The sequence below is a fragment of the Talpa occidentalis genome, unplaced genomic scaffold, assembly GCF_014898055.3.
Source record: "Talpa occidentalis isolate TD23 unplaced genomic scaffold, MPIMG_talOcc4v2.1 talOcc4.16, whole genome shotgun sequence".
Classification (NCBI taxonomy): Eukaryota; Metazoa; Chordata; class Mammalia; order Eulipotyphla; family Talpidae; genus Talpa; species Talpa occidentalis.
Genome location: NW_023601653.1, coordinates 10,796,068 through 11,049,193, shown reverse-complemented (window position 1 = coordinate 11,049,193; position 253,126 = coordinate 10,796,068). Strand labels below are relative to the sequence as shown.

The window sequence follows — 253,126 nt, the reverse complement described above, 5'->3', positions numbered from 1 at the left end:
GGGTTGTAGTCAGAGCACACCATCAATTCTACCTGAATGTGTATATTTATCCAACGAATATTTAAAGATCTAGTCTAGGTGTGGGGAGTACAGTGACAACAAAATAGACGGTCTTTCCTTATAGTCGTGAGGGCCCAGGCCTTCCTACTCATGAACAGCAGGTGCAAAGGCCCTGAGATGTAAACAGGTTTGCATAGTTAAAAAAAAAAACAGCAGGGAGCCAGAAGGGGTTGGAAGAGAGGAAAGGGAAGGACAGCATGAGATCAAGTTGGACCCCAGAGAGACTTTCAAGTCACTGTGAAGATTTTGCCTTTACTATGAGGGAGCTGAGGAGCCCCTGGAAAACTGAGTGAAGGATCACTGTGGCTCCAGCTTTTCATCAAAATGGCGCCGAAAAAGGAAGCCGCTGCCCCTCCCAAAGCCAAAACCTTGAAAGCCAAGAAAGCAGTCCTGAGAGGCATCCATAGCCACAAGAAAAATGTCTGCGACTTTCGGAGGCACAACACACTGAACTCCAAAGGCGCCCCAAATATCCTCAGGAGAGCACTTCCGGGAGAAACAAAGCCATCATCAGGTTCCCCTGCCCACACAGTCAGCCATGAAGACGGTAGAAGACAACACACATGTGCTCTCTGTGGGCGTGGGGCCGGTGCGCACCAGCCCTGTGACACTGGCCTGGCCAAGGCCAGCACCCCGATGGGAAGGCGTGTGTTCCACCGGCTCCTGCCTGAGATGCGTTAATGTTGCCAACAAAATCGGGATCAAATAAGCTGATTCCAGCTGGCTAGTTCTAAATATAATTTTTTCACCATTTAAAAAAAAAAAAGACTCAAGAAGAATAGAAAGGAAACCAGTGAAAAAATTATTGCAATAAACCTTAACAGAGATGATGGTGGTTTGGCCTGGGGTGGTGGTAGTGGAGGTTATGAGAAAAGGTCAGTCTTAGAAATACCTTGGAGACAGAGCTAACAGGATATGCTGGGGCTTTGGCGCTTAGTAATGGAGAAAGGAGAGTCAAGGGTGACTCCAAAGTTTTGGCCTCAGCAACTGGAAAGACAGTCATTACTGAGGGCTTTCTATGTGCGAGCTGCTGTAGTCACTTTACACAGAGTAGCTAATTTAGTCTCCACAACAGCACTAAGAGCTACTGCTATTATTACCATTTTTCACATGAACTTAACCATGAATACACAGCTGACAGCAGAACTGGCCTTCAAACTGGCGGTCTGGTTGAGTATTCTTTGACTATTACTTCATTTTTAAGTGAGACTAAATTTTAAAAGGTCACAAAGAAATACCTTAAATTCTGAAGGAAAAAAAACTATTTTGAATGTAGAATTGCCTACATACTAATCAACTAGTAGGAGAGCAGAATACATTTTCAGACAGGCAAACATAGAGATCAAAAAATTAATTTTCAGACATGCAAACCTCAGCTAATTAAAAACCCATATTCAGAAATGCAAATACTTAATGCTTTTCTGAAGAAGTAACTTAAGGGTCTACCACTGCGAAAGGAAAAATTAATCAAAGAAAGTGATAGAAGCTCCAAGAAGAGTAAAACATATCAAAGAATGTAATAAAAAGTAATATCAGGATAACTTCTATGCAAATGAGTCTGGAAAGAAATGTTTATTCACGTATGGAAAACGTAGTCGACAGCTGGAGGCTATATTAGTGATAGGGTAAATTTTACTGGATCAATAATAAATATTTTAAAAACATGGGCGGAATACAAGAGCATTCATTTCAAAAGCAAAATAAACAAACAGCACCAGAGTTTAAGGGACGCAAACGGATTTGACTTTGATTTTTAGAATATCTCCTTTGAATGCAAGAGTTTGAGAGCCACAGAGTTGATTCCCTGTTCTGCGAATCCAGAACTGTACTAGTCCTTCATCCAACAGCATTCAACACAAGCGCCTAAATTCAAGCTTTCTGTTTAGATACATTTTATAAAATAACAACACAGCAAACAGGACTTGGAAAGAAGAGAGAGCTGGAGGAATAGGCAAGGGTACGAATGTCTTTCTCTCTTTACATTAGCAAGTAAAGAAACAATTTCTACCAATGATGACTTGAGACAAGTATAAGTAGATTGTTTTAGGTTGTAAAAGTGATAAAATCAGAACCAGTCATTAAAAAAACTACAACAAAATCAGGAGGAGGGTCAGAAAAGGAGATAGTGTAAGCACATCAAATTTTTAATGTTTTCCTGTTGTTTTTTTAGAAGCTATTACTTAAAACCAAGAAGTCAAGAAGCAGCGGTAAAAGCGTATCATTTAGAGACTCAGGCAGCAGCCAAGAAAGACATAGAAACTGAAGTAGCCAAAGGGCCTTAGCCTTACCTGCGAGAAGCAGGGCCGGAAATAGGGAGTGAGGCTTTATCTCTTCATTATTTGAATTTTAATTTCCAGCTGCATCTTGAAACAATCCAAAAAGGGTGATGCTGCCGCTCAAAATCCTGGGGAAATCTGCATCCGCTGCCCCACAGCAATCGCAAGCACTCACCATCTTTGCTCCCATTTCAACACTTTTTCCGGCTAGAAACCCAACTCCAGGTGGCGGCTTTTTCCCAGGCTGAAGTCACTTTCCAGCCTTCCGCTTGTCCTGAGACAGATAGGAGGTCTGCCAGCCCGGGGACTTGGCCTGGAGCGGGTCGCAGGCAGAATCTGATGTCCTTTCTCGAAAGACTCGGGCCCACGGGGCAGGAAGCCAGCAGAGCGACTTCAGCACCAAATGCATCTACATGGCAGTTGCCCACTGCGGTGTGGGCATTCTGCTCTGCTCTGCTCTGGCCACTCACAGGTTCTTTCTGGAACTTGGCACTCCAGGGAGAAGGTGCCCTTAGTGTAGACACAGTGCTGTTAGGGTAGGTCGTCACAGGGCCAGAGGAACATTCCTCCCCAAGCAGTATGTTGAGAGAAACTGAATGGAAGCACCTGAGAGGACAATGTTGAAGCACGAGCAGCCCGGGACACCTGAAAACAATTGGGTGAGATTTAAAGAGAGGCCGCCGGAGGCTCTGTGGTGTGTGCAAGGAGAGCAAACAGGAGACAGCTGGGTAATTGCTGTAACCACAGGGTGAACATGGAACCTTTGGAGTCACAGGTTGGTAGGCGCTGGGCGACTTGAATTTATATGCCCAGCTCTCACACTCAGTACAGTACCAGTCATGCTTTCCTGTCCTGGCCTTCTGGTCACAGTGTGGCCCACAAAGAAACAGCAAGAGTATCATCTGGGGACTTTTTTAGGCATGTAATAGCTCAAGGCTCACTCCAGCCCCCTGAACCAGAAACTTCACTGTAACAACGCTCCTCCCCCAGTGATTTAGATGCAGACCAAAGTCCGAGAGGTCAGCTCTTAAGAAGACGTGGTTCTTGGCGAGGCAGGCCTCTCCTGTCTCGCCCGCTGCTCCCCTCAGCAGTGTGTTTCAGTCTGCCTGTTCTGTTCCCCACTCTTGTCTCTGGTGATCCTCTCACCCTCCCACATATCTGGCCTGTACCCCGGTTCTTGTATGCATGAAGAAATAAATCTTTTAAAAAAAAAAGGCTTAAAAAAAAAAAAAAAAGAGCAGTTCTTTATCTGGCTGCACTTGAGAATCACCTGGAAAGCTCTGATGCTATTTGGATGGTTGGGCCCCAGCTCAAAGTAATAAAATCAGAATCTCTGGGTAGAAAATAGGCGGCGTAGTTTATGAATGCTTCCAGGTGATTCTAATGATCTGCGAGTGTTGAGCCATTGCTCAAAGGGTCAGTCTGATTAGATTTCAGGGAAGCTGTGACCATGACTGTCCCCTCTACAGACTCAAATGCTCATCCCTCCTCTCTCCACAGACTTACCTACATCTGGCTCCCTTTTTCTCATGAAATGATTCTTTATCTGGTGGTTGATGGGCATCAACCACAGAGGAAGAGGGGAGTTCAGTTGATACAAAATGGAGACTGAGGAGGCCAGTTCTGACACCAGTGAAGCTTATTTCAAAGTGAAATGAGTGGTCGGGAGAACTCTGAGGGACCTTGAAAGATGGGCAGGAAAGGAAGCTATTGGAGACTGGAGAGATGCAGGAAGGAAGTATACGAAGAGAGTTGAGTGTGGTAAACTGAAGTATGCCTGCAAATACACTTAAAACATTGAAAAGGTGGTCACTTCGGCATTCTTCTCAAGAAAACTACCTGCCAAGGTATTTCCCATACAAATCTGTTGTGGAGCCAATAATGAAATCCAATAAAGTCTTGCTAATTACATTCTCTAATGAAATGTGAGACTGACTGCCTAATTCACAGTCCAGAGATTTGTATAGTCAATAACTGTGTTAAATAGCCTCAATTACTTACACATGGTGTCTAATCTTGGTGTTAATTGTACCCATTAACCCACACAGAATAGTTTTAAATTCCTGCAGGCTGGTTAATGTGCCGATTCCTCTGAGGCCACTAACCACATTTTCTTTGTTTTGAATGTCTCCAGCCTTCTGGAGAAATGACCAACACGTCTAAACTTCTTCCTCATGTGAAATGCTTCATAACATCTTAGAATTAAAACTTAAAATCAACTGAACAAATATTTCCCCATCAAAAAGGTAACCAAAAGATACACTAAAGGGAAGTGAAAAGTTTTCCATTCTTCAGATCCCCTTGAAGAAGGAAATTTGTCATTTGAGCCAGTAGTTTCAAAACCCGGGTCTTCTCTAATCTTCTCTAAACTTAAGTCATCACCATGGAACAGAATAAATAGGCCCAAATGTGCCTGTATCTTTAACATTTTACGTTTTGGGGCATCTCTCATTAGTGACTCAAGGGCGCCATCTTACTTCTGATAGTGTATTTCAATGCCTGTGGTAGATACAGTGGGATCCAAAGGATCATACTCTAATAATCTGAAGCAGGACCTAACACAAAAACTGAAATCGTATTTAGTATATATTTTTTGCACACTGGAGCTTAAGTAGATACCATGGTGTATAACAGTTGATAGAACAAGTTAGGACACCTTTTCCCCAATATATGCCTAATAGAGATTTTGGAAGCCTGGAGAATTCTTGTCCTGTGTCTTCATGGCCATTTCATACAGGTGTAACTTGCTCACCTTGAGAGGATGCAAAAAAATCCTTAAATCAATCAACCTCATGTTAGCACAAGTGACAGTGACACCACACACATCAGACAGCCTGTGTCATAACCACTACGACTAAGTGAACATTTCAACAGCAGATTTCATTTGAAATCCCCATTCAAAACACGTTTTGCTGGAATGTCAAGATTGTTTTTCTGTTGTTGGACATACAGCTTTCAGTACAAAAATATTATTACATGTTCACTGCAAAAATTTTGAGAAATATAAAGAAGCATGAAGAGAAAAATCAACTCATATCTCACCATAACAATATTTATTTTGGTGTGTTTCCTTCCAGTCTTCAAAGAATGCATATATCATGATATATTTCTTATCCTTCCCCACACTTCTACCCTCTAGTTTTCCATTTCAACATCACCGTGAGTCCTGGTAGACCCCTTCTCCGTTCTGTGCCCAGAACATGTCAAAGCTACCCTTAGAAATAGGAAAAGTTGGGATCTCAGGATAGGACAGGAGGCTAGCTCTAATGACAACCCTTTTCCTAAAGCAGATACACATTGCTCTCCAAAGATGGCAAATTGTTTAGTGAATATTTCTGTGGTTCTTACACAGAAGTCATGCAAATTGGGGAGAGAGTTGGGTTGGATCCCACTGTATCAGCCACCGCATACCTTGGCTGCTGTTTTTTGTGTGCTGCTCACTCCTTCCATACAAGGACCAAAGGGTGTCCAGGCTCCACAGCTGACTCCGTGAGTAGGGCTGGTAAAGCAGTTGATTTCTGTGGGGGAGAAGAGGTGGACTCCGGGAACTCTAACATGGCTTTTAGGGCTGTGCGAGGTGGACCTCACTTACACGCAAACTCTTCCCACCTTTTCCCTCTCCCCATGGTGCCCCCAGTCACCTCCTTTCCCCTGCAGCACACTGCGCTCAACCCTGTAGAAACAAGTTCTCTGAGAAAGGACCCTGTCTCGTCAATTTCTATGTGGGCAGCCCCTGTCCTTGCAGTTTCTGTTGACTCCATCAGGGGCAGCAGTGAGCAGGTCTCATGACCGCTCAAGTGGGTTTGTGGGTTTCAGATGGATACCCCGGGGTAAGAATACAGGTGAGTTCTGATGTTGTTTTCCTAAAATAAGATCTGAAATTATAGACCTGACCTTTGTGAGGATTCATTCCTTTCCTAAGGTATTTACTGCTCCTTGCCTGAGCTGTACAACAGTTTCCTTGCATTAATTTACCAGAAAAATAGATTAAAACCCGGGGCTTCTTGTTTACCTAGTCCCGAAGAGGGAAGTGGTAGAAGGCAATCCACAATAAGATCAAACTACATATGTCCTGATTTTTTCCATTTGTATTGTGCAACTTTCCATCATGTCATTAAATGTTTTTGGAAAATATAATTGTACACAGCAATACATATTTTGCCACAATTTTTTAAACATTGCTCTGTTGTTGAACAGTTAATGATTTTTACTCCTATCAACTACTAGGAATTTTCTCCTATGTAAATCTTTGACCCTCTCACAGATTATTTACTCTGCTGCTTCACCCTGTGACTTCTCCTCCGTGATAAGACAGAAGTGGTTTCACAAATGGCATTTAATAAAAACTCGTGAACTTCACTTCTGGTCTAGTTCAGTTGGCATTGGGTCTTTAATATTATGCTATAGAAAAAAAAAATCACAAGATTATGCCAAGCCCAATTAGCATTTATTCTGCGCTCTTCACTCTATAAACAGGCATCTCACGTTTTGTTATATTCAACTTCTGAAATGCTATTAGCAGAAACCATTAAGACACTAGAGAATCAAAACAAGTAATGATTTTTTAAAAACACTTTGCAATGAACAGATCCTGCATATTTATTCAGAGCTACAGAAACAAAGCCTCCTGGTCACGTGATATCCTTCCAAGAGGAACTGTTTGACAAATCTGAAGCCATTCTGACCCTAAGTCATCCCCATGTTTCCATGCTGTACACCATCATATTGGTGCATGTGGTCACATATGAGTCACGGCATCGAGCCAGGGGTGAATGGGTGTGCATGCGTGTGCACATGCCTTGCCTATATGGTGGTGATGCCCCAGTAGGTGAAACAGAACCAACTGCTGGTTCACCTAGAGAAGCAGAAACCAAGACAGAGGAGACCTATATCCTAAAACTACCAGACTTCTGCCTCAGGGAGGAAACCTTTTGGAAACTACCTCTAAAGCCTTTAGTTTTACCATCCTGTGAAACAGACTAAGCTCACATGGGACTTCATTTACTGTCTGAGCAGCCTGAGGTCTGGAGTTGCTCCAGAACTAGAGGTCAACCCAAGCAACATTTAGTTGGAATCCATTTACTTCTCATCCCCACAGGAGTTCTGGAGCTGTTTCCAGCTTCTGTGGATTCAGCCAATAGAAATTATAATCTTGAAAAGAGTTTTGCCATGTTCAAACTTAGGGCATTCTGCTTTCTAAACAATTAGAGACAACTGGAGAGCAGCCACTTTAAAAAACTATTCACTGCTTTAGGATATGTTTTCCATGTGTGGGGTGTGTGTGTGTGTGTGTGTGTGTGTGTGTGTGTGTGGGGGTGACTTTTAGGCTCTACTGACTCTTCATAACTTTGTAATTTTTACTTTCCTGAAGGTGCCTGGTTACAATAATGGGTAAAGTATAAGGCAAAGGTTGTTTTCTGGTCTCTTTCTAGCACTTGACAAATATCCCTTCAGGTTCCCTCCCCCTTGAAGTCCAGACTGACTGTGGCCCCAGAATTGCCAATCATTTCCTCTGTCCACTTCTTTTTGGTAGAGCACTCGAAGGCAATCCAATTACCAATCCCTGCCTTCATGCCACCATGGTCGATGGGCTGCCAGACCTGAGATGAGTCATTAGATTTTCTGTCCTGAGGAGCTGGAATTGGTGACTCTGAGATGTTGGCCAGCTGTATGGGTCTGTCTTCTGTTCCTCAAATAGCTTCAAGCATATCAGCCTTTTGAGTGAGGTCTTTCTTTAATATCCAAAGAAAAAAATGTCATGGGTGCTTTGGTGGAGATAAATGCGATATGTTCAGCCACATTTCAATGCTTTTTCCTCCTGCTGGGCACACAAGAAGATCACACTTCCCAGGCCCCCTTGCAGTTAAGGTGGGTCCTGGCTTAGAAGCCATTGAGCCTCCTGGTCTTCTCTTTGTGCTGTGCAGTGATGTTGGAGTCCACACGTTCAGAGATGTGTCCATCAGATGGAGAGACTACATGGCCACTTGGACTAAAATGTTGACTGTACAAAGTCTTTGGGACTTCAGGGTTGACATGTTCTTGTATCATGGTCTTTCCAGACCTTTCAAACATGTTAAAATGTCAAAGGACAATCATGAGGGCTTCTAGTCTCCTAGTCCTCTCCTGTGCCTGCTGGATTCCTGATGCCTTTTGGGCCATTGTCCTGGTTTTGTATTTCCTTTTCTCCTCCCTGAAGATACTCTTCTACCAAAAAGCTAGCATATGTTCTGGTCTGTTTACTGGAGACATGGAGATGATGGAGCAAGATAACGTCATGGTGCAAAACAGGAGACAGCTGGATGTAAGACTTTATACCTGATCACCTATGATCATCCCGTGGGGGTACAGGTTACTGATTCTGATACTGCACACATGGACATTGGTAAAAATGGACTGGAAGTCTAGGTATGGTCAAAGCCCAATTTATTTTACTCATAAATACAATATATGTACCCACATCACCCCAGTCTCTTTTGGGTGAGTTTCACACAGGTTTGCTATTTATTGGGTTTATACAGAGGTTAAGTACAACAAGGCTGGCCAATTATTTCTTAAATTTTATTCCTACTGGAGTTTACAACAGTTCAAGGACGCTCATTACAAATGGGCAGATTATACCCGACATAGAAGGCAAGGAAGCCCAATTATGAAAGACTTTTTAAAATGTACTTCATTTGGCTATATCGTTGATGGTCTATGATGCAGGATTTTTGCTCTCTCCCTGGAATACATTACCGTGTCTGTTTATCAGCATCTACAAAATTTTATTGTTTAAAGAAAAATATGGTTGGTGGGCTGGAATGAAAAATATATCTTTAAAAAGACTGTGTGTAAATAAAGTGCCTGCTAAATTAGTGAAAGGAAGAAGTCTGGAAATCAGGGGTTTTTACACTGTATAAAAATAAATACTGTGAGTTTACATATATGATTGATAATAAATGATTTTGTGGTAAACAGAATTCATCTTATTAATTCAAACTATTGCAAAGGCTTAAAAAACTTTTTTAAAGGAATCTACATCCTTTTTGTAAATTCAAACAATCAGTGATTGATTTTTTTCATGTCTTTTTTTCCTGTATTGTATGCCTCCTAGATATTTTGTTGCTCTAACCAACCAAGATTAGGTAGCAAAAGAGAGAGGAGACAGAACTCAAGTGGCTTATTCTAATTATATATTTGCATCTGTGGGAAAAGGCCAGATCTGGGAAGGGCAGTATTAACTACATGGTCTAAGAAATAAGGCATTTTTCTTTATTCTGAAGTTCTCATTTACCTGTGTTTCCTTGGTCTTAGGAACAAGAATAACTGTTCCTAAGGTGACCATACTATCAAGATTTATTAAATGGCAGTTGCCCTGTCTGAAATCTGAAAGATGCTGCAATAAGCTTCGCCACTATAGAAAACCCCATTTTCCTAGCTGACTTCCTCTTGGTGAACCCCTGGGTACTCTTGGTACATATGGAGGATCACAGAAAGAGTACTTGACTGGAGACCTGGACTTTGGGTACTTTGCAGTGTGCAGCCTTACAAATGTAACTTCTCTGAGTTTCTGTTCCTTTGCTATAAAATAGAGACAGGAATAGCTACCTGGCATACTTCATGGGTCCTGTGTGAGTCCCAAATTATAGAGTGCATCTGAATGTGCCTTGGAATGAATAATACAGGACAATTGTCGGCAAATGTTTTACAGGTGTGTTTTCCTGTACCTTTTTTATGTTAAAAAATCAAAATAGAAATCACCAGGAAACACAAATGCTTATGAATCATAGAGCCCAAAAGTAAATAAGTAACACACAAAATGCTTTACAATAAAATCAAAGAATTATTTATGGAATTTTTAAAATAAAAAATCTTTGCAGCTAAATATTCATCAACTTAATCATTCTTTCTTTTATAAGAATGTTCACTATTCAACATTATAACTCTCCAAAGGAGAAATTCTATAATTAGCTCAGCTCTTTGCCTTACAACCTTCATCATAAGGCAGGAGAATGGAATAAAGTTTTAAAATAAGCAAAAATATAGAACTCTAGGTCATAGACTCCTTATTTTAAAGAGCTTAATAAGGAACGCTTCCCCAATGTATTTATAAACAATCTACTATTCGTATAGTTAACACTAACTCACAGTTTAAACCATGATAATCAGAGTTACAGGGTGCATTTCTTTCTCCCCTGATTAAATTATTAAATATCTGATGGTTTAAGGGATTCACTGCATTTTTAAATGAATGGTATGATATAAAAATGCTCACCTGTTAAACAACTAAGGTGTCAGTCAAGTGTTTAAAATGGACATCTGAGTTTCAAAAAAAAATCTGAGGAACAGAGTACTGTATGTGATAGGATCCCAAGCAGAGACCAGTCTGTGATTGACCTGCAGTCATAGAGAGTAACTGAAGCAACCCACCAACTCCCCCTTTTAATACAGTGAGCCTAAAAGTTTCAACAGACTCCTTTTAGAAGATCAAATGAATCACCTCTCATTCCAAACCTTATAATATCTTGGCTAAATTAAATGATGCAGTTATCTAAATAAGAACTATTAATTATAATGTGGTAGCAAATCCTAAATTCTGGGTAGGCAAAATTTCTGGACCAATGACAAAAGTATTATCAATGAAATGTGTTCAAGAATAATTATATAATGCGGATGTTTCTATAGCGCTAAAAGCTTTGCTATCATCAATCCAAGAATCAGTTCTCTGTCACACACACACACACACACACACACACACCTTCACATCATCTTGTCTCTACATATGCAGCTCATGTTATATTCTGTTTTTGATCCTAAGTTTTTTGAAAAAGATCAACATTTAGTCAAAAAAGCAATGATCAAAAAAGACCCTTTGCTATCCTGAAAGATCTCTCAAGATTATTTTGTGTTGAAAGGGTAGCCTGCCAAGAGCTTGCAGCATTGAAGTTCAATCAGCATTGGCACAGGAAATTCATAGAAACAAGTAAAGATTGAGTTACCTTAGGCTCTGCTGAACATACTTGGATGTGAAGCAAGTAACTGGGACATTTACCCTCAGTTAGCAGAGAGGTGGGCACAGGTAAACATTACAAGCTTGGGTGGGCTTCTTTCTTTCCTGGTTTACTTTACAGTGCAACACGTGTGAGACAAGACGTGCAGACCAGAACTCGCCCCCTCTACCCTGCATTATAAGTTAAACAATAATAAAATACATTTCTGCTATGTCTGTGGTTTTTAAATTATATCTTATAAATTATTCATCCTATATTCTTTCTTATTTAATTTCAGAATTTGAGCTCATATCTGTGTCCAATGTCAAATTATTATTTATTCTATGAAAAGCAGCACAAATACTGTTCATTATGGTTATAACTCAAATTCCTTAAAAAAATGTTAAGGCCGTTTAATTGAATCAGGGCCAACTGAAGATTACCCTGCTGGCTGAAGATTTTTGAAAAAGAGCTATAAGGGGGTGTCTTGTGTTTTCCTCCTTGGTAACTTGAGAGCAGTTTGTGGGATTTATTAGTCTCCAACATCTCCATCTCGATCTCCAATAAGCCAAAGGAAATGAAAACTTAAGGCTAACAAGGCTGTCCCAAGCAGATCGCCCAAGGCCGTGAGATAGGGGATGGAGAAACTATCCGGGTCCTTTCCTTTCCTCCAGAAGTGATGGACCATCCAGTCGGCGATCCACAGCAAGGTGAACACCTGCAAGAGAACACCAGACGTGACTGCTGCGGCCTGGACAGTACTGGCCAGTGGTGGCCAACTTGGCCCTGCACCTGGATCACTGCTTTCTGGAAGGAAGAAACTACAACCAAGTCAAGAACCAGGCTTGAGAAGAAGGATCATTTCATGGTCAGGATAATTTTCCTTACACAGGGGAAACAAACAAACAAACATGTATCTCTGCAATGAATAAAATTTCCCTTCAACTTGTCACATCTAATTTTTCATGTTTTCTAGCCTCCATAACTGCAATAATCCTTATATTTAATATCACTGTACAGCTGCCAAACTGCCGTTATGTCTCAACTTCCTTTCATATGCTAAGCCTGTTAAGGAGGAAGAAGACACAAGAAGTTAAAACAAGCAATTAAGGAACAGTCACCTGTGGTAGGTACAGCTGATAAAATAAAGATGGGAAACAGCATACACTTAAAACTCTAAGGCCCTGGAAGGCCGGTCAAAGAACCTCTCAGTGCAATGTAAGAATAACCACCAAAAGGTAAGTACATTGAGGTCTCAAGTACATTGAGAAAAAGGTGTGCTGAGTCCTGCTTAGGAAACAAATGTTACTTACGTAGAAAGAAACAGCTATGAAATTACATGGTCTGTTTGTTTCTGTATAAACGTATTTCTTACTGAGGGTTGCAGAAGAGGAAATGCGAATGGCCAACAGGCATATGAAAAAATGTTCAACATCACTTGCAATCAGGGAAATGCAAATCAAAACTACCATGAGATACCATCTTACACCAGTGAGAATGGCACATATTAAAAAAACTAGCAACAACAAATGTTGGCGAGGGTGTGGAGAAAAAGGAACTCTCCTGCACTGCTGGTGGGAGTGCAAACTGGTCCAACCACTATGGAGAGCTGTGTGGAGATTTCTGGACCTACTAAACATAGAGCTTCCATATGATCCAGCAATTCCACTCCTAGGTATTTACCCAAAGGACACAGAAACATCCATTCCAAAGAGCACCTGCACCCCTATGTTTATAGCAGCACTGTTTACAATAGCTAAGCTTTGGAAACAGCCCAAATGCCCAAAAATAGATGACTGGATCAAGAAGATGTGGTACATATACACCATGGAATATTACTCAACATTCAAAAAAGATAAACACATGCCATTTGCAGCAACATGGATGGCGCTGGAAGGGATCATGCTCAGCGAAATAAGCCAGAAAGAAAAAGAAAAATACCGGATGGTCTCACTCATAGCAGGAATCTAGAAAACTTAAATAAGGGACCAGGAAAATGAATAACTATAAGAAAGTGAAAATCAAAATCAACAAACAACTATGAACCAGAGACACTTTTTGGGGGTTGGGGGCGGGAGGGGAGGGATTGGGGTCAGAATGGGGGGGTTGCAATTGTATGGGGAATATAAAAATAAAATTTATTATTTAAAAAAAAAAAAAAAACACTTGACAGCTGCGGATCTAACATGCCCATCTTACGTGCTAGGCTCTAATATGTAAATCCCTGCAAAGAAAAAATCACATATTCTTTCGATTTAATCCCTTGGTTTCTAACAAAAATACACGTGATAAGCTTGAAACAAGAGTTTGTTGTTAAGTGGCTCGACCACTAAATAACTCTGTCAACTAGTGAAAAAACCTCTGAATCTTAGCCTCCTTGCGTCCCAAAGGAGGTTACCATTACCCTCCTACCTCAGAGGTTCATTGCAGAAATTAAGTGAGGGTTAAGCAAATGTTCGGCATATAGTAAGTGCTCAATCATACATCTATTAAGTGCTGTATGTACTCTATGTACATACATATAGTAAGGACTCGTGCCATCATCATTGTACATCAATTATTATGTTGTCTCAGAATTTATGACCTTTATTTGGAAGGTTATTGGCATGGAGATGTGCTTTTCAATTCCTTGAGCTTTAGTTTGGCTTCTTTAAAGTGGATTTATGTCTTCATGGTCTATTCTAGCTGTAAAGTACAAAGGTAAGCTACGAGATGGATTAATGGAGGTAGTTCACTCTATTAGCTCTTTTTATATTTTCCTGGGAATTTCCTATAATAAAAACTTAAAAATTAGACACAAAAAGAAATCTGTCATCGTCTGCACAGCAGTTGTTCTTCCCTTCGCATGTCTACTCCCTCTCCTTCCCCCAATTTTTTCCAGTAATTGGATTTATTTCAAAACCCTTCCCATGCAATTTATTTTTAAAGGTTTTGTGATGACTTAAAGTTCAAGCAGGTTTAAATGTACTAATTTTTTTTTTTTGCAAGTTAACAAAGTATCAGTGTTTCCTTGGGATGCTGTGTAGAATGATTAAAACCACAATAACTATCAGATACTTCTTAATGCAACATGTTTTATTTTAAAACTAAATGGTTAAGGAAAGGGTGCTTTCCACTGGGAAAACACATCGAAAATCAAACCAAGGGGAGCCTGTTTTTACATTGTCTGTTTGTTTTTTATGAAATATGCATAACTTCTTTAGGTAAATATACCTTCTGAAAAGGCAACTTTGTAGCCCCAGTTAATTATGCATGTTAGAGATGTATTACTTGGAATTTAAATAAATATATGAAGTACAAGAATATGTATTTGCTTTGGATGATATTGATTCTCTCCACCAGCTTCTTCTGTGAGCTAGAGTCAACATTCCCAAGCGCTAGCATCCCCTCTGCGACCCAATGGCTAGGAACAGCTGGGTGTATTATATGAAGGAAGAAAGATATTTCTTTAGAAGAGGAATGCTTAGAAATAGGATATAAATAAACACCAAAAGTAGCAAATTAGTACAGTGCCCCTAAGTTACAAAGGCTGAATTCATTTTCCCCATAAAAATATGTGGTCCTAATCCAGTTTCCAGACTAGAAACCCTACTCATTTAAAATCTAATATTTAAATGTCTGCTAAGAGGAATTTAGAATGATCAATCAACAAAGATTTAATGTACTCCTGATATCCAGATAAAACATCTTTTCTTTGCTGTGAACTATCATTGTGACCTCAAAGTGGGGGAAGGTGGGAAATGAATAAACCTTATTTTGAGAATAAAACTCACTTCAAGGAGTCCATGGCACAAAAATGGTTGACTTTCTGCCCAAAAGAGCTCCAAGAATGTGTGCTAGGGGACACATGCGGCAATATGCAAAACCTTGATTTTTAATGACAAAAATAGACCCCAACTGCAAACAACGTAAAAGTCCATTGAAAGAAGAATGGATGGATGAATTATGAAATATTCACACATGAAATATATGGTGATAAAACAGATGAACAACAGACATGTGAATGAATCTCAAATACTGAGCAAACAAAGCCACTTGAACACAAACTCAGTATGATTTCCTTTTTATACATTTCAAAAACATGCAAAACTTAAAAATACATTACTTAGCAATCCAAACATATGTAGCAAAATCTTAAGGAAAAGAAAAGACTTGTTGGTCATACAATTCACAGTCAATTCTTAAATAGGGGGGAGAGGGGCGGACACACGTGTTAAGTTACTAGCAGTGGTATATAATATTCTAAAGCTGACTGATGAGTGTCCTGGTGTTCTGTATTATTCTTTATACCTTGTGCAAGTCATTGCTACTTGTTCAATATTTAATATACAATGAAAATTTTAAAAAATTGGGGGGTGGTTGGGTGTTCATTAATCATTAAGAAAAAGTCAACCCAAATGGTATGATTATTAGTTCCTAGGAAGGAAAAAAAAGAAGGAAATAAAACATACATGAACTGTGATAGGAAGTTAACAGATAGTGATTTTTACCATAGGCTAAGTAAAATTACTTTAGAGAGATTAAAATCCATAGGATGTAAGGGAAAGATGCAATCTGTGGAGACCAAGCCTGAACCACAGAGACCTACAGAGACCAGGCATGTCAGAGGAACTGAGTAAACCTGCAGAAGCAGCCAGCTTTTGCAAGCTATTACCCCCCAACTCTCAGGACAAGAGGACTATTCAAAGAAGATAGCTTCCACCTAGGACTATCAACATAATAGTTATAATTACAAATGAAAGACTAGTTTTAGATGTTTTTTTGGCCAACCAGAATCACTGCTAACACTTCATGTTATGCCTGAATTAACATTATAGGTGAAATGAAACAATCTATAGCTAAACTAAAAGCAAAGCCAGCTCTGGTAACTCACTGGAACTTGTTTCCTTGGTTAGACCTGAAAATTTCAGGTAATGGTAGTCAAATATACTGCAGTCCCTTCTTAGAATACTTCAGATTATTTTTGTTGTCCAATGGTCATTTGTATGTTTCTTGTTCAATATCTTAAATGCTCTGATACAGTCATTGCCCTGGCAGATGTTTCAACAAATGATTCAAACACAACAAAACCAAATTAAAATGATGCTGGTTGATACTTAGGCTGCAAATCAAATCTCCACTAATGAGCCCATCTTCAAAGAGAACTAGCAGCATTGCGGAGAGTCTGGACAATCCTTTGGGACACCCTGCTGCTAGGACTGAGTGAAGAACAAAAGCGGGCACACTAAGAGTTGTCAGAGTCCCCATAGTCCCAGGGTAACAGTAATTGTTCTTTAGTCATAGGAATGAGAAGCTACCAGAACTGGTTTTAAACTCATTTAGTCAACAACTTGCTTTATTGAACATGCTTTAGAACCAGTGACAACCCTTGCTCCTGAAGCAGTCAATGAGGAATGAATCCAGTCCACTAAATACACTTCTGGGGACAGCCAAACAGCTGTCATCATATCCAAGTAACCATTCTACAGATGACACCAACCCCTTCACGCTTTTGAACAACCATCTGCCTACCCCTGAACCCCACATTTCCCTAAACCCTGTGAGATCAGTAGTTTGCTTGGTTGTTGAGATTCTGTGTGAGCCCAGCCTAGCTCCCCTACAATAATAAGCAACACATTCAAATTTGTCCTTTTATTTTAGATAGTGAATGATGGTCTCATCATCCTTTGACATCCTTTAATCATCCCTATTAATAAATGCAAAAATCTTTAGGGATTTTTTGCTTTAATACATATCTCTTGATGGCACAAAAATAACAATTTAGATTAGCTTTGTCAGGCAGAATGAACACGGACGTTTAGCTTTAAAATAATAGAGTAGTATAGTGCTAAATATTTATTTTTAAGAGCTAAACATTTCAAATGATAGAATCATTCAGATCGGTATTTTGGGGGGTAGTATTTTCGGATCACAATCAAGTGAGATTTTATTCTGGAAAATTTCTTGAATAAGGTTTTGGTGCTGTTCAATAAAGTGTTTTCACACAGCTATTTATCAGATTTTTTTGGTAGATGACGTAAAAATTCCTTAAGTCATGTCCAGAGCATAGGAAGTAACATCTTAACCAGAACACTACAGAAAAAGAGGGCTCAGCTGCTCTTTGCTCCCTTTGTCTTTATCAGGTTTGGCAAGCCTAGGGGGAGGGGGGCACATCCTCGCTCAATGCCTCGCTGCACAGGGTCCAGCGTGCTGAGCCTCCAACGAGGCATCTTCTGGGTGTCCCTGGCTTGGCGCCCAAGCACACTTACCTAGAGAACTAATCTTAAGTATGGATGCGAGAACGTGTCTCCATTCTAAGACCCAACGACCTAAGCTAGCAGCATAATCACACTCTTGTGTCACAAAAATATAATACCAGGCTAAAACCCACCTGTTTTCACTTCCTACCTTAAGGTAACCCTATTAGTCAACTCCTAGAGTTAACGTAGGTGTATGTTCACAACTAGACAAGGAGATTCTTGGACTGTAGGTCTTCTCCTCACATTTCCTTCACATTCTTCTGTGGGAAGGGAAGTCACAGAATCATACAACATGAACACATGACTGTGAGTGACAACTAGGGTCACTATACTTTCTGTTTTGCCCAGGGTAGTACTGGTTTATGCCTTTTACTCTAAGTATGACAGCTCCCTCTCGCTTTCAAAAGTATCTTGGTTTGGACTAAAATCACATGGTTTCCTTAGGGACAGTATCTTCACCCTTATGTTACAAATGGGGAAACTAAGCCACATAGCAGTGCTGTGACTTAGCCAAAGTTAGATGGTTACAAAAGGTCCAGAATTAGAGCCCAGAAGGAATTACCTTAGTTCTGGAGTTTCCTATCATACTGTACAGGTCACCAGTAGCAAGATAAAGCTGGTAACTGTGATGACTGGGACTTAGGGTATCAGCAAAACACCTGAGTTATAAAGTCTGTGGGACTAAGGCTCTCCTCAACCTAGAGGGTCTTTATGGGGCCAGGAGCTGAGAATTGAGAGATTTAGCAGCCTCTGCTTGTATCCTCTAAGCCTGGCCTTTTTCTTGTATCCACTTGTGGCTTAAGAAAGGTTATGGGAGAAATAAGGAACTTAGTTCCAGATGTAGTAAGTTAGAGATGTTTTTTTCAATATTTTACTGAAAATGTAAAACTAAGTGGAAAGTCCAGACTGGAGATATGAATCTGGAAGGAAGCAATGAAAGGCTGGTAGCTATTACATTACTCATCAGAAGAGCAAGATAAGAGTTCTGCAGCAGAGGACAGGGACTAAAAGGTGAGTGGTGAGAGGAAAAAGTCCTTGGGGCTTTGAATAACCTGCCCTAATAATGAAAGCAGGGGAAAAAATGATGCTGATGACAATAATGATGACAAACTGCACTACTACCATTACTGGAAACTTATTATGTTCCAGGAACTCAACCGGTCACTTTACATACATTAGCTCAGTCCGTATTACTGTCCGCTGAGGTTGGTATAAAAAGAAGACTTCAGAAAGGTTATGGAGCTTGACTGAGGACACAAATTAAGTCTCAGTGCAGAACTTCAGACTCAGGTCCAACTTTACAGAGCTCTGTGATCTTTCCACAGTATCCTGCGGATTAGGGCCTTCTTTTCCCTCTTCTTTCCTTTGACTTTTATGTGATGGAACTCTGACTTAGAAATACTTTTCTTCTGTGGAAACATTTACTTTCAGGTCTTCATAGTTCAAATGATGACACAACATGTGAACGTGTCTTCAGAACTGAGATGTTGCTTCTGATGGTAAGTATGTCAACTATATTCTCAGTGTTCCTGTTGCAAACATATGCTTCAAAATGACCATGAACTTATTTATAAAAGAGGAATACTTCTGGGACCATTCATTCATCAATGCCCTGCTTATAAATTGTACTATAAAAGGCAATGATTTGCTTGTTGGAGGTGGGCGTGAGAGATGATGAGAACAATTTTTTCTTGAGAATGTGGACCTATTGGGAAATATAAGATGGTGCTCTTTATACTCAAGTATCCAATCTAGAACAAGCACTGCCTACTGAAAGGTAGTAACAGAAATTAAGTTGGATTCTGAAGTTACAGAGGACTGTGTTGTGAGAGGTGGGAAGTCTGGGCTCGTCTCCTGCTGTTTCCTGCATTTGAGTTTAATCTTCCAAAACTAAGAGAAGAACTTCAAGGCTGGGGACACGCCTCCCACTTCCTTTGTACAGAGATGAGCACAGCACTTGATACACACTGTGTCCTTGATAGAATTCTGAGATTTACAATTATCAATTTGACATATTGAGAAATTGCTGTCATTCCACCATTTGAAGGAAACATTTCTACCCAGGAAAAAAACGGCTACAACCACCAAATTTTCCCAGTGAATTTATTATGGAATGTGATGCTGCTGGAATTTCAGTTGAGTTCTTAATAACCTACAATCTAATTTTACGTATAAAATGACCAGGGCCTAAAACAGATAATTCGTGATTCCCTTTAAGTACGGTTTTGATTCATTATTTACTGGACACATTAACAAACATTTTGCTGGAATTCAATAGACATACGGGACTAGAAAAGTCTGATTTTTTTCTTATCCCATTGAGATATTTTATAGTAGAAAAAATACTTATCTATGCCATATACACCTGTCTTACAGGACATGTCATCCAAATTTTCTGCTTTTGTCTTTTCACAAAGGAAGTATATTTAGGATTTCTGACACAAAGGGGAATGAACTAGTAGAGACTTTAAATTAAATAAGGAAATGAACCATGATGAACTGCTGTGCCTCCTTTGCTCAGATGACTGCCAGTCTGCATATCTGATTGATAGTTATCTTTGTACCTTCTCAGGTTTATGATGCTGTCAAGGTACTATGTCCTTGAAAAACACTGTAGGGAACAAGGCAGATGAAAGAATGAGGGAAAGAACACCCTGAGAGGCATCAAATTTCCCTTCTCTACCTTGGAGAAGGTCAACAAGGTTCCTCACAGTCTCGACTTCCATATAAAAAAGCTTTTGATTTCACAAATTAACAGGCTTTGAGCAGTCAACGGAGCAAGTGAGTAAGATGTGAGGGCAGAGGAAATCACTGCAATAGAGAAGGAACGCTGATGGAAGAAAGTACACGAGTTCTAGAAAATCAATTATGTAGGTTCAATGGACTAATTTGATATGGATGAAAATCTGTGTTCTAAAGCCAACGATCATATCCTTAACCACAGCTAGAAGTTTTATAAATCTGACTGAAGGCACAAGATGTATATTGGGTGACACAGAACTATTAGTTTGATGCCAACCCATGCTTACTGCTGAAACAAATCAACCCAAAATGCAACAGGGCTGGTAGTATGAATGTCTTCTGCACATTCCTCTGACCTTGACCTAGTCTGACCACTGGACTGGGCAAGAACATAGTCCATCAAACCTACAGGCTGTGGTTCAGTGGCTTTCATAACACATAACAAAACACATTTGTTAGGTTCCTTCTAATTGTAAGACACGTAAAAAAATACCTAAACAATCTGCAACATATCCATAGCAATAGCTTCCCCCAAAATGGAGTCACTGTGCACATAGAGCAAAATAAAACACACACTCTGCCACTTCAAGTTCCAGCATCAAACTCAAGTTGACAATTTTTACTTTTTTATTTGAAGAAATAGCTACAGGACCAAAATTAGAGAGCTAATATTCTTTGAAAAAGACTCCAATGTTAACATCTGAAATAAAACTTTAATTTTGAACACTCCTTATTATGTAAAAATTCAAACATATACAATAGGAGAGAACACAGCCCAAATTAACGCACACCATCCTCAGGCACCACCATTCAGCTTCATCACTTACCAACACATGAGCCTTATGGCTCGATCCATTCCCCTTTTACTTCCCCTACATACCAAGCCTTTTCATCACTAAACATATCAGTAAAACCTTACAATTTTGACTGTTGATAGTATTCGTGGAGGTTTATGCTTTATTTTTCATTGCCTTTTACTTGGAATAACTGACAATGAAAGAGAGGACACTGATGTTTATTGAAAGCAAAGAGAAGACAATTTAGATTTTCCGTTTTGGAGAATTTCTGGTACCTAAATACAGTTCTACTTTTCTCCTTCCACCACAGATGACAGAGGAGCTGCCACTATAGAGTCATTTGGTTTAACAAGTGCCAACTGAACAATAGGGGTAGATGCTAGAGGCTAAAGAATGAGTAAAACAAAGACCTTTTTTTCTAGAGTGGGTGAGACAGACTCTAGATTGCATTCTAGAGTGAATGGAAGCTGGAATATGTGAGGTTAATGGTATTCAGAGGATACCACAGTAACGGGAACAGGGGCACTCAGACCAAATTAGGTATTATTCAAGGAAGGCTTGCAGAAAGAGATGATCTGTGTAAATGCAAAAGTGCTGTTTTACAATGATATAATAATAGGTTCAATATCAAGTTTCCTTCAAACAGATATTCTTCATTTAGTATGACAGGGAATTGAGAGGGAAATTTCCTCAAGTAATGTTAGTCTGGGAAGAGACTGGAACAATAAAAATTAAAAAACAACCAACTATATCATGTCTTGTGGGGAAATACTAAAAAGATTTGTTTTCTATTCTCAATGAGGTAGGAATCCAAATGAAGAGAAATTATACATGCATTAGAAAACTTTATTACATGAATTCAATCAAAACATACAGTTTAGGAGTAGGACAAGTGGCATGGAATGAAACATTTGAGTGGGATTGAATATAAATTAAAGCAGATCAAAAAAAGGAGGCCAATCGTGCAAAGAATATTAAAAGGTGAGTTTCAAGAGGTCAGGAAGTCTTTAAGAAGTATTTCTTCATTGTGTCCATTTTTGTATTGACTGACACAGCAGGGAAAGATCAAGATCTTTTATCTAAACGCTGGTTTCCAAAGAGGTATGTGTGCCTGTGTGTGTGTGTGTGTGTCTGTACTTATGTCTGTGTTATGTATGTTAGAGTCAGAGCTCAAAGATTTGAGAATGTACGATCTGATTCCAAGGTATTCCACTGGAATAACACACAATGTCAGACACAACCACAAAGCTTTACTCTGACAGATATCTGATTCTTGAAGCAAAAATAAACACCAAACCCATAAAAATGAAAACTATAAAAGAAACATCGGAAAATTCAATCAACACTGTAAGTTAAAAAAAAAACTTTCAAACGGTCACTCAGAGATCAATGACCATTTATAATTCTATTCTGTATCATTCTATATAGAAATATTTAAACAAAAATAACATTACCAGCTAGCACTTCTATAGCATCTATTACACAGCCAGCTTTATATAATTTTCTTTTTTTTTTATATATAATTTTCTTAGTACTAAAGAACGTGAATTTTGAAATTGAAAGGGTCAAATACTATTAAATTTTGAGGATTATTTTTTAGCCACTGTATTGCATAGCATCACAATAAATCTATCAAAACACACAAAATATACTCAAAGCAAAGCACACCCAGGTGAAATTTAGGAGTAATAGGAAGAATGAGAAGATCTTGCAAGCACCTAGTGAGACAGAAGGAGTTACACACTATGAAATCAGCTTTGAGTAAGGCCCATGACTGTCTTTCCCAGGAAAAGCTAAAAGGTAATGAAGCAATGCCTTCAAAATCCTCAAACAAACAGATTTCTACATCTAGTCAACCTACTCACATAAAAGCATTCATTATACAGTATGCAAAGGGTCAAAAAAGTATGCTTTTTTTTTTTTTCAGGAATATATCAGAAGATCTGTTAACACAAAACATGAGAACAATAAAAAGAAGAAGACATGAAATTCAAGAAACAAGAAATCCAAAGATTCTATTTTCTATACTATGTTAAAAGTGGTCCTGAGCCTAATGCTCCTAAGAGGAAATTAATACGAAGGCATTCTACTGGTTTTTGAGAAATTAAAATATTTCATGTGCCTTTAGATTTATGTAGCTATATATACCTTTGCAAAGTTCTAAGCATAAAGGAGATTTTTAACTCTTACCTGTAATACAGCAGCAAATAAGTACACTACTATGAAGATTACGGTTAAAGACGTGTGCCCACTTTTCATCAGATGAATAGTGTAGAGGAAAATTAAATGTCCAGGAATCACTAGAAGCAGTAGAACTTGAGCAGACTTATTATTTACTCCTGTAATATAAAATGTAAAAGTTGTTTAAAAATCATATTTTTAGTTAATAATATATCACAGTTATTAAAATTGGAGAATTTTTTAGCTACCATATTATATAGCATCACATAAAATCTAATTGCTAAAAATAAATTTCAGCTATAATTCACTTGGTAATTCCAAATTCTTCCTACTTGTTATATGTAAATTAATGAAAGGTAGTTGAAAAAACAGCTATGAAGTTTTGGCCAGACTCTAATATCTACCATAAAAACAGAGGGAATATATTTTTAAAAAATGAAGTCATTAATGTACTGAAATTTTTAATTTTACTTTTCCTTTAAAGTTATTTCACTGATATTATAAGGCTAGGAATCTCTGATCCTCACGCAAAAGTTAATAACTACATCTATTTTCATCAGAAAAAAATGACAAGAATTACAATGTTGAAAATTGTCACCTTAGCAAATACCAGATGATTTCACTCATGGGGAATACAGAGATTACAAAGGAACTGAGGAAACTAAACCAAAACAAACTCTAGCGATATGACTGCAGAACTGAGGCGAGTAGAGAGGGAACAAAAAGAAGAAGGCCCCAATGGGCTAGGGAAAAGGCCTAGGGGTGCTTTGATGGTGGGAGAGGCGTGGTGACATGCATCTGAGGAGGTGTGAACCTGTTTCCCTAGATCAGACACAATGTCATAAAGCAATGTTAGCTCAATTAAAAATACTGAATAAAAATTAAATTGTGGTCCTTGCTTTTTGGTAATCACATGCCAAGGTGACATCAACAACATACTTTTCATATATCTGTGCTTATTATTCCCTCTCTCCTGTTTGGGATCAAAGGCCTACATGTAGAAAGGCCAAAATATGACTTTTGTGAAGAAGGACAGGGTATCTGTCTCCATAAGTCACCAAGCAATGTTTTCTTGTGTGCACAGGTTTCCTCTTATCCCAGAGACAGAGATAAAAGAGAAATACTATAGAAAGCCCTCAGCAGCTACAGAACTGATACAAATTCTTTTTGTTGTTCACTGAGACTGAGTGAAAAAAAAATCCTATTTCATCTCAGAAATGGAAAAGTTGAATACCACAAACAAAATACGTATTCGACAAATGTTGCCTGTCTGTACTCTGAGAGGACGAGCTCCTGAAATACAATATGCAGAAGTCCTTTTTGGCACGTACCTGGGCCAAAAAAGGTTCTAAAGGGATAGTAACAGCCTTTGGGTCCATCAGGTAGTTCTCCGGGGATGCTGTGTAAATGGAGGTAAGTAGAAATCCTGCTAGCTTGAATGGCCACCAGGTTACCACCGATACCTGAAACATAGGAGAAATGAAGCCGTTTTCTTCATATTTTAAATTTGCATAAATATGACCACATGCAGCTGCCTTATGTCACATCCTGGGCCAATAAAAAAATGAATTCTTCTATAATGTTGATTTATTTAAAGTTGAGGTAGATATCCCAAAGGCATAAAATCACTGTGATGAAGGCTTCATTCATTACTCTTCCAAAGCTGACTCACTGTCTGGGCTGAAAACAGACTGGAGCAAGAAGTATTTTTTAAAAATTACTGGTAAGATATAAAACTAGATGACAAAATGGTTCATGGTTATCACTTTAATGAAAAAGAAAAAAATTCTAATAGACAAAGCCTGACACTTTTCTTCTAGGGTTATTAAAGAAATTGGTATAAGACAACAAACCACAAAGACTTCAGGAAAGTCATCTTTTAATCTAGATGATCCTCTCATATACTCTGAAGAAAAGAAGCTGAAGAGGTGAAATGATTTCCAAAGGTGGGAAGTTCCTCCAATGTGAGAGGGCAACAAATGACTTTTCCTTTTATGGAGTTTGGGAGAAAGGGGTAGTAGCCTTAAAAGCATATCATAAGGAAACAACTGAAAAATTCAAATTCGTAAATGTGTAACTTCCTAGAATACCTGGAGCCCTGGGTGTCCACACTCACTTGTCAGCTATTTCCACAAGTCTCTGTCGGGTGCTTGTGAAACAGACTGAGGTCCAGCAGGGGACTTGAAAAGTCACCCCGGCAGCACACAGGCAGGAAATCCCATCTGCCCCTGAACCCCTCATATGTTGCAAAAGCTGCTTAGGGCAGTGGAGGAAATACTTGAGCTACCTAGTCCCAGGCAAAGACCAGTTGCCACTGGAGGAAGAATAGAAGCAAAGGATGTCTGCTGCTGAAACAAAAGAAAATCTACCAGTTGCTGACAAATTAAGTTACATTTGACTGTCAATGGGGGAGGGGAAAAATATTGATCCCCTATCTCTGAGAATGCAAAGGGGTTGCCTACAATTGAGGGTAGAGTAAGAGAATCCCACATCCCACCCCATGCCTTGACCAAGTAACAAGCAAATAGCAGCAGCCCCCACAGAAGAAGAGCAGGAGCACAGTCAAGCCTTCCATGCTGCAGGGACCAACGTTCCAGACCTCACACTAAGCATAAGGTAGCAGGCCCCTCAATACAGAAACTGGAAGGCAGTGCTGTACCAGATGTCACTATAATAACCACCACCATCCCCACACAAACCCAGCTCATCCACTAACTAGATTCAACCCTCCATACTCCTGAGTAACAGAAGAAAATGTTATTTCCAGGCATAAATAATATTTATCTCAATTTCCAATGTTCTGGTATATATAATGTCCAGCATTCAATAAAAATATAGACAGTCAAAAGGAAGAAGTCGGGGGACCCAGAGATGATACAAGTGTCAAAACTATGTGACAAAGACTTCAAAATAGCTATGATCACCATTAATATGTTAAAGGGCCTAGTGCAAAAGATATACAACATGCATTAAAAGATGTGGATATATGGGGCCTCCCTTGGTGGTGCAGCGGTTGAGCTCTGGGTTGCGAAGCTGCCGGCAGCCTCTGCAGTGTTGGTTCGATCTCTGGCCTCCGGCAAGGGTCCAACATGATGAGCAGATCTCTCCTGCCGCACCTGCTGCTCCCCTCAGCAGTGTTACTTCGTCAGTCTGCCTGTTCTGTTCCCCGCTCTGGCTCTGGTGAATTCTCTCACCCTTCTGTGCTTCTGACTGTACCCAGTGTTTGTATAAATAATTAATTTTAAAAAAATGTGGATATAAATAGGTTAAAAGTATGGAGAAAGACCTACCACGTAAACACAAATGAAAAGAAAGCTAGGGTGGCAATATCAGCATCAGGGAAAAAGACTTTATAACAAAGATTATTACTAGGCATAAATATATTGAATAAAGGTTGAGGAAGGCAACAAAAAGTCGTAACAATCCTAAATGTAGATGCACCTAAGCATTATCTCCAGATACATAAAGCAAAATACTATAAATCTGGAAGAAATATGAAATTGTAAGAGCTGGAAATCTTAGAATGAGTTCATGCAGGGCTCCATTTGATTCACACTTGCAGAGGGAGATTTTTCTTTTCTTTTTTTTTTTTTTTTTTTTGTGGGACCCTCGTCAGTGGCCGGGGAACAAACAGGCGCTGCAGAGGCTGCGGGCAGCCTCGCAACCCAGCACTCAACTGCTGCGCCACCAGGGGAGGACCTGCAGAGGGAGATTTTTAAACAAGACCTAGGGAATAATTTCAACAGGAAGCCTGAACTAGGTAGCGAGTCAAAAGCTTTGAAGTCATCAGAATGAATCAGAAGGCAACAGACCTCGACCAGGATGATCACCAATTGTTGCATCCAGATATCTGGATGCAAAATAACTGATTTCTTGTTCTGTTGCTCCCTCATACATACAGTGGCTAGAGGATAAATCCTTTGCTTGACTATTTATGATGTGCTGTTTAGTGCCAGCAATAAGGTACATACTATGGAGAAACCCAGCTTTAGCAAGCTTTAAGTCTGAACAGTTTATCTGGGGTTATATATAATTATTATGTTCAGAAATACAGGTTGAGTGATTCTGCTCAATGCCAGTCTACGTGACTTATATGCAACCTGACGTGTAGTGAAATTTTGGTGTTCAATGCATTCTAATAGTGATAAATCTCTATTCTATAAATAAGAATTTAACATTGTTTTTGTCATGGGGGAAAAAATTAGAGAAACAAGGACACCATGAAGCCTCCCCCCTTAAAGCTAACACACTGATTTCTTATATTAATACACTAAAAATAAAGCAATTTGAATGTTATATTTTTTAAATGAAATTACAACTCCATCTTAAACTAAATGTAGCTTCACAATTTCCTTACCATGTCTCATTTAGCAAATAAAAAATTCATTAAAAGTGCTTAAGATACTTAAAATATAGTTTATCATAAAAAAGGTTTAAAAATATGCATCCCAAGGAGTTCTAAAAAATTTCCTAGAAGAAAACAAATTTCTTGTAAAATATGTTTAAAAGGGAAACAAAGTCACATTGACCAGGAGGAATAATTAAGGCTCATGAATGCAGAGCTCTGTTCTCTGTGGAGCTGCCTCTGGCTCGGACCACGTGGGTTTGCAAACTGCCTTGCCACTCACTGAGACTTCAGTGATACTCAGCATTCGATCCTATACACTGAAAAGTGAGGATAATTTAATATCTACCTCATCAGAGATAACATTAAATAAAGTAATGAAAACATGAAAGATACAACAGTTGCTGGACATGGTGTAGGAACTGTGCTGCTTTTCAATTAACTCACATTTCTCTTTCTTAAAAAAGAGAGTAAGTCACTTGATGCCCATATTTAAAACAATCATTTAAATTGCCCTCTGTTTACTCACTGGATTTTCCACAAGAGGGTAGTGATGACTATTTTTAAAAGTGGGGATGTTCTAAATCTGAGCTCACTTTCTAAAGTAAACAAGGGTGGCAGAACACTGAATAACTGGCAGGTATTGATACACATCTGATAATAGCACATAAACAAGGCCAGTAACATTTCTAACTGGAAGTAAGTTAACATAGCCTAGAAATTACCACATCTGTAAAAAAATAAAAATAAAAACGCGTTTGTTTCCTTTGCCCTGGGCATGGGAAGGACATATTAATATTCTACAATACAAGCACTTTCACAAAGAGTTACTGGGTAAGCCAACAAGAACAGCCTGTAATCAGCCAAGGATTTCCCTTCATAGCCCCTCAAAAAAGAGAATGAGATGCTTATACTAAATGGAAAAGGAAAGACTGTATTCAGAAACATTCTTCAATGCCAGATATTTGCCACAGGAATGCATAAATGGTAGGTTCATCTTCATTTACGCTGGAAATTCTCTTGGGGATAATGTTTTGTCTGGTATTTTATTAGATATGGAATCCTTAAAAGTGCAGAAAGCATAATGCATTACTCTGAGAATGTAGCTGCTACTTGCAACTTGCCTTGATTGAGTTGAAACAATAATTAGCGTTCTCTTCCACAGAACCACATGGGTAGTTTTGCAGAACTACTTTCATTTCCTTTTTACTATGTCCAGACTATCATATGTGATGATGAATACACATAAGCCCTTAGAAATAGTGGACTTATGCTTTCCTCTTCCATGTGCTCCCTGACCTGATTCACCCCATTGTCCAGGAAACACAGGCACAACTGATATATGACAATTGCACTAAGCTAAAAATAAAATGAATTGACATGTTCGAAACAGACTGGCATATTTTTTCCAGATAAGATGACTAAAATCTTTTTTTTTTTAAGATTTATTTATTTATACAAGAATGGGGTATAGGCCAGATGTGCGGAGGGTGAGAGGATTCACCAGAGGCAGATCGGGAGAGCGGGGAACAGAACAGGTAGACTGACGAAATACATTGCTGAGGGGAGCAGCGGGCCAGACAGGAGAGGTCTGCCGTGCCATGTGGGACCCTAGCTGGCCAGCCGGGATTGAACCAGCGTTGCAGAGGCTGTGGACAGTTTCATAGCACTGCGCTCAACCACCTGCACCAACCAGGGGAGACCCAAGATGACTAAAATCTTGAAGTAAACAACATAATGTGGAAGAGCTAATTAAAGTGTTAACCTCCCATGTGCTCACCATAATCTCTGGTTATATTTTGAAATTAAAGCAGTATTATTACCTTGGAAATCACTTTCTTTAATTGACTGTACAACAGATCTAGTATCTCCCATCCATACTCACTTGTTGAAGCCACCTCCACACACCTGCATTTCCACCTATTTTCCTTTCACAATGTCTTATCCAAATCCACACATAGAAATTACTCTTTTAGTTTCCAGAAATAAAATGTGGATACCTAATTATGCTTTTGTGCTTTATATAAATGGAACCCTCTATTATATAAGTTCTTGAGATTCATCCTTGTTGCTGTGTAAGATAAAATTCACTCATTTTATTGCTAACAGTATTCTATTATGAGACTATACCTTCATTTATATAGTCATTACTCCTATTAAACTAAAAACTTGAACTTGCAAATGACTTCTTAGTTACTAAACAGGAGGTCCCTTTTGAATCACTTTTCTTAGCTACACTAACTTAGCTCCTCCTCCTCAACAGTTGATCTCTAATACAGCTCTTTCTTCTTTTGTCCACAAAATATTCACTCCTTGGATCTCTAACCTCTTTTATTTTTTTATTTTTTGGTCTAACCTCTTTTAGTATCTAAAGTGCTCCTCCCCCAACATTCACTCCTATCTAAAGAGATTTTAGAACATACCAAATAGAAGGAAATGCTGAGAAATCAATTTCTCCAGTTTCACACAGAAGAAACGAAGGAAAGTAATAAATGTTGCCATCACTGCTAATTTTTTTATTAATAATTTTTTATTGAGGAAACATTGGTTTATAAGATTTTATAAGTTTCAGGTGCACAGCTTTATAATTCCCCATCTGTATACTTTACATCACGATCACCACCAAAAGTCTAGTTTCCCCCCATTGCCATACAGTCACTCCTTTTGCCTGTTTCTCCCAACTCCTAACCTGATTTTTTATACAAACAGGAGGAACCATTTTTTCTATTTTTGCCTATTTAAAGCACATCTCAAGTACCTGCTAAACTCCATGAAAATGTTTTGGTTATGATCTAAGCTGCATTATTTAACAAGATAATTTCCTCAAATTTAGTGACATATTCAGCAACAAAACGAAGCATGTGCCTTAACTCATGCATTTATTCACCCAGCAATTACCAAATCAAAACAGGCTAGACACTATTCATTTCAAAAGTGAAATTATACAAAATAAGTATATACCATAATAAAAGTATTAAATGTATAAAAGTATGCTTTGGAATCTGAGAAAAGATAACTAATGTATTGTTATCAGAGAAAAGCAACTAACTCTGCCTGAATATCTACTTTGCAGAAGAGGTAATGCTTTTATTGGGTCTGAATTAATGAGCAAAACTTGGTAAATAAGGGGAGTAAGACAGAGGGAACAGTAGGTACAAAGGTTCGGTATAGAGAAACAACTTGATCTATTTGAAAAAGCATAGAAAATTCAGCAAGACAAAAGGTTGAAGAGTTGGCAGACTGGATCTAGGTGTTATGCTAAACAATTTCATCCAGGTAACTCAACTGTGATCTTTAAGCAAGCAAGGGACAAGGTCCACTTTGTTCTTTAGGAAGGTGATTCTAGCAACAATATGGGTGAGAAAAGAGGCTGGGAAGTAATTTATACAGATGAACTCAGGTAAGATTCTGAACAAAAACAGGAATAATAGAGACAAAGGGTTGAGACTAATTCAAGTAGTATTTTAAGAGCAGATAAGAGGAGAGAGTATAAGAGAAAGGGAGTATGTGATGACTTTGGGATGCACCGTTTGGTACACTGGATACATATAATACCACTAACTGACAAAGAAACACAGAAGGAAAAGCAGGTTTGGGAGTAAGTGGAGAAAATGAGCTCAGATTTTGTGTTTTGGGTCTTTCCTTGTGGGTAAATTCAGTTTAAAGTATGGATCTAAAAGTGAACAGATGGGATTAGGAGTAAAGAGTTGAAATCACATGTTGAATACAATTTCTAGTTTTAAAATAAATAAGTCCTGGGAATGTAATATACAACTACAGTTAATGATACTTACTGCATAATGTATTGTTCTCAGTCTCATCACAAGAAAAAAAATGTGTAACTCTGTGTGATGATAGTTGTTAACTAAAGGCTTATTGTGATGATCATTTTGTAATATGTACAAATATTGATCATAACATTATAGGCCTAAAAATAATTCAGTGTTATATGTCCATTATGCCTCAATAAAAAATAAATTGAAAACATGAAACTCGCTTCCACCATTCTGAAGAAGATGGAACGAATCCTCTATCAATGTTTTTAAAAAGTGGAATTTAACATCAAATGAGCTCACTCTTATAACTAACTAAGGTTTACTTTCTAAGATGCAGAAAAAGATTTTACTACCAGGCAATGCCATAGCAGCAATGTCCAATGAGGACACTTTATGAAGCTCCAGCACTGTTTCTTATGTAAGGTGAAACAACAGAAAAACTCATGAAAGCCTTACTAATTATGGGGCTGTTGTGATTTAAGGTGAATCTCTCACTAACAGGTTGGGCAACACAGCTCTAACAGTTACGAAGGAATCTAGTTAGAGTGATAAAGGCCGATGCATCCAATAGGGTATAGCAAGCGTGAAAGCTAAGCAGCAGACCTCAAACTTGATTTGACAGATAGGAGGAAATCACTGTTAAGTTGGTCATTTTAAGCCAGATGCAATAAAAACAATGTTTAAAGAAAATGTTTAATTTGCATTGAGTGCGGAATGAGTCCGGAAAGCTAATCTATTATTACTTGACTGAAGGTTGGAGAGAGACATTAGCAGACAACAATGGTAAAAGACAGAAAAACAAGGTTGGTCACTGTTTATGAAAAAATGAAGGGGCAGGTTGAATCAAGTGGATCCATAATTTTAAGGGTGAACAGACAAGTGGGCACCAAGAAAATTAAAAAACGGTTCACAGGGAAAATTTATTCAGGGATATTCTAAAGGTACACAAAAATGAAAATGTTCACAGAATTTTAGACATAAAATTAGATTTTGAAGAACTTGCTCTTGTGTAACATTTTCTTACAGATAAATATACAAAAGTAATTTATTGTAAGTGTGTAGTAAGTCCTGTGACATGTTTTCTCCCAAGCAGAATTACTTTTAAATTTATTGGCTTATGCTATACTAAAATATATAATTTAATGGCCGCCAGCCCAAAGCCAGTAGATTAAAATGATCTATTAAATTGAATTCATACAAAAATCCCTATGAACTTGAATGTTATAACTACTATTTTATAGATAAGAAAAAACATAAGACAGCTTTTAAAGGATTCAGGAGAGAAGAGACAGATTTAAATAGACTAAACTGACTCAAGCACTCCTTAATCTTATCTACCTCAAATTCATCTATGAGATTTGACAAGAGTAGCAACAAAACAACATAGATAGTAGATAGGACCAAAGCATGCAGAACTGAAATACCGTATTTGGCACACTAACCTCAAAAATTGGAATGACTTGCTTTTCAATTAACATCTAGTGATAAGATTAAGAAACAGTCCTTTTCAAAAATGTATTCTGTATACTGAGAACAGGAATGTAATTTCCATCATGAGCAACAAAGTGGGGTTGAAGGGAAAACAGAAGAGTAGGAATATGGTCCTAAAATTTCTAGTAATACTTTGGTATATGTAAAGATTTCACATTATAACAAAACAGCACATCTGATTCTTACCGTTAATAACTGGTGTGTAAACAACAATCCCAACCAAGTTTGGATCAGATACAGTTGTGTCCAGAATAAGTCCCCCAATGCTGAAAGACAAAATCATATAACTTAGGGAAGAGGAAAGGAAATGCACTAATTTGTTCTTGATATATAAACACTTCTACTTTTAAAAACAAAATATTAAGGCATTAAAAAATGGAGAAAATGATGGGCCTCCCCTGGTGGCACAGCGGTTGAGCGTTGGTCTGCGAAGCTGCCCATAGCCTCTGCAGCGCTGGTTCAATCCCCAGCTGCCAGCGAGGGTCCCACATGGCACGTAGACCTCTCCTGCCCCGCCTGCTGCTCCCCTCAGCAGTGTATTTTGTCACTTTGCCGTTCTGTTCCCCACTCTAGCTCTGGTGAATTCTCTCACCCTCCCGCGCGTCTGACTGTACCCAGTGCTTGTATAAATAAATAAATAAACCTTTAAAAAAAAAAACTTAAAAAAAAAAATGGAGAAAATGAGGAAATATTCAAAGTGAAAAAAAAAATCAAAGGCAACTGCAAAATATTAAGAATAAAATATGGCATAAGCTGTAGCTCTGCATTTGAGGACTCACTTTATGGTCTCCAAGATATGTTATTTATGAAGAGGAAAAGCACACTTTCAGTGCACGCAAGTAACGTCTGGAAAGACAGACAAGAAAATATTAACATCCATCCCTACGGGTTGAGATTGACTGGGAAACTGATGGTCATTTTTGTACTATTCTGTAGTTAGTAATTTTTAAAAACCCTTTATTGCCGTTACAATTTAAAAAAAGTATTTTTAAAGCGTATTCTCTCTTCTTTGAAGTAACTAAGGGCATGAAGGAATGACTTTTATCATTGTATGTAAGTAGGGTGTGTTTATCACTGGCAGATTAAAATGATGCGTAGTAGTAGCCACAGAAAGAGCTGACCTTGAGAACACAGGCCTGGAACACCTAGGTGCAGCTGTGTGATGGCAAGCCATAGCTTCACAATGTCTCATCAGAGCTTGGAGAATTTTGTTTCTGAGACCATTAACCATTGGTTAACTTCAGTCTCTCAGTCTATGTACTAGATAGCACTGCCAGTCCCAACATTTCATGGGATTCTATTGTCTAAGTCCTCCAGGAAAATGCAGTCCACATTACAGAAAAAGGAACTGTGTCACAGAATGGGGCTGCTTGTCAAAATATCAGAACAAATGTTCTTACTACTAACAGTTAACATTAGGAAATTGTTAAGCCTTTATTATCTCAATTCTTTAGCAAAACAAATTAATAATGGCTTAATATGTCTACATTGCTAGGGGTTCCCATTAAAAAGTCCATTTTATTAAGTCCAAAAATAGTCATCTTTAGAAATATTTTAATATTTTAAGTGCTAATTTTAAAAATGCATATATCGTAGGACAAACTCATTATGTGTCAAGGAAAAAAAATCATTCTGTGGATACAACACAAACACTTGTTAAAATATAGTTTAAAATGTTTGTTACTTGGGTCGTAAAACTTACTATAGAAAAATTAGAAAATAGAAACACAAAAGAAGAAAATATAAATGAGCCACAGGTACAGCATTCAGAGTTCTACAGTTTGTCTGCTGGCATATCGCCACCCAGACATATTTTAACAAGCATATTTTAAAAAATAAAACTGGCTGAAATTATGAAAGTCATTTTCTGTTATTAAATTTTATTTTTACCAAACATACGTGCATTATTTTAATAGCGAAAGGTCCACAAAGCTTATAAAACAGTCCTCAACCCCACGTATAGATCCTGCTCTCCACTAGGATCCCTTTTCAACTTCTTTTTTTTTTTTCTAAAGATTTATTTATTTATTTATACAAGAACCAGGGTACAGGCCAGATTCATGAGAGGGTGAGAGGATTTACCAGAGACAGAGCAGGGAGCAGAACAGGCAGACTGACGAAATACACTGCTGAGGGGAGCAGTGGGCGCGGCAGGAGAGGTCTGCGCACCATGTGGGACCCTCGCCGGTGGCCAGGGATCGAACCAGCGCTGCAGAGGCTGCGGGCATCTTCGCAGCCCAGTGCTCAACCGCTGTGCCACCAGGGGAGGCCCTCTTTTCAACTTCTTTAGCTATTGCTTCTAGCACTTAATTCTGTATTTTTAAATAACATGGTTATAAATATGCTCTTTCCTTGATATGTGATTTTAAACGTTTACCGCCTGGCTTCCTGCTACAGCAGATGAGGACTGAGTCTCACTCTTCCTTCCCTTTTTTGTCCCTTCACAATTCCCTTCTTCCCACTATCCTGCCAATTTTTGGCAAAATATTTAGGATTGACTTAATAATAACCAAGGAATCATTATTCAAAGCTGAGTTGCAAAGCCTATTAGACCACAGCTTCTGTTAGTTCTCCCGGAATACTGATGACATTTTTTGTTTGTTTGTTTTTAACTGTCCCTGCACTTTCTTTGAGTAACACTTTGGGGGGGGGGGCAGAGGGATCGCTATCCTTCATGTTAGAAGCCTTAATCAAATGTCTGACGATCCTTCACTATTTCAAGAATAAAAACATTGGGACTTTGCTCTTGGTAAGTCAGGGGGCTGCAGGGCCTACGGAGAGCTCTCCACATACACAGCAAGGTCTGTAAGTGGGAGCAGGGAAAAACCCCGGGGAGGCATGCAGCTTGCTCACTAAAGGACCCACAAGGGTCAATATATGCATGGTTTTTTTTTTTTTTTTTCTGTTGTGCTGATGAGTCTTCCCAGAAAGAAATTTTTTAGTTTTCTGCCTGGGACATAAAGCTGCCACCAGCATTCTATGAGCAAAGAAAAGGGAATGGAAAACCCCAGTTAGCACGTAGACTTTCACTTCATTTTCTTTCCTACAGTGTCCACTCAGCATCCTCACACATGCGGGTGTCCCTGAACCAGGGCATCTCTGGAGTTAAGTCTTGTCTGCCCTTCGGGTGGGCAAACTGGAGAAGTGCTTTTGGGATCTTGATGTTCCTTACACAAACTTGCAGTCTGTCTTCATTTCAGCTTTCACAAGTACTTTATGCCTCTCATTCCTCTGCTGTCCTGGGTTTCTGTGGGTCAGCTCGACTTATTTCTGATGTGTATCCCCCTATTTCACTCTGCTGGTTCAGTTCACCACCATCTGACACCTATCTTACTAATCTTGTTGAATCTTTCACCTGCTGTCTTCTCTGAGTACCTGTCTTTGTAGTATTAGACCTTTTTTCACTCTTTTACTGTCATGTTAGTAGTTTCACGAAGGCTATAAATGTGTCCATCAACCACATTTAACAGGAAATTCATACTCTTTTCTCACTTGCTCTTTTCACCAAACGTATAATGAACAACTTTCATGTCAACAGAAATGTTACAGTGTGAGCCTCTGTGGCTGGCAACACTAGAGCGATGTGTCACCTAACAATGGGGACGTGGTCTGAGAAATGCATCACTAGGCCATGTACCATCATGCAAACCTCACAGAGTGTACTTCCACAAACCGAGATTGCACGGCTCACAACACCCCAAAACCCCATGAGGGAGCCTACTGTCACCACCACTGGATGGCCACCATTGACCAAAACGTCCTTCAGCAAAGCATGACTATGTGTTGCAACTTACCTGACCAATAGCTGATTGCTAGACTTCTACATTGCTTTTTTTTTCTGTTATTAAAACTTGTGCTGTAATGGGATCCTTGCAAACTAAATCATTTGCATATATCCTGAATTATATCAAGGCTTGTCAGAATCCTTGAAGTAGCAGTAGTCAAATAAAAATAGGCAGTTAATTTGTTTTAATGCACATATACGTACATGCAGACAGAGTACACACACTTCACCACTAACCTACTTATAACCATTGCTGTTATGACCGGCTCCCAGCCCGAGTGGAGAACTGTCCTTGTGGCTGGGTGTTTGGCAGCTATTATAATCCAGATAGGAGTCAGAGCCAGGAAAAAGACACCAACCAGTGGAGAAATATAGTAGTAGGTCTCTAAAATTTAAAAAAAAAAAGAAAAGGACATTTCAATCTTTCTTTTAATCGTAGCAAATGGACACATTAAAATTTTATCAGAAGCTATGATATTATCAAACATTCATGTATTTTCTATAAATTTCAAACTACTTTAAAACTGTCAATAAGATAAAAAAAATATTAAATAATGTAACTAAAAACAAATACACTCGTTTGACAAGTATCTACTGAAAGAGTTATATACCTAGGTAGGAACAGCAATAATAACGACTAGAGCAACAATAAAACAGTTAATATTTATTGGGCTTCTCTACCTACCAAATACTAAATGCTTTATATTCATCTTCTCAGTTTATTGTCCTCACAACTGTGTTATTTTTAGTTTATGAAGAAACTGAGGCTTGCGTGTTTAAGTATACAGCCAGGAAATAGCAAAAGTTGGGAAAAATGACATCTGGCTGACACCAAAGTTTGTGGTCTAAACTATGAAGTCAAATGGCATATTGTTTTCACCTGCAAGGCTCCAACAGTCCAAGCATTCCACAGAATATTGGCCAATAAGTTGACAATCGATAGCTCCCCCAAGCTAAGTGGTGTTCAAGCTCCAAAATAAAATTTAAAAATATCTTAATACAGTTAAACAGATTGCTTCACTACAGCACTACTTGAACCTTCTAATATGCTATGGTGGACTATAGTACATTTATTAACCACCGTCTGGTAACACAAACCAGGTACATAGCTAACATTTGTTGAAAATGTACCATCATTGTCATCATCACTGCCATTATTATTCCCATCTCACCATCTGGGACATGCTGGGGTGGCAGTGTCCCAGGATCTTGTGGTGACTGTCTCACTTGATCACAAGTATTTTTTCTCCCACCTTCTTGGCAGACTTTTCTAGGGAGAGTCTAAGGAAGTTCACTGGCCTTGGGGCTGGCTATTTGTCTTGCTTTGTAGACATGATGTATACAACTTCTGAACAAAATCTTACTCATCACTAAAGATGTTTAAGCTAGGTAGAAACTCAATTTTTCTTTTCAGTAGGAACCACTGCTATAGATGCCAAAGAAATATCCAAACGAATTTTATTCTCAGGACTTTACCTAGAATTGCCATTGCATCTTCACAGTAACTATGCTGACAAAATTCATTTACATTTTTTCATTCATTGAAAGAAATATGACCAATGTAATAGATAGTGTCATTTTCTCCATGATTTTTTCTTTTAAAAAAAGAAAAAACTTATGCATTCCTAGTTCTTGATAAACCATGGCGGAAGGATAAATAACATTTCTGTCTGGAAGCATTCTCACCTCCTAAACCAACTAAGATTGCCAACAATCTCTTAGAAGATCGAATAGAAAATGATAAGCACTGAAGTCCACAAAACACAGATGGAAAGAGTGCCGGGTCAGATCAGCTTTTTATTTCATTTCCAGGTCAAGAGAAGAGCAGCAGCTCCGTGTCACGCTTTAAATTATACCCAACATGAAATTTCTGGAAAGGCATCTGAAGTTGAAAATGAGCCCACCACCCACACCCCAGAGCCACCACCTTGGATTTCCAAAGAGGGGAACATTTTTCTCAGGAAAGAAATTAAAAATAATAAATGGACCATTCCTCCAAATGTTAACCAGAGTTATCATACACCCCAGCAAGTCTACTCCTAGGTATATGCCAAGAGACCTGAAAACAAATGTTCACACAAAAAATACACAAGAAGGTTCACAGCAACATTATTTATAATAGCCAGAAAGTGAAAACAACTCAAATGCCCATCAAATGGTGACAAATGTGAAACACATATACACTAGAATACTTTTTTTTTTTTAGTGATTTTTGTTTTCTTTTTTTTTTTATAGAGGCATGTTTTATTTATTTATTTGTTTGTTTTGTTTATGCATGCACTGGGTACAGTCAGAAGCGCAGGAGGGTGAGAGAATTCACCAGAGCCAGAGCGGGGAGCAGAGCAGGCAGAAGGACCGAAGTACACTGCTGAGGGGAGCAGTGGGCGGCAGGAGAGGTCTGCGAGCCATGTGGGACCCTCCTCCGGTGGCCGCGGAGCAGAGGGGGATCGAACCGGCGCTGCAGAGGTTGCAGGCAGCTTCACAACCCAGCGTTCCACCGCTGTGCCACCGGGGAGGCCCGACTAGAATACTTTTAATCCACATTTGGGATGTTACTCTATACTGCTATTTTCGGTACTGATTCAGGTTACAGTACAGATGAACCTTGAAAACATGCTAACAAGCCAGGAAAGGATTTTTCCCTTGAACCGCCTAGAAGAAACCAGTCCTGCCAATACCTTGATTTTAGCCCTGTAAAAATCATTTTGGATTCTCATCTCCAGGACTGTCAGAAAACTAATTTCTATATTTTACTGCAGCCCAGGTGTGTGGTAATGTATCCCCAGTAGTGATAGGATATTAAAACAGGTGTACACACAGAAATTTGTGGAATTTTATGCCAGTAAATGTCCAAGTGCATTAGCAATGATTCTATGCACAGGTAAATTACAGAATAGTAAAATTAGGACAAAATGTTTATAATTGTTAAGACTGAACTTCACCTCTGAACAGAACTGCTACCTGTTTCATTCCTGGCTTTCACCTTTTATTAGACTGCTGGTGACATTTTGTAACTACCGCTCAGTAATTTCATTAATAGCATCTATTATTCTTACCCTATATTCTTCTGAAATATGTAGTCATTATGAGTGGCATTTTTATGTAGCTCGTTCTGTGTGAACAAAGCAATGGGCATTTTAAGTTAACAATTTTTAAAATGTCCATTATAATAACCATCAGATTTTTCTACTATATAGACCTTCTAGGAATCACTCTAAACTCACATGGTACATTGCTAAAAATCTCTAAAGAGTGATTTGAAAAATAAATTTAGATTCTGCTCACATCACCACTTCAAGGCAGTGATATTTAGAATGTTCTGGAAATAACCAGGTGTCATTCCTGTTAGTCTCCACAGGACTAAAATAACCCGAGGCTGGTTGCTATTGTTCTTATAACTTCAATGAAGACATCTTTTTAAAGTTAACCTTGAAGAAAGAAATCAACATTTTGTTTCTCAGATCCTGTCTCAAAAAAAAATGAAAAGCTGATAATTTTCAAATCAATAAACATCACATACATACAAGAATTATATAGCCATATGGTTATAAAAATTGAAAAAGTTTTAAAAATTCTCTTAAAATATGTAGACAAGAAAAAGGGCAATAATCATTATGTACAGAGACTGCAGTTACTGGTCCAACCTTAGATTCTCTTCATAGCTTTTGAAGATTACATGTTTAAAGATCATGTACAGGCTGAATAAATGCCTTTATATTTTCTCTACAAGTCACTGACTTTTATTTCCTCTTCTACTTGCACTTAAAATAGATCTTTTCTAGTGATATGTTGCCATTTTTACTTTGCTACAGTAATACTAATGTCCAGATACCTTTCACTAACCAAGATACCCTTCCAGTATGTTCCTGATACTATGTCCTCATCGAAAGGGTCCTTTTTTTTTTTTTTTTGGTGACAATCTATTATGTTATTGGACACTACTGCAAAATCGTTCAGATGGATACATATCTTCTATTTTCCAAGACCTACTCCTCCCTAAATAACTTCTACTCCCATTAATTGGGTAGCTTTCAAAAAGAACAAAGCATCTGGTAAAGTCCTATTTATTCAGCATCCTCTCTCTATATATATGGCACTGTGGAACGCTACAGAAAATGTAAATAAAATAAAAGCAGCTTTGTCCTCAAGAAACTTAAACCCTCGTAGGGGAACATACTACAGCTTCCGTTAAAAGTGTTAACGACCAATGTGGTCAAGGTAAAGAGCATCATCATGGAAGGGTCGATGATATGCTCTAGGGATTCAGGGAAGAAAAGGGTCATCCAAGATGAGGGGGCCCTATGAACTTAGCATTGAGAAGTGAGGACTCTGGCCTCATGGGCAGGAGGGAGATAACATAAGAAAAAAAGGGGAAAATCACAGACGGTGTATGAAAATCAGTACATGGCAGAATCTGGAGTAAAAGGTTTAAGAAAGGTTGGAGCAGGTAGGACCTTGTGAAGTAAGTTTTGCAGACTCCAGGGACTTGAACACTAACTTTCATGGGGCAACTACAAATATGAAATCAATAGGAGGCTTTGGGCTTTTTAAAAAATATACAGAGAACTGCAGAAGTGAGGAGGGAAATCCTGCATTTGCTTCAGATATCAGAAATGAGCAATTTTACCAGGACTAAAGGAAACGTAGCACATTGAATGAATAGAGAGCAAGTCCTCAGCACGCGCACCAAAACCAGCAGACACGAGGAGAGCTATTTAAGGTCATTTCCAAATGTCAAAACGCTAGGTGAACAGGTAAGTGAGACTGTTTTCAACATCCACTTTTTTGCGAGCTTATACTGACAAGGCCTCTATTTATAACCAATTTCAAGCTGCCATGAAATCTTCTTTATAATCTCTTGAAACTGCTAAGCGTTCAGGAATTCAACTTTGTTTCCAAGAACTAGGCATCTCAGCAGGATGAATGGGATTTTAATGTGCCTTTTCTTAATCTTTTTTCAGAATCCACTTACACTAGGCTCACAGTTGCTGGTCTTCTGAGGACCCCTAGCGTTCACAACAGAAACCCAAACACGGACTTCAGAAACACCTTTACCTGCTAAATTAATGTTGGAAACAAACAACTGGTAGCCCATTTTTTAAAATGCCATTAAAAAATAAATAAAAATGCCATTTTAGGGAAACATGATACAGACTAAACATAAAATATCCTATTTTAATTAATTCATCTTGAATTACTTTCTGTCAACTTTTAGGAGACAAGGCAACCAAGCAGTATTTTATAATAAAATTATATTTTTCCAAATTGTGATCTGTGATGGTATCATTCCATTTCACATTTTAATTTCCTGAACTAGTTAAAGTACTGGTATATCATCTATAATATGCAGAATGCTGAAAATTTTATACAATACATTATGGCTAAGTCTTTTATAAGGGAAGTTTATGGCTCATGTAGTTTTTTTTATTTTTTTAAAGATTTATTTATACAAGCACTGGGTACAGTCAGAAGCGCAGGAGGGTGAGAGAATTCACCAGAGGCAGAGCGGGGAACAGAACAGGCAGAAGGACGAAATACACTACTGAGGGGAGCAGTGGGCGCGGTAGGAGAGCTCTGCCACGCCATGTGGGACCCTCGCTGCCCGGCAGGGGATCGAATGGGCACTGCAGAGGCTGCAGGCAGCTTCGCAGCCCAGCGCTCAACCACTGTGCCACCAGGGGAGGTGCTCATGTAGTTTTTTAAAATAAAATTTCAAAGGTCAGCACCCATTATTTTCTTTGAAAATTGAATTATCTTCTGGAATCAAATAATTATTCTGTATCACTACAATGGTTGTCATTCTCTTATTTTCTTACCACCTCAACTGATGAGATAGTCTGTATTACCAAGCACCTGAGAATTGTGCTACAAATGACTTAATGGTGATTTAAATATTCAAGTGTGCAAATAAATACTTTTTTTTAATGTAGGGGAGCCCAATCCCTGAACGAATACTTACTCTCCATCCCGCCACCCCCATCAGTATCCTCCTGGCCAGACCCTAGAACTTCTGCCCTCAATAACATTAGGGGGAGACCCTTCTCCCTCGACTACTCTGCACTTCCATTCTCCTTACCTCCTCCCCAAAGTGGGAAAGGAAGAACCAATTGGCCCGACTAGGGAGAGAGGCACGAAGCACGATTAACTCATAGTCTCCCTGCCCCACCTGGGAAATGGTGGTTGGTTTCTAAGGTGGCGAGGCCTGCAAGTTGCCCAGCTGTCTGCCTGCGACAGGCAAGTGAGCTTAATCGAGTAGGAGGAGACTATCAAACTGCATTCTCTAATACGAGCCATAAGCTAGCATTTCAAGCCCTGACCAGCATCAACTTCTAAATTGTGTAACTAGTTCACAGGCAGAAAGTATACCCAATTATCATCACAATAATATAAATTAGAGCAGATTACTTTAACAACATGATTCATTCTTTGTGCTTTTTTTCTGGGGGGTAGGGAGAGAAAGGAATTGGACATTATCCCGACTATACCTGAACATGTCAATTCTCAATTATTCCACAACCAAGTGAAAACCAAGGTCTAAATTTCGGCCACTGATCAGGTATTGTTTTCTACCTGACTTCAAGTGGATACATCTTATCTGCTAAATGAGACTTTTCCATGGACAAATACAAGCCTTACTAAATATGTTTATGCCGTTTATTAGATAATTTAAGGTAACTTTATATACTAAATGAAGCGTCTCTTGATATATCCATAAGCAGTGAAAAATGACTGCCTTGTTGCTAAAGTCCTTGCTTTAGTTCAAAAACATGAATCTGAGGTCCTTTCTCAAGCTGAATGCACTTTTGATTTACTTTAAGGTATTTCACAAATCTATACAGAATCCATGAAAATATATGAAGACGGGGCCTCCCCGGTGGCGCAGCGGTTGAGCGCTGGGTTGCGAAGCTGCCCGCAGCCTCTGCAGCGCCGGTTCGATCCCCGGCTGCTCCCCGGCCACTGGAGGAGGGTCCCGCATGGCGCGCAGACCCCTCCTGCCGCCCACTGCTCCCCTCAGCAGTGTACTTCGGTCCTTCTGCCTGCTCTGCTCCCCACTCTGGCTCTGGTGAATTCTCTCACCCTCCCGCGCTTCTGACTGTGCCCAGTGCTTGTATAAATAAATAAATAAAAAAATAAAAATAAAAATAAAAATTAAAAAAAAAAAAAAAAGAAAATATATGAAGACATATGAATACATGTCTGCTTTGGGCTTAGATTTAGAACTATTTTTTCTCATATTACTGTTACTTTTTCTTTTAATTTTCTTAATTTGGCATTAAAAATAAATAACAGCACAACTTCTTATAACATAAACCAATGCTGAAAAACATATCCATTTACACTGGTGACAGTTTGAGTATGTTGCTGAAAACAATTCATTAGACTCTATAAATACTCTATCCCTGTATCAAGAATCACGCATATGACTCCAACTTTACACAGCATTCAGGCTAGCCTTCATGGTGATCATTTGTTGTTGTTAATTGCCATGTTGGTTTCTGATGGGGTGGGGGGGGGGCGGGAGGTGGGGGAGCCACTAGATTTCAGGCACCATAACCTTGTGTTCTGGGATAGCAGCGCAATGCAGCATCAGCATGTTGTCAGCAGGCTCTTTGTCAGCCACACATTTAGAGGAAAGGGCAGAATTTATAGAATATAATGAGCTGTCTTCAACCTTCTAACTAGCAGTGGGTTATATATATATCCAACACCTCTATGAGTCTGTTTTCTCATCTAAAATTAAAGATGATAATCCTTATCTCACAGAGCTTTCAACTTTATAAGGAGAAAAAATAAGTGAGAAAAAAAAATAGATGAACATCACAACAGAACACCCGTGTATGGCAAAAGGGTAGTGTGCTCAGCTCTGACCCTCACAGTTCTAATATGGACGAAGCCACCAGGAATCCATGGCATCGGCATAATGATATATATTTAAAGACACTCAGAGCAACACATTATATTTTGTTTCAAGTGCACTTACCGAGACAGGAGTACAAACCCTGGCTTATCCACGCTAATATGGCAAGAGTTATAAGGTCGCCAAAACTAGCAGCAATGGGTGTAGCGACATTATCAGGATTTATACCAGTCTTCTTCGAACCGACGATAACCCCAACCATTATAATTCCTAAAATAAAAAGAGCTCATTACTTTTATGTTATGATTTAAAGAAAAATCAATGCCCCAATACTAAAATATATGGGCTAGACAAACAGCATAACAGTTTCAGTGAGCCTGCAAAGATAAGCTGACTAAACCAAATAAAACTTTTTACTCTAATGCTTTGGCAGAATGCCTTTCAACAAATTCCATAGATCATAGAAGATTTAAGAAATTCAGTGTTGCGTTGAGAAACCGGAGAGGCAACTGCAAGATGATATTAAAGCTAAAGTTTCAAATTCAATAACATGTATGGCTTAGAGGTAATAAAAGTAATGTATTTGTGTGTATCAAACCTGAAGATTTTATCTTAACATTCAAATAAGATATTGAAGTAACCTTCAAATAAAGAAAGGTGGGTGATACTAATAGGCATAGCCATTGGGAAGACGACCAAGAAAACGGTTTGTTTTATGTTGTGGTAACCAGAAATGGGTGCTTCATTTTCATGATTTAAAAGTGTTGAAGTGTCAAGAGGAGGAAAGTAATCATATGTTGAACACTGGAGGCCAGAACATAATAAGCTGACTCCGGAAAGATTACCCTTTCAACCCAAAGTTTCTGCCTATGAACCTACCACTAGAGAAAGAAGATGAAAATGTAACTGTACTTTTAAATCCTTATTCTTCTGAGCAATAGAAATGGGAGAAAAATGATAACATTTATATCCATAGCCAAGTGTATGGATTTTCTCACACCACCAACTACTATTTAATTCTAATAATTCCATACACTGATGAGAAACTATTCCGGATATAATTTAAGTATGAAAACAAAATCTTGAAAACCTTTTGGAAACACTGCTTTAGTTTTAATAAGATTCTCTAAATTACCAGAAACTGGCAGAGAAAGTTAGCTTGTTCGCTTGTCATGATTCCTGACATGAGAATCTTCCACTTTTGACCTTTACTGGTGATATAAGGGAGGTGGCAGCAATTATAAAATGAAAAGAACCAATTCTTTATGATTATGGTTCCATATTTAGCTAGTTCTCCAGTGTGAAGTTCAAATAAAAATGACATCCCAACCGAAAAATTCTAAATGTAGCTAGAAAGTCTCTGACTCTTTAAAAGTCTACAGCTAACAAAAATGCTGCATCCAGCTTGTCGTTATATCTGCAGTGCTACAGAAACATCAAGGAAATATTTTTGAAATCTGAAACTTCAAAAACTTTAACAGAAGGACTGTTTTCGAAACTCAGGTTTCCTGGAATACTTGTTGCTCAAATGACAAATCAATAAATCCTCTACATCATTTCATCATTTCCAGAAAGGCATTTTCTCAATTAATTGAACTTACAGAAGCAAATGAGTATCTAGGTTTATTTGGGACTTGTCCCAGGATACAGCAGGTCAGGAGAAAAATCTCAGAATGTCTGTTCTACACTGAGGTTTACATACAATAGATATAAATATATCTGGAATAAGATACTTTAAAAATTTATAGATGACGTGTTTCTATTCTTCTTATAATGAACACATATCATCCAAATAAAAACAGTCAACATGGAAAATAAATCATTGGAGAGTACGAGACCGTGAACAGACATTTATAAAGGCACTTACCCTGCAGAAGAGACGCGATGAAGGCAGTAGCTACACTGCTAGAGCACAGAAGTATGGAATGATCAAGGTAGTATTTTCCCTCTGGAATCCAGCCCAATATAATTGCTGCCACAGCTGCTAGAAAACCAACTACTGTTGCTTGAACCTAAAAAAAAGTTTTTTTACAGTCCAACTGAATTATTCATTTTGAAAAAACATTTCCTATTCGATGATGTCGATATACATGTAAGAAGTCAGAAGAAAGTATGGCATATGGTAATTTAGCTGTGTTACCCTTACAAAGTTACTATAGTTTAAATATTAAAAGTCAGAGAGAGCACAACCACCCCCAATGCCTTGCCTCTGAGGGTGTCCCTCTTTTCTCCTCCCTTCTACTTCTGTCCACAGGGAACAGGGCCCCACCGCCTCACTGGCTGGCACCACCATCAGGAGATGGGCCTGCATGGGGCTCCCTGTTTCGCACGCCTCCTTGCTGACATGAGACATTGACAAAGAGGGACTTGAGGTTATGGTGATTGGCTATGTGCTATACCTCATCATACGGCCTAATGAGAATTTAGGATATTTAAAGAAGGGAATATGTGTTCAATTTTTTATTTATCTATTAGTTTATGTAGCCCACTGCTGGCTGTTAAAAATTTTGATTATTAACACCACATAGGTTTTTCCCACAAATTCAGTCTGAAAAGGACCATAAGACAGCTCTAATGTAATACAGGTTTCCCCTGCTATCATAAAGCAGAACATTCCTATTTGTAGGTTATTTTTTGGAACTAGGGACTCTAGTTCCATTTTTATGTGGAAAAATTTTTGAGCGTTCCCAAACCCGGAGAATAACCTACCAAATCATACCAAATAGGAACATTCTACTTTTGGATAGTGAGGGGGAGAGGGAGCGGGAGTGGAAGCTATACTGTGATTTGAAAGAATAAAACAACGAAGTCCAGAAAGGTTTCTCTACTTTGATGTTTTTTTAAAAAACCTCATTTTTTCATATTTGGAAGAATCTGATCAATCTGCAGAGGAAAAAGCTGGGAAGTCTTGGGTATCCATCTATTGCATCACTTTTTATGGTAATAAATTATTGAGCTGTGTATTCTGAAGGAATGAAATGGTAGATTTAATCTTACTACAATTCATTCCATTCTTACAGATAACACCCAAGCACTGTAAACCCAAGATCTCTAAACAAACGTGTATCACTTACCTGCTTTAAAGCCAAGTTGCCAATTATTAGATTCCACTTTTCAATGGGTGAATCCATCTTCCCAATATTTACCTGTTAAGATGGATATTTTCAGATTTTGGGTAACAGAACTTAAACCCAACAATTTGTAGAATCACTATACTTGGTTTATTTTCCAATTATATGCCACGGCTATATCAATATATTTGTAATGTCTACTATAAAATGATCTACTGTAGAAAAGATTAAAAAAAAAAAAACAGGGAAACCTGTTCAAGCTAATCATTATACCTTCAGAAATAAATTTTGACTCTAATAAGAGAGTAGATAAAATTAATTTGGATTCATCATCATTAAATTTCCCTTGTTAAAATAGGAAAGCTTTTTATTGAAATATCTTTTTATCTGTGAACATTTAATCTTTCGTTTTATAGAATAATAAATTTTAAAGGCAATTGACCTTCACAGATTAAGTAGGCTGTATCTGCTATCCTGTTTTAAGTTCTCTACTTACCCAAGGCCTTCTTTATAATCCTATAAACTCATTTATCCTGGTCTCCCACAGAGAATCAGGAAAAGACCCTTTATGGAGCATAAAGATGAAAGCATCTGGCATCCTATAGCTATAATAGATTCTACTCTTATTTTCACAAGTGAAAATAATACATAGGAAAATTATTTAAAAAATACTTTTATATTATTTTTTGTACCAAGATGAAAAAGCTTTCAAAAGTACTTATTTTAAGTTAAAAAAAACACATTCATCCTTCTCTCTGGAATCATACAGTTAGGAATCTGCTACACAGAGACTCAATCAGAGACACCAGGCAGCTAAATTAAGGTAGTGGCTGATGGAGTGTGAGAGAAGGGGGAGGGAGATTCCACAAGTGGAACTTATAGTCTAGACAATAACTGGATAGAAGGAGAGACGAGGCAGGCAATTGGTAATGTTAATAAGCCAATGAGAAATAGAGAAAAATAGACCATGTTGGAAGAAGAGGAGAGAATGAGTTTAGTTTTGAATGCAGTGAGTGGTGCAGACAATTGAAAATTCAGCTCTGGGGATCAGGGAAGCAACTTGAAAGCAGATGTGAGAGTCGGCAGTGTGAACGCATTGGTGGACCACATGAAATCCCCGAGAGAGGACAAGCAGAACAAGGTACTAAAACGTCAGGCAAGCCTCAAAGCAACAGGATGAGCAAAGAAGAAGGAAAAAAAAAAAACACTGAAAATGTAAAATAAGAAGAAATGGGGGAAATGAAAGAATGAAGCACGTCGAGGCTAAAGACTTCAAGTGGAGGATAGTCTGTGAGGTGTGGGATTTCAGTAGGGAACTATTCATTACCCTCGTCTTTATTATCCAGATTCTTGATAATGAGGCCTATTTCAAAATGGGCTGGCACGTTTCAAGTATTATTTGACTATATAGAAATGCTGGATAATATTTAAGAATGTTGCTGTTAGGAATATTTTCTTTGGGGTAAGCTAGCCAAAATTTCTGTTTTCCCTGGCAAAGTTATCAAGTTGCTGAAATGCTTGTGTGCTTAGTACTATCTATCAGAACAAAGTTTACAAAGTTCATTTTCCAACAAAAGGAGACTAAAGTCACCTTTTAACTCTCATTCTAATTAACTTTCTTCTTCCTTAAATGGTGCCACTTTGGAGCTTCAAGTCCTCTTTATTCTCCTCTCCTGCCCAGAGGCCCCTGGCTTGAGTTCCACCTTGGCGACCACCAGTTCTTAAAATATAGCGCAAGTGTAGATGACAGAGGAAATACAGCAGACAGACACCTGTACGTAATTTCACTAAATCCTCAGTAAAATTACCTAAAAAGTGTTCCTTAGATTTCTAAGGCCAAAGCCAGACAAATCCCTGACGTACATTCTAGCTGGATGCCAAATGGCCATGGGTTAAGATCAATATTCAGCTGACACCAATGTGAAATTAGACCAAAGTTTAAATTTTTTTTATTACTACATATTATTACACTTTTAAAAAATAACTTCTGAGCACTGAGAGCTGCCAGACAGATCATATGGTCCAACGGTGCTTCATATTTATAAAACTAGATGGATGCAGCTTTCATTTGAGAATGAAGGTATTGATCATTCCTGGCTCATTCTGCCAGTCTAGGTACTGCTGAGAATGATGGTGTGACCAGTTTGTTTGGCTTTCTTTCCTTGCACATAATAATTGAAAAAATAAATCTCCTCTTTACTTCTTAGGTTTGAAGATTTGGTTGATAGTAACAAATCAATTTCACTGAAATAATTCCACAAGCTGAAGTTTTATGAACTGCTTAATAATGATGTTTTCCAAATATTTTCATATGAGTCTATAATGTTTGCCTTAACTTTTATTTTTAAATTTTAATATTTTAACCTATCTTTACTGCTGCACAGCCATTTGAGAAAAATTTGTACTTGAGCCTTAGATCTAAAAAGTGTAACAATGGTACAAGGTATCTGACTTCCAAGATACCATTAAAAAAGTAATGAATTTCCATCCCTATCTTAGCTTTTATTGCACCCCATGCTAATTTCAGTATTTTCTCAAGAGTAGAATGACCAAACCATTATAGCAGATAAAATGTGAGAATATTTATACTCTTCAAGGTACATTCACTTCATTACTTAAGAAGGTTCAGTAAAAGAACAACTTTCTTTGTGTGCCACCACTGATTACTAGGTCCGGTGACTATTTCCCTCAGAATACAACATTAAGGCTATTGAGCTGAAGCACCTCTTTTTAATATATAACTTTTCTTCCATTTTGCTTTCCTGTAGTACAGAAGTATGTAACAAGGCATCTTCAAAATACCTTCTATGTCATGTAATTTTCTTTTTTTTTTTTTTTAAAAGATTTATTTATTTATTCATACAAGCACTGGGTACAGTCAGAAGCACGGGAGGGCTAGAGAATTCACCAGAGCCAGAGCGGGGAACAGAACAGGCAGAAGGACCAAAGTACACTGCTGAGAGGAGCAGTGGGCAGCAGGAGAGGTCTGCGCGCCATGTGGGACCCTCACCCAGTGGCCGGGGATTGAACCGGCGCTGCAGAGGCTGCAGGCAACTTCGCAACCCAGCGCTCAACCACTGCGCCACCAGGGGAGGCCCCGTCATGTAATTTTCTTTAGACCAAACGAGGTTTTCACTCTTGGAATCTAGACTCAGTAGGATTCTAAATCTTGGGAAGAGGGTTTCAGCACTAGGACCCATGGATTAAAGGGTCCCACTTCGGCCCTCCTCTAGCTATGCCCCACCCCACATGGTGGGTGTGCACAGGGCCCAAGAGGGTGTGCCCACTCAAAGCCTGTGCCTCCTCTCCTGCTAGGTTCTGTTTCAGATAAAGTTCTCGGACCAAGTGGCCTGGAGTCCAGTGCCAGAGCCTCTTCCTCAGGTCAAGCTACCTGAAGACAGACAAGGCCACAGCTAGGTGCATGCCCAGCCCAGAGAGTACTCAAGGGATGGCTGCTTGTTGCGGGTCTAGATGGAGCCTGGATACGGGGTCTCAGATATGTGTGAGGTCTTTTGAAGTAGGCCGAGGGTGGGAGAGTAACGCTTCAGGCCTGGACTGTCTCTTTCTACAACTCCATGTTCCAAAACAGAGCCCAAGAGGTACAAGCATCCTAAACTTAGTTTTGGACTTCCAATTCTTCATAATACTATATATGCCACAGTAGGAAGACTTTTTTTGTCAATTTGTTGTATAATTTTAACTATATAGACATGTTTTAGGGGCATCTGTTTGTATTCTTGCCTCAGGCCTGTTATACGTGAACCTGTCTAGACGGTTTATAAATATTTGACATTACACTGAAATCATATGCTGAGGAGACATAATTACCTAGAATTGGTCTTTCCCCAGATTTTGATATGGCTGACCCACTTAAAATTACTCAGGTTGGGGCCTCCCCAGTGGTGCAGTGGGTTGAGTGCTGCGCTGTGAAGCTGTTCACAGCTTCTGCAGCGCGGGTTCGATTTCCGGCCAGCCAGGGAGATACCCACATGGCGCAGCAGACCTTTCCTGTCTCACCTGCTGCTCCCCTCAGCAGTGTCTTCGGTTCATCTGCCTGTTCTGATCCCCGCTCTGTTTCTGGTGAATCCTCTCACCCTCCTGCACCTCTGACCTATACCCCAGTTCTTATATAAATAAATAAATCTTTAAAAAAATTACACAGATTCCAGCTTATATGTCACCTCTTGTAGCCAGATTCTCCCTTTTTTGTTAGAAAAGTCAAACTAAGCAGAATCAAATACCAAGCCTCCTTGTCTTCTTTCTCCCTCACCCCGCCCACACTTGAGATTTATTCTCCAGCTGCATTCCTGGAAACTTGACAGCTGATAGTGCACTACTTCTAGCAAAATCCTCTGTGCCCCTCCCAAGCTGATAACACCAGGGTAGCGTCTATGGTTCACCCCAAAGGAACACTCTCTGATGAAGAAGATAAACACTGCAATTCAGGAGCCTATGGCGCCCAGCACCTCCTCATCCCTCACATCTTCACATTCCTTCCTCCGTATATAATCACAACACCCTTCCACTGAGGAACCAGCTACTTTTAGGGTATCGGCCTTGTTGGCAGCCTCATGTAATAAACTCCTTTGGGGAAAGACATTTCCCGGGTTCAGAGATTTGGCTTTTGGGGCAAGAAAAAGTCACATCTGGCTGTGTATACTCTCAGGGAAGTCTCCCCTAATCACTTAATATAAAGTAGTCCTAGTGATTCCCCTTCTTCACAATGTCCTGTTTTATTTTTATTTTCACTGTCCTTATCAATATCTGAAATTATTTATGTAAAAAATTCTACCACAGCAGGGACCTTGCCAGCATTTTTTTAAAAAATCATTTATGAAGTAATGGATTCTTTATAATCTGTAGCTATAATTTTGTGGCTTGAATTGTCCTAGACCTGGCTAATATGTTACCCTGTATTTTTTTTATTATGTCCCCATCTTTTGAAAATACCATTTCTTTCCTTTCTGGCTCTAGAAGATATTTCAGGTTCATCTTGCACTTTTATGCTCCAGCCCAAGGGGCTTTAATTTTTATCACTCTCTAGTCTTCTTAATATTGAACAATCACATCAATTGCAAGCAAAATTATAGATTCAATGAGGTTTGGCTCTACCTTAGCGACTAGTTGATATCCCCATACATCATCTCTAGCTCACCAATAACTACAGAGACAAGCAGCAGGGCTATATCCACAAATAATAGTTTTTAGTAATATCAAAAAAGTTTTAAAATATTAAATACCAAAAATATTGTGTATTGGTGCTAAGACCAAGACCTTACAAAAACACCCTTAAAATGCAGAACAGGAGGCTGCTATATTTTTGTTACTGCTATTATTTGTCAGTTTTATTAACTCCAACACAGTTATCCTGTGCAGGTTAAAGGAAATGTTACGGAATGTGACTTACTGTACTTATACTAGTTCAGTGTGCTCAAGAAAGTTACAACTCTTCCAAACCTCTGTTCTTCATCTGTAAAACAGGTATCACAGTGCTTATCTCTTAGGATTGTCCTAAGATATCCTTTAAGTAGTTGGTGCATGGCCTAGCACATTATGAAATCTCATTAATACCCTATATCTCATTATTGTCCTGGGAAGAATATAGCCTATTATATATTCTGGAGGGATTTAGAAAGTTCCATAGGGCAGATGTAGCGTTTCCTCCTAACTGAGCAAACCAATAATGCTAATAAATTTTTTAATCCATTTCCTTTCCAAACATCAGCTTTACTCAAGTAATGCTAGGGAATTTGCAGTTATCTGGGGGAAGAAGGAGGGTCAGGGAGGGGGGGTTAGAAATGGGAGTGGGTGCTCCAATCCACGACACAATTGCTCCGTCTCCACATCTCCACATCAATAGTCTACACAAATTTTTCCCCTAGTTCATAGATGGATTCACTTTTTATAGCATCTTTAAAGAAAAAAAGAACTTCATTACCCTAAAGACACAGCAATTAGTAATGCTCTCTGAGGACTGAGTTAATTTCTGGCTAACATTCAATGTGCAGATGGTTCGTTGAAGTGAACCTCAGTAGCTAATGGTTTCACAATGGTGAATTCCCAAAGATTGTTACAGTGGGGAAAAAACAAAACAGTGTCCTCTGGTCTTCCAAAAAAATAACCCAGAACCCTGCCAGTGGCAGTTTTTTTAAAAAAAGTTTAACTTTTCTGGATAACAATTCAGCAATATTTGCCTAAAGCCTTAAAATATGCATTTTTTTTCTGAAAAGTAATTACAACACTAGATTTTGTCTTTAAAAAAATACAAAACTGTAAAGATAAGAATATTCATTACAACATCATTTACAATATCAAAACATTAGAAAGATCTATACATCCAATAATAGGTGATGAATAATACTACAGTAGAGTTCTACAACAGAAAAGTAATAAAAATAATGACAGAGATCTACATTTTACTGATATGGAAGGATGATCATGATATGTTTTTAAATGGACATCACAGATTATAAAAGCAAATGTGATTCCAGATCTTTTTTAGACTATACAGTATATTGTGGTATACCGAATAATGGATGTCTATAACTTATCCAGGTGTAGAACAATCTATACTATGATATTAAGTGATTATGGCTAAGTGAAGAATTGAGGGGTAATTTTAAATTTTCTACTTTATACTTTCCCCCTTTTCTTCAGTTTTTACAATAAGCATGGATGACTTTTACAATCACAAAAATAGTTTAATACCAATCAACCAACCATTGAACCCATAAAGAATATCAAAATCAGATTTGCTCCATATCTTAAGCACTGATGATAATTAACAAAAAGTGCTGGAATAAAAAGAGGCAAATACAGCACTTCATTTTGGGATAAAGGGTCCATAATTCTCAAATTAGACAACCCAGAAAACTTTCAGGAAATGAGGTCAAACATAACTACTTAGCATAGATCTGAAATACAGAAATTTATTAGACAGGGAATTATTTTGCCCCTGATACAAGTCTCCGGAATAGAAACACTAAAGGTAACATACAGATTTTGAGGTAGAAAAAAACTTACTGCAGTGGACAATCTGGATGCCAATGTCATTTCCAAGTTCCCTTTGAGACCAAGAAGTGCAGGAACCAAAATGAAAACTTCTGTTACTTTTCTGAACACCTCCCAATGCTGTAAGAAAAAAAAGAATTTTCTGACACGCCTTTAAAAGCACTTCAGAAAAAAGATATTTCTAAAAATCTCTTTTCCAACTCCCCCCCACCCCACATTACATCTACCTGGGTTAAAATTCTGCCTATACGACATTTACCATGTGCCAAGCAAACAATGCGTTACTCTCTTCATCTATAATAGGAACACAATTGTTTCTACTTCATACAGTTGTGCTCAGGACTGTGACCATAAACAGTGACAAATAACAATGCTGAATGTGTAACAAACACCCAGACATGTTATCAATTGATTATCCTGTCAGGGGCAGTAAGGCTTTTAAAGTCCAGGAAGAAGATGTCCAGGCCATCAGTGCAGAAAATAAATACAACTATTCACGAGTTTTGCCATGATACAGACATGCCCTGAGATTATATAGATGACTATGAACTGCTAATTTTCCGCAAGAACCTGCCCTAAATCAACTTCTAATCCTACTTAATTGTGTGCTTCTGGTACTATCCGATCCCAGGCAAGCACCCACACACACTTGGGCATGTCAAGTTGCCTGCGTAGGTACTCAATCAAAACTTAAACATGTATTATTAATGCCCAAAAGGACAAACAAAAGTGAAACCTAAAAAAATAAGGTTAAGAAAATAAGTTCATAAACACATCCATGGAGCCCTAACTACACAAAATGTTTTTTTTTTTTTTTAATATATTTGGTAAAAGAATTTTAGGCAATTTTAAGAAACATACCAGAAATCCAGAAGAGTTTCATTTCTCATTTTCACTTACTTTAAAAAACTAAACCCTTTCATTTTTAGACACGGCAAAATGACAAACCTCATTCATAATTACAGAACAGCAAATTAAAAAGTGATCAATTTTCATCTGTGGCATTGATAAAGATCAAAAAGTGGGATAATACTCTGTTGGTTAAAGCATGAGGAAGTTGTCACTTTTTATACTAAGGGAGAGAATACAAGGGTTTATCTACTTTGGGGACTATAGCAACATCAAATACAAAATATGCATAATTTTCAACTCAGAATTCTCCCTCAAGGAATTCTGCCTACAAATAAAATTGCACATGAGTTCAAACAAGTGCATATAATGAGTTTACCTCGTTATTGTTCATAATAGCAGAAGATCTGAGGCAATTTAAATCTCCATTAGGTAACTTAGTAGAAAAATTATGATCCATCCTTACAATAGAGCATCAGGCAGCTGGAGAAGCATTTGGTACATCCGTGTATAATGACACATGAGCTCCCGGATAAATCAAGAGCAAGATGAAGAGCAGAACCACAGGCTGCTTTATGTTTTTAAGCAATATATTTAACACATATATGTATATATATTTATATATATACTCGCACGTAGGGATAGATACATCTGTGTTTATATATGATATATATGTATTTAATGTTTACTGCAGGAGACAGAAAAAATAGTCCCAGTAATTTCAAGGGAAGGGAGAATATGGGAGAAGAAGGACTTCTTTCTCCATGACTCATTCTTTCATACGGCTTAAACATACTCTACCAAGTAAACCTACATTACTTTTTTCATTAAACTTTACTAAGTTCTTTAATTCGAGGTCCAGAATGAGTAAAGGGATATTATAAGACACGAACACACAAGGATAGGTTAGGTTGAAACAAGATTACTCCTTTGGCTAAGAATGAATATATAAAAGTAGGTATTCTGTATTCCTAAAGAGCATTTGGAACTTCTATAGAATTCCTATAGCACTGATACTTTACCTCTAAAGGAATGTATATATTCAGCCATATACTAGAGTTACAATCTATGTATTTGTATTCCCCATTAACACAAAAAGGGCTGCACTTCGGAGTAAACATTCTAAATTTGAAAACCTACCCTGTATTTGCTCTCTCTGAACCCTTACCAATTTCCTATCTACAAAGCTCAATCTTGGAATTATTCCTTCAACTCAAAACAGGTAATACTGAAATATTTTTCCAGAAAACATCAATGGACAACTCCAAGCTGACTGATAATTGAAGAAGAAAAGTTGAAAGCAGAGAGTCAAGGGAAGAGAAGGCCTTTCATAATAGAGAGAGTGTATGTCCTATTAAATAGGAGGGAAAGATTGGCCATGCAATCTACCCCAGCCGACCGCCTGTGACATCTTAGAATACTACCTTTAGACACTAATAGCCATTTAACTCATGTCCTGAATTTGATGATCCAGCTAAGGCAGCACAAGTAGCAGCACCTGCCATGCACCACATTGTATCCCCTCCATAGTTAAGATACAGCTTGAGGCCCTACCTCCCAAGGTGACTGTATGTTCAGATAGGACCTTTGAGGAGGTGATAAAGGTTAAATGAGGCCAAAAGGGTGAGGCCCTAATCTCATAGGGTTAGTACTACCTTTTGAGGTTGAGTGACAGGTACCAAAGTTCACTCTCTCCACCAGGTGAGAATGTATGGAAAAGGCAGCCAGCTGCAAACCAGGAATATTTGCTCATTAGGAACTGAACAGGCTGGTACCTTGATCCTGGACTTCCCAGCTCCCTGAACTGTAAGAAATAAATGTCTCTTATTTAAGTCAATCAGTCTATAGTATTTTGTTACTGCAGTCCATATGGACTTAGACCAAAGGCAAATTCTATCTTTTTAACCTTTAAAACTGGTCCTGAACTCTATTATTTTATGCTCACCCATAACTCTCAAAAGATTACAAACGCTTTCATATGCATTAACAAGGTACCTCGTGTACAGAGGTTTACCCTGCTATCTAAAAGTAGAACATTCCTACTTTATATGATTTGTCAAATTATTTTGGGGGTCTGGGAAACACTATTACCATTAACCTACATGGAAATTTGTTAACATTCCCAGATCCCTAAAATAACCCTAAAATACCAAATCAAACCAAGTAAGAATGTTCTACTTTCGGATAGCAGGGGAAATCTGTGGTGGCTAAAAGGACATCGAAGTTAGACCAAGATGTGAGCCCCAGATCTATCATTTAATAGTGTAAAGTGTGCATTTTATAAGATGAAGATATTTTTATTTTATATTATGAAGATAATAATATCTATTCTATACTTTTCTTATACAGATAAAATAAGCAGGATTTGGTACAGTGCCTACCTGGCCTATAAAAACATGAGTAACTAACAATTGTTAACATTTATTCAATACATATTTGTCAAGAAACTACTTGATGCTCTGCTAGATATGTATGGTTAAACATACATACCTAAAAAGTTAAAAAAAAACAACAACATGTCACTGCTGGGACAAGTATCCTATAGAAGACTTAAACTAATGACCTAACTTGGGGGATAAGAGAAAGTTTTCAAAGAAGTGACATTTAAGATGAGACCTAAAAAGTTGTTTGAATTCTGAGTGAGAAAGATAATATTCTAGGCAAAGACCACAAGACATGATAGACAATGGTACATCCAAGGCTCTAAAGAAAGACCAATGAGGTTAAAACACACTAAATAGGGCCTCCCCTGGTGGCACAGCGGTTGAGTGCTGGGCTGCAAAGCTGCCTGCAGCCTCTGCAGCGCAGGTTCAATCCCCGGCTGCCGGCGAGGGTCCCACATGGCGCGACAGACTTCTCCTGCTGCGCCTGCCGCGCCCGCTGCTCCCCTCAGCACTGTATTTCATCGTCAGTCTGCCTGTTCTGTTTCCCGCTCTGGCTCTGGTGAATTCTCTCACACTCTCATGCTTCTGACTGTACCCAGTGCTTGTATAAATAAATAAATAACACTTAAAAAAAAAAAAAAAAAACACCACACACTAAATAGGGTAAAAAGTAGACCGGGAGAGCTTGGAAAGGGAGACATGGACTAGTTGCTACACAGTCTTGTAAACCATAGATTAATTTCCTATTGCTATTGCAATAAATTATTTTTATGTTTCTTTGTGCTTTTTAATGAGGTAAAGTACACACTGACAGCACAGAGTAAAGATCATAAAAGCACAGCTCCACAGATGGTCACAGCACGAACATGTTACATAATCAGCAGGCCTATCAAGAAAATTAAAACTACCAAAATGTTCCCCAGGCTCATTTTCCAGTAAGCTAAGAGTAGCCACCCCTAAAGTTTTAGTTCTCTGTCAATACAGAAGTGGGTCCTTTTGACAAGGAGAAAGTAGAGGCAGAGAAGTCTAAGGACAGAGCCTTGGAAAATGCTTACTTTTCTAATAAAAACAGGAACGTGAGCCAGGGAAGAAGGCCACAAGAGCAGTCATAAAGGCACACATACTACAAGGACCTAACAGAAGAGTGAACAAATATCAGATCCAAGAACAGAAAATTAAAAGACCCAGCGAGCTGAGACTGAGGTTTCAGCCTGCTTTTTCAAGGAGATATTTGCTGGCTCTAGAGAAGGCCGAAAGGCTCATTAGTGTCCAGACACTCGGGGGACTAGGATGGCCAAAGTGGACACCCACACCTGCCAAGGAGAGTTGGAAGGGAAAGGGGATGCTGTAAAGACGCCATATGTCACACCATGATCCAATAATATCTCCACTTTAATATGAAGAGAAAACTGTGAGTAGACTAGTCTTCAAAAGAATGCAACCCAGATTTAAATGCTTTCAATCTCTGGGCATGGATTCAAGAGCTCTCAGACTTCTAGCTCCCCAGGTGCCTGCCACAGCAAACAAAACTCTTTTATGGAAAAAAGTGATATCACCCTAAACCTAAAATTATTTCTACAATCTTTTCAACTACAGTGTCCAGCACACAGGGAAAGGTTAATCTGGTATTAGGAGATAAAACAACATAAATGAGAAATAATAAAAATAACAGAATACAGAAACAGACTCACAGAGGTTTTGGATATTGGTGTATCCACCCTCAGGGGGAGCACTACGATTTAAATCTGCTTTTCGTCTTGAGGGAAATAAAAGATTGAAACTTTGAGCAGAAAATCAGAAATCATAAAGCGGTGTAAGGACATGTCTGGGAAAAGGTCAAATAAAAAATCTAGAACTTAAATGGACAGTAACTGAAGTAGAGAGGACATGAATAAATTTCTTTTTTTTAAGATTTATTTATTTATGCATAGAAGAAATGGGGTATAGGCCAGAGGTGTGTGGGGGTGAGAGGATTCACCAGAGACAGAGTGGGGAACAGAACAGGCAGACTGACTGAAATACACTGTTGAGGGGAGCAGCGGGCGAATCAGGGAAGGTCTGCCCTGCCATGTGGGTAGCTGCCTGGCTCCCACACAAACTCGTTTGGCAGTGGCTGCAGATTGCTTCATAGGTTGTGTCTTAAACCCTTGCTCCACCAGGGAGGCCTGGCATGAATAAATTTCAATGAATAAACAACTTACCAAAACTAACACAAAAAGAAAAAAAAGCAAGGAAGGGCTTCTCATAAAAGCAGACTCGTGGCTCTCTGCAGTCATGGGAGGCAGAGCGGGTAGCGATAGAAAGGAGTGCAGGGAGACGGATGAAGTCTACCCTGGACCTGAGTGATAGTTTATATGGCTGCTTCTGTCATGTAAGTTCACCGAGCTGTACATTTTTGGTTTTTATGCTGTACATGTGTTAAATTTTGCAATTAAAATTTTTAAAAACACCTGGAGATAAAAAATCCTTCAAAGGATTTATGTGATGTTTTTAAATTTTTTTAACACTGAAGCTTAACATTATAAAGTCATCAGGGCAGCAGTGTTGAAGTTCACAAAACCATGAAAGGAGCTTTTCCCAAAATACATGTGCTGCTCTCTCCAACAGCATCAAGAATAAGAAGACAGAGCCTCCCTGGTGGCACAGCACTGTGAAGCTATCCACAGCTTCTATAGCATGAGTTCGATCCCTGGCCTGTCAGAGAGCTACCCACATGGCCCAGCAGACCTCTCCTGCCTTGCCCACTGCTCCCCTCAGTAGTATATTCCAGTCATTCTGCCTGTTCTGCTCCCCACTCTCTCTTTGGTGAATTCTCTCACCCCCCGCCAACTCTGACCTGTACCCCAGTTCTTTTATGCATAAAAAAATTTCTTTTTTAAAAAAAAGAAATAAGAAGACATTGCCAGAATCATGTGCTCAGTGTGCTTGGAGCTATTCGGACTAAGAATCTCTACGCTGACACCCGATTCCTGAAGATGTTGTCATCCTATGGTTAAATGCAGTTTCTTCAGAATGATTGGTTCATCAGGAAAAAAAGTTAGCCAAAACAGCTAATTCCTTTTAATAGTTGTGATACTATTATAATAACTTGAAACAACTATATTTCAAGTGGCCAAGGAGGTTCGGTGCCGGTTTTAGTATTTCAGTCTGTGCAAAAATTCAATATACCTCTTAACACCGTTCTTTTAATATCCTTTATCTCGTGGGGGAAAAATTGTGTTTCTATTTATTTATGTTTTCCATTTAGATAAGAGTGTTATCTGTTGAAAAGTGTCTTAGAGTCACAACTGATGTGAAATTTCTTTTAAGGAGTGAACAATGAAAGAAATGGCACTGTAGGACAAGTACCCAGCCTTTCCCCACAGCAGTGTTCCTCTCTGATGAACACGAGCTGAAAGCCAACAAATGCTACAGTCAGACAATCTACTACTTTCGAAACTATTCGACTTACATGATAGGTAGCTCGTAACCAAATCACACTAAGAATCCCTACAAATCAATAAAGAAATGATAAAAGGCTGATAAAATGATAAAAGACAAAGTGATAAAAGACAAAGAAGATGATAAAATGATAAAAGACAAAGAAAATTCATAGAAAATAATATGAATGGCCAAAACATATAAAAAGATATTAAACATTAATAATATTTAAAAAATGTTAGCTAGAACATGGTGACATTTTCCTATCAACTGGCAAATATGAAAAAGATCATTAATATGCAATGTGGATAAGACTATGGAAAAATAAAAGGACTTATCTATTGATGGTAGGAGTATAAATTGGTGTAAACTTTTTGGAAGGCAATTTTATACTATTCATAAAACTTTAAATGTATAATACCCAACAATCCCATGAAAATATTAACATAAGAAAATAAAAGATCTAATTAAAAGGATATTTATTATAACACTAGCATGGAAGAGAATCAATAAGTTAATGTTAGTATATGTATACAATGGTCTATCAAAAGTATTCATTTTAAAATGCAGAAAGTCCTTGTTACTTATTTGGGATGGTGTCCAAGCAATGAGTTGCAAAAAGGGGTGTGTAAAATATATATGTATACATCTCTCATATCATTTTCACTTTAGAAAAAACTACACATATGCAAAGAAAAAAGTCTGCAAGTATACACAATAAACTCAACAAGAGTAGTATCTGGAGGGGAAGAGAGTCTGGGTTTGGAGATGAGGAACAAGGCACACGTCTTTCATTTGATACTCTGCCTTGTTTGAATTCATTTCAAAAATGTATATTATTTTTTCTTTTAAAAAATAAAGAAGTGTTAAATATAACCGTGTTGAGTTTTTCATTTAACTGATTTACCCATTTTTTTGGTTACTTTACTATTGTAACATTTCACGAAGAGCTACTTCATAGTCAGAATGAGATTATTCTCTCAAATCTAAAGAAACAAAAAACACTAGAAATTGTGGTGATTCTCTACCAGAGTCATTATCGGTTCATTTTACTAAGGGATAAATTAAAGCTCAATTTAATGGTTGAGATGCATCACCAATATTCGACACTTCAATCAACAGCAAAACCGTGAAGTTAAAAAACGATGAAAACCCACCTGTACTATATCCAAAACCATGCCAGCTGAAACGGTTCCAAAACCAGCTAGCAAAAATGGCACAAGTATTTGCAACGCCATCACACCGCTGGATTCCTTTGGTAATTTCTGACTTGTTTCCACAATGACATCGTCATCACCATCACTGGACAAGTCTTCCTCTTGCAACATGGCAGTCGTTTCTGAAGTTTCCCTTCCATCACAGTAATTATAGTTGGCATAGTCGTCGTACTTTGGGCTGCCCCCTGCTGGTGAGTGACTGTTATTGCCATGAAAGGGCTGTTCGGAGAAACTGTGGTACTCCATGTGTTGATCAGCTCTATTATTAAATGGCTGTGCTGGAGATGCTAACCCATCTTGCCAAATGCTGATTGCTTTTTTGTGCCTGTCTTCCTGTTTTTTCTGGTAAATTACTGGAACCATACTCAACAGTAAGTTTAAAAACTTATCCGACTGAATTGTATTTAAACTTAAAGTCCAGTCGACAAAATCTCCTACACTACTTGAACCGCCACTTGCTTTAACAGTAATAGCTTTTCCTGTGTTATTAGTCATATTGTCATCGCAAAAGACCCTGGGCTCCTTAGATCTCACGCTTCCTAAACCAGAGCAAGTGAACCAGAACCACGCAAACACTGAATTTAAATCAAGATGTTGCTGTCATTCTGTAGAAAATCCTTCCACAAATAAAAGATGTTTAGAAGTTCCACAGAGGGACTGGGTCTGGAAAGAAAAAATAAATCATTTTTAGAAAGCAGATTGACTCTTGATACTTCATATTTTCATAAAAGTATAAATTATGTTCATAAACCAACCCTAAGGTACTGATACTACAACTGTGTGAGTTTAACATACAACAGCTTTGTGCCATACAGCTGCTTTATACACAGAAACACACTTTTTTATGCTCTCTTGGTTAAAAGTCTTATCTTTGCGTACTTTATATGATTATACCTATGAAAAGTCTTTGACTGTCCCTGAAGCTCTAGAGTGGAGAAATTGATTAAATAAGTTTTATTTCTATGACTATAGAGAGATCTCAGGATCATATTGCTACCACCCTTCACATATAATAGACAATAAAAGGTAAGTGTGTAAAGCATTATATTGAAAGCATATTAAATAACAAGCCAAGTTAGTTTATTTACAATTTAATATAACAAACATTTTATTCAAGTATGAAGAGACAATGATTGTATTATTTTTTTAACTTTTTTTTTTTTTTTAAAGATTTACTTATTTTTATACGAGAACCGGAGTACAGGCCAGATGTGCGGAAGGATGAGAGGATTCACCAGAGACAGAGTGGGGAACAGAACAAGCAGACTGAAGAAATACACTGCTGAGAGGAGCAGCGGGCAAGAAAAGAGAAGTCTGCTTTGCCATGTGGGATTCTCTCCAGCCAGGATTGAACCCGCGCCGCAGAGACTGCAGACAGCTTCACAGTGCGGCGCTCAACCGCCTGCACCACCAGGGAGACCCAGATAGTATTACTTTAAAAAACAACCAGTAAACATCCTGAGTGCTGTTCAGGGCATTAATTTCACATATAAATTAGGTTGGCATGATATTCATAGTTCTAAAATACAAAAAAAAAATCATAATTAATTTAGGAATATAATCCCTCTGTTAAAGAAGAAATAACTAAAATGAGAAGGGATACAAATATTCATATTCACCTAATCTACTTTGCAAGCCAACTAAAAGAAAGTTGGTTATGCACTTATCAATTAATGCCCTTCTAAAATGTGCTGTGACCTGCAGTCCCAGCCCTTAAGTGGCTGGCCAAGGGCCAGATGTCTCCAAAGACTTTGAACTAAGAGATACAGATACATAACAGCAGCTAATACGAAAGGGATGGGCACTGAAGCTGCAAGGTCACACACCACCTGTCCAGGTAGAGAGTATGATCACTTCGATGCAGAGGCTTTTGAACCGTCAGTCACAATGGGGCTAAAGTTTGACAGGTTCTCAGAAAAACCTAGATCTATCTTACCCTTTCAAGTGCATTCAGGATCAAGAATCTGGCCCTGATTTGACAAAGGGTAGAAGGCCCCTGCATCTAGTGGGACTGCCTGCCCACCAAACAAGACCAAGAACTGTTGCTGCTGTACTGCTGCTTTTAATGAAAACTTTTCTATTCTCCAGGTTTTGTTTTTGATGCCTGAAAATATCCATCTCCTCTCCTTGGACAGGAAGATCAATAGTAATGAGTGCCAAGGGGAAAAAGAAAAAGGGGTTACTCAGGGGGCAAGCAGGTGCCGGGGGCTGGCTCATTTATTTCATCATTTGATCACTTTCCCTTCTTTCCTCTTACGATTATGATTTAAAATATATAGCTTCTAAAATCCCACACCTACTGACTCAGAATGTCTATGTTTGAGACACATGAATCTCATTTTTTTTTAAAGATTTATTTATTATTTATTTATACAAGCACTGGGTATAGTCAGAAGCGGGGGAGGTGAGAGAATACACCAGAGCCAGAGCGGGGAATAGAACAGGCAGACCGACGAAATACACTGCTGAGGGGAGCAGCGGACGGCAGGAGAGGTCTGCGTGCCATGTGGGACCCTCTCTGGCAGCCAGGGATCGAACCGGTGCTGCAGAGGCTGAGGGCAGCTTCTCAGCCCAGTGCTCAACCGCTGCACCACTGGGAAGGCCCAAATCTCATTTTTTTGAAGCTCCCCAGTAAGTACTATATAGACTTATTATGGATTTGCACTAAAAATCGAACGAGTAGGTGAAGTGCTAGTTACCATTTTGCCACTTGCAGGCTGATCTATAGATAAAGTCCATGTTGAAAGAAAATCAAGTGAATAGAAGCAATGGCCAGAGTGAAGCAGAGGAGAAACCAGCTAGTTGGAGGAAGAGAGAGACACCCAGAATAGCTCCCTGAGAACCTTCAACATAATGAGAGACTCAGCCTTACACCAGGAATTTATAAAATTACCTGCAGTCTTATGTGAGTCAGACTTAGTGGATTACCTCTTTCGACCTAGTCCTCTCTTCTTAAAGAGTGAGCATTTCACCACCTTAGAGGTCTTAAATCAAACAAAATACAAAACAAACTTCCAGGGATTGAGCTATAAGACAAGCCCATTCCACTGAAGGGCCCACAATGGATATAAGCAGTGTCTTCTTCCTTTTGAAGCAGAATTATCAGGGTGATCAAGATGGAAAGGCAGGGAAATGTAGATAAAAAAAGAAAGAAAAATGACAGTATCTATATCACCATTTAGTCACCTAAAATTTAGGGGGAGAAGACAGTAGAGGAATTTCCCAAGACAAGTCATCTGAGAATATTTACAGGCCGTGGTTAAGCACGCAGTCCACACAGAGTTGGCCAGCAGGACGCAGAAGCAAAGGTACACCAAGCTCATAATTTCACTCCTAGTATTCTTATGTCATACAAACTATTCAGAAGGTTGGATGGATAGACAAATACTCAGCCAGGGCCAATGCACACAGAGACTGTGCAGAGCCTTTGTGTAAATTTACAGAGGGTCTCCTATAAAAGGGAAGCCTCGAGGAGGAGTCTTGGCTGGATTTCAGACCCCTCAGTCAGGCACCTGCACTCACTGCAGCATCTGCAGCAGCTTACTCAGCAGACGGGGCCTCTGGGTGAAAGAGTAAACCGTGATTAAAGAGAAAACCACATCAACGGTGGACAGGCACTTTTGTTGTCATTTGCTCAGCATTTCCCCCCAATTTTTTAGCTCACGGTGTTTCCACTTCCTGCGTGAAACTGTCCTTTATTCCATGAGCTTCTGGTAAGTCTATCAATCCCAGGACCCTACCAGGCAGACCACATAATGACACTTAGCTCAGCAAGAGCTGAGTCCTTCCATGGAATTTCATATACTTGTAGGCTCACTATTTCCTGAGGGCCTGCTAGGTGCAGAGGTGACACAAGGAACAACCTAGGTGCAGTTCCTGCCTCTAATGGATTTCACCTTGTAGTGGGGAGAAGAAACAATCGTCAGATGGGCGAATAGGTAGATGAGATCATTTATGATAAAGACTATGAAAGAACCAGTTGATTTAACAGTGAATGACTTGCAGGGGTACTTTTTTTTTATGGGGAGAATTTATTTATTTTTATTTTATTATTATATATATATATATTTTTTTTTTTTTACATCATTCTTCCTTTTTGTACAATGTATGCTTTCTCCTTTCAGGTGTAGTCCCCGTAAAATCCCCACCACCAATTCGCTCATGCGCTATCACTATAGTCCTTTGTGCTCTTCCCTCCTGTTTTGATTCCTCTTTCTCCCCCTCCCCTGCAGAATGTCTGATTTATAGTTGCCTGTTAATTTTTGTTTTTAATTTATTCTTATTTTTTTTCCTGATCAGTATGGGGAGAATTTAAATGATACTTTAATTTCATGAACATTGTGTAACATTACCAAGACAGAATTAATATATTCTATCTAGCTGCCTAGAATTTCAGAAATTTCTAGCAATTAGTATTCATTCCCATATTCAAGATACCAGAGATGGAGAAAGGGTAGACAAGACAGCAGAGTTAGAAAAACAGGATTGCCCGATTTCAGAATCTAGTTGATCTAAGAAACGAAACAGTTCATAAATCTGCTGTTCCGTCCCTCACTGGAAAATCCAGCATCTTAGATAAAAATTTACATTTCGATTATATTATTATAACTGGGTCAGTAATCATTATTGTGGAAACCATAGTTGACAACCCACAAAAGAATCAAATTTTACTCATGATTGTTACTTATAGTTTTGATTCTTTTGATCTTTGTATCTACTTGTTTGACAATTTTGGTCCCCAAATTATACTTTTGGAATACATGGTCACCCTTGAAATATCAAAGACAAGTTGTCCAGCCCACTGCTACTCTATCATTGAAGTTCTGTTTGTTCTTCCAGATTGTAGCCTGTCTATTCTAACAAATCTATTTCAAGTCCCAGTAAAATAACTGACCAGCCTCAGCGCAATCCTGATGGTCCTTCATGAGGCTAACAGTGCCCATGGAGATCTTACTGACAGAAGTGAGGAGCTTGCAGGGCTACTTCAGAGAGGAAGGTGTCTGGAGAGTTTTCTCACTTCCCTTTGGAATGACGTGATTCTAAAGCTGTCACTGTATCTTCCTCCACAAAAAGCTTTCTCTGTCACCATCGCTACGAGCTGGAGCAAAGGTCATCTACACCAGTAGATGAATGGAAGAGGATCTACAGAATCAGAGCTAGGAGATCCTGACAACATAAAATTAGAACTTCTATCTCGTTTATTTAAAGCTCACTCCAACCCTGTTTTTCCCAAATTATGTGGGCCAATAATCCTCACTGCTTGAGCTAGTGTGAGTGGTGTTTCTGTCCTAACAGCTGTTTATTTTTAATAATGCAATTTGGAAGTGATAAGAATTATTTTGCTACAGGTACAAACCATGGACAATGTATCACTGCCATCTGAGGAAAGTGTGTTCATTTTTATTTCATCCAGTTAGTGTCTGAGCATCAGTTATTCTAGTGCCTGCTCATTGCCAAGGTCCATTATCTCCCGTAAAGAGTTCCTTAAATGTTCTTACTTTGAAGACATCACTGAGAAACTCTTCTTATTGAATAAAGGATTACAATCAAAAAAGCTTTGAGGTTGATATTAAATGCACAATGTACATATGCCACCAAATAAAAATCAGTTGCTCTATATTTTTATTCATCCATGAATGAGTAAAAACTAGAAAAAAATTTTTAAATAAGCAAGTAGAATTGAGAAAAGTTTCCCCTGGCTTTACAGCACTTATGTGAAAGAATGCCAGTGGCCATAATTAGAGATCAGGCTGTATCACAGAAAGAGATAGTAATCTAGTACCAACAGAGCTAGGAAGAAACAGTGTCTTTAAAACTTTAGTAGTGTGGCTTAAGTTTAAGGGACCAGGAAAAAGACGAATTATAATAAAGTAAAAATTAAAATAAACAAGCAACTATAAACCAGAGACACACTGAGGGGGGAGAGGGATCAAAACAAGGGGGGTGGGAATTGTATGGGGACTATAACCAAGATGAAAATGCACACATTGTGCAAAAATGAAAAATGATGTAAAAAATATATAAAATAAAAAATTTAAACATTTAAAAAAATAAATAAATTCTGAATTCTCTTTGTGACTTACCAAGCAACAAATCCTTAGAAAAAAGAATTCACTCATGATCACCATTTACACAAAACAGAAGTATCAAAAAACATGTACAGTGAGTAGACCAGTTATAATCGTGGCTTGAGAACTTTTCCTTCCAAATTGCTGTATTAAAAAAAAAAAGTTATTCAGCAATACTGTTCATGTAATGTCAGTAAAAATGTCAGTCATGATGCATAAAAACTTAGAATGATCTGACTGTATCAAATTTTACTTAGTTCCAAAGACTTGAGGTGCTCGGGCAGCCCACATGGGAAAAGCTCAACTCCAGGGCCTTGGACCCGAGTTCCTCAGATCCCAGTTGATGGCTCAGCAGCACTGACATCACCAAGGAGTTTGCTGCAAACGCAGGACCTCATCTCCCACCATTAAGCCAACCTACTGAACTCGAAACCTATGCTTTTAGTAGTGTGCCCAGGGGTCTCCCTGGTGGCACAAGGGGTTGTCAGCACTATGGATGGAGCAATCCGCAGCCACTGCAGCACAAGTTGATCCCCAGCAAGGGAGCAACCCACATGGCGCAGCAGACCTCTCCTGCCTCGCCCGCTGCTCCCCTCAGCAGTGTGTTTCAGTCAATCTACCTGTTCTGCTCCCCACTCTGTCTCTGGTGAATCCTCTCACCCCCCACACCTCTGGCCTGTACCCCAGTTCTTGTATGCATAAATAAATAAATCTTAAAAAAAAAATCTTTTCCTAAAAAAAGAAGTGGACATTTTAACACCAAAGAGGTAGAAAGCACAAAATCCCAGACAGAAAGATAGTCTTTCCATGTTCCCTATGAAAGCTTCGCCTGCCCGGGTGGATAAATCAGGGAGGGAGAAGGAGTCAATTGTACAGTGAGGGACAGAATGGACTTTTTGTGGGGAATTTAGCGTAGTTTATACACATGTTGACTAAAAATGATGAACACCTGAAACCTATAGAAGGTTATAAGGCAATGGTACTTCAGTTAAAAAAAATCTATATATAAAAAAGCATTGTCAGGACAGCACTGGTCCACAGACTTGTGTTAGGAAACCACCAACTTGAAGGCACTAAATACCAGACAACCCTTATGAAGGCAACTTCAGCTACAGAAATAAAAAGGATTAATGCTAAAATTGCTTATTTTTAAAAGTTAAGAAAGGGAGGTTATTGGGCCTCCCCTGGTGGCGCAGGCGGTTGAGTGCAGCGCTATAGAGCTGTCCGCAGCCTCTGCAGTGCCGGTTCGATCCCAGCCAGCCGGTGAGGGTCCCACATGGCACGACAGACCTCTCCTGTCTCGCCCACTGCTCCCCTCAGCAGTGTATTTTGTCAGTCTGCCTGTTCTGTTCCCCGCTCTGTCTCTGGTGAATTCTCTTACCCTCTGGCACATCTGGCCTGTACCCCGGTTCTTGTATAAATAAATAAATAAATCTTTTAAAAAATAAATAAAAATACATAAAAGCATCTCCTATTTAGAAAAAAAAAAAAAAGAAAGAAAAGGAGGTTATTGTATGTGTGTTCATTTCCTACGTCAATATTTCTCAGAGAACCCCGGCCCAATGGGCTGGAAGAGGCATTTTGTTCCACTGCAAAGGTTAAACAATAACATTTGGAAAATCCCCCAGAGCTGTGATTTAGCAGGCTAGATCGTGGGAGTCTAATTCTCTATTATGTTTCCAGAACAATGAAAATATTTTGTTGTAATCAATTACTGGTAATTATATCACATTGAGTCAAAAAACTCAAAATGTGTTGATCAGGTTGGTATTTTATAAACACACATAAAACCCCAGTACTGTCACACACACACTAACTTCTAAGTCACACGATGATGATTATATATTTTTACTTTTGTCACTCTGCACGTATGCCTTTTGCTCCTTTCATTTTCTCTTTGAGTATATGTCTTCTGAATTTCTGTTTGTTATCAGAATGTAGACAGTTTCCCAACAGAAAGAATGTGGTCAGATAAATTGGCTTTCAGAGAGGTCAGGCCAAGCAAAACTCTCTCTTAGCTGATCTACAAATTATTTCCTTGTTTTCCAAAGAATTTTAAATTTGTTACATTCCTTTGAACAATGCCCATGAAAAACAAACGTGTTTAATTGTATAATGGCTCATAGAGCACTACATCTAGTCCATGGGCTTTTTGCAAATGCAAACAGCAGGTTGACTTCATAGTTGATCAATTTTCTTTGGCCATTTTCATTCCCAATCTGCATAAACATAAATCCTTACCAATTTTGTTCAATGATTAAGTTCTTCTAAGGGAGCAAAAATACTTTTAAATGTTTTGGTAGCCCCTTCGGTGTCTGTTGCATTATCTGAACTCATTTTTTTCCCATTGTTTATCCAATGTTCCCTTTTCCTGAAGAATTTACCATTAAATCCCCTTTCTCAGTATATATCCCCAACAGCTTTTAAATAGCCATTGTTTTGGTTTTCTCATCTTCTCTCCGATCCCCACTTTCTGCCTTTCTGCCATGACCTCATTGCAAAACCCAGCTCCCGTGAAAACTCATTCATTAGAACCCAGAGACAACCTAGTTCCATTTGTAGGGATCGCAGACCTTGACTCCTGAGTCACTGAGCATCTGAGCTAGCCCTACAGTTATCACTAACATCCTTTCTTACTGGCAACCCTTGATTCCATTATTCTCATCCACAGAACTCCCCGCATTGCTTATTTTCAGTTCCTAATTGTTTCACAATGACAACACCTTCTAAAAGAGTATCAAGACCAGCTAAATTATATCTTATTCTTCTCTAAACTTCTGTTATTCCAATTTTATGTCCTTTATTCAGCTTTTACACTTCCATACTTTCTACCATATTGTTCCTAACACCCACAAAGTATCATTCAGAAGGTCACAATAAAAGGATATCACCGAAAACAAATCAACCTAAATTAATGAAGGCTGAAAGAGCAGTCAAAATTAAAGGCTCAACAGACAGTTAGCAGTTTTGCTATCACTGTTTTTAAAAAAGAATTTTTTTTTAATGTGAAAGGTATCTGTTTGGCTTGGAGAGTCAGTTCTCACATGGCAGATGACATCTTCTTGTGACATCATCATTTGACCATCAAAAGTTAAAATCAAGGGCCTCCCCAGTGGCGCAGCAGTTGAGCACTGGGTTGCGAAGCTGCCCGCAGCCTCTGCAGCGCCTGTTCGATCCCCGGCTACCGGGTGAGGGTCCCACATGACACGCAGACCTCTCCTGCCGCCCGCTGCTCCCCTCAGCAGTGTACTTCGGTCCTTCTGCCTATTCTGCTCCTTGCTCTGGCTCTGGTGAATTCTCTCACCCTCCCGTGCTTCTGACTGTACCCAGTGCTTGTATAAATAAATAAATAAATCTTTTTTAAAAAAAAAGTGATAATCAATATGGATATATAAATGAAATCTCCAGAATTCCAAATGTGCTATTGCTGCTTGGCAGTGGTCTATATAGTTCATGGTGTCCAGGTAAGAAGGAAAAATAAAGTATGATCTCTTCTGCTCATTTCCTGTAAACTAACGAAGAAGAAAGGAAGCATCTGTTGGTGACAATTCTAAAGAATGAAGGTGAACCCAATTAGTAACTATTTTATAGACATATATATAACTGGACCAGGCAATAGCTCAGTTATATAATTTACATACCTTATCCTATCATTTTTATCATTGTTCAGTTCATTTAAAATTACTTGGAAAAACCAGTAATAAAAAATTAAAATTACTTGGAAACTGAAATATAAGAAATGCTACCTCATAATTACCATCTTCCCTGGCTGAAAAGTTCAACTCTAAAGTTGAAAGTATCTTTTTTTAAAGTATGAAAGCATCTTTTTTTAAACTGAAATACACAGAATTAGCTCCTAAAAAAAATCTTGACATCTTTGGCTTAAACTGAAAACTTACTACTTCATTTGAATCCAAGTACTCACATAGGGTTCATTTAGATAATAGGTAGCAATGTCAAACTTGCTTGACAGCTTAGGAAAAATGGAAGACAAGTTGAAATGACAATTACTGCCATTTCAGCAATGTTGAATTGCTATAAAATTATGGTCCTGCTAGTTTCTGCACAAACAAAAAACCTGAGAAGTCATGGACTTTATTGAGCTGTTGATATCCAAGAGCTCGCTGGTGCCACAGAACTCTCGCTGCCCTCTAAGAGTGACAGAAAACACTGACATCATAAAATGTTTCAATCTTTAAGTTTCTATATAAAAGACAGCCAAGAATTTGCTCAAGCCCAGAGAAATAATCAAAGTCCACTAAGTCATCTGTGTCATAAGTTCTCAAATTTCTCAGAGAAAATCAGACTTCGAGCAAATGATTTTCAGAATCACAATCCTCAAGCCCCATCAAAAAATTAATAAATAATTTTTTAAAAGAATGTTTTACTTGGAAGAAGGATAAATCAAAAACAAGCCAATGAATCAACTAAAACACAGTCCACAGTTGAGCCATTTCCACTTATTGAGAAAATGCTGACAGGATAAATATGGTGTGTGTCCAAAGAACTAAGTGTGTTCATAAACAAAGTACACTTTATTCTGGCCAATACCATGAGTGAGATTATATCTATCCCCTAGCAAACCAATCAACTGAAAAGTGAAAAAGAAAATTCAGTCCCTTTACTAGATAGTCTGACTAAATTGATAGCAACACATAAATAATTTTTATAACAAAGAAAACAATTTACCAGAAATATCAGTTTGTGCTACTGTTTGAAGTAACTCAATGAATAGCTGGACAACAAATAAACTGAATCAGACAACTCGTTTTGACGTTGAAAAACCGCTTTTGAACAACTAAAACGTATATTTCCCCTACTTTACCTTAAATATTTCTTAGAGGTATTTTTATTCAAATAAAACTATGAATACTTAAAGGCTCTCTCCTGCAATTGATGTGTAAAATTGATTCATTTCCTGTAGCTATCACCTTCTCATCAATCCCCCCATGTAAAATCACATGAAACTTTAGAAATTATAGCTTGACAACTTGTATGTTTACTTTTCTTGAATAAAGGTTAAACCGCCTTTTTTTTTACTTCCACAGTGAGAAAACTTAGTTACATCAAAATTCAAATCTATGATCAATTTGTTCACTTTAATGTTATATTCCTAGTTTTATTTTCTCTGATACTGGTTTGGCAATCCTCTTTTTTAAAAATAATATTTCTTGAAGCCATTGTTTTTTATAAACTGATTCAAAATCTATCTGGAAAAATTAGTGTACATAAGAAAAAAACAAAATATATTTCCTTTCCAGTTTTCTCAGGCACTTATAAATTTGAAATACCTAAATTTAGAGTCTAGGTAATAAGTGCATTTCAAATGAGCAGAAATTATTATTCAAAACTCATACCAAACTATACTTCAATAGACTTACCCTTATATTTGTAAACTAAATTTAATTTTGAAAATGCAAACCCACTTCTGAAACTGACTTTAAAAATACACCTGGCTCTTTGAATAATTAAACTGAAATTTGAAAATAAAGTTACCAAAATTTTAAGGTGCATAAAAAAATAGTAATGTGTCAAAACACTGCAAAAAAAATCTATTTAACAAAAAGGAAAGGAAGAAAGCAAGCTAATGTGTTAAAGCTTAAAAGAAAAATAAAACTTTTCTTTTAGGTGAAAGGAGAAAATGTTTTGCCACCTGGAAGGTTATCACTTAACCTCTGTATTTTAAGACCAAGCATATTTTATAATTTTCATGATTAGCCCATTTCAAAGATTACTCACTGCTCCCGGCCCTCCTCTTCCCCCTGTCCTGCAGGAGAAACAGCACACTCCTCGGGACGGGACGGGCAGGCCACACTAAACCCCATTCCTTCCCATTAGGTGAAGGAAGAGCAGAGTCTCACCCTGGAGCCCTCCTCTGGCCGGTCCCTGGAGGGAAGAAGCCAGACCTTCAACCTTCAACCTTCACCCAAACTCTACGCAGAGTGCTCCCTGCAGACAGCACCATGAAGTCAGTTCTCAGACTCACTGAGAGCTGGAGATAATAAGGCAGATTAGGTAAGTTACAGGTACATGGTGTTTTGTTGCTCAACTTCTCTTGGCATCCAATTGAAACGATGACCTAAGTCTTTCAGTATCTTTACTGACTGCAATCAAGCTTCTCTCTTCTGCCCTTGGTCAGGGCTGCACACTTTTTTTATTCTAATACCAGTTTTTAAAAAAGCAGCAGCAGCCCGAGGGTTCTAAGCCCAACTTCAAGTTCAAGCCAAAGTGCCTCTCAAAGCCACCTCAAAACCAACTTAGTTGCCATGGACAGTCATTCTTTCCCAGCTTATTTTCAATTGTGCTTCTAGAATGGACTTTGGTGGTAGATTACAGGTGATTTGGTGGGAGCACTAAGGGATCCTAATGTTACCTTGATTAAAAAAATAAATTGTGCTTCTAATGTCCACTGGCAATGAGTTCTCTTCTTTTTCTCTTTTACAAAAAAGCAATGTAAATTTCAATGCAAAAAAAAAAAAAAAGGCTACACAAAAGTTGTTCATTTTAGAAATCCCTTTACCCAGAGATAATCACCAATAACACTTATATATCTCAAAAAAATAGGCTCATCTTGAACATGCTAATTTGAATTCTGCTTTCTGTATTTTGTAAAAATATCATAAAATTTTCCTAATCAATATTATTCTACAAAGATTTTTTAATGACTACTTGTGGTTTCCTCTTTCTGAAATCCCAAAAGATTTAAAATTTCTCTTCTTTCCTGCTTCTTTCTCTCTACACGGCATTCCTCAATAAGAACAACACAATGAAAAGACAACAGCCTTCAATGAACACGTCCTAAACACTTTCAGACAGCTAACATTCTACTACAACCATCTCTCATTACCGTAATTTCATTTATATCTTCTCCTTATTGATGATTGTAAATAAATAACTAAATCTACACCACCAAGCTCCAAGCAGGGCCAGATTAGAGCCAAGTGGATGGTCTGCCTCTCACCAGTCTGTCTCAAGTGATTGAAAATGATAATAATTACAAACGAAATAAGAGTTACAAAAAGCATGATTTCTCCCCAGGATGAAATCATAAGTTTTCTTTAAAAGTTGTGAAACATGAAATTATTTAAAATTTTTTCTCTTTTGGTGTCCCCTTGTTAGTGCTCAACAACATGGTTAAATCGCCTACAAAGCACTGTTCCCTGGGGCTGAAAAAGTTCTCTTAAGGAGAAACAGCAGCTTCCATTCAGGCTACAAAATCTATACACACTCAAAATCCCACACATGAGTTTACAGATTTCAGTCAAGTACATTCTGAAAAGGAAAGTATTTACCGCCTGTTCAGAGTTGTATTATTCATATGAAATCACTGACAAATGCTTTATGCTACATTTGAATTCATGCAAAGCTTACCAAGATATTTATTATGCTGTCATTAGATGAATAAACCAATAACATGACTTCCAATGAATAATTTAATGGGGGTATTTAAGTGACTTATTCAACAAATCTTCACACTTCAATTAAGAATTTTCTACCAAAAAAATTAAATGTCAAGAAGCATCAACATACTAATGATATTGATGGTGGGTAAGAGCTTGGGATCCAGTAAACTGCTTTGGCTTCAATTCTGATTTTCAATAGCTGTGGGATCGCTACACCCCAGGAGAAAAAATATCTCCTTCATTTGGGTTATTATGAGGATGAATAACTTACTGCATATGAATTGTTCAGAATAGTGTATTGCACCTTTGTAAAAGTTGCTATTATCACTATTCATCATTATTTATATTTTTATAAAAGGCTCAAAGCCCAATTTTCCACCTCCTTCTTTCCTTACTAAGAAATCACTACACCATACAATCACAGAACTGTCATACATTGTTGCATTAAATCCCTGACATATAATTTTCAGATAAACTATGTTGTTACAGTTTTCTCTAAAAAAAAAACCTGAAGTTTAATATTTACATTTTACACAATGAACCCACCCTTCTTTAATTAAACTACTAGCGTACTGTAAAGTATTATATATAACTAAAAGACATATGCGTATATATATTATATAGAGAGCAACACACACACACACCCCAGATCTATATATACTGAACAAAACAGGTCTTCAGGAAACCACAGTGTTGTGAAAAGAAAATGAAAGCTGGAATAGGAAGTAGCTCTACTACTGTTATTAAATATAAACATATCATGCATTTTTTAATTTTAAAAAGATGTCTAACATTTTTACAAGTTACAAATAAAACAGACTACCTTAAACTGAATTGCAAGATTTATTCTAGACTAGAAAACTAAGTCTACTCAGCCAGAACATTAGAAAGATGGAATCCATCACAAGTTTGCCTGGAGTTATTTTGAAACTTAATATAGAAATGCTGGAATATGAGTTTCTGACTTTTGTTTTTAGAGAATTAAAATGGTACTAAAAAATTCTTTATTGTTTATTATCTTTTAAAAAACAGAGAAAAGAGGCAGATATAATGAAGAAAACAGCAGGCCAGGCTTTGGATTTCGGAGCTCCTTCATGACCATAGATATAATAACCTGCTTTAAGTCCTAAGGTAATACACTAGATAATGATGAAAAAAAGATTTATTTCTTCATTATATGTTCCTTTGGCCCTATTACTTTGCTATATTGTTTATTCTTACCGTACCAGAAATGTGAATAGTTTATCAAAAAGCCACTCTCTGACTGAAAAATCATCTCTCTAAAAAACAAGAGCCTGGTCCATAAATCCTCCAAAGTACTTTAAAACTTAAATCCCAAAGGCGAGGAGAACAATCATCCATTCTATAGAACGTCAACACCTCTTAAAGCAAAAAGAATAAAGTTCGGTTATATGTACCTATCTCAAATAATATTTTTTTAAAAAACCTAGGCATTTGATAAGTTTATATACTATAGATTAGGGAACTTAAGTCTCAGAGGGGTTAAGTAATATGCCCCAAGTCATAAAGTCAGTAGGAAAAAGATGGGATTTGAATTCATGACTTTCTGACTAACTGGATGAGGAAGAGACTCAGTGCAGGATTCTCAGAGTTAAGCTCCTTCTAGGCTCGTGTAAGTGGTCCTGGGGGCGGAGGGCTACAGAGGCAAGACCCTCCCAACCCCACTCATGCCCAATACTGGAGTTCAGTAAACTGGATGCAGGTTATTCTGGACCACAGCTAATTGCTCAAGAATGAAAACAAACAAGTCTCATCCTTAACACCCAGGTGAACTCTCTGATTTCTTCCACCCATTAACAAATGAACAAACATTTACTGAAAGCCCAGAAACGTCACTGTATCATAACCTGTCCATACAAGGTGGTACAGAAGGAAGAGAACACTTACCTACCCCCCAAATGCTCTTACTTTACATATTGCACTTATTTACATGAAGGTCATCCTTTATTATTTGCTTTTGATACAAAATTCTGCATATTCCCTACTCGGTACTGTAGGTGTTACTTGGTACTGTAAATGTAGGTGTTCACTAAATACAAAGCAAGAATGAATGAAATGATGAGGTGCTGAGCCTTAAAAAACAGGTAAGGTTTAGACAAATGAAAAGGAAAAGGTGGGTGGGAGTGCATTCTAGCAAGGGGGCTGTTGCCAGATAGAAACAGCTGGGGGACGAATAGACATGCCTGAGTAGGAGGTTCTTGTGACAAACAGCAAAATGATAAGCTGGGGAGTCTGGGGATCCTGACTAGGGGGCTTGGAACTTCATCGTTTTTTTTAAAGATTTATTTATTGGGGCATCCCTGGTGGTGCAGGCGGTTGAGCGCCACGCTGTGAAGCTGTCCTCAGCCTCTGCAGCGCGGGTTCCATCCCGGCCAGCCAGTGAGAATCACACATGGTGCAGCAGACCTCTCCTGTCTCGCCCGCTGCTCCCCTCAGCAGTGTATTTCGTCAGTCTGCCTGTTCTGCTCCCTGCTCTGTCTCTAGTGAATTCTCTCACCCTCCTGCACATCTGGCCTGTACCCCGGTTCTTGTATAATCTTTATAATCTTTTTTAATAATAATAAATAATAAAATTATTTATTATTTATAAAAATTATTATAAAAATAATATTTTTTATAACACACTTCAAAAATTTCTTTGGGGAAAAGCAACTTTTTTGTTTGTTTTGCCTAAACGGTTGGATTGCTTTTTATTTATTTAATTTTATATATTTTTTACATCATTTTTTCATTTTTGCACAGTGTATGCATTTTCACCTTGGTTATAGTCCCATACAATTCCCCCCCTCCTTATTTTGACCCTAATCCCTCCTCCTCTCCCCCTGCCCCCTGGTGTGCCTCTGATTTACAGTTGCTTGTTGATTTTGATTTTTACTTTATTACAATTAGTCTTTTTCCTGGTCCCTTATTTAGGTTTTCTAAATTCCTGCTATGAGTGAGACCATCCAGTATCTTTCTTTTTCTTTCTGGTTTATTTCGCTGAGCATGATCCCTTCCAGCTCCATCCATGTTGCTGCAAATGGCATGAGTTTATCTTTTTTGATTGCTGAGTAATATTCCATGGTGTATATGTACCACATCTTCTTGATCCAGTCATCTATTTTTGAGCATTTGGGTTGTTTCCAAAGCTTAGCTATTGTAAATAGTGCTGCTATAAACATAGGGGTGCAGGTGCCCTTTGGAATTAATGTTTCTGTGTCCTTTGGGTAAATACCTAGGAGTGGAATTGCTGGATCCTATGGAAGCTCCATCTTTAGCAGGTTGAAGAATCTCCACACAGCTTTCCATGGTGGTTGGACCAGTGTGCACTCCCACTAGCAGTGCAGGAGAGTTCCTTTTTCTCCACATCCTTGCCATCATTTGTTGTAGCTGGTTTTTTTATTTTGTGCCATTCTCACTGGTGTAAGATGGTATCTCATTGTAGTTTTGATTTGCATTTCCCTGATTACAAGTGATGCTGAACATTTATTTCATATGCCTGTTGGCCATTTACATTTCCTCTTTTGAGAAGTTCCTTGTTAGCTCTTCTGCCCATTTTTTGACTGGATTATTTACTTTGTTTTTGTCGAGTCTCTTCAGCTCTTTGTAGATTTTTGTGATCAGTTCCTTATCATTAGTGTTGTGTGCAAAATTTTTTTCCTAGTCGGTGGGGTGTCTAAGATTTATTTATTTATACAAGAATTGGGGTACAGGTCAGAGGCACGGGAAGGTAAGAGAATTCACCAGAGACAGAGCAGGGAGCAGAACAGGTGGACAGACCAACGACACTGTTGAGGGGAGCAACGGGCAAGGCAGGTGAGGTCTGCCTTACCATGTGGGTTTCTCCTTGGCTGGCCGGGAACCAGGGAGGCCCCTGGACTTCATTTTTTAATGAAGCCAATTGTTTTAAACATTTTTTTTTTAATGCAGAGGAATTCTTTTTTCTTTTTTTGCAGAGGAATTCTTGATTTAAATTAAGCTCTAAGTGAAATTCCAATATATAAAACAGGCAGAAGCAAAGCCTTAGAGGTTGAACCACCTGGTTTGCAGACACTTGGTCCCCACCTTACCTAAGGAGTACGCCTTGAAGGCCCTCCTCAGAGCACTGTCTAAAAGCCAGGTATATCATTTGAACTTTCACTTACTGAGCACTGTTATTTTTTTTTTTTAATTTAAAAAGTAATAATTAAGAAACCACTGCAGTGAGAAAGCCTTTTTCATGGTTAGATATCTTGAAGTGGACTGCCATATTTTAATGCATCATTTCTCTATAGCAGGGCATTTTCTCCACTAAATTACATTGCAATGAAAAGAAACACCTTTGTGCACAATACTTCCCCATATTTAGAGTTATTTCCTTAGGATAAATTTATACACGTTAACAGTTTCAATTTAAGTTCTTCAATTCACTGCTTAAAAAAAGACTCTGTAGAATACAGAAATATAAAATTCAGTGAGCATTTTTGAAAGCAAAGTTTGAGTCTAACCTGCATGTTTAAAATATATAAAATCTAATTTACAAAACTAATTAGCAAAGTTTCCACACCTCAAAAATATATTAAAGAGAAACTGGAATCAGAAAGTGAAATCTCTCTACCTTTCATGAATTTATCATAACTTCTCTTGCCTCTTATCAACACCATTCAGTGAAAGAATTTTCCTTCCCAGCTGCACTGAACAATATAATTCTGTGAAGTCATAGTACTGTGACAGGACAATCATTCTCTGACAACAAGCTGACATCACTAAATTCTCATTTCTAAGTTCTCTAGGTATATGGATATTCTATTTTTACTTCTTCTAAGACCAAAATCTATCTTATGTAGCCTCTCCGTTACGCTCATACGATTGATCCTAAATAGTCGCATTTATTCCTTGTCCCCAGACATCGTTCTAAAACTCAGAGAATGCCCAACTGTCTGAACAAAATACAAATGACCCCAGGGCAGCCTCCACCTAGGTGTTGTTTTCAAATCAGAACATTTGTTCTTTACCATATCTCTACTACTGTTGTGATATGACCGTGAGTAGTGTCTGTTAAAATAGTTGTCAATGAATGTGGTTCTATCCCAGTCATGATCCAACAGAGAATAAAGAATTTCTAGCAAAACCCTTTTCCCCAAAAAGCAAGTATTTCTAGGAATATCAAGGGCATTTCTACAACTATATGACAGTCTAATATTAAGGATATGAAGAATCTACCAACAAAGATTTGCTAGTTTTACTGGGCACCAAGAACTGTATGAAATGTCAGAGCTCTAGTGTGAAAAAGACAGAAGCAAGCTTGCTCTCTCGGGTCTTTCAGCCTTGGTGCAAATCCAGGGAAAGAAGGAATCTTTTTTAAACATTTTTTTTTTAAGATTTATTTATTTATGCATATAAGAGCTGGGGTGCCGGCCAGAGATGGGGGTGGGTGGGTGAGAGGATTCATCAGAGACAGAGTGGGGAGCAGAATAGGAAGATTGACTGAAATACACTGCTGAAGGGAGCAGCGGGCGAGGCTGGAGAGGTCTGCTGCGCCGTATGGGTCACCTTCCTGGCCGGGGATTGAACTCGTGCTGCAGTGGCTGCGGATAGCATCATAGTGCTGAGCCTCAACCCCTTGCGCCACCAGGGAGGCCCAGAAAGAAGGAATCTTTATGAAGGGGAAGTTTCTGTACCAAAATGGGTGGCAAGAGTCTTTAGAAATCACAGATTGGAACCAATTTGGAAATACCTGTAACACTGAGACAGGAAATTTGAAGTTTCTATTTGTGAAAGATCAGGTACCCCAAGGCATCTTTAGAAGCTGTGGATCTAAGAAGGCCCTGATGAAACTTTTTAATGGCTTTTCACTTCTCTAAGACAAATTCAAAGTCTTTCACAAGGCTGAGTACATCCTGCATAATCATCCCTATCTACGCCAGACCTTGACAGTGAGCATAAGGGAATTTTTCAGTTTCCTCTGTTGTAGGGATTTTCTAACTTTATACAACATAATGTGACCAGTATATGTGACACACTCTTATTTTCTATTTTTTTCTTTTTGAAAACATGCAGATCACAATCCACTAATTGATGTTTACAGTCTACTGTTAGGTTTGAAAAACACCACTTCAGTCTCTGTCTCCTTCTCTCTCCTCACTACCGCCACCCCCTTAGTCTGGCCACATCTCTCTTGCCTTAGGCGCCCTTGCTTATCCTCACCCTCCCCTCTGCCCTGGCCATTTCCTATTCTACTTTATGATCTTAGCTCTGAAACATCACTTCTCCGACCCCCTTAGATAAGCGCCCCTTCCTCTGTGGTCCCCAGGTACTCTGTGCTTTCTAACATTCATTATGCTCTATTGTTAGCTGGACCGTCTTCTAAACCGTCAACTCCACCAGAGCAGGATTCATTTTTGTTCACTGGTGAATCCCAAGAGCCACGCCAGGGCCTATAGTATGTCAGAGAAGTAGACTTGAACAATCCGTACATTTAACCACACAATGAAATGATCATCCACTTTAAAAACCCTGAGGTTTAGCTATTCCCCAGGAAAACATGTCCTCAGGTCCAATCTTATAAATGGTAATTAAAGTCTGGAGGCTAGTCTAGAAAACACTATTATTACTCACAACACACTTAACTGGCAAGAAGGTGGCTGCTTATTTCCCTCTCTGCAATGACAACAGAACTTTCACGCTAAGTAGGAAGGAGAAAATAGGAGAGAAAGGACAATTTCCTTTCCCTCCACCCTCTCACTAAGTAATTCCTCCAGGAAAGTGACTTATCTAAAGGTGAAGATAGGAAGAAAGGTCAGTGTTTCAGACTTAGCTGGCAAGCCACGCCCCTGAGCTCTCACCTGTCCTCTCAGATGTGCAAGGCTGCAAGGAGAGAAAGCTTTCCTTTCTGTGGTAACTACTATCTAGGGGGTCAACTCCAGGAGTCAGGGGTTCTCCTCTGCAGGGAAGCCTCGCAGTGCTTTGTTGCTGCATCTGGGTAGGTATGTGAAGAAGGACAAAGTGTGGATATTATCTAATTCTTCAATCCAGCTTTACCAGGAATGAAAATTAAACTGGAATTTTAATCCTTATTTGGCTTCTTGAATCTGATTTCAATTTGAGCAGAATGTGAAGAGAGAATGGGGCATTAATTAACACAATGAAAAGTCTTCCAGTTACTAACAATAATAATCGCAGTCTGATTTCTGGGTTCCAGAAGAGCAGGCAGGGGGAGCAAGCAGGGGCAAAAGGGAAGAGGAACGTGAGAGAAAGTTTCTCATACTTTTCCTATTTAGAATTTTTCTTGGGTGAATTAATAAGTAGAATCTGTCCTCATACCCTACAGTCTTCCCTTCCAAATTGTTTCTCACTCTTGTTCTTCTTTCCTTATCATTCAGACCCTCACACTATCCAAGGATCTCTGTGTTGAACACCCATGCTTTCAGAAATAAAGTTTTGCCTAAACCTCCATATGTTCCATGATCCCATCTTACTTACCTCTCCCGTCCCTCCCCGAGTCGAAACGCCCATTCATTCCTCAGCACAGCTGATGGGGGAGGCGATCTGATTAAATCTTTCCATTTCAGCACAGAATAGCTGACTGACAGTTCTAGCCCTTGAATTTGAGTCCTACCTGAGATTTTACATATACTTAAAAATATGTGTGTATGTGTCTATAAATATGTATAGATGTGTCGGACCTATAGCATATCCTCATATCCTACAGACTTCCCTGCCTACATAGCCTATATATATATATACACACATATACACACATACATATACACACAAATATACATATACATATTTAAGCTACATATGAAGTATGTAGTCAAGAGACATGCATGTATGTAGTCATGAAGTCAAGAGACATAGAAAAGTCTAATAATGTTTCCATTATTTATATTTTTTAGTGGTGGAGGAGCAGAATTAGATAGATCTTCACACACTTTTAATTATCCACTACTTCTTGCTGGCCCCCTGGCCCCCTGCTGTGAGCTATAGGTGCCAGCTCCCTGCTGAGAGCTACAGTTACAAGTTCCCTGCTGAGTCCTATAACTGCCAGCTCCCTGCAAGGCCCTAGATTTGTCAGCTACCTTTTGGGTTTTTTAGGTGCTGGCTTCAATGGAACCTCATACATATGGAGCCCTCCTGTTCTCTAACTATGGGTAGCCTTCTGAGCCTAAAATGTGCAGCCTTCTTGCTGCGACCTGTAAGTACCAACGTTCTGCTGGGTTCTGTAGGGCATGCCCTCAGGGCACTATAATCACAGGCTGTCTGCTGAGCATTGTAATAGCACAGTCTCTGCTGAGCCCTAAAGTTGCTGTCACCCTGCTGAGAGCTATAGGTGTTGGCTACCTGCTGGGCTCTATAGGTGCCGCCTACCTGCCGAGAGCTACAGTTAGAAGCTCCCTGCTGAGCCCCATAATTGCCAGCTCCGTGGTAGACCACAATTGTGCTATCTTCTGGGTTTTTTAGGTGCTGGCTTCAGCTGAACCCGATACTTACTGGCTCCCTCTTTGTTCTCTAATATGGACTACCTACTGAGCCTAAAATGTGCAGGCTTCTTGCTGGCCCTATAGGTTCCCACGCTCTGCTGGGTTCTATAGGTTTCGATATTCTGCTGGGCACTGTAAGTGCACGGTCTCTGCTGAGCCCTAAATGTGTAGTCTTCCTGCTAGGCACAATAGGTGCCGGCTCCCTGCTGGGTCTATAGGTGCCAGGCCCCTGCTGTGAGCTATAGGTGCTGGCTCCCTAATGGGTCTTATAGGTGCCAGCTTCCTGCTTGGTCTATAAGTGTCAGCTCCCTGCTGGTCCCATAGGTGCTGACTCCCTGCTGTGTCTATAATAAGTTGTACTCTGTCTAAGGGATGGAGAAGACCAACTGGAAAGCATCTGTAGGTACTGATTTGTACCTTTATGGAGTAAGGTTGATAGGTTATATTTTCAATATGTTTGATAATCATTCCATAAGCTAAAACAAAATAAAAGCATATTCTCAAGTTGTGTCATTTTCAAGATTTTTGCTATGAAGGCCTGAGGCTATCACTGAGTCTATACGCACTCAGAAATTTACCATGAAATAAGGATAGCAGCATGCAGTCAGCTAGCTCTAAGTGGCTCTTAATTTCAGAACCATCAAAAATAAGAATATATTGTATATATTGTAATTAAGACTACACAAACTTAGAGAAATAACATCTCCCACTTTGCCAGAGAAGTCAAATAGATGAAATTATACTTGAGTAATTTGCTTTCACCTTTTTTTTAAATCAATCTGTTTAGCTAGCCTCCAAAATAAATAATTTGTAATTGCAGTGATAACTGGAGCTTTTCAAAACAAGCACCAAATATATGAAAATCCAACTGTGTGTGGCCTTTCTTGATTCTATTCATGAAAACACCTTTTGTGGCTTTTTTCGAGATAACCAGAAAAGGGAATGCAGGAAAAAGATAGGTAGGGTCCACAGAACAACATAAAAGTCACATATTCAATTTTCCCCAAGTAGAAGTATTATATTGCCTGGTATCACAGTGATTGATGTTTTTAGTCAGTGCTATCCCCCAAACCTAGAATATTTTTTCTATAATCAAATAATAGAATTCAACAATAAAAAACCACCCAATTAAAATATGGGTAAAGTATACGAATGGTCATTTCTCCAAAGAAGACATACAAATAGCCAAAAAGGAAAAAAAAAAAAAATGAAAAGATAACTCAACATGATGATTAGATAAAAGCATATCAATACCACTTCCACTTACTAGGATGGCTTTAATAGACACTTAGCCAGCAGCCAATAACAAGTGTCAATGAAGATCACAAGAATGTGAAACCTACATACACTGTGGTGGAAATGTTAAATGGTGCAGTTACTTTGAAAAGTTTAATAGCTCCTCAAATATTTAAACACAAGAGAAATGAAAACAAAGGCCCACATAAAAACTTGTACATAGATGTTCACAGCCGTTCACAGATTCATAATAGTCAATGGTACGCCCATATAAAGGAATATTAGCAAGTCATCAAAAAGAAATCAAATACTGACAACATGCTACAGCACGCCTGAATCTTCAAAACATTAAGTCATGTTAAAGAAGTCAGGCATAAAAAGCCACAAACTATATGATTCCATTACATGAAATTTCCAGAACAGGCAAACCCAGAGAGACAGAAAGACGAGCCGTTGCCTGAGGTCAGGATAAGGGGGCAATGCCAGCCAGAACCCTGCTAGAGGGCAGAGGGTTTCATTTCATGGAGTGATGAGCAAGTCCTAGCTAGTGGTGCCAGCTGCCAAACTTTGAGAAAATACTGAAAGCCACGCTTGCAAAGGCTGGATTTTAGGGTGTCTGAAATATAACAAAACTGTTCCTTTGCAGAGATGACATCTCCAGGTAAGACGTGACAGATCCATATGCAAACACGCACTTCCACACAGACAGACGTCATCCCTATCACACACTCGCCTATGGACTCCCCTGGGGTCACTCAACGCTTGAGGGTTTTAATACAGATACCCCCCACATACAGAAAGGCAGCACACGGTGACCCCGAGCCACGGCCGAGCCCGGAAGGGCTGTCTGTGGGGTGCGCCCGAGCCCGCCTCGCCAGACCCCCACCCCAGCTCCCCGCCTCCCACCCCTGGGGCGCCCCCCGCGTCCGGGCCAGTGGGGCCAGGGGGGCCAGGGGGCCGGGGGGCCAGGGGGGCCAGGGGGGCGCCCGGGGCCCGCGGCCGCGCCCGGAAGTCCGCCTGCCTCGCGCCCCAGGCGGGCCAAGCTCGGGCGCTGCCCGCGGGCCGGGGCGGGCACGGCGGCTCGGGCGGGCCCCGGCGCACGGCGCCCCCGGCCCGGCCGCGCCCTCCCTCGGGTCCCCGCGATGCTGCGCGCCCGGCCGCGGCCGCGTCACCTGCCAGGATCACCTGCGCGGCGCGGCGCGCGCTCATCCCCCTGGAACGCCCGGGCCGGGCGCGGAGCCACGTTCACCTGGCGCCCGGGGCCGCGGCTCCGTCCTGCCCCGCGCCTCGTCGCGCCGTCGCGGCCCCGCGCTGACAGCCCCGAGCGGCGCCCGCGGTCCCGCCGCTCCCGCCGCCCCGCCCCGGCCCGGCCCGCCCGGCCCGGCCCACCCCGCCCCGCGCAGGCGCACCGCGCGCGCCCGCGGGCAGCCCGAGCTGCTGATGTGGCCGCGGGGGCGGCGACCTGGAGCGCGAGCGCCGCCCCTCCCGGACCCTCGGCGGCCGCCGGCCCGCGTGCCGGGAGAGGGGGGCTTCCCGGGGGCCTACCCGGGGGAGAAGAGCCGCGGCCTCCCTGACAGCCCCCGCCAGCCCCGGCGACCCGCGCGCATCCCCTTCTCCCGCTGCGTCTGGGTCCGAACCCCCAAATCTATGAGTCATGATTTCTGTTCCCAGACCAGGGGCCTCCTCCTGGCTGGGTGCTTGTTGCCCTCTGCAGCCTGGGATTAGAACCAAGCCCTGTGTAACTCCGTGCCCGCTTGGCGCAGAGCGCGCCCAGGGAACTGTGTGGGAAGGGCGTGGATCGCCACAGGGAGGGGGTTCAGGGCAGCTTCTGGCACCCTCCCAGGGGGAGGGGGGTGTGGCAGGAGAATGCATGGGCGCTGTGGTGCTGTCTGGGATGCCAGGCTTTGCAAATTTGCCCACGCTTGTTCTTTCTTACACCTTGGTAGAAACGAGCCGAAATCCCCAGTGTACAGCTGTTATAGGGCAGCCCCGATATTGAACGGGTTCCTGGCTGTGGGTCCTCACCCGCGCGCTTACAAGGGACTTATGAATACTCCACTGCAAGCACACACAAAAGGTTCATAAAAGGTTTATTTACAAGGGAAAAGGAAATAAGGAAAATGTACAACTCAGGAAGAAAATAGGGAAACAAAGTCTTTAATGCGTCCTACACGATCCCCCGACCCGGAAACCCAAAGACACTCTCAGAGCTGGCCGGAGGCTGCGAGCTGGCGGAGAGCCAAAATGGGGGACCCCTCCAAAGCCCACGTGTCTGGCTTTATACCAACCTGGCTGCTTAACCCCACCCTCAGGTCCCAGCCACCTTCCCTTTGGTGGTGATGGGATTTGGAGTTCCCAGTGTCTTTGGCTTTGGCCTGGGGTGGGGGTGGAGTCCACAAAGCCTGTATGGAATTAGCTTTAGGACATCCTTTTCCCCCTAACACAACCAGTAACTCACTTATGGAACAAATGCGCACCCTTTATATATTCAGGTAATAGGCTATGTAGGAGAGCTCTTCCAGTGAAGAAAACAAAGGATTCAGTCCTCAGGCACTTACTTTGATAGAGGGACAGACTACCATTTTTAATATAATAAAGTAAAAATCAAAATCGAGAAGCAACTATAAACCAGAGACACACTACAGGGCGGGAGGAGGGAGTAGGATCAAAACAAGGGGGGTGGGAATTGTATGGGGACTATAACCAAGAAGAAAATGCATACATTGTGCAAAAATGAAAAATGACGTAAAAATATATATAAAATAAAAAAATGAAAAAAAAAGTACATGGTTGGAACACACTTTTCTTCCAAGATTCCACCAACTCCAAGTCACACCAGTGGCTTTTCAGGTGCTAAAGGACACCAAAGCAGGCCTTCCTGGTGGCGCAAGGGGTTAAGCACCGCACTATGAAACAATCCACAGCCTCTGCAGCACGAGTTCAATCCCCAGCTGGCCAGAGAGAAACCCACATGGCGAGGCAGACCTCTCCTGTTGGCCGCTGCTCCCCTCAGCAGTGTGTTTCATTGGTCTGCCTGTTCTGTTCCCTGCTCTGTCTCTGGTGAATCCTCTTACCCTCCTGTGCTTCTGACTGTATCCAGTGCTTGTATAAATAAATAAATAAGTCTTTTTTTAAAAAAGTGTAATATGGAAAAGCAGAGTGTTTTAAGTGTATTTCCAAGTGGTTTTTGTTCTTAGTGTTTTTAATTACATATCTCTGAAAGGTAATTAGCTGCTCTTGAAAGTTGGCTAGAAGTTCATCCAGCAAATGTTCTTCCTCTGTGTCATGTACTCTTTTAAGGTGTTTTTGACAAATATGTGTAGGAAAGATAATCCTATCCCAGTTTTGAAAATACTATCACTTCCCCCCCCCCCCCGAGAGCGCTGATGATTTCTACTGCCCTAAATTTCATTAGTTGGCACTTGGTGGCATCCTTCCTCCTCTCAGTGGTCTTCATTCTCTCTATACTCAATATTGCATATTCTTAGGAGCTATTTTAAGCCTCAAGTTGGAATCCAAATTTAAATTCAATTTCAAACCTGAATATATGCCCCAAGGTGCAATGGGTAGAGAGGTGCCCCCTTTTGAGAAGTCAGGTCCTCTTGTGTGCAAAGCAACAGCGATCGTGTTACAACTTCACCTTCTCGAAACTTAAAATGTGATGCAAGTTGCGTTCAACTGAGGATATGTGTTAATCACTGTTGGAACGATCGCTGGAAAGAAGGCTGGGTGTTCTGAGAATGTGTAACAAAGGGACCTGTCTGCTGTAGAAGGTACAAAAGATCTCTTTGAGAAAGTGACATTTAATCTTAGCCTTGAAGAATAGAGATATAGGCCGGATCACAAAGGGAAAGAGGTGGGGGGGGGGCAAGCACCCTGGGAACCTGAGAAAGTGCAGTTGGAAAGCCCTTGTGTGAAAAGGGACTCCAGCTCTTAAGGTCTTGGGAAAAGCCACAGTGAGGTGGGCGGGCGGTTCTGCAGCAGAGGTGGCCAGCAGCCTTGAAGGTCACACTGGGGATGGGGACTTCACCCCAAAGTCAAAAGGAAGCTACTGAAAGGCTGTGGATGGTCCAGCTGGACATGACCAGACTGTTGTGTCTGCCGTGTGGAGAATGAACGTCACAGAAACAACAGAGGATGTGTGGAGACCAGTGTGCAGGCGGGGAAGGTGGGAGATGGAGGAAGTAGATCACGGTGAGACCTGTAAGGGCTCGTTCTTTCCTTGTGGGAAGTCAAGAAAATGACTCTGAGGTTTGAGCTTGAACATACCCCATTCCCTGAGAAGGGGGATCTGATCAAGGGGATCTGACGGGGAAGATTTAGCTAGAATTTAGCATCTTTATGAGATGTTTAAGTGAAGATGCTGTACATGGGGAAAAGAAGCCTGGAACTCAAAGAAGAGATTTGGACGAAAGAAAGAATAAATCAAAACTAAAACTTGAAAAGTGCAAGGAATATGACTTCTTTGTAAGAATTAACCTCTAAACATGAAAGAAAATGAGCAAAGGGATCTTAATGCTTGTTATGTGCAAGACACTGTGCAGAGATTTTTTTTTTTTACCTAATCCTTATACTCTAGAGGAAATGGTATTATAATCCCATTTTTTTATTTATATAAACTAAAGGTTAGTTTATTTAAATAAACTAAAGGTTAAATTTAAGTAATTTTGCTATTACTTAAGTTTGCTATTAAATAAGACCAATTAATCAGAATCTCTGTGGGTCATCCTGGTGAACACTGAGGTTTAAGAACCACAGTGTGGACCACTTAAGTAGTTAGTGCCACAAACCATAAAACATTGGTAAAGAAAAAATGATTGGGAGGACACATAGCCTGTGCGGCAAATACTTGTGGATAATGCCCCAATTTTGTTCCCCCTCAACTCCCCATTATCAGTGCCCTTCTTGGGAATCTCTAGACCACTCATTTGTTCATTCATTTGACAAGTAGTTATAGTGGTCCTACTGTGTGCCAGATAATAATATTCATCCGTTTATATTTGTTGAGCATTTTATAACTGCCATGCTTTCTCTGTTCTGTGTTCTGAGAATATAGGTGTGAACAAAATAAACTGATGCCTACCTTGAAGAATTTATGTTCAAGTGGGGAAATACAATAAATAAATAACAAGCAAATTGACATTCATGTGTGTATGTACATAAATAGATGTATATCCCATATGGTGACACCTGCAATAAAGACCAATAAAACAAGGCATAGCAAGTTTGGGGAGAGGGTGTGTGGATAGAAGGACTGTAAGGAGAAAGGGAGACTGTTTTCTAGAAGGTGACCCAGGGAAGGTTTCCTGATTTGAGGAGGAAGGAGTGGGGGGCTTGCTATGCTATCTGGGGGAAGTGCGGCAAACAAAAAGGTCCTGAGGCAGAAGTTTGTTGTATGCAGGAGACAGCAAGTTGCCCTATGTGGCTGGAATAATGCAATCTAGTGGACAGAGGAAGTATTTGCAATCAGAGAAAAGCTGGAAGCAGATCCTACATCTTGGAGGCCAATGATGGGGCCTCTAACTTGGAGTCTCTCTATGAGTGAGACAGGATTTAGGCAGATTAACCCACTCTGACTTCAGTTTCCATGGAAATGCCTGCCCCCAGCTGAGAGGGGCATAGTGGATGCAGGAGGACCTGTGCCTCACAGGCTTCTAGAATCCATGAGAGAGGCATGGGGGTGCAGACCAGGGTGTGTATGGAGACAGTGCTGAGAAGGGGCTGGACTCTGAATACAATTGTTGGAGAGTAGAGCTGACACACAAGATTTGCTAAAGAATTGAATGGGGGTTGTGAGAGAGAGACAGAGAGAGAAGTGTTAAGGATGCCTCCAAAGTATTTTTGGCTTAAGCAATTTGAAGAAGGGCGTTGCCATTGGCTGAGATGGGAAAGATGTTGAGAAGAAAGTCAGGAGATAGTTAGGATATGGCCCACAGACAGTTGCTATTCTAAGCCTGGTCTGGGTGAACTCCTCATTGGTTCAGTCCTCACAACAGCTCTCCAAGGTCAGCACAATGCACAGAAAAACTCAGGACCTCTACTCTCCGCCTCACATTCCACAGCTGTCAAGTGGGTATAAGAATACTTCGGAGTGTAACGCTGCATTGTCCAGCAAACCAGACAGACAACTGAACACCACAGCGTCTGGAGCTACGGAAGGGAAAGTCTGAGTTTTACAAAGCACAGTCACCTTCCAAAGTTTGGGGGCAAAAGAGACTTGGGGGTCAGGGGAAACTTCTTAAGAGGAAGTTAATATTTAGGCTAAAATCTACAGGATCAATATGCTTATAATGCTAAGAGAAATTGTAAGAGGAGGCCTGGCAAAGGAAGAAGTGAGTAAACCAGATAAAGGGAATGCCTTACGCAAAAAAGAGCAAGGAGGAGGGCTGAGGAACTGGAAGAATTTTAGTAAGAAGTTTGTATTTCTTTTTTGGAGCACCTTGTTGGTTGGTTCCCATTGCATTCCCCTCCACAAACCTGTCTGTGGTATCTTTAGAATGTGTCTCTGAGAAAGCGGAAGTCTACTGTCCTTATCAGGACTTTGTGCTTCCTCTACTGTGCCCACGTGTTCCTGCCTCTGCACCTGCACCCCAAATTTGCTGTTCTCCTGATCTAGGACACTCCAGTCCCCCATAAACCTTCCCAGGTTCATACCCACCAGGTGGTCTTAGAAGTCTCTCCTCTTTCCCCACCATAACCAGAGATATTTCACGTATTTCCCTTGAAATTACCACAGTGCAAAGGTTTCCTTATCATGCTCTGTCCCTAGCAGGTGGTCAGCAGCCTTTCTATCTGAGGCCAGCACATGTTGTAAGCCCTGAGTGGAAACTGAGTCATTCTCTGCTCAAAATGATTGACTGGATACATTTCAATTCTCCTTCTTTTACTCTTTGTGCTGCTGACACTGTTAGCACTTTGATATTCTGTTCTGGTTTAGTTGAAAATGTAGCTGTCTGTTGCATTGTTCTAGCTTCTTTAATTTGATCTTGTTGGATTTTTATTGGGAGACAAGCTTTTGGCAATACTGGGATTCCAGTATTGGCTAAGGTATTTTTCAGAGATATCTGCCTGTTGACTGTTTTTCTGCAGTGACACTGTGGTCTTGCTGACACCATATGGCTTAAGAAGCGGGCAAACCCAGTATTTACAGCCATTCCCATAAATGAATGCTTTCATATCCCTCCAAAGACTATATAAGACTATAATGCTATTCACAACAACTTGATTATAGTAATTCAAAACTGAAAATAATCCAAAAGTTCAACAATACAAAAATGGAAAACCTAATTTTGCTATGTTTATACAATAAAATACAGTTCAACAATAAAATGAAATAAATGGATCTATGAAACAAAATGGATGCATGTCATTGACTTTATGCTGAGAGACAACGTCAGAAAAAAAATAAATAAATGAGTCCATGTGTATTAGTTTTCCACTGCTGCCCTAACAAATTACCACATATTTTAGTGACTTTAAACAAAAACATTCATCATCTCAGTTCTTTTCTTTTTTTTTTTTTTTAGTTTACGTAACTCTATCATCCTCTTTATCATCATCTCAGTTCCGTAGGTGAGAAGTCCAATAGGAGTCTCACTGAAAAAAATGAAGGCATCAGCTGGGCTGCATTCACTCGGGATGTTCTATGGAGAGATTTTTTTCCCCCCCAGCTTTACAGGAAACCCACAGTCTTTGGCTTTTGATCCCTTCCTCTATCTTAAATAAAGCTGTGTGGCATGGCTGGCCCCTCTTCCTTTCTTCACATCTCCTTGACTCTGTTTTGCCTCCCTCTTCCACTTTCAAGGACCCTGAGTACCTTGAGTCTACCCAGATAATCCTGGATTATCTCCCTATTTTAAAGTCAGTTAATTCACAGACTTCATTTCCATTTGCCCTATAATATATTCATAGGTTGCAAGAGTCAGGACAAGGACTCCTGACTCTTGGGAGGGGGAAAGCCTACTCACATGAAGTTCTAGAACAGACCAAATCTATCAATAGTAAAAACAATGAAGCCACGGATAACATGGCGGAATAGAGAGTCTGGGATTAACCTCTCTCGTAAAAACAATAAAGACTGATACAAGCTCTTAGCAACACTCAGACCCTTCCTGGTTGTATAGCACCAGGACCCCTCCAGGATGTTGAAGAACCGAAAAAGGGGAGGGAGATGCAAAGAAGGAGAGGTGATTACTGTTAATTGGGTGGAGGAGGGGAGATTGATTCCAGAAAGAAGACTTTCTGGAGTATCAGAAATATGTTGTAACTTGATAGACTTGTGTGTTAAATGTGTACACATATTTGTCAAAATGTATTAAAGTGTAGACTTATGATTTGTACAATTTACTGTATGTAAGTTTGACCTATAAAAAAAGGAAATTGTCAACAAATATTGACCTATTTGCTTTTCATGGTGTTATGTGTGTGTACTTCTAAAACTAGTTTCTGAGTATTCTGAATAAATATACGGAGGATAATAGAAATGACTCTGGGAAAAAAACAACTTGATTTATAGCATTTCCAATTGCTGTGGTATAAATACTCCTGTGGATGATTTCAAGCTACAACAAGCTCACAAAATTACAATTATTTCATAATCAGCCCTTGTGAGCTGGCTCAATCTGGCTCCAGCACACTGGTACAGTTTTCTTATTGACATTTTAAAATAAAAATACATATAAAAATAAATACAGATATATGAGGCGATGAGGGTGTATTTTCTTTACCTTTGTAATGAAAAGGGAAAAAAACTAAGACACATCAGTAGCAGTTAGCACACCTAGCATCCAGATTTTACTTTCTCCATATTCTCAACATAAAAAGGAGCAAGGGCTCCTTAGAGAAAAGGCTAATTCCAAGGCTGGGGCAAAGTGTAAAGTGAACTGAAAATAATTTGTTGGACTAGAAATTAAGGAAATCCTCAAAGAATGATGGGGGATACATAAAAAGGAGGGATTTGCAGATAAAAAGGGCTCCCACTGGGATGAAATTAGCATCAACATCAATTATGAGACTGATTGATTAAAATCCATTAAGTAGAATAAAAATCTGAGTCAAAACTGATAGTCATAAATGAACAAATAAATGGAAGAATGTTTCTTCTCACAGTAGAATGACAACTAATACATAGAATATAAATGAAAGACTGAGTGTATCATCAATAGATACTAAAATTAAGGAATGAAAGTTTAACAAGACAGCAATCAAAAAAGATAAACTCATGCAATTTGCAGCAACATGGATGGAGCTGGAAGGGATCATGCTCAGTGCAGTAAGCCAGAAAGAAAAAGAAAAATACTGGATGGTCTCACTCATAGCAGGAATTTAGAAAACCTAAATAAGGGACCATGAAAAAGACTAATTATAATAAAGTAAAAATCAAAATCAACAAGCAACTGTAAACCAGAGACACACTATGGAGTGGGGGGCGGCAGGCAGGGAAGGAGGGATTAGGGTCAAAATAAGGAGGGGGATTATATGGGGACTATAACCAAGATGAAAATGCACACATTGTGCAAAAAATGAAAAATGATGTAAAAAATATATAAAATTAAATTAAATTATAAAAAGAAAGTTTAACAAGACAATACATTTATATATCCCCCCACAAATACTTGTTAATTATAAAGAGATGAGTAATTTTTTTCAATTTTCTTTCTCTCTCTTTTTTTTAACTGAGTTAACTGCTTTACAACATTGTGCTTTAGAGGTAAAGGTTCTCCTACTTCAGGTGTTGTTACCACACCACACTCACCATCCAAACACACTTAACCCTCCACCCACAGTTCTTTATTCTCCCTCCTCCTCTGCTAGCCTCAGTTCTATAGTCAGACTTGTAGGGTTTGTTATTGGTTTGGCTTTATCTGACTCTTTGTTTTGTTTCTCTATATTCCACATATAAGTGACACTATTCAGTATTTGTCTTTCTCCTCCTGGTTTGTTTTGCTTAGCAAAATCCTCTCCAGCGCCATCCATGTTGTCACAAATTGCTAGAGTTCATCTTTTTTATAGCTGTATAGTATTCCACTGTGTGTATATATACCACATGTCCTAGTTCACTCAAAAGAGATGAACAATTTTCTAGTGCAGAAATATGGCACACCCCGTTAGCCAAGTGATCAAAGGGAACATCACCAGCAAATGAGACAAGGTCACCCAGCATGTGCCTCCAGACTCACTGACAAGGGCCTAATCCCCTTAGTAATTCGCTCTCTAATTATTCAAAAAATATTGTGAGGTTTGGGGAAGAGAGGGAAGGATTAAAGAAAGATCCTGGAAACCTACCAAGGAAAAGAATTATAAGGACATGAAAATAACTAAAATAGATTAAAATGAAAATTAAACTTTTGATCAGAAACCTATAAATCACATAAAATGGAATGGCCCCACACCATCTCTGTGCACATTTTTATCCTTTATTAAAATACTTTGTTTCTGACTCATTGATTTTGAGCAGGATTTAATACAGATCCTAGAGACTTTGGAGAAGAAATGATGCTTTGCACTATATACAAAATTCAGCCATTAGAAAAATTTTTTTTTAACTCCTGTACTTGGGCAGAGAATTAAGGTAACTGCAGTTTACCAGGGCAATTTCAGGCTATTATAAGTAAAATCCAGCTTCATGCCCCCTCCCCCCATCCCTACACCAAGTGACAAACTTACCTTGCTAGAAAATAAAAAGCATGTTTTTGATACAAGTGTTAGATTCTATCCATGGGATTAAAATAGACTAATTAAGAGCCTAACCAAAAAAAAATTATTTCAATATAATTACACATAATTTTCAGCATTAAATATACATGTCTCTAGAGATAAAATAGTTTTGATTTGCAAAATTGGGTAATTAAATTAAGCAGATAATTGTTCCTAAGGGCCTGGGCACCAGGTAATAGCAATTTGAAAAGTAACCAGCATCAATAATCAGTCTGATTAGTCTGCTAAAGATAAAAAATGAGTCTGAGAGAATAAAATTTATATTTTAGGAAAACCTCAAAATAATAAACCCCAGGTATTGCTGGTATCTCTAAATTCACCCTGTTTCTGCTCTGCCTTCTGGATGTGATGGACCTACCCACTCCCAGTTACAGGGCGGGCCACAATTGGCCTAAACCAAGTAGAATAATTCCATTCCCTTGAGTGGTGAACTTAACATAGTCTATTAATATAGTCTGTTCTTCACCATGGCCTAGGTTCCTAATTTCACATTTTAACTTTTGGATGACACTCTCATCTCCGTTTTCTTGAAAGTTTCATTGTAACATTCAATCAGCATCAATTCTCTCATGATGAGGGTTTGCCCATTGTAATAACTACACTATGCATGCAAGTCAACCAAATTTCTTATATTTACATGCATTTTAAGTATCTTCAATTTTAAGACAGTTCATCTTTCCTTATCACTTTCCCCTGCAAAATAATACAGAATCAAACAGATATTTATTCTACAGGATTTCCCACATTCTAGATTGGGCTGATTGCTTCTTTGAGCAGATTCTTCTATTCCACCATTCATCATATTTCTTGTAAAACACTTCTTGTAGAACTAGGGACTTGATTTAGAAAAGGTTTCTCTCTCTCTCTCTCTTTCTCTCTCTCTCTCTCTCTCTCTCTTCCTGGCAAGAAAATTTATTAGGTGTTGCCGTGTACTTCCTAATACATTACCTTAGGGACACTGAAAATCTGGTTGGTCACTTGTAGTGATAACAGAATGACTGGCAGTACCAGGTTTTTGCCAGGTTTAGCAGTCTCTTGGAATTGTTCCATATTCCTTTGTAAAGTTATTTTTATAGACCTAACAGTCTATTGCAGCATTATATAGACCTCAGGTGCACATGGTTACAAATCAACATCTTGATAGACTATATCAAGTTCACCGCTCAAAGTCCTATTCTATCCTTCACCATATAAAGGACTGCTTTTAGCTCCTTTACTGTCCTCCCACCTTCCCTTTTAGTAACCACTAAATTGGTTTTATAGTCTAAAGCTTTATTTTTGTTCTATTTAGTTCATTCATTTGTACCACAAATGCACCTCCCTATCGAAGGACATCTCGGCAATTTTAGTCTTTTACGCTCACAGATAGTGCCACCATGTATGTGTCATTTTGCATTTTCCTCCCAGAGCATGGCTAGGATTTTCTGGTTAGAAGGTGAATGCGTGTGTAATTTTATTAGATAATGACTATCCCTTCTGCAGCAACTATCATTTTGCATTCCCACATTAGTGATGACATCAGAGTTTGGCAGCGCCTGGTTCTCTATAATTCAACAACAGGTTTGTTGTAATTCTTTATTATTGCCAATCTGATACATGAGAATGGTTTCCCAGAGTCATTTTTTTCACATTATTTAAAATACAAATGAGTTTGAGCATCTTTTTATATGTGTTAGCATCACTGCATTTCTGTTTGTGTGAATTGTCTGTTCATTTCTTTAAGGCATTTTTCTGTGGAGTTAATGGTCTTTTTCTTCTCCACTTTTTAGAAGCTTGTTGTGTTATTGGTATCAGCTCATTCCAGTGATGTAAGTTAAAAACCTTGCTTTCAGGTTTGTCATTTGCTTTTTTACATTTTGTAGGCTGATTTTTCTTATGTAAAAGCTCTGCAGTCAAATTTATGACCCTTTTTCTTACTGCTTCTAGATTTTGAATCATTGTTGAGGACCTTTTTCTATCCTAAGTTTTAACTAGGAAGAAAGTGAAGTTAGCTTTTAATACTCATTTATCAGTGCTATCATTTCTCCCATAATTCTCTTGCTCTAAATTTTATATCTTGGTTATAATATAATGTTAAATTATTATGATGACAACCATAATAAGTTACTAGCTTCATTACATACATCCTATTCATCTTTCTCATCTATCCCTCACGACAGCCCTACAAAGCTTTATTATTCTCATTTTACAGAGGGCGAAACAGGTCCAGAGAGCAATCTGCTAAAGTCACAGCACTGAGTGAGTGCACCTGTTCTGTCAGAAACAAGCTTAAAGAGTTGGCCCAAGTTTTCTGCTTCTGCTCTGAACCCAGCAGTATAGGGGTTCTGTGGGGAGACAGAGACTATTAAAAAAATGAAGAGAAAAGGAAACAAACAACAGAGTAAAAAGGTCACCTAAGGAATGTGAGAATAATATGCATACAGATCATGTATCTGTTTAGAGGTGAATAGCCTAACTATACAAAAAACTCCTACAGGGCCTCCCTGGTGGTGCAAGGGGCTAAGCACCCAACTATGAAGCAATCTGCAGCCTCTGCAGCACGAGTTCAATCCCAGGTCAGGGAGCAATCCACATGCCGTAGCAGACCTCTCTTGTCTCGCCCGCTGCTCCCCTCAGCAATGTATTTCAGTCCATCTGCCTGTTCTGTTCCCCACTTTGTCTCTAGTGAATCCTTTTACCCCCTGCATCTGTGGCCTGTACCCCAGCTCTTATATGCATAAATAAATACTTTAAAAAAATAAAAAAACCTACAGCTCAATACCAACAAAGCAAATAATCCAATTAAAAAATGGGCAACTGATTTGAATAGACCTTTGTCCAAAGTAGACAGATCCATGACCAATAAACATATAAAAAAGATATCCAACAACACACACCATCAGAGAAATGCAAATCAACACTTCGGTGAGATATCAACTCCCACCCATTAGGAAAAGAGAAAAGAAAGGAGCACATCGTGGTGAGAAGGTAGAGACACTGGAGCTGGTGGGGATGTAATATAGCATAATCACTATGGAAACCAGAATGGAGGTTCCTCCAAAATTAAAAAATAGAATTACTATGTGATTCAGTAACCATACCTCTAGATATAAATCCAAAAGTATAGCAAAGAAATATTTGCAAACCCATATTTCTCGCAGTGTTATTCCTAGCTGAGAAGTGGCAGCAACCCAAATGTCCTGTGAGGGATGGCTAAGAAAATGTGGCAAATACATAAACTGGGATAGTATTCTGCTTTAGGAAACAAGGAAATCCTGTCACATCCTATCCTGGATAAACTTTGAGGACATTCTGCTAAGGGAATAAGCCAGACAGAAAAAGTCTTTCTCTGCATACCTGTACTTACATGAAGTATCTCAGGCAGTCAAAAGCCTAGAAACTGAAGCTGGAATGGCGACTGCTCAGGACGGCAGGGAGAGGGAAATGGAGGCTTGTTCTACGGATGTGGAATTTTAGTTTTGGGCAATGAATACAGTCCAGAGATCTATTGAATAACAATGTGAATATAGCTAATAATCCTAAACTGTACCTTAAAAAATGGCCATGACATCTATTTTGGGGCATTTGGGTTGTTTCCATAGCTTAGCTATTGTAAATAGTGCTGCTATAAACATAGGGGTGCAGGTGCCCTTTTGAATTAATGTTTCTGTGTCCTTTGGGTAAATACCTAGGAGTGAAATTGCTGGATCATATAGAAGCTCTGTCTTTAGTAGGCTGAGGAATCTCCACACAGCTTTCCATAGTGGTTGGGCCAATTTTGCACTCCCACCAGTCCAAAAATAGATGACTGGATTAAGAAGATGTGGTATATATACACAATGGAATATTACTCAGCAATCAAAAAAGATAAACTCATGCCATTTGCAGCAACATGGATGGAGCTGGAAGGGATCATGCTCAGCGATATAAACCAGAAAGAAAAAGAAAGATACTGGATGGTCACACTCATAGCAGGAATTTAGAAAACCTAAATAAGGGACCAGGAAAAAGACTAATTATAATAAAGTAAAAATCAACAAGCAACTATAAACCAGAGACACACTAAGGGAGGGTGGCAGGAGAAGAGGGATTAGGGTCAGAATAAGGGGGTGGGAATTGTATGCGGAAAACAACCAAAATGAAAATGCATACATTGTGCAAAAATGAAAAATGATGTAAGAATTATATAAAATAATTATTAAAAAAAATGACCATGACAGTAGATTCCATGTCAAGTGTTTTCTTTTTACCACGATTTAAAAAAAGTAAATTAAAAACAAAATAATAAAGAGCAGGGCTGCCCCACGATGCGCTCATGTTTTGGTTTCTTTAGCTGTCAAGCGCCCCCGGCAGTTCTTTTTTCCCCTAATTACAGGACCTCAAGGGTCCAAACGCTCCGTCCCCCGAGAAGACGTGACCTTGAGTTTCCGCCAGGTGTCGCCCTCCCCCAGGCCCGCCTTCGCCCCGCCCCTATCCCCGCCCACCTCCGGTTTCCCTCCAATCGCGGCCCTAGCCCCGCCCCCGTCGTAGCCCCGCCCCCTGCCCTAGCCATTTCCGGCATCCGGGCGGGGTGGGCTGGCTGGGAAGCCCGGCGGGAAGCATGGAGGTGCAGGGAGAGCCCCCCGCCAGCCCCCGCTGCTCCGCGTCGCCCCGGAACTGCGCGGGAGTCCCCGTGTCCAAGGAGCTGCTGACTGCGGGCAGCGGCGGCGGCCGAGGTAAGGCGAGAGAGGCGGCAGCGTGGGGCGCACATGTGCGGCCACGGGCCCAGGCCGGGCAGCCCGAGGGGAGCCCCTTGGGCGGCCGCGAGGGGTTCGGGGGTACGGGGCCGGCTCCCGGGCGTGGGTCTGTACTCCGCGGGCCAGTGTGGCCCCGCTCTGCGGAGCCCCGCAGCACGACCCCTCCCCTAAGGGCTGGGCGTTGGGGCCTGCTGTCTGCGCTGCTGGGGGAGCTGATCACTCTCGTGGCTGCACCCCGGGCTTCCCCAACTTTCACCCCAACATACCTCTCCTGCAGAGGGAGGCAGGCGCCCCGGGAACCCACACTGGATTTCAGACGCTGCAACAACTAAAAAGCATGGGTTGGAACCTCAGGGCCACTGAGTAATGCCCTGTGGGGCTTTAGGAGAGTTGCTTACAGTTTTTGACTTTTGGGAAATGGAGGTAGTAGCACCTGTCGAATTTTTGCGAGGAGAAGGGCTTGGGCATAGTCTCAGTATATGTTAGTTTGAAGAAAAGGTTCTGAGAGAATAAAGCATCCAAAGGGGTTATGATCATAATAGTCAAAGCTCATGTAGGGCTTACTGTGCCTCACTCTCCCCCACCCCACCCCCAGTAAATTAACTAATTTGATACTCAGCAACCCTGTGAAGAAGGTTCTGTTATCCCCATTTTCTAGATGAGGAAACAGTCCTGAGTAGTAACTTGCTGGGAATCATGTGGCTGGAAAATGGCAAAATGGGGACTTGAATCCAGTCACTCTGCCTCTGATTTACACTAATCCTGTACACTAATCCAATTGTTCCATCTAAAGCTGTCAGCAAGGAATGTGTGTTGGGCTCTGCTTTGTGAATAGACAGGATTTGGGTGCCAGAGTGGGGAGATTTTGCAGGTGTTGGAAACAGGATGGCAAAGCCTTGTGCTTTGGAAAGATGGGTCCTGTTCCCTTCTTGAGCTCTGATAGGCTGGAGAGTTGTGTTGATTCCAAGAGCAATAAATGGCGAGGCTGGAAAGATGGAGTGGAGGGGGTAGGGGGATTTCCTCAGTTGGTTGTTATCTCTAAGTTGGGGAACTCACCAGGTAAGAGTGTTTTATAAATGAAGAGATTGCCCCAGGAGGGCAGGTAACTTGTCTGATACAATGGCAGCTGCTAACCATTTCTGCCTTCACTAATCCATTGTACTTTCTGCTGCTCCCTCCACTCCGCCATTGTGCTTTTGCCCTTGATGGATTTCTGGTCAAAATGCAGCTTAATGTGCACTTATTACTTAGTATGGGTGACAGAGATGCATGGACAGGCTCATGAAAGGGGAGATGGATGTATATGAAGAACTAAAATGTTGTAATGAAATGTGGGTTGCCTCTTTCTCTAGAAATGTCTTGGGGAATGTGGAACAGTCAAGACTTGCGAGTACTCAGGGAAAATTTGCTGATGAGTTCCTATTTCTATTTGCGATGATAATTATGTGTATATCTCAGGTATATGGGACAGGTTGCTCATCAACTCCAAGCCAAATTCCAGAAAGACTTCTACTCTTCAAACAGTCCGCATAGAGAGGAGTCCCTGTAAGTATCTCCTCTCCTTCCCCTCTCTTTCAAGGTCTGTCTCGATGCTCCATTTTGCTTAATTAAGCAGTTATTTGATATTCATGGTCAGCTATCAAATCACAAGGTCCAGAGAAACAAGTCTTACTTGGGATTTATATTTTGGAAATTTACACTGTAGCTTTATTTACAAGGTACTGTAGTGCACCAAGATAGGATTTCTTACATTGTTCCCTGATTTGAGAGGATGACTTTCCCAGAAAAACATTTTTGGAAATCAAAAACAGTTACTCATCTCCATGAGGATTTTTTTAAAGGTTATTGAGCCCAGGTTTAATAAACACGTATGGGAAGCCAGCACCATACCATATCCCTTTAAATTGGACACAATACGTGATCTAACAAGGCCAGTTCTGTTCACTAATTATTCTATAATATTGCTCTACTGCACACTCATGATGATGTTCCACACTCAGACATGGTTCACGTAGCATTCTTATAATACACAACATGTGTACAATTCAATCTCCGTGTTTAAGAGAAAGAATATAAAGATAAGACTAGTGAACACAGTGTAGATGATGCATGAGGTTTTCACACCTATAAACTAAGACATCTTGGGTATTCTGAGAGGGGAACTTAGTCACGGTGAGCAATACATGTATTAGAACAGCTAAAATTACCTCATGGTGGCTGGCCATTCAAATACAGGTGTTTGTGTGGAGTTAGGTGTTCTTTTAGGGGGGAGCGGGAGGGTGAGATACATACCTAGGTGTGGAATTAATTGCTAGGTCATCTGGAAAGTGTATTTTTTATAAAGAAATTGTCAACTTATTTTCCCAAGTTGGTACACCATATTGCATTCCACCAGCCAAGTACAAGAGTTTAGTCATCCATTGTGTGGTGGGCCCACCAATTCTGGGGCACCAGCAGGGAGTTGGAGAAGTCGACTCAATTCTGACACTGTCTATCTGGAGATAATGTCATGTTACACGAGTTCAGGGTTCAGTCCCCCAAGACCTCCTCCCTCTACGTCAGACCCCAGCCAAAAGTCCCAGTTACCTGTGCTTCTCACCTCCCTGCTCCAGATGGAGGCTCCCTTGACCCCCTCCTCAGATTCCAGGTGCCTCTTGCAAGCCCAGGTTATTCAGTTACTCTTTGTTACCCGTCTTCTAGGAGGTTCTGGTTCTATGAAAAAGGCAAAACAGTTATACTGATGTAAGAGTTCAAGAGGATGGAAGATTTTTTAAATGGAAGGAATTTGAAAGTTTTTAAATTATTACTATGAAATTCAGAGGGGCTTTATAGGAATTTCTGGATTTTAAAAGTTGAAGTTTGGCCAAATACTTACATAAATACCCATGAACTGCATTTTCTCTCCTTAGTGTTAGACCAAGTGCAGACTTTTCTCCCGCGGATGGCGCAGGCAAATGAGACACTAAGAAAAGAAATGGCAGCTGCGCCTCCTGGTCGTTTTGATATTGAAAATACTGATGGGTCCCCTGGAAAAGTCATACAAATGGTAACTATCTTTGTTTTCGTGTCATGAAGTAAAATCACCAGGGTGCCTGGTCGCCTAGGAAAAAGAGCTTTACCGTTTTATTTCCAGGTGTGATTTTCCTTCCTGGAAAGTCGGCGCATGATCCAGCACTGCACTGATACTTGCTCATTTTATGATCCAAGGTCTTAGAGGTCAGGAAGCTTACCTGGGTCCAGGTTAGGGGTTTAGTAGCACAGAGTCCTAAGAGGACTCTGTCAAATATTACATGTGCTATCTGGAAGCATTCCTTTATTAAATGTCCTAACTAGATCTTTTTTCCCCCATCTGAGGCTCAAAACTGGTGATTATTATCTGATTCATTGATAATGCAAGAATAAATAATGCAGGGCCTCCCCGGTGGCGCAGCGGTTGAGCGCTGGGTTGCGAAACTGCGCGCGGCCTCTGCGGCGCCGGTTCGATCCCCGGCTGCTCCCCGGCCACCGGAGGAGGATCCCACATGGCGTGCAGACCTCTCCTGCCGCCCGCTGCTCCCCTCAGCAGTGTCCTTCGGTCCTTCTGCCTGCTCTGCTCCCCGCTCTGGCTCTGGTGAATTCTCTCACCCTCCCTCCCGCACTTCGGACTGTACCCAGTGCATGTATAAACAAAACAAACAAACAAACCAGCAAACAAATAAATAAAGCATGCCTCTATTAAAAAAAAAAAAAAAAAAAAGAATAAATAATGCATTTATCAGAATGACTGGTTATGCAAGCCACGTGTGAAAACTGTCAATATGGGTTCTTATTTCTACGCTGGAATTTTCATCACAGTTCTCTTTCTCGCACTTTCTCTCATCTAGCTGTCTCGATATCATCTATCTGCCTGCCTGTCTGATCTATCATCCATCTACCTTTATGTCCAAATGAATACATCCTTTCTTAGTTTTACTGAGGAATAATTGACCAAAATTGTAATATTTGAAGAGTAGAATGTGATGGGTTTTTTTTACCACAATGAAGCTAACAGTTACCATATTTTTTGGTGCTGAGATCACTTAAAATCTACTCTCTTAGCAAGTCTAAAGCATATAGTGTTGTTATCAATAGGCACCATGTTATCCATTAGATTCCTCAAAACTTATAACTGACCAAATTGTCCCAATTTCACACAGCCCCTGTCTCCTGGCAACTTTCATTCTCCTCTCAGCTTGTCTGAGTCTGGCCTATTATGTCACTTAGCATGATGTGCTCCGGATTCTCCATGTCAAAGTGCCCGTTACATTTCTCATGAATTCCAGGTTCCTGAGGGGCTGGCGTGAGTCTGCTGCAGCCCCCTGCCTAGTGTCCTGCCTGCTCCCTTCAGTGCTTAGTTCTGGTTCCATCTCCTTGTTCCTCGCTCTTCCCTGCCGCTCCCTCTACAGAATGCCCTGCCCCAGGTTTCTCCACGAGGACGCTCCACCTCTTCCCAGTCATCACACCAGGAAACCCTCTTACCCCGTGGGCCACACCTGTTATCCACTTACCTGGCTTTATTTGTCTCTATTTGCATTACCTGCTTTATGCTTTATGTGTAATTGTTTATTCTGCAAAGAGCCAGAGGGTAAACATAGGAGGCCCTGCGGCTGCACCGTCTGTCGTGACTAGTTTCTTCAGCATTGATGTAATGGCAGCTTAGGCAACATATGCTCAAGGGACGAGTTTTATAAACTTTGTTTATGGCCACTGAAATTTGGATTTCACATACTTTTGCCATGAAAGGTTACTCTTTTTCTACCACTTAAAAATATAAAATGCATTCTTAGCTCATGAGGTAAACAAAAATAGACAGTGGGCTGGGTTTGGCCTGCCAGCCCAAAAATGCTAACCCCTACCCCCAGGTGGGAGTTCCACAAAGGTGAGCATTTTTTGGTTCATGTTGAATCTCTGGTTCCTACTGTGGTGCCTGGCTCATGTTAATACTTGTTAAATCTGTTGAATGAGTGTTGAGCATATGAGGAGATATAGAATTAGGTTGTGGGAGGTTCCTTAGACTTGCAGTGAGTGTAAATTATGGCGGCGAACTCTGGCAGCTAAAGAATCAAAGAGCCAGCTTGTATCAGAAACAATTCTTGTCCTTGGTGTGTCTTTATGACGTTTTAGGACACTGCCCTGAAGTAAATTCCACCCCCTGGTGCTTTTTGTAGGACGTGGCCTTGTTCGAGATGAATCAGTCGGATTCAAAAGAAGAGGACAGTTCAGAAGAGGATTCACAAGACAGTTCAGAGGACAGCTCAGAATCTGAAGGTGAAGGTGACAGCGCCTCTTCAGAAGTCACCATCGAAAATATTAAGCTGCCTCATTCGGAAGGTGGAAAAGGCAAGATAGAAGTTTTGGACAGTCCTGCCAGTAAAAAAAAGAAGTAGTGGAATAAATGACGTAAGAAGCAGGAGAGCACTACCTGCTCATCCCTGAAAAAGTGGCTCACTGGTTATTTCGCATCTCAGGTACCTGTGATGCCTTCTGCAACAGCATTTGTTTCTCAGAAGAGCAAAAGTTGGCTTTTCAGGCATTGGAAGAGGTGGCGTTTGGGGATCTTTGCAGAGTAAATGGTCTTCGATCTCAGGCTAAGGCGAGTGTTTTGCAACCTTAACTATGTGTATGATGATGAGTGCATTTGTCAGCATCTTCCCCTTTAGTCTGCCCGAACTTCAGTAATAACAGATGTCTTTGAAAGTAGATGTGCAAACCACCTGTTCTTTTTTGTTTAAGATGATTCTATTGGATAAAATAGCCTAAGTTTTTTTTGGTTTTTTATTTTTTTAGGTTATTATGAAGTCAAATTTATTTGTCATCATCAAAATGGGTCCAATGAGGGCCTTTTTTTTAAGAGAAATAAATTTTACAAAGACAAGGATTATTCACATTCAGCTGACTACAGGCATATCTTCTTTCATTAAAAAAAAAAGCCTTTCCAGTTTGAGCTGTGTTTGAATCACTGTGGTTGACTCACCACTCCACATGTAGAATTTGCAGGTTTAATTATTCATGGGTTTTTTGGTTTTGTTTTCTTTTTATCATGAAACATTTTTTTTTTTTTGGTCCTAGCTACTAAAACAATGCTACATAGTTGTCCACTGTTTTCAAACCTATCAAATGTAGAAAGCAGGAATGGCAATGGGAGAAAATCCAGGCGAGCATAGTACAAAGATGGCAACCACTGGGTTTCCCTTTCAACTAGCTCTTCCCCAATTGCGTGAAGAAATGAACAGATGTGGAAATGATCTTTCTCAGCTGGAAAGGGTACTCGACTGTATGTTGTAGCACCAAACACAAGTGTGATGAGGGATTGGTGTAAATATTTAATGATTACCTTACCACCAGATAATATAATATGCTGCATTGTGAGAAGAGTTGAATTTGTCCAGTTCACTTGTTAACGTGGTGCATGGTACACAGTAGGCACTGAATAATGTTAGTAACTGGGTTATCAGATATATGAGGGTATATAGGACATCTTAAGCCACAATGGACTACTCCAGGCAGGGGGATATGAAGGTAGAATGTCACAGAGAACACATATCCAAGTCAAAATAGACACACTAATTGGTAGAAGAGATTAGTCATTCTAGAAATACTACCTACTATGTAAAATTTTAATGTTTTTCTCCTGATATGACTATCTCATCTACTAAAACTATGCTTCCTGTACAGTTGAGGAAGTCAGTTAAATTCAAACCCTCTGGACATTCTTGTGACGTAAGGGAAAAAAACCATAAAATTTAACATATGATAAGGATGCTATTTTAAGTGTAAAATAGATCATGTATTTAATATACAATGTCAAGACTGGCTCACTATTTTAAGGCTAGATTCTAGCCTCAGTATGCTAAGATAAAGTATTAAAGATAGAAGAAAGGTACAGAAATAAAACTCTGAAAGTTCTATTGCTAAAATAAGAATATCAAAGTCTGAAATCATAAAGGAAAGGCGCAGAAAAATTCACCCTCATAAATATTAAAAATGACTGAGTGGCAAATTTAAAAGATAAGGGATGTATTAGAAAAAATATTTGCACAGTGAGAGTGATTAATATATAAAGGGCTCTTCCAAGTTAGTAAAACAAGGAAGAATGTCTCAGTAGTGAAAAAGTCCTAGGAAATGAACAAATAATGTACAGAAGAAAAGTTCAGCCTCATCCATCTATCAAAATGCAGATAGTATACTTTATCCATCAAACATCGTATACTTTACCCATCAAACTGGCAGATGAACCAGAGCTAGTATATGCTGCGTTCTTTCTGTGTCAGCCACTGTTGTTAAGCGTTCTACGTGTAAGAGTTAATGTTCACACATACACAAGAACTCATTAAGTTGTACATTCAACATGTATGCACTGGCTGCATATTATATCTTAATTGTTTCGTTTGTAAGCAGTTTGCCCTACAGTCTATTTGGAAAATGAGTCACTATCGTGCTTTCTCTGCTTGATGCTGAGCTGTGACAATGGCTGCCGTTTACAGAATGGTTTGTTCCCCCTCAGATTGATGAAATACTCTCTTCACACCTGCGGGGTACATCTTCCTGTGGCTCCAATCTTATTTCAGAGTTAAAAAAGTAAAAAAAAAAATTAGTGGTGTTGTCTTTGAAGAAAATCCTTCATTCTGAATGAATCTCCCATCTGTTTCCATACTATTTTCATCATGCGTCAAACATGGTATATTAAAAGGGAAAAAAACTGCCTTGCAAAGTAGTTTGTATTCTTGTATATCCACTGTGGTAGGAAAGACAAGAAAAGACGTGAGTCTTCTTTCATTTGTATTTTCCTCTGTGCCTAGGGTTAGTGCCTTTTACTAAACTGGAATGTACAGTAAGTTCATGAAACCATTTTTCTCTTTAATAAAGTAATTTACCTTAAACATCTATGGTTTACAATCCTGAAGGGCAAAAGACAGGTTAAACATGGATGGTAGACTTTTCATGGAAAACCTTGGCCAGTGATTGCTGGGAAGGGAGGAATGAGGAAAGTTGTTAGGAGACCTTTGGACAGGAAGGTACTTTTCACTTTTGAAAGAGGCCTATGAAGAGATGGTTCCTTTCTTCTTTCAGAAGGAAGGACTTGAGGGTTCCTGGTGGCCTTGAGGATAAGTCTCGATGCTATCACCTCTATGGCCTGAGTTCATCCCCGGCCAGGGAGGTAACCCACATGGCACAGCAGACCTCTCTCGCCTGCTCCTCCCATCAGCAGTGAATTTTAGTACATCCACCTGTTCTGCTCCCCACTCTGTCTCTGGTGAATCCTCTCACCCCTTGCACCTCTGGCCTAAACCCCAGTTTAATGCAAAAAAAAAAAGTCATATTTATAAAAAAAAGATGGAAGGACTTTAATATCTTATGACTAGAATTGATTCCTGGAACTCCACTGGAGGGCCTCAGTGGAGCCAGCTCTTGAGCATAAAGTCATTACACAAAGGATAGCAGGAAATCAACAGCATCAGTCAGTGTACCAAACATCCCTGCAGACTGAACTATTCCTGGACTTGTTTGGTGGTCTTTTTTTTTTTTAATGTGATATAATCTTGCCATGTAACATAAGTTTTAGGCATATAACATAATGATTCAATATTTGTACGTATTATGAAAAGATCCATACGTCTGGTTAACATCCACCATACACAGAAATTTGTTTTCCGTGATGAGAACTTCCAAGGTCTACTCCTTTAGCTCCTTACTGCTTTTCTTTCATTCAAGAAAATTAAGAGCTAGTCTGCCTACCCCCATTTACAGATGAGAAAGGCGGCCTGGAGATTCTACAACAAATCCCCTAAGGTCTCGCAATATGTAAGGGGTAAGGCCGTGTTTTAAGTTTAATCTAGCTTTGCCTCGGTGGGACTAGGAGGTATGGTGCCCAGATGCTGTCCTAGCCTAGCCACAACTCAGTTTCCTCTGTGAAGCGGGGACAAAGGTGTGTTGGTTGTGAGTGAACACACAGCACATGCTTAGAACAGCAATCAGCAAATGTGAGGCCCAACTGTGCTCTAAGAAGAGTGCACGGTGGTAGCAAAAATGTGGGGGGGGACAGTAAGGTTATAGGTTGCTAGATCCTTCACTCAAAACTCCACTTCTGGGAATTTATTCTGGTAAGTATGGCTGTGCTCACACATTTCTGTAGAAGATTTATTGTGATGTTTAAAATAGCAAAAAAACTAAAAATGTCCAATAATAGAAACCAAGTTGAGTTAAAACCATGGAACATATGCAGATATATTGACCAGAAAGATGCTTACACATTGTTAATTGACAAAAAAGTGACAAAGTTATAAACAGTATTATTGATTCTATTAAAAAAGTATAGAAAAAGTCTGAAACAATCTGAAATATATGGTTATTTGTATGGACAGTTTCTGGTTGAGTCTTACCTTCCAATTTATGTGTTTTTACATAGTTACATATTTAATCATTCAAAAAATCCACGTGAGTATTATTTGCGTAATAGTAATAGAATTCCAGCCCATCCATCATGTCTCATGTCTGACAACATTCAAGCCTTCGTTTCCTTTGGCCTTTATTTTCTCGGAGTGCAGGTATGTGGAAACCAACCTTGATTCCTCACTTTGGGTCCAGCCACCTTGACAAGACCTCTCACAGATGAGCATTCTGCTAAGTTTTTTCCTTGGATAAACATCTTAGCCTGTGCTACTATTCACTACCTGGGACCCGACAGGCACTGGCAATGACTGTCTCCACTTGGCTAAGACCACTGTCTTCCCTGCTTGATCGCCTGTTCTACCACCGAATAGCTGTGAGGTCTGGGCAAGTTGCTTTTACTTGAAAGCAAATATATACCAAGCTCCTCCTGTGTGTTAGGCACTGATGCCATGGCACTGAACAGAGGAAGCACTTGTCTGCGAAGTTTACATTCTAATTGGGAGAGAGAGAAATCTATGCCAGGTTCTGGCCAGTGCCATGAAAAGAACAGAGTGTAAGAGAATAAAGCATAGCAGGACAGATGAGGAACAAATGAGGGACATAGGTGCGAGTTTAGAAAGAGAAGTCAGGGAACCCGTCTCTCTTAGATATTTGAGGAGAGACCTGAAGCTGGGAGGCTGGATGTGGGGAGGAAGGAGGCAGAGGTGCGCCTCCCCAGTTTGCACTTGTTCTGATTATGGCTTCTCTTCTAATTCTGTGTTCATCGAGGTCAAACTGGCACCTCGAAGTCAGTCTTGAGATTTATACACAGAAATCAGCAAAAGACGTAACTCAGTTGGTTTTACCCCCAGAGAGGAGAGAGCCGTTTGTTAAATACACACCAGCACACGACGGGGACGAGAGAGCGGTGAGTGTAAAGGCCCTGAGGTAGGCGCACTTTGGCCTGTCTGAGGAACATCAAGGAAGCCGGCATGGCTGGACAGAACGAGGCAAGTCAGCAGGAAGGAGATCATGGTGGCCGGAGCAAGATGGATAGAACCCTGTGGGCCGTGACAAGTACACGGGCTTTGTCCTAAGTGAAATGAGAGCCACAAAGAGGTTCTGAGCAGAAGAGGGATGGTCCCCACCTGGCCTAGGCTTTGAACAGACCGACACAAGGAGGCATTACCAGCGTGGAGACCGGAAGAATTGAGTTAAGAGAGGGTGACGATGTGATAGTGGTGAAGGCAGTAAGAAGAGCACATTTATTCCTTCACTTCTGAGTTAAAATTATTCAATTTATTCACTTTTTCAGAAGTTGTAAAGATTAAAGATCGTATTTTCAAAGTGCTTGGCAGTGATGGCGGCAGAGCCCTCCATAACGGATAGTGTTAGTGCTGTGGACAGAATGCCAAAGCCGGGCTCGGGGCAGGGTGCTCTCATCTACTTAGGAAGGCGACTGTGTTCTTGACAAATGGGAGCACTGAGGACTCTAGGACCAGGCTGGGGGCAGAAGAGGCCAGGAAGCATGTTTAAGCGAAAGGGGCCTGCATTAGTAAGGGCATGAGCAGAGGACTGGAAGGAACACAGAACCGCCTCAAGTGTCCACACTGCCCCAGTTTGGGGAACAATCAGCAGTTCTATTTCTTAGTAGAGTAAAATAATCAGTGAACTAAAGAAGGGAACAGCGATCATTTGGTCTGTGTGTTAATCACTTAGCAGGAGGCTGTGACCCACTGGGTTTCCATTCACTGGTAATGTTATGAATTCCATGGGGCCTTTGATTCTGATTAGCAGCTATTAAGAACTTTAGAACTTGCTATGAATAAAAGGAGTTCTTAATCTGGGCTTTAGGAGGTCTGTGAATCTCTTGAAGATATTTGCAGAATTAGAGTGTGCACGTGGGCTTGGGGGCTAGAAATGGGAGGGGGGGAGTCCACAGCTTTTATGGATTCTCAGAGATTGGAGGCCCAAAGAAAGATTAAAAACATTAATACTGAAATTAGTATTTGAGGATAAAAGCAGCCTAGAATGGACATGATTTGCTTTGCTATTTTAGGTATCATTAAAATAGTTGGTAAAAAATAGTTTAAATTACATGAAATCAGACAAAGCACTGTACTTAAAAGTGATTCCTTTATAAAATGCCATTGTCATCTTATTCGAATATGAACTGCTAGTTTGGACCCAGAGAATACTCAATCCAAAATTTCAGAATGCCAAGCTCTGATGATAAATGAACTACAGTATAATTTAAAAATGCCTACAGGCAAAATTTGCTCTGTTGATCATGCCGGAACCATTCCTGCTATTTTTCCTTTGAGTGTTTTCTGCCTCAGATTTTGTGTTGTTGTTTATTGATTCCCTGTATTCTTATATAATATTACCTTCTTTTAAGCTGCCAAGTTTCCACAGTAACAAGTACTCCCTAAGGGTTTCTTCAAAGGCAAAGAGCTAGGAATTTTTATGGAATTTTTTGTTTAAAAAGAGGGTTAGTAGAAGTTAATTGTCTGACCAACTTCCAGAGTGTTCCATGATTCAGTAACTCACCACCTTATTTACCCACCTAATTACTTTTGTCTGACAATGGGCAATTTGTGAGTACCGCAGGGGTTGTGATAATTCCCATTTCTTGAGTATAGACTATGGTCTAAACACCTTAAGTACATTCTGTGTATAATCCATTGAATCCTCTAACCTTCTAACAAGACAGGGATTTTATCCCTACTCTATAGGTACAAAGGCTCACATATATTGGGTAACTAACTTGCCCTGGGTCCTGCCCAGTGAGTGGCAGAACCAATCAGTAGGCAGAAGAACAGAAAGCAAGATGTCCTATGGAGGGTGAGTGAGCCTCAGAGAGAAAAGCATGCTCTCCCTGAACCACTGTCATTTTGCATTCCAGGCATTTCCAGTGCTTGGGCCAGGCACTGTATTGAGACAATGGATGAGAAAAAGCAGCACTGGAATCGATTAACTACTGAAAAGGGTTGTAGGGAAATTAATACTTGTAGTTAATTTACCTCAATTTATTGTTAAAATAGTTACTGAGAGAACAGTTCATTTCTGTTGAGTACCAGGAACAAAGCACAGTGTAAGTTGCTTTACTTATATTATTGCATTGAATCCTCATAAGAATGTGCCTGGGGAAGGCATTATTCCCCCTACCTTACAGGAAAGAAAGCAGAGGCTCAGAGAAGTTGCATAAGTTTTTCAAAGTCACACAGGAAGATGGTACAATAGGTCCCAAGACCAGCCTCAAAAGTTATTTCTTTTCTACTAAATCATACTGTAAAATTCACATTAGAAGCTATTTATTAGACTTCTAAATACTTAGGGTGAGAGAGCATGTCTTTAAATTTTGTGTACACCTAGGATATAACAGCACCTCCCACCTGGTAGGTACTCAAGAACCATTTATGGGTGGGCCACACATCACAGTGGGTTCAAAAATAGAATATCAAAGGCACAAAGATGTATCATACCTACAAATATGAAAAAAAAATGCCTCTTTCACATTCCTTAGACGGTTAACTATTGTTTAAGAGCAAAATTATAGAAAACCTTTTATACCTCATCTGTGCAGCTCAGAGGTTAAAACCTGTACAAATTATACAACAATTCCCAGTTCCCCCCAAGAGCACCTGTGCATTATAATTAAATGATAGGGATGTTTTCAAGATGAACAACCCTGACAGAGTCTTGGCAGAAAAAAAGCAGCTTGGTACTGTAGAACTATGGATGACATACATCAAAACCCCCTAACTGTTAATCATTTTAAAATCTAAACGGTGTATTAGAAATACTCAGACACGTGGCCTGACCCTCTTCATGGTGCACGTGTGTATTTTGGCTGCGGGCTGATACCTCCTTCCTGAGCACACTCGGGGATCCTCGGTGTATGGTGGGGTGAGGATGGTGCTGGCCCCGAGGGCTGTCTGGTGAAGGCGTCGCTCTAATACTCCAGCGTCACAGTCTTGGTTTTGAGGTATTCATTGAGCGCTTCCTCACCTAGGAAAGACAAAAGAAGGTGAGGGACCACGTGCAGAGGTGGATGTGACGTCACCAGACTTCTGGCTACGAGGTGGGGTGGGGAGTTGAGGCTGAGGCCAGTGCTTCTTAAGCTCATGTGGATCACTTGAAGAGCTTATGGAACTGCAGATTCTGGTTCCATTAAGCTCCCCACCGGCTGGAGGTTAGGCTGTCTAATTGCTCCCGGATGATGCTGAAGTTCCTGGCCCCAGGACCATGCTGGGAGGAGCTCGGGCTCAGCCCAGCCTCCAGGCCTTCCAAGAATCAGAGCTGGCTGCTGGCTTCATCACTCAAAACCTTTCTCTGTCTCGCTGCTGGGTGACAAAGTGCATTTCTAGCCTTCACCCATTTAGGCTGGGCCGAAGGGACAACGTACTTGACCTTCAGATTATATTAAATGAGCTCACTTCCACAGAGAAGAGAAAAATTGGAGGTTATTTGGTCCAATCTTATTTCAAAGATAAGGAATATACCCTTCTCCTGTTATACATAGTACTGTAAAATCTGAGAAGAGCGTATCCAGGCAAAAAATAAATAGGTCCACCTTTCTGTTCTATTCTCTTTTTTTTTTTTAAAGATTTATTTATTTATTTATATAAGCACTGGGTATAGTCAGAAGAGCGGGAGGGTGAGAGAATTCACCAGAGCCAGAGCATGGAACAGAACAGGCAGACTGACGAAATACACTGCTGAGGGGAGCAGCGGGCGGCAGGAGAGGTCTGCGCGCCATGTGGGACCCTCCTCCGGTGGCCGGGGAGCAGCCGGGGATCGAACTGGCGCTGCAGAGGCTGCGGGCAGCTTCCCAACCCAGCGCTCAACCACTGTGCCACCGGGGAGACCCTGTTCTATTCTCTTTTGATCTAGTACAACCATTGGTCTCTACAGCAGGGGGTTCTAATCCAACCGAAGCTAAGTCTGGGATCCACTTGGCTAAAGGAGTTAAAAAAATTTTTTTTGAGAAAGAAGGAAAATTGTTAGGCAAATTCTGCTGTTTTATATAAAACAGAGACCTGAAACTGGTTGATTATGCTCTATCAAAAGACAAGCAATACCTGGCTGGCTGCCTCACTTTATAATAATTTCTCTAAGAATATCTCCTACTATGATGTGGATGAAAGCCAGATTGAAGGCGTTCAAAAAAAAAAAAAAAAGACTTTACCTTCAACCCAGTGGGATTTAAAATGAGAGCTTCTTTTATTATTGCAAATACATTGCCCAAATTCATCAGGAAGAGAAAATATAAAAGTACCCCAATTTTTATTAGCAGACAATCATTCCAGTAAGTCCCAACCGTTCCATTTTTGAAACTACATGCCAGACCAACTGTGGGGACTAAAAACATGGACTCCATGCCTGACTTTGAAGTCTCTTTGCCGATGGCTGTCTGTGTGACTCTGGGCAAGTTGCCCAACCTCTCTGAACCCCAGATCCCCATTAGTAAACCAAGGACAATAATAGCACCTATCTCCCGGGGCTATTGTGAGGGTTGCTTTGTTCGTATGTGTAAAGTAACTAGAATAAGGCCTGGTACATATTTAGTATTCAAAGTAAGCTATTACTTGCAACATGATAGCATCACTGCCTGCAGTGAATTACATTTTGGGCTTTCCACAAACTCAAAATCTGAGTTTCTAGACTCCCAGAAAACTCTGCCAGTTGCACTGTTGACTCTGGAAGACTGCCAAACAGCTTAGAGACAGGATTTATTCTTGGAGCTAGCTGGTTATTCTTCCTTGGTTCCACTTAGTTCCACAAATGCTAAGCCAGGTTCACGCTGAGTGTCAGGGTAAAAACCGAACCTATTTTAGCTAAAAGATTCAACGTTAACTTCTTTAAAAGAAAAAAGTGCTTTTGCACATAACTTCTGTACTTTTCGTATATCCATTATGTTCAATACAGGCGCTTAACTTTAAAAACAGACAAGTATCCCTGCAGGCCCAGCTCTAACTGCCACGTAGGAAATACTCTGCAAGACAGCACACGTGGCACGAAACCCAGGGCAGGCTTTTCTGTGATGCGACAACAGAGGAGACACGCCATAGACAGCAGCACCTACCTAAGTCTTTTCCAAAGCCAGACTGTTTAATTCCACCAAAAGGGGCTGCCACATCCGTCTTGTTGTATGTGTTAATGAAAACAGTTCCCGCTTCCAGTTTCTCACTCACATACATAGCTTTACTTATGTCTCTTGTAAAAACCCCCGAGGCCAGGCCGTACTCGGTACTATTTGCACGCTGCAACACGCCATCAAGGTCCCTACAAGATGTTTTAGAAAGACATAACACTTGATTATGTGTGAAGCAAACCACTTCCAGTTTATGTTGTAGTAGTTTCCCTTCCATGCTAGAAAGAGGAAAACATGACTGCCAACCTACCTGCTTCAATTTTTATAAATGAAATATCCCAGGCTTACGCTAAAGAAACCCCCCAATCAAATATTACAACTCCAGTGTTATGTGTTTCATATACTTAAGACGCAACACCTGAAGAAATCTGATCTAAAGTCATCCTTTCAATCTTCTTCAGTGGCTTTCTTTTATGACATCCCCATGTTCTCCCTCTCCCTTAAGTACACTACTTGATTCACAGGTGGCCCTGAACAAGGAATGTTTTGGAGATTTGTTACAATTTCAGAAAACTCATGAATTGCATAGCTCAGAAATATTTAAAATTATGTCATGAATAGATTTAGGTAATAGTCTAATTTTATCATTGACTGTCATAGCATATACACAAATCTATTATAAAAAGTTAAAATGTATCAAAACATAACACACACAAACATTAACAGACATTTCATGGTGCCATTCACAGGTAAGAGAAATGTAAACAAATGCTTAGGCAAGGTATTAAGTCCTCACTGCATAAAATTAACTGCAGAGCATAATGTGCTCCTGCAATTTCCCCGCCACCTCTTGTAAGTATTGCGGGGAGCTCAAGTGTTGTATCTGCTTAAACACTGTGTGATGCTAATCACCACTGCGTGAACACTCTGCCTCTGGGGTAATTTTTGCAGCACACTAAAAAGTGATCTCTTGTGGTGCTTGTGCATTTTTCACTGCATTTAGTATAATACCGTAAATCTTGGCTACTGCCATGGGGCCCCTACAAAGGTCCTCACCCATATTAGTGAGGCTGGAAATGCTCCCAAGAAACACAGAGAAGCCTCATGTGATATTACAAGAGAAAGTTGGTATATACCTCAGACAATATTGATGGAAGTACTGACAGATGGTTCAGTTTGTAAACAGTCAACACAAGCTTATTTTCTCTTCTTCATGATTTTCTTAATAACATTTTCTCTTCTCTAGCTTACTTGATTGTAGAATACAGTATATAATGCCCAAAACATACAAAATGTGTACTCATCAAATGTTGGCGTTGATTAAGGCAACAGCTAGCTATTAATAGTGAAGTCTTGGGAGAGTCAAAAGTTGTATGTGGATTTTCCACCAGATGGGGGATTGGCACCCTGTTGTTCAAGGGTTAACTGTATTGTCAGAGACCCCTCCCCCATCTTCCCTCCATGTGCTCAGATTTTGCACACACAGTCCAAGTCTCATTCAGATGCTCACCCTGAATCCTCCCAGTTCAGGGAGAGGGTGCACAGCCAGACTGCATGGGTGATGTCGGGCTGTTGGGTGAAAGATTTCATTTCTCCAAGCCTTGCTTATTCTTGAGGAAAAAAATAGAAATAATAAAAGGGCCTTTCTCATTGTCCTGAGTAGTAAATGAGCTAATAGTGCCCAGAACGCAGTAAATGTCCAATAAAAGGCAGCCATAATGAGGGAACACCGGTTCCGCCAGCTCAGTATTTTGGTTTAACTCTTGTGTATTTGTAATTCACCTCCCAACTAGACTGGACGCTCTCAAGGATGTGGATCACACCTTACACTTCTCTAAACCTTGACGTTGCATCATCAAATGTGAATGAATTCAATTAATGTATTAGTTCAATTAAAGGAGAATAAAGCAGTCCCTTATATCAGTCTGGTGATTTCCCTGCCTTTTGAGTCAGGTGTGCACATGTCCAAGTAAGTAGAGACATGAACCTGCTCATCTCTCACTGGGTGCAGTTCCAAGTGCCTGTCACAGTACGAATACATCATCCTCGCCAGTGTCACTTTAATGTTTGAAAATGCATGATTTTTCTGCAACATGGCCAGTCGGCACAAGCCAAGTATTTCATCTGGCGTTCTGGCAAGCGAGAGGACCTGTTCCAAAACTGGAGGAAAATAGCTGGGCTGAATATTTTGGGAGACAGCACAGGCTTTGTATGGTACCCTCCCAAGGGACTTTCAAAGATAATCTTGACAACATACAAATTTAAACTTGCAAGATAAATTTGGAACTTAATTTGGAGGGAATGGAGCTTCTGCTAAAACTCTCCCATTTTTTAATAAATTGCACATGGTAAGGACCTAAATATTGATTATTTGGACTAAGGCAGAAAAAGGCTTTATGTCATTGCCATGGGCTATTGTATTGACATAGTTTCACAGCACACCTTACCAACATCTAGAGAATAACAAACAGCTGCCATAACAGTACCAGTAGCAATCACTTGACTTATTTAATTCTTAGAATGACCCAAAGATGCAGAAATATAACAGCTAAGACATGGAAACAACGTAGGTCCCCACCAATGGATGAGTGGGTAAAGTAGACACAGTGTACATACACAATGGGATACTACTCAGTTATAAAAAGGATGAAAAAGAAAAAGAAATGAAATCTTGCCATTGCTACAATGTGGATGACCTTGAGGTGATTATGCTAAATGTAAATTATCAGAAAGAGAAAGACAAATACTGTGTGATTTCATTTATACAGGGAATATAAAGAAACAAAATGAACAAACCCTTATTCTCTGACAACGACATAATGGTTGCCACAGGGTAAGGGGATAGGGGGACGAGGAATTGGTAGAGACTGTCAGTGGGATAGCAGCGGAAGGTGACTAGAACTTTGGTGGTGGGACTGGTGTGGTAAATACGTTTATCAAGGTGTGAAGTTGGACTCCAGAAACTTACATAGTATTGTAAACCAGTGATTTACAATACCAAAAAAAAAAAAAAAGATGAATAAATTCTGGAGACGTACTGTATAGCATGGTGACTATAGTTAACAATAATGAATTACACGCTTGAAATGTATTAAGAGGGTAGATCTCAAGTGTCTTCACCATACAAGCACAACTGGCAACTCTGGGAGATGATGGAGATGTTAATTAGCTTGAATGAGAAGATCTTTTCAAAATGCATATGCATATTAAAACATCGCATCTTAAATATGTGACTATTATTTGTAAGGATACCTCCATAAATTGGGAGGGGGAGAAAAAAAAGAGGCAGTTTTACAAGCAAAGAAACCAAGGCGCAGACAGATTAGGGAAGTGACTCCACCCACAGGGGAGGTCACCCAAGGCAGTGCACAGATGCCGCCGCCCACGTCACAACTCTGCCTTTGCCCCTCTGGTCAATTGCCCACCTCACTGTCTGTCTTCTTCATTAGATGGGAAACTTTATGAGGAGAGGGATTGCGACTTGTCTAGACCTACATCCCTCAAATCTGCCTTCTAATTCTGGCAAGTTTAGCACAGACTCCTATGGGTGAATTCAGAATGAGGAAAAGGACACAACAGTCTATCCTGGAATCAGTGTGTCAAAAGGTTACTTGTTTCAGCTTAATGTCTCCAAAAGTCTCTGACAGTATGTCTATCAAAGACAAAGAAGTCCTTCCGAACTCTATATTGTGTTTTTTCCATCTTCTTACTGATTAAAGGAAAGGAATTCTGAAGAATTTTGCATAGTATATAGTAACAAGAGCCTATTGTATTGAACCTACTGTAACAAGACTCTATTGTATCGAATATTCTTACATGAGCTAAGTTACCATATGACCCTCTGTATAATGAACACTTTGGAAAGTCTCATGTACTGAAATGAACTAACACGTCATTTACAGTTGATCATGTAGTGATTGTGGACATTTCTGAGAATCTGAGTATTAAGCTTTGGGGGCCACGATCCCCTAATAAGGTAGCACCGTTTCCTTGGAAAAATCAGAGTTCCTTGGAAAAATCAGAGTTCATAGTCACTGCCTTCCCTAAGTATGTAAATGTGAAAACTAGTCTTATTATTCTCATTGGCTTTGTTTCAGAGCGATTTCCAATGTTGATTGTGCAAAAGCTAAAATGTAATCAGCTAAAATCCCATAATGTTGGCTATTCACTTAAGCTAAGAATCAAAAATATATTACAACTGGTTAGCATTCTCTTCCAGTGATTTAATTAAGTCAGTTATTCCTATCAGAGAGTTACATGCCCATTGCTTTTATGCTCTGTGTATAGCAGTGTCAAAAGAAAAAGAATTTAGTAAAGAACCTGTTCAATTAATAAAGAATGACATACCCATTTTGGAATTTAGAAATGATCATAATAGGACCAAATGACTCCTCTTTGGCAAGGTACATGTGGTCTTCCACGTCTGTGAATACAGTTGGTTCCATAAAAAAGCCTGTTAGAAAAATAAGAAAAGAACATCAACTATAGGGAAAATAATTTCCAATAATACTACTCTCATTTAATCACATTATAGGTTTTTTTCTTCCTTCCTGGATCAGTGAAAACAAGAAGACTTTCACTTTCCTACTCAGCATTAGCATTCCTAGGTTCTTATTTTTCTGATGTCTTTATTATAAAAATTTCAAAAATATGCAAAAGTAGAAAAAATAGTATGTGACTAGTAAAAGAAATACTTTTTTCTAGTTTGCTACATTTGATTTATTTTTTTCCTTACAGAAATTATTGAAAGCCAATTCCAGAGAGTACAACTTTCACCTCCAAGTATTTCAGAATAAATCTCTAAAAAATGAGGACACTCATACCACAATACATTGTCACACTTAACAAAATCAATACTAGTTCCTTACTCATAGTTTATGTTTCATTTTTTTCAACTTGAGATGTAACTGACATGACGTTAGTCTCAGGTATACACACGACTTGATATTTGTATTTCTGATGGCCTAGAAAATATCTCTTTATAGTTGATTTGTTTGATTCGAGATTCAAATAAGCTTATGCATGATATTTGATTGTTAGGTTTCTTAAGTGTCCTTTAATGTAGAACATTTGCCTTATTATTTTTTCACACCATTGACTTGTTAACTACACTGAGTCAGGAGTCCCATAGAACATTTTGTAATTATATTTTTCATTACTGCATCGGGGTGCTATTTAATATGTTCCTCTTTCCTGTATTTGTCATAAATGAAGAGTGTGCCCTAAAGGCATGACTAGATTCAGGCGAAAATTCCTGGCAAGAATACTGCAGAGGTGCTGCTGTGTGTTACACAGTCCTGTGGAGACATCTCGGATCCAGGCGCCTCACCCTCACTGGAGCTGATATGACCAGTGGCTCCAAGTGGGCACAACCTGACCTGTCCATTGTAAAACTGGGTTTTTCTGTTTATGACTGGCCAGCAATCTTGTGGGTGGTATCCTGCAGACACTCAGGTCCTCATCAGCCTTTCAACTAATAGCTTCAGCCTCCCTGATGACCACTGTCTGAATCAATTTTTTATTTTGGGGGTATAAAGTGGTCATTTTTTTGTTCTATAGTTTTTTCTACATGAATTAGTAAGGGTTCTTCACCAAAAAAGTTTCCTTTATTATCTCTCCAGTGACCCAGAAATTCAATTCATATAGAAAACCTAGGATAAATGTTAGTTTTTCTAACTACCAATTTTAGAGTAAGGTGTTGGCATGCATTCTACCAATAACAGTGAAAAAGTAGATTTCATGGTTGTTCTTTTTCTCTCCTTTTAGTTACCATAACACTGAGCCATTCACACATTTCAGTAACAGGCACTGCTTTCCACAACAGAATCGAATCCTCCCCAGGCTATGCTGGCTAAGATTAAATCTCAGAGCACCAGGACCAACATCACCAGTGCCTGAAAAACACCATTATCCATAACACTTGTTTACTGTAATGCTAAGGACCTGTCATATCCATTTTGTTATTGATTTTCACAGCCTTGTAAAACAGGGTGTAAACCTTTCACTCCATGTTACACAGCCCGGAAATGGACTCAGAAGAATTGTTATGTTTGAGGGGTTGCATCTGAGTAGAATCTAGAAGTTGATTGTTCTGATCATAACATAAGTACTCCTATTGATGCCACAATGAAAACCATCAACATCCATTACAACTCAAGCAGCCAGGTGCTCTGGATCCCTCCTACGGAGGTGAACTTACCTGGCCTCTGAACTTGTCTGCCCCCATACACCAAGGTGGCCCCCTCTTTCACTCCAGCTTCACAGTACTGCAGGAGCTTTTCCAGGTGGGCCCTATGATTCTGTGGTCCATGATCAGTAGATCTGTCCAGTGGGTCACCAATTTTCATCTTTTTAATTTCTTCTACCTGTATGTCACCAGGTTCACAAAACACAATGCACTGTTAAGAACAATAACAGATAACCTTGACTGAGCTTCTACCACGCAGTCGGGTGTTGTGCAAAGCGATTAAAGGATGTGTTTTTGTTCTGTATTCATAGGAACACTGGAGGTAAATGTTATTTCCACATTTCAGATGAAGAAACTGAAGCCCAATAAGGTTAAATGACTTGCCTCAAGGTATACAACCGCTAAATATGGAGGAATTTTCCAAACGAGGAAGTCCAAGCTTTCACCACTGAGTTCTAAGAGAGTAAATTCAAGCTTGGCCATAAAACCTCAGTAAGTTCTCAACAAAGAGTTGTTGAAAGAATGAAAGGATATGAATTGTGTGCCCAACATGTTTGTTGATGAACTGATACATTTAAGCATTAGCATTGTGGTCTTGGTATTTGAAATGTCAGTGAGTTGTAGTTGTGAAAGCATTTGACGTGTGGTACTGAAATTTGTATTTTATGCAGGCACAAAATTGAATCACAAGGATGTTCAGAAGGCAGCACTGCCCACCATCTGCCTCTCCACTTTCTTCCTTGTTTTCTATTCACATGAAGGCTTTGCTTATGGGGGAGGGGGAGGATTAACTCTGGAGGAAAAAGAAAGCTGGGACCTGATTTTGCAAATACATGCAAATGCACAGTTACTGTTACTATCATCATGACATAATGTAGTAGAGTTTGAATTTATTTTAATTACAGAATTTATCTTTAGTGTTCTATAAATGACTTTTAATCTCATTATGGAATTATGACCTATCTACCTACCTACCTACTTATTTACCTTTCTTAGTAGAGGAAATTGTATGTTGTTATAGTAACTGTGAATTAAGGATTTGTAAGAATATAATGGTTAATCTCTTATAAAAATCTAGAGGTCTATCTCCCACAAATATAGTATATCAGGTATAGTATATCTAAGAGCTGACATACTTTCAAGGAGTATTTAAATAATAACAGCTCTTAAGTATACTTTACCTGTTTTTTTATACAGACCTATATCTTTTTACTGTAAGAAATTATAAGCACATATAAAAGTAGACAAACAAGACAATGAAACTCCATGTGCTCATCACCCAGCTTCAACCATTACCAACTCAAGGCTAATGCATCCCCCACTCACTTCCTCCAGGTTATTTTGAAGCAAATTCCAGAGAATTTAATTGATAAGTATGTCAGAAAGCAATTCTAAAGGGTAAGGACTGCTTTTTTTTTTTTTTTAAATAACCACAGTACTATTATTACACCCAAAAATTCTTGCACAATGCCAGAAGTACTTTTTTGGGCAGATGCAATTTCTCTAGATCCAGAGCAGATCTGAAGCTTACCACTCTTGTCACAAATTCATCGTGGATGGATTCTTCCACGAACAACCGACCAGCTGCAATACAGTTCTCGCCTTTGTTGAAAAACACGGCGCCCATGCCCTGGGACAGCAGAAGGGAAAGCATTAGCAATGCTGTTTGGGAAGTTAAGACTGTCATAAAATATCAAACACTGAGAAAGAGGTGTTTCTGGAAGACAGCGGACGACAAAGGAAAATACAATCTCTGGGTCCAACTCATGATGAGAAGTGCTTGGGGATACTGTTTTGATCTGGTATATTTTTTAGGGATTTTTTTTATAATAAAATTTATTTTTATATTCCCCATACAATTGCAACCCCCTTATTTTGACCCCAATCCCTCCCTTCCCGCCCCCTACCCCCCATAGAGTATCTCTGGTTCATAGTTTTTTGTTGATTTTGATTTTCACTTTCTTATAGTTATTCATTTTCCTGGTCCCTTATTTAAGTTTTCTAGATTCCTGCTATGAGTGAGACCATCCGGTATTTTTCTTTTTCTTTCTGGCTTATTTTGCTGAGCATGATCAGTTTTTAGGGATTTTTTTTCACCTTCCTTCCCTCTAGTGTACTAACACTTATAAAAATTTTTTATTTAATAATAAGGATATACCACTAAGGAAAAATGGTATGTTGCAAGAAAATTTATATTTTGCTGTATGTTTAAATGTAATACTTCTACAAAACTTTGCTTTTCAAATCTCTACATCAGTTTGCATAAGTCATAAAAGTTTAGAAAGACTCCTCTGCAGCCCCCAAGTTTTAAGAATATCTTAGTAAGGCAAATCATACAGACATTATTTTAAAAATTAAATGCTCAAGTATTCCCAAATCTAGGCATAAAGAGGATGGTTTCTGTTTATGCTACAAAATCAAATCTCATTCTAAGACTTATGATAAACAAGGAAGCTGAGATGTGTTTAAGAAGAAGGCACCTATTTGGTTGGATTTGACTTTTTCTTACCATCCGCACAGCTTTGTCAAGATCACAGTCACTGAATATTATAAGTGGGGATTTGCCACCGAGTTCCAGGGAAACTTTCTTCAAGTTGCTCACAGCACAGCTAGAGAAAGACAGATTGGAAATAATATTTAGTCTGCCTCTCTCTCTCTGTCTTACTTCTTTAACTATAAGTTGCCGTGTGGCACAGAAAGCAAATGTGGGCCTCAGAACTCTTCAGAAAGTTATTCAAAGACAAAACAAGAACGATAGACTGGTCATAGCTATAGAGGTTGGCTGACGAGCACGTGGCAGTTCATTATGCTATCCTGTGCGCTTTATATGCACCAGAAATTTTCCAAAATAAAAAGTTGTGTGCTTTTAAAATTCCATGGTTAAATGATGTGAGAGCCCCATGAGTTCAGATTCTTCAGGTATAAGAATTTTGATTACATAAAGACCAAGCAAGAAATTTCACCTCTAACCAGATAACTGAAGCACTGGGGAAAGAATGAATTTTCAGAAGCATATTTCTTATTTCTCTCTTCACACAATACCATTATTATTTAAAATTTTTTAAAAACCCCAAAAATGCAGAAAGAAGAAAAACATAACAAAATTCCATGCCATGGTTCAATGACCCTTTTTTGCCATTTTGATTTACTTATCTGTGTTCTGTATCCAACCATGGTCTTTGTCTTATTTAATATAGTTGGGGTCAACTGACTTAAACAGTTTTACACCTATTTTTCTTTCCCTTCACTGTTTTAATGACATTTTTCAAAATTATTAAAACATGATGACACAGAGCTCTATTATGTTGAGACACTTAGTTGCCTCAGACAGCTTAGGTTGCAATTTTTAAGAACTAATGTTACTGCTTTTTAGGAATTATTTTATAAATTATGCATATTTGCCATTTATATTTCTGTTCAGTTTTCATTTTTGCCCCAAAGACAACTTGAGGTGCAGCCTTAGTACAGAAGATGTTTTGTGCTGGATTATCACAGTGACCACAGGGCGGAGAATTCAATATGCCTCTAGGTTTTATTACTTTGTGCTTCAACACTTGGAAAGCATTTTATTACATTCAAACATTTTAATGCCCTGCAGTGGTAGGTAGGTTTCTCTTCTAAATTTGACGTGGTTTTTCTCCTCCAAAGTGCCTACTTAAGAAATCAAAAAACAAGAACAAAAACCCGGCCTACGAGGACATGCAGCAAACTGACACATTAAAGCCAATACCTCTTCATGATCTGCTTGCCAATCTGCGTGGACCCCGTGAAGCCCAGTTTGCGGACGTCAGGGTGTTCAGAGAGGCGCTGCCCCGCGACCCCACCTGCAGCATTTCGTGGCAAAACATGAATTAGAACACTCGCGTTCTTATAATGAAGTGACTGAATTCACAACTGGACTTCTAAGATCTCATTTAAATCTTAGCTTTACATTTTCTGCATTAATCACAAACTCCCAAAAATCTCCATAATATCCTCCATGCCCCTAAAAGCCTTGGTTTTTCCTTCCAAAGTAGTTGTTGGAAAGGGAAGCGGGTTCACCTTAGGGTAGCTGCACAACTTTCACCCCCCAATCTTCTCACCCACCATTCTAGAGCCACTGGAAGGCTTCAGCACAGAGCGGTGTGTTTATCCTTACCTGTCTGGAAACCGTATTCATTTTAATATAGTTATAATTTAGAACAAGACTCCAGTGGGAAAACAGCCACTCAGCCACTCCTGTACCACGTATTAGTTCTAACCAAGGGGGTCACGTGACCTCGTACCTGAGCCTGGAATGATGTTGATTACCCCCTTTGGAAAGCCTGCTTGAGCAGAAAGTTCTGCAAACTTCAAAGCAGTTAAGGGCGTGACCTGAAGAGAAGCAGACAGCAATTACCTTCTTCAGACTAAATAATTCTAATTCCCTAATTTGGGGGCATTTGGCATTTTGCAATAGATTTTACTGAGGTACATTCTACTTGCTTCCACTGCCATGAAACTTTAAATTATGAAATCTCCTTAGGAAGCATTCGGCAGCTATTACACATGAATATGTACTGATATGGAAAGATGCCCAGGACATAGGAAAAGGTATCGTAATATACAATCCCATTTTTGTTTAAAGACATACCATTTATAAATGTATGTCTTATTTTCAGGTAAATCAGAGAGGGGATTTGCACCTGGCCTCCTGCCTCTCACCTGTGCAGGCTTGAGCACTAAGGTGTTGCCCGCTGCCAGGCATGCAGCACTTTTCCACGCCAGCATCATCAGAGGATAATTCCAGGGGATGATAATGGCACAGACGCTGCAGGGTAGAAAGACGACAGCTTAGTTGTTTCAAACTAACAACTCATGCTGGCCAGAGGCTCTCTCCTTGTCTTACCCAAGAGGCTCCTTCTTAGTGAAGGTCAGGTTGCGATTTGGACGGGCCTGGTTGATTGGAATCGTAGAACCCTAAAGGATAAAAAGGTTGATCCTTATTTTACTAATCTAAATGAGTACATTTACTCTCAAAGATTCCATTTTCTGTCCACCTCTTATTTTTTTTCAGCTGATGTGAAAAGGCAGTATTCTACTCGTAAGAAATATGTCCACACCAAAAAAGGCACTGCTGTGTTGATTTGGAAAGAACTGAGACACAGGAGAACATGCATAATTCACACTTAGTCACCTCCATTCCCATTTTCTTGGCATAGCAGAGAAAGTTTACTGCCTGCACAACACTCTTGCTTTGTCTGTTGCTTTGCTCTCAGTAACAGAACTCCTATTTTAATTTACCCAGATAAGATACGATGTTTCCCAGTTTCCATGGCAGGCCAAGAGTAGTTTTCTTTTGTCACCACACACACTATTTCCTTACAGTAAAAAGGAAAGTGAAATATTCATTGTACTCATGTCTTGAATTTTTTTTCCTTATACCCAGCCTGCTTAGCCCATCTGTTATTTCTCTGGTCGCTGCAAACATTTGACTTTTCAATCCCTCCACCACGGAGGGCTTCTCCCTATATATACGGGAGACTATTAGCTACCCCTACGATACATTATAGTAAAGAACAAAACATCATCACACTTTATTTTTTTTCTATAATTGTTTTTTTAATATTTCAATTCTGTGAACATCTACATTTGCTAAGCAGACCCCAAAATAAAGACAAATTCGTAAAACTAGGCCATTTTAATTATTTTTGCAAAGAATGTAATAGTTGTCTTGATGATGGCAGACATGTAAGTAAGGCTGGTAGTATTCAGAAACATAGCATGGTGTTTTTCCTGATTACTGTGTAGTCTTCAATAATTATATGGAGTTACTTGTATGAAACTGCTGTCAAACCAACAAGACTGCATTTATGCATCCATCATTTTTGGGATTGTTGGTAACCTGGGCATATTTTCCCCAAATAACCTTGCCTCCTTGTGTCACAAGGCCCAATTCGCTCACGTTAACTTCAATGACAGTACCCTTGGTGATAACACCCAAAGTCATATAGAGTGGAGATGAGGGATTCTTTTTTACACCAAGTATTGGCAGGCAAAAAGTGGCTTTCAGTTCAGGAACATCATCACACTTTAGATTCTGAAAATCTTGCATTCGAGCCCTAGCTCTATGGTTTGCTTACTTAAATGTGACCACAGCCAAGTCATTCATTGTCCTCTAGCCTCTGTTTCCTTACCTGTGATGAGGGATAATAAGCATCCACCTCCTAGAGATGATTGTTAAAAGGATTAGATAAGAAAATCTTCGTAAGAGGTCACTCTGATACAGTTTCTTTACAAACTAATAAATGTTGGTCCCTTTTCCTTTTGGAATGATTTAGAAAAAGACACATAACATTTGCACTAACCTGAATTTTGTCACACCAGCCAGCAAAATATCTGAATGTTTGCACAGACATTCCAATATGAGTCTTCAGAGCCAAGGTGTAGACAGCCCCAGAATCAAGCGCCTCAATAGTTGCTAGTTCTTCTTGGTTCTCTTCCAGTAGGTCTGCAAGTCTGGATGGTCAATGAAAGAAATTCATTCAGCAAATATTGATGGATCCCCTGTTATTCACAAGATACTAACCTAAAAGCTGAGAATTTAGAGGTGAACACAAATGGACCAGGTTTCTGTCCTCATGGGAGAATGAATTCCAGGAGGGCCGACAGACACTTAAGAAATAAGTTAATAAATAATTGCTTTCAAGAGTTACAAAGGAAAAGCAGTAGGTGCTGGCAGCATGTTTGATTTGCCTTGTAAATGTGTAAGAAGTAGGGCAGTGATTGAGCCCCAGGAATCCAGGGAGGTCAGTGACAGAAACCTGTGGGGATGTGCAGGGAGCTGTTAGAAAGCCCCCCACAGTCTCGTGAACCTATGAAACAGAACTTCAGTTGGTGCTGAAATAGTTCCAACACTCACTAAAGAGGACATGATAGCAAATGAGTATAATCAGCACAACAGATTTCTGTTTGGTGCTCAGTTTCTCTAGGAAGATATGTGTTAGATTGTTTAACGATTATAAAATATTAAAAACTCATTTTTTGTGCTTCCCACCACCATTTTTTTCCTCCCCTTCCTTTACTGGTTCTCTGAGCTACTCTTTTGGACCCTTCTAAAGCTGGGCTTGTACACCTCCCCTCACTGCCCAGTGCTTCTTCCAGATCTCATTCGTAAGGGATCTTTTGACCAAGGCCAGCTATTTTGGCTTCAGGTAAGTAGAAACCTGACTTTATGCATGTGTCTAGTTACTTTGGGCCTCTCAGGGGCCAGTCTTCAACACTCTTCCAGGCCTAAGTATTTTTCCTCCTTGCTCCTGTTCCTGACATACCACGTAGACTTAAACTTTGTCTTTAAAAATAAGAGTGCAGGACAGTCTCCATTTCCTGCTCATTCTTCATGCTCCAGTCCACCCTGCTGCGGACTGGAGGGTGCCCTTTGGAGACCCATCTCCTGGTGCCCTTGTGCTCTCACTGGGCTTGAGAGCTAATGGGTGAGAAGCCCCCACCCCACCTGGGGACTGGCAAACTCAGGAGGAAGTGGTCGGGGAATCAGTTCCTCTGACTCCCTCACAGATGAGCTGGCCTCTAGCTGCTTTGTTTCTCTACCACAAACCACTATTGTGGTCTTCACAGATTCTAGCAACAGCTCTTCCTCTTCCCACCTGGCATCATCCCCCTGTTGCCACTCCTACCTGGACACTGCATGATCCTTTGTTGGATTCCCCTGACCTTGCCCACATCTTTGTAAATAGTCCTTTATTAAATTTTCTTTTTCTACGGGGATACTGACTGATACAAACAATAATACAGAAACTCACATAGGTAGGATTTTATATGATACAAGTTATAGAAGACATATATAACAGGTGCATTCTAGAATGGTTTTTGTACTAAAACATTTTGAAAAAATTTAAAAGATCGTATCACATTAGCTTATTTCAAAGGTAGCACATTGGTATTTAAAAAAAAAAAACCATACCTGTACATCAACCTTCCTCTTTCTCTTGCATTTATTCTTCCCCATTCACCATTTTCAAAAGCATCTTTCGCTGCAGCGACTGCTTTATCAACATCCACCAAAGAAGCATAGGATACTTTGCATATTGTCTATGTCAAGAGAAGTAAAATAGATTATAGGTTACTCGTATAGAAGATATAGACTTATTGGAATTAATATAATATTAGCTTTGGATTGTGATATTCAAAGAATTTTATGATGTAGAAATAATACACCCAGTAATACAGTAAAGAAAATGAAATGATTTGAACATGAAAATTGTGAGTCTGACACCTGGTCCTTTTCGTGTCCCACAACAGCATGGGAAGACGCATCCAGGGAGGCATAACTACTACTTCCAGTGGCCTAGGGAAGTTGAGCTTCTCCCCATGAGGCATAACTACTACTTCCAGTGGCCTAGGGAAGTTGAGCTTCTCCCCATGAGCTTGCACATAGTTACATGGGGGAAGGCGTGCCTCTGATAGGTGTAAGTATCTGTCTAAATTCATCATGAACACTAATTCTATAAAATAGGTCACTACAGTTACTACAATAGGAGCCAGCACCAGAATTGAATAGCCAAAAGAAATTGTATTCAGTGAAAGAAATTTGTGTTAAATGCTCAGAGGCAGAGTGACAGAATAGAACAACTTAAGATGGTCACTTTCACAACTTTGCATGAGGCCAAAATCCGTGACCTGTGCTTATTAAGCCCATGGCGCCGTCACTCACAGATCCGTCTGTAGGGTTGATGGTGTCGTATGTCTTCCCATCATCAGCGTCAGTGAACTGTCCGTTTATAAAGCACTGATATGGCATTTTAACTGTCATTTCATTGATCTCCTTTGACACCTTAAGAGAGAATTACATTTAATAGATTCAACAGATTTCTGTGCTTATCTATATCATTAATGCAGAGGGATAAGGTATGTCAGAGGGATTCTAGTTCCTATTGTCTAGAAGATGCAGGCTTCTGTGATATCAGGGCCTCCTGCTACACCCACCGCTAAGCAGGAGTGTGATAACCAGGTGCTCCAGGCTCAGCTTTTCTTCCCAGGTGACAGAGAATGCGACCTCCAGGTAAGGGAAACACCGCCATCTAGCGGCAGCATGGACAGAACACAGTCACTCTAAATCATTGAAATTGCTTTTGTCCGTTGGTTTCCTTTTACACTGGTATCACTCTAAGTTTCCTTTCCTTATGTTCCTCCCCATTTTCATTTCTCTTTTACATATGAATGGCCTTAATTTTACTCTCTGCCAGAGCTAGTAAGTGAATTTAAGTTAGTCCATTAACTTTGATGAAACTCCATTTTTTTTCCCAGCAATAAAATGGCAATAATGAAACCACTTCAGTTTTATGAAGAATAATTGATGTAATATAGGTGAGAAAGCACTGTTGGCATAAAATTCCATATCAATGCAAGGTATTAAAAAGGAAATTTAATGATTTCAAAAATAATTTCATATAGAGAAATCGATAATACTTAAAAAATATAGCAAGAGGGATCACGCCGTATCCCATACCGAGTACTCAGATGCTATGAAATATGTCCAGGGGTCTATGTAGGGTGTAATGGGGGAAATTTCATTGGAAATGACATGTTAAGTCCCTGCACATAGTCCAGTTTTCTAAACTCACTATTCCGGAAATGAGCTAAGTGTTTTACATATAAAATCTAACTGAATTTTCTCCCAAGTCCCATGAGGTGGACGTTATCATCATGCCACTTAAGACATGAGATTTAGAGAAGTTAAGTAACCTGACAAGGGCCACACGGCTCCAAGCAGTGTTACTTGGATTCTATCACAGGTCAGTCAGCCTCCAACATTCAAGTTTTTAACCAGATGATGTTAAACTGATTCCCAAATTTACCTAATTTGTATTAAACATAAATGGATGAGAAGTTGTTCTGGAATAGCAGCTTTGGGATCTCTGAAAATCTACTCCTTCATAAAAGCCAAGAGAGCACTTGAAAATATTGTCCAAATTATTTTTCTCAGAACTCTGAAAATGAACCAAAGCCTATTTAGAATCCATTATTCAAACAGGTGAATCTCTGTAAGAACTGTGACTTTGCAGCACATTCACTTGCCTTAATCCCATCTCTCTAGTGAGAGTTCTATAGTAACTAGAACACCAACATCCTTGCAACTAGGGTTTATGTGAAAACCAGCAGCCATTTGCCATGGGGGGAGGAAGGGTTTATACTTTAGCTTTTAAAAAATAGTCTTTATTATATTGCAATATAATCCAGATACCATGAAATTCTTTATTATATTGGAGAGAAATCAGATACCATGAAATTCACCCTTTAAAATGTATAATTCTTTGGCTTTCAGTATATTCATGGAGTTGCACAACCGTTACCACTATCTGATTAAGGAACATTTTTATCACCTCAGAAGGAACCCTGTATCTGTTGGCAGACATACTCTGCTTAACTCTCCTTCACCTCTGAGCCCCCTAAAACACTGACTTGTGGATTTTCCTTAGAGAGAGACATCTCATTTGAATGAAAGCATATACTATGTGGCCTTTTGCATCTGATTTCTTTCACTTAACATCATGTGCTCGAGTCACATATGTGGTAGCATACATCATCACTTTAATCCTTTTTCCTGGCCAAATAGTATTCCAATGCATGGAGATATCACTTTTGTTAATCTCTTCTTCAGTTGATGTACATTGGGTTTTCTATTTATAAATCTATTAACACAAATACATGAAAAGCACAGAATTCTTCTATAGCATCTATATCTTAACAATTTAGACTAGGAAACACTAGGGCAAAGCTTACATAATCCACTATGAGCTCTGCTTCCTGATCTTCTCCCCTCAGCTTCCTCACGACTTTTTGGATGAAATCTTCAAATTTGGTGGCCATATAGACATCTTCGTTCTGTAACTGAAGCCCACCACATTTCTGTCTGATCTCTTCAACCAGCCTTAAAGTAAGAACCAGGTCATGTTATTTACATTTTTAAAGGGTGAAGGGGGACTGTGTGATTACATAGAAATAATAATGTGGGGGAGGGGCAAGGAAAAGTGTAATTAATATCAGGTATGGACTATATATGAAATTCTTGATTATCACTTTTCCCAAAGCTTCCCAATTCCCAACCCATGTTGTTGGAAAATCAGCAAAGAAACGTAAGGACAAAATTTTTAAAAGAAACAAACAATTATAAGGGTTCTATTTCTAGGTAGACAAGAGATAGGAAAACAATTCCTCTTTAGTCACTAAAAGCAAGGAACAGTGCCTTCCTGGTGGCGCAGGTGTTAAAGTCTCCATGCTATCAAGCTATGGCCAGTCACTGCAGCCTGAATTCAATCCCTGGCCAGGGAGCTGACCCACATGGTGCAGCAGACCTCTCCTGTCTCACCCGCTGCTCCCCTCAGCAGTGTATCTTAGTGGACCCGCCTGTTCTGCTCCCCACTCTGTCTCTGATGAATCCTCTTGACGCCCACACCTCTGGTCTACACCCCAGTTCTTGTATGCATAAATAAATAAAAGTAAATCTTTAAAAATAAATATATAAACAAAAGTAGGGAACTAGTAGATGTGTTTGACCTGGAAACAAACAAACCAAGGAAAGATCAAGTCGGGAGAAGTAGAGGAGGTGGGCATAAGTGAGTGAGACTCCACCACAAAGGATTCAGATTTGATTTTCAAACTCAAAGTCAAAATCCCTAGTGGAGGGTGTGAGTCAATGAGATAGTGGTTTCACCTGGCAACGTCCATTGAGCTTGCTCCAGATTTAAAGAAGTCTGTTGTGTTTTCAATAACAGGAACATTGCTTAAAATTCCAGCCCAGATGACCTATAGGGTAAGAGAAATTTTTATGAGGGCAGAGCCATGCAGGACACCTTGGCAGAAACTGGCTAGCTCCTCACCACACCTACTTTTTCCTCTAGGATGCTGACCTGAATACACTCTCATCACGTTCCGAGCGGCTGCCATCTTACAATGCAGATGAGCAGAAGTGAACTGCACTGCCAGTCTGAGCTCATGAAAAACCTCCTTCACAGAATTCTCTGTGCTCTTTTACTATTCTAGGTTGTCTAGAATGGGAATGGCCCCCAAAGTGACCTTGAAGACAGCAGAGTCTGGGTCCCTGAATGAATGTACCCCTAACCCTCATGCTGCAGTTTCATCCCAACCCCTGTGCCAACCTACAGCTACCTTGGATTATTTATGTGAATGAGAGGTGTGTTTGAAAATAAATGTGGGGCTTCATTTCCTATTGTAGCTAATACAAAATAAGAGAAAATAGAGTCCCATGTCCCCTACTTTGAGGACTGATGGTACCAGTTACAAAAAGGCTTCGGCTTCCCAAGCTAAGGGTAGTATGAAGGACATCACACGCTCACCTTGATGGTCTCTGCCACCTTCACCTCTTCGGCTGTAAGTTCTATCACTGTTGTCTCACCCGCTGAAAAGTACTGAGAGGCAGGAATCATTTTTCCATCTTCAAACTGCAGACTTCTCACCATCAGCTACAAAATAACAACAAACAAACAGATAAGTTGAGGATCAGGACAATTCAAAGTAAAGTTGATAAGAGGAGGAGTCTTAGATACGATATGGGTATGAAGAGCAGATTATTTGGAAAACAGAAAACTATGAATTAAAAGCACTCACCACTAAGTGCAAAAGAACTGAAATGGCCAAGTTTGGATGCATTGGCTGACCTAGTTTATTTACTAATTTTTATATTTATTCATTTTTATATATTTTACATCAGTGTTCATTTTTGTACAATGTTCACTTTCTCCTCTCAGGTGCAGTGCCCTCGTTTATTTAATCTCATCAGTCTAGATGGAAATAGGTGCTAATATTGTCCTTGTTTTACTTATGAGAAAACCGAGGCTCAGTGAGGTTAAGGAATTTGTCCAATGCTACACAGCTCGGAATACCCGAGCTGGGATGGGCACCCAGGACTAGTTGGACTCTAAAGCCTATACTTGCAATAACTACCTGTCTTGCAGGCTACGGAGAGAGTCTATAACCTGCAGCATGCCATTTGCTTTCTTCACTGGGAGCCCCTGAGCCTCAGAACCCACACTCCCAAGCACAGGCCTTGGATGGTGCTTGCCCGGGGAGGGGAAGCCAACATGCATCTGAAAGAGGGTCACAGCCATCTCATTGGATCCCCCAGGACTCTGGCATGGGGAGTAGAGAGAGATGCGATCACTCTGTTTTACAGATAAGGAAACTGGCTCAGAGAGGAGAAGCATACCAGGTGAGACAGGACGCGGTAGAGCAGGGACCACATCCTACCTCCTGGCTGAATTCCAAGCTCTTCCTACACTGTCACAAAGCTGCCTCTAGGTCCTTGGGGTCCATCCTAAGGGGCCTTGTCCTTGTCAAGACTCATAGAGCCCACTCGTCCCAGAAAGAAATGGGGCACAGGTACTTTGGGCCTCCTACCCCCCACTGCAGAAGCAATCCCCTTAAGAGCAGGGATTACAGAAGAAAACTGAGAAGTTTATTTACAGGTGACCCTATGGAACACTCACTGCTTTTCCATCGTTACCAAAAAGAACGAGTCCATTCTTGGTAACAAGGCCGGGCTTCTTGGCACCTTTAATCTCCAAGGGTTCTCCAGGAGGCGCGGAGCTAGTCAGTAAGGACGAGCCGTAGAAAGTGACCCTCTAAGAAAGAAGCCAGAGCCGGGTTATGAAATGAGGAGGTGAAGGCTATCTGTAGGGGTGTATGCAAGCAACATGCCATACAGAAACCCAAAGTTCAAATGATTGTTCACGATCACATTAGGACACCCCAGTGTGAGAGGCTGCATCAAACATCTGGAGAGATGTTTGAGCTACTCTGTAAATGTATGATTGAAAATTTTCAACCATGTCCCACATCTAGGCAACCTGAGCACACACATTTATCATTTATTCATATTGATACCAGGTGAGTGAGATAAAAGCTCCCACAGACTTTGTTGGCTAAAGGTGGGTTTTCAGAGGTGATGACACAGATGCAGAGTAGAAAAAAAAAAACCCACAGATCCCCTGTATTTGTGATGGGGTTACTTCCGATAAACCCTTTGTAAGTTGGATGTAAATTAAAAATGCACTTGGGCCTGCCCTGGTGATGCAGCGGTTGAGCACTGTGCTGAGAGGCTGCCCACAGCCTCTGCAGCGCCGGTTTCGTTCCCGGCCACAGGCGAGGGTCCCACCAAAAAAAAAAAAAAGCACTTACTGCACCTACCAAACATCACAGCTTAGTCTCACCTGCCTTTAAAGTGGTCAGGACACTGACATGCGCCTACAGCTGGGGAATCATGCAGCCTGTTTTATAATCAAGTGTTGAGTAGCTTGTGTCGTTTACTGAATAAAGTACTGGAGACCAAAATCAGTCTGGGGAGTATGGTTGTCTTCCTGGCTATCGTGGGTGACTGGGAGCTGCTGGCGTCACGAGAGAGAAATCCTTACTCAGCCTCATTGCAGGTTCTTACTGCGACTTCAAGCAAAATGATGTATCCAGAAATTAGATTGCCCAAGAAGTTTTTAGTTCAAAAAAGGTCAGGATTTTTCCCGCTCTCATCAACATATAATGAACAGATATTAAGGAAACATCAGGAAACTGCTGTGGCCAGCCTGGGAAATAGCGAAGGTCAAATACAGCCTCCACTGAAAGGTTACTACTTTTTTTCTTTTCTGATGAGAATGTGGATTTTTATTTGCAGACAAAGAAGGGGGCAGCTCTTTTTCTCTCAAGAGTGCAGGGGTGGGCCTCCCCAGTGGCGCAGCGGGTTGAGCGCAGCCCTGTGAAGCTGTCTACAGCCACTGCCGCGCAGGTTCGATTCCTGGCTGACCAGGGAGATTCCCACATGGCGTGGCAGACCTCTCCTGTCTCCCCCGCTGCTTCCCTCAGCTGTGTATTTAGGTCATCTGCCTGTTCTGCTCCCTGCTGTCTCTGGTGAATCCTCTAATCCTCCTGTACCTGTGGCCTGTACCCCAGCTCTTGTATAAAACAATAAATAAATCTAAAAAAAAAAAAAAAAAAAGAGTGCAGGGCTGGTCATTTGTCCAGGGGACTGTGATTTGGGATCTACTTGACCCCACAGCCACTAGGTCTGCTCACAACAATGGTCACTATTTGCTGAGAAAAGAGGAGGGCGCTTTCTTTCAGTTGGTCACATAGGCCGAGAATCACACAGCCCCCTCGTGATCAAGGAAAGGACAGTCCTTAAACACAGTACTTCTTAGAAAGGTAACGTAAAAAAGCCTAGAACATACCTGTCCATTTATCTCTGTCCAAGCTCCGGGAACTTTATCATGACCACGGATCCAGTTATGTAAAACTTCAGCAGACTGGTCCCAGGAAATCTAGGAAAGCACAGAGCACAGACTGAACCTCCTCATGCTTCAAGTTCAAAGGCAATGGAAGCAAGTATCTCCATCAGTGGCAGAAGTGGGCAGTGCTAGGGCAGGCTGGCCTGGAGAGCTATCATTTGGAGAGAATATGGCACACTGGGTACTACTGAAAAGTAAAAAAAAAATGGCCATGAATTTCAGGTGCATTATTGCACTGACATAAATACCTCAGCATTCTCCTTTTTCTGGATACCTTCATATGTTGCCCCTTCTTCTGGCTGGGGAATACGAGGTGCTTTTCCATCAGCTATGAGTTGCACAGCTTCCACCTAAAACCAGAAGTGTTACCTGTTACGTGTGCTGTAATCCAGTGGTCAACATTGACATAGCCTTTTAACCCAAATTTCTGCGTAACAGAATTACTACACTTAAATCTGTCCAGAGAGTCAGATTATGATACTAACTACCATTTCTTCAGGTCTTTCTATACACAAGGCAGGGTGATAGCTCCTTTATGTAAAATATCCCTTGCAAACCTCATAACAATCCCGCAAGGTGAATGCTATTATTCCTGTTTTACAGATGAGGAAACTGAGGTTTAGAAAAGTTAGGCAAGTAGCTCAACATTGCAGAGATAGCTTGTAGGTATCAGAAGTAAGATTTGTGTCCAGGATTGTCTACTGCTTGTATCAAGCATGTACTCTTAAAAACAACTCTCTTTAAATTAATGTCAACCCCCATTTGGTTTTTCAATGGCTATTTCCAGAATACAATTATGGAAATAAGTCATCATGAGTTATTTTGGCTCATTATGATTATTCTTAAAAAGTAATATATTGTTATATTTATGTTTCTCAACTTGCTTTCTAGCTTAGAAAACCTGGAATAAAAATGAAAGTTAAAATAATTCCACAAGTTTGATTGCCTTCGTGATGTATCCTGCACTCTCTCCTGTCTTCTATTTGTTTGCACTGAGTTTAAAGTCCCTCCCCTTCACTGGGGGGATCATGGAAGCTCAAGTTCTCAGATTTCTCTCTAAATACAGTTGCTGACCATTCTCCCCAAGAGCACATGGAGGAAGCCACCCAGGAAGAGAGCCAAATTCCTAGTTCATTCATTCCACCCACTTTTAGTATAATTAATTATGTGTGTGTTTTGAATGTAATTATTTTGAATGTAATTATCTTTTTTGAGTACCTACTGTGTGCCAGATGCTTTAACAGTATCATTTAATTTTCACTACAACCCTATAAATTAGGCATTATATACATTTTATCGATGAGGAAACCAAAGCTAAAGAGGCTAAGTGATTTGCTTATTGTCATTTCAACAAATAAGTGGTCAAATGAGAACTCTGGCATCTTTCTGACACCAAAGCTCTTCTCTCTTAATCATTAAATGACACAAAGTATTGCTTTCTGCTCCCCTATATTGATGACTGTGGCTTTGTATCATAGGTTGTCCATCTCTGGGTGGCTACTTCTACCAATAAAGCACTGGAAAAAAAATAATGATATCGAAATCATTTTCCAACATTCTTACCCAGAGCACAATCAGAATAAATTTTACAAATGCCAGGTTTCATCCTGTTACATAGACGTATTTCAAATACATTTAAAGGAAGTCCAAATCACATAGGAAAATTTCTTCAGATTCTGTACACTTCTTTATAATTAGTCATTATAAATAAGGTTTGGAGATTCAAGTATTTGACAAAATAGATGAAGTTTTCTCCTTCATCCGCTAGATCACTGCTCCCAGAAGAACAAGTCGGTTTCACAGACTAAGAAATTTTAAGGTTCATATTCCCATCCCAAATACGTCATTATTGGTAAACATAAAATCTAATGGATTTTCAGCTTTATATTTTTAATAAAAATGCATATGGACAAATTCTCAATTAAAAAAACTACTTCTGAAACTTTTAAAGGCTTACAATCTCTTTTTGATGATATACATATACTGACCATCGCCTTGATTCCTTCAGGGAAAAGAAATCGATTATAAAGTACATCCACTGTGTCATTGGGTTGGACATCACAGGACCTCTGAAGAAGGATGGGTCCCGTATCTAAACCATCATCAGCCCAGAAAATGGAAAACCCAGCTTTCTTATCTCCCATAATTAGAGTCCTGTGAAGAGAAGAGTTTCAAATTAAAACATCAGTTAGTTATCATAAAATGATGTACTAGCAGTGATACTAAAGTATAAGGTAGGTTGCAATGGAAAAGCACACAGTGAACAACAGTAGAGAGTTGAGTCAGAGGATGTCACACCCATAAAAGCAATACTGTATGGGACTGATATTTTATATCCTATTATCTGTTGTCTTTCTTGTTACCATATACTACTAACTTGTAGTCTATTCTGGAGGGCAATGGAGGCCATCATTACTACTCCTCAGGTGTCTGCTTTATATTCCAAGTTCAGGTAACTCTGCCTACCTGGGAAAGTCATATTCCTATATCATATTAGAGCTGTGTTAGGGAGGGTAAGATAGTGGAAGGTAAAACAGAGGCTATTTGGTGTAATGTGAAAAGGTAAATTGATTTTTAATTTAGGCTGTGTAATTCAGGTACAAGTTTAGATTGTTTTTGCAAATTGTAGTAGAAAGGATTGATTAATTCAACCATTTACATTTTGTGTTCTGTAAAGCTTAGTTGAAGAGAAAAAGTTGGTCTTGTAGATGCCTATTATACAAACAATAAGCTGAACATATGGACAAATACACACAAAAATACACACAAATACACACAAAAGCTTATCAGAGATCAGACTAATATAGACAGAACATGAAATGCTAGGTCAGCCATGTCCATGATCTAAATTATTTTTACTTTTCTGAGCTACGAATCAAGTAAGAGCTCATGAAAATAGACCCATTTCTCTGTTATTAAAAAAAATCATACCAGTTGATAGCAGAGGCACCTCTGTGCCTGGGGAGGATAGACGGATGGTAAATGATGGACCCATGTTTTGGGCTGTCAATTACATCCATGGGGATGAACTGTGTGCAGAAGGGAAGCACGTTTAGTTCAGCTCCCACGGATCTGTAGGCCTCAGCCACCTCCTTTATGGTGTTGCCCTTGACTCTCCATCTTGGAAACTTGAACACAGGGGTCCCGTCTTTCTCGGCAGCTAAAGCTGAGCACAGAAGAGGATTTTCATTAAAAAAAATTAGCCTTGAGTTTATATTGTTATGATTAATATAATTTACACATTATATTTTTACAGATTGACAAAACATTTACAAATAAAACATTGTGAAGAAGAATTCGTGATCAGAATTTGACCCATTACAATTTTATCATGATCCATTTATTTTCCTAAAGTTATTTTTATCTATATATTTAAGGCACAGTATATTTGAACTCAAAAGTTTGGAATTAGGTAACATTTTGAGTTTTTAATTCAAGCCTTTTCTTTCGTAGATCAATATGTGTACCTTTCCTAGTGACACAGTCATTGAGAGAACATTTGTTCATTGATTTTTTTTTTAGATTTGCAGCTAAGTACCCATCTATCACCACCCAAATGAGACATGTTCAGCCTCTGGCATAGACAAAACACGGAATCTCTCCCCAGCTCCTGTTTCCTGGGGAGAAGTCTCTCTTACCACAGGGCAAACTATAGATCAGAAAACATTATTTCTGCCAAACAGACAGATCCCAAAATATAAAGGAAGAAAGTTGCTGAGCTGAGCTTGTAGAGTTCCTTGTCCCAAATTCACCAGTCAGCCAAGAAAGAAGCCAAGAATACACACTCCCCATAAAGCTTTTGCGATACTGGAGCATACGTGCTCTTGGACCAACATTTTTTTCATCTGGACTCTTGAAAAAGAGTATCAAAGTATAGTATTTTTTATAGCAGCAACAAGAATTAGTATAAACTCCAGAGCTGCTACTTCAGAGAAAAAAAGGAAAAATTTTATGATAATCACAGATCATTGTTTTCCAACCAAAGTGAGGCATCCCACCAGCAACTTGTAAAGATCCAAGTCAAAGCCAAGATTTCTAGTTGCTAGTTCTTTCCCCCCACCTCTACTATTTGTAGACTGTTTCTTTCCTAAGAGACCACATCACTTCTAGTGGGTGAGCCTTCCCTTCGTTCTTATCGGCACCTCTGCATCAGACCTTATTCTACACGTCCAATAATAGCACCTTTGGAAAGTCACAAATGTATTTCGAGAAAAACACGCGCCTGGAAATTTCCCTGGTGGGTCTGGTGATTACAGAGGTAAGTGGGAAAACTCCTGGAGCTTGGGCTTTTGTCTTGGAGCGCCCTTGGCAAGATAGGGAGTTTGTATCCACCTTGCAAACAGACTTGGCCAAAGGAGGCTTTCAACAGGAAGAGAGGGTGTGGCAGAGCCAAAGGGAGGTGTGCAGCCTGGGTTAGCAGGGCCTATGACTAAGAAGTGGAAGCACTGAAATTCTGATGGAAGCACAAATGCTGGGTGCTAGGTTGGATAACTGAAGTGAGTACAGAGTCCTTAACCCAGTTGTCCTAAGACAAACTCACCTAGTGGGTCAGCTTTTCCATCCTTGTCAGGAACTGTGAACACTCCCACAACTTGGTGGCCCTGTTTGCAGAGGTGGCTATAGACTTCTTGTCCAAAGAGGCTCTGGCCAATAAGGGCCAATTTCAGCTTGTTTTTTAAATACACCTGTGGAAGAAATTCAATGACAACCAATGGATTCATGATTATTTGTTAGCATGGGTAGAAGGCACCTGGATAATGAACATTCAATCATAAAAGGCTCAGTGATCTACAACTAAAAATTTGAGATACACCGAACTACATTATAAATAGATAGCAGTAAAAATTCACACCTAAGTCTTCTTTGTTTTCTCCTTGCTCTAATTACCTTGGTTATCCATTTGAAGTACTGGGATTGCAGGTACCCCTTTCAGTACATCGTTCTATGAATTCTGATGGCCCTGTAACTACTACCACAATCAAGATATAGAACAGTTTCATCGTCTCCCACCAAATACTCTCAGGTCCTTCTGTAATCACCTCTTCCCCTATCCTCCAGCCCCTGACCTTTATTCTACCCCCATAGTTGGACTCTTTCACAAATGTTAGACAAATGGAATCATAAACATGGAATCATAAATCCCTTGAGTTTGTCTTCTTTTAATAAGTGTACATGTTTGGGTTACATGCATAGTATGTGTAGCTTTTTGGTTTTTTTTTTTTTTCTGAGTAGGATTCCATGGTGTGGATGGATATACCACAGTCTGTTGATCCTGCCATCTAATGAAGGACAGTTTAGTTGGTTTCAGTTTTTGGCGACTGTGACAAAAATCTCTTTGGAAACATTCCTGAATAGGTATTTGTGTGAACATTAGGCTTTCATCTCTCTTGGGTAAATATCTAGGGTGCAACTGCTGGGCCTTTCGGTAAGTATATGGTTAACTTTATAAAAGCTGCCAAATAGTTTTCCAAAGTGGCTGTATCATTTTACACTGCCACCCGCCTTGTTTGATTTTTAATAATTCTTAAAGAACACAGTTCAGAGGATGGAGCCCCATTTTCTATGCAGTAAAATATGCCAAATTTTCCCTTGTCATTCACTGTGTTCCTTTTTGTCATCTTCCCAGTCATGCGCCGCTGTATTCCTGGCTACTCTCTGACTTAGCCTCCTCCCCACACCCCAAGTTTTTGTCTATGCCATTTGCCACCTGGGATGTTTACCTTTCATTACAGAATCTTATGTAACCCTCACTACTGTTTTCATTTCTCCAGATCCTTTTCAGCTCTCCAAAATAAGACAATTCAATGAAAGGCAGGGACAGGGGAAACCAAGAAAACAGGTGCAAGCCCCTTGCCGGGGGGACCATCCACCCAGACTCCCATGTGCCATGCACAGAAGAAAGCTAAGGAGGAGTCCAGAGCAATGCTTAAGACACCAAGCAAAAGTTCTGGGAAGGCAAGCCTTTTTTATACTCTTTAAAAAGAAGACTATAATGTAACTAGAATTGACTGCAAGAGGTAAAGTTAATTCTCATTATGGGGTTATCTGGGGGAGAAAGTGTTTCCATTTATGCAACTCAGTACCATTCTCTTCCTCCAAGTTCTTTGCACTGGATATACTTGCAGGCATGTATGATACGAGTTTGGCAGAGAAGACAAATTGAAAGGCAAATTCTTTCATAATAACACAAGCATGAGCTTCCTATAAAGGAGACGATGTGAGTGGGTTAGATTTTTCCCCCGTCCTAAAGTGCTTGGAGTCTGCCTAGAGATGCAAAAAGGCTTTTTCTTCCAGGCCCGCGAAGTCCTGGAACCAGCCCCACATGCAACGTGTCTGCTCTCGTTTCATTTCTGGAAGAGCTGATGCAATTCCAGGGCGCGGGGCTGGGCCAGAGCTGGGATCTCGCCCTACGGTTTAATACTGTTCCAAGGTGGCTGCTTCTGCAACGCCTAGGAATCCTAGAAATCTTGCCGCCTGCAGCTTGCAGCATAATGAGCTTGCAGCCACCAGCTCTGAGTGCCAGCCATTATCTGAATGGGCCTGGCACGCCAGCTGGGAGCGCACACACCTCCTAGCCCGCCCGAAGAGGACCTGCCCGACTTGTCACGACCCTCCTCCACCGGTAACAAGGCTCTCCCCATTGAAATGAAAACGGGAAGAGGTCCATCTGCCTGCCCCTCCCTGCCAAGTGACTGTCCCCACCCTGTCAATCCCAGCCAGACCTCCGATGTTCACAAGCCGCATCCTCAGCCCCTTTCCAGCAGAGCAAAAACGGTTCTCTCGACAAGCCCCATTCGAGACCCCCCCTCGGCCCTCCCTGCAGTCTCCCAGGTTTAAAATTGCCGTCTGGGCTTTTAGCAAAGTCCTAAACATCGCTGCCCACCCCGAGCCCTGCCACCCGGCCCTCCCGCCGCGGGGTCTGGAATCCAAGCGAGGGGAGAGCCGAGGCGCGGGCCGGGGCGGGACTCACCCGGCCGGTGGAGAAGCGCCGCAGCGCCGGGCCGCCCCGCCGCAGCATGCCGGAGGGGAGCGCGCCGGGCAGCTCGGGCGTGGGGCGGTCAGCGGCTCAGCCCGGCGCGGCCTGCAGCCTCCCCGCCCGCGCCTCGGCCCCGCCCCGCAGCTGGCAGAGCCCGGAGGCCAACCCACGCGCCTGGGCGGGGCCAGTGCCAGGCGCCGGGGCCGCGGGGCGCAGATTCTGGTGCCCAAGCGGAGGGACCGCTCGTGGCAGCCGCTTCAGGTCCAGACGAGGTCCAGTTACTACCCGTTACTCAGGGCTCTGCCTTAGCAATAGTCGACCTGATACCCAAACGGTGTCCTGGGGAGGCAAGAAGCTTGATTTGCACCCCGAGCTGCCAAGAGAGGGGTGAAGGCCCTCCCTTTGCTGTGGAAAGATCCAGATCCCTATCTAGTAGTTTGACAAGTGAACTTAGTGATCAACGGTGTTTAATACACTTGACACAGGGCCTGGCATAGACCTGGTCCTCATAGATGACACATAGCAATGACAGGTGTGTGTGTGCGTGTGTGTGTGTGTGTGTGTGTGTGTGTGTGAGAGAGAGAGAGAGAGAGAGAGAGAGAGAGAGAGAGAGAGAGAGAAAGGCAGAGATGAAAAGGTGGTTCTGGGTCTTGTAGGACCTGTATGCTCTTTTAAGTAATGGGAAATGCTGAACCTTTTTCTTCTGCTCATTGTTTAATATTGTGGAATCCTCAAGTGTACACACTACAGAACCAACCAATCACCAATAATCTCACAGCCCAAGGATAATTGCTCAAAATGTTGGTCTTTTCCTCACTCAAGCATAGTTAAGCAGTGATGTGATTTTGTGTTTTAGGAAAATGCGTTTGTTAGCCCTGTGGAAGGTGGTGACAATTTGGGAGGTATTGCCAATCGGTTAAGTAAGTAATCCCCCATGCCAACGGAAAGAAAAAAGGGCCAGATCTGAAAGGTATTTTTAAAATAAGAAGAATTAAACCTTGTGACTTATTGGGACAGGAATTTGGAAGGGAGGGAGCAATAGAGGGCAAGGCTGTAGTGTCTAGACTGGGCTTCTAGGTGGGAAGTGAGGCCATTCACCAACTCATCTGTTATTGATGGGGTACATCCTGGGTAAGAAGTCCATCCAAAACAGTGCAAAGGCTAAAATAATCAACTTAAGGAAGTGGCTGCCGGTGAAGGAGTAATGGGAAAGAGGTGGGTGAGGGTTACTGTTCTTCATAACAAACCTTGTATATGTACTTCTAAACCAGGTGTTGGCAAAACCAAAGGATTAGACAGAAAATTTTCAAGCATTTGCAGGTCATAGGGTCTCTACTGCAACTACTTAACTATGCTATTACAGTGCAAAAGCAACCACAGATGATAAATGTATGTCGTCGTGTTTCAATTAAACTTTATAGACATTGGAATTTGAACTTCTTGTAATTTTCATGTGCCATGAAATATCTGTCTTGACTTTTCCAAACATTTAAAAACATAAAAATCATTTTTAGTTTATTCATTGTATAAAAATAGACTGGATTTGGAAAGGCGGTAGTTTGCTGATATCAAATGCTTTGATCATTGCACTGATGCAGACTTAAAACTGCCAAAATAAACAAAACCCCAACACACCTCTTGCAAAAAAAGACTGGAAGGGACTTCTTGGCAAGGTGTACATAAAGAGAAACGACATCAAGTATCTTTCTTTGCATGGTCAAACCTTGTGTGCACTTAAAAAAATCAGGGACAAAGATGGCTGCTACCACCATTTCTATTCAACACTGTTCAGTTTAGTATAACCTAATTCTTTAATAAAATTTGAGATGCTAGGCTGTGGAATTTGATTTAAACATGTATAAATTTAAAATAGTTAACCCCAGAGACTTAAGAAAAAGTTATATTGACTCAAAACAGCTCACATGTCCAGCATGTGGCTGTGGTTGGTATGTTCTATGACTCTTACATGTATAATCTAAATGACTCCTCACCAATCCTATTATGTGGCTACGATTAATCTCCCCATTTTACAGATGAAGAAATTGAGTCTGAGTTTAAATTATTTGGCCAGAAATCATATGGCTATGAAGGAACAGAATTATGATTTGCACCTACACAATTTGGCTTTTCAATGATGAACACCTGAATTATGAGTCAATGCTACATCAATTAAAAAATTTTAAAACTTAAAACGTGAGAGGAGAAATATCTCAACCTCTAAATATTGTTACAAATATGGGGAAAAGAAATACACAAAGTTATCCAAATGTTTATCTTGGAGTAAATAGATGATCTGGAGATGTTTTTTTCTTGTTCCTGTATTTTCCAAATTATCTCTAATAAACATGCACTATTTTAAAAAAAGATTTATATATGTATACAAGAGCTGGGTACAGGCCAGGGGGTACAGGCTGGGGTACAGATGCAGGGGGTGAAAGGACTCATCAGAGACAGAGTGGGGAACAGAACAGGCAGACTGACTAAAATACACTGCTGAGGGGAGCGGCGGCAAGACAGGAGAGGTCTGCTGCACCATGTGGGTTTCTCCCTGGCGGGCCCGCGATCCAACTCATGCTGCAGAGGCTGTGGATTGCCTCATAGTGTGGTGCTTAACCCCTTGCCCCACCAGGGAGGCCCAACATGCACTATTTTAATTAGAAAAGCCGTGCTTAATTACTACATAACACTCCCTCTTGTCAATGATCTATTAACTTTGATTAATGAGTTTGTGGATACAAATGCTCTGAATGTGGCTTTAATTTATCATTATGAGCTACTCAATAATTGATGCATATGTGACTAATATAGCAAAACTGAATGGTGACCACATAGAAAATAAAGGGGAAAAAGTTTTAAGCTATAAGGCACGATGTTACCTTTAATTTTCAACTTCATTTTTCTTTCTAAAATGTCACTAATACTGCAAGCACCACACAGGCAGGCTGTGTGTGTGTGTCTTCATAATAATCTCTGCATCTAGTCTGGTGCCTGGTATTAGTGGGTACTCAAATATTTGAACTACTACAGATCCACTGGCCTCAGGAAATGTTTTAAGGGCCATTTTGACTTAGCTGTTTTGACTTAGCTATTTTTGGTCCTTGTTGAGATTACAGAACACCTAAATCCTTGTTAAAAATTCAAAAACATAAGCAGATACAGCGAAGCTTGAAAATCCACTTTCTAATCACCAACACGTATTCTTTTCTAGCTCGACAGTGCCCTGTTATTTCTTTCTACGCATTTCCATGCTTATATGTACTTAAATGTAGATCTTAAACACATAAATGTAGTCACAAATACACCTTAAGTACAGGAACCTCGTGTTGGTTTCTCGTGCCTCTATAAATCCATTTCATTTCTCTTAACAGTTATCTAGTATCTCATAGTATGGCTATATTAAACTTTGTAATTAATCCCTGTAGATGAACATTTTGATCTTCTGTTTATCAGCATTCACTAAAGACCATGCACAAAAGCGTCATGAATTACTGAATACAGAAAATCCCAGAAAAGCCAGGTGTCAGGTATTTAGACCGCACTTAAATAGCGCCCCTTCCTCTCCCCTCCTTCATGCCCACATTTTAAGAGGAGGGGTTGCAGAGGCGGCCAGCAAGGTCAGAAGGTAAAATTCCTCGCTGGGCGTTGGCACAGCAACTCCTCTGCAGCAGCGGCTTTTCTCAACAACAATCAATCCACTCAGGGTGCGCAGGAGGAGAGCCGCAGGATGTCTCAAGGCGGCGGCACGGAGTGCGAGGGAAATGCAGATTTCTTGGGAGACCCGTTTGGAAAGCGACTTTCTCGCACCCACGCCTTCCAGCTAAACCCCACCCATCTACTGTACCCGTTTTAAACTAGACTGAGGGAGCATCTCCCCAGGCATTAAAAAGTATTCTGGGGACTCCACTGGTGGCGCAGCGGTTGAGCGCTGGGTTGCGAACTGCCTGCAGCCTCTGCACCGCCAGTTCGCTCCCTGGCCGCCGGGTGAGGGTCCCACATGGCGCACAGACCTCTCCTGCCGCACCCCCTGCTCCCCTCAGTAGTGTACTTCATCAGTCTGCCTGTTCTGCTCCCCGCTCTGGCTCTGGTGAATTTTTCACCCTCCCGTGCTTCTGACTGTACCCAGTGCTTGAATGAATGAATGAATGAATGAATGAATGAATGAATGAATAAATCTTTTTAAAAAAAGTATTCTGGACACAGTGAGTCACAGGCCAAGAGGACAGCTTCTAGGGTCAGAACAGACTAGGACAAACCCAAGGAGGAATAAGGAGGTCTCCAGAGAGCAGGGCAATAAATTCTCAAGGGGATTAAACACAAACACACACACACACACACACACACACACACCACCCCACCTCCCAAGCAGGACATTCCTGGACAAGGGCAATAAAAGAAGGACTCCAAGATCAGGGCTGTGAAGCAAGATGGAACTGTGGGCCCAGAACTAGCCAATCACACACCGAAGGGCTTTAAATAATTAGGGCAAAAAGGCAAATATTCTCCGAGGCACGACAGCAGGTGGCTTCCTGGCCCCTCCCTCGCCTGGTTCCACCCGCCCAGACGCCCCACTTGGTTTCTGTTCCTTTTCTTCGTAACAAACTTTCCCGCATCTCTGTCTCTCGAGCCCTCCGCCTCCGCCTCTCCTCGCCTGCTTGCCTGAGTCGCGAGGTCCGCTGCGGCCTCCTCAGACCCCAGCCTGCGGCGGTCTAGCGACTGGGGTCGGCTCCGGAGCTGAACCCCAGCGGAGCGACGCGGGGGCTCCCCGGCGGCAGGAGAAGAGCAGCGAGGGGCGGCGAGGTCCCCACCGGAGCCGCCGTCGCCATGGCGACCGCCTCCGGCCACAGCGCTGGACTCGCTTTCCCAGCGGCCCCCGCGGCGCCGGGCCACAGGCCCCGCCCACCCTCCCCTGCGGGGCGGGGCCGGGCCGGGGGCCGGAAGTCACGTGCGGTGACAGCGCCTCGAGGTCAGGCTGCCGCGACCGCCCCGGCTGCTTGGGCTGCGCCCGGGGGAGGCGTCGGGGTGATGGCGGTGGAGACTCTGTCCCCGGACTGGGAGTTCGACCGCGTAGACGACGGCTCGCAGAGTAAGGGAGCGGCAGGGCCGGGGCGACGCGGGCCGGCGCAGTCTTGGGGCGCTCCTGAGGGGGGCTCCCCGCCGCGATCGCTGCGCAGCCGGCCCGCGGGGACCCTTTCTTTCTGCCCCTGGGGCGGGAGAGGATGCGCTCCCCCGCGGCCCTTTCGGGGTGGGGGGCCCCAGCTCTGGCGGGGCGGGCTGGTCCCCGTTGGACTCGTGGGGAGCCTCTGGCGTCGGGGGGCGGCGTCCACTCGGCAGCCCCGGGGCGCGGCCGGGCGCGGCCGGGGGGGGGGCGGCCAGCGGCGGGGAGCCGAGGTGCCCCCCGCCGGGCCCCCGGGGCTGTCGCCAGCTCCCCCGAGCGTTGCAGCTCCAGAAGAGGCTCAAGTCCGGTTCCTGTTTCAGTTCCTGTTTTTCTTGTTTTCTCCCCAAACCTACTTTCGGGAGTTGGAATTTTTTTCCCTTCATGGTCTTCGGACTGTGGAAGACAGACAGAAAGAGCTCGTCACACGGTCAGGATAAACACGAATGTCAGTTTCTCTCTGGCCACGGCCTTGCCTTGGGTTGAGTGGTGATTCTCTGTGATGTCCTGAATTTTCCATCGCAGCTGGAAAGGCTGCAGAAATTACAGCCGGTCTGCTTCAGATTTTGAGATCTAATTCCCTAATTAAACTTACAAGTCCAGTCTTTCCCCCCACCCTCCAAAATAACCATTCCTTTCTGGGAAGCAAAATTTAATAAGAGGCCAGACTCTCCCAGGGAAACTCTACTTAAGATTCATCTAAATTGGTAATAGGTTTCTAATTTTTGGTGATAGTGATCGGTATACTTGACACAGAGATATTGGGATGTATCACTTGTGAATTATTTTTTAAAATGCAGTTTTCCCAAAAGGTGAATGTAATTTTAAAAAAATTATGTGAATTATGTGTGATTTTACAAAGGAAGAGTGATGTGTGCAGACTCAGATGTGATTGGGTTTTATTAGCCTGTCACAGCAGCATGGACTGCAGTCAGGATGGTTTGCAGGGTTTGTGCAAAACATTCCATAAGATATTAGCTCTTAGGCAGCATAAAAGAAGGTGATCTTGGGGGTAATGACAAAACCCTTTAACTTTTGTGTGGTGGCGTTTCTGTGTTTCCTGTTACAGAGTGACTGCACTTGACATGTGTGCTATGAAATACATACTATGGGAAAAGGCCCCCTACTCCAGTGTCTTAAGAAAATTATAATGCAAATATGATAATGGCCTTGAAAATAGTTCTGTTTAAAATAGAATGAACTGGTTCATGGAAACACACTTTTTAACATACCAGGCACTGTGTTAGGTATTAAGCATACAAAAGATAAAACAAGGAATGCATTTATTTGGAAGAGATAAGCATGTAAATAGGTTTCTGAAATTTTACTTTTGAATGATCACTATGTAGTGATTTTGGTTTTTTGTTTGTATTAATTTCTTATTTGTATATTTTGTATTTCCTTTTACTTTGTTATTTATTTCATGTCTTTTTATATCTCTTTGTTAATGTTTACCAATTTTACAACTATTCATTATTTTATCACCAAGGAACTTTAATGTCATTCTAGGTTTTCTGTTGCCTGCTATTTTGTGAATTCACAAGCAGACTAAATGAGTAATTCAGTAGCATATTTCTCTAGCATTGCCACTAGTAACACATTTGCTCCTTAAATGCGGCTTTGGCTGGTTACATGGCGTTTCCCATGTAATTGGGAATTAGACTTGAATTTGGGATTCTGAGACTGTTATGCAGTTTTTATATTTAAGCTTTAGAGAAGAGGAGACTTCTCATTTCTTTCCTGTGCTTAGTTTTCATTAATTTTTGGATTATATCTTATATTACACCTAGACTAATTGTTTTCCAAAATAGCCTGTATTAATGCTATAATGAGATAGGAGCTTTAATAAACTCAATCGATCTTCCTGACTCAGAGCATTAGTTGCAAAATAAGGGAGAGTGGGGAACTTTACATTAGTCAATCAGAACATATTTAAGTATTAGGCATTATAGGAATAAATCATTATGAAGAAACAGGTCTGAAACCAATGGAAAACAATACTTAGGTGTTTTTTAAGCAGCCTATTGTGTATAGAATTAAGAATTACATTTTGAAATTTTGCTTCAATGACAGCATGGATTTTTGCACCTGATTCAGGTCATGTCTATTTCTTTTTTTGCAAAAAAGTTGTTTATGACTAAGATGTAGGACCAGGGCACTTTGTTTTAGGTATTATTCAGATTGTTTAAAAGTCTTTGATTATAAGGTAAGTAGGATAATGACTTTCATAATATTTTAAAGATACAGTTTTAAGATGATCTATTTATATACTCTTATCATCTACAGTATTGCTTTTAAAAATATTTTATCTGGAGAAGATTGAAAGTGAATTATTGTTTAGCTTTGAAATCTTTTTTCAAGAAGTCCAGACATTCCAAAATAATACATTTAACAATGTTTAGTATCCACTTTGCTGTGACTTTTGTAATTTTTTGAAGTAAATGCCCTGTAATTTATTACCTGTATTTCTCACTTACTGTTTTAAAATTTAAATTTAGAAATTCACGCTGAAGTCCAACTTAAGAATTATGGGAAATTTCTTGAAGAGTATACATCTCAATTGAGAAGAATTGAGGATGCACTGGATGATTCAATTGGAGATGTTTGGGATTTCAATCTTGATCCTATAGCATTAAAGGTTTGATTTGATTTTTTAAATTTATGTATATATTTTCAGGAGATACTGTATGGTGTAAACATTTTTAAAGAATGGATTTTTTTTATTTTGAATCTAGAGACTAAATTAAACTGGAAGAAAATTGTTAATTTTTTTCTCTTAGCAGGTGCTTTTGTTTGTTCTTTTTGTGTTCTTTTTTTTAATAACAACAAATTTCTTTTTTTTTTTTTTTAAAGATTTATTTATTTATTTCTACAAGCACTGGGTACAGTCAGAAGTGCGGGAGGGTGAGAGAATTCACCAGAGCCAGAGTGGGGAACAGAACAGGCAGACTGACGAAATACTCTGCTGAGGGGAGCAGTGGGCGCAGCAGGAGAGGTCTGTTGCACCATGTGGGACCCTCACTGGCAGCTGGGGATCGAGCTGGCACTGCAGAGGCTGTGTGCAGCTTTGCAGCCCAGCGCTCAACTGCTGCGTCATTAGGGGAGGCCCTACTTTTGTGTTCTTAAAAAAAGACATAAACTCCAGCTCTTGGAGCTAGATTTTTTTTTCATCATCAAGAAAATGAAGAAGGTTAGGAGTTGGTTTCCAGGTTTTATTTGTTTCCCCTTATTGAGTGTATTTTACATACAGTGAAATGCATAGATTTCAATATAAATACACTATTCACTGAATTTTGGTAAACATATAGATCCATGTAACTCATATCTCAGTCAAGATACAGCATATATATGTCATTTCCAGAAAGTTCCCTTCATTTTGAGATAGTTCTATCTTGCTTTATATTTGAAACCATAGCCTGTTACCACTTAACTAATTACTAGTATCTCTTGAGCATTTATTATGTCCTGAGTCACATAGTGACCTTTTTAATAACAGCTTTATTGAATTGTAATTCACATCATAGTTCTTTGCATTTTACTGTATTCACAGACGTGTAGGAGTATTACCACAGTCAACTTTAGAACATTTTCACCAGCGCAGAAAAAATCCCATACCCTTTAGTAGGCATTTCTCATCTGGTATGGCGCTAGTACTAAGTAGAGGCTCTAACACAGGTTTAAGTAGAATAGACTTAGGCTCAATTTTTGTATTTAACATTTTTCTTAAAGATTTATTTATTTATTTATACAAGAACCAGGATATAGGCCAGATGTGCGGGATGGGGAGAGGATTCACCAGAGACAGAGTGGGGAACAGGCAGACTGACTGAAATACACTGCTGAGGGGAGCAGCGGGTGAGACAGGAGAGGTCTGCCGTGCCATGTGGGTTGCTCCATGGCTGACAGGGATTGAACCTGCGCTGCAGAGGCTGCGGACAGCTTCACAGCACTGTGCTCAACTGCCAGCGCCACTAGGGAGGCCCCTGTTATTTAACATTTAATTTTTTTCAATTTGAAAAAAAAAATGTTTTTTCCTTTGTTTCTATAGCTTTTGCCTTATGAACAGTCTTCTCTTTTGGAACTCATAAAGACTGAAAACAAGGTATGGATTCTTAAACCTAAAAATCTGTGTTTAAAATGCTTTAGCTATCTGCTAAAATTTACTTCTTTTCTTCTTTTTTTACTTATGAAACTAGGTCTTAAACAAAGTCATCACTGTTTATGCTGCACTTTGTTGTGAAATCAAGAAATTAAAATATGAGGTAACTGTGCTTTGGACTTAAGACTTTAAAAACATAATATGAAAGCAAATATGTGCTTCTGTCTTTACAGTGTACATAAATATTAATGTTGACTGAATTATTCATTAAAAGTAATATTAGTCATGACAACCATTCATTGGGTACTTAGTAAGTACAAGTGCCAAGCTAACATGGTTAAGAGTTATAACAGCTCAGTGACATGCGTGAGGAATAAGATAAGGAAACATGTCTAAAGAGGGTGTCTTGCACAACATCTTATTGCATATTCTCAGTTGGCATCTGCATAGCTTTAAAGGCTGTGTTAGCTGCCATATATACTGACTTTCTAGATGAAACTGATTTAAAAAATTACTTTTGAATCTTTAATATACATTTAGTTTTGTGTTTCCTTACTCCTGAGCCATTAAAACTGTGGTAGAAGTTGGTAAACTTCATCTTCTTTTCCTCTCTTTTTTGATACTATGTGGTTGCTCTCTTATCTCCCATGAACTAATTGGGAAGATGTAGAATTAGAATGGTCAGAGAATTCAAAAGTCATAGCTAAAAAAAATCAAAAAGTAATTTTATGTATCAGTAATAATAATTGGTACTCTAAAGATAATTGAATTTACCTGTATTGTAAGCAATTTTTGCATTTAAGTGAATCTGTATGTAAGTGATGGAGCACTCTGCTTAATATATATGGGTAACTGAGAGAACCTAGGAATTTAAAAACAAAGGAGCAACCCTTAAGATTATTTTATTTTATTTTTTAAACAGGCTGAAACTAAATTTTATAATGGGCTCTTATTTTTTGGAGAAGGAGGTAAGTTTTAGAATTTCACATTGTTAATGTCATGATGCATTTTTGGGATTGAAATGAATAAAAAGATAACAGACAGTTGTAGGACTATATACTGTATTAGTGTGAGAAAATAAGCATTAAGATTTTTTGTTGGTTGTGTTGTTTGGTAAGCAGGTAAAACCTGAGTGATGAAGCAGCAACATACTCTCTAAAGTATTTGTGATGTTTTTATAAATTCAAAGTACTGCAGCTAGATGAGAATTTTTCTTGATTTCATTAAATAGTGAAAGTTTTAATTGTATGGGTTAATGATTGTCTCATTTTGTGAAAAATTCTGGTTTTAATACTATGTAGATTGGAAGATACACTATTGAATAAAAGTCATATTTTTAGAGGATATTTATTGAATATAAATTACAAAATTGAATTACGGTTTTTCATGTTGACTTTTAAAGCTACAGATTCCAGCATGGTGGAAGGTGACTGCCAAATTCAAATGGGTAGATTTATTTCATTCTTACAGGTAACTTGGTCTTATTTTGGGGGTGGGTTTTCTTTGAAAACTTTGAGTAAGTTACATATAATTTAAAAAGAGTTCTGAAACCTTCAAATGCTGAGAGTGTATGTTGTAAGGCTAAGCACTGTATTATAGATAAGGAGATCATAATTCCTCTAAGATTTTCATAGCATTTTTGGGAAAGTAAGGTATCAAAATAGGTTTCTTTGTATCATTTCATTTGTGGACTATTTGTTGTCATACCTTTTAAAATAAATTCTGAACTTTCTACCAGGTAGGAAAAGATTGGTTGTCAGAAAAACTTGTTCATGGCAATGATGAAGCTATTCCATGAACAGTGATGAAGTTGTTAAAAGCATCAGCAGTGATGCTTCTAACCAGTTGTTTCCAACTTACATAGGCTTTTCATCACTGAAAAGTTTTAGTTATTTTGGTTTACTTTTATAAAAAAGACCTAAATAACTTCTGTTTCTCCTCTCTCCATTATGAAAGCAACAGATGTACAATAGGATAAAAGCAAAACTTAGAAATAAGGGAAAATACCCATAATCCCATCTTCTGATTGATTGTTGGGTGTAAGATTTAAGATGTATCGTCAAATCAAACATGCTCATATATTGTTCAATTCATATCTTTTTTGTCATTGTGTATTTGACTTAATTGAGAGCATGTTGAATTATTCTCTGTGGTGGTATGTGTCAGTCAGGGTCTGGTCCAGAAATCAAATCATATAAGGTATTTTAAGAAAGGGGATTTGATATAAAGAATTAATTACATAAGAATTGGAGAGCTAAAGAAAACACAGTGAATTAATTCAGAGGAAGCAGATGCCACTGCTCCACCTAGGGGGAAGAAGGGAAAAGGCTGGGGTTGTAAGAATCTGGGAGTTTGGAGAAGGAGCACCATGGAATTGGTGCTCACACCTCTAAGGAGGCGGCACTGCTAAGATATCCCTGAGGCGCAGTACAAGGCTGGTTCCGTGGTGCTCAGAGAAGCTGGAGGCTGGAGCACGATGCCATTGCTGGGGCTCCTGCTCTTTATGTTGGTGGAAGCAGCAAGAAATAGAAAGGATGTCCTTTTCCTGCCTCTTTCTAGTCTCCCTTTCCTGCTACCTTTTAGCAGAACCTAACAAAAGATCTCTGGTGCAGGAGTCAAATGTAATTTGTTAAGGTCCCAGTGAATGTGTCAATGTTTCCCTATAGTTGCATCAAAATTTGCATTTCTTATTTTGAGGGTATTTTATTTGGTATGTACCCATTTATGATTGTTAGTCATTCCTGATAAATCTCATTATGTAGTGACCCTCTTAAGCTATAATAATTATGTATAAAATATATGATTATAGAAATATAGAAACTTTCAGAAAATACAGGAAATGGTAGATGTGAGTTGATATTTTATAACAGACATATTCTTAGGATAATTATTTCACTTGCTGTGTGCCAAATGTGTTTATAGATTAGGTTAAAGGTAATGAACATTTAAAGTTATTTCAGCATGACTTCTGGAGACCCCTCCCCCTCATCATCATTTTTTTCTAAATTGGCAACTTTTGAATGTCATCATTCATTCAGATGTTCATTCATTTTTTCACTTAATAGGACAGAAATTTATTGAGCAATTGAGGCATAGCCACCATTCTAGGTAGTGGATATTCCAAGAAGGAAAACCATGGGAATTGTATGAGGAGCTGAAACATAAGGCTTACAGTAGAAGTATGAATGAAATGCTGTGGGGGCAAAGAGGTAGAAATGACCTTGGGATTCAGGAGGTGAGTTAAGAATTGAGTACTTGAAGCATGCTTGAAGTTTTCTGGCCACAGGTTGACTAGAGATTTTACTGGAAAACTATTTTGTTTTTGTTTAACATTGTTACCATAAAATTCAATCAGAAATGGTGACATTGAAAAAGCAACTTTGTAACATATACTCAACTTGTCATTTCAGGAACTGTCTTGTTTTGTTACCAGGTGCTATGAAGTGGTGATGAATGTAGTCCATCAGTTGGCTGCCCTCTATATCAGTAACAAGTAATGGATTTTAGAAATATTTTTGCATTTATTACAGAGATACAGGAAATGTTTCCCTAAAACTAGTTAATTGTCTGAAATAGTTTTTTGTTTGTTCACTCACTCATTCCTTCATTCATTTATGCAGTATTCTTTGAATGCCCACAATACTTCAAACACTACTTGATGTATAAATACTAAGACAGTTTCTATCATAGTGACTGATTCCATTAACTGTCTGAATGAGATGTTCTTGGAATAATCTTAAAGGAATTTGGTATACAGAACAAGGCTAACATGGCAGGAGTAGATGTACTATGTTCTCTTCCTTTATTCTTTCCTCTCTCCTTTATATTGGTTCCCTGGCTTATTAGAATCATATGAGACTTCTCACACTAGAGCATCTTGGGGGTGGGTTGGGGCGGAAGAACTAGGGTATTCACAATGAAAAATTTTGTGAGTAATTCTAATGGTCTTCCAAGTTTGGGAGCTTTGCCCTAAATCAAGAGAAGTGATTAAATTTTTGTTGTGCCCTTAACTATTCTTACTACCACAAAATGACATCTTACATTTGATTAATACTTTACACTTGAAGTATGCATTCACTGTTTAGTATAACCATGATAACTTTGTTTAGGTATATGACTAGGGATTCTCAATTATAAGATGACTGAGGAGGCCTAGACTAGGAATTTGCAAGGATGCTGTAGCAGTGTTTAAATGCTGTTCTCTTGGTCACCAGTCCATTTACTGTTCTTACTATACCACCTTGCATTTTAAATCTCATAAACCGGAAGACTGTGTTAACTGTTTTCCATTTTCATGTTTTCCCCCACAGTCAGGTATTTTTTTTTTATGTTCTGTCCTTTTATTGAACCTCTATCTATGGCAGAAGGAAGCAAGAGCATAACTCCTCCACCCCTGCCATGCTGGAGAGGACTCCCACCACCATACCCCTGCCTAAGAAAGTTGAAACTAATGAATTTTTCAAATATTCTATTGTGAAATATATATTTGTACTCTGATATACAAGTAATGTTATAAATTATTGTTGAGTAAATTGAATTTCTAGGTTGTAAAATTTGAACTTTCCTAGGCTTTCAACTTTGGCATAATCCTAGTTTTGTGCATTTTTAGTAGGGATGAGCAGCCATAAGTAAGCCTACTGAAGAGAGGACTAGTTCCCAAATGCCAATGTGGGTAGAAGTACAAAATCTGACTGGGAATTGGCAATCTCTAGTCATTTAGAAAGAAATTAAAGAAAAAGCTCTGTCATATCCTACCTCCATCCTAAGCGAGGTGCTGTCAGTTTGATGGCTAAACTTACGGGCCACAAGTTGTCATAGCCCCACTCGCTGAGTTGGATCCAGGCAAGGATGGCCCAGCCTCTACGTGCAAGTCAGCCCCCTTCTTGGGAAAGTGGAATATGGTAGTAATTCTTCGAGTCCCTTAAATTTTATTACTAAAGCCTAAATGAAGAGAAATACATATTAAATTCCAAATGCTTCTACAGCTATGTGTTTTCCTTAAAATAAAAGTTAACTGTGACACAAAAGGCTTTTTTTAACCTCAGTATTATTTTATTACAGGATTGCACCCAAAATTATAGAGACAGCTGGAGTTCACTTTCAGGTAAAAGTGATTTAACTAGACATGCAAACTAAATTCATTATATTTCACTTTTGTATTATTGTATTATTTGTGTGATTGGGGATTAAAACAATTATAGCAAGATTCTTCAGAGATTTTTTTTTTTTTGCATTTGTTCTCTTCTGTGAAGGTGTTGTGAACCTATTTACGGCTAATCGTTCATTTGAAGATAACAGTTTCTTTTATTTTTACCATAATAAACTAATTTACCCACTGCTTTAATTAATTGGGTGATTTTTCCCAAATTTAACTTTAAAAATACACATAAACCTAATCTTTGATTAAATAATAATCATTAAATGTTTTTTGACAGACTATGTATGAGCACTTGGGAGAGCTGCTAACAGTTTTGCTTACCCTGGATGAAATTATTGATAATCATATCACATTGAAAGACCACTGGACTATGTATAAAAGGTGAGTTAATAAGAATATTTAAAATATTCTCTTGCTTTATGTTATTAATGTGTAAGGAAAAAGACCTGGAAGTCTATAATTAGAAGACTATCATGGGAACTCTTTTTAATGAGACAGTAACCATTCCTTAATTTTATGATTAAAGAATGATACTTGTGTAAAGCATCCTAATTCTTGAAGTGTAATAGGATGTTAATCTGATTACTTTAGAACTCATTTCTTTCCATGACAGATGTTTTTCCTGAGCTTGGTTTTATTTCATTGTATATACCCAAGATTTTTAAGGTCAAGGCGTTTTATTTTTTCAATTCATAAGCATAGACTTAATGTCTGGTATCTAAACAGCAGGTATCTGAATTTAAGATGATATAAAAATAGCATGATTAGAAAATTAAATATAAGGATTGTTTTTGTTTAAATTATAAAATGTGTAGAGCCATGCAAGAAATGTAAATAGTTTGTGATGCAAATTTAAGTCTTCTAATCTACAAGGTTACTGAAGTCTGTCCATCACAACCCTTCAAAATTTGGAATTCAGGAAGAAAAGCTAAAACCATTTGAAAAGTTCTTGTTGAAGCTAGAAGGGCAGTTACTTGATGGAATGATATTTCAGGTAAGAGAGCTATATCAGGCTCTGAACTAGAATAATATCGATCCAGCTCAAAATTATCGTAGGACACTTTTATAGTATGCTGTTGAATATGTTTTTAACTTACAACATTGTTAGTGTACTAAAATGTAATTATTTCAGTATCTAGTAGCAAACAAAATTAATAGTGTACTAATTGTATTTGGGGTGATGGTTTTTTTTTTAAGTTATTAAAGGATAAAACCATTCAAGGATTAATGCTACACATTTTCCATTCAAAGGGATTTAGAGATTAATGTAAAAATCTGAGCTTCAGTGTTAGTAAAATTAAAATGATGAATGTAGAAGTTTATCATGTACTTTATATTTAAATCTGCTCAGTAACTTATTGAGGTTCTAAATTTCTCCTTAAATGTTTTCTGTCTAGGCCTGTATTGAACAGCAGTTTGATTCTCTCAATGGAGGAGTATCTGTCTCAAAAAATAGCACTTTTGCTGAAGAATTTGCACATAGTATTCGCTCAATTTTTGCCAACGTGGAAGCCAAACTTGGTAATATAAAATGCATTTTGGGGTTTTGTTTATAAAATTTTCATTTTCTTGAAAGCAGAATTTTATGTTTTCCTTTTCTCTCATGTTACTGTTTTTTTAAGGAGAACCTTCTGAAATTGACCAGAGAGATAAGTACATTGGAATTTGTGGACTCTTTGTACTGCACTTTCAAATTTTTCGAACTGTTGATAAAAAGTTTTATAAGTCTTTATTGGACATTTGTAAGAAGGTAAGAACTTGGACCTTTTTTTTTTTAATTTGACTAGATAAAAAAGTTTTTGAGTAAAACTGGATATTTTATTCCTACTTGCAAAATTTTTATAATAATAATTACAAATGATTAATAATTTTAATAGTAATTCAAATATTTTGAATTAACTTACAATAATCACAAACATGGTATCATAATATTCATTTTTAAAATTCAAACATTCCAGAAATAAAATAACAGTAAATGAAAATATCCCTTAATTCCACATCATAAATACGTGTATACATGTATACACTTATGGATGTTCCCCAGTATTTTTCCTATACATTAGCTTTCTATTGCTCTTACTACTGTTCTTGCTTTTCTTCTTGGCACTCATTCTCATTATTGAAGTAGAAATTTTCTATATCTTTGCTATTTCCCTGATATAGTACCTAATTTTAAAATAGAAAATTTAGTTTATGTGTAGAGTCCAGTGATACATGACCAGGTAAACCCAGCTATCTTGGGTATTTATTTTTCTTTTTTTTCACTGATAAAGTTCATCAGGCTTCATATTTTTATTTACTTTTTGTATGTTTTATTGATCAGAACATTTGTGAGATTGTGTGTGTATGTGTTATTTAATATGTAGGCAGTATAAATTATGGTCATGTTCTACACCAGATATAGGAATATCTTAACTCTGTGCCACAGTAAAATAGTTTAACTCATTCTTCATGAGTTTTTATGGTTATTTTTTCTTTGAAATAAAGTATCTTCCAATGTGTATTGTAGCACTGTTAAACAGCTTATTTTTTAACCTGTATTTAATGATTTTCCTTGACTGTGTTTACCATTTTAGGTGCCAGCCATCACTCTAACTGCTAATATTATTTGGTTTCCTGATAATTTTTTGATTCAGAAAATACCGGCAGCTGCCAAACTTCTAGACAGAAAAAGTCTTCAAGCCATTAAAATACACAGAGATACTTTCCTACAGCAAAAAGCTCAATCACTTACCAAGTAGGTTTATAAATACCCATCGTGAAACTATTATTTTATGTTTTCAAGTCTTGTACTGATTCTAAATCTGGAAACCATTTTAATTATAAGATCAAATGTACTTATTTATTATTTGAGAAAAGGTTGGGCAAATGCTACAAGATTAATTTTCTAGGAGCATTTTTGTTGTGTTTTTGTTTGTTTTAAATGTTTTAGGCCTAATCTCAATATAAGATAAGCAATTTGTACTTTCTGGAGGTTTGTTTATATGTTTATATATACACATACATCTATATGCATACATATGCAATTTATCACATGCATCAATATTTTTTGACTAAATAAAATGAAATCTGCAGATGTCACTAGGTGACATTATCAACATTGTGTGTTCATGATTCAATGATGATTTTTGCAGGGGCTCATTAATTTGATGTACTTTATCTGAAGTAACATAGACACATATTTACAAGTCAAAAAATACTAAAAGGAAAAATAATTGTCTCCTGTCCACAGTACTTCAGTCCTGTTTCCGAAAAGAACACTTTTAACAGTTTCTTCCAATATTTACATCCTTATTTTTTGTTTAATACTTATTATGTAAATTTCCAAATATGCACAAACTAGAGAAACAGTAAAAAGAGCCCAGATGTTCCCATCACTTAGCCTTAATAGCTGAATTTACTCTGCGTTCTTATTTTGAGTAGGCTGCTACAATTACTTGTTGACCTCCCTGAAGATTTTAAGTTAAAGTGACATGGGATTTTGCCACTAATCCTTAACTGGTCACAGATGAAATGGCTGCTGTAAGGAAATATTTTATCTCAACCACTATGAAGAAATGAAAGTAAATATTCTTTCCTAGCCTAAGTAACCCCAATATTTTCCTTTGCTAGAGATGTACAGTCTTACTATGTCTTTGTGAGCTCATGGATGATGAAAATGGAATCTATTTTATCTAAAGAGCAGAGAATGGATAAATTTGCTGAAGACCTCACCAACAGATGTAATGTTTTTATACAGGTAGTTGCATCTTCTTTCTTAGACTATTTTGGAGGTCATTTCTTTGTTAATCCGATTTATAGAAATTATACTTGGAAAACACTGAGAAAGGATATGATGTATTTTTGTTTTTTTAAAATTGAAATTGGTTTGGTTATGCTGGGATCTAAGTGACTTACTAATTGATTTTTTTTCTCTAATATTTGCATTTAAAATTACAATTCCCTTCAAAGCATGATTTTTAAAACTATATTCTGTAAGAGGACATGGATGCAGATGGAAACAGATAGTCTAAGTAATAAGGAATTGACTTGGAACTGAGAAATACCTCTTTCTTAGTTTTCAATTCCTAGCCCCTTAGTATCCTGAACTCTTGTCTTAAGCTCTCTCAGATACATGTCTTTATCTTCTTGCTTGGCAGGTAAGAAAAGGATGAATAGAAGCCTCCTGACATCCAGATTATTTCTCAAAAAGTTTGTTTTTTTTTCAATGGAAAGATTCTTTAGCTGTAATTATACAGTATAATTTCAGCAGTACTGAACTTCTGGCATGTAATAGGTTAAATAAATTTTCAAGGGTTTCTTTGAAACCTAACTACCATGTATAATATTGTGTGAGGCAGAGTATTTGAAAGTCTCAAGAGCTAACTTTAAAATGAACTTTAGCAACACTGGTTATTGGCGAGTTAATTATTACATGGAGAATGAAATCTTGAAGAAATGAAACTTTCTGATTATAATCCATGTTTCTCTTTTTTTTTAATAGGGCTTCTTATATGCATATAGTATTAGTACCATTATTAAAACCACAATGAATCTCTACATGTCCATGCAAAAGCCAATGACCAAAACCTCAGTGAAAGCATTATGCAGGCTTGTTGAACTTCTCAAGGTAGGTTTTAGTTTGTTTTTCTTTGCTATTATGTTGAAAAAAGACCTGGGCTTCATTAAATTAGGTTGGTCTGGTAAGGTTTGATTTCTTGATTATATGAGAATAATAGCTAGGGGACGTATACTTTCAGTGGAATAAAGGACTAGCCATTAAAAAACATTTCTGGGGCTTCCCCGGTGGTGCAGTTGAACGCTAGGCTGTGAAGCTGCCCACAGCCTCTGCAGCGCTGGTTCTATCCCCAGCCGCTGGCAGGGGTCCTACGTGGCATGCAGACCTCTCCTGCCACACCCGCTGCTCCTCTCATCAGTGTACTTCACCAGTCTGCCTGCTCTGCTCCCTGCTCTGGCTCTGGTGAATTCTCTCACCCTCCCGTGCTTCTGACTGTACCCAGTGTTTATATAAATAAATAAATCTTTAAAAAAAAAAATTTCTGAGTAACTAAATGGCCAATATAGTTAAACTTTACTAAAGTAAAGCTTAGAATTAAGCTTTTGCTATTCCTTGTTTCTGCTTTTTAACTTTCCCAGTGCTTTGCTAGATCAGTGTTTGGTGTAATAGTCCATAATTTTACCTAAAAGTTTTCATTTTCACAAAGTTAATCTGATTCTTTTTAGGCAATAGAGCATATGTTCTATAGGAGAAGCATGGTTGTGGCTGATTCAGTGTCACATATAACACAGCACCTTCAACATCAGGCTCTTAATTCTATTTCTGTGGCCAAGGTATGAATGTTAATGTGTATTCAGCATAATTATCTTTTAGCTTCTTCTTCTGTTGTATGTTTTACTCCATTCCTTTAAATATAGGATTGTTGGTTATGTATCTACATGGTATTTTATGATCTTTACTTAGAGTGAAATTGTAGCATGTAATACATTAACAGACGTCTACATTAGAAAAATGACATTGCTTGCAGTTTTAAAGTAAGCATTGTTTTTAGAAACGATTTCCTTATTAATATGGCAGTTTTTAAGTATGTCTAATACAGTCACTGACAGTGCTGATAATATTACAGAAGTAAAGCACATAGCATCAAAACTCAACAGTGCCTTTAAATTGAATTGCAGAAAAGAGAACTGAAAAACTTTTCTTCTAAGTCTTGTTATTGCCTCAGAGATAAAGCTAATATTTCCTGTTTTTTCATTATCTTTAAGAAAAGAGTAATTTCTGACAAAAAGTATAGTGAACAGCGTCTTGATGTGCTCTCTGCTCTAGTTCTGGCTGAAAACACTCTGAATGGACCAAGCACAAAGCAGCGACGGCTTATTGTTTCTTTAGCACTAAGTGTGGGCACACAAATGGTGAGATGTTATTAATTACGGAATAAAAGTGAGATCTGAGATTTGACAGTTCTGTTGTTACTGACCCGGAAAATCTGTTCTCATTTTGACTGCCTGTTTTCACCCTTCCTGATAGAAAACATTTAAAGATGAAGAACTCTTTCCACTTCAAGTAGTCATGAAAAAGCTGGATCTAATCAGTGAGCTTAGAGAAAGGTAAGTGAGGGTATGTGCTATGCTCAAAAGATAGGGCTAATAGAAATATCAGTTTTCCTTTTAGCATAATGAGAATTATCACCCAGACAGACCAGTAGTTCTCTGTAATGCCTTGTGTGTAACCCAAATGAGACCATGATAGGGAGCCTATTCCTTTAGCTTTGCCTCTACAGTAGGGATGTAGTTTCCAGAAGAGCTCGTGTGAGAACCCATGATGTAGCTCTCAGAGCATCGGGCAGACCCTGATACTATTGTGATTGTTGTGATGAGTGTCTTTTGTGACATTTTAAAATCACTGCTTTATAACAAGGCTAATCTGTTTGTGAGAAGCTTACAATGCTCTGTTGCATAGTCTTAGATAGTTATTTTGAAACATGAATTTGAATTACATTGTTAGTACCCAGTCATTAAGATAAATTAGGTTTTAGAGGGCTTGTACATAGCTTCTTATGGCTTGTTTTCTTTTAACCGAGTATTAAATTTCTTGAGAGGTAAAGAGATTTTCTGAATTTTGATTCTCAGCTGAATTAGCTTACAAAACTTGTTTCCTTTTAATATTTGTATTTATAAATGGTTTGGTTCCAAAAAGCTGACATTTTTGTAGTTTTTAGTAGCATTTAATTTTCATTTTTGGAAGAAATACTGAGCCTTAAAATATGTGATTACATGATATTTAATGATAATTATGTTGCTCCATAAGCACTTGGTAAGATTTTAAACAGGTTAAGTGTAATGGGGGTTCTTTGGTCAAAATTCTTTAAAAGGTTCTGCTTTCAGTTTTGAGACAGGTAAAATAGTGCATATGATGCAAGGATTGTAAGTCTAGCCGTGTCAAATAATACTGAAGATATATATATTTTTAAATGCCTCTATTTAAAAAACAGGCTTGTTCAAGTCTGCTTAAAAACTGAAAGATGCAGATCTCTGACTGTGTCATGTTATTGGTATTCGGTATTTTATTATCTCTGTTCAGTTTGAAAAAATATTTATTTTGTGCCTTTTCTGTACTAATTTTGGGTTACGTGATCTAGAAAATGTGAAAGTAAGAGAGAACTTTTACCCTTTATTTTTTTTTTTTTCCAATAGTTATCAGCTTCTTTTTTTTTTTTTTTTTAATAAATTTTATTGTTATATTCCCCATACAATTGCAGCCCCCCCATTCTGACCCCAATCCCTCCCCTCCCACCCCCGCCCCCCTAAAAGTGTCTCTGGTTCATAGTTTTTTGTTGATTTTGATTTTCACTTTCTTATAGTTATTCATTTCCTGGTCCCTTATTTAAGTTTTCTAGATTCCTACTATGAGTGAGACCATCCGGTATTTTTCTTTTTCTTTTTGGCTTATTTCGCTGAGCATGATCCCTTCCAGCGCCATCCATGTTGCTGCAAATTGCATGTGTTTATCTTTTTTGAATGCTGAGTAATATTCCATGGTATATATGTACCACATCTTCTTGATCCAGTCATCTATTTTTGGGCATTTGGGTTGTTTCCAAAGCTTAGCTATTGTAAACAGTGCTGCTATAAACATAGGGGTGCAGGTGTTCTTTGGAATTGATGTTTCTGTGTCCTTTGGGTAAATACCTAGGAGTGGAATTGCTGGATCATATGGAAGTTCTATGTTTAGTAGGTCCAGAAATCTCCATACAGCTTTCCACAGTGGTTGGACCAGTTTGCACTCCCACCAACAGTGCAGAAGAGTTCCTTTTTCTCCACACCCTCGCCAACATTTGTTGTTGCTAGTTTTTTTAATATGTGCCATTCTCACTGGTGTGAGATGGTATCTCATGGTAGTTTTGATTTGCATTTCCCTGATGACAAGTGATGTTGAACATTTTTTCATATGCCTGTTGGCCATTTGCATTTCCTCTTCAGAGAAGTTTCTTTTAAGCTCTTCTGCCCATTTTTTGACTGGATTATTTTCTTTGTTGTTGTTGAGTCTCATCAGCTCTTTGCAGATTTTTGTGATCAGTCCTTTATCATTAGTGTTGGGTGCAAAAATGTTCTCCCAGTTGGTGGGGTTTCTCTTTGTTTTTGTTATTGTCTCTTTTGCTGTGCAAAAGCTCTTTAATTTGATGTAGTCCCAGCTGTTTATCTTTGCCTTCACTATCACTGCTTTGGGTGATGTGTCTGTAAAGATGTCTTTGATGTGCAAATCACGTAGTGTTTCGCCTATATTTCCTTCTATATATTTTATGGTTTCAGGTCTTATGTCTAGTTCTTTAATCCATTTTGAGTTGATTTTTGTGTATGGTGTGAGGTGGTGGTCAAGCTTCATTCTTTTGCATGTAGCGACCCAGTTTTCCCAGCACCATTATTGAACAAACTTTCTTTGCTCCAATGCATATTCTTTGCTCCTTTGTCAAAGATTAGTTGACCATAAATCTGTGGGTTTATTTCTGGATTTTCTATTCGATTCCATTGGTCTGTATGTCTGTTCTTGTTCCAATACCATGCAGTTTTGATGATTATGGCTTTGTAGTATAGTTTGAAGTCTGGGAGTCTGATGCCTCCATTCCCTTCTTTTTTTTTCAGGAGAGCTTTGGCTATTCGGGGTTTTTGGTGATTCCATATGAATTTCATCAATAATTGTTCTATTTCTTTGAAGAATGACATTGAAATTTTGATTGGAATAGCATTGAATCTGTATATTGCTTTTGGTAGGATGGCCATTTTAATAATGTTTATTCTTCCAATCCATGAGCAGGGATGTCTCTCCATTTCTTTGTGTCTTCTTCTATTTCTTTTAACAGTGTTTTATAGTTTTCTTTGTATAGGTCCTTACCTCTTTTGTTAGATTTATTCCAAATATTTGATTTTTTTTGTTTCAATAACAAAAGGGATGGTCTTTTTGATTTCTTCTTCTTCAGATTTATTGTTTGTGTATAGGAAGGCTACTGACTTTTGCGTGTTGATTTTGTATCCTGCCACTTTACTGAACTGATTGATGAGTTGAATTAGCTTTTCTGTGGAGTTTTTGGGGTTCTCTATGTATAATATCATATCGTCTGCAAATAGTGATAGTTTGACTTCTTCTTTTCCTATTTGGATTCCTTGGATGTCTTTCTCTTGTCTTATTGCCCTGGCTAGGACTTCCAGTATTATATTGAAAAGCAATGGTGAGAGTGGACATCCTTGTCTTGTTCCAGATCTTAATGGAATTGCTTTCAGCTTTTCACCATTGAGAATGATACTGGCTGTTGGCTTGTCATAGATGGCCTTTATGATGTTGAGGTATGTTCCTTGTATCCCCAGAATTTCAAGGGCTTTTATCATGAATGGGTGTTGCACTTTGTCGAAAGCTTCTCAGCATCTATTGATATTATCATATGGTTTTTATATTTCTTTTTGTTGATGTGTTGGATAACGTTGATTGATTTTCGGATGTTAAACCATCCTTGTGCCCCTGGAATGAATCCAACTTGGTCGTGGTGAATTATCTTATGGATACATTGTTGGATTCTGATAGCTAAAATTTTATTGAGGATTTTTGCATCAGTGTTCATTAGGGAGATTGGCCTGTAGTTTTCCTTTTTTGTGTTGTCCTTGTTCGGTTTTGGTATTAGTGTAATGTTGGCTTCATAAAACGTGTTTGGTATTGTCCCTTCCTTCTCAATTTTTTGGAAGAGTTTGTGAAGGATAGGCACTAATTCGTCTCTGAATGTTTGGTAGAATTCATTTGTAAATCCATCAGGTCCTGGGCTTTTGTTTTTGGGGAGGTTTTTTATTACCATTTCAATTTCGCTAATTGTAATTGGTCTGTTTAGGTGTTCTATTTCTTCTTTGTCTAGCTTTGGTGATTGTAGAGTTGTAGGAATTTGTCCATCTCCTCTAGATTGTTAAACTTGTTTCCATATAACTGTTCATAGTAGTTACTGATTATTCTTTTGATTTCTGCTGTGTCCGTTGTGATTTCTCCTCTTTCATTGATGATCCTGTTTATTTGTGCTTTCTCCCTTTTTTCCTTTGTGAGCCTGGCTAGGGGTTTGTCTATTTTATTGATTTTTTCAAAAAACCAGCTCTTGGTTTCATTGATCTTTTGGATTGTTTTTTTAGTTTCAATTTCATTTATTTCTGCTTTGGTTTTTATTATTTCTTTTCTTCTACTGGTTTTGGGGTTTTTTTTGTTCTTTTTCTAGATCTTTGAGCTTCGAGATGAGGTTGTTTCTTTGCGTTCTTTCTTGTTTCTTGATGTGAGCTTCTATTGCTATATATTTTCCTCTTATTACTGCTTTTGCTGCATCCCATACATTTAGGATATTAGTGTCCTCCTTGTCGTTCAATTCAAAAAATTTTTTAATTTCTTCTTTGATCTCCTCATTAGTCCAATGGTCTTCCAGTAGTGTGGTTTTTAATCTCCATGAGGTAGGAAAGTTCCTTGCCTTCTTTTTATGGTTTATTTCTAGTTTGATGCCTTCATGGTCAGAAAAGATGGTTGATATGATTTCAATCTTGGTGTATCTGTTGATGTTTGTCTTGTGCCCCAGTATGTGATCGATCCTGGAGAATGATCCGTGTGCGCTTGAGAAAAATGTGTACTCCGTTTTTTGGGGGTTTAGTGTTCTATAGATGTCTGTTAAGCCTAATTGCTCTAGGTCCTTATTTAGAGCTTTGGTTTCTTTACTTATTTTTTGTCTTGTTGATCTATCCATTGTTGATAGTGGTGTGTTGAAGTCTCCCACTACGTATGTGTTTCTCTGATGTCTGTTTTCAGAGAGGACAACAGTTGTCTGATATATTTTGGTGCTCCTTCGTTTGGTGAGTATATGTTAATGAGTGTTATTTCTTCTTGAAGTATTGTCCCTTGATCATAATGTAGTGACCATTGGGGTCTCTTTTTATCTTTTTGAGTTTGAAATCTGTTTTATCTGATATAAGTATAGCTGTTCCTGCTTTCTTTTTTGGTCCATTTGCTTGTAGGATTGTTTTCCATCCTTTAACTTTGAGCCTATTTTTATCTTTTGTAGCTAAATGTGTTTCCTGGAGACAACAAAAGGTTGGGTTTTGTTTCTTAATCCAGGCTGCCACTCTGTGTCTTTTTATTGAAGAGTTTAGTCCATTTACATTTAGAGTTAATATTGATATGTTAACATCTGTATTTGCCATTGTGTTTGTCTTTCCTTTGATTTTATTTATTTATTCTTTTAATAACTTTTTTTTTTTTTTTTGGCCTTCTTTCATTGTTATTCGTCCCTCTGAGGTTCTGGCTTTAGGACTCCTTGTAGTATTTTTTGGAGTGGGGGTTTAGTTGCAATGAAATTCCGGAGTTTCTGTTTGTCTGGGAAGGTCCATATTCTTTCTTCAAAGAGGAAGGAGAGCTTTGCGGGATAGAGTATTCTTGGTTGGCATCTGTTTTCTTGGAGTCTGTTGGCTATGTCCCTCCACTCTCTCCTTGCCCGTAGTGTTTCTTCGGAGAAGTCTGATGTCAGCCTGATTGGTTTTCCTTTGAATGTTATCTGTTTCTTCCCTCTTGCCAGCTTCATTATTTTTTCCTTGTCCTGGATTCTTGGGAGCTTTACTATTATGTGTCTTGCTGTATTTTTCTTTCGTCGTGGAAGTTTGGTGTTCTTCTTGCTTCTTGTATATCAATTTTCAGCTCCTTCTTCACATTTGGGAAGTTCTCTTCAATTATCTCTTTGAATATTTTCTCTGTTCCTACATCTCTCTCCTCTCCTTCTGGTATTCCTATAACTCTTATATTTCCTTTCCTCATGGAGTCAGATAGTTCCCGAAGTCTTTCTTCGTTCTTTTTCCTTCGTACTTCTCTTTCCTTTCTGTTTTGGTTCTTTTTATTTCTGTGTCTTCAAGATTACTTATTCGTTCTTCCATTTCATCTATTCTGCTTTCATTGCTTTTCCCAGAATTCTTTAGTTCTTCCATTAATTCTTTGATCTCCTGCATTTCTTTTACTTCCCTCTTTAGGGACTCAATTTCTTTCTTCTGACCATTGTTTTCCCTCTCTAGGGACTCAATTGCATTCTTCTGATCGTTGATTATTTTCCCTTATCATTGTTTTCCTTTATGACTTCTGTCAGTTTTTTAATCACGGCAATTTTAAATTCTCTTTCTGGAAGGCTCAGAAATTCTTCCAAGTTATTGTCTTTGCAATCTGGGGGCTGGCTTTCTTTTTGTGGTGTGCTTTTTCTCTGGAGAGTTGCTAGGTTGCGTGTGGTTCTTCTCCTCCCTACTGTCTGTTTTCTAATTTGCCGTATGCATTGGGACACTGTGTTGTTGGGACTGGCCGGCATCTTGGGTGGGCTTCTCTGTTCCCCTCTGGTTCTACCAGGAGTCATCTGTCAGTTTCAAGCAGCCTTTAATGGAGAAAGGTCCCTGTTCTAAAATGCCGATGTGGGGACACACTCCCCTGTGCACCTGGTCTGCCCCGGCGGTGGGTTCCTGCTCCCCTCTGGGCTTGGACTGCAGGCCAGAGGGGGTCTGGCGTGGGCGAACTTCCCCTGCTCACCTCTGGCTCCTGAGGAAGCCTTCTGCAGGTAGTCTTTACTGAAGAAATGTCCCTGTTCTAAAATGGTGATGTGGGACACACTCCCTGCGCGTCTGGTCTCAGGCACACTCTTCTGCGCGCCTGGTCTGCCCCGGCTGTGGGTGCTCGCTCTCCCTGTGGGCTCAGACTACTTGTTCGGAAGGAGCCAGGTGTGGGCTAACTCCCCAGCTGGCCACTAGCTCCTTCAGTAGCCTGTGCTGGGGTCAAGTCGCTAGGTGGCGCCAGAGATCTCTCCTAGAGCCCTTGGGGAGCTGATTTTCCACCCCGTGGGACAGGGAGCAGAGCGGGGATGGTAGGGTACACCTCAACGGCTTTGGGGTGCTGTGTCTGCCTTGTGCCCCACCGTCGTGGGAAACCCACGCCCCTAATTTCGTGCCCCGGGTCTCAGTTCCACAGCCCTCAGTTCCAGGACGCGGGCTGTAGCCCAGATCAGTGGCGCGGGAATGGCGCCTTTTGAATCCCGCTCCCCTGCCTGGGCGCCTTGTTCCTGCTCACTCAGGGAGGGCCTCCGCCGTCTCCCCGCAAGCCTAGGTCGCAGGCGCGGGGACCTGGGCAGCTGCGATCCGGTCTGGATCCGCGCCACTTTCCGCGCAAGCTTACCGGGCGGCCGGGGCTGTGTGCTGGGGCTGGTCTCCTCCTGGGGGCGGGCTCTCTTTAATGGCGCCTGGAGCTCACCTCCGCGGCGGATCCTGCAGGGTTCGCCTCAGCTCCCGTTCACGGGGTGTGGTGGCTGCAATAGTTCCTTTCCACTCACAGTCCCGCTTGCTGTGTCCGTTTTTCTTGTTGGCCGTTTTGGTTTGTTGTTTCCTCCTCTCTGCCGGGCGGAGAGTGCCGCCTCTGTGGGCGGGGGAGGGGAGCAGGGTTCTGCGCTTCCCTCCCTTCTCGTCCTCTTTTATGGCAACTTTCTTCTTCGGGCAGTTTGCTGGAGTCACCCGTTTATCTTCCGTGTCCCAGTTCTCACTGGGACCTGCCGCTTTTCCTCCCTATTAACTTTTTTTAATGGGAGATCTTACTCGCAGCGTCTCCTCGCCGCCATGTTGCCTTACCCTTTATATAATGTCATTCCTTTCATTATTTTTTCAGGCTACTTCAATTTTGGTACCACTAATTATTGCTTTGTGTTGCAGGATCCAAACACAATGTGACTGTTGTTTTTTATACTGGCATCGAGCTGTCTTCCCAATTTATTTAGATGATGTATATGAAAATGCTGTTGATGCAGCTAGACTACATGTAAGTAAAGAATAATACAGAGAATAAATTCATCATTTTTAAAGTCACTTTACCAACCGATCTAATTAGTTTTAAAGTAGATCATTTGATTTAAACAAACCATTTTTAAATTGACTGCTAATGCTGTTTTGTCCAGTGTTATGCTTATTCAATAGACATTTATATATTTTATAGCTACATTTTATATTAATACTCATCAATGAATTTTAATACCTTTAACTGTTCCTCTTATTCCTAATCATTCTCATTTCACTTAAATTATGTCTCAATAATCTGACATTGAGTTGTCAGCCAGTACATGTTACTCAGATCTTTCTATTTCTTTATGGAAATAAGTGTGTTTAAATGCTCAAGATAGAAAAGCATAAATGAATGTGATTTGTTGTGTGTGCATTTAAAGTGTATGCTTTAGAAAATAAACCTAACTCAGGAAAGTAAAATAGTTATGCGTAAAAAACCAGTTATGCTTCAGATTGAGGCTTTGTTTTTAAAGATAGATAATTAACCTTTGTAATATTATTTAGATCAGAATCTGCTTTTTCTGGATTCATGTACATTCTCATTTTCTTTCAGTACATGTTCAGTGCTTTACGTGACTGCGTGCCTGCTATGATGCATGCAAGGCATTTAGAATCTTACGAGATACTTCTGGATTGTTATGACAAGGAAATCATGGAAATTTTAAATGAGGTAATAACATATTTGAGATTGAAAAACTTAACATGTATTTGAAGAAAACATGTACTGCTTGGAAAAACTTTCTGGATTGAAGCAGACTTTCACTAAGTTAAAATTATATCACTATATCACAAAAATCAATATTTTTGTCACAAAGGGAACTTTGTAGTTAGAATATCACAATTGTGATAAATTGTTCTTTAATTCCTAATTTTTAGAATTTTTTTTTACTTTAGTAAACAGTGTATTTGTCTTTAAAGTTCTGTTTATTAGAAGCATGCAACTGTAAAATTGATTTGAATATTGAGTGCTGTTAATGGTGATACACTGAAGGCAACATACTTACTGATGTTTCATTTTGCCAAAATAGAGAAAACTATACATTTAAAAGACTTGTGTAACAGAAATAATATAGTATTTCCCTTCCTGGTTTAATAAAGTATGTATTTTATGCACTGATGTCTTTAAAAATTAAATTTCCACCTAGCAATATTTTTATTTAGAGGGAAGAACTAAAAATGGAATTACATCACAATATAAACCTATACAGGTTTGATAATATCATGAAAATTTTGCAGTTTCTTATATTAAACATTCTTATTTGAATATCAGGGACATGTCTGACCAGTATTTACAATTCTGTACTAACCCAGGAAAGATGATTAATTTTCTTGTCCTTATCTCCAATTTATGGTCACAGGACGCCTTTAAAATTTCCTCTTTCCTGGTACCTTTCCTCTTTTGTTGCTGGTTCCCATACATTTTATGCTGTATAATTGCTATTTGTGTTCCTTATAATAAAACCATCAGATGTAAGTTTTTTTATATTCTTTTCAAAGAAAGTAAAAGCTTAGAATTTATCTAGCAGCTCCCTGGTCAAAAAAAAAATCACTGATTTAAATGTAGAGCCAAATAATTTTGACTTTCTCAATAATAATATTTTACCATAAAGTATTTAGACTCTTAAGCCAGTTCCACTGATTATAAAACTCCAAACCTGAAAGCATAGGAATCTAGGGGAGCAATACAATTGGAATATCATTTTGAAAAATTAAGGTATCTAAATTCTTTTGTGAATAGCATTTGCTGGATAAGTTGTGCAAAGAAATAGAGAAGGATCTGCGACTGTCTGTGCATACACATTTAAAGCTGGATGACCGAAATCCTTTCAAAGTTGGCATGAAAGACCTGGCTCTCTTTTTCTCTCTGAATCCAATTCGGTTTTTCAATCGTTTCATTGACATTCGCGGTGAGTGTTCTGCTTTCCTTCTTAGAGTTATTGTCTATCTTTGCCCTAACTATTCAAGAACTAATAAACCAAAATTTTGAGGGTATCTTTTTTTGTGTTAATCCAATTTGTTCTTTAATTCCTTATTATATTTTTTATTTTCCTAACTTCTAGAAGGAAGAGATTTAATGTTCAAAGATAAGTTGATTCTTTTTAGGTTTAATTCCTGTTCTCTTTCTGCTCTTTTATGAAGCAAAACTTTTTTGGAAATTTTTTGTAGCTTATGTGACTCACTACCTGGACAAGACTTTCTACAATCTGACAACAGTTGCTCTTCATGACTGGGCCACTTACAGTGAGATGAGAAATTTAGCTACTCAGCGCTATGGATTGGTCATGACAGAGGCACATCTTCCTAGCCAGACTTTGGAACAGGTATTGTATAAGGAGTTTTGAACATACTCAGATTGTAGCATGATCACAGTATTTCCTTAAGAAATCTAAATCTATTTCCTTAAGAAATCTTTTAGATACTTAGAACGTATTTATTTTTTAAGAAAATAGTTACTATCTGAAACCTCTTACTTGACAAGACTGAAAAATTAGAGGGTGTCATTTGCCTTAGAGATAATTACAAGAGATTTCCTGTTCACAGTTAGCTTTGTTAAGCATGTGAAACATACATAGATTTAGAGACAGCTTTTCAGAAACATACTGGCCTAGTGAGGTGACTTCTGAAATTGAAAAAAGTATAGTCAAGGACACAGCTAAGGATTTTAAACCTAAATATAAAATATAAACTTTGATACTTTAGGAAAAATATTTAACTTTATGATTATAAATGTATTTGCTCTTAAAATGATGAGTGCAGGGGCCTCCCCAGTGGTGCAGCAGTTGAGCGCTAAGTTGCGAAGCTGCCTGCAGCCTCTGCAGCACCGCTTCGAACCCCAGCCACAGGGCGAGGGTCCCACATGGCGCGCAGACCTCTCCTGCTGCCCGCTGCTCCCCTCAGCAGAGTATTTCATCAGTCTGCCTGCTCTGCTCTCCCCCCTGGCTCTGGTGAATTCTCTCACCCTCCCATGCTTCTGACTGTACCCAGTGCTTATATAAATAAATAAATACATCTTTAAAAAAAAAAAAAGATGAGTGCAAAGAAGCATTTATCTTCACTAGGTCAGTGAACTAATTTGTAATATGGCAGCATCTCTCAAGTGCAGTGCTTTGTGTTTTTAGTTAATTGCAAGTCTAAGATAATTCATATATTTACAAAAATACATTCAATTCTAAAATTTGCAGATCACAATTTTTTGTTATCATGCTGCTCAGAGAAATTGTATCAGTTCGTACACAATTCCATCCATTCACTTATACATTTAATATTTACCAAAAAATGCTAGGCCCTGAACTAGGGATTCAAAAATAAATAGAAATAGTCCCAGCCCATGTACTTATAGCCTAGTGGGGAAAAAAATGAGTAAACAAACTTTTATTATAAAATATGAGAAAAGTTATAAGAACTTGAAAGGGGTGTTGTGCTGCTACTGTGAGCCGTAAAAAAGCTGAAGCGGCAGCTCATGCAGCACAGTTAGCTGCTTGGGTGCACCTGAAGAATGCAGGAGAGGACATTGTCCATTAAAGGTAGTATCGTGTAGTTAAAAGAAGCATCAATATTTACAATTAGATTTTCTAAAATCCCTGGGTTCTGCCTCTTCCTAGCTATTTGACCTTGGAGAACTCCCTTAGCTTCATTTTCTTCACCTGTGGAATTTAGAAGAATAATACCTCATTTTGTGAGATAACATATAAAGAACCTTGCACAGTGCCTCAAAAATAGTATGTATTTTATGAATATCACAACATACCCTGTCTTTTAAAATCTGGTCGTTAGTTTACCTTGGGAAGACTGATGTTCTCAAGGATGTTGGGGAAATGATTGTGAGTCATGAAGCTTTGAATATTCAAACTTAACTGTCCCTGTCTTCTACACAAAAGGGATAAGACAACATAAGCCAGGTTTCCACAAGGAGATAGCCCTGATTGTACACTAGAAGGTGTTTTTAATGCTTTTAACCTTTGGGCATATGTTTATCTAGTTATTCCTTAAAATAATTTAAAACTACTGGGGCACTTAACATGTAAGTCACTATATTGACACAAGTCTTAGTAATTATCTTAAAATAAAAATAGAACTTCTGTATGGATTGTCTTATAGGGCCTGGATGTTTTGGAAATTATGAGAAACATTCATATATTTGTGTCTCGATATCTCTATAATCTCAACAATCAGGTGAGAAATGTCTTTTTTAATTTGAATGGGTGTATAGTGGGAAGTATGGGGGCAAAGAATTGATTTTCAAGAGTGAAAATTATGATAATTAGAAATTATCTTATTATCCTTTGCTTTGATTGTATTCCTTTGCTTTCCGGTGAAATAAATTTAAATAACAGCCCACTTTGGGTAACAGCCCACTGTTTGCCATGTATTATGTTGTTTTTTAGCATAAGTTTTTTATTTGCAGATTTTTATTGAACGAACAAGCAATAACAAACATTTGAATACTATTAACATTAGGCATATTGCTAATTCAATTCGAACACATGGCACAGGAATCATGAATACAACGGTAAGAACCTTTCTTGGGAGTTGGGGGGGTAATAGACCCCTGTTTAATTTGGTTATTTGGAAAGCTGGTATATAGACTATTCTGATAAAACTATACTACTATCTGTTTATATTATACCTGAATTTCCATTTTCTGCTTGGTGTAATTAAACTTTGAAACCGAAATTGTGTTGGAAGTGATGGAAACTCTGATACAAAATGCACTTTAGAATATCTTACTGTCTTAGCATCTCATCTATATAACATTGGTGATTTGAGGACAGTAATGCATGTGTTAACTTGATATTCTCTGAAAGTTGCTTTTGAAAACAAATCATTGATAGTTTATTTAGCACCAGTCATTCTCTTGGGGATTATTAATTATTTACTAACTATATAAACAGCTAAAAATATTTACTAAAAATAATTTAAATTTTAGAAATGGGTATTCTACCATGAAGGAATCACGTGAACTTGTATGCTATTTTTTCCTTCTCTGTACAAAACAGAAATCTTTGAATTTATCTAGTTTTTAGCACACACTTAATTTCTTCTTGAAGGAAGAGTAGGAATGTTTAAATAGTGAAATACCATGAATCATAATTGTGGATAAAGGAATAGGGAGAAGTTAGAGCACACAGTGGGGAGCCATTGAAATATTTAGGCTGATGTGTGAAGTGATAGGAGTTCTCTTTTAGTGGTTACCAGTAGAGAAAAGAGACATAGAGCAGGAGTCATCCATGGAGAAATCATGACTCGACCTTTCAGGAGAAATAAGCTCTTTTTTGCCTCATATGTAATTCATTCACCTACAGATAGAATTATGAGTGTTTATGTGTCTCTGGCACTGTGCTCATAACTAAGGTGAGAAAAACAGACATTTGCTGCTTTTGCCAACACTACACTTGAGGGTGGTGGAGATGCAAATTAGTACGGGGCTTCCTTTAGTAGGTCAGAATTAATTTTATTCTTTTGACTTTAATCTCAGCTCAAATCTCACTTTCTCAGGGTTTTCTGAGTCTAGGTCAGAACCTTTTAGTACTCATTCTGAAAGTATCCAAACTTCTCACTCTAGACATTATTGCAGTTGAAAGTTAATAACTTATATAACAAAATTTTTAAAATATCACTCCTGCTAGAAATTTTTAAAAAATATCACTCCTGACAGACAAGGGCCATTTTTGTTGTAAGAACAGACACATTTCCTTGAACAAAATACTTATGGGATAATAATTAAATGTTTGTTATCTTCCTTCTGGAAAGTTCAAAGAGCACAATGGTTACTAGTTAAGTATCATTCTAGTCATGTAGATTAGTAATAAGTAATTTTATAGATGGAGGAATATAAACATCTGTGATATTTTACTTTAAAAGTAGGGTTTTGAATCTGGTTTTATGATTCTCACTATAGTTCTTAGTCCTTTTATTTTTAGCCTTCTAATTTTTTTTTTTCCCTCTTATAGTAAAAATATTTAAGGGGAGCTTATAGAAAGTTCTGTAAACTTATACAATAATTGATTGATGTATTTCAGGTCTAAAATGAATTAGACTTTATAAAGATTAGACTTTATCTAATATGAATTAAGACATTGATAATTGTTATTCAGTGGTAACTTTGGTTTGAAATAATTTTTGTACTGACTTTTTAAAATTTTAATTTTGTAGGTTAATTTTACCTACCAGTTTTTGAAAAAGAAGTTCTATATATTCAGCCAATTTATGTATGATGAACATATCAAATCCAGATTGATTAAAGATATTCGGTTTTTCAGGGAAATCAAGGATCAAAATGATCATAAGGTATTTCACATATATTTGTTTTAAGATAGTTTCTTTCTACTGTTGAGTATATGTTTATAGATGATATACTATTTCTGTAATTAAATAATATATCACAAATGATTATATAAAATCATTTAGATTTCTGTTGTGGTTTTAGTTTTATTAATTTACATTTAGTGTCTTCCTAGATCCAACCTTCAGATCTTCCTTATTTTCCTTTACAATTTCAAACTCTGCATTTCTTACGGGCAAAGGTGTAAGGGAAAATTAAATAATTTTTAATGTAGCCTGATGTTATTTTTCTTTATTTTAAAATAATACATGTTCATTTTGAATATTTCAGTAGTAGAGAGTGCATAAAACTAAATGTCCTCTCTGTTTTCTCTTTCCTCCCAATTCCATTTTCTGGAAGCAGTTGATGTTAACAATCTAATCTAATGCTTTTCAGATGTCTGTGATAAACATATTTATACATAAATGTATTGCTTCTTTTCCTACAAAAATGGAGTGATACCATACATCCTGTTTTGTTAATATGCTTACCAGGTATCAGTACATATAACTGTTCCTCATTCTTTTTAAGAGTTTATAGTAAAGATGCATACTATAATTTATTTAACTCTTACTGATAGCTGTTTAGAATGTTTTTATTTTTCACTGTTACAAAAAGTGCTATAGGTAATATCTTGACACATTTACATCTCTATTTGGAGACTTCTGAAAGACAGATTCCTTGAAGATAAATTTCTAGGGCAAAGAATATGATGTATATATTGCCAAGCACTCCAAAAATACTGCGTTAATTGACATTACCACCAATAATTTTTAAGAATGCTGATTTTTCTTCACCCTCTGACCTGAATTTATCCATAGTGAAGCAAAGAGTTGTAAGTGGTAACAATAGAGAGGCATGAGAATGTGGATGAAGGCTTAGATGGATCTTACATTTGATATGCCATATCCTAAATTTAATTACTCTTCTTAATCTTTACTTAATCCCAACTCTTTTGTATGCTAGTTGGTAGTCCTCTTCACTTTCAGAGCAGCTAATATTACTTTCTAGTAGATTTAATAAAGTTACATATTTATTATTAGAGGGTTGTATTAACTATCCTTTTCTTTGGAACAGACATTACTACTATTCAAAATAAGCAGTCCTGCTATTGTTCTATAAGAATTGTTTCCATTTGTTGTTACTATAAAATGAGATATTTTCTAAATCTTTTAACTAAAACTTTGAAAAATAATTTTTTCTTCAAGATGGAAACTAGAAATTTAGTTCACTTTGTGTTTGTCATTTGGGAAAGAGTGTATTTATAAATAAGTCTCCAGTACCTATTCAACGCATAGAAATGTAGTCTCACATCTCTGAACAACTGTTTTCAGGAGGAATTGGTTCCTTTTATCTATCAGAATAGTTGGGTGTTACAATAATGGTGTTGGTGAACCTAATTTTATGGCATTATTATTTCCCTTAGCTAATATAAAGAAATTACATTGACTTTGAACAATGACAGTTTTATACTATCCATGTTTTGTCATTAGACTTGAGTAATTTTTTATTTTTTTTAAGTACAATGGAAATTTCAAATTAGAAAGGAAAATGGTATTGGCATGATAGACATTTTATGCTTTGGGGGTCTTTATTAATAAAGGTAATCTTTAAATGATCTCTCTAGTATCCTTTTGAAAGAGCAGAAAAATTCAATCGAGGTATCAGAAAACTTGGAATAACCCCAGAGGGACAGAGCTACCTTGACCAGTTCAGACAACTCATCAGCCAAATTGGTAAGTTATTGTAAAAGTGTAGGAAAATAAAAACAAATCTTGATAAAGTACAAATTCTTCCTATATTAAATATCTCTTATGAATGAACAGTTTAATATCTGAGTACCTGAGTTCAACTTTCTTCTATTGATTTTCTTTTCTTAACAAGTTTTTAAAGTATGATTAGACTGTAGGTGAGGAAATAATTGGTTGACTAAAAACTAATATATTAAACACAACCTCTTTAGTTAAATTAAAAACATTCAATAATCTCAAAGACCACATACATAAAATCAGCTGGTACTTGAGATACCTGCCCTAACACATTGAGTTTTTTAAAGAGGTTCCCTCAAGTTGCAGCTTAATACAAAGGCAGGAGGTGGAAAGAATATTGGTGTGGAAAGTTAATTAATGATAGAAATTAACATTATATATAGATTTAATTAAAGATGAAGTACTGAGTGTTCTGAAATTGTGTAGCATAAAAAGTTATATATAATTTCTTAAGTAAGGATACATATGACAGCAAAATTTTTGCCCCTTTAGGGCTTAACAATGAGGAAAATGAAATACAAAGTTTATAACTTGACCTAGGTGTTACAGCTAAGAGGTGGCAGAGTCCAAGATGAACCCAAATAGTCTGGCTGCAGAACTTTGTTCTGAACTGCCGCGCTCTACTTGCTTCTCACTAGTACATTTTGACCAGCCAGATATCAGTTCTAACAGTTTGAATGAAAACAGTAAAACTACATATTTGATCTTTATAAGATGCGCATTAAAGAAATAGCTCTCATATTGGAATAGGCCTTAAAATAGATTCTGTGATACCTACTTTGAAGGTTGTTAAAAACATCAGATGAGACACGACCATGAAATGTTAACATTTTATCTTACCTTTTCCTTTTTAACTTACTCTCTTACTCTCCTTCAACTTCTTACCTTATTCTAACATCTTACCTTTTCTTCTGTTCTTTCTCCCAATGAATTTCAGCCGGATTAAATTATATTGAATTCCTATTATATGTCAGGACATGTTGGCTCAGGGCTGGATCAGTGAAGAAAGCAAAGGCTGTCTCATGGATCTTGCATTCTGGTCGGGGCAGACACAAACATAAAGATACTTAATTTGTCAGTGATAAGTGCTGAGTGAGGTGACATAATGGGGCTGGGCAGTGTTCTTCACTGATGTTCATGGAAAGCTCTAAGGAGGTGACATTCGGGCAGGGACTTAAGAAATACGGAATAAGCCATGTGCATGTCCAGAGAAAGAACGTAGCAGAGAGAGGGGACAGAAAGTGCAAAAGTCTGGCCTCCCGGGTGGTGCAGCGGGTTGAGCGCCATGCTGTGAAGCTGTCCGCAGCCTCTGCAGTGCGGGTTAGACACCCAGCCGGCCAGGGAGATTCCCACATGGTGCAGCAGACCTCTCCTGTCGCTCCTGCTGCTTCCCTCAGCAGTGCTTTCGGTCCGTCTACCTGTTCTGCTCCCCACTCTGGTGAATCCTCTCACCCTTCCATGCCTCTGACCTGTACCCCAGCTATTGTATAAATAAAAAATAAAAAATCTTAAAAAAAAAAAAAGAAAAGAAAAGAAAGGGCAAAAGTCCCCAGTGTGCTTAGCACTTTCGGAAATTGTCAGAAGCTGGGAAGGAGTTAGCGAAAGACCTGGAGAAGGCCATGTCAGCTACATGAAGCATTTGGACTTTATTCTGAGATGAAAAGCGCTTGTGGAGTTTTCAGAAGAGGAATGTTATGTTCCAGCTGAGTTTTACAAGAATCCCCAGCTGCAGTGTAGATGAAAGATTGGGGGGCAGGGTGTAAAGGTGGGAGCAGGTAAATGAGGCAGTCACTGCATATTGTGGTGGTCTAGGCATGAGATGGTGGAAGTTTGGAATAATAGGGTGATAGCCTGGGGGTGGTAAAAAGGGGTAGGATTCTGGCAACAATTTGCAGGCAGAATCAACCATAATTTTCCACTAATTAGATACAAAGTGTGAGAGAAAGGAAAGAGTTGGAGGACTTCAGTGTATTTGGTCTAACCAACTGGAAGGATGGACTTGCTGGTTTCTGATATAGGAAAAAATATAAAAAAAATAAAAAATTTTGGGTTTGATTTGGACATACTAAAAATTCTTTTTAGACATGTAGGTGTAGGCGTTGAATAAAAAAGCTTAGAGGAATAGTCCAGGCTGGTGATACAAACTTGGGGAAGCAGCAAATAAAGATGTCTTGATTCTATTTCCAGCTGTGTGTGTATGTGAGAGTGAAAGAGAGGCCGATATTTAATGTGAGAGTGGAGAAATTATTGCTATGCTAATTTTTAAAAATTTGTTTATAGTGTAGTCAAAAAAATTTAATGTACCTAGTTTATCAAAGCAAAATTAAAATTATATTTTAAATATTTAATATAGATTTGTGTTAAGTAGATATATTTGAAGTATACAAATACATACGTTTTAATTTTATAGACCAACAACTGAAAATAGTATTTATGAGTTGGACCTTTGTAATTGTCTGCTTTATGTCTCTGTATTCCTGATTTTTAGTGTTTAGAGTTACTTACGTAACTACCTGATTTTTGTGTGTGTGTTTCAAGGCAATGCCATGGGCTACATACGGATGATAAGATCTGGGGGTCTTCACTGCAGCAGCAATGCCATCAGGTATGGACACAAACATCCTGTCTGTCCTTTATACCACTTAAAAATTTTATGTCATTTAAATCTATTTTTATAGTAAGTGATATTACAGAAAAATTTTTTTGTCTTGATTTATTTTGAATTAAGATATGAAAATAAACTATTTTCCAAGTTAAGTATTTTTCTCCTTAAATTTTAAGAACTACATGCAGACCGCTGAAAAATCTTTTTCTCTTAAAGTTATAGTTTATTACTATACTCTGTGAATGGTTCTAAAGATTACATGATTTTAAAAAAGAATTAAATTTTGATTACTCATGCCTAAAATTCAGTTTTGGAATCTAAGTAATGATATAAATGTAACTGAAATGCAGTATTCTTTCCAAATGTGTAGTTGAACATGCTGCCTGATAAGGTAGCTACTAGCCACATGTAGCTATTGAAACTCTGAAATGTGGCTTGTCCAAATTGAAATATGCTAAAGTACACACTAATTTTGAGGGTTTAGTATAAAAAATGCTAAATATCTCAATAAAATTCATGTCACCAAGTTTTTCTTACTTTTAAAAATGTTTTTATGTCCAACGTTGTCCTTTATTTCATAGACCCTAGACATCACTGTCCAGAACAGCAGCCACGGTAGTGTCTAGCATCGAGTACTTGAAATACAGCTAATGGGAGTAGAGAGAGAATTTAAAATTTTATTTCATTATATTTTAATAATAGCTACCTTATTAGTGTAGGTCTATAGACTTGAGTCAGTAGTAACTTTGGAAGATAATTTAAAACTTGAAAAGTATGCAGAGTTTTAAGAATTTAGTTAGAAAGATTCAGTCTACACTACCACTTACATGTATGTGTCAGTTGTACATTTTTAACTTGCCTTCATAATTCTTACTCTTACATAGATTTGTGCCTGATCTTGAAGATATTGTAAATTTTGAAGAACTAGTAAAAGAAGAAGGTCTTGCAGAAGAAACATTGAAAGCAGCAAGGTAATTCCGTTTTAGTGACTAATTAAACAAAACTGAGTTCATTCTGAACTCCAAAGAAATTTACTTAGAAATGTCTTAGAATATTTTCTACTTTTGAGTGGTCTCTTCTAAACTGATGAGCGATGGATTTAAAAGTCATAACTTCATTTGAAAAAGAAATCAAGTAAGTAATTTTTTGCATTTTAGGCACTTGGATTCAGTCCTCAGTGATCACACACGAAATTCTGCAGAAGGCACAGAGTATTTCAAAATGCTTGTAGATGTTTTTGCTCCAGAATTTCGAAGGCCAAAGAATATACATCTCCGAAATTTCTATATCATTGTCCCCCCTCTGGTAAGTATTTCTAATACCGAAAATGAATTTTTTAGGTGTATTAATAAGTAGATCCAGTTTCTTTGTAACAGGAAATGCATATAGATTATATATTACTGACTTGCTGGTTGTAAATAAAACTAAATGTGCTCTCAGCGAATGTAGTCTAGAATATTTACTTACTGCTCTGCAGAATAAGACTTATTTATAGCTAAGATTGATTCTTACTTGTTAATACTGCCAGAGATTTTCTAGTGTGGTTTAAAGTACTTGAGTGAATGCCATTTCATGTATACCATATCATCTTTGTTTTGAATTGTATCATGTAGGCATTTCAAGTGATGAATGTAGACTATCTGTAATAGTATACTGAGTACAGCTTTATTCAGCAGTAAAAACTAGCATCTAGATTTTTTTGTTTTTTATTGATTCCTCTTCATAGTGTGTAGTGTGTTGTGCTCTAATTCAGTAGTTGCCAGTTAAAGACATCACTCAAGTTACCCAAAATTGCTTATCAAAACAATTGCTCCAGTAGGGGAAATGGAGTTAAGAAATTAAAGGCGTACATACTAGCAATAAGTTATTTTTTTCCTAGCAAAGTTGCTTTATTAAAAAAACATACATGGATAGCTTTAAAAATCTAAATATCACTTAAGCAGATGCAGCTTTTGATTGTATCTGACTTTAACTAAGGGTAATGACTTTTCATATTGCTGCCTGAATTGTTAACACGTATCTTCTTATATAACCATTATCTATTGAAAATAACTAATGGTCTATGGATAGCCTTTTACTTTATGAATTTTTTCTACTTAAAAAATACACCCATTGTTAATTTTGTCATAATTATGATATAGCAAAAATGACCATATTCATCTTTTATTCTTAAGATAATGTTAAACCGGAGGTGCATCTTGATAGCACTATAGTTAACTTAGAGTGAGTTTTCACCATTTTTCTTTAATTTGATGGGCAGTTTACTCTAGCCATAGTAAACAATAAGGAACCGCTTCTGAGTGTGAGGAAGAATGGTGTGTTGCAGGGCAGCTGCCAAAATTAACCTAATAGTGAGGAAAACAAGATGGATTAAGAGCACAACAAACAATTAGGACACTGTACTTGAGATTACAATATAATTCCAGGAAAAAGATAAATATGAGATAGAAAAAAGATTTAAATAACATTTGATAAAGATTTCACAACTATGTAACTGCCAACTGAGTTTTATAGGCAATAAAAATGAAACTTGGTATTTTGTTTCCAGTGTCAGCTATTATAGTACTTATTACATTGTATCATAATTATTTTTAAATAGCTCTCTCTTTACTCCTCTATAACTGTGCAATCGCCTATAGCCACAGTGGCTATTTCAATTTAATTATAATTTTATAAAGTAAGAGACTGGAGTCCTCAGTTGTCCTAACCACATTTCAAGTGCCCAGTGGCCATGTGGCTATTGGCTTGCTGCATTTCTGTCAGTACTGAGAGCACTGCTCTAGAGAGGGGATGTCTCGATGACATTCATTTTTTAATCTTAAGTACTTAATAATGCCTGGTATATTGTTTTTAGTAAATATTGTATAAGCGATATGATTAGATAGGGCATTTTGGAGATGAATTTTTTAGAGAAGTGCTGTTTGGGGGACTATTTTAAATAACTACTGATCGTTTTTTAGTAGAGAATGATAGGAAATAAGGAATAGATTTTAGAATAAATGGGTGCACAGAAGTAAGGCCTACCCTCAGGAGAGCCCTTGTGCTTTGAAGTGAAGCAGGCCTGCTTTTCTGACTCCAGCTTTCACAGAGTATGACTCTGGGCAACTTACTGAATCTCTCAAGCCTCAGTATCCCATGGAGTAAAATGTGCCCCTGTGGGTAACATGTGCATAATATTTCATAATAAATCATGCACAAGGCACTGTGTTGTAAAGTGGTAATTGGAGAGCGGGAGGGTGCCCATATTACTGGGACACATTTTTACCTCACCCTGAGCCCATTTGAATGAGGCAATTAACTCAGATCGAAAGGACAGGAACTTAGAAGAGATCCTGGTAATTTCTGAAATGTCTGTTTTAGGAATTAAATTCTGAAGACTTTCTTAGCACAAGTCTCTAATACATTGTTATATCCTTTCAGACCCTCAACTTTGTAGAACATTCCATTAGTTGTAAGGAGAAACTGAATAAAAAAAATAAAATAGGAGCTGCTTTTACTGATGATGGCTTTGCCATGGGTAAGCTTAATGGGACCGTTTTCACATTAATTTTATGTTCATCTTATAATGTATTTTTTTTTTTTTTTTTAAAGATTTTTATTTTTTATTTATTTATTTTATTTATACAAGCACTGGGTACAGTCAGAAGCGCGGGAGGGTGAGAGAATCCACCAGAGCCAGAACAGGGAGCAGAGCAGGCAGAAGGACCGAAGCACACTGCTGAGGGGAGCAGCAGGTCGCAGGAGAGGTCTGCACACCATGTGGGACCCTCCTCCGGTGGCTGGGGAGCAGCCGGGGATCGAACCCGCGCTGCAGAGGCTGCGGGCAGCTACGCAACCCAGCGCTCAACCGCTGCGCCACCGGGGAGGCCCTTATAATGTATTTTTAGAAACATTTACTTGAGAATCAATATGTGTTCGTTATAGATGTATTTTTTACAAGCAATGTTTACTGTTTTTGAGCTGGGTCACCTGATTTACAATATCTATTTTTCATCAGTTATTAATTACCTTTCATGTTCCCTTGGTGTGGCTAATCACTTTGTCTAGTTGGACCTAATATTTAATATCAGCTTTTTTTTTTTTTAAGATGTAGTTATTTATTTATACAAGCACTGGGTACAGTCAGAAGCGCGGGAGAGAGAATTCACCAGAGCCAGAGTGGGGAGCAGAGCAGGCAGACTGATGAAGTACACTGCTGAGGGGAGCAGCGGGTGGCAGGAGAGGTCTGTGCACCATGTGGGACCTTCGCCTGACAGCCAGGGATTGAACCAGCGCTGCAGAGGCTGCGGGCAGCCTCGCAACCAAGCACTCAACCGCTGCGCCACCGGGGAGGCCCTGGACCTAATATTTAGACTTTGATTTTGTTCTGGCATTTTATATTGGGTCCTGTAGCTTCCTCAAACACTATCTGTTTAGCAGTGTAAGTTTCCCCCCGACCCCATAGCCATATGTTATCTCCGGGTGATCTTTATAGCCATTTTATTTCTTTTTTCTTCCTTGATTGGCTTGTCTTTAGTTCTTTATATTTTCATATGTTTTTCTCAAGATTTAAGCCATGTTGCTACACATCATTCACTTATGTTGTAAATGCAATTTGAAAGAATTCAAAACAGTTAGTTTGATATTAGGAATTATTGTTGAAGAAATAGAATACACCTTATGTACTCATAATTTAGCTTTGGTTTTGCTAATGACTGCAGGTGTGGCTTACATTCTAAAGCTTCTGGATCAGTACCAGGAATTTGACTCACTTCACTGGTTCCAGTCTGTTAGAGAGAAGTACCTGAAAGAGATAAGGGCAGTTGCAAAGCAACAGAATGTTCAGTCAACTAGTCAAGATGAAAAACTACTGCAGACCATGAATCTCACTCAGAAGCGTCTGGATGTCTATCTACAGGTAGAGAAGAGTAATAGTCAAATCTGCTTTGACTTTTTGATATCCACTACTTCTTGATACCTGAAAAAAACAAATTATTTTAATAGTGAGATGAATAGTGATAAAAAGAGTGCATTTTAAAATGAATGGTATTTGGAAGCCATTTGACTCATCTTAAAAATGGATGCATTACTTAGTTCAATTTCTGTATATATGATTTCCACTAGAGCTTTTTAGAAATATTAATAATTAAGATAATGTTGATATCATACTCAAAATATTTTTCAGCTTTTATTTGTAATTTTTTATTTACTTAGGAATTTGAATTGCTCTATTTCTCACTGAGCAGTGCAAGAATTTTCTTCAGAGCTGATAAGACTGCAGCTGAAGAGAACCAAGAAAAGAAAGAGAAGGAAGGTCAGTGAGTATAAATTTGGAAAGACCACTACATCTTTTTAATAAATCATTTGTATTAATAAATAATTTTTAAGTCTGATTTACAGCTGCCTTTTGAAATACAATATACATCTAGAAGTCAGTCTTTTTATTTATTTTTTTAAGCAGATTCCTCTTTATTAGAAGCATAAAATCCAAAGATAAAGCATTTTGATCCCTAGCACCCTTTTACAAGTGTAATCGTATTAGATAAATCCTAAGATAGAAGTCAGTCTTTTTAAAAACATGAATCACCTATGAAACTGAAAAGAAATTCAGTTTATCTAGCATTTCATTCTGGTATGATTCTTTATTCAGTTTCATCTTTGAATTTAAATGAAATTCAACAAATTTAGTTTTTTTCTTTAACCCCCCCAACCTGTTTAGAAAGAACAAATTAGAGGAGGAACACTAAGTGTTGGCACAGGCAGAGCTGCTGAAGACTGACTAGACAGTGACTGAAGGAGCTGTTTAATAAATAGCCTTCTGTTCTCATTCATGGTCAGTCCTTAAAGAATCAAAGTGCAATATAACCATAGTAATTGTATCACTGAACTTGAGTCACATAGGAAAAAACCTTTGGTCTTAATGGAACTCCTGTGAACTATACTATTTAAGGAACTCTAGGTTTCTGGATGGTGAATATCAACCACATGCCATTTGCAATATTTAACCTACTTTTGTTGAAAAAAAATTAAGGTAAATAATATAATTTGTGACACTAGAGAAATATTTGATAGATGCATTTTCTTAATTTGAAATTCAGCAGTGTAGCTCTTCTTAATTTTCATTAGTTTCTTAATTCAGTTTTAAAAATGAACATAAACATACCCATTGTTTTCACTCATGCTTCCAGAAGAGACTAAGGCCAGCAACGGAGACCTGGCTGACAGCACCGTGTCTGCGGATCCCGTTGTGAAATGAGCCTGGCGGTGCACACTGCCCATTAGCAGAACGGGTCAGGACTGTTGCCAGTGAAATGGATGCTACTCAGCAGTGAAGTGTTTCCTGGGCCACTCTGGAAGTATTTAGATGCTGCAACTCTTTAAGGCAGTGCTCTAAAGTTAAGTACATTCCTCTTCTAAAGGCTCTCCTTGCAAAGGGTAAGGAGAGATTTTTAAAACTGGATTTTTTTTGCCTGGACTTTTAAGGCTAAGAGATGTGCCTAGAACAGTTATTTGAAGTGAAGTTCTGGAAAGGCAAATCCAGGTTACTAAACTGCCACCTCAGATCTCTTGTAATCTACGTGAATGTTTGTAGTTTGTATTTGCATAGGTCTTTGGTCCATATGTGGCTCAGTCATTGGAAATTCAATGTATAGATTATGTACAGCCAGTAAATACATTTTAAACAAAAGAAATTGAGCCTACAGTTCATAACACATACATATCAAAATATTCTTATAAAAAGGAACATATGAAGATGGTTTTGATACAAGAGGAGAGGCACTGCTGAGTGCCCTTCATGTACAGTATAAACTGATTCAATGTTAATTTCATGTGACTCACAGGAGCTGCTGCTGTCTTTGGTGGGACATTTTATAACTAGTTTACATTGCTTTGAGAACTTTTAACCTCCAACAACTGCTTTAAGTGTAGGATTTACTTAATACTCAAGATGAAAGAAAATTCAGATAAAGCCATAGAGTCCTGTTTGATGCTTCACTTTTGGTTGAAGGCACTGTGTAGGATATCAGAAAATGGAATGAAGTCTTATTTCTACATCCAAACTCAGGTTTCTTCTATGTTAGGTTAAATTGAAATTTTGGTGATGGTTTGAGCAGACTTTTTCTTTAAACCAAGTATAATCTAAGACATCAGATTAAACACTGTGCAGGCTTTTAAAAAATAACCACTGTGAGAATAAAGTTTAGTAAATCATTTATCAATTTAAAAAAATGAAGAAAGCTTTTGAGTAAATTTAGTTCTTGGCAAGCTATTAGCTTTATTTTTGTAAAGGTTATATCACTTAATAGCTGAATGGTTAATAGTTAATGGCCTATGAGCGTTTAATATGATACCTTTACAACAACAACAAAAAGACTGCTTAACTTTACATGTAATACTAACATCATTTTGGGAAATACTTGATTTTTCCATTGTACATGCCTGCTAAGCATTTCTTTGGGTACATCCTGCAGATAATTCTAAAATTGTTGTTTGATTTCCAGCTTCTGGAATTGGTGTACAGTGCCAATTTGTTGGTTACCATCAGGGTGCCTTCCCCTACCCTACTCCCCAAGATAAACACTTTCACTGTTAAATGGAGAAAAAGGCAGGAAATGTTTTTGTTTATTACATAAACAAGACTTAGCAGAATTATGAGCGATGAATGGATGAAGGCACTTAATATTTGTAATTCATACTAACTGTAGAAATGGCCCTAAAGCATGCTGCATAATTAATATTTTCTTTATTGTAAATGTTTATGTTAATGATCTTGCATCTGATTGTATCACATTTGCTACCATTTCATAGCAACTGTATTGTTTTTCCTGTTTTTCTTCTAACTTCCCTAATTCATCTCCTTTAATAAGGGATAGAAAATGTAACTAAGAGTTCTTTGTTTCTGTTCACTTGCTCCACACGTTAATTATTTTATCAAGAATTCACATGCTGACTCCATGGAGATTTATAGTTGAGAAGAAAGTGACAGAACTTTATTTTGCCTTTAGTTCAAAATATCACTACAGTCTAGTAAGTATAATACATTCATATCTTTGATATAAAATCAGAACAGATTAAGCATATATAGAGCTATTAAACTGCAGAAAAACAGGGCTTGAGTGTATTCATACCTATTAAGGATTATGTTTTTTCTTGATAACATATTCAATGTTGGTATATTCATTTTTTTCAGACATACTGTAACTAAAATTACTGAGCATTTGTTGAAAATTCACAGAAAACTTAATGTTCAAATTCTCAGGAATTAAAGATTAACCATAACATTGTCAGTTCTAATGAACTTTTGTAAAAGATGGCAAGTTTGTTACCTCCCCCAACTCTAAGATAATACAACATGTAAAATAAAACGTTAATAAATATAATTTCAAAATTTTATTTCCCCTCGATGTTTATGTTCAAAATTTAATGTCTTAAAAATCAGCAGTTTTTATCATTGAGCTTTTTGGGGTTCCTCTTTATAAAATATATGGACTCTGTCTTTAAAAAAATACTTGCATGCATATAGGCAAACATTTCAAGTATAAATTTGGTATTTGCTTCTCTCCATGTATCCCAAGTAAACTTTGGTTTTCTTTATACATTCTTGATCTTCCCATTGCTTGCTCTTTTCAATTAAAAAGACCCTGCATGAATGTTTCATTTTAGAGGTCCAGTGTGCTACCCACTGCCCCACAAGGTCAAACATTTCATTTTAAATCATCCTGAGAAGGCATCATTAGTTTGCAGTTTCATGTCAGAAACAACAAAGTGCAAATTGCAGTGCATGTTGTTATATTCTTGTAACTTGCAAACATGAGTTGAACTGAAACAAGAGTCTTCTAAATATTATATTGGAGACAAGAGACATGAACCTTTAATACTATCCTGGCAAATTGTTTTAAATCTGATTGCTACTCCTGTTTCCATCTGTAGTAGTAAATGTCTAAGATTGTGGGGCAAAAATGAGCTAAAACCATCACATACATCATCATGTTACTCTTTTATGCTTTGTTAAATATAAATATAATAATCTTAATTATGGTCTTTTTCTAGCTAAAGTTGCAAGTTTCAGACTGATGGTATTGCTTTCCTTATTGAAGTTTTAGTGTTAGTTTTTCTCTTTTAAACATCCTTTTAGAGGTTTCAAACAATAGGTTGTCAGAGATTTCAAATTAAAAAAGGAATCCATAATATGAGGAAATCTACTAGAGATTACATCAAGTCATAGGAGAAAGCACTCAACTCAGAAATGGTGATGGTCAAGTTGGAGTCTAGTTTACATAGAAACTATATACACAGCATGTTGAAGATCTAAGATAAGTAAATGGATAATTTTTTTCTATTTCAGTAATTGGACTTTTCTTGGCCCACCTAGTTTGCCTGATAACTCCAGTTGTTCCCATTAGTGGAGACATATTCTGGAAAGATGGTGAAATTTATCTTCCAGTCATTATGGATATGATGTCTGGGACCATCTTTAAGGATTATAAATGTCTTCTATAGTGTAAGATCTGAGTTAATGACACATGCTTTAGTAACGCCCTCGTTATTAGGGTGAGAAAAAAATTAAAATTTATACACCAAAACCACCTCTCCATGTCAAATTAATAGTAAAGTACTTAACCACTTCAGAATCTACACCGTATAAAACACTGTATACATGTTAAGAAAACAGCTATAAATATTAGCTATTATTACTCTTAAGTGGAAATATACTTGGCATGTGTCATAAATGCTATTGTTACTACCCTTTTAGGTAGAGTTTGAAAATAAGCAGTCTGTATTTGACTGAGTGGGTTTCACAGGAACAATTTTTTTATTTAAAAATTTGTCAGGTATGTATTTAGATTTTTTAAAATTGTAATGTAATTGACACATAATATTACACATAATGTAACTGACACATAACATAATGATGTGATTTACGATTACAGTATGCAGTGATTACCAGAATAAATTTAGTTAACATCTATTACCATGCATAATAATAATTTTTTCTTGTGGTAAGAACTTTCAAAAGCCTAGTCTCTTACTGACTTTCAGATATACAGTACGGTTAAGAGTAGTTAGTTCCCATGCTGTATCCATTACATCCCAGGACGTACTTTAACTGGAAGTTTATGCTTTCTGACCACCTTTACTCTTCCAGCCTCCCCAACCACCAACCTGCTCCCTGTATCCTGCAGTACTTTTTAAGATCATACAGTGTTGTCTTGCTGTGTCTCACTTACTTCGCTTAGCATAAAGCCCCCATGTTGTTGCAAATGGAAAACTTTCTTTTTGTGGCTGAATATTCGTTACACACATACACACACATTTTCTTTCTTCATCCACGGATGAAGGTTGTTTCCAAATCTTGGCTTTTATAAATAATGCTGCGACATACTTGGGGGTGTATATCTTTTCAAGGTAGAGTTTTTGTCTTCTTTTGATAAATACCCAGAAGTGGAATTGCTAGATTTTTATGCTATTTCTATTTATTTCTTGAGGAATCTCTATACTATTTTCATCATGAACTATACCAATTTGCATTCCTATGAACAGTGCATAAGGAATCTTTGGTAAAACTTATTTGTTGGCTATTTGATATTAGCCATTCAAGTTGTGAGGTGGTAAGCATTTCCCTGATTATTATTGATGTCGGTCATCTTTTTATATACCTATTGCCATCTGGTAAAATTGCTGGGTTTTGTTTTGTTATCAAGTTATACGAATTCTTCATATATTTTAGATATTAATCCCTAGTGAGATATAATTTGCAAATATTTCCTGTCATCCAGTAGGTTGCTTTTGTTGTTTTCCTTTGCAGTGCAGTTTTTTCTTTTTTTTTTTTAAAGATTTATTTATTTTTATACAAGAGCTGGGGTACAGGCCAGAGGCGCGGGAGGGTGAGAGGATTCACCGGAGACAGAGCAGGGAGCAGAACAAGCAGACAACAGAAATACACTGCTGAGGGGAGCAGCGGGCATGACAGGAGAGGTCTGCCACACCATGTGGGATTCTCGCCAGCTGGCGGGGATCGAACCCACACTGCAGAGGCTGAAGACAGCTTCACAGAGCGTTGTGAAATCCAAAAAAGCACCACCACACACCTTGGCAGGAGCTTACATAAGCCCTGCCTGTGTTCTCTTCTAGGAATCTTAGGGTTTCAGGTCTTAAATGTTCAACTCTTAAATCCATTATGGGGTAGTTTTTGTGTATGGTGTAAGATACTGGTCCTGGTTCATTCTTTCATATGTGGCTGTCTAGTTTTCCAATTATTAAAGAGGACTTCTCCCATTGTATTTTCTTGTCTTCTTTGTTGTAAGTGGACACCTAAGGTGTTTCTTTCTGGGAGCTCTGTACTGTTCCACTGATCTGTATGTGGTTTTTGTCCACACCATAATGTTTTAATTATTATAGCTTTCGTGATATAGTTTGAAATCAGGGAGCACAATGCCTCCAACTTTGTTTTTCTTAAAATTGCTTTGGCTATTCAGAGTTTTTATGATTCTATACAAATTTTAAGATTGTCCTTCTGTGAAAAATACCATTGGAATTTTGATAGGGATTGCATTGAATCTGTAGATTGCTTTGGGTAATATGGATATTTTAATAATATTCTTCCAGTTTATGAGCATGAACTATCTTTGCATTTATTTGTGTTGTCTTCAGTTTCCTTTATCAGCATCTTATTCTTATTGTATTCATCTTTCACTTGCTTGGTTACTTTTATTCCTAGGTATTTTACTCTTATTGATGCAATTATAATTGGGTTTGTCTTCATAATTTCTGTACAAGTACCATGTGCTAACTTACTGTGCTACTGGCACGCCTGTTTTATTTTATTTATTACAATATAGAGATGGAACTGATTTCTGTATATTGATTTTGTATCCTGCAACTTTACTTTTGTTCATTGGTTCTAAGATTTTTTTGGTACAGTCTTTAGGGTTTTCTATCTAATGTCATCTGGAAATAACAGTTTTACTTCCTTTCTGCTTTGGATGCCTTTTCTTTTTCTTCCCTACTTGCTGTGGCTGGGACTTCCGGTACTATGTTGAGTAAGTCTTGTCTTGTCTTCTTCCTGAGCTTAGAAAAAAAGCTTTCAGCTGCTGATTGTTGAGTATGCGTCAGCTCTGGGCTTGTCATCATGCTTTACTATGTTAAGGTTAAGAACTTACTCCTTTTTAAAATGGCTGATAAATGCCTACACAGTGTAGGTTTGGGTTCCTTTTCAGTTTTTACTCATGGGGGTTTTTACCCTGGGGTAGTTTTACTCATAAGCTGTTTAAAAAGCAACACCTTTTAAAACTTTGCAGTGGGATCACATATTTCTACTCATGCTGAATAGAAGTGTTTTTTGATAGTATATCCTCTGCTGTGATTTCATTATGCCCCAGTTTTGGGGGAAATTAACTATGTAAGCTATTCTAGAAAATAACCACAAAAAGTAAAAGAAAGTAATGAGTTATACTTTTTTATTTGCTAGCATTTATTGCTTGATTAATTCATTACAAAGACAATGATACTCTGTTGAACTTCATTATTACTGAACATACCATATCAAGTCAAGATTATTATATTGATTTCACAGGTAAGGGGATGACAGAGTGAGCTGGGATGCCAGGAACTAGATGTGTCAGGGTGGAAATAAGAACTTTATGCCAAACTCCATACCAGCTGTGCTTCAACAGTGAGTTTTAAAATTAATTGGTCCCTTCCTTGAGGAGGGTCTGACTCAGAACTGGACACCACCCTGAAATATCCAAGAGAACTGTAAACTTCTGAATGCTGGCTCATTAAGGCTCCAATGTAAAATTAAACACACTTCATAGTACTCATTGGCTATTAGGTGCTAGTCTTTTTATTGCATGATGTCTGGAAGAATTATCAAAACTACTCCTGCATTTCTGCTACTGTTTGGGCCTCAAGGGCTCATCACCTAACAGCACAAATTAATACTATTAGGTCCAATTATAAGACAACTTGATTATAAATAGTCTTCAGAATGACAGGCACTTAAAGCTCACTAAGTAAAATACAAAAATAGATCATATTAATAGGAAATATTTAGTATATCAAATCTAGGTTTTTGCCATTTTTAAAAAGGATACTGGAAACTGGAAAGAGATGACATTCAAATAAAGTGAACAATGCATTTTTAACTTACATTCTGAGCATTGAACAGTAAAATCTAAGACAAGAACTTACCACAAAGCACCTAACATAACATTGTAGATGGGTAGGAATGTTGTCAACCATTTCTTACTGTTTCCCTCCCAAGTCTCAGTATCAATGCCTCGAGAGTACAGTCCACAAGCGATTGTCAGCATTCTGAAACCAGGGCGTGTGCCTGTGTATCAGAGAAGTTGAAAACCCTTAAGGAGATAGCTCTCCCTCCTGGGTGCTCTTGCCCCAAAGGTGCAAGAAAATTATGCTTCAGATTCTGCGCCTCTATTTTCACTTGGACTTCCATCATTGTCATCTGGTTGATCATTTAATAGTACATATTTTCCATCATTGGTTAGTGGTATGGACTGCATTAACTGAGCCAATGCTTCTGGATCCTGAAGTTATGGGAGTTTAAGAAGAAAAAATAAAAAGAGCTTAAAATGTACTTAAAACCCCTTTGTCTTGGCTTTCACTTTTCTCTGTCATCTAGCCTCACTCCTTCTGACTCTATGCCTTCAAGTGTGTCTTCTGGCTTCTGTGAAGAAACTCAGCTGTATTACTTCTCAAGAATCTTGGCCAAGGTTTTTCTCTCAGGGAGAATATCATTTACATAGGCAAATCATAGTCATCTTCCCAGAAAAAGTCCAAGAGGAACTTTCTTCACAAAGCCTCTGTCTAATGTCTTTAAACCCCTTTCTTTTCTCCTATTCCAAGAGTTGGCAATTATGGCCATTTGGCTCACCATTTGCTTTTTTTTTTTTTTTTTTTTAAGATTTACTGGAACACAGCCATGTGCATTAAGTCACATACTGTGGTTGCTTTTATGTTACAACAGCAGAATTGAACAGTTAGTTGCAACAGAGATTGTAAGCCTATTATTTTGGGTATGTTGGTGATAGGCCTTGGTCCTTCTGCTCTCCTCGATAGATTAGAACTGCACTAATACCTATCCACTAGCTAAAGTTACTGTTTAAATTTAAATACAATTTTAAATTCAGCTCCTCAGTCAAACTACTGACATTTAGTCTGCATATTTAAACAGTTTAGAGATTTTCCATTATTGCAGAAAGTTCTGGGCAGTACCGATCTAGAAGCCCCTGGTACAGAGACTGCATCTGTCTTGCTCACTGCTATAATGCCAGGATTTTTCTTAATCAAACTTGGCTCTCAAAATTATGTTGGGTAAATGGAAGACATAAGCTGCTGAACAACCAGGAGGTAAGAGTTAATATTGATGGACCTGTGACCAGCCTGAGGAGGATGGCCTTTGAGTACATGATGGATACTTAGGTTTGTTCCATCCTAATTGGAAAGAAAGGGAACCCAGCCAACAATAGCAGGCAAAGAAAGTGACAACATAAAGCAGGAGCTGCAGCAATCATCAGCATTAAGACTCCACATGTGCTACCAGGGACCTGGGGGCCAGAGTGCTGAAGGAGAGCCCAGGCATGAGCACGCGCCCAGTGAGCAGCAGTCCCTTTTAACAGCAATCTTAGCATGTGTACAGATCTCTTTCTGAGCAGTGGTTAAACCAGTTCTAAATCATACCTTACCTTCTGAACCTCGATAATTTCTTTTCCCAAATTAATAGCATAACATATCTGTAAAAGACAAGAAAAGCAGTGTTTGGCAAAGGTGGTAGCAAAGGAAAAGGAATTCCAGGAAAAAAAGTGTCCATATTAATGAGGTCACTGTCGGGTCACATGAACACGAGGACAGAGAACTGGCTGAGAGACTCGTGACACAGGCTCTGGACAGCAGCAGCACCTGTCCTGATCTGCAGCCAGTGTGTGCTGCACAAAAAAACCCTAGGTAAGTGAAAACTGAAGTTATTCCAGTGTTCCAAATTCTTAGTGGGACACTTTTTCCTTCTCTCTTAACCATATTTAGCCATTGAATGTTTGCATACACAGTGGCAAAGACACTTGCTGAGAGCAGGGTTGATTAATTCTAAGTAGCAAATGCAGTCACACAAGAACAACTCAGACACTCTACTTTCCTGGTGTCTGCTCCCTTGGCTCGCTCTTGGAGACTAGCTTTTCTCCTTTGTCATGTCTGCTTTAATTTTTAAAGAGAAAATTAGAGGAATTCTTTTTAACATTTCTTGATACCGCTACTAAACATCCGCATTTCACCATCAGAGTTCTTCACATACTCTTGTTTTTTTCCTAGGAGGTATTATCTACACTCCTCAATCAGAACATGCAGAATAGGGACTCCCTGGTGGCGCAAGGGGTTAAGCACCGCACTATGAAGCAATACACAGCCTCTGCAGCATAGGTTCAATCCCTGGCCAGTCAGGGAGAAACCCACATGGTGCAGCAGACCTCTCCTGTCTCCCCCGCTGCTCCCCTCAGCAGTGGATTTCAGTAGATCTGCCTGTTCTGTTCCCCACTCTGTCTCTGGTGAATCTTCTCACCCCCCACATCTCTGGCCTGCACCCCAGCTCTTGTATGCATAAATAAAATAAATCTAAAAAAAAACAACAACAACAACATGCAGAATAGTCAACTGAATTGAATATGCAGGGGACTGGTGCCAAAAAAACACCCAAAATATTAAAATGGACTGGTTTGGACTCATATTAGAAAATCTTAAGATGGAAAAACCTTTTCGCCTTCAGAGTTGCTTTCAAAAACGTAAGTGCTCAGAGACTCTCCACCTGTGGACTCAGGTATGCGGACCACGAAGCCAACCAGTCTCTTGTTTTCTTGATGAGCAGCAAATCGGGTGATACTAGTAAGGTCAAACTGAAAAAAAAAAAACAAAACAAAACAGGAATAGACTGAGTATCAACAACAAACTGAAATTAAAAAACAGACAATGTCGTTCTCTCTGGGAAAAGTCATTTAAACAGTGCATGAAAGGTGACATTTAATTTAGGAAATAAAAATATAAAGTGCTCAAAATCAACAAAAAACTATGAACCAGAGACACTTTTTGGGGGGTGAGGGGCGGGAGGGGAGGGATTGGGGTCAGAATGGGGGGGGTTGCAATTGTATGGGGAATATAAAAATAAAATTTATTATTTAAAAAAAAATAAAGTGCCTACTTTGTGTATAAAGTGGTTACAAAGGTAGATTAGAAGTAATCACCAAAATTAGCACACAGGAGGGTACTTACATTGGCTCTTGTTACTTGAGTCTGAGGATCTATCAACCTGAAAATTTAAGAGGTTCATTATACTACAGATATTGGATAAACAAATTTGCAGAAATTCTAGATGAAATCACACAAATAGCTTCCAAATATGAAAACATAAGGCCTGGTTGTGACCATTCAAAGGGAGGATGTGGCATGTTTCCTTGCCTTTTTTATAACTGTATATAAAGCTCAGGGAATCTTTAGTGAGAGGTTATAGCAAATGGAGCTTTGTAGTATTTTGGTACTCATCTAAAAAGGGCAGCATTATTCTCAATAGTTGTATATAATATTCTGAATAGCCTCAACATTTAATGACTTTCCTTTGGAGTGCTGGATCAACTGGTTCTCCTAAAATAGCAAAGGAAATTACAGGGTAGTGGTGAGAAACAGTGAAGGGATTTTTTTCTTGAAACTATTCTTGTACACAATGGTGTATAAGAAATCTTTAAGAAGGCATTCTAGAGTATTCTTAACATTTTAAGCATCAGCTAAAAATCAGGTTGATGTATCTGAGAAAATAGAGTATTGCTATCTTTATAAACAAAAATTTATTCTAACACAAGGTGTATATATTTAAATTATTATTAATTCACTGTTTCATAAATGAAAGCAAAAATATTCTCTTTGTTAAAGGAAAAAAGGTTTTAATTCCACTTATAGGAAATGTCCAGAATGGGCAAATCTATAGAGATAGCAAGATTAGTGGTTATTGGCTGTTCAGGGTTAGGTATTTGGGAGGGGGCAGTGGGAAGAAATCACTACTAATGGGTATATTTTTTCTTGGAGGGGTGATGAAAATGTTCAGAAACTGTGGTGTTGGTTGTGCAATTCTGGATACGGATAAATTGTAGGGTATGTAAATTATCTCTCAACAAAGATATCCCCCTCCTGTGCCAAAGCCACAGTTTTAAATATATGCTTTTATAACGCATATATTTATAATCAGAGAGATCAAAATTGAATTCTAAGCTGGTTACTCTAAGATACTGTGTATATTACCGTTCTCTCAACAGCTTCACCTGTAAAACTGGGATAAGAGCTTCCACTTCAAAAAGGTAGTTAAAACGAGAAACTCTGTATAGAATTTCAGGTAAACCATAAAACTAAATAAATGTTATATTTATTTATATCCCAATTAATGGTTATGAATTTAATGATTTTTTAAAATAGCCATCATAAAGAATTTCCCTCAAGTAGAGAGAACTTTCTTGATATTTTTTGTAAGTTTTTCTATTAATAAAAACTTAAAATTTGTCTGTCCTCTTCTGTAACTTGAACATGAAAATTGCCATTATTGGTACATTCACAACACTGTACAATTAGCACTCTCTAATTCCAGAACATCTTTACCATCTTAAAAAGAAGCTGGATACCCCTTAAGCATTCACACTCCATTTCTCTTCCTCTCAGCTTTTGGCAACTACCCATCTTCATTGTTACCTCTATGGAGTTTCCCATTGAAGATATTTCATATAAATGATCATACAATAAAAAACTTTTTGTGTCTGTCTGTTTTCACTTGGCATAACGTTTTCAAGGTTCATCCATGTTGAAACATTTATCAGTACATTATCCCTTTTTAAGACTAAATAAGGCATTGATCCTGCTCTTTTAGACTACAATAATATTCGGTACTTATGTTCTGACTGTACCACATGTATTGTTTATTCTAAATTATTCTACTTATGTATGTACCACATTTTGTTTATTCAATTATTGATGATCATTTTAGTTTTAATGAGTATACAGCAGGCCCTTGAATAATATCATTTCATTCAACATTGTTTCTTTATGTTGATGAGGGAGGAAAAAAAACAGTGATTCATAGCCAGGGCCACTGTCCAGGTAGAGCTGCACATTCCCCATGTGTGCCTGGGCTCTCTGGTGTCCTTCCACATCCCAAAGATGTGCATGTCAGCTTCATGGGCGTGTGTAAACTGTCCCAGTCTGGCTGTGGGTAGGTGTGTGACACACCTGTAATGGAATGGCATCCTGCCTAGGGTTGGTTCCTAACATGCACCCTAAGCTGACACAATAGGCTCCAGCCACCCTATTGGTGACCCTGAACTAGAATGAGCAAGTTGTGAAATGAATGAATGCAAATCATTGGTTATTATTATATGTTTTGGGTATTTAAAGATTTGATGCTGTTTTGAGACTAGCAATATGCCACCAAACTTAACTCTTGTTTAGCCTATGGTCTCATTATACATTGTTTTGCTTAAAGTTGCAGTTACCAAGAACCTATCAGTAACATTAAATGAGAACTTACTGTACCATTATGAATGTTTGCAAGTTTTTGTTTGAACACTTGTTTTCAACTCCTGTGGGTCTCTACTTAGGAGTGGAGTTCTTTAACTTATGGACGAACTACCACACTATTTCCTACAAACCATTTTACATTCCCAGCAGCAGTGGATTCCAGTTCCTTTATGTCTTAGCTAAGACTTTAAAAATCAAATTGTTGCTGTCCTCAGGGATAAGTAGTATCTAATAGTGTGTTTGATTTTTCATCTTTTTCATGACTAATGCCATTGAGCATCTTTTCATGTGCTTGCTGGCCACTTGTGTATCTTCTTCAAGAAATATTTACTCAATTTCTTCATCCATTTTTTTAATGGGGCTTTTTTCTTTTACTGTCTTTTCTTGATTTGTAAAGGTTGTTTATCTATTTTGGCTACGAGACCTTTATTAAACGTATGATTCTGTGGGTTGGTTGTCTGTACATTTTTGGGTAGTGTTCTTTGATGTACTAACTACAGGTTTTCATACTGCTTTAAAGTGTTACTTACTCTGATCTTTTTTTAGTGATTATAAGAACAAAGAGCTAACATGTATAAAAGGTTTATAACAAATGAAAAGGCCTTATATTAATAAGGGTAAAGAACTATATTCTGCTATTTGACAAAGTCCTAGGTAAGTTTTTGGGGTATGGATAAAATTATTTTCATCTAATAACCAAAGAAACCAAGGTACAAGGTTAAGTGACTTGCCACAGTATTACAACTAATAAATGAAGCCGGGAATGAGCCTAGACAGTTTGGCACTAAAGTAGTGGCTGCTGTTCCCCAGAAATTTAATGTAAGCTTCATACATAAACTTTTTCTAACAGTCATATTAAAAGAGTAAGAAGAAATAGGTGAAATTAATACACTTCATCTAATAGATCTAAAATACTAACTACCTAAAATTATTGAGGTATTTTTGCATTCTTTGGAAGGTATGAGGCCTTAGAAATCTGGTATTTTAGACTGAAACACATCTGAATTTAACTAGTTATGTTCAAGTGCTGTACGTGGCTACATATACTGAACAGTGCAACTATTAATGAAGCCTGTGCTAGTTGTGGCCTCGGTCACCTGCTATCATTCCTAGATACCTGATTACCTAAAACCCTGTCATGTAGTTCACATTGCTTGGCTTTTTTAATTGGATCCTTCCAACAAATATTAATCAGATTTTCCTTGTGGTGGTCTAGTTATCTCAGGCAGGCTCATGTTTTGTTTCCACTGCTGTTGATTTTTATAACTAGTATTCTCAGAAATGAAAAATAGAAAACACAGTCTTCCACTTCAAGGTGTGAGGTCTAGAGGGTCACTTTAGAACAATGGTATCTTCATGAACAATAGTAATCATTCACTACTAAGTTTCTAAAGGTATCAGTTCTTGTCTTTACGGGAGCATCTTCTGGCCAATATATCTTATAAAACTGAAATGCAAAAAGGAGTAGGAATAGAAAGAGTAGCATCTTCATTCAGTCCACTCAGATATTCATTCAGTCCACTCAGATAATGTTCTAGACGGGTAAGTGTGCCTTACAAGGGGGCTAGATCAAGCTATAATTAAGTCTGAAAATGAAATTGAATGTACCTCAGGTTTTGACTGGTTACCATCAGATGGGTTTCTGCCATCCGGAAGATGTTATGAATCGCCCGAGCAGCCAACACTTGTCTCATTGCTTCATAAATTACTTCAGGAGTGTTGTCTGTTTTTACTGCCATCGATCCCAAAAATCGAACTATAAACATCTGTTGCAAGAGAGAATCTGCAAGAGAGCGTGTCTGCTGAGGGTCATGTTCCCTTCCTGCCCTACTCATCTGCTTCCCGGAGTCAGGTGAGTTAGCCTGAGAACAGCTAGAACTGCCAGTTTTGGCTTCCTGATAAAGGCACATAACCTGGCAGGACTGATCCACAGCAACCATTACTGAAAGATCATAAACAAGGCTTAAAAGATCTATTTTAATAATTCACTTACCCAACATTTTAAACTAAAGAAGTCTGCTTTCTCACTTGCCCTCCCTATTGTGCCATTGCCCCTAAAAATAAGGGTCACAAAATTATTAAGAAAATATAACCAATAGAATGTTACAAATAGCTACTCCCATGAAAAGATAGTTTTTTAGAAGTTTGAAAGTCTTTGCACAGATTTTTTAACAGCACGGACTATCTGAAGCTATATAGCTGTAAGTGCAGAGTCAGATGGGAGGCACAGCCCATTAATGTAATGTCTTCCCCTACCGCTGTGAGGAGTGCCAGTGCTTAAGTCCTACTTTTAAATTTAAACAACAGGCATTTCATTCCAGTGATATTCTCAGCCTCCAGTCCTGAAGCTGTGTTAAAATGGGGTCTTGCCAGCATTTTTAGCTACTAAATTGCCTTGGCTAGAACCCAGATTTAGTAACATGGAATAGTAGATTATGGTTAGCTCTACTGAGTATGTTCTCATTATGAGACTATAAATCAACCAACAAAAAATATGAATTTAAACAACATAAAGTCCATTTATTCATGACATCTTTGCACTGAAGAATGGGTTATTTGTGCTTTGGGTTTTCTAAGATGAAAGAGCCTATTTATGACTCATTAAATTTCATTTAATGTGACCAGTCAATCCTGTTTGAATTTGTTTTGTGATGCCAGATTTAGATTTGGCAACATTTCTATGTAGGAGCAATACAAAAGGTATATATGGATATAGCTAATGTAGAAAATCTGTTACTTCCCCTTCATTTTTATCCAAGAGCTTCCCTAACTGCATGTATAATAATTAATTTTCAAAGTGAACAACAGATCTGTGGGTCATGATTTCAATTCATATTTCAAGTTTAGCTCCCTCCGACTTGACTTCACATCTCATTTCAATGGCCCTGTACATTCTGTACAGGGGAAAAAATAAGCACACCAAGCTAGCCACTTACCTTCTGCTTCTGGAAATGTGTCATCCTCAGTTTCACCAAAAGGGTTGACACGCCTATGGGAAAAGCCAGTCAAACAATCACGACAGCTTCAGCTGAAAGGATACTTAACACCTGAACTCTTTAAGTCAGAATGCAATCATAGCTGGAGGCGGGTGGGGGATACAAGAGCCATCAAATTTATTTTCATCTCTCAGAGACAACCTCCCTTAGTCCATACCTGCTCCCTCTGTTCTGATCAAGGAATTCTGTAGCAGGAAGTACAATATCAAACTGAATAGGTGTTCCAGGTGCAATGAGTTGTTCAGCTTCAGCTATACTGACGCTTGCTTTGGGAACAATACTGTCATTTTCCGTCTCTGAATTTTTCAGGTTCTGGCTGGAATATAAAAATAGGAAGGCAAGAAAAAGTCAAATCTCTTTTAGCCTTAGGCCTTTACAATCAAATGAATACTAGTTAAATGCTGATGTGACTTTTACAAATAGAAAGGCAAGGAAGATTTCAATCAACCCTCCATTCTACAAATAAATCTTTGTGGAACATCATTCATGCCCATGGTAAAAATCCTTCTGCACTCCCCACTACCTGTAGTTAGTGCTGCTGCACAGTCTCTGCATTGTTAAACTACTTATTACACTAGCAACTAACTTTCTCGTTGTGTCTTTCTCCTTTTGGGGGAGGTTTTTGACAGTAAGGGCTACAGCTAAGTCATATTTACTACTTGGTATAAAAGGTAAATTGAATGAGTAATACATCTGCCCTCAGCTATCTCCCACCCCATCTCATCTTACTCCCAATTTCCTTTTGCCTGCCCCAGGTCTAGTTACTGATTTCCTTTCTGTTCCTTATAGACACTAAGTTCTTTTTGCCTTACATCCTCCACTACTAGTATCAGGAGTGCACACCTCTGACTCTTTGGAAGATGGCTACATCCCATCTCTTCTCAGTTTAAATGTCAGACATATCCTAGTTAAGTCTCTTCTATACTCTCCGTGATTGTACTGGCATTAGTAACATTGTAGTGTTTTTCTCCACTTTAAATATTCGCTTATCTTTTTGGCCTGTCTTCCCCCACATGTAAGTTTCATGACCTAGCCCAGTGGCTGGGCTCGTAGCAGACACTCAGCAATTATTCTGAATAGCTACATAAATGAATACTAGATAAACAATCATCACAGAATGAGGGGAGATGGCTACACATCCTTAGAAGTGAATGACAACTTGTTTCCAAGACAATCTCTCTCTTTCCCCACTGCTATCACAACATTTCTTTATTGTCAATGAGCTGACCCTCAGAGATAGCACCCCCACCCCCCACCCCCACAGTTCTGGAGCCAGCTGGCAGCCACATCTGTCACCCTTCCAATCTCTGGTTGATTCAGCTGGTCAGTGTCATTTTTTCCAGATATTCTTCTGTGTCCTTTCTGTGAGGTCATTTCTGCCTAAGAATGTGATTTACTTATTCTGGAACAGGGAGAAAAATCAGTTACTAATTAAATCTGACCTCAGATTGGTTTTTTAGAAAACCAGGCATACCTTCTAATTATTAACACTAATTAAAGTATACATTGGCACCCTAGAAAGATAGCACAGCAGAGCTGGAAGGGGACTTGGAGGCCTAGTTTCTCATCATCTTATATCTCACAAAGCTGAGGAGACAGAGACCCAGATGGTTGACTGACTCACTCAAAAGTATCTAGTTGTGTTCAAGGCTATTATCAGCATATCTCCCAACTTGGAGTGTAGCGTTTTTCACTGCGTCCATCTAACATTCTTGGAGCTTTAGAGAGAAGACACACTCACTTACCTGGCAAGGCTCAGGGATTAGTTCTACTGCCTAGATCTTTTTCCTAAATCATTCATATAGTACTCCCCCTAGAGTTGTACTTAATAAGCATGCTACTTGTGTAAACTGTTAGTTTCTTAAATTACAGTAATGAAATGTTTCTCGAACTTGTTGCCTCTTTCCCATTTTTATTACCTTTGTTCCTCTCCCATTCTGCTTCACTACAGTAACAACCCATTGGGTCTTTCTGCCCGAGCCTTCTCCCTACCACACCTCATTCACCCTGTCCCACAAAGTGCAGCAGAATACTCTTTGCACTGGCTCTGATAACACTACCCCTTCTTGCTAAGTCTTCAGTTCAGCTCCATTGCCTGCAACTCCTACTTTGTACATAACTGAAATGCAGATCTGGAATTATCTTTTTCTGTTATATCCATATCCAATGTAGTTGCAGGACCACTGAGTGGACATACAACTCATTCTCAGTGGACAGCACTGAGACCCTGGACAGTCACTCTGAGCTTTCTTACGATATTCTTCTGGGGTCATTAGAGGATACTGGTAGAACATGTAATGGGGTTCTCTCTACTGTGCCACAAAAGATGAGCACTAAACACAGTCTTTTTAAGTTACCCTTTGAAGCCATGCCTCACTAACATGGCAGATATTATAACCCTCTAGTGTTTAATCACACAGAAACTCCCAGTAAGATAAAAGGTGGGATTCCTGGAACAAATCCTAAGTACAGTATTCAGAAATAAGAGAAAAAATATGTGTATGAAAATGCAACAGATAACGTACAAAGGAAGGGGAGACAATCTATTCAGCTGTCAGTAGTAATAAATGATAGAACAGTGTGTAGTTATTAAAATAAATATGAAAAATGTAAAAATATTAATGTATACGTGTGTGTGTGTATGTATATGAAATGTAAACGCATGCCCATATACCAGCATGTGTGCAGATAAGGGCTGGGCAGTAACACGGACATATAATTGTTTCTTATTTTATAAAAAATTTTGTTTTGGTTCCATAACTGTTGATGCTGATATAAAATGCAGCGAGAGCTCCTGACTAGCAGGGTCTTCTACGCAAGAACTATCTGCTCGGACTCGGGGCCCAGTGTAGTGGGAAATACATGGATGCTGAAGGCACAGAGGTTTGAACCCTGGCTCTGCTCTTCGTGTGACATAAACGTGGGCCTCACAGCTGCCCTTCCTGGTCACACTGCTCCTGTAGACCAGAAGTGAACAGCACCCTGAGTGATTTGTAAGGATAAAGTGACTCAAGTCAACTTCTAATGTACAGCTGGTTCTGTAAAAGCTAGTTTTCCTTTGTCCTCTAGTTACCTGGGGCATGAGCTTTCTTGCTTTTTTCCAAAACTTGTAATGGGAGTCACTGCTTGGAGAGCCGTCTGATTCAGTTTGATGGCGACAGCCTAAAAATTCACAGGAAGACAAGCTCAGTCCCAAGTGGATGCCTACCTTGCAGACTGAGAAAAGGGCTGTGAGGCAATAAGGTGCCTGTCAATTACCTCTGGGTTGTCAGTCAGGTAGATCTGTCTGGAGATGTTGTTTATTGCACATATCCACTGCAGAGGAGAGAAAAACAAAACAAACAGCTGAATCCCAAATCCCAAAGTCATACAAGGAAAGAAGTAAAACAAACAAAATCTCTACCTCTTCATTTTCCTTTTTGCTTTCTGCTTGGAGGATTATTCCCCTGAAATAAAAGTGCATCTAAGTGAGTACTTCCCAGATTGCAGTGCTGAGGATTATTCTACATAAGCTGAATTCAGCTGGGGCCCAGAAAGGGACAGCAGCATGACTGGGAGGACTGGAAAAAAGCCTCTGGTTCTAGCTCTGCCACTATCCACCATGTGATCGCGGACAAACACCTTTCTCTATGGCTCTTCCCACTGCATCCTTCTCATTTCTAAAAGAGCAGAAACTCAGATCCACCAGCCCAGCTTCTATCATGAGAAACATCTCAGCCTCTCTGAAATGATCCAAGGCCACCAAGACTCTCGCCCAGTCACTTCTCTCAACCACACTCAAGGAGGAATTAGCCACCATCCCACTCCTTCCCAAGAACTGAGAAATCTGTTTATGGAGGGCCAGGGAACATGATATAATCTACTGCCCTACTTGCGGAGGGACTCCTCATCTCGCTCCTTTGATCATACACCTATGGAAGGTGAGGGACGTGGGCCTCATCCCTATTTTATATCTGAGGGAATCAAGGCATGGAGAAGTTAAGTAACTGCCTGCAACCAAAACGAGAAGTCAGGTACCTTCATTCCTCAGTCATGTTCACTCACCCTGGGAGCAAGTGTATGCAAAACTACGCTGCCAATCTAGGAGAGGAAATGGTCAACACCTGATACCAGCAAATGGGGTGCTTGGTCAAACACAACCTCAAATCAGAATGCCAATGTCAGCAGAGCAGCTCTGAGGAAGGATGGAGCCACTCTTCTGCTCCCCAGCTGAACCCTGGAGCTCTGACCTCCATGGGGCAGTTTCATGATGTGCTATAAGCCAGATCCCACTGGGATGGGAACTGTTACGAGTGACTACAAGCCTGCCATTTCCCCAGCAGGACCTCTTCCCCAGCAGCACATGGGCCACGTGTGGGGACAATACACTAACAAATGGCTCAGCAGCTGAATGCAGAACTCACATCAGCAGGAGAAACGGCCTCCTCAGGCAGGTCTTCCTACCTTCTCTCCTCCTCATCTGGCCCCCCATTACACAAAAAAGATGCCTGTCTCGGCTCAGACGGGGAATAGACACAGCCTTCTCTCTCTGAGAATGCTGACAACCTGCATCTACTGCCATCTTACATACGCAGGTCATCTCTTTCCCAAGGCCATGCATGGACAATCCTGCTGGGACTCCTTATATAAAGAGAACCAGAACCTTCTTCTGGAGGGTCTATGATACTCGGGACACTGCTTCTCCATGGAGGAGTGGCATCTGGGGTGGGATAGGAGACCTTTTCTTGGCAGGGGTGGAACACTACCCTTATCCTCCTCCCAAATAAAACCCGTGGGCATACGATTTTCCATTGGGCGTGGTGATCTGAAAGCAGTATCGTCGGTCTTCACAATCTACCGCCATCACCGAGCAATTATCCAGGTCCTGGATCAAACTTCCAGCCACCGCGCCCCTCGGCTGACACATGAGGTTCCCACCTTGAGTGAAGAAGTAAAGCCTCTCCCAGGTAGTGGTGACCAGCCCCGTTTTACTGCAGGAATAAATTTTAAAGTGCCCATTAGTACGAGGAAGTGTGAGTAGCACCTCAAAGTCTTGCTGTCTTTTCATGGCTATTGGTGGCATATTAGAAATAATGTGTCTCCATATTACAACAAAACCGCTGCGAAGAGTATCAGAAGGGATGCAATTAAGCTAGGACAACCTGAGAGAAAACAGGCTCTGCTCACACTGGAGAAGATGGTCACCAGGCACCTCCAGCACGTGGGCAGCTTGTGCCCATCCCCACTGCAGCCAGACTCTGGCATCAAAGCCCTGTATCTGGACAGAGACACCGTCCATGACCATGCACAACTGGAAACCTGGAGATCATCCCTCTGAGATACAGAGCTGAACTGCTCTGGCCCACAGCACACAGAATCCGGGTTAATTTTGCCACAACTTGATGTTACTCTTTGTGGGCTAATTATAAGAGAGCAATTCAGTTTCTGGCAAATAACCCCAGAACTTTGGGGTTTTCTATCCATATGGATTAGAGGGGACATTTGCCTGTGATCTCAATTCCGTTGAGGCATTCTATCCTGGTGAGAACACAGCTGGCGATTCATCCGCTCAGAGCCTCCACTTGGGAGCTATCAAATACTTTATTTGATGCAGTATTTCCTGTGTAGTAACTATGTGCAAGGCACTAGGTTTTCTGCCTCAACAATTATAGTAATTTCTGTAAAAATGTAACAGCTAACATTTGAGGGCTTACTACCTGCTAGGAATGACCTCATCCAGCCCGTGTAGAGACTTTATGAAGTGGGTGAATTATCAGTTCTATTTTATGGATGAAGTGACGGAGGCCCAGCTGAGTCAGGGTGCCTGTCCACTGATACAGAGTCTTCACACCTGACGATGACTTCCCTCGCTTGCAAACACAATTAAACCCTATCACTCATTCAAAATGGACATTTATATGCCTGAGTTTTAAATATGTGGTTAGGTCAATAAGCATCTAGATGACTCTGAAGGCCTCTTGGCCCTCACTCTCGCCTCGATGATGGGTGTCCTGCACCACCTAGAGTGAAGGGGTGAGATAACAGCCCTCAATGGTGGAGGATGAGGACACTGGGAGCAGTCCATCTACCAGCAGCCTGGTAAATGGAGCCTGGGTGAACTGCCAAACCTTGCAGTTGACATACTGGCTTCTTAACACGATTCTGTTTCAAGCCCCATCTCTCAGTGCAGTTTGGGATCTAAACCCAGAGGCTTCCTGTGTCCCAGCAGGAAGGGGCAATATGGGGAGCTCTTCCCCTGTATTAGGGCACTTAACAGGTACTCTGCAGTCACACCTTGAGAAAACAGGTTTTAGAAAAAGAGGCAGGGAACAGCATTCTCACTTTCTAAGGTTAAGGTATCCAGCTTTCTGGATGAGGTTCCTGTTGATCTGTGGTGCAGACACGTCAAAGTCTGGAGTGTAAACAGATTTATCAGCTATAAGTAATTCTTGCAGAAACATGTGTGTCTTCTCAGCTTCACCTTCCAGGTTCACCTGGATGCTTGAGACAGAAAGTCACAGGTCAGTCACGCCTCATGGGCCAGTGCAGTACTGCAGAGCAGCAGATGGCAGGGCTGTCCCTTGAGGGCCCACAAAGAAAGCTGCAGGGTCCCCATCGCCACTCCACCTCTAACTCAGGTCCTGAAAGCTAGAGGCCATGGGGACTGCAGTCTGTGTGACCAGAGGTGTTTGTGTGCCTGCTGTTCTAAAGTGGGATGTAAGGATTGCCACTGGGGATACCTGAACCCAGCTAAACGATTTCTCTGCTGACGTGGGAGGATGCATGCTCACAACTGTTGATGCAAATTTTAGGAGAAAAGCTTTGATGAGTCTATCCTCAAGGGTTTCATGTGCAGGAGCCGAAGAAAGTGCCAGAAAGGAAGATGAAAACATCTGTCAGTCCGCCTGTGGCCTCCCCTTCCCACTGTACTAGCACACCGCTTCCCACCTTGGTTTTGGCAGCGTGGTGGGGACGCCACTGGAGATGGGAAAATGACCCAGAAGTGGTACTAAAGCACACTGACAAAGTCAAAGGCAACACTGTTCCTTCTATGAACGCCACACAGCTGTGCGAGACAAACAGCTGTATGGCGGGCGGCCAACCAACGGCCACCCCAGCCACATGAGGGGTAAGTAAGTGGGCTCTGGTTTTCATGTCTGTGCACTGAGGTATGAAAAACCCAGGTACTTTAGCTTTATAATAGGCAACTGTCCTTTCTCCCCATAGACTGAGGTCTCCACAGGCACCCCACCTAGTGGTGATGGTCTTGGTCACAGTGTCTTGGACCATGGAACTCTGAAGTTAAAACAGGATGAAAAAGAGACAGTGAAAGACAAGGCAGAAAGGGGTCTAAAGTGACAATTTAATAGGCCCCCTCCTTTTACTTTTCCTCACCTCCCCAGTGGCTAACAATTGAACGAAAAGGTAAGAAACCAAAATCAGATTTTGAAAATCGCCTTCTAGCATAATTATAAATCCAACCTGCTCCACAAACTGATACCAGTCATCAGGAAAAAACCAGCTTGGTGACTTTCAGAAAGGAGTCCCTGCCCTCATAAACTACACCTCTCCCCTGGATTTGTATGAATGCTTAGCTCTGGTTTTTCGTGGGATTCATGCTTTACTTTCAGAGCATTTCAGGTGGACTTCAGCCTAAATAAATTCCACTGCATGGCCTTCAGAAGCGATTTTGAAATGCAACATCTTCAAGAAGTTGAACAGCTCTTTTTTTCTATTTTGTGTATTTTCTTACCGACTCTCAACATACAGAGAGACACATTTACATGCTCCAGAAAGCATGAGAAGTATTCAAGGCAGCAAGTATTCTTGGTCTTTACGAAAGAGGCCTGCAGCCAGAGGGGCCTGGGTACCTGGTACCTCCTCCAGGCTCGCCAGGGTGAGTGTGGACAAGAGAGGTCAAGGGGCCAGTGACCTCGGCATCAAATGTGGTCAGGACAGTCTGAACGTTGTTTTCAAAGACAAGCATTTTCAAGGTTAAACTGCAGTTTGTTAAATTAATTCAATAAAGGTCAAATGCCTCTTTTACCTATTATAAACTAATGTTTATTATCATTAGCCTCCTGAAAAGTTGCAGCACTTCTGGCTAGGAACCCAACGAGCTTTCAAAAAAAAAGCAAAGAGATCTAGTAAATTCTCAGTAAACCTAAGTTGGACTCACAGGCTTATACCATGTGAAACTTTAGTATTAACAAAAGGTGAGCAAGAATTTGGATTTAATGTGGCAGTATCCCTGTTTTTTTTAATCTTATTTCCTCTTGTCATATAATGGATAGGCCTCTGAGCTGCACACAAATCAGGGACTGAGGAAATCATTACTTTTCAACCACATTAGCCCCAAATATTGGCAGCTCAGAAGGGTGCTGTTTCTCAGCGTTCTGGGAGCTCTGTGAGACCCTCTACAGCCAGCACCTTCCCTCACCTCCCCAGAGGTAAATTTGCAGAAATGGCAAAAGGCACACAAGACCCAAACTGGAGTGTGGTATTACCTGTGAACCATGTCTGTAACAGAGGATAAAAAGCTGTCCATACTTTGGGAAAACATCTCTGCTCCCTTCTTAAAAAAGTTAATCTGAAAGATATAATTGCAACATTCTGAAAATCATCTAGAAAAGGTGAACGAATAATTCATTTCATGTGAGAGCAACATTTGGAAGTGGCCCACCCTGCTGGCCACAGTACCGGCTGCATCTCTGGAGCCCTCACCACACCACTGAGAGTCACTCCAAAGCCCCAAGGACTCTGGTACGTGAGAGACGGTGAAACCAGTACCTGGCTGAAGCAGCAATGGATGGGAGCAAAGCAGGTGAAGTGCCTGGAACATACCAGGTGCATCGATAATTACTACTGGTGGCAATTTTTGATATTATTATCATCAGTCTCTTTCTTGTGTGATAGTTTTTTGAGGGCAAGAGGTATGTCTTATTTGCCTTTGCATTTCCAGGGGCTAAACTGGTGTTGGCACATGACTGGTCTGGCCCCAGGAAGATGCAGCCACTGAAGTGGCTCTGAACACAGCTGGACGGATGGTGACATGGCTGAGGCACACTTTGCAGAGGGAAAGCCGAGGTTCTTCCAACCCTGACATCAACGTACAGGGGACTGCGTGTGTAAAGGAGACAGCAGGCACCTACACGGTATAGACGCCCCAGGAGGCGAGGACGACCTCCTGCTGCCAATATCCCGGAAGGCAGGCACTCTGCCCCAGGGTTAGTGTCCTCAGGAGATCTGAGGACTGCACAGTCTGCACAGTCTGAATGTGAAACAGTGCTCGCTAGCTTTGGGCAATGACGAGAAGGAAGTCCTTACTTGGGCCCCTTGACAAGCCTTGACAGGCAGAAACTACAGGAAAGAGAAAAAGGAACATTTTTGTACATGGCCGACATCTGCAACCATCCTGCCCTGAAAAGCTCAAGTTTCCATTTTTTCTATAGCCAAGATTTTAAGAAATCTGAATGTGGGATATGAACTGCTCTACTTTACATGGCTGACTTCAGAGTTAACAGGCCCAAGCCTAGTCAGGAAGAACAAGAGAAAACATTGAGTTTGGAAGTGGTTGTTACCTCACGTTAGCCCAGCTCATCTCAGACCTGGGTGCTGGGCACAGAAATCTACCTCTCACCCCAAGGACAGCTGGTATTCTCAGCACAGTTCTGACATCTTTACATCTGTTCCCAGACACTCTGGGAAAGACGGACACCAACGTCCTGAGTTTTCACAGTACAAAAGCAGATGATGGCAATTATCCTAATGCAAAGTAATATACACACAGGGAAATACTCTGTCCTCATGCTCTTTGAATCACATAGAGATCAACACTGTAAATGCTACTCTGAATCCCTGACTGTTAAATATCAAGGTGTGTTAAGTGAGCATTCTGCATTCTCAGGACACAAACATCAGGATGGCTTTCCCTCACCTTCCCCAAGCAAAACTCCTTGGATTGTGTACTATAAGTTCATGTCTCAGTTTCGCTACTATTCTGTAAACTCCTAGGATAGGGGCTCACATAGTCCCTAAGGAAATCTGATGGACAAACAGAAGGATCAGATACTGGGCCTGATAGCCATATTACAGAGGACTTACTTCTGTGAATACTACACTGGAGCTCATTTTTGTACTCATAAACCTGTACACAGATGACAAAACTTCAGTCTGTCTGCAGGCATGGGACTGAATCATGATATAATTAGAAACCTGTTTGTCAAGGGCCTAGGAAGGCAGAGATGGAGTCAAACAACCTCCACTAGGATGGGTGGTATGGAGAAGTCTGATGCAATGGAATGCCATGTAAAGCAGAGAAGTCTGATTCAATGGAATGCCACGTAAAGCAGTTCCTGACAACAACAGGAAGTACAATGGTCATCTGACCATGAGCTTACAAAGGTGGATGCTTAATTAACACTGATTTGAAAGGGCTGATGTGGAAGATGGGGAATGGATGCTGTAATCATCCAAAATGACTCATGGGGTTAAACCTTGTCTAAGCGAAGGAACCAGTTTCCATGAGGATTGTAAAAGTCTGATGGTGATGGACTATCTGGTCTTGTGTCTTGCAATTTTCCACATGAAAAATAAAACATACCATCCTCAGTCCTCAAAACGCTGCTGCTGCCACCCAACAGTATCAGTGAGCGCTGTTTTGTTCTCCTAGCATTTGTGCTACCGCTCACAGTCTCCTCTCCCCAGAGGCCAACATTCACTAACAAAGAGCAGGAGAGGTGGTGGAGCCCGTGGCCACCAGTGAGCATGAAAGCAGCCTGGATTAAACCCGTCCTTTAGGCCCTGGGAGGCTCCTCCCTCAAACCAACCAGGCTCTCCAGGCACTGACCAAACAGGCCTGGAGCTGCTTCTCCTCCTGAGACTCTGGGTGCAGGACCCTCCCCGACCCAGACTTCTAATAAGCAAGGATAACAGCTCATTCCAGGGAGGACAGACATGACACGAGTCATTAATGAGAGCACAGAGCACACTGGCATTTGCTAGCAAAGCTAGGACATGTGCCAGGGCAGAGGTGCAATACTGAATCCAAAGAGAGGAGGGCAACAGAAAGTGAGCAAGTACACACAGGGGGGCACAGGTCCTTCTGAAGAAGCACCCAAAGGTCTGCTGAGGACCAAAACCCACAGTTGGACAGTGCTACTTTCTGGTTTAGCCCAGTTTCACTCAGAAGATGCAGAAAAGTCAGACTGCCCTATTTATATAATACCTCTGTAAGCATAAGCTGACTTTAGTGTACTCACCACTCAACAATGTATAACAGCCTTCGGAAGATGACAGACAATTGAGCTTGGATGTTTAAAGATCCTCTTTTGTTCCCCTTTTCCCTAAAGGAAACTGATGCTGTTTTTTAAAAATATATTTTAAAATTGTATTATAAAAGTTATAGATGCTCACGTGGAGGGGTTTTAAAATTTTCTGATTTTTTTTCCTGTCCAATTTTGCTTCCTAACATTCCTTTGTCCCTATATCACGAACTGAAAGAAAATTCCCAGGTGCATTTCTCAGATGCCAAAATGAGACCCAATCACAGCCCATCCTGAAAGGAGCTTTCCTGTTGACAAATGTTCTGCAAACCACCAACAGGGGTAGAGAAGCAATACAGGGTTTCCACAAAACAACATCCTTCACAGCCCAGATGCAAAGGTGCTGGCAATAACCTGGCAACGTATCACCTGAGACTCCCCAGTCAAGGGTGAGCCTTCCCACACAGCAGCAGAGGAACGCGCTGTCTTGGGAGGTGAGCCTTGCTCTACCAACCCAGCAGTCAGCTCTTCCTCAGAAAATTGGACCAAGCCCAGCATTCACTTGCATCTGAGACAAAAGGCCAGGGCTCCTCCCCACAGGAGGCTTGGGATCAGGGCCATTACTTCCTGCACAGGTGGCCTCATAAGTGCAGCTCAGGATGATCTGTCCACCTGGAAGCTCTCCAGTGTGGCATCTAGAAAGTTTCCAGGGAGTTGTCCGTTGTTTCTTTCTCTGATGCTGCTTCAATTTCTCCTGAGGGCTACCTCCCAGAATACCCTGCTGGTCTCCAGATTGGTTTAGGTCTCACCCTCCTGGAAGGGTCTGCCTTACCTGTCCTTGGGTAAAGCCTATCATGGGCTCCATCACGGCCATACGCTTTGAGTACTGCAGTATGTTGAGAGCCCGGTAATAATGAAGGGCCGAGGAGTGCTGCTTCTGCCGTGCAGCTGCCACCTCTTTAACAACTTCATTCTTCACCTGAGCAAGAGGTGAAAGGAAAACTTAAGGTTATCTAGTTGCCATGGTAATTCTGTAAGAGCATGCAACTTCAAAACATCTGTTTATTTACAAGAACCATTTCTGTGCAAATATAATAAAACTAGGTAAGGTTTCACCTCAAATTTTTTAAACATCCAAATTAAAAACACCAAAGTAACAGAATTTCAGTGCTTGTGAAGTGGCACTAAGGTGAAACCAATACTTCTGTGAGCAGCATTATGACATGCTCCAGTCAGCATGGAAAACAATATGGTAGTATGACCGTCAGCCACATATATTTTGGTTTATTCATAAGGTTGTATCCCAAGGAAATCATGTAATAGAAGTAAAAAGTTAATGAAAATATTCAATATTATGTATAATAAAGTGAGCTTAAAAAAATCAGTCAAAGAAAAGGAATTGAAGTAACCTAAGGCTGTGAGTCTGATTACTATATGAGGTAGCAAGTATAAGCTAAAATCCTGCCTGAAAATTCTACCACAGTTCCAAGATGGTGTTCATTAACCAGTGTGAAAAGCTAGAATATGAAAGGGAAGTCTATTTAGGAGACTCAGAATAAATATTTTTTAAATTATGAAAAAAAATCATGAACACACCCTCAATACTATGAATTAACAAGAGGAAATGAAAAGGAGCTTAAGTGGCAAGCAACATCTAAGGTAGACAGTCTTACCTTTTCATTCTCCTTTTTTTTAGGAAGCCTGCTATATTTTGCCATTGCGATGTCATGCTCTAAAAATAAAGAGACATTTTAGCACCCAGATGGGCTGAAAGGCAAAAACATTTATTCAGTGTCTCTGCCCACAGACAAACTAAACTCACATGCATCACTAAACCCACGTACCAAGAACAGAGGACATGCCTACCATTGCTGGCGAGTCCAAAACGATCCTTTAAGGTGCTTACTTCTGCACAAGAGAAAGTAAACATTTCAGAGCAAGAAAATTAAGACACGCCACACTACAGCCTATGAATTCCCAAGAAAATAAAAGTTTATGTGTAGAAGGCTTTGCCAACACTCCCTCAAGTGCTCAGTCATTGCTGGTGGCTAGGAAGCCTGGTCTCAACTACACCCCCTCAGGGACCCTGACGGCCATGCAGCCAGTCCTCTCCAGACAGCATTCGAGGTCTGTGAGGGAGAGGACTGGACACATGGGCCGAAGGAATGGTGGTCAGGTACTATTCATCGCGACCTCGAGGACAAACATAAGCTCTGATTTTTCAGCCCGAAGTAGAGAATTTTAATCTATCTTTCCTCAGAATGCCGACTATACCCAGAACCTAGAAATGTCCTATTGTTGCCATTTTACCACCTGGTAAAGTCACCAGTAGCATATTGAAACCACTGTGGCTTCATGGTAGGATTTCAAGTCAGGTAATGTGATGCAACCATTTCTCTTTTTTTTTCTTCAGGATTACATGTGGTACTTGAGGCCTTTTATGGTTCCAGATGAATATCAATATTTTTGTTCAATTTTTTGAAAGCATATGTTAGTATACTGATGAGGACTGTGTTGTATGGCTTCTGGTAAGATAGTCATTTTGATCATGTTGAGCCTTCCCATCCATGAGCATGGAATGTCTTTCCATCTCCTTATGTCCTCACGTATATCCTTTAGTCAAGTCTTGAGTTTACAGTGTTAAATCCATCATGTCCTTGGTTAATTCTGAGCTATCTGCTTTTTCTAAGTGATCTGGAATGGAATTTTCTTCATTTCTCTTCTCATTCATCACATGTAAAAATGCAACAGGTTATTGTGTTTTTGTAACTGGCACGTTTCTGGATTCATCCATTGTTGCTAATAGCTCTTTGATAGAATCTTTAAGGTTTTCTATATAGTATAGTGTCACATCCTCTGCAAGTAACAGTTGCACTACATTTCCTTCCGGATTTCTTTTATTTCCTATTGTTGTCTGATGGCTCTAAATACTTAGTTATCTCTCAAAACCCAGTTCAGAGATAACCCTTTCCAGGAAACTTTCCCAGGCAACCTGTCCCCAAAAGGGTAATCATGTTTTTCTATGTGCTGACTCTATTTCTTGTATATCTCTATCCTGTTGCCCTCATCATCACACATTACAATGATGTGTTTCCAAGACTGTTTTCTTATTAGCTGTGACCTCCTTTAGGTGAGCCAAGAATACAGAGGGGATTCATTAAAAGTTAGCTATTTGAGGGCCTCCCTGGTGGCGCAAGGGGTTAAGCACCACACTGTGAAGCAATTCGCAGCCTCTGCAGCATGAGATCGATCCCCAGCCAGCCAGGGAGAAACCCACATGGTAAGGCAGACCCCTCCTGTCTCGCCCGCTGCTCCCCTCAGCAGTGTATTTCAGTCAGTCTGCCTGTTCTGCTCCCCACTCTGTCTCTGGTGAATCCTCTCACCCCCCACACCTCTGGCCTGTACCCCAGCTCTTATATACATAAATAAATATATCTTTAAAAAAAAAAGTTAGCTATTTGAACTACTCAAAAAAAGGTGGGAGGCATTTGTCAATGACCCACACACTGAAAAAAATTTTAATATAGGAAGAATCACTATTAAACAATATTTTGAAGATAACTGGCACTGAACTTTACCTGTAAGATCCATTTCTCGAAATTGAATAATAGGGAGAACCATTGTGTCTGCCAAATGTTTAGCCAGTTCTGTATGGAGAACATTAAGCTGAAAGAAAGAGAAATCTATTGAAGAAAATCACATCCACTATCACTGACATTGCCTTTTTTCACCAAGAGATCACGCTAAACACTTTTGTGTTGTTGAAGAGCTCAGTCAGATGCTTGTAGCAAATAAATACCCTTCATAAAGCAGTCAACAATACAGGCCTAGAGGTATTAAGCACTAACTGCAAGGTTGCAAGGTTATAACTGATGGGGGCATCAGTCAAACTTACTCAAGGTCCAGAGGTATTGTTTGTTTTGGTGTAAACTGTGGTTCTTAGCCTCAATCTGAGACACACCTGCCTGTGTGGAGAGCACCTTGATGTGCACGCAGTGGGCACAGCTCACTGTCAGTGGGGCACACAGATCACCGTGACCCCAAGCCACAATGAGCTCTGTCACCTTCAGAGGGGGCTGAAATCACACTCGAAAGACAGGCCTACTGGGTACCTACTAACCCACGGCCAGCTGTGGTCCTGGGAATCACTCTGGACAGAGAATGCTTCCTACCAAAACTACTCAGCCAAATTTCAGGTGCGTCTTTTCTTTGGAAAAAAAAGACCTGACCTTTCTAAGAACAAGAGGACTGTGTTCAATGTGGTCCTCCCTACCAGATTGCTTTAAAACTTCAGTCTTTCTCCTCTTCTACCTCAGGGCCTTAGTAACTCCTGTCAACTTAAAAAATGGTCTAGGTAGAAGAAATAAAACTATTCCCATCAGCACTACCATTTTTAAACACATTTTATGTGCCAGTTTTCTATGTTTTATAGCATTTACTTCTCACCCACTCTGCGAGTTGGGTACTATTCATTTTCCAGACAGGCAGATAAATTTCCCATTCCAGACAGCAAATAAGTAGCAGGACTAGGCTTTTTAATCCCAGGCTACTGGGACATTTAAGTAGCTATCTCAAAATGGAAAGTGGGTCACAAAAAAAAAAAAAAAAAAAAAAAGAATCAAACCACATTTTGTTCAGTTGCACTCTTACCTTATCCACCACTTTGGAAAAACAGTGGAGTGTAGAAATTACTTCTTCATCACCTTTTCCAAGGGCAAAATTCTAAGACCAAAGAATGAAAAAGCCAGGGGTTAACTGGGTGTTAACTAAGGAGCTCAGCATTACAGCATCCTCCCACCACACACTGCCCTCCACCTCACTGCCTTTCTCCCAATACCTGACAAGTATGAAAGCACAGAAAACCAGAGCTTTCCCCTTACTGCCAGCACTGCACGTGACTGCCCTCTCTGCGCGATTCCTTCTTTGGCCTTCACCCTTTATCTAGACAGCATGGCATCGTGGGGCTTATTTCCTAGAATGTTAGTAGTGACTCACTTGCAGATGAACCCTCAAGGACAGCTAATTACATCTGTGGGTTATCAGAACAAATGATAAAAACTTTGGCTAGTAACTGGTTAGAATTTACCAGTGGGAAGGAAAGGGCAAGACAAAAGAAAAGGGAGGGAGGAAAGGAGGCATAAAGGCAGGAGGGAGGAAGACAGAGAAGAAGAGAGAGAAGGGAGAGAGGGAAGGAGGGAGGGAGCTTCTAAGAATTCCTTTATAAGAATTCAATGTAAGGGCCTCCCTGGTGGCGCAGTGGTTGAGCGCAGGGCTACGAAGCTGCCCGCAGCCTCTGCAATGTTGGTTCGATCCCCAGCCACCGGCAAGGGTCCCACATGGCGCGCAGACCTCTCCTGCAGCACCCGCTGCTCCCTTCAGCAGTGTATTTCGTCAGTCTGCCTGTTCTGCTCTCTGGTGAATTCTCTCACCCTCCCGCGCTTCTGACTGTACCCAGTGCTCGTATAAATAAATAAATAAATCTTAAAAAAAAAAGAATTCAATGTAAGAGAGTCCAGAACACCGAATCGGCACATAAATATCCAGTTACCCGTTTTTCATATGCCAGCAGTTGCTTAGAAAGCTGTTGAGTGGCCAGGGACATTTCATTCTGCAAGGGAAAGAGAAAAGCAAGATTTGTCCACTGCATGTACAGAAACTGAAATATGAAATATAAATAGGGCAAATGCCGCCTCAGAGAATCCCTTAAAAATAATGTGTAAGTCTATAAAATAGTAAAATATCTTGCTCAGGAATTAAAAGGTTAAAGCTTGCTTCCTCCCCACATACCCTAATAATTTACAGATTGCTGCTCCTTCTGGTCATTCAGTGGGGAAACACATGTAGAAGGCAACAGACAGACAAACAGACATGATCTCTTGTGCTCACAGGGTTTGTTGGAGAAGCAGACATCAAAACATAGTTGCAATCATGCTGAGAAATGACAGGGAAATACTGTGTGAAGAGCTGTGTGTCGGAGGATCTAAATGTTAAGGAAGACAGTCTCAAGATCCCTGGAGATAGCAATGGAGACAAACTTTCCAGAAAGAGGGAACATGTGGGGAAAATGCATCACAAAAATGTGAAAAACAAAAAGTCTGTCTGAAGAACTATAAAAGACAAAGTAGCAAAAGGTGAAGGACATGAGGTGAGAAGGTGTGGCACTATGGCTGAGCAACAGCGTGCAGGCCTCCATGGCCCATTCACTCTAAGTGCAACGGGGTTTACGCTGCACTGTGGCTTTGTGAGACGGTCGGCGGGGATGAGAATGATGATGACACAGATGAACAGCTGCAACGCCCAGGGAGGGCCATTTTGTGCCATTTTCCTCTTCTCTTACTCCTTTACTTTCAACTACACAGTTCACCATGATGTGCTCAGCCTAGAAAACATGTCTTACATTTTCAGGACTCAATTAAGGCTTCCCTTCAGATTCAGGGCTCTTCTTAAGAAAGGAGCAGATCCCCAGGGTCTGACCTGGGCCAGGGATGAGGAGTGGACACTGGTCTGCTATGGCCTTGGCCTCCACTTCCTTTCTAATTCTCCCAGGTTAGAGGTGAGGTGTAAACTCTGCAGAAGCTGGTTTTATTTTTCATGATCCTCTTTTGCAAGACCCATCAGAGCCCAAGTCCACTTTCCTTGGCTCTTTGCAGACAAATGGCAACCTGTTTCGACTTCCTTCATCTGCCCAAGGAACAGGCCAGGCCCTGAAATGTGACTCTCCCCCTTTTCCTCAGAAAAAGTCAGGTGAATATAATGAAAGTTCCTGAATTATGCATCTTGCTGGGGTGCTACCCCTTTCAAAAATACCCAGAGCTGGCAGCCACCTAGCAAAGTGGCAGACAAACCAAGACTTCCACAGCACACCATCCCACACTTAAGAGATGGGCATGCAACAGTTCCCAGTGCACACAGTGCACACAGTCTCTCGATAAACGTTTGATGAATGAATGAATAAACAAGAGTAAGAGAGTCATCCAAATTTAAATAGTAGCCAGAATCATGGTGTAAGGTGGGAAATACTTCCTAGCCACAAGGAAGCAGTACAACGGGGGGTGGGGGGGAGGGCAATAAAACACAAAAGTTAGACCAGGGATGAAGCAGTTGGCCAGGAAATACTGCCAAATGACCATTTTCCATGGTGCTACTTTAAAGATCAGTGTGCACAGGAACAACAGCCTTAGCCACAGACACTGGGCCGCTAACCCTGCCGGGTCAGACAATCTCTTGCTTCTCATTTCTGAGTTCTCAGTGGGTTTTTGTTCAAGCTACCTTGGCATCTGCTGGGGCAGCATCATGTGGACTCTGATTTGCAGATCCATAGAATCTCTTAACAATAGCAGCAAACATTCACAGAGCACTTAATTCACAGTAGGCACCACTATAAGTGCCTTCAATATGCTATTTCACTGGATTCTGACAATCCTGCGAGGCAGGTTTTAATTACAAACTTACATTTACAGATGAAGAAACTGAGGAACAGAGAGGTTAAGCCACTTGCGCAAGACTATAACATAACTCAGTAGCAAGGCTGGGATGTCAATTGAGCTCTGTCCAATTCTAAAAAACACTACTCTCTGTTGTGCTAGGAGATAAGAGCTGAGAAGGCCGATACTCTACACTAGAGTTGACAAAGTTTTCTTGTAAGTGGCTAGACAGTAATTCTTTTTGGCTTGGGGAACATATGGTCTCTGTCACAGCTACTCAACTGGCTGATGTGGAATGAAAATAGACATAAACAATACAATAACTAGCTTCATTGCAACTAAACTTTGCTTACAAAAATCAGAGGCCAGTAGGGCCACAAATTGCTGATCTTGATTTAGACACTATGTCTCAAAAGACCCACTCTTCTGTTCTACCTCCCTCAAGATGTTCTGCATTAGGCTAAAATATTTCAGATTCAAGAAACATTTTTACCTTATTAAGTCATTCTTTTCTTAATCTTAGCTAAATCTACAATATTACTCCTTCCATATCTGTATCCTTTAGAGGCTGATCAACAGATATGACAACCACCCTTCATGCCTTCAAAATAAGCAGGAACCCACAGGCTACTTGGATTCTTCTCTAGAGCTGATTGGCAAGGGTTGTAAAGTCATGGAAACACCTGCCAGGGAGCTGCCAGTGTCAGATAACACCCTAGTCAATGGTGAGGATGAGGGGTCACTCACAGAATGCCAATGGAGCTCAGAAAGGGGGTACAACATACAATAGTTGCTTCCCAAAACTTCTGTGTACAACAAGACTGTGCCAGGTCTCTTCTAGAAAGACCTTCTGCAAATAAGCTGTGTACTTTCAGATGTACATGACTTCAGGCTACAAGATTCTATTCCAACAATACAATTCACTGGGAACAAATCGTACAAAAAGACCTGTCACTTACCCTAAAAGAACCTTTCCTGTCTGGGCACATTACATGAAAAGCCTTTTGAACTAGACCAAATTTAACTTTACTTACACTTAATCCACTTACTGTACACAAAATTTTTATGAAATGCTTTACCAACCTCAGCTAATTAATCCACACCCTGTGAGGCACGCCCATACACTTATCTCTGCAACAAGACTTGCAAAACTGGAGCTTGGACAGAGAGTAAATATTAGTAATGACAACAATAGAACTAGCTGCTAATATTTATTGAGTCTTTTGTAGTTACTTGACATTTCTGTTGAGCATTTTTCATATATTAGCACTTTTAGTCCTTCAAAGGAAGGTGGGTACTATCATTATCCTCATTTTATAAATGAGGAGACTAAGGTTTAAAAAAGGTAACACCTTTCTAAAACTGTACAACTACTAACTGGAAAGGCAAAAACTTGCCTTCAATTCAGAACTACTGGACTCAAAACCTAAAGCCTGAGCTCTCAACATGCTGTTCTGATCCTGAGTCAAAACTGCATCTAGTTAGTACTCAGTGGGCAGACTTGCAGGGCCTACAGACTGGATCATAAATCTCATACTTTTCTAGCTACAGTCCAATAAAAGAGGCTGTCTAAAATTTAAGTTCAAAATGGAGTCCCCATGAGTAAGACTCCTTTGAAATTCTGGAATATTTCTCTGGCTACTGATAAGAATCCTACAAAAGATAACCAGGGTTTACTGATGATATCCCCCACGTTAGACAGAATCTCCCAAGGCTGTGACCAAGGCAGAAAGCGAATCCTAAAGGAAAGCTTTTGACAAAGGAATGTTTGTTTTAAGGGGACACAGAGCACTAAATAACTGCAACTGTCACCCAGAGCTATGTGCGGATGGCAGCATCCATGGTGCGCAGGAATGCAGAGGGGCAGGGGCAGAGAAAACCCACCACAATCAAAATCACAAAAGTCATCTGCTTCCACCTACAACAAATATTTGGCCAGAAACGTTGCCTAAAGTCAAGCAGCTGCAAGTCTCACTCATCCCAGTGCTTTGCGCACAGCTGGGCTCAGGCACATATGGGAGAAGGCAGGGCCAGGAGGCACACAGGGTGGAACGCTCTGTCTGGGGCATTCTTGTAAAGTCCACTTTTAAAAGATTCTTTTTTTTACTTGTAGCCTCTTTAGAAAAGAAACAAGTATATGCATTAAATGTGAAACCTGGACATATTTAACTATAAGTATACAGCTGCAGATGCTGTGGGCATTTTAAACATATTTAGCCAATAATTTGAGAGATGGCAGCTCTTTCGAAGTAACCCATTCCTGCTTTGCTAATGCATAAGAAATGCATATAATTTCACTTTATGTAGGTGACCCACAAAGGAATACTAAGAGTTCACCATGTGCAAAGGCAGAAAGGCACATCTGATATTAAGAGACCAGAAGAGACTCCAGGGACTACGGTAAAATGCTGCAAAGAGCTCACCAACTATAGCTTATGCTTGTATTTCAGCCAAAATTTTTTTTTAATTTCCCCAAATCAGCCACAGTCAGCAAAACTGCTCACAGACCTTTCCTCTACTTTTCCTTCTCTTCCTCTTTCTAAAACTAAGATCCGAAGTTATTCTCTACATCAGAATCCAGAAATTTGCCATGTGATCTGATTTAAAATATCTTTTATGAATATTTGTTACTGATCAGCAGCATACCCTAGTTTTTAAAATAATGAAAAACTACATAATGCTAAGTGCCCCTGTTTTTAAAAATGAAATTATAAAACTATATTAATCTAATTCAATATGTCTAGATATAAAGTACTTAAGGAGGGTCTCCTCTGGTGGCACAGTGGTTGAGCGCTGGGCTGCGAGGCTGCCCACAGCCTGTGCAGCACCGGTTTGATTCCCGGCTGCCAGTGAGGGTACCACATGGCATGACAGACCTCTCCTGCCGCGCCTGCTGCTACCCTTAGCAGTGTATTTTGTCAGTCTGCCTGTTCTGTTCCCTGCTCTGCCTCTGGTGAATTCTCTCACCCTCCCGTGCCTCTGACTGTACCTAGTGCTTGTATAAACAAATAAATAAATCTTTAAAAAAAATAAAATAAAGTATTTAAGGAGCATGAAATAAAACAAGGAAAACAACTTAGATAAAAACATTGACAGAGTGTGTATACAAACAGATACACACACCCCACAAACTGAACAGAAAGGAGTCAGGAAGATTTTTTTTCTTTTTTTTTAAAAGACTTATTATTTATTCATACAAGAACTGGGGTATAGACCAGAGGTGTGGGGGGTGAGAGGATTTACCAGAGACAGAGTGGGGAACAGAACAGGCAGATTGACTGAAATACACTGCCGAGGGGAGCAGCGGGCGAGACAGGAGAGGTCTGCTGTGCCATGTGGGTAGCTCCCTGGCTGGGGATAGGTTGTGTCTTAACCCCTTGTGCCACCAGGGAGACCCAGGAAAATTTTCTTTACTAAAAAGAATCAAAGCCATGCCCATGACCCAGCTGACTTAAATGCCACGGGCATGGCTTGCATCTGTGCTGCACTGGGGCAGCACGGGCCAGACTATCTCACTAGCCTCTGCGCCAGGAAACCCCAAGGCAGGCGGCAGGGTTTCTCACTCGCAGGAGAGACCATGTGATGATCATGTGGTGTGAATTAAAAGCAGTTACAGCCTCTTGGAATGCAAGACCCACTTAATTTTGGCAAAATGTAGCTCTCTGGCTCAAAAGCAAAAACCGCTTAAGAGAGTGTTTGGATATCTCCAAGCAAATGATTCCAGCAGACATGGAAAGGCAGAATAGAGATGTTGGGAGTGGCAGACACAGTACTTAATTAAGTCTTGGGGTTCTTAAGCCTTTTACAGGAGAGAAATCATTTAAGGACAAGAGTCAAGTGAATGAACAGCAAACAAGTTCAGGTATACATTCAGAGAAACACATTCTGTTTTCTTCAATTTTGTATATTTGGGAAAAAACAAAAACATAAAAAACAGTTTTAAAAAAACTGCCAAGGTACGTCCTCCATTTCTGAATGTCTTACCAAAACAAGCAAAATCACAAATGAGCACCATTTGTTTAGTTGTTAAAATTAGTTCTAAAGAATAAGGTGCACTTGCGTAACACTGTATAGTTGCAAATCTGTATCTTCCACCTGAACTCTGGATCTAAGCCTTCAACAGGTCTCTTTCCCTACTTCATGTCCAAGGGCATCTCAAAACCAGCCTTTCAAGAAAGAGTTAGGATTAGCAAGTCTACCCCCAGCCCCCCGCTGTTCTACTTTCTGGTTCTCCCGACTACCTGCCCTGCCATTCAAGTCAAAGACCTGGGCATCAGTTTTCATTTATCCTTCACTCACACATGACCCTTTCGCCTTCAAACAACACCAATCCACCTCCCAAATACCTCAGAAATTAATCCAGTTCTTTCATTTCTACTGCCACATTCCTAGTTCAGAACACATATAATTTAAGAGTTTGGGCTTTGGCTTCTGCCTTGCTCTGCCATTTATTAGAGGGGAGACCTTAGAGAAGTTACTCATCATCAAAATTCTTATATCTGGTGGTTGAGCACTGGGTTGCAAAGCTGCCGGCGACCTCTGCGGCACCGGTTCGATCCCCGGCTGCTCCCCGGCCACTGGAGGAGGGTCCCACATGGCGCGCAGACCTCTCCTGCCGCCCGCTGCTCCCCTCAGCAGTGTACTTCGGTCCTTCTGCCTGCTCTGCTCCCTGCTCTGGCTCTGGTGAATTCTCTCACCCTCCCGCGCTTCTGACTGTACCCAGTGCATGTATAAACAAAACGAACGAACAAACAAACAAATAAATAAAAAATAAAAACATGCCTCTATAAAAAAAAAAAAACAAAACAAAATTCTTATATCTTCTGACCTATAAATGAGTATAATAACTATACTCACCTCATAGAAATAACCAATGTTAAAAGCGCCAAAGCTGGGCCAGGAAGCTAGTATACAATCACAAAATCTCAACTGTCAAAACTCTTCTGAGTGCTCAGCACAATTTCTCTGGATTAGGTGACTCTCCTCTAACATTATCTTGGTAATTATTTTGTTTGTGTCCCAGTTATCAGCAATTCATGGCAAGGACGGACACACACACACACACACACACACACACACACACACACACGAGTGTCCACATGTCATGAATAAATGACTAATAAAACAACGGAGATAATAAATAATTATATATGAATATTAACATACTACTGGATGCGGTCTTTGTTAAAAGATCAATGAGAAAATGAAACAATGACATGTACAGGTTTAAGTTAGCAAGGAATCAATAATGAAAAGCATTTGTTCCCATAATATTTCAATGTATAACATAATGAATTTTACTTTCAAGTAACACACAAGTTTTCTCTTAGAAAGTAACATACATGAGCACTTCCTGATCTTGGAAAGATTCACTTTTGCTATTCAACAATTTATTTTCCTGGTTTTGCAAGTCAGAGATATTTGTTCCTCTAAAGAAGCCTCACAGTAGTTTCAGAACTATGATTCAAGTCTTTTCAGATGAATAACTTGAAAAAAACATCTCAACTTGCCTATACTGACATCGAAGACAGCCCATTTTTGAGAAAGACAAAGAGCATGTCATGTCTTTGAATACTGAAACCACTCATTCACAAGTAAGAAGGAGAGACTCAAATGTTTTCCTGTGGGGTTGAATTAAAAAAATTTTTTTTGATAGCAGTTATGTGGTTCCTCTCTACTGACTCTCCAGTTACAGGAAAATGACCTCTTTAAGCAATGAAAACAAACTGTCCTCAGCTTTTTGAGGGGAACAGAATGAGAAAAGCAATTGTGATTTTTATTTCAAAATGCTAAATAGTGTGGTTCTGACTCAAATCTCTTCACCCCCTGAGAGTTGAAGGACTCCCATTCAGCTCCTCTCCAGGTGAGGGGCAGGTCAATACCTGAGCTCCGTAGACACGCTGCATGGCCTGCAGCAGCTGGTTGGTGTAATCTGTGAGAGTGCAGGCATCTTCTTCAAACACACTCAGTAAAGAGCGAGTCTGTAAGAAAAGAGGTCAGTGGTTATTTTTAAGTGGAAAAACTACAAAGGAGGCAGAACTCATACCCACATATGAAATGGGGAGGGAAGGTGTCTGTTTGGGGCTTTCTTCTTTTACTGATAATACTAGGACGTGCTGATTCCTGGAGCTATAAATTAGAACTCCTTTGCTAATTTGTTAGAGTACAGTGTGTGGGCAAATTCAATACAATTTGAGGATCTAGGTCAGAGAGGAAAGTCAGTTTTTTAGAGATTAAGACTCAACAGTTATTAGCTGTCCTGTCTTTAGCCCTTCCCTAAGTATCAGTGGGTTCACTCCATTAAAAAAAGTGTTAAAAGGGGCAGCCTCTCCCTTCCCATCCATAAACTGAACCCAACATTGGGCCTATCTGTGCACCTGGGGTGTGTTTACCCAGCATGCCTCATGCCAGCTATTAACCACCTGTCTGTTTTTCTGCACTCCTGGACATCTTACAGGAGTGTGTCATTATTTCCTCTTAAGGTACTGTAATTAATTCCTGTGTCTTTCGTCATAGTTTATTCAACCATTTTTCAAACTGATGGCCAGGAAATTTTGTGCATTCTGGACCTACCACTAGTAGATCTGGGCTCAAAACCCAAATAGCAGCTTGTAAGAATGTTCTCCCCATTCTTTTCGGGAAGACTGGCTAGCCAGTGCTCTGAAAGCAACCGGGCCATGTCATTAGCCGGAAGAGGTATTCCCTATTGTTTTCATGCAGAATCTTGACACATGCTAAGCACAAAAGAAATATGTATCTATTGGGTGGTGTCTGAAGAGGTTTCAAGGCATCACATAAGACACCATATCTACTCAAGGACTTTCATTAAGGTGTCTAGTATGGTAGGAATTTAAAATACTCTCTTACAAAGGAGAGTATTTTAGGTAGGAGGGGATCTCTGTTTCAGAAAACAAAACAAAAAAACCTCAATAGAAAGGAAAATCATAGAAATCCCTTTAATAAGCTGACATCAAGGGATTTTATAAACAATCCACTAAGGTTCATTATTTCCCTGCAAATGAATTTCCGTTCCTTTTTTCTTCTGATTTTACAGTTCCCCTAAGAAACCCCAATGAACTGCAACAGGAACAGGGAGCTGGGGTATCAATGCTTGGTTTTGTTTTACAAACTCTGGCGCACTTTAGACCTCACCAGCTTACCCTGCTTTTGCCCAGGGTCTTTCAAGGCTGAAAATACATCCTCTGAGACCAATGTATTCTCTTCAGTAGCAATCTTTATCAACAGCGGAACCAGAACACGACAAATAAGAAAGCCGTAAGACAGGTATCTAAAAAGCTTTCAATGACAGCAAAACATCGTAGACGCATACAGTAATTTGTGTTAAAACAAAGTTCTTCAAAACTTTTAAATTAAAATCCACACTACAGCAACACCATTACCTACAGTTATTTATAAATGTAATCGAATAGTAGGGAACTTTTTTTGTACTCGGGCTGCCAGTGGTATAGGCGCCACCAACACTGATTATGATTCTGGTAACTTTCTTTGCTGTAATTACTATGTCTAGGGGAATGGGAAGGAAGAGAGTGATACAACTGGATTGATGACACTTAATTTTTAAATTACAACTTATAGGGGCCTCCCTGATGGTGCAGGGGTTAAAGGCAGCACTATCAAGCTATCGACAGCCACTGCAGCACGAGTTCAATCCCCATGTGGGAGAAACCCACATGGTGCAGCAGGCTTCTCCTGCTCCTGTCTCACCCACTGCTCCCCTCAGCAGTGTATTTCTAGATCTGTCTATTCTGTTCCCCGCTCTGTCTCTGGTGACTCCTCCACCCCCCACACCTCCAGCTTACACCACAGTTCTTGTATGCATAAATAAATAAATCTTAAAAAAATAAAATAAAATACTACTTATATCCAGTTATTGAGTCTCAATAACTCTCAACAGTAAAATAGAATGGACAATGAAAGTTTCAATGAAGAGAGCGCTTGTGCAAATGTCCTCCACAGAGAGAATGGAAAAACTAAAGCTACCATGTTATGTGAAGACCAGCTATGCATTACTTCATTTAGTCCTTCCAACAACTTTATGAGGCAGATACCATAGGTTACATTCACTCCATTTTATAGATGATGAAACTGAGACTCATCAAAGTTAAGCAACTTGCTCAACCTCCAACGATGGCTGGGCAGCAGCAGGACAGGCTGTAAATCTAGGTCTGGCTGGTAGCAATGGCCAGCTTCCTCGGCTGCAGAAGACTGCATGTGTCACCCCCAGGGTGGACCTCATCAGTGGCCACACTCTCTGATCCTCAGTCCACTGTACTGCATGGAGGCAGGATAGAGGCTGCCTAGAGCTGGCTCTTGTTTAGTTATGCTACAGTCACGGTCTCACCTGTGAGAACTGCCAAAGAACTACATCACAAATATCTCCTTCTTGATACTCAGGACATGTGTACCATGACTCCCAGAAGAGCTCGCAGGAAAATTCCACTCTTTCCTCTCTAATTTAACTAGGCCAACTTCACTCCCGGGAAAAATACAACAAAACTGAACTATTTCAGATAGTGATTTGATAGGTTTATCAGCTCCACATCTGTTCAAGCTTAGAATAGGAACGTTCTCAAAAATAAAGAAGGTATGAGACTAAGGACCAGGCAAAGGTAAACCAGTTGCTGAAAATTCCACAAAAAGGTCAGAAAGGTGGTATGTATGTCACTTCCAGAGATAATAACATCAACCATTTATATAACTCCTATGACATACATAGAGGTACTTTATATACATTATTCATGCTTCATAATAATTCCACTAAATAGCTATTTTAATTCTAATTTTGTCAAAACACAAGTTTAGAAAAGTTGAATAACTCACACATGGTAAATTACTCTGCATCACCAAGACACAGAATCGAGATTTCAGTTCCATCCTTTCTCTACAACCCTACATTCTTAGAAGTATGCCTGGCCAGAAAAACAAACCAAAAACCTTGGATATAACCTTAGTGCCTTATAGTCCCTCCATCTTAGAGTAAGAAACTGGATGTTATCTCATAAAATATTCCTAGACATTTTTTCACTCTCAAGAATAGCATCCCATTGCATAATTGCACAAATTCAGTAGCTGAGTGTTTAAAATGTATGTGTGTAAGTATGTCTGTCTATATTAAAGCAAAAAGCAATTTAACTTCTTATACCCACAGTTTGGCTAAGGAAGAAAACTGTCTCAGTTGAAGAGAACCTACCTAAAGGAAAATGTATTATTAAAAAAAGAACAGCAAACCCCTCCACATGAAGACAAAACCACAAGGTTTTGTTTTGAGAGATCCTGAATAAAGAAAGGCTTGATCTGGTTGGTGAGTGCTGTTTCCAGCTGGGCCACTAGCCGCATAATCGCAGAACTAAGTGTTTGATTTCTTTGTGCATTAGTTGTGCCAACTGCAATGGAAACCAAAAAAATCAAATAAATCTGCAGCAATAATGCTTCTTGTGTTCACCTTAACTCAAAAACATACTTCTTACAAGAAAGAGAATGCGCCCCCAAAGAAGTATGAGCTACAGCAGCTTAAAGCTACATTTGTCTTCCTATCACAGCAGTATTCACAATGCTGGAATGGCTACTTTTCTTATCTATCCCCTGGAACAGACTGTGAAGCACTGGCAGGCAGGCAGAGGCTCACAAACGGCAGTGCAAACAAGCATCTTAATCCCTATAACATTCTGCCTCTCGTATATCTAAGGTAACCAGAAGTATTAAGTGCAGGCCCACAGACTAGTCTTATAATGCACTGCTCAGCACTGGGAACTAAAAGGGAAGACATGAACAGATCTGGCTAAGGTTAGTCAACTACTATTCAGCTCTTCTTGGGTCACTGACTTCAAATACAAAAGCTTTTGTGTTCATTTAATGAATCGGTGCAACCAGGTTACTGCAGCAATCGTCATAACTACTCTACATTAAACTAGAGGAAACAAACAACAGATGATTTCTTAAGACCATTTCCTTTTAGTGTCACCGATGACAGAAAAGCCAGGTGTTAGGTAGCAGGGGTGGACAACATAGGCAGACTGTTCCAACCCAGGCTCTGCCACTTGATTATCTTGGCAAGTTACATAACTGCCCAGCTATGCTAATTTTAATGGAGGGCCAACTTCAAAAGATTGTTGGGAGAATTATGTGTTAGTATATGTAATGCATTAAGAATAGTACCTGGCACATGGAAAAATGCATGTTTGATATAGATAGTTGCTATCGTTTTATTCTTTGCACAAAAAAATGAGCCAGAGTTGCTGAGTTAGATCCTCCTTCCAGAGGCTCAGCTTTGCAATCCAGGCTCTGAGTATCGTTATTGTTTGCACAAAAAAATGACAGAGTTGGGTTAGATTCCTTCCAGGTCCAGGTCTGAGTCTTAGGAGTAAAGTTACATTGGGCACATGCCACATACAGCAGTTCTAAATAAATACGCCCTGGTGATTATCAAAGAACTTCTTCTTGGAAGTAGCTTCTGTTCAACCTCACCAAGACCGTTCCATTGAGAGGAACAAAGAGTAGGAATGATAATGTCTCTAAGTCTCTTCTTCCACATACAAGTTCAATGTCATATACCATGCATTTGACAGAAATTTAAGCTTCCGGAGACACCTCACACATAATCAGCTCCATGTCCTCAATCTGCAGATGTGAAAACTGAGCTGTCACAAGGTGGGATAGGGACTGGCTCCCATCACGTGACAAGTCCGTGGGAGAGCCAGCATTAGGACCCAGGACTCCTGACTTTTATGCCAATCCCCTGTTCTCTTCCTCACAGCAAGCAAATCCTGCAGCCCACTCGGAAATAGTGCATATTCATTTATGTGAGAGCCAAAAGTTCAGAATGTGACTTATTGGAGAGGGCAATATGGAGAATCAGTGCAATCTCTCTAAGCTGGCTCAGCCATCGCCATACTCACTTAGGAAAGCAATATATCCTTGTATCTCAGTTTCTCCAATTACAAAGCAAAAGGAAACTGTTCAAAATGGTATTGTTTGAAATTCGACATTATTATCTTTAGACCCCACACAAGAGAAGCGAGGCTAGACAAAATGACTTCTACCAGGGGCTTTGGCGCCATTAAAATACCAGAAGTCTATAGAGACTTCAAAGAAGCCTTTGAAGAGTCAGTTTTAACAAAAATTAACAACTTGCTTACAGTTTCTTACTTGCCTACATAAGGAAGACCATAAAGAACAGGGCACCAGCAGCCAAGCACACAATCCTTTTGACCACTTATTCTGAAGGGAATAGATAAAAAGTTGGTGCAGGCAAGTTCATCAGAAAAAAGATTATCCAGGCAGGTACAATTCACTAAGAAGAAAAAGAAACAATCAAAAAGGGGGTGTGGGGGGCTAAGTAATACGAAACAGGTTAACCTTAATCTAATTTTTTTAGAGTTGAGCCACTAGGGACTAAAGAGATATATAACCCAGGGAAGCAGGGCCAGGGGAATAGATGTGAAGCTAGGGAAATTTAATGAAGAACAAAAGCTCTCTGGGGAAAGGAGCACTGAATTACAAACTAATGTCACTCTGCACCATTCGCTCTATTTACACACCACCTTTCATCTGCAGGGCTCAAAGGACTAGATGCACATCTCAGACGTGCTCATGAAGTTCCCCCGACAGCAGTGGGGCAGGTGTGCTGCATTTTCTTTTCACAAATGGGAAAACAGTGCCCAGGGAAGACCTGGCACCGCTGGAAAAAGAGATCCAGCTTCTGCCTTCCATGCTGGTTTTAAACCCACCAGGTCCCTCAGAGGCAGCAGGGGCAGCGATAAAATACGATGGAGCTTGACAGTCTGATAACAACTTTAAAGGCACTGCCTCATTTCATTCTAACAACTCCGTGAGGCAGGAACAATTCTTCCTCTTATTTAACAGCTGACAAAAGTGAACCCAAGAAGTGAGGTGATTTGCCTGGGAGCTCGGCTGGAGTTTAGGCCGGCAGCCTTCCTTCTGGTTGAGTTTGGAAAGGGGTCAAGACACAAAGACTCCGGGCTGGGGCACAGGGGGGAAGTGGGGTCCCCCTGGGTTCTGCAGCTCGGCCAGGAGAGTGGCCCCCCTGGAGCGCCCCGGGTTTTGCTGTCCCGCCGGGCGCCCCCTCCTCGCCCCCGAGGGTCCCAGCAAACTCCCGGGCTCCACCCGAGCCGGAGGGGCCTCAGCCCTCGGGAGGGGGACCTGAGCGGCGGGAGGTACCTGCGGGCTGTCCTGCAACGCCTCCTCTAGCAGGAGCTCGTCCACGACGGGCATGGTGCCGAGCGGCGGGGCCGAGGGCGACGGGAGGGCGGAGGGAAGCGCGGCGGCCGAGGGTGCTCCGGGCTCCGGCGACGAGGCGGACGCTCCGTGCCGCGACACCCCCACGCGCCCGCGCCAGCCAGGGGCCGCCCTTAGCCGGCCCGCCCGCCCGCCGCCGGCCCTCCTCCCGGCCCTCCTCCCGGCCCAGCCTCCGGCCCAGCCGCATCAACAGGAAGTGTGGCGAGCGCCCGGGCCGGACACCGGAAGTGTGGCGAGCTCCCGGGCCGGACACCGGAAGTGTGGAGACCCCACTTCCGTCGCGCCCACACTACGCTCACCCCGCAGGCCCTGCGGCCCTAACCCCCGGGTGCCCGTCCCGCGTGGAGGACCCGGATGCTGATGCCAGCCAGGGCTCATAAAGCCCAGGGCGCGGACCTGCAGGGCGGAGAGATAAAGTTTGATCTGCTTGTGACTACCCAGAAAACTTGAGATGGAGCTGGGAGGGAATAGATTTTTTTTCATTTCTTTTTTTTTTCATTTTTTTAACATCATTTTTCATTTTTGAGCAATATTTGCTTCCCCCTGCCCCTTCAGGTGTAGTCCCCAGAGAGTTTCCTTCACCAGTGCACCCATGGATTTTGCCTCTGTGACTCTCCCCACCCCTTTATTTTATTTTATTTTATTTTATTTTATTTTATTTTATTTTATTTTATTTTTTTGTCTGCTCCCCTTTCAGGTGTAGTCCCCATAGAACTTCCTCCACCAAATCAGAGCTTCTTAGTGTTGCCCCAAACACTTGTCTTAGTCTATGACAAATCATTTATTTTATTTTTATTTATTTTCCATTTTTTAAACGTAGTGCTTTTATCTCACATTGTTGGTAATTTTTGGACAATGTATGATTTCTCCTCTCATCATAATTCTCCCACCACAAATCATTTGAACTGATCTCAGAAAAAAGAAAAAATTCACAAAACAGTTTTTCTCTTAGGGCTGAGTTCTTCTCTAGTAGGAAATTGATGTGGGTTTTTGGATTCATTACAAATAACCATATTTTTTTCATGAAAATGGGAGTCAGTATAAAATGGCCCTCACACATTTTATACTGTCTCCCCACCCCTGTAAAACTGAAAGACCACCCTGTACTTCTCACACCACTTTTTCTAGATATGTCTGTGTCCACTCAGCAGAAGGGTCACCTTCATCTAGAAAAAATTAGGTCATCGAGTCATCTGTGATATTCAGAAATAAGCATTTTGGAAGCCACAACTTTTTGATTTGGGTAATATTAAGGGCTCATCCTTGTGTTTTGTTGTGTTTTGTTGTGTTTTTTAGGACTGGAAGGGGTAGATGATCTAGTTCAGTTATTGTCATTTAGAGACAAGAAAATGGAATGCAGAGAATGAAGTGAAAGTTTATGAAAAGGAGAGGATGAAGAGCAGGAAGAGGGAGCAATGGGGAAAGACTGGTCAGTGGAATTTGACAGCTTTTTAGATTAAAGGGAAGGATTTTACGAATCATGTTTCTCTGATAGGACACGTCACTAAAATCCATAGGACTAATACGATAAAATGCAAATTATATGTTCTACAGAAACACCTAAGGCACAGTCCACAAACACCTGATTGCGTGCTATTTTATCTCTTGAAAATGTCAAGCCATCATTCTCAGTTCTAGCCTGACCAAAACTTCCCCTATTTTATCACCTCCAGGGAAAACCTTTGGCATCCTTTCCCCCACTTGTTATTTCTTCTCTTTGGGAAGACTCATGCTCACACCATACTTCTTCCTTTTCCTGTATTTTCTATCAAATACCTTTGAATTAACTTCACCTCATCCAGTCTGGGCACCTCTCCTGACTGAAAGCCTCTTCCACAAGATTAGACTCAAGCTCCTCTTTCCCTCTTTGGTCGCGCCAATCCCCCTCCTCTAAACACATCTTCACCATGTCATCCAGCAAGTTCTATTCTGTAGTGCTTTTTCTTTGTGTAGGTCTCATTCCCTCTGTAAACAGCAAACCTCTCATGGTGTGTTATCTTCCTTTTATTCTGAATAAAATGCATGCTTATTGCTATGACATGCTCATCCCTTCAAATGCTTTCTAATTATTTAAGGGAAATTTTCTCATCCTTCCATCTTCCTTTGTCCCACCCTTCCATCCAATTGGAAACACAAGTTATTGATCACGGACAGACGGTATTTATCCTCCTGATTATAAGATTGTGCCAAAGGGAAAAGATGCATACATTTAAACTTGAAAATAGATGCAAAAGGAGACAGTGCCCTACAGAACCATTCCTTCAAAGGTCTCAGAAATCCCCTTGAAAATCATATTTTTCATATGCCATCTCATCTCCCAGTCAAAGATGCATGTCTCTGTCTTAGGTTTGGTATCTCTAGAGTGCTCACTTCTGCAAAGCAGAAAGGTTTCATTTACTAACTCAAGCCAAATGCATATGACCACTTTATAAATTTATTGGAGGAGGGAGGGAACAGAGGAAAGCCACACTATAATAATAAAAGTATACAATTTAATTAACAGCAAAAGAGGGGAAAGTCAGAAACCTCTTGGCAAAGTTTGTAAGACTGGTGTGCGGAGTTGGGGGGTGGGATTCAGAGAGCATCCGGTGTGTTCCATCAGAGGGAGGGGAATGCAACTTCTCCAGGTGAGTCCCTGGCAGCTCTCTCCAAACTTTGGAAGAGGCTTCAGAATTATGGACTCAGAGTCCATAAGCATTCATATTGCTCAAATTTGGAGCCTATGTTTATACCACTTTTCAGTGTTTTATCAGTGATTTTGGTGGGGCTCCTCAGCAGTCAGGATTTTATCCTTGCTTTCCCTATGACTGTTTATCAGTATCTTGTAAACAAGTGGTTGCTTTGTTTTGATCATTTAAATCTCAATTGTCACCTCCCACCCTTGTCATCTGTCAGAAGTATTATGTCAGTACACATAATATCTGAATCAGTCAGGATCGTTAAAATATCAATATTACATCCTCAAGCACCTGTATTTTAAACATGTTTTTACACAGTGCCATTTTCTGTATAATTACCTCTACATTTTGGGCTGAACAACCTTAGTGGGATTTCTTGGAAGTTAAGAACCATTTATAACATTGTTTTTGCAGGGAAAATGCATGCCAAATTCAAAACAACTAAGTTACAAAACCAACGCTCAGAATACAGCACATTTGCAGATTGTTAATCTAGTTCACTTCCTTTGTTAATTCATCCATTTCACAAATACAGACAGCTCAATGTTCAGCACTGTTTCTCCCACTTATTTTGTTGCTTTTATTATGACTCTCACTTAAATTCCAAAGCCAAACATCCTCCTCTTGAATAGATTTCAAACATCCAACCAACCGTATCTGAAATCCCTGAGCAACTGTGAGGTTGGTATAGAAGGAACAAATATAGACAATTTGGAGTTGCCATGTCCTCTGGGGAAGGAAAGGATGGACTCTATGGGACTGTAATCTTTTACCCATTGGAGACAAACTAGGAGAAAGACACAATGAAAAACAAGTGCTTGGGAGGGTGGGTTAGAGAAAACCTGAGGCTTTGAGAATGAAACAGAAAAGTGGGAGGGAGAAAGGTGCCTGTTTTGGAAGATGCTGAGCCAACTGTAGAGTATGGCATACATGTGGTCCACATGTTGAAATTCTTTCCTCTGTCTGCAATGCCATTACTGCTTCTTTGTCTGATAAACCCAACCACAACCTTCAAGCCCCAGCATGATGTGAATTTCTTGGTGAAGACTTCATTCACTCCTATACCCTCAAACAAAAATAAATCTTCCTTTCCTTCAGTATGCTTTGGAAACACTTGGAAAATTCTAGAATAATATTTGCCTCTATTCATTCCCACCCTTCCAACTAGAGTAAGCAAGAACTCTGTCTCTTGTTTATTTCTATAATTATAGTGCCTGGTACATTACCTAGCATAAAAACAGTCAGTCACTTGAAAAATACTCATTAAAATGTAGTTATTATAACATATATGATTAGTATTCAAGAGTTTAAAAAGTGATATCGCAAATCTCATTTTCATTTGATACCACGATGCTGTGAGTTTTTTTATTCCTTCATTCACTACTTAGTACCTACCATGTGCCAGACTCTCCTCCAGAATCTAAGGATATAGCCTCAGACAAACAGACATTCTTGCCCTACCTAATGCAGCTTATGCTGTAATAGGTAGATAACAGTGAACAAACACAGATTGGTAAACAAAAGATAACATCTACGAAAGGAAGAGAGGATAATAGGATGTGGGGTAATCAGAAAGGTTCCTTGGAGGTGGCCAATATTTGTGCTGAGAATTGCGCAATGAAGCAGATGAGCCAAGCCTGAGTGGAAGAGCAGGTGCAAAGGCCCTGAGGCCTACACATGCGGGCACATGCTCACCACTCTGAGGAAGAACAGAAAGGCCAGTGGAACTGGACTAGAGTGAAGCAGGGAGGAATGGGAGGAGATGAAATTGAAGAGGTACCAAGCACCAGATCACAAAGACTCTCAAGTCTGTGATTGGTGGAATTGGTGCCCTTTTTAAAATATGACAGGAACAGCAGTTGAGCACTGGGTTGCGAGGCTGCCCGCAGCCTCTGCATCACCGGTTCAATCCCCGGCTGCCAGGCGAAGGTCCCACATGGCGCGCAGACCTCTCCTGCCACACCTGCTGCTCCCCTCAGCAGTGTATTTCGTCACTCTGCCTGCTCTGCTCCCCGCTCTGGCTCTGGTGAATTCTCTCACCCTCCCGTGCTTCTGACTGTACCTAGTGCTTATATAAATAAATAAATAAATCTTTAAAAATAAAATATGACAGGAAGCCATTTAAATGTAAGCAACTGAGTGACAAGGTCTGATATCTATTTTTTTTAATAGAGGCATGTTTTTTGTTTGTTTGTTTGTTTGTTTGTTTTGTTTATACATGCACTGGGTACAGTCAGAAGCGCGGGAGGATGAGAGAATTCACCAGAGCCAGAGCGGGGAGCAGAGCAGGCAGACTGACGAAATACACTGCTGAGGGGAGCAGCGGGCACGGCAGGAGAGGTCTGCGCGCCATGTGGGACCCTCCTCCGGTGGCAGGGGAGCAGCCGGGGATCGAACCGGCACCGCAGAGGCCGCGGGCAGCTTCGTAACCCAGTGCTCAACTGCTGCGCCACGGAGGAGTCCCTGATATTTATTTTTAAAGAATACCTCTGGGCTGAGGAAGCCATTGCAATTATTTGATTGCAAGATTTCAAGGTCTAGGTCAAGGTCTAGTGGTAGAAATTGTGAGAAGGAATTGAAATCTGGACATTTTTTGATAGTAGATCTGACATAATATGCTGGGTGAGAAAGAAAGCAAGTGGGTAAATGGTTCTGTGATTTATTGAAATGGGAAAACTAGGAAAGAACAGGTTGGTGGAGTTGACCTCAAGTGTTGTCTTCAGGTCACTGCATTTGAGATGTCTTTCTGAAAATGAAAGTGTCATGTGGTTACTTGGATATACCACTTCGGAGTTTGAGGGAGAGACTGGAACTGAAGTTATAAATCTGGGAGTTTACCAGCAAATGAGTGGTCTTTTGACTATGAGAGAAGATGTGATTTCTTAGTGATCGAGTCCAAATAGATAAGAGGCGAGGTTGGAGGACTGAGACCCAAGCAAGACCCGGCAGCTAATGAAGAGGAGGAAAATCAGGAGATTACCAAACCTTCTTACAAACCCAATGAGTATGAAAATCATAGAGGATCACCTCCTAAATCTCAAGTGAGGTAAGTGTTTTTGAAATAATCAATCCACTGTCTCCATGCAGCTGAGTAATCAAGTAAGAGTAAAGAGTGAGAATTGACCTTTGGATTTGAGGGTCATTTGTTGAACTTGGTAAGAAACCTTGAAGAGTTTTCTTTGGAAGCAAGATGGGGTGTGTTCAAAAGCGATGGAATAAAGACAAAGATATTTCTTTCAAGATATTTTTGGGATAAGTGAAGGGGAAGTAACTGTAAGGAATAATGAATGAAAGAGTCTTTTTATTTGCTTGCTTGTTTTAAATTCAGAGGAGTTGCAGACTTTGGATGAGATATTAAACTTCCCCAGCCTCAGTTTACTTCTCTGTGATATGAAATGACAATTCCTTTCACATGCTGTTTGCATAGGTGCATAAATATAAATCAGGACTTTTTTAGTGGTAAATGACACAAACCAAGCTTCAGGTGGCTTAAAGAAAACATAAAAGTTTGGGCAAGACTGAGGGGTGAGAAGGCTGTATTTTTCCCAAATATTTGTATACTGATGAGAATGGTCAGTAAGGTGGGGGTGGAGGCTTGAAGCTATAGAGGGATGTGACAATTGCAGGAACAATGTCCTTGAGCAGACAAAAGGACTAGCTCCAAATCACATGTGATGGGGATAGAGGCAGGGACAGAACGTTCAGAGAATTCCATGTAGCAGTAGGTTCGTAGATTAAAAGGAGGTGGATAAAGGCGTTCTTTTCTGATTGTTTTTATTCTTTCAGTAAAATAAGAAGCAAGGCCGTCAGCTCAAAACAATAAGAGGGAAGAGAGGACAGTGTCTGAATCTAATCGTGTACATGGGAAGGTGAGCAATAAATATTATCACCATTTTACAGATGCTACAACTGAGAAAATGTTGTCACAGACAGAACCAGGGTTCCTAATGACAGAACTGTCCCTATTGCATCCTCTAATTGAAAAGGAAGCCTGCTCAGGAAGAAGCATGAAGCTAGTTGGCCCTAGAACTCCTCTCCACTCACCCCCACATTCCTACATAGTGTCTGCCCTAGAGCAAGTGTTTTTTAGGTGGTGATTGAATGAGTGAATGTTCCTGTTTTCTCCACCTTAGATTCCTGTGATGTCAGGCTATATTTCACTGACTCCGCTTTCATTAACTCTACCTGCCTACAGACCACTAGGGTAAAAAATAAAAGGGAAAGAGGTGGGGATGCTTCACCAGTCCTAAGTACCCATCTCATAGTGGGGACTGGCCTCTGACTTTCACTCAAGATGTAAATTTGATCACATCACTGCTGTTTAAAACCCTCTGGTGATAATAAGGGCGATACTAATATTAGCAAACAGGCCACTTTTAAGTTATCACTACGTGCTAGGTATTATATTATTTTACCTTCACTGTTTCATGGCATCTGATCCAGAACCTCCATTATTTGCTATTATAATCCCCATTTTAAAGGTGAGGAGGCTGAGGCCTAGGAAGCTTCAAAAACATGTCCACCATTAGCTCATTTCAGAAGCATTCAAATTCAGACAGTCCGTCTCTAGAATATGTCCTCAGCCCAACCTCTTTGGAGGCCTCCTTCAGTGGTTCCCTGTTGCTGCAGGGTCACATCTATATTCCCTCAGCATGATCTAGACCCCAATACCATGATGATGTCATCTCCTGCCATAACAAAGGCCATTGTAGTCTTTTGAAAAAAAAAAAATAGACTATTTGACATGTTTGTGTCATTGCAGAGACTTACCCACTCAGCCCCAAGTGCCTTTCCCTCCATGAACCACTCACCAAATTCATCTTTCAAAGCTCTGCTTTAATATTACTTCTGTGGTCAATGAAATTCAATTGAACACTTATTAATTAAGCAGGTACTTGTTTCAACCCAAGTAAAGTATGGTCTCAAGGGAAGTAATTAAAGAGACAGCGTCCTGATGGGGGAGGCACAGGCTGCAAGGTTGCCAGCACGTGGTAGAAGCTGAAGTCCACATATTTAGTAAGCAGATGGGGAGCATGGATGAGCAAAGTGGCCCCCCTCTAGTTGGCCAGACTGGCATGAAGCTGATGCCATGTCTGTGTGTTTGTGTTCCTGTCTGCTGCTAATGATAACTCATTCTTGCAAATAAAATAAATATTAGTAAGTATATATGTGTGGCATACTTTACATAAACCTTTAGAGTGGTGGTCCAAGAAGTAACAAGTTTTTTGGGGGGATGCATCTTTAAATTGCCAATTTTTTCATAAGATCCTGTGTAATATTAACCTTGCTAAGAAAGAGTGATATTACATCATTCAAATATCACCCAATAATGTTCACTGGCAGTTCCAATGTTTGAATATTCACTCTAGGTTCTTTATAAATATTATGAAACTTAATTTCCTTATTTATTAAACAATTTTACATAGCCATAATAATATGTAAAGAATATATAATATTGGCAGCATTTTAAGAATAGTTCATGATAGTAGGAATTCCTGAGATTTCCCAGGAATTCTGATTTCTTGCTCAAAATCTCAGTGATTAAGTTGCTTTAAACTGATGTCATCTGTCTGTTCTCCATTGCCTGTGAGACTTGGTACATGCTTATATTGACACTGATGTCTTTGTTCTATTTAATTATGTGCCTGTCTCTCTTGACTCAACTGTGAGCTTCTAAATTACAAGGTCCTTATTTTGTGGATATTTATTTTTTAATGTCAAGCTCAGGATCTGGTTTTTAAGTGGTTTTCAGTGAAAACTTGCTGAGTGAGTGTTGGAATTCAGTAACACTATCGGTTAGATTTAGATTTGACTATAACTGATAAGATAAAAATAATACCATACAATAGAAGTATATTTCTTTCTTGTATTTAAGAATTCCAGAGGCTGTCAGTCCAGGGGTCGCTGGCTACTCCACAGTGTCAATCACAGATTCCTTCTATCCTGTGCTCTGACTTCCCTTCCTAAAGTTACTGCATGGTCCAAGATGGCCACAGGCCCTCCAGCCATTTAGACAACCTTCCACGCAGCAGGTTGGTGAAAACAACAGAGGAGGACACAGTTCTGTCAGGAACTGAACATACCACCTCTTCTTACAGCCCATGCCACGAGCCTGAACTTAGTCACATAGCCACACAGAGCACTAGGTTCATTGTGTCCAGCTGAAAAATCAAGATTTGTCCCGAGACACTGTTTGTGGGAATATAAAATGGTGCAGTCACTATGGAAAATAGTTTGGCCATTCCTCAAAATGTTAAACATAAAGTTATATATGACCCAGCAAGTCTCTGCCAGTATTTACCCAAGAGAATTGAAAATATCTGTTCACACAATCACTTGAACATGAATGTTCACGATAACAATATTTATAATAGCCAAGCAGTGAGAACCAACCCAAGATCCCATAAAATATAGATGGATAAACAAAATGTGGAATTTACATTCATACCCATACAATGAAATATTATTATTTGGCAATAAGTAAAAAGGAATGAAGTACTTAAGGGTATAATGTAGATGAATCTTGACATCACTATGTTAAATATAAAAAGCCAGACATAAAAGTCCACATCATTATCTAATTATAATTAGTTATCTAATTATAACTAAATGAAATATGCAGAATAGAAAAAATAATCTATAGAGATAGAAAACTGATTAATAGTGGTCAGAGGGACTGATGGCTGGGGTGGGGCAGAATGGTGATCAATGATTAGTATGTCTGAGGTTAATTTGGGGGATGATGAAATGATCGAGAGTTAGTATGATAGTTGCACAACCTTCTGAATCTACAAAAGGAAAAAAAGATTGCATTATATACTTTTTAAATGGTGAATGTTATGATATGTGAGTTACATCTCACTTTAAAATGGTAACTTTTAATAAAAGATCAGGGATTCTATTATTGAATTATGAAAGAAAAAGGCCAACAAGTTGGGACAGTGGTGTATTCATGTATTTGTCCATCTTGCTTAGCTCCCCTCTGGCATGAATCACCAGGCCCTAGTACTCTTCCCTTGAACTCCTTTTATTCTATCTTTTTCTCTCTTCCCTCACCTGCTCTAGTGGACTTCACAATCCTTTACACTTGCTACAGAGCTAATGGGCCCTTTTCCTCCTTATTGTACTTCCCTCTGTTTTAACTTCTACACCCTAGTGAGAACCATTAACCCAAAAATGAAAGTCTTGTGATGGCGCTTCCTGACTCAAGGTATTTTTAATGGTTCCTCAACAAAGTGGTGTTTCTGGGCACAACTGGGCATGCCTGGGGCTCATTCTCAACAGCCTCTGACTGTTTTAGTTACCTAGATTCAAATGACTCCAAAACATTTCAGATCTCTTGTGAGAGCTCACTCAATAAAATGCTTGTAAATTGAATGAAAACCTGAAACAATACCTGTGTACAGTTGGTAATTCACAAATAAATGGATTCTTTCAAAAACACCTACTGAGCACCCACTGTAGATTGAGCTCTGTGCCAGGTTTGTCCTTCCTTCAGCAAATATTTATTTTCTTCTGCATGTCAGGACTTATGGTAGGAGCTGGGAACACTTTTGGTCAATAACGCAGGGAAGGTTCCTTGTTTCTATGACCTTACATTTCTAGATGGTTCTAAATAAATATCATTTCACATCCTCCCACTTCCCCTGCACCTGTTAAGAGGTAACTGAATCAGTCATACATATTTTAACACTTTCTCTGCTTCCTCCTTCTGCTCTGTATTCTCTTTCTCTATTGCATTCTCAGGCACCAAGAGATGGCTGTTTGATAATGTCAGAGTTTTATTGTTTTATTTAACCACTGTATAGATCAACACAGAGCAAACATGAAATCAGCCCCTTTAGTGCCTGCATCAGCTTGAACTTTCTTAGTAAATTCATCCAGGGGTTGTTCTCCTGAGGTTCAAGGAGGGCACTAAATGTTCACTCTGTTTTCAATCTCTTCTGCAACACCTAATTGTTTCTCTTATGTTTGCGTTTCAATTTCCTTGTAACACATGCCAGATCTGGGCATCAAAACTACATGCATCTCGGGCCTCCCCTGGTGGCGCAAGTGGTTGAACGCCACGCTGTGAAGCTATCTGCAGCCTCTGTAGCGCCAGTTTGATCCCAGCCAGTCAGTGAGGGTCCCACATGGCGAAGCAGACCTCTCCTGTCTCACCCGCTGCTCCCCTCAGCAGTGTATTTCTCCAGTCTGCCTGTTCTGTTCCCCGCTCTGTCTCTGGTGAATCCTCTCACCCTCCCACGCATCTGGCCTGTACCCCTGTTCTTGTATAAATAAATAAATAAATAAATCTTAAAAAAAAAACAACCAAAACTGCATGCATCTCATTTGGAGATAGTTGGCTCTTGAGCTCAGCTTAGGCTCACCAGAAAGAATAGAATTGTTGTTTGAATACTTGACTTCTTGGTAACATAGGCTGATTGTTCCTTCTCTCTTCTCTTCTCCCTCACTCTTTGTTGGCCTTCTGTCCTCATGTACTTTCTAAGCGTTCTTTAGGAAAGAAGAATATCATGAAGGCCTCTGTTATAAAATCACCCTTACTCATACAGAGCTTACTTTCCCAGATGTTCTCTCAGCTGAGATGCAATTTTTCATGCTTACTCATGGGTAATAGAAGAAATATTTTGGAAAGTCTGGGCATGCTCACTTCAGAACTATTTATGATTTAGACAACTCAATTGTAGAAAAGTTTTAGGTGAAGAAGTTGCATACAGGTGTACTATGGACCAAACTGTGACACTCCAACATTTTACACTGAAGTCCTGTCCTCCAATGTGATGGTATTTGAAGTCAGGGGCTTTGGGACGTAAGTAGAATTAGATAAGATCTGGAGGGTGTGTGATATTATGATTTATTACGAGAATATGAACATCTGACCCTGGTTCCTGTTATAGCATTTCCCAAATCCAGCTAATTTCTTAAGAGAGAAGAGCATCAGGGGCATATTTTGTTTAATAGTCTTTGACCCTGGTTCATGATACAAGTTCCTGAACCTTTATAATTTACTGGGTAATAGGAATGTAGACATATTGTAAAATTGTTCAGTGTGGCAGGCAAGAGAGCAAAGTCATCTTCATAGACTTAAAGTGTGAATAGGTGCCATCCTGTAGTCTATGCAGGAATTCTGCTGCCTGAAAGGAAACCAGTCTTTTCATACCCACTGATGACCAAGTTGCCATATAAAGAAGATATAACAATGGGGAGCTGGCCTTTGCATCACTGCAGTGCATTCTTTAGAGAGGAAGAGATTAAATCCTGTGTGCCTTCCCCTAGGATCAGCATATTGGAACAATTTAGACCTAGAAACTCCTCCTATCCAGAAGAATTACATTCTTAATGTCAGATTCACTGTTCCTACCTATGTAAACTAGATTCAAACTTGTGCTTATTGGAACAGCTCCCACAGAGTAAAATCTGTCAGACTGCTTCTTGGTTTGAGGAAAGTTCTCTCCTTATGCCTTTTTGCAACAAATATCTGGTAGTTGTTAATGCTAGAGAGAAGACTGCCTTACCTTGGTGACCACTAGCTGTTTCCTTAACATCTCTAATCTATGCAGCCTCACCAATAAGGGAAAGATTAAATAAAAAAAGTCCCTGGATCATAAGACTTTTATGAGGATTAAGTAGCATAATATCTATAAAGTATACCATAACATCTGGCATATATCCTGCAGAGACTACAGGATGGCACCTATTCACACTTTAAGTCTATGAAGATGACTTTGCTCTCTTGCCTGCTACACTGAACAAATACACTAGTTGATGAACAAAATGCCTGTGCATTATTATATTAATAAATTTGATATTCTAGTCTAGTGATTCCAGATATGACTCATTAAAACTTCTGGGGAAAGATTTTTTGGTGTGAGATATTACAAAACATGCCAACCAAAAAACATCAATGCAATACAATTTCAGAATTAGTTTCACCATAACCTGAATAACTTAGAAGTTTCTTTTTTATATAAAAGACCAGAATTCACAGTCTAGGGATGGTATAGTGACTTTCTTCTGTGAGGTCTTCAAGGATCTGTGGTCTCTTTATCCTTACTGAAGAATAGTTGACAAATAAATTTTCGATATTTAAAGTGTACAACTTGATGGTTTAATATGTGTATATATTGTGAAATGATCACCACAATCAAATTAATAACACATCCATCAACTTGCACAATTTTTTGTGAGAACACAAGATCTAATTACTTTGCAAATTTCAAGTACATATACATTATTATTAATTATAGCTGTACATTAGATCCTCAGACTGTATTCATCTTGTAATTGCAAGTTTGTACATTTGGATCAACATCTCCTTCTTTCCCCTAGTCCCTACCTGTTGGCAACCACCATTCTACTCTCTTTTTCTGTGAATTTCACTTTATTTTTTTCAGATTTCACATATTAGTGGATACAATGTTTGCCTTCTTTGTCTGGCTTATTTCCCTCAGCATAATGCCTTCCATATCACAAAGGCAAGATTTCATTCTCTTTTATGTGAACAAAATTCCACTATAAATGTGTTATATTTTCTTTATCCACTCACCCATTGATAGAGTCCTAGGTTGTTTTTACATCTTGACACTCTAACATACATAACCTCCATATATCACTTCATTGCACAAGAGGGCTGCTCAGCTCCAGCCATCACATCCAAATTCCAGGTAGTAGGAAGCAGAAAAGAGAAGAGAAAAAAGGCTATATGGTTTATATCAGCTCTCTTTCAAGGGGGATTCTGAGGAGCTACCACATGACACATCCACTTACAGCCCACTGGCCAGTACTGAGTTATATGGAAGGAAGGTTGAAAAATCCTGTCTTTATTCTGCATTGTTATGTGCCCAGCCAAAAATCAGGGATTCTAGAATAATGGGGAAAAGGAAATAAATCTTGAAAGTAGTCTGCAACAAAAATTCATCCATTTTTCTTAATAATATTCTTATTCTCAGGGACTTTAAGTGAAGCTCCTAAAACTTTACAGCATTGTTTTAAATAAATTCATTCAGGAGGACCCAACATTATACATAACATTGATTCAATAAATCCAGACCCTAAGGGTACAGAGATTAAGAAAAAGAAAAGAAACAGTTCCTCCAAAAAAAAAATAACACAATGGCGTTTGTGCTATAACCAGTCGTTGTTACAAAGTGTTATTACACATGGAGGAAGGAGTGATGCAATCTTCTGGAGTAGCTGATAATAGGTGATGGTCCTACGAAGCTTCATAGAAAACAATTTTTGTTTGGAACCTTGGGAGATAAAAAGAACCTTTGTAGAAATGAGTAGAAACATGGCAAAAATCAACTGTTGGGGGCCTCCCCTGGTGGCGCAGCAGTTGAGTGCTGGGCTGCGAAGCTGCCCGCAGCTTCTGTAGCACCGGTTCGATCCCCGGCTGCCGCCGGTGAGGATCCCACCCACATGGCACACAGACCTCTCCTGCCGTGCCTGCTGCTCCCCTCAGCAGTGTATTTCATCAGTCTGCCTGTTCTGTTCCCCGCTCTGGCTCTGGTGAATTCTCTCACCTTCCCGCGCTTCTGACGTACCCAGTACTTGTATAAATAAATAAATAAATAAACAAACAAACAAACAAATAAATAAATAAATCTTTAAAAAAATAAAATAAAATATTTAAAAAAAAATCAACTGTTGGGAACACTCTCAGCTGTAGACACAAGATTCTTGGCTCAAGTAAGTGGACTCAAGGAAAGAATTAGGTGAAATGGGGAGACACCCCTTTCCTTCTCACTTCTGTGCACCTAAAGGAAGCAGAAGGAAAGAATGAAATATAATCACTATTTCTTATTTCAATGATGAAACATAGAGCACTTATTACCTAAATTCAATTTTTTCCCCATGCATGATGAAGAACATTATCTAACATAATGTGAATCGGAGCAGAGAGTCTTTTTAGAGACAGATTAAAAGTAATGTACTACAGAATTAGCAGATGTAAGCTTGAAGTGAAATTTCTGCTAAAATAATAGGAAATAATCTCATTGAGAGAGTAGCCAGAGCTGTAGAGCGAAAAGCTCTAATGACAGCAATAAAAGCATTTTCACTTAGTTTATTATTACAAATGGGGAGGTGGAATGATCAAGTGAAGTCCTGGGACACTTATTATTGGGGACGTGTTACAGATGTATCTCCGTGAAAGGGGAAGCACCATTCCCTCACTCCCTCTCACACTCAGCTGCCTTGGGTTACAAGTCCCAGCATGCAATGAAACAGACTTCCTGAGGGGATGGTGAAGGCAGTTGAAGAGAAAGGTGGAGAAACAGAGGGAGATGGGGAAATGGGAGGAGACACATGGAGATTCTTGAAAGGGACACAGGTGAGAGACATGGGGAGTTTGCTTCTGGAAATCAGATTTATTTTCTCATTTCAAACAATATTTGGTTTACTCTTTTGAAAGTGGATATAGTTATTTTCTATATTGCACATCTGTAATGTATCAAATAGTTTGTTTTCTATTTTGCTCCAGCTTGCATACATCCTGAATGTATGTGCACACATTCTGACATAGACAACCTGAAAACAATTATAGTTGATTGTGAAAATGCCTTCATAAACCTTTCCTCCTGCATCTAGATAACAATTTAAACAGCATAGAAATTGTGGGTTCAGTTCCCCCAAAAGGGTGGAATTGATTTCTGAATAAGCCCAGAGTAGGTCTCTCATCACCTCAGAGAGTCTCAAGAGGTTATTATCATTACCTGTAGAATGCAAATTGCTTTGTCTGAGAGCAGCCAGGGGCTAGGAAAAGCTTCAGTTCTTGCCCAAGTCTTTGCCCCTCTCTCATGGAAAAAAAGATCAATATTTCCTAAATTTCTGCTCTTTTTCTAATCAGAGAAGCAATCACTGCTCTCCCTTTTACGACCTAGAAGAATGTAGTTTGGACTAGGGCTATTGGAGGGTGGGGGGTGAGGGCTGTGCATGGCTGAGAACAGAGGCATCGGGCCAGAGATGCTGTGTTGGGAGCTCTGTTATCTGCAGGAGACTGAGTCAGTGAGATCCACGCAGTCTAATCTGGTCCCTATCCCAACCTACAATTACTAGCTGTAGGATCGTTGGCAAATTTTTAACCTTTCCTAAGCCTCAGTATTAGTACTTAAGCTGAAGAATTAGTATCAGCCCTATGAGATTGCTGTGAGTGTTCACTAAGAACGTGCATGTCCTGTGGATCCTGGCACAGAGTAAGTCCTCAATACATTTTATTTATGTATGGAGTTCTTCGGATAGTGAGACCAGACAAGCTGCCTTTGATTTGAATGTAGCTTTAATGAGGCTTGCTTTGATCTGGGAATGTTGTCCAGTTAATCCACCATATCTGATGATTCCCCATCTGCAGATTCAACCATGGGATCAAAAAGAGCTATTATGAGAGGTTGTGTGTGCACTAAACATGTAAGACTTATTTTTCTTGTCATTATTCTCTAACAATACAGGATAACAATTATTTACACAGCATTTGCATTGCATTAGGTCGTATAAGTAATTAGAGATAATTTAAAGGATATTGGAGTATGTGCAGAGGTTATGTGCAAATACTATGCTATTTTATAGAAGGGACTTGGCTGAAATCCATGATTTTGGTACCTGCAAGGGTGTTGAACCAATTCTCCAGCAGATATCAAGGAATGATTGTAAAACCAACCACACTGGGAGAGGAAAGACTCGTGTATGTCAGCTCATCACACCATTATTGAGTTATACTCAGCAAATGGAATCTAAATTGTTATTCCCAGCATTTTAAGCATTTTTTAAAAGATTTATTTATTTATGCATACAAGAATGGGGTACAGGCCAGAGGTGTGTGTGGGGGGTGAGAGGCTTCACGAGAGGGAGAGTGGAGAGCAGAACAGGCAGATTGACTGAAATACACTGCTGAGGGGAGCATCGGGAGAGACAGGAGGGGTCTGCTGCGCCATGTGGGTAGCTCCCTGGTGGGCTGGGGATCGAATTTGTGCTGCAGTGGCTGCAGATTGTCTCAAAGTTTGCGTCTTAACCCCTTGAGTCACCAGGGA

The 253,126-nt window shown here is 39.5% G+C and overlaps 5 protein-coding genes across 8 annotated transcripts; 2 read left to right on the top strand and 3 right to left on the bottom strand.

Moving 5' to 3' along the window:
- Nucleotides 1-11,627: 11,627 nt before the first annotated feature.
- SLC41A2 (solute carrier family 41 member 2) lies at nt 11,628-86,846 on the bottom strand. Of its 2 annotated transcripts, none has more exons than XM_054696091.1 (11): nt 86,825-86,846; nt 62,411-63,133; nt 54,613-54,720; nt 47,593-47,664; nt 46,386-46,530; nt 44,642-44,788; nt 36,898-37,045; nt 33,063-33,142; nt 24,596-24,727; nt 23,274-23,422; nt 11,628-12,023 (listed from the first exon to the last, which is right to left on the bottom strand). In XM_054696091.1, the coding sequence occupies exons 2-11, from the start codon at nt 62,963-62,965 to the stop codon at nt 11,838-11,840; spliced, it is 1,722 nt and encodes a 573-aa protein (XP_054552066.1). In that variant the 5' UTR covers nt 62,966-63,133; nt 86,825-86,846; the 3' UTR covers nt 11,628-11,837. The 2 variants fall into 2 exon arrangements, with proteins under 2 accessions (XP_054552066.1, XP_037369625.1); XM_037513728.2 differs by lacking the exon at nt 86,825-86,846 and adding an exon at nt 80,539-80,633.
- A 14,066-nt stretch (nt 86,847-100,912) lies between these two features.
- Nucleotides 100,913-109,389, top strand: NOPCHAP1 (NOP protein chaperone 1). The gene is made up of 4 exons (XM_037513727.2): nt 100,913-101,049; nt 102,529-102,615; nt 103,980-104,116; nt 106,257-109,389. Exons 1-4 carry the CDS (start codon nt 100,935-100,937, stop codon nt 106,473-106,475), a joined length of 558 nt encoding a protein of 185 aa, XP_037369624.1. The 5' UTR covers nt 100,913-100,934; the 3' UTR covers nt 106,476-109,389.
- On the bottom strand, nt 109,372-145,037 carry ALDH1L2 (aldehyde dehydrogenase 1 family member L2). 2 transcript variants are annotated; one of them, XM_037513725.2, is made up of 23 exons: nt 144,981-145,037; nt 142,551-142,695; nt 140,942-141,176; nt 139,999-140,164; nt 138,259-138,360; nt 137,954-138,043; nt 136,223-136,357; nt 135,074-135,199; nt 134,431-134,522; nt 133,500-133,647; nt 131,431-131,550; nt 130,681-130,808; nt 129,068-129,218; nt 127,609-127,679; nt 127,425-127,530; nt 127,007-127,094; nt 126,472-126,565; nt 125,251-125,350; nt 124,273-124,371; nt 122,754-122,919; nt 120,902-121,007; nt 116,546-116,745; nt 109,372-114,468 (listed from the first exon to the last, which is right to left on the bottom strand). In XM_037513725.2, exons 1-23 carry the CDS (start codon nt 145,026-145,028, stop codon nt 114,413-114,415), a joined length of 2,772 nt encoding a protein of 923 aa, XP_037369622.1. In that variant the 5' UTR covers nt 145,029-145,037; the 3' UTR covers nt 109,372-114,412. The 2 variants fall into 2 exon arrangements, with proteins under 2 accessions (XP_037369622.1, XP_037369623.1); XM_037513726.2 differs by lacking the exon at nt 131,431-131,550 and having other exon boundaries at nt 144,981-145,032.
- A 4,903-nt stretch (nt 145,038-149,940) lies between these two features.
- Nucleotides 149,941-192,941, top strand: WASHC4 (WASH complex subunit 4). Its single transcript, XM_037513723.2, has 33 exons — nt 149,941-150,069; nt 152,637-152,776; nt 154,187-154,240; nt 154,335-154,400; nt 155,160-155,205; nt 155,640-155,707; nt 157,648-157,730; nt 159,299-159,341; nt 159,673-159,776; nt 160,269-160,389; nt 160,793-160,916; nt 161,018-161,145; nt 161,972-162,132; nt 163,008-163,134; nt 163,879-164,004; nt 164,619-164,726; nt 165,159-165,305; nt 165,421-165,500; nt 173,127-173,232; nt 173,806-173,922; nt 174,991-175,159; nt 175,419-175,573; nt 177,351-177,425; nt 177,658-177,762; nt 179,406-179,540; nt 181,202-181,310; nt 183,882-183,948; nt 184,833-184,919; nt 185,106-185,253; nt 187,369-187,465; nt 188,649-188,845; nt 189,142-189,241; nt 190,116-192,941. Exons 1-33 carry the CDS (start codon nt 150,009-150,011, stop codon nt 190,181-190,183), a joined length of 3,522 nt encoding a protein of 1,173 aa, XP_037369620.1. The 5' UTR covers nt 149,941-150,008; the 3' UTR covers nt 190,184-192,941.
- A 1,997-nt stretch (nt 192,942-194,938) lies between these two features.
- Nucleotides 194,939-236,472, bottom strand: APPL2 (adaptor protein, phosphotyrosine interacting with PH domain and leucine zipper 2). Of its 2 annotated transcripts, none has more exons than XM_037513722.2 (21): nt 236,347-236,472; nt 230,031-230,129; nt 222,273-222,332; nt 221,375-221,446; nt 220,303-220,390; nt 218,591-218,632; nt 218,398-218,456; nt 217,557-217,703; nt 213,968-214,050; nt 211,803-211,961; nt 210,263-210,451; nt 208,885-208,927; nt 208,740-208,796; nt 208,555-208,643; nt 205,639-205,797; nt 205,422-205,474; nt 204,094-204,268; nt 200,203-200,239; nt 199,689-199,829; nt 198,633-198,680; nt 194,939-197,260 (listed from the first exon to the last, which is right to left on the bottom strand). In XM_037513722.2, exons 1-21 carry the CDS (start codon nt 236,398-236,400, stop codon nt 197,234-197,236), a joined length of 1,881 nt encoding a protein of 626 aa, XP_037369619.1. In that variant the 5' UTR covers nt 236,401-236,472; the 3' UTR covers nt 194,939-197,233. The 2 variants fall into 2 exon arrangements, with proteins under 2 accessions (XP_037369619.1, XP_037369618.1); XM_037513721.2 differs by having other exon boundaries at nt 195,421-197,474.
- Nucleotides 236,473-253,126: the final 16,654 nt, after the last annotated feature.

Excerpts from the sequence above, each read along its gene's own strand:
- SLC41A2 (XM_054696091.1), bottom strand. The coding sequence starts at position 62,965 with ATGACTAATAACACAGGAAAAGCTATTACTGTTAAAGCAAGTGGCGGT. Across the intron at positions 47,665-54,612 it reads CATCCAGATTGTCCACTGCA|GTAAATATTGGGAAGATGGA; the intron begins GTAAGTTTTTTT and ends CCATCTTAACAG. Across the intron at positions 46,531-47,592 it reads GCAACTTGGCTTTAAAGCAG|GTTCAAGCAACAGTAGTTGG; the intron begins GTAAGTGATACA and ends ACTTTTTTTTAG.
- NOPCHAP1 (XM_037513727.2), top strand. The coding sequence starts at position 100,935 with ATGGAGGTGCAGGGAGAGCCCCCCGCCAGCCCCCGCTGCTCCGCGTCG. Across the intron at positions 102,616-103,979 it reads CCGCATAGAGAGGAGTCCCT|TGTTAGACCAAGTGCAGACT; the intron begins GTAAGTATCTCC and ends TTCTCTCCTTAG. Across the intron at positions 104,117-106,256 it reads CTGGAAAAGTCATACAAATG|GACGTGGCCTTGTTCGAGAT; the intron begins GTAACTATCTTT and ends TGCTTTTTGTAG.
- ALDH1L2 (XM_037513725.2), bottom strand. The coding sequence starts at position 145,028 with ATGCTGCGGCGGGGCGGCCCGGCGCTGCGGCGCTTCTCCACCGGCCGG. Across the intron at positions 138,044-138,258 it reads AGAAAAAGGAGAATGCTGAG|ATTTCCTGGGACCAGTCTGC; the intron begins GTATTTATGTCA and ends GTGCTTTCCTAG. Across the intron at positions 127,531-127,608 it reads ACTAAGAAGGAGCCTCTTGG|CGTCTGTGCCATTATCATCC; the intron begins GTAAGACAAGGA and ends TCTACCCTGCAG.
- WASHC4 (XM_037513723.2), top strand. The coding sequence starts at position 150,009 with ATGGCGGTGGAGACTCTGTCCCCGGACTGGGAGTTCGACCGCGTAGAC. Across the intron at positions 154,241-154,334 it reads TCATAAAGACTGAAAACAAG|GTCTTAAACAAAGTCATCAC; the intron begins GTATGGATTCTT and ends TTATGAAACTAG. Across the intron at positions 155,708-157,647 it reads GATTTATTTCATTCTTACAG|GAACTGTCTTGTTTTGTTAC; the intron begins GTAACTTGGTCT and ends TTGTCATTTCAG.
- APPL2 (XM_037513721.2), bottom strand. The coding sequence starts at position 236,400 with ATGCCCGTCGTGGACGAGCTCCTGCTAGAGGAGGCGTTGCAGGACAGC. Across the intron at positions 218,633-220,302 it reads TCGAGAAATGGATCTTACAG|AAGTAAGCACCTTAAAGGAT; the intron begins GTAAAGTTCAGT and ends TCTCTTGTGCAG. Across the intron at positions 198,681-199,688 it reads GCAACTCTGAAGGCGAAAAG|ATATGTTATGCTATTAATTT; the intron begins GTTTTTCCATCT and ends TGTCTTTTACAG.